Source organism: Pelodiscus sinensis, chromosome 25, assembly GCF_049634645.1.
Source record: "Pelodiscus sinensis isolate JC-2024 chromosome 25, ASM4963464v1, whole genome shotgun sequence".
Classification (NCBI taxonomy): Eukaryota; Metazoa; Chordata; order Testudines; family Trionychidae; genus Pelodiscus; species Pelodiscus sinensis.
This window is the reverse complement of record NC_134735.1, coordinates 6,787,249-7,045,657: the sequence shown is the minus strand read 5'-3', so window position 1 is coordinate 7,045,657 and position 258,409 is coordinate 6,787,249. Positions and strand designations below refer to the sequence as shown.

Below are 258,409 nucleotides of genomic sequence, written 5' to 3'. Positions count from 1 at the left end.
GGGTCAGTAGCTGTTGTCTGTTCTTGAGCTTGTCAGATCTGCGGGCAATGATCTCTTCTGCTCCCAACTTCTGTGTTACTTTCTGTCTGTCAGGGTGGTTACCTTGCAAGACAACTCTATTAACTGTGCTTGGCTTGACTGCTCACTTTTCAGGTTAGTACTGAAGAGGAAATGCAAGCGACTGGCCTAGGGAAGGAAAAATCAAATGCACGGCTACAAAATCGGGAATAACTCTCTTAAGTGGTACAGATTGAACCTCTATAAACCAGAACTCTCTGGTCCAGAAGGACCACGGATGTTCCAGGATCAGAGAGTCACAGTGGGGGGCCGGGAACCTGTCATGCTGAGAGGGGGAAATGATGCATATCCCAGCTGGGCTGCAGGGTGGAAGGAGGGGGCGAGAAACAAGCCAGTGGGCGGCTCACCTGGGCTACAGGTGGAGCTAGTTGGAGAGAAGGGGTGGGGTGGGACAGCAGCAATCCAACAAAATCCCTCATCCAGGATCAGTCAGGTCCCAAGGGTGCTGGACCAGGGAGGTCCAACCTATAGTACTGCTGCCGGGGAGCTGGAGGTCACAATGGACCACAAACCACGTATGAGCTGGTGTGTATTAACAAGAGTGTTGTATGTAAGAAATAAAGAGGCCGGGGTTCCACTCGCCCCTCATATCAGTGAGGGCCTGGCTGGAATACTGTGTCCATTTCTGGGTGCCACACTTTAGGAAGGATGATTTGGAAAGAGTCCAGAGGGGAAACCTGACCTACGAGGCGAGTGTTTAGAAAAAGTTTGGTCTTGAGAAAGGAAGAGGGAGGGTGACTTGATAAGGCATGTTGCAAAGAGGACAATGATTAAGCATTCTCCCTGTCCCCAGGAGGTAGGACAAGAAGCAATGGGCTTCAGCAGCAGCAAAGGAGACATTAGAACAAACTTTCTAACTCTAGGGGTAGCTAGGCTCTGGAACAGGTTGTGGAGTCCCCATCACAGGAGGCTTTTAAGAAAAGGTTGGCCAGACACCACAGATGGTCTGAGCTGGGTTTCCTGAGCTAGGTCCTGCCACCGTGCAGGAGGTTGGACTTGCTGACCTTCCTCGGTCCCTTCCAGTCCCACATTCCTGAGTCTGTGACTGCTCAGCCCCTGGCTGTGTGCTTTGTCTATTGGCGGACACCTCAAATGTAGCCTCTGTGCTGGGGAGAAACACAGTGGCAGGTGTGGCGAGTGGCACCCTGGCTCTAGCACCGTCTTGGACACCCAGCTGGGTGCGTAAGCCGCAGAACCAGCCATAAGTGCAAAGGCTGCCGCAGTCCCTGGCTAAAAAGCCCTGACAACTAAGATTTGAGAGGCTGGGTGTAGGATGGGGAGTTTCAAGTGCATCGGCTCTGAGGAAGCTGGAGGAGATGCAAATGTGGGCTATTGATTTCACTGGAAAGCAAAATTGCTGAAGCTTCAGGGATCAAGCTCCCGCAAAGTGCAGCAGCACACGGGCTGTCTGTAGCTCCTAATGAAGCTGAGGAACGTTTATTAATTAGTGCAGTCCTTGAAGGAGATTAACCAGGGCTGCCCTGCTGTCAGTTAAGAGTTGCTGTAGAGGTTGCACATTAGCACTGCAGCAGCCAAAAGGAGCCTGCGTAACATGAGGGGGCTGGTGTGTTTCAACAAGTGGAGGGAATTCACCTTCAGGGGGCACCTCGTTCCTCCTTGCTATCCTGCACCACCCAGGTTACTAGACCATTTATAAGCCATGCACTGGGTTTGATACCTCTGCGGCTGATAGTGTCATTCCAGGAGATGACCCTTCCCTGCACTGTGCTGCCTGGGTACAACTCCCGTCATTGCGGATAGCTCCTTTGCTGGCTTAGGCTCAATTTACAATTGGTTAAAAAAATTAACCATACATTTCTCCGTCTAGTGGCTTCAAATGTCATAGCGCCATCACCCTCCAGCCCCCTCGGCTCTCACCATCTCCTAGCCCTGTGTTTCTCAACCTTTTTTTTAATCAGGTACCCCTTTAAAAAAATGATAAATACTCCCAGTACCTACAGTTTTCAGACACAATTTTTTTCTGCTATTGCAACATATTTGTTTAAACAACTTAATCGTAGCCGGGGGGGCGATGAAATTTTTGGGTGTAAAAAGTACAAAAATAATAAAACGCTGTAAAACTTAAAACAAAAATTCAGCTTTCTCCAAATTTCAGTGGTGTTGACGTACCCCCCAGACTTCTCTTGAGTGTCCCTAAGGCTACTCGTACCATGGGTGGAGAAACCCTGTTCTTGGCCCTGCTGCTGTGGGGCAGGATCTGGCTATGTGATAGCCAGGCCAGGGTCTCGTCAGGTTGAACCTCTCTAGTCTGGCATTCTCGGGACCTTACCAGTGCCGAACCAGAGAATTTGCCAGGTCCCGGGTGGTCAATGGTGTCTAGCAGCATGACCAACACTTCCACTGCTTGCTGGGCTCTTAGAAGACATTTAGGGGTAAATTGGAGCTAAATAACAGCACACTACACCAGAGTTGTTGACTCAAGTCCCACGACTTGAACTTGAGTCCGACTTAAGGCACCTAGGTGACTTGACTTGAGCCTCGACTCGGGTTCATTGTTTGTGATTTGAGACTGGACTTGAGACTTGCTAATTTTGTTAAATCGACTTGGTGAAAAAATTGTCCAAAAATGCCGATATCGATGGCTTGTACAAAAGTGACTTGACATTTTTAAATTAAGACTTGAGACTCGACTTGGGACTTGACTCGAAAGTGACTTTAGGGACTCAAGACTCGACTTGAGACTTGAACTGTAGTGACTTGAGACTCAACTTGGACTTGACAATGACGACTTGAAGACAACCCAGCACAACACTGAGAGCCAGGGCTGGTGCCTGTAAACAAACTTTAAGGGACCACAGGAAACTTGGCCACTCCTATGAAAAGTGAATAGCAGGCTAACTACAACCATGCCAGACCATGGATGTTGCCAGACCAGAGTGCCAGACTAGAGAGGTTACAACATGGCAATGTCCCCATTGCTAAGATACAGCTTCCTAAAATGGCCACATCTCAACTCTTCTGGGCCAGGGTCTAGCCAAGATCCCCCTCCAACTTAGCAAGGCTCTGAGTCCTGGTTTTAATGTTAAGTGGGGAAGAAAACACCACCTTGCTGTCGGGCTACAGCTTTGTAGCCACCCCTGCCCCCTAGTGGAGATTCCTCAGCTTTGCACCCAGTGAGATCACAGTTGTAGTCTAGTGGCCAGCTGGAAGAACCCCAGTCCTGTCCTGTGTGTACCAGGCCATGCTGAACCCCAGTCCTGTCCTGTGTGTACCAGGCCATGCTGCCTCTCCCTGATCTAAGTGCCCAATGAGACAGCAGGTGGCTCCTGCTGATGAAGAGCTAGGTATTAACACTATTAGCTTGCCAGTGCTTTCTGACACTCCGTTCTGTGTTTGTACAGCGCCTGGCGCAGCGGGCCCAAAATCTCTGTCTGGGATCCCTACATGCAGCCCAGACACAAGGGACTAATGACTAGCCCGGAGCCTCCGGTGCTTTCTCTGCTGGATTGTTCACTGCACTAATGAGAGCACTGCGCCCCATGCAAACCCATGGCATGGGGAGGTAACTTGTAAATTGCAGGTTATTTTTGGTCCCAGAGCACCACCTTTGCACAAGGGGATGGCACGGGCCCCAACATCCCTCCCCTCCTAGACGTGACCTTCAACTCAGCACCTGCTTTGCCCTCCTTCAAGAGGCAGCCACAACTCACCTGCCCCAGGGATGCTGCTAAGTAAATTCTCCAGAGATCCTGCCATGGTCCTACACCAACTTGCCTGATGTGCCAAGCCGGGAGAGTGGGGGAAAGCTTCCAAGAGAAGCCACAGCCACAGAAGGTGCAAAATGACAATAGCCCTCTGAGGTTTGTGCCATGGTGCAGTCACCAAAAACAACAAAATCCCTCCTTAGCCCAGCCAGCCGCCCTGGGAGGCAGGGGCAGGATCATTCTCTGTAGCATGTTTGTGGGGAGTCCCTCACTCTGCCTGTAGCGATGTGCATGGCGCCGAGAGCCCCGTGGCTAGGGTACGGTTTGCTAGCAGCTCCTTCCAGGTTTGCAGGGAGTCCAGGCCTGGGGAAAGCCGGGGGCCTAGCAGTGAAGCGGGGCTCAAAGACCTTTCTCCCCTGGAGGGAAAATTAAAGCAAAACATTAAAAATCTTTGTACTAGAGGAGCTGCAGTGGGCACGTTGTTAGCAGAGGTCTATGTGCCGTCTGCCCCTGCCCAGGTTGGAGGCACCTGGGATGACCTGGGACACTGGGTGATTTAGCTGCACTTGCTAATGGGCTTTGCAGTGACACCATTAAGGTTAACGACCTGCTCATTAACACCAGAAGATGGCTTTGAAGAAGAAATTATTCCAATAATTGCTGTAGCCAACCCCTGTGGCCCTGTTGTACTGCAGCGGCTGGCACTTCTCCCACCTGCACGCCACAGCCCTGTAGTACCTGCACTGCCAGCTGCTTGGGGAGCTAATCAGACCCATGTCTCCTGCAGGTGCCACAAGAGGGATGGGGACCGGCCCTGCTCAGGAATGATGGCTCTGCTGGCTGGAGCCGTGGGGCGCAGGCCGGGCCAGGGGGGTGGGCAGCCTGTGGAGGTGGTGAGGATGTGGGTGTTGTGGTCACTGCACCATGGAGCTGCTCTGCAGACCCTGCAGCATCAAGCTCGGTTCCTGCTGGGAAGGATGGGGGGAGAGGTCTAGGCAGGTCCCGGGTGGTCACACGACATGGATAAAGATCAAACTTTATTGCTCTTGGCTATTGAGTCTCGGGGCCTTGAGTTAAGGAGATGCCTGTCCAGTTGGACTCCAGCGGATCTCAGTCCAGCCACTGTTATGTGCATCATAGTAGTAGGGATGTTAAAGACTAGTCAACTAATCGATTTCCCCCACCCCTTTGCTGCCTCTATGAGATAGAGGCAGCAAAAGGAGGAGAGGGGTACTTCAAAGTGGCAGTGCTGCACAGTTGTGCGGCGCTGCCACTTTAAAACCCCAAGGAGGTGTTTCAAAGGGGCAGCTATTGCACAGCTGAGTGCGGCAGCTGCCCCTTTGAAACACCACCTCCACGCATTTCAAAGGGGCAGTGGAACCCAGGGTCAGTTGAGGACTTCCTGGGGCATGCAGCGTAGCATGGAGCCCGGGGTCAGCGGGGGACTCTTGTGCATTTCAAAGCAGGCACCTGCGTACAGCCTAGAGTCAGCGGGACTTCCCGCTGGCCCAGGGCTGTATGTGCAGTTCCGCATTCCTCCTTTGAAATGTACAAGAGCCTCAGCAGAGGCTCTTGTATATTTCAAAGGAAGAATGCAGAAGTGCACCATGACTAGTCAATTAACTGCATTTTAACATCCTTACATAGTATCAGCATGAGGCCTTGACAGAGACGGGGTGCCCAGTGTGCCAGGTGCTAACAGAGAAAGGGCTGCTGGGCATTCCCTGACCAAGCCAGGACCCTGCACAGACAGGCCTCTAGTAAGAGGCAACATCCTCCAAAGATTGTACAACTGAACAGTGTCAAGGTGGGGACAGGAAGTGCCATTACCCTCACTGCACAACGGGCTCTGAGGCCCAGAAAGACTCAACTGCCCTTTTCCAACCCTGGGTTCCGCTTGGAGCTGGAATTACACGTCGCTGCTAGTTCCAATGCAAGCCCATCCACCAGCCTCAAAGGCAGGCATGGTCTGATCCCAACTCCCTTCAGCCCCCTGTGGCTACAGCCCTGCAAGTCCGCAGCTACCCGCTTCATAGCTGCAGATGTGAAGGCAGGTGTCCACAGCCTACAATTTTTGTCTGCACGCCAGTGTGACGCCAGCAGGCGGAACCGAACCTGAGACCTCTAGAGCTGAGCGCCCAGCGTGCTGAAAAGCAGCTGGCTTTCAGTGAAAGCGGTAGAGCAGACTCCTTGCTCTCTCTGTGAGTGGCCTCCGTGCAAGGCTCCCCTGGGTGCAGATTCCAGGGACAGGAAGGGCCCAGGGCGGTGGGGAGAGGTTCCCTTTGAATTCCTGCTGAACGAGGGGGCAGGAAGGGAGAGGCGCTGAGAAATGCTGGGGCTGGGAGAGGCGCATCTCGTCATATTTAACGTTCGATTGTTCAGCTCTAGTTGTCTGTTATCGGCTCCCCTCCCTGCTCAGTCTGGCCGGTGCTGAGAACCCCACCGCCCTACCCCTGCTCCCAGGAGCCTGCCTGAGGTGTAACCAATGCTACAGGGTGCCCCAGCTGCTGCCCCCTGGCTCACAGGCGCCAACACTCCCTTGGCCTGGTGCTTCTCAAAGCCTTCCCATCGCCACTCCCATCGCCCTGACCTCAGCCAGCATCCCCAGCCCGGCCCTGGACGTGAGTCACCCAGTGTGGTCACTGTCTACTCACAGCATTTTAGCTGCCCTTCAGGGACAACTCTGGGCTGAGGAAGAGGAAGGTTGGCCCCAGCTTTGGTAGAGGGACCCCCCCCAGGTTCCTTCTCCATACAGCAGACACCAGGGTTCAAGCAGTGGTGGCTTTCTACTTGTGGTCCCTCCCATACTAGTGAGTTTGCACGGTAATGAACTGGCGCTCAAGGAGCTCATAGTCCTGTGCACCATGGTGCTCTACTGGAGGACTGGACTGTCCCACTGTGTCTCATAGACCCTGTACTGCAAACAGAGAGTCTCCTTGGGCTACATGGGCCTGTGCTTTAGGAGCAGGAGGATCTGAGGTCTCACACCCTTCTCTCTGTTCCTGAGAAGTCCTGAGCAGGCGTGATGTGCGGTACAGGTTGAGTTCTAGGGGGGGCACGAGGCTGGCTGTGAGCATGGGGTGAGTCTCATCTGCAGATGCTTTTCCATGCAGAGGGGGAGGCCAGGTAGGGCTTAGGGGCTGGGCAGAAGCATCCGGCTGCTGGGGGCGTTTCACTGGCTGGTGCAGATAACACCAGAGATCAGTACAGCCCATGGTGCCCCAATTCTATGCGAGCCCTTGGCTCCCTAAAGATCTGCCTTGGGGCTGCTCGAGGAGCCTGGAATTACCCTGTAGCCAGTTTCAAAGCCCTTTCACTTCCTAGTGCGTTTGCTGTTGTTTAATCTGGGACCTCAGGTGACTTTTCACTCACTCACATGCGTGCAGGCTTGGGAGGCTGCAGCGCCTCACTAGCTTCTTAGGAAGCCAAAGCAGAGAGAGACAAAGCAGGCTGCAGGAAGGCCCAACTCCACCCACCTTGCTTTCAGTGGGTCCTTTCCAGACTGCCTCTGATCACCGGTGTCCCTACAGAGGCCCCTCGCCTGCCAGCAGGACCAGGAACACTCCCTGCCCTTCCCTGTCTTAAAGTGAGCTTGCTCTGCCCCAACAGTCTTCAGCGTGCAGCAACTTTGGCTGGTTTATGGCCTGGTTGCCTAAGCCCCCTGCCTGTACATGAGCATCCAGTGTGTGTGAGAGCCTGCAGGCTGGGACAAGGATAAATCTGGCCATTGGCTTTCAATGCCCGCCTCTGGAAGGTCTGCCTGGAGGGTTCACATCTGCCTTGGCTACGCAGCCTCCGCTATGGAAACCAGACAGGGGGGTTAATGCTCAGGTGAGGTTTGGGCCTAGGAGTGAAGGTCGGAATCTCCAACAGGGCCTAGAGATGGGGCCGGATTCTGCAGCCATTGGGTGCGGAGCGCTAGTGGGGAACCCAGCCATCACTGGGGTTCCTGACGGGGAGCGGAATATCTGGCCCCTGAGGCTTTGAGGGGGAGATCAGGGCCCTCCAAGCCTCGTGTGCACTCACAGCCCGGTGAGCAGCCTGGCCAATGTGACCTCCCCGTGTGCGAGGCCCCCACGCTCGCGAGGCGTGAGTCCATCTTTCCATTGTTCCAGCCCTCGCTTTTCCATGCTCGCTGCCAAGGCGTTCCCGCTTGCCCCGTCTCCCGCACGCTCCAGTATATTTAGCTGCCTCTCGCCCGCTACTTTTCCTTATATAGCAGAGGCCAAACGAATTTCTCACTCTCATTATTAATGGTCTGCAAGGAGTTCTGAGGAGGCTGCCAAAAATAGCAGACAAACACTGCGCGGCCGGCCAGGGAGCGGGGCGTCGGTGCTGAAGGATGCGAGTAAAAGGCCCTGCCAAGAAAGTGCATTCTGCCAGGGGAGACTCCGGGGGGGGGGGGCTCCTTGTTTTTCTCCTTTTTCATTGGGTCACTAGAGCAAGGTGGCGTGTTGTTCCTGGCCCCCCCCGCCAGGCTCCCCAGTTCTCCACCTCCTTCCGCTTTGTGTTCTGCGGGGCCTCTGGATGTTCTGCAAAGCCCTCCTCGCGCTTTGGGGGCGTTACGCCGCTCAGAGGAGCCAAGATCAAAGCCCAGCCGAGGGTGCTGCTGAAGGGACCCGGTAGAGGGACGAGGTAGGAACTTCGTTTGAGTCTCCGTAATTGCTTTGCAGGCTCAAGGCTTTCCAGGAATCGGGGTGCGTGTGTGTGTGTGTGTGTCTCTGGGTGCGTGTGTCTGTGTGTGTGTGTCTCTGGGAGTGTGTATCTGTGTCTGTGTGTGGGTGTCTGTGTGCGTGTGTATCTGTGTGCATCTGTGTCTGTGTGTGTGTATCTGTGTCTGTGTGTGCGTGCATCTGTGTTTGTGTACACGTCTGTGTGTGTATCTGTGTGTGTGTGTGTATCTGTGTGCATGTCTGTGTGTGCATCTGTGTGTGTGTATCCGTGTGCATGTGTGTGTGTATCTGTGTGTCTGTGTGCATTTATCTGTGTGCATATGTATCTATGCGCCTGTATCTGTGTGCATGGGTCTGCGTGTGTATCTGTGTCTGTGTGTGTGTATCCGTGTGCATGTCTGTGTGTGTATCTGTGTGTGTATCCATGTGCATGTGTATCTGTGTCTGTGTATCTGTGTGCATGTCTGTGTGTATCCGTGTGTCTGTGTGTATATCTGTGTGCATTTATCTGTGTGCGTGTATTTGTGTGCATGTCTGTGTGTGTGTGTGTGTGTGTGTGCGCAATACACTAAGGGCAGCCTACTTGCCTTGGGGCCAGCTTTGGGATGGAGGGGGCTGGAGTCCTCACAGCCCCTCCCCATTTCCCCATTGCTTTTCCACCAGCAACCGATGGCGCCCTGCTCAGTGGGGCTTTGGCACGTCACAAGGGGGGGGGATTCCGCCTTCCCCCGTCTCCCAAAGCCGCGGTGTGAAAAGTCACCCCACGCCCAGGCGAGCAGACAGCCCCAGCGCCCTGAGCGCGCAGGCAGAGGGGGGAGCCGTGGATCCAAAGCTGCAGCCACGTGGCTGCTCCCGTCAACCTGAAGAGGCGGAACTCGAGCCCGGCGGTACCACTGGTGAGAGGCGAAATGGTCCAGGCAGCCGCGCACGGCGGGGCCCCCGGGGAGTCATCTGCCTGCGCGCCGATGGGGAACGCTGCCCCGGTGGACCCGGACACGTCCCAGTTTTCCTTCCTCCCGAATCCAAAACTCCCGGCGTGTGTCCCTCGCGCTGCTCAGCGAAAGGTTGTGGACGTCCTAAGGCCAGCGGTCCCCCCCCCCCCCCGTGTTCCCCTATCTGCAGAGCTCTCTGACCTTCCTGGGCCCCCAGCACGGACCCGGAGCATTGGCTGATCCTTTTGGTGCTGTGGGGCGGTGTGATGGCAGCATCTCTGGGCCTCATGTGGCTGCTTGTGGGCAGGGAGTCCTGGGGCCACGTCCCGGGCGGCTTCTGCCACTTTGCTGCTCCCTGGGGACGTGGGAGGGGGGGTGAAGTCACTGCAGCAGCCACAAGAGAGAGGTAGGCGGCTCAGAACTCTCCGGACTGGACTTAGCATCCGCTGGCGAAAGGGGCCTCTTGCAATTTGCAGCCCCGTGACAATATTGACTGGTAAATACAGGGGCCGGAGGGTTTCATTTGCGCAGATCTGTGCTGCTCCCTCACCTTCTGCCTGGCAGCCGGGCACGGGTGTGTGTGGAAGGGGTGGGACTCATCGTAGGCGGGGGAGGCAAAGGCTGCCTGCAGCGGCAGGGGCGGGGGAAGCCCCGGGAATGAACGAGGCTCCTTTAGAAAGAAGAGGGGAGCATCTTTACCTAGGGGCCCCTGAAGGGGTCTGCGAGCCAGGCAGGGGTCTGCCTTTCAAGCTCTCCCCGCCCCTCCCTGGCGAGGAACTCCTCGAGCGAGGATGCTGCATGCTCCTCGGGAACAGAATGCAGACAAGCTGAAGGAGTTCTGTGGCAAAGTCAAGATGAGCAGGCAAGTGCCGGGAACTGGCAGACGCCACCGCGGCTCCCGGGAGCCGGAGCTCCAGCCCCCGACGGAAGCGGGATCACCTTCAGGAGAGTAAGTGGCTCTAAACTGGGGAGGGGGCCAGCAATCCGGGCGGCAGGGGCTGCAGGGGAGGGGGAAGTGGGGTTTTCCCTGCACCGAGCATTTAACCTTCACTAGTACAAGTGCTGGGCTCCCACGCCGGAGATGCCTTTTGTTATTTGCAGCCTCTGCGCTAGATGCTGATCCTCAGAACCGTAATCAGCATTTTACTTGGGCTTTGGCTCCTCGCGGCAGCTTTGCAGAGTGGCTGTGTGTGAGGGGGGGGGGGGGCTCAGCCTTGCGTGGGAGGAGAAGGGACTTGTGGTCTTAACAATTGTCCTGCAGGGTTAGAGGTGGCTGCAGCCCTCTTGCTACCCCACCCCTTGGTGTGCGCGGGCCCAGCGGGGGCGCCCCGGGATCCGCACCCTGGGCGAAAGCAAAGAAGCAGGGATACCGGCCAAGTCCCTGCCGGGGGGGGGGGGGGGAAGGCTGCAAGACAGCAGAAAGCAGGCTCCGCGCCAGCCGTGTCTGGGGTACGTGTGCTGCCCCCCACAGCAAGTCTGCACTGGGCGGGCGATCACAGTGACGCTGCTGCGGGGCCAGCCTCCCGGCAGGCTGCAAGATTAGCTCTTTAGAGGCAGGGAGAAAAGCTGTCATCAATCACCCAGCTGCAGCAACAGGGCAGGGCTCCCCCACTGCTGGGCAAATCCTTTGGGGGGCCCATGACAACGAGGAGCATCCATCCCCTGCATTAGTGTCAGCAAAGGGGGGGGGATCCCAGCTCTCATTCCTGCTCCTGCTCCCCACGCTCCTGCTCCCCACGTGGCGGGACGGGGCAACTCCACGCGAGCCGTCCGTCAGGCCTCACCGCCGCATTGCTTGGAAGCAGGGGGAGGAAGGGGCTGTCCCGAGATCGGCAGGTCAAGTCCCAATCGCCGAGCCTCGCTGGGTCCTTCTGGGTGAGGGCAGAGGGCCGGAAGCCAGCACGTCCCCAGCACTCTGCCGGGTCGGGTGTCTCTCTGTAGCCGGTGTGTCTGAGGAGGTGGCTAATGCAGCTGGTTTACAGGGGATCGATGGCCGCGGGGAGGCAGGGAGCCGGGCCCAGCCAGAGCAGCGCAGAGGCCAACTTGGAAAGGGCTGTGCGTGAGCGTCTGCAGAGCACGGCCAGGCCGGCGGTGCTGGGGAGAGAGCAGAAAAGACACTTCCTTTTATAGACCGGCTGGGGCTGTGCTGGCCGTGCCGAGGGCGGCGAGAGGCGTGCGAATCCCCACATCAAAGCCACTCTTGGCAGCCTCCCCGGATGCTCCATTACTCCGGCGCGTTGTGGCTCTCCGTAGGCACTGGAAGCCTCAGGAATCCCTCGGGTCTGGCTCCTAGCAGGGGAGGTGCCAAGCTCCATGGCAGGGCAGCAGGGGTGGGAGAGCCAGCCCCCGGATGGGGGTGGGGGGGCACCAACTGCAGGGTTCATCAGGAGCAGCTCCCCCCGCCAGAGGCGTCCGCGTCCCCCTGCAGCGAGCGGCCCGTTGAGCGGCGAGAGGGCCAAACGGGAGGCATGTCAGAGCAGCGGGCTCAGCCCCAGCCCCTGGCTCTAGCACCCAGGTTGTCTGGAGGGGGCTCGAAGCCACAGCCCCCCCCCCCCCCACCGTGAGGCTCGGAATGCAGCCCTGCGTCCCGGCGCTGTGCCGCTGCGGGCTCAGACCCACGGCGGGAGGAATATTGGGGCTGGGCGCCGTTAGCTTGGGGTAAGTGGGGGGAGCCCCCACTGGGGTCCGAACCAGGAGCCAGCTCAGCCTGCATGGCGGGCACCTCCGTGCTGCAGCATGAGAGGCTGGGATGGGGGAGCACGGCAGCTCCTGTGGGCAGGGGGCACCCACCCCAGAGGGGCCAGGGACGGAGCCTGGCCCGGGAGGGGTTGGCCACGCAGGGAGGGGCTGGGGCAGTCGGAGGCGGGTAGCTGCAGACGTCTGGCGTCGCGGGGGGGTGACAGCTGCGCCGAAGTCTGGGCAGCGCCGGCCCCGTGCAAGGACGCCGCATCCCTGAAAGGAAGCAAAGCGCCAGCCCGCCCCTCCGCAGCGCTGGCTTCCTCGCCCAGCCCTCCTAAGCCGCTCGGGAGTCGGGCTCCTGTCCCCTGCAAGGTCACACCCCTGCACCACCCCACCAAGGTCAGCAGGAGTCCTCTGCAGGGCCCGGAGGGGTAGCGGCACAGCCGGGCTGTGGGGTCTGGGAGAGCGGGGCCTGGGGGGGGGTCAGGCCTGAGAGGCAACGGCCGAGCCATGGGGGGAGCGCAGGACTGGATGGGGGGGATGCTGTGGGGCAGGAATGCGGGGTTGGTGGCCCTGGGGGCTTTGGCTGCAGCACTGTGTGGGGAGGGAGGGCGCCTCCGTCCCAGAGTGAGGCCCCGGCCCCACAGAGCGGGGAGGAAGGGCCCAAACTCCCAGGAGGCCTGTGCCAGACCTGGGAATTGAATCCAGTTCAGCCCCTAACCACCGGGCGCTTGTTCCTTCGAGCCAGGCACCAGCCTGCCGTGCCACAGAGCCGCCGGGCGACTACTCCCCCCCCCCCCGCCTGCACCACGTCACACGCAGGCGGGAGCAGAGGCCTCACCACGCGTGGCGGGGTCCGAAGCGCCCGCCTGCGGCCACTAGCCCAGGGGCTCTTCCTTCATGCCTGCGCCCCAGGCAGAGCCCGGCTCAGCTCAGGCTGGGATCCCGCCCTCGGCTCTGCAGCTTGGCCTGGTGTCTCGTTAACCCGCGGCCGGAGCCACCCCCCGACTCAAAGAGAAGCAGGGACGCGGGGTGGCCCCGTCCCTCCCTGCAGGGCTCGCGCCCCTCGCACTCGCGCCCGGTGGGATCGCAGCAGAGAGCGGCCTGCCCGGCCCTCGGCACGCGGGGCCCACCCCGTCCTCCTCCTCGGCCTTTGCGGCTCGGCTCCCTGAGGCCCCGCGCCGGCGCGCTCCCGGGGTGTGAACGGAGCAGGGCGGGCGCTGGGTGGGAGGGGAGAGTCTGGGCCGGAGCGTGTCTCGGGCCCAGAGCCAAAGGCTGAGGAGACCTCGGCCCGGCGGGGCGGGGGCGGAACGGGGTGGCGCTGAGTCCGCGGAGGGAGGGCGCGTGCGGCCCGCGCAGGCTGCTGGGGACGCAGGGCAGGGCTCTCCGGGGGCAGGCCCCAAGCGACGCCAGGGCACCGCGTGGGTCTCTGCCTGGGGGGCCGGAGGGGGGAGCCCGATTCCAGGGCGGGGAGCCAGCCGAGCACGGGCTGCCGGGAACAGGGGCAGTGCTGAGCTACAGGGCGCTACATCCCCGTCCCCCCACCCCGGGGAACACCTGCCCCGTGGGGCGGGTGCGCTGTGGAGATGGCCCTGGCTCCAGAGGCTGCGGCTCCGTCCCGCGCCCGGCCGGCCGCGCCGTAAGTGCAGCCTTGGCTCCTGGCAGAGGGAAGCAGCGTGTGTGGTCGGTGCCGGCCCGGAGCTGAGTCACTGCGCGCCGGAGGCCAGGCCGCCTGCTCCAGAGCTCACGCCACAGGGAGCAAAGGGGCTCCGGGGCCCAGCCTGCCCGCAGCCCAAAGGGCTCCAGCCTGGGGAGGGGGCTCTGCCCGGCTCCCTCAGCCGGGGCCCCTGCTGCAACTCACGGGCCGCTTGAGAACCAGTCCCATTGGACGGGGGCCCGGCTGCCCTCCAAGGCCCCTTCTCCGGCAGCTCTGGTGCCATTGAATCGGTCTTCCCTCCCCCCTTCGGCCTTGACCCTGGACCTCGATCGCCAGCCTCTTCCAGGCTCAAATGCCCCCCCACCCCACCCCGGCTTGGCCCCTCCAGATGGGCTCAGAGGGCAACCCCAGGCTCCCAGCTTCACAGCTGTGACTCTGGGAGAGAGTGGGGTCTAGTGGTTAGAGTGGGGGGGGGGGCTGGGTGTCAGGGCTCCTGGGTTCGATCTGTGGCTCTGGGAGAGGGTGGGGTCTAGTGGTTAGAGCGGGGGGGGGGGGGCTGGGTGTCAGGACTCCTGGGTTCGATCTGTGGCTCTGGGAGAGGGGGGGTCTAGTGGTTAGAGCGGGGGGGGAACTGGGTGTCAGGACTTCTGGGTTCGATCTATGGCTCTGGGAGAGGGGGGGGTCTAGTGGTTAGAACGGGGGGGGGGGGCTGGGTGTCAGGGCTCCTGGGTTCGATCTGTGGCTCTGGGAGAGAGTGGGGTCTAGTGGTTAGAGCGGGGGGGGGGGGCTGGGTGTCAGGACTCCTGGGTTCGATCTGTGGCTCTGGGAGAGGGTGGGGTCTAGTGGTTAGAGCGGGGGGGGCTGGGTTCGATCTGTGGCTCTGGGAGGGGGGGTCTAGTGCTTAGAACGGGGGGGGCTGGGTGTCAGGGCTCCTGGGTTCGATCTGTGGCTCTGGGAGAGGGTGGGGTCTAGTGGTTAGACCGGGGGGGCTGGGTGTCAGGACTCCTGGGTTCGATCTGTGGCTCTGGGAGAGGGTGGGGTCTAGTGGTTAGAGCGGGGGGGGAACTGGGTGTCAGGACTTCTGGGTTCGATCTATGGCTCTGGGAGAGGGGGGGTCTAGTGGTTAGAACGGGGGGGGGGCTGGGTGTCAGGGCTCCTGGGTTCGATCTGTGGCTCTGGGAGAGAGTGGGGTCTAGTGGTTAGAGCGGGGGGGGGGGCTGGGTGTCAGGACTCCTGGGTTCGATCTGTGGCTCGGGGAGAGGGGGGGGTCTAGTGGTTAGAGCGGGGGGGGGGGGCAAGGCTGAGAGTCAGGACTCCTGGGTTCTATTCCCAGCTCTGGCACCAATTTGTTCCGTGACCCGGGGCAAGTCACTTCCCATCCTTGGCAGATGCAATGACAGTGGCCGAAGAGGGGGCCTGGCCTGAGGGGAATTCTGGCAGGGCAAGGCCGCCCCAGCAGTCTCCCCACCCCTGACGTGCCCAGGCTGAGGAGTGGGGGCAGCGCAGGTCAGGGGAGCTCTCTCTGCACCTTGTGCCAGTCCTGAGTGGGGACCCCAGAGCCAGGCGCCTGCCCCACCCCCTTTGCCCAGGTGGGGCTGGGGGCACCCGGGGGAAAGGGAGGGGCAGTGGGACCAGCGACAGAGGGACGCGCACGCCCTCCCACGGAGACGCGGGGGAGGGGCTCTCTGCCCCTACGTTCTCTGGCTCCACTGCCCTTCGCGCCCGGACTGGCCTGGGGCAACGGGCTGTGTGACGTCGGGGCCACCTCAGCCGCTCGACGTCACCCATCGCGCCTCGGGGCCAGGGGTTTATTTGCAAGGGGCGGGTGTGTCCCCCCCAGCAATCCCTTCCCCAGGCCCCCACATTCCCTGCCCCATGGGCTCAAACCTCCCCTGCAACCAGGGCGACCTCAGTGCCAACGACTGTAGTCCGGATTTACACCCGGGGCGGGCACAGAATTAGAGCAAAGGAGCAGCTCCCTCCTGCAGTGAGGTCCGGCAGCGTGCCTGAGGCCTCCTGCTCTGTGTCTCCGAAGCCCCGGGGGGCGGATCCCCCTGCAGGCGTGTCATGCTGGTGTAAACGGGCGCAGCGCGGTGGAGCAAGGCTCTGCCCCGGGAAGCGGAGGAGGAGGGTGAGTCCCCGGGATCCTCCAGAGCTTGATTGGACCCCAACTAGCAGCACTGTGTGTGCAGAGGCAGGATGGCCCAGTGGTTAGAACTCTCGCCTTGCACATGACGGACCTGCTGTCAGGTCCCTGTTCAATGGGATATCAGCACCTTCTGGCCTCACAGGGGAGGGGCGGTGGCTGGGAGGCTAAGTCCATGAAGGGCTGTGAGGTGTCCCAAGCCCCATTGGGCCCTTAGCTAGTGCAGGATGGGGGAGGGGCGAGGGAGCATGAGTCCCTGGTGCCTCAATCTTGAACCCCAAATGTGGCTTGGAATGGGAGAGTGCTCAAGAGCAAGGGTGGGGCACCTAAGGGTGCGGCACCTGGGCTGCCTGGATCTGGCCCCCGAGGCTTATGGCCTCCCCCAGCATTGGGGAGCCCGCGCTCTCCCTCCCGCCCCCCCACTGCAGCGCCCAGCCCCCCGACTGATTTTTCTGTGGGTCAGTGGCCCCCTACTCAAAAAAGGTTCCCCCCCTACGCTCAAGAGACTGCCTGAATGGGTCTGTAGTGCTCTCGGCCTGGCTGGAAGAGTCCCAAAGCGCATTGGGAGCCTCACGTCATCCCAGAGAAGGTGTTTAAGTCCCGTCCCACCCCCCTGACCTCCATTTTGCAGTGTAGGAAACTGAGGCACAGAAAGGGACAGCGACTGGCTCAGGGTGACCCAGCCAATGGAGGCCCAGGATGGCGCTAGAAAGGCTGTTGTGAAATGGGACGCTGTTTACCGATGACTAGTGGCTGCACCAGCATGAAAGCGAAGCTTGGGGTCGCGTCCTTGGCAAACCACAGACTGTCTATTGCCGGCACAAACGTTTGGGGTCAAAGGCGTGACTGGTTTTCTGGGGAACCAGTTGCTGCTTGATCTGTCGGTCGTGAGGGTCACAGAGTACTGGGGGCTGCATACACAGCACAAGGATTGGGAAAAGGCACCCAGGGACTGCACCCCCTCCCGCTGTTGTGTGCATTACAGCTGCTCTCAGGAGCCAATGGTGTTAGGTACCATCCAGACCAAGAGTCATCCCCTGCCCTGAAGTGTTTACAAGGCAGAAGAACTAATGATGGAGAAACTGAGGCACAGATAGACTAAGTGACTGGCCCAAGGTGACACAGAGAGGCAGTGGCAGAGCTAGGAAATGAGCCTGGCTCTCCTGAGTCCCCAGATAGTGCCTTACCCACAAGCCCAGCCGCTGAGCTCACACAGCTGTCTGTCTGAGCCCTGCGACCCGCCGGGACATTTGTTACGCTGCCTGCAGAGAGCGCGTGGCCTGACTCAGACAGGAGCTCGCATAGTTACAAACTGCGGCAGAAAATACGACCTGCGCTGGGAGTTAATTGTGCGAAGCAAGAGGAACTGTTGTGGGCTTCAGATTCTGTTCTCCTGGCCTGAGACCCACCCGGGTGGCAGAGCCAAGGTCTGTTAGGATAATAAACACGCAATTATTGGTGGCTCTGGTTTGTATAATCCCTCAGCCAGGGAAGATGGAAATAGGTCCCTAGCCTTTTGCCTCACTGAGGCAGCTTTAAGAAATATGAACTAGCTCCTGCACTCTCATCCCGAATAACAGAGTCAGAGTGGGGGCGGGAGGGGTTGTGCTTGTTGTTTGGGGGTTTGTTTTTTTTTACTTTTAGCCTTGCAATCAGTGAAAGTAAGAAAGCAAATGAAATTCCCCACCCCCGCTATGCCCCGCCTGGCTGGGGCATAAGAGAGAATTCAAACTCCACATTTCAAGCCCTCCTAGGCAGTGGAAGCAAGAAGAGCTGGTTTAAGTTAACACAGGAGTCTCGGGGATTTGCATGGCACAGACCGGAGATTTCTGTCTAGCTGGGCTCTGATTTAAACCCACCAGAGATCTTGAGATCCCCTAGTCTGATCTCCTGCATAACCCAGGCCAGAGACTGTCTCTGATACTCGCCTCCCTAGTAGCTGAGTGCCTGACAATCATGCCCAGTGCCCGTCTCTCCGTGTTACTGACGGGGCAGCACTGCACAGAGCGGCAAAGTAACTTGCCCAAGGACACCCAACAGTCTGTGGCAGCGTTAGGAACTGGTGCCACATTTCTTGCATGCCGCTCTGTGGCTTTCATCACTAGCTTGCTTGCCTTGCAAGCAATTGTCATTGCTTCCGCACTACTCCACGCTGGTTAGGCCTCAATTGGAATATTGTGTCCAGTTCTGGGCACCGCATTTCAAGAAAGATGTGGAAAAACTGGAGCGGGTCCAGAGAAGCACAACAAGAATGATTAAAGGTCTAGAGAACATACGCTATGAAGGAAGGTGAAAGAATTGGGATTGTTTAGTTTAGAAAAGAGAAGACTGAGGGGGGACATAATAGCAGTTTTCAGGTATCTAAAAGGGTGTCATAAGGAGGAGGGAGAAAACTTGTTCAGTTTGGCCTCTGAGGATAGAACAAGAAGCAATTGGCTTAAACTGCAGCAAGGGAGGTTTAGGTTGGACATTAGGAAAAAGTTCCTAACTGTCAGGGTGGTTAAACACTGGAATAAGTTGTCTAGGGAGGTTGTGGAATCTCCATCTCTGGAGATATTTAAGAGTAGGTTAGATAAATGTCTATCAGGGATGGTCTAGACAGTATTTGGTCCTGCCATGAGGGCAGGGGACTGGACTCAATGACCTCTCGAAGTCCCTTCCAGTCCTAGGCCGTGTCCAGACTCAGGGGTTTTTTCGGGAAAAGTAGCCTTTTCCCGAAAAATCTTTCCCTGCGTCCAGACTCAAGCCGCATTCTTTCGAAATTATTTCGAAAGAACGCGGCTTTTCTTTCGATGGCGGTAAACCTCGTTTCACGAGGAAGAACGCCTTCCTTCGAAAGTTCCTCTTTCGAAGGAAGGCGTTCTTCAATGTAAAGAGGCCGTCTTCGAAAGAGAGCATCCAGACTCGCTGGGTGCTCTCTTTCGAAAAAGCGGATTTCTCTTTCGAAAGATCCGCCTGCAGTCTAGACGCGATCTTTTGAAAGAGGCTCTTTCGAAAGATGCTTTCGAAAGAGCCTCTTTCGAAAGAAGCCTGCAGTCTAGACATAGCCCTAGTGTTCTATGATTAACCGGGGGTGCTAGGGCTGTTTTGGCAAATGACTCGAGATTGAGAGCAGAAAGGGAGCAAAGTAGGCGGGGGGGGGGAGGTGCTTTCCAGCATGATACATGCACCTGTAACAACCTTAAGAGAAGGTGCAAATTCCAGTTTGAAGAGATGGATTCTGGTGGGCACCGCACCAGGAGTACGCTACTCGCCATGGGGTGCCAGGCACGGGGTCGCTTTGCTGAAGGGGGACCAGGTGACCAGTGTAGGGGTTAAGGCAGCAACCTGCGTGTCCTGGCACCACGGACCACGCTGCACCCCAGAAGTGGCCGGCATCAGGTCCAGCTCCTAGGCGGGGAGCTACAGGGCTCCACACACTGCCCTCCCCCGAGCATCGGTGCCACACTCCCATTGGCTGGTTCCCGGCCAATGGGAGCTGTGGAGGATGGTGGCTGTACGTGAGGACTCAGCCCTGCTGCTGGCTGCTTCCGGGGCACCGCGCGGTCTGAGGTGCCAGGACAGGCGGGAAGCAGCCTTAGACTCCCCGCTGCTCTGCTGACCGTGGGTGGCCCATGCTCAACCCAGCGCCCCAGTCCCCTACCCCAGCCCTGCCCCCCTGCCTGCACTGCAAACCCCTCATCCCCAGCCCGGAGCCGGCACCCTAGTCAAAGGATATCACTATGCTGGGTGGCGGGCCGCAACAATTTTCTTCAACGGGGTCGTGAGAAAAAAAGTTTGAACCCCCCAGGTCTGGGCTGCCGACACGGGTGTGACTGAAGTGTCCTCAGACAGGCCTGCGCTAGCATTAATCTAGCTAGCTCAGGTATCCGTGTAAGGACGCCGCGGCTGCGCAGGCCAGCAAATTATTCGCCAGGGGCCAGGGTGGGTGTGCAGAGCCAGGGATGACTCTCCTGCTGCCATGGCTTCCCCGCCCGAGGCCCTTAGCTAGTGAGATTAAAGCTGGCTCGGGTGTGCCAGGTGTAGCCACTAGTCAGACTTTCCAGCTTCAGGCTGCAGTGGAAGCCATGGACAAAGCTGGCTCCTGACATCTGTCTATTATGCCTACAATGCCCTATAACGCCAGGGTAACTTATGTCTAGACTACATGCCTCTGCTGGCAGAGGCATGGAAATTAGACTGCCCGACATAGTCAATGAAGTGGGGATTTCAATATCCCCTGCTTCATTAAAATAAAAATGGCCGCCACGTTGTGCCGGCTCAGCTGATGGTCGGCACAACGCAGCAGTCAAGACACAGATCGGTCGGCAAGGAAAGCCTTTGCCGACCCATTCTGTAAACCTTGTTTCAGGAGGCTTTCCTTGCTGACTGATCCGCGTCTTGACTGCCGCATTGTGCCGACAATGAGCTGAGCCGGCACAACGAGGTGGCCATTTTTATTTTAACGAAGCAGAGAATATTTAAATCCCCGCTTCATTGACTATGTCGGGTAGTCTAATTTACACCCCTCTGCCGGCAGAGGCATGTCATCTAGATGATGCTAAACATCCTAAGGGCTCTGCCAGATCCACTCAGGAGAACCCTACGTCCTGCTCCGTCTGTTAAAACTCCCTCCTTCCCCGAGCCCGGAAAAAGAACACAGGAATCCTAGCTCCCAGATCACTGGTTTAAGTACCAGACCAGCTTAGAATCCGGAGGGAGTGAAAGCATCAAGGAGAAACCCAATGGCCCTGCCACCCAGCTGGGGAGCTGGCTACATGTTCTAGCCTCCACTCCGCTTTGGCCAACGGTTCCTGGTCTAGGGCTGGTGAAGGACACATGGTACAAAGATTCCTGAGTCAGGCAGAGAACTCTGGGTGGGGGGGGGGGGAACTTGGCAGCCGCGAGCTGGGCTCAGAGAGTTTTGAGGTGTGAACGAGGGGGGTAAAAAGTTGTTAAAAACGTAGGCATGTAACTGCAAAAATGACTGCAGCTGGCTCCCTGGGAGCAAGGCCGGTAGCCCCTGCCAGCCCTGCTCCCAGGGAGCCAGTGTGCAACATGCGGCGGCATCAGCTGGAGCAGCCCTTGTCTGCAGCACAGGGGAAGGGAAGGAGGGAGCCAGGCCTGCAGAGCTTATCACAGACAGGGGCTGCTCCAGCCTGCCAGGGGGCCCCACCAGGCTGGAGCAGGCCAGGGCAGGTGGGGAGCTGCTCCAGCCCCTACTGGTAGGCTTGCCAGATGCTTTCACCAAAAATCCCGAACATGGCAAAAAAAAAAAAAAAAAAAAAAAGGGAGACCAAACTTGTTGAGTGAAAACAAAAAGGGGGAGGGCAAACTTGGTTGAACAAAAAACCAAAGAGACAAAAGTTGTTGAGGAAAAAAAAAAAAAGAAAGCTGTGCCTTTAAGAATTCCCACGCTCGTCACTCCCCCCCCCTCCACCCCCCCCGCCCACACCAGATGAGGCAGGGGAAGATTGTCCCTGTTGGCCTTTTTACATGTCCGGTATTTTCTGGGTTTTTTTTAACTGAACAGAGGCCAGAAAAAACAAACTGTCTGGGCGAAAACCAGACACCTGGCAACCCTACCTACTGGTTAACCGGAACCATTAAGGGTGAGGCTTACTGGTTAACTGGTTAACCATTTACATCCCTAGTGCAAACAGCTCAGTACCGGCGTCAGGGAAAAGCCGCCCCTTCTGTGTGACAGGAGCCCCCAAATCACTCCTGGCTGAAAGGGAGCCTGTTTCTCTGAAGTTTAGTGCTTGCCAGGCCTTTCTGAGGCCTTTGCTTCCTCCCCAGGTGGGGGGCTGATCACAGGCTTGGATTTCGCTTGCTCTGTGCATTAGGAAAATGAGGGAGCATTTCTGCTGAGTCGACATTTTACCAGACTGTCCTTTGCTCAGGGAGAGCAGGTCTCTTGTGGGGATTAGCCCTTGCAGGGGGTGAGGTTATCTGTAGAGCCCTGCACAGATACAGAATTGGTAGATGAGCCGCAGCTGCGTCTGCAAAACTGATCCAGGGAGATCCGCAGTGGATGTGATACCCGTGGATGTTAAGTGGATAGCCGCACCTTTGTCGGGTTCTAGATACAAAATTGGTACCCGTAATGATGTTCCCTTGAATCTTTTGCATCCACATGTGGATTACATTTTGTGTGTGCACCAAGGCATGTGCAAATGTGCACCACCAGTGGAAACAAAACCTAGCTGTGGGCGCTTGGCTAATCAGCTGGGCGACGTTGGAATCTCTCCTGAGAGGACCCACAAGCGCACAGCTTACAGGGAACACTGATCCGCAGCTGCAAAAATGAGCTTTGGATTTCTGCATTAGGGATTTCATTAGGGGTGCAAGCACCTAGTCAAGTCGTTGACTGGTAAGCCTAGGCTTATCGGTTAGTCGTGTCAGCTACTCGGCTACTCACTTCCCCCTCCTCCCCTTTCTGCCTCTGTGTCAGAGGCAGCGGGGGGGGAGCAGGAGTCTGTGCTGGGGGGAGCCAGCTTAAAAGCCGGTTCCCCCAGCACCGTCTCCATGGTGCCGCCTACCCTCTCCCCCCACACTATTGCCCCTACCAGATGCAGCAGTGCGGGGGGTCCAGGGTCACTGTGGGCAGAGGCTGCTCTGCATTCCGCTTAGAGGAGCTGCTGCCATGAAGCAGCCCCTGTAAGTAGAGGCTGCTAGTCCGCGGGGAGCTCCCAGAGGGCCCCCCTCCCACAGACAGGGGCTGCTGGACCCAGCGCGAGCTGGGACTGAGCAAGCCCCGTTTAGGCCTGGCTCGTGCCAGATCCGGGAGCTAACCCTGCTGCAACTCTGCAGTCTAAATGTAGTAGGATCCTTCCCTTATCGACTAGTCCTGTAGGCGATAAAAATGTCATTGACTACACGATTATTGAATTACCCACCTCTGCACAGCCTGACATGGCTACTCGTGGCCATAAAGCGAATAGCCACAGATTTGCAGGGCGCTAGTTAACTGCAGCAGGGTGCACTAGCAAGAGGGCATTTGCTGGGCTCAGATACAGCCCTGTGGAAGGTTTGTCCCACCCCTCTGACCTGTAAAGTTCAGCAGGATTCAAGAGCTGTGCTGAGAGGCTCAGGGGCACCAGCTGATCAGGGCTGAGGGGCACCAGCTGATCTGGGAGGGGAGGGGCACAGGACTGGGGTTGCAGCTGCACCATGTATCAAGTTTATGGGTGTTCACAGGGCAGGGGAAGCCCAGGGGCTGGAACAGAAGGGGACTGGGTTGGGACCAATGTTCCCTCTAATTTTGTCTATCCGTGTGCAGAATACATTTTGTTCTGTGCACCAAGGCATGTGCCGATGTGCACCACCCGCAGAAACACATGCTGCCTGCTGTGGGCACTGTGCGAATGAGCATTTGAATCTCTCCTGGGCGGCCGCCCACATGCTCAGCTGACACGGATCATTGAGGGGCATTGGCAGAGCCATGTGCGCTCTGAGGCCGGCTCCGTCCAGGAGTCGCAGTGATTTGCATGGCGCAGACCAGAGCTTTCTGTCTAGCGGTGTGCTCTGCAGCTGGCTCTGTCTGGCACAGCCAGCCCCAGCCCCTTTGCCCCTTTAGGGGGAGTGAAGCCATCCCTTTGCATTCCCCAAGTCACACTGGCCCGGCTCCAGGGCTGGCTGGCTTTGCAGGAGCAGGCAGCTTCCCAGCTCTTTGTCCTACTCTGATTTTACCTTCCCCCACAGTCTGCAAGAAGCTGGGAAGGCCTGGGAACGGGGAAGCCCGGTGAACAGCAGGGCCAGGACTCCGGCTCCTTCCCCTGCTGTGGAGGGAGATCCCCAGGGCCAGGACTCCGGCTCCTTCCCCTGCTGTGGAGGGAGATCCCCAGGGCCAGGACTCCGGCTCCTTCCCCTGCTGTGGGGGGAGATCCCCAGCTGGTCTCCATTTGCTTTGGCCCTCAGCCAGCCCATGGGCAACCCTGAGCCCTCGCGCCCCCACACAGGCTGTTGTGGGGGCTGCAAAGAGACGGGGTCTCGTCAGATGCCCAAGCTCTTTATCTGCCATTCGAACCAAAGGCAGCCCAGGCCCTTTGGCCATCCCCAGCCCTGGACGGAAACACACGAGGTTTGTCTGCAGCCCAGCTCTGTGGCACGGCCAGGGCAGGCCTCTTGCTCCTGGGCCAAGAGGAAGCCCCTTTATGTCAAGCGGGCACTCCCGTCTCTGGGTCAGTGCGCTCGTGGCCTCTCCGCGGTGGCAGCCAACAGGCGGGCTGGGCTTGGATGGCCACTAGGAACCAGTTCAGCTCACAGGTCCCTGGAGAGAGCCACTGCGCTCAGCCACACAGCTCCCGGCTCCCCTGCGGTTTCCAGAGTCCATTTCATCCCTCCCGTTCTACACCAGAGTGGGGGTGTCTTGTATAGCTAAGCAAGCTGCCGTGTTCTGCCCCAGAGGTGGCTGCACTGCAGCGTGGGGGGAAGCCGCCAGCTCCCTGGCCGGTGTGCTGCAAAGCTTAAGTTAACGACACCGGCAAAGGGCAACTCCCATGAAAGGCAGAGAAGTAGCATGAGACAGCCGCGCGAGAACCCACAGTTGCCCGGAGTCGGTGGGGACCCCCCGCTGTCTATGTCAGCGCCTAACAGGTGCTATGGCGAGACCGACCGGCCCCCAGGCAGCAGACCACGTGATCCAGAGCGCCACCTGCTGGCGCTGTGTCTACGTACAGCCGTGCAGACACAGAGCGGCCTTGGAACACTGCTGCATTGAACTCATGACCTGAAGCACCTCCGTAGCCAGTCCTTCCCCACCCCTATGCCCTTCCATACAGGGCAACTGGTGCCTGCAGGGAGGGTCGCACCAGGGCATGTGGGGGCACCTCATTTAGCATCTCCAAGTTCTACCACGAGTCACCTATGGACAGGGGGCCACCCCCAGCCTCTCCCACAGGCCGTGGTCAGACTCCAAGCACGTCTCACTGCCCTTGCCCCTCCTTGACATTGCACCGGTTCCAGTCAGTGCCGCTCGGGCCCAAGCAGCATGGAGAGGTTACTCCGATGACATTGCCTCTTGCTTTGCCTTTGCAGCCCGACTCGCTCCCCGCTTCCCCCTCACTGCCACCGGCAAGGGATCAACCGCATTGAGGGCTGCAAAATGCATAAGGATCCTGAGTGGAGAGGCGCTAGTGGGACAGGGGGTGTTTAGCACGGTTGGTAAATCATGTTGGCTGTTCGGGGAAGCGTGTTAATGCAGCCGATCACTGGCGAGGAGTTACATGCAATGGGGAGGAGCAGGGGGAGCTAATCCAGGCTGCACTGACTGGCTGACCGATTCGGGACTTGGACACCGGCTGGTGCACTGCAGCTGCTCTCAGCATCGGGACTACAACGCGATCTTCTTGCTCTGAAAGCGCCGGCCCCTGTAAGGCAGGAGCTTTCTGGGAGCACTTCTGAGAGGGCCAAATCAGGGCAGATTGCTCAGAGACAGGGCTGCTTACAGCCCAAGATTGGGGGGTTCTCCAGTATTAGGCACATTCAACCTGTCACAAAGAACTCTTCTGTTTACTACATTGACTAGAACAAAGTTATACAAGCAACCCCCTTAGACACTCAGACTGTGTCTACACTAGCCACTTATTCCGGAAAATCAGCTGTTTTTCCGGAATAACTTGCCAGCTGTCTACACTGGCCGCTTGAATGTCCGGAAAAGCACTGACGATCTCATGTAAAATTGTCAGTGTTTTTCCTGAAAAACTATGCTGCTCCCGTTCGGGCAAAAGTCCTTTTCCGGAAAACTGTTCTGGAAAAGGGCCAGTGTAGACAGCACAGAAGTGTTTTCCTCAAAAAAGCCCTGATCGCGAAAATGACGATCAGGGCTTTTTTGTGGAAAAGCACATCTACATTGGCACGGACGCTTTTCCGGAAAAAGTGCTTTTCCAGAAAAGCATCCTGCCAATGTAGATGCGCTTTTTCCGGAAATACTTATAACGGAAAACTGTTCCGTTTTAAGCATTTCCGGAAAAGGGTGCCAGTGTAGATGTAGCCTCAAGTTTTCCTATGGTACCACCAGCACCCCACCTTACACAGAAAATCTCACCAAATCAGAACAGGTTCTTCTGATCCCAAAGGACCAGCCACATCCCCCAGGTCAATTTATAATTCACATCTTACCCAAAAGAGAGCGCTGTGCCAATTGTTAGAACCACAAATCTAAAAGTAAAGAAAGAAAGAAAGAAAGAAAGAAAGAAAGAAAGAAAGAAAGAAAGAAAGAAAGAAAGAAAGAAAGAAAGAAAGAAAGAAAGAAAGAAAGAAATTGTTAAAGGAATAAATACATCCACCAATTGCAAATTTCTTGCTGCAGGCTTGTAGCAGAGATGGAATAAACAGCTGTCAGATTAAATCTCTGGAACACATCCTCTGCTAGGACAGGTCATTGGTGCTTTCAGGCTTCTGTTCATAGCAGAGATCCTTCAGAGGTGATTAGTCGAAGTGAAGACCAAAAAATGGAGAAGCCCTTGGACTCTCGCCCATGTGGAGGAACGCCCGTTGTTCTCGCTGTGCAAACATTATGTCCCAAGATGGAGTTTGTCACATGAGCAGGTCACCTGTCCATGCAGGACTCAGTCCTTTTTAGGTAGCACCCATCGTTTACAATCAGTGGGGAACCTTTTTGGGGCCGGGGGCCGCTGACCCACAGAAAAATCGGCCGGGAACTGCCCAAAAGTGAGATGCGTCGAAACAGCCCCCACCTCACTGACGTGGCCCTGGACTGGGAAGCAGAAAGACACTCCCCACATTCCCCTCGCACACCAGAGCCTAGGGGGGCTCCGGCTAGTAGGTTAACCGATAAGCAAATGTGTATAGGTTAATGCTATAGACTACACGCATCCCCCCACACAGTCATTTTTTTAGCAGGATGGCCAGCAGCCTGGCTCAGTTCCGGTTCACGCTGGGTCCGGGAATTCACATTCCCCTGCCCCCCCCCCCCCTTGGGCAGGGGCTGCTGCCTCCCCATGCTGCTGCTCTGTATCAGAGGCAGCAGCGCAGGGTGGTAGGCAGCCAGTCCATGGGGGCCTGGCTGGTTTTTTAAACTGGCTCCCCTCATGGACCAGCTCCTTCCTGGTACCCTACGCTTCTGCTTCTGATACAGAGGCAGCAGCGTGGAGTGTCAGGGGGCTCCCCAGGAGTGGGGCTGGAGTGCACTGTCTGCTGGCCCCACCCCCCGGGGACTATAGAATAGTCAACTAACCAATAAGAATTCATGAGGTTAATCGACTATTCAATTAACTGATATTTAACATCCCTAATTACAATCCAATAACATCACATGCCCAGCCTTCTAAAAGAAGCATCTTCTTGAAAGCGGTATAGGGACAATGAAACACATTTCAGCAGTCTGACTCTCCCAGTAGAGGGCAGCAGTGTACATGTTTTACATACATATACACACCTGTGTGCATGCACAGAAACACACACTGCAGCAGCCGAACTGTAGAACTGCTTTGCATTTCTACACCACCTGCCAACAGAGCATCCCAGAATGCTTTGCAAACATGGAATGAACATAAGCACATCAAAGCGGCCACACTGGGTCAGACCAAAGGTCCATCTAGCCCAGTATCTGGTCTGCTGACAGTGGCCAATGCCAGATGCCCCAGAGGGAGGGAACACCCTCTCATGTGATCCCACCCTTCACCCATTTCCACACAAAATGCCACTTGGGACAGAGAGAAAACGGATCCTCCAGATAGAGAAACTGAGGCACAAGGAGGGGCAGGGGCTGGCCTTGGTGGGCAGGCAGAAAGGAGCACGGGATGGAGAATGGGAATGAGGAATGAACAAAATTGGCACAGCGGGGCTCCCTAACCCCAAATACTTTGGGGGGAGTCTGGAGCGGGGCACTTTATGTTGGTTATTTGTGGTTTCTTAATTCCAAAATCCAGCAGGAGTCACAGCTGAACTCCCCAAGGGTACTGGGGTAGCTCAGCCATCAGGCGCTCCTAGCTCACCTCCTGCCCAAGGGATTGTCACAGAACATGGCGAGGGCATCGCGCCCCCTCTCCCGCCTCCCCCCAGCTTCTAACGCTGCCGCTTTGGTGCATTCCCTTTTCAGGGTCCAGAGTGGGCCTCCCAAGGGACCTGGGAGCAGCCTTGGAGTTTCCCCAAGACGAGGTTTGCCCAGTCCAGGAGGATCACCGGAAGGCAGCCATGAGATGACGGTAGGTGCTGAACCTGGCTGGCGGGCCTGCCGCAGGGAGCTGATACACGCCGGGTTTGCCCCATGGGCCCTCAGCAAAAGGTCTTCTCACACATCCCGCCCTGCCCGCGCAGCTGGAGGCCCGACTCACCCAGCTCCGGGGGGTGATGGCAGCCAACCAAGCACCCGTGGGTGCTTCCGGATACCTGACCTGGAGGAGCTGCCCTTCCCTCCCAACCCTACATACTTCTTCATATGCCCATAGGGAGTCAGCTGGCGTTATGGAATGTTAAGAAGTATGTATCTTTGGGCTGGGGTGCTCACAGCCTGCAGGCACGGCCTGAGAGCGGGGTCTGCCCCCACCCCCACCCACAGGAGGAAGACGATGGGCTCACACGCCTCTCGGGAGGACGCAACCCCCGACGCGGGACTGGCCCGGGAGAGAGTGCGTCCCTGGGGCTGGTAAAAAGGAACCAGATCAACCTGGAAATGGATTTGGTCCCCTTCAACCAGCTGCGGTGGCGCATGCACCAGCCTCCCCGCCTCGGCCCCAGGCGATGGACAGCGTGTGTGGGCGGCATGCGATGGACACGGGTCCTCCGGGAAGAATGAGACGCAGCCGACTGGGGCAGCTTGGGGGCCTCTGGGTAGTTTAATAGGATCCAGGGTATTCCCGGGGTGGGACAGCAGGAAGCCAGGAGCTCCCAGAGGCATCAGGAGAAACATCTCCCCCTTCGCCAAAGGACCATCCCCCTGGGATACCCTCCCAAAGCTAGATCTATGTGGCGTCAGGATACGGCCTTTTCCTGTAACCCTACTGGAAGGCCTAAAGCTCCAGGCCTTCCTCCGCAGCCAGATTGAAAGAGCAGCGACCGTTAGCCATAAAGGAGGGAGTCACAGCCTCACTTTCCGTCTCAACGGCATTAAAATCCCAGCCTTCCAGGCTGTTCGAAAAGGAGGCCCTGTCCTGGTGCCCAGCCTCACTAGAGAAAGAAGCAGATCTCAGGATGGTTAAAGAAAACTCAGGGCCTGGCAAGAAACCACTTCTCAATAGTTTTGCTGGGTGTGAATCAGTGAAGGCAGGAGGGTGTGATTGGTTGGGTCATTCTGTTACAGTCTCTTAGGATCGGTTAGTAAAACTTCAGCACAGTCCTTGGTGAAGCCCGCAGGGGTTCCCAGACTTTTTGGCATCACGCCTCCTTTTTGATTTTTGAGAACCCCTCACGCCTCGCCTCCCCCCACATAGCAGCAAAACTTGATGGGCGGGGGGAGGCTGGGTTGCCTCGTGCCCCCCCCACGGGGGCATGCCCTCCAGTTTGGGAACCCATGGATTAAGGGAAAGCTAAGCAGACCTCAAGTCCAATTATATAAATTGGGGTCCAACGTCCAAGAAGGAGACGAGTGGGAAGGAAAAGAAAGACCAGTAAGACGGGAAGAGCTGGAAGAACTCACCCCTAGGACACAGCCTAGGACCAGAGCTGCCAAGAATCCTCTGGACGACCGTGACGTGCAGAATCCAGACCAGACTGACCTTGCCTGGCCGACAGGGGACATTCGCCTGCCTTCGTCAGGGTTGGTGAGCCAGGCACGGTGCGTATTAGCAGGCGTATTCTGCACGCTTGGTATTGGTTAACAAATAAACTGAGGATGTTACGGTGTAAGGCTCTTTCACAGGTAAAATGTCCCACAAACCCACAGGAAGTTATGCTCTGAGCCCTTGGAATTGGGGGGGGCGGGTATTTTCAGTGTGGAGCACGGGTCCTGGAGCAACCTCCCAGGGGTGGTGCCTGGGAGGATCCCTCCCTACCCCCCACTCCGCTGCAGGTCTTGCCCACACCTCGCCTCTGCTCTACCCCACTCCACACCTTCCCCGGCCATGCCCCTGTTCTGCTTCTGATGTGCCCCTTCCCAGCCCCGCTCCGCCCCCTTGACCCCTTCCTATCGCAGTGGAGGGAGCTGGAGTAACCCGGCAGCCTGTACCACTGCACGCCCCCCCCCCCCCCCCCCAGCTCTTTGCTTCACCAGGGCAGCGGGAAGCAGAACGCCCAGGGGCCGTGGCACTCCGCTACCTGATGCTACAGAGAAGCCGAGCGAGCGCAGCAGGCTGGGAGAGGTCAATGGGCAGAGCAGGCTGTCGGGCCACTCCGGCTCTTGCCATTTCCATGAGCGTGGAGGGGGGGGAGCAAACCCTGCTCCACCCCATGCCAAGGCCCCCAGCTAATCCGCTGGCTCTGTCCAGAGGACGGTTGAGGCAACTGCCACCGGCCCCCCCGCCCAAAATGTGGGGCCTGGGGCGACTGCCCCGAAGCATCCTGGGTAGTTACATTAACAGTGCTACACCTAGAATGCTAGGAGCTGGGTGAAGGTGTGAGTCTCTAGAAGGTGAGAGTGATGGAGAATTTTTGTGCAGGTAACTGTTGAGGGGTATATGCAGGGTCAGGGCTAGTAGCTGGCTTCAGCTTTTGACCTGGGGATTTGGTTTACTCAGGATCTCAAACAGGGAAAGCTCTAGAGACGCATTTTGTTGTGACCTGCAAAGAGATCTTCAAAGTTTGGTTTGGGTCCCTTTTTTGAGTCTTTACAGTGGATAGAGATGACCTCAGCGGCTTCTCCCCAACCCCTCTGACTGTGTTTTGTTTTTAACCTCAGGAATATCAGCCGTGTCAAGAATAGCTGTGTTGGTATCGCTGGAATATTCCCAGGGGCTCTGAGAAATACATGCAGGGAGCTTCCTCTTGGCTGGTATTCAACTCATGAGCTGTGGAACTCACTGCTACAGGAGGTTGTTGAGACCAGAACCCTCACAAAAGAGGATTGGACGTTTATATGGATAACAACAAATCTCCAGAACTAGCCATCGAGCCAAAGCTTTTCATCCTGTGTGGATGCTCAAATACAGTCACGCCAATACGGGTTTGATCCCTCACTGCTTCCCTTGGCTTCCAGGGCCGCGGAATTCCACCCTGTGCAATTAAAAAAACCCAACAAGCTTCTGCAGCTGCCTTAAAGCTCCTTGTTCCAGCCTGGCCAGGCATGCGGGTGAGTCATGTGCCCAGGGCTGGGGAAGGGACCAGCTGAGCAATGTGCCCCAGTTCATGCGCCTGCTGCTACCGAGGAGGTGTCCCTTGCAAATGCCGTCTGTGGGCAGGAGTGGAGCTCATTCCTTCCTCTCAAGCCATGCCTCTGAAACAGCAAACAGAGAATTTTGATAAGAAAACCTCTTTTGTCAGGGCTCAAGCCAGTCTCTAACAGGGTTTAGGATGAGAACTTCCCACATCGGCCTGCTATAGGTTTCTTGTATCTTTCTCTGAATAATCTGGTGCTGGCTGCTGTTGGAAACAGGATGCTGGACGAGTTGGGTTGCAGCCTGTGATTAACTGAAGAGGTGGGTGCACAGATCTTTAAAGAGGTCCTTTCTCCAAAGTGTTTATTGGGCAATAGAGTTAAATGGAGAATTAATATCAAAGTCTTACTCGAAATCTTTTCCCCTCTCAATTGCTAAAGGTTTGCCCTCTTGCGCGGGTACCATTTCATTCATTCTAAAGTTGCACATGGGCTAAATAAGACCTTAGTTTCTAACATTAAAAACAAACCATGCAGAATTTGTAACCCTCTTAGGCTTTTTCATCTGCCATAAAGAACAAAACCAAAGCGTTGTGTTCCTTTTCACTTTGCAGGCCACCTTTGCACCTCATACAGCTGCTCCCTTAATCACTCACTCTAGTGCCCAATCTTGGCAGGGTGGAATTAAACAGCTGATCAGAAGGTATCTGGATTATACCATCTGGTCACAGGGAGAAAAGTTTGAGCATGGTGGGTGGTTTTGTGCACTAAGGATGTTAATGATAAATGAGTCCTGATAATTCTGTGCACAGCACAGGGGAGTTAAAGGGACAGTGTTCCCTAATGATTACTTTGCCTTGGGCTGGGTTGCGTTCCTTTGTCAGTAGCCACCTATATAAAAGTGGACTCCAGGAAATTGGGCTCCCTGTACCAGCTGAAGTGTTTTCTCCTTGGTGACAGGCTGCACTAGGGGGAAGGTAAGTGATATTTGCAATGATCAAGTGGCTTAGTTAATTCCATCTGGAGCTGGGGAATATTTCAAGCAATCCTGCTTGCAAAGGAGACTATTTTAAATCGAATCCAGTTCTGCCTTGCATTGGCTGCACCCAGTGGTGAAACTAACAGGTCCTGTCTGGTTGCAACCTGGGTCCCTGCCGGCTCTTTCAATAGCTCCCTGCTGGCTTTTGCCACAGCTCAGCCAGCTCTTGCTGGAGCCACAAGCCAGGGCTCCCCCGCTGATTTCCACCCCTGGGTGCGCCACTTCTGCCGGGCTCTTACTACATTTAAGATGCAGAGGTGCCAGATCAGTGCGAGCTGGGACGGCACGGTCCTGGCTTGCGCTGAGTCCAGCAGTCTCTGTTCACGGCGGACAGGGCTGGCCATGGACAGGGACTGCTGCTGGAGCAGCCCCTGCGCACAGCCAGCCTGAGCCACCGAACAGGGGCAGCTGCTGGAGCAGCCTCCCTTAATCCCCCCTGCTGCCTGTGATTGATGTGTTGGCCGGGGGGGGGGGGGGGTGGGGGGAGGGCGGGGGGGCAGGACCGGCACTGCAGACACAGTGCTGGGGAAAACCGGCTTTTAAGCTGGCCCCCCACAGCAGCAGCTCCTGTTTCCACCCTCTTTGCTGCTTGTCTTAGAGGCAGCAAAGGGGCTGGGGGGGGGGGGGGAAGCAAATAATCAATACTCTAGTCGACTACTTGCTAACATCACTAGTCTGGGCAGGAGGGAGGGGGCAGGAGCAGGATGGGGGCAGGGTCTCTGGCCAGGAAGAGGAGGCAGGAATGGGCTGGAGGCAAGGGGCAGTAGCAGCTGGGGGCAGGGTGTCTGGGCAGGGGGCAGGAGCAGGCTGGGGGCGAGGTGTCAGGTGGGGGAAGGGGGCAGGGGCGGGCTGGGGGTGGGGTCTTGGTGAGGGGATGAGTGAGGGGGTTGGGGGTGCAGGGGCTGGCATGAGGGGGTGGGGGCACTTATTAGTCTTTGGGGCCCATGCCAGCACCAACGTTGGCATCCCACTGCTCCCATTGTCTGGATTCTGGCCAATAGGAGCGCAGGGAAAGCCTCCAGACAGGGTGCTGCTGTTTCCTCACCCAGGGAGGGGGGTGGGAAATGCTTCTTCCCCATGCAGTGAGGTTCAGGGTTCCCCCCTCGCAACAGGAAGCCAGGGCTGGTCTCACTGGGGCGACGCAGCGCTGGACTCAGGACGCAGCCCTCGGGGCGCAGCAGAGGAGGGGGTGGCGGGCGGCTGGGACCCCTGAGTGCCAAGAACAACAGCGGTACAAGTGAGCGGCCCTGGAGTAAGTCCTGGTGACGTGTCGTGGGAGCCTGCCTCTGTTCTCGATGCCAGTGGGCCTCGCACCACCCGAAAGGCCATGGCCAGAGCTGAGGCAGAATCTGCCCAGGCTGGGCTGCCAGGCAGCTTTGCCGGTCCCCGAACAGTGTCCAGGCAGGGAGCCCATGTGAGGGCGGAGCCTGTGGATGCTGAGGATGTGGTGATGTCACTGTCATCCCGCAGGAAAACTTTATATATAGAGAGAGAGAGAGCGAGAGGGACAGAGAGAGAGAGAGAGAGAGATTTCATTCATATGTCGTTGAATATTGTAAAATCACATCTCCAAAAAAATCATCTTTCTCCCCACAGCTGCCATGGGGCAGAGGGGCGCCAGTTTAACCATCCTGCGTAGGGCCTCATAAATCCTAAGGACAGCCCTGGCCCCCAAGGGACGGTGGGAGACTCCAGAGTTGGCCTCTCTGCACATCAGACGTCCTGCCCAGGGCTGAGCGAGCTGGGGCTGAGCTCCCAGTGCCAGGGTGGGGAGCCTCCCTGAGCTACAAATGGAAACAATCTCTATGCCCCTTTCTCTAACAGGAACATCCACCAGCAATCAGGACCCTCGCCGTCCATCTGTAGCATTTCTGAAGTTTCTAGGCAGCCAGGATCCCTGTGGCATGGGGGAGCCCAGGAGAACACCAGGGTCGCCAAAGGTAATCCCATAAGAACGGCCATACTGGGTCAGACCAAAGGTCCATCTAGCCCAGTGTCCTGTCCCCTGACAGTAGCCAATGCCAGGTGCCCCAGAGGGAATGAACGGAACAGACAACCATCAAGTGATCCTTCTCCTGTCACCCATTCCCAGCCTCTGACAAACAGAGGCTAGGGACACCGTTCCTGCCCATCCTGGTTAATAAGTATTGATGGGACCTAACTTCCATGAATTTATCTAGCACTTTTTTGAACTTTGTTAAAGTCCTGGTCTTCACAACATCCTCTGGCAAGGAGTTCCACAGGTGGACTGTGCTCTGTGGGAAGAAAAACCTCCTTTGGTTTGTTTTAAACATGCTACCTATTAATGTCATTTGGTGACCCTTCATTCTTATGTTATGGGAACAAATAAATAACTTTTCCTTATTCACTTTTTCCACACCAGCCATGATTTTATAGACCTCTGTCATATCTCCCGTTAGTCTCCTCTTTTCTAAGAGAAGTCCCAATCTTTTAAATCTCTCCTCATATGGCAGCCATTCCAAACCCCTAATGATTCTTCTAGCCCTCTCATGCCTTCCCCCAATCCTGCTGGACCCTCCTCACTGGCCTCCTTTTACTCCCCATTCACATGGCCCTGTCCTGAAGTCAACAGCCTGGTCATGCTGGCAATGCAGGGACCATCCGAGGCCACTTCCAGTTTCTGATCCACAGATGGATGACCTGGCGGGTAAACCACGCTGTGCTGACCTGGCACCTGCTGGAGAGCCTCCACAGCCTGAGAGGGACACAGAGGAGGAACCAGAACAAAAGCCAAAGCACAGTAGGTCCCCTTGCTGGCCATGCCTATGGGTGATGTGCACCCCATTCCTTGTTATGGGGATGGAGGTGACATGAGCAAGGAGGTGGGAGTAAAGAGCAATGACCGATACAGCTGAGCAGGAAGTTCCAGCTTTCACTTTCTCCTCCTCCAGCAGGCACATCCGGGGGGGGGGGGGGGCTGGAATTGGGGTGGGGTGGGAAACTGTGAACAGTCAGACTGCAGGGGGCTGGTTAAAGCACAGCCTCTTGCCCTTCTCCCAAGCAAAGCGCCCTTGTATGTCTCTCGGCCCACTAAGCAAAGCAGGGCCGGCTTTCTGCACGCTCCCTGGGGCACGGCCAGTCGTTCAACCTCAGCTCCTCACCCAGGCATCCGTCCTGCGTCCCCGTGTCACGCTGAGCGTCCAAGGTGACAAGCGGCAGACGGGAGCAGGCCCAAAGGCCGGGAATGTGGAAACGCCTCACTGGTGCCAGACGCTTTCTCTGCCAGCCTTAGTACTCCGACTGTCGCAGCGGTGTGCAGCCAAACTAGGGCAGGGCAGGGAAGAGAACTTATTTGGATGTGCAGTTTCACTGCTTGTGTCCCATCAACACACCCAGTTTCTGTCACATGCTCCATGGGCTCAGTGCTGAGCACCACGTGGGCGATGGATCTTTCAGTGCTCTGGCATTCAACAGCTGGGGGGGGGGGGGAGGGTTTGAACCAGGGGTGAAAATAACGTCAGTTTCTTACAACCCAGCCCCCTGGGGGGGGTCAACTTCGGGGCTGAGGTGGGGGAGTTGTTGGCCATACCCCAGTACCTGTAAGAAATGTAAATGAGGGATGGAATGCAGGGGCTCAGGGCAGTGGGTTCGGGTGGGGGGAGCAGGCGTTAGGGCTGGTGACAGGGATGCAGGTGTCACGGTTGGGTGCATGAGGGGCTCAGAGCAGGGGTTGTGGGGTGGGGGGTGGGGGAGCTGCAGCCGCAATTACTCCCTCGCTGGCTTTTTTCTCCTTTTCGTTGGGTAGGGAGCAAGGCAAAGTGCAGCCTGTGGCCTTCCTCCTCCTCCTCCCGGGGCGATCCCTGCGCTTTGCCTCGCTCCCTACCCAACCAAAAGGAAAAAAACACACACTCGGCGAACGGGCTGCCCCCTCCTCCCGAAATTGAGGCGGGGAAGTCCCAGACACCCCTCCCCCCGCCATCCAGCCCCTCTAATCTGGCAGGCCAGGGAGCCCAGCTGAGAGCGCCCCTCGCCTCCTCCCCCTGCGGCTCAGGGCAAGCTGGGCAGTTTCTTACCGGAACGCCGCACCGGGGCGCACCGGCTTCCTTTCACCTCTGCCCCTTCATCTTCTGAGTTGCCTCCTGTAGCTTTGCACGTTGCTGACATTCTCCTGCGAGCACCCTGGGGTGCTGGTGCTGCTCCTGCTGGCTCCTGCCGGGGGCTGTCAGAGGCGCTACAAAACCAGCATTGCCCGTGCAGGCTCCTCGGTGGGGTTTTCCAGGCTTGAGCTCTCTGCTGTCTTAGGTCCCCCGGGTGGGGAGCACCGCCTCTCGCCACGCTGGGAAGGGAGACGCAGTTGGTAGCCACGCAGGGGGCCATGGGCTGTGCCCCCAGAAGCGGTTGCATCCAACCCCACCGGGTGCACGCTAGTGCGGACACGGAGTCCCGACCAGCCCGCTGCACCCGGTGATCAGCCACCCGCAGGTGCGCAAGGAATTGGGAAGAGTGCGCTGAGATGGGGGGGGGGGGCGGTGTCAAACCGACACCGCTCCTAGTGTAGATGCGCTTCCGCAGCAGAAGACGGGCGGTGGGGTGAACGCGTTGGGACAGAAACCCGCTCTGTGCCAGCCAGAGGTGAAAGGGAGCTGGTGCGCCCCGGTGCGGCGCTCCGGCAAGAAACCGCCCGGCTGGGATGCTGAAGCAGGCAGCCTGGCAGGTGAGAGGTGCTGGCTGGGAGGGCTGCGCCCGCCTGGACCCTCCACCGCAAGTTCGTGAGGCGGGGGCAGCGCAGCCCCACTTACCCCGGTCGCTGAGTGTTTTTTCTTGTCGGGTAGGGAGGTCGCAGAGCGCACCGCCAGCTCTGGCTCCCGGCCCGGGGAGGGCAGAGGAGGGAGACCCCAGCAAACAGCAAAACAAACCCACTCAGCGCCGAGGTAAGTGCAGCTGCAGCCTCCCCCCCCCCCCCCTTGCTGCCGCTGCCCCCCCCCCCCCCCTCCAAAAATGCAGCGGGAGACTCCGGGCAGGGGAAGTCCCAGACACCCCTCCCCCGCCATCCAGCCCCTCTAGCCTGGCAGCCGGAAGGCAGCCTGGGGGCGCCCCCTCGCCTCCTCCCTCCCCCTGCGGCTCAGGGCTCCAGCCGGGCAGTTTCTTACCGGAACGCCGCACCGGGGCTCACCGGCTCCCTTTCACCTCTGCCCCTTCATCTTCTCAGTTGCCTCCTTAAGCTCCACACGTTGCTGCCATTCTCCTGCGAGCACCCCGGGGTGCTGGTGCTGCTCCTGCTGGCTCCCGCCGGGGCTGTCAGTGGCTACAAACCCAGCCTTGCCCGTGCAGGCTCCTCGCTGCGGGCTTACTGGAGCGTGGGGTGTCCCGGGCTTGAGCTCTCTGCCGTCTCAGGTCCCCCGGGTGGGGAGCACCGCCTCTCGCCACGCTGGGAAGGGAGACGCAGTTGGTAGCCACGCAGGGGGCCATGGGCTGTGCCCCCAGAAGCGGTTGCATCCAACCCCTCCGGGTGCACGCTAGTGCGGACACGGAACCCCTCCGCCGTAATTTCGGGGGGGGGGGGGGGGCAGCCGCACTTACCCCGGTGGCTGAGTGTTTTTTTCTTGTCGCGTAGGGAGGTCGCAGAGCGCACCGCCAGCTCTGGCTCCCGGCCCGGGGAGGGCAGAGGAGGAAGGCCCCAGCAAACAGGGGAAAAAACCCACTCAGCGACCGGGTAAGTGCAGCTGCAGCCCCCCCCCCCCCACACACACACCCCAGCCTCCCGCCCCGAGCCCCCTCCTCATCCCACCCCTACTCTGAGGTCCCTCCTCATCCCCCCCAGCCTTGACTCCTGCATCCCCGGTCCCCAGCCCTAACTCCTGCACCTCCCCGCACCCCAACCCCCTGCCCTGTGTCCCTACCTCATACCCCTGCCCCCGCATACTGTGGTACGGCCAACCCCCCCCCCCCCGCGCTTAGCTCTCCCTAAAGGCGGGGGGGGGGGGGGATTGCGAGAGGACGGTATCTGAAGGGATGTTACTTTTGCCCCCGGCGCTACCCGAGGGGAGGGGCCGCTTGGTCCCTCCGAACAGACAGTCCCGAGGCAAATGTGCTTGAAACTCCGCAGAGGACACAGGGCGCCGGAGTGATGCTGATGGGGGGTGGGCGCAGGAGGGTCAGAGCCCATTGCTACTGCTCTTTTCTGCAGCAGGTGGAGCTGCCTTTGCTCCCCCCGCTCCCCCTCCGAAAATGCAGCGGGAGACTCCGGGCAGGGGAAGTCCCAGACACCCCTCCCCCGCCATCCAGCCCCTCTAGCCTGGCAGCCGGCAGGCAGCCTGGGGGCGCCCCTCGCCTCCTTCCTCCCCCTGCGGCTCAGGGCTCCAGCCGGGCAGTTTCTTACCGGAACGCCGCACCGGGGCTCACCGGCTTCCTTTCACCTCTGCCCCTTCATCTTCTCAGTTGCCTCCTTAAGCTCCACACGTTGCTGCCATTCTCCTGCGAGCACCCCGGGGTGCTGGTGCTGCTCCTGCTGGCTCCCGCCGGGGCTGTCAGTGGCTACAAAACCAGACTTGCCCGTGCAGGCTCCTCGCTGCGGGCTTACTGGAGCGTGGGGTGTCCCGGGCTTGAGCTCTCTGCCGTCTCAGGTCCCCCGGGTGGGGAGCACCGCCTCTCGCCACGCTGGGAAGGGAGACGCAGTTGGTAGCCACGCAGGGGGCCATGGGCTGTGCTCCCAGAAGCGGTTGCATCCAACCCCACCGGGTGCACGCTAGTGCGGACACGGAGTCCCGACCAGCCCGCTGCACCCGGTGATCAGCCACCCGCAGGTGCGCAAGGAATTGGGAAGAGTGCGCTGAGATGGGGGGGGGGGTGTCAAACCGACACCGCTCCGTAGTGTAGATGCGCTTCCGCAGCAGAAGACGGGCGGTGGGGTGAACGCGTTGGGACAGCTGGAAGGAAACCCGCTCTGTGCCAGCCAGAGGTGAAAGGAAGCTGGTGCGCCCCAGTGCGGCGCTCCGGCAAGAAACCGCCCGGCTGGGATGCTGAAGCAGGCAGCCTGGCAGGTGAGAGGTGCTGGCTGGGAGGGCTGCCCCCGCCTGGACCCTCCACCGCAAGTTCGGGGCGGGGGCAGCGCAGCCCCACTTACCCCGGTGGCTGAGTGTTTTTTTCTTGTCGGGTAGGGAGGTCGCAAAGCGCACCGCCAGCTCTGGCTCCCGGCCAACAGGAAAGAAAACCCAGTCAGCGATGGAGTAAGTGCTGCTGCAGCCCCCCACCCCACCCCACACACACCCCACCTCGTGCCCTGAGGCCCCTCCTCATCCCACCCCTGCCCTGAGCCCCCTCCTCATCCCCCCAGCCTTGACTCCTGCATCCCCAGTCCCCAGCCCTAACTCCTGCACCGTCCCACACCCCAACCCCCTGCCCTGTGCCCCTACCTCATACCCTGCCCCCGCATTTAAATTTCTTACAGGTCCTGTGGAATGGCCAACCCCCCCCCACACCACACCCCCCCCCCCCTCCCTGCCCACGTTTCGCTCTCCCTAAAGGGGGGGGATTGCGAGAGGACGGTATCTGAAGGGATGTTACTTTTGTCCCTGGTGCTACCCGAGGGGAGTGGCCGCTTGGTCCCTCCGAACAGGCAGTCCCGAGGCAAATCTACTTGAAACGCCGTAGAGGATAGAAGTCGCCGGAGTGATGCTGATGGGGGGTGGGCGCAGGAGGCTCAGAGCCCACTGCTACTGCTCTTTTTCTGCAGCAGGTGGAGCTGCCTTTGCTGTTTCTTTCCTCCCCTGCCCTTCCCTGCTCCCCAGTTTCTGGCATGCCACGACATGCGAAGCGGACAGGGGACTGCAGACAGGCATGCGAAGCGGACAGGGGACTGCAGACAGGGGAGTTGAAGAGGGAGAGCAAAGCGACCCCACCGCCGAAGAGGCTACCCGGTGAGAGTACAAGCTGTGGTGTGAGTGTGCCTGACTGTTTGAATTTTACAGTTTGAAGTGTGAATTGAGTCTGATTCCAGGGAGTGCTAGCAGTTTCAGTTTCAGCTTCTGTGGCAGTTGGGACTGAGAGCCTGCCATTGTTCCCTTGATTGCCTCTGATTAGCCTCAGGCTCAGCCTTCCCCTGTGTGACTCAGAAGGGGGCAGGCCTGACCTAGGCAAGCAGGCTTTAAAAAGCCAGAGCAGTGCGACCAGGGGAGCGAAGCGGACAGGGGACTGCAGACAGGGGAGTTGAAGAGGGAGTTGAGCAGAGGAAGTGACTGATGGTGATGAAGACCCGTAGCGCTTGTGCCAGTACTTCTCCTGTCTCCTCCACCTGTGCCTGTATCCAGACAGAGAACCTGAGCATGGATGCCTCTACCCAGGTCCTGGTGTGGTTTTGCTGTATTTGTGGATTGCAATTCCCACTGAGTGATCTCCAGGCTGGGGGAGACAACCGTTGTGAAAGGTGCCTGCTGGTGGAATCTCTCAGGCAGCAGGTGGGAGAGCTACAGGAGGAGGTGGCCAGGCTGAGGAGCATTCGAAGCCATGAGGAATTCCTGGACAGTATTCCTGTGGAGTCCACGGAGGTCACTGTCCTAGGATGTGGGACTGTTGACCAGCCACTTATGGAGGAGGCAGTGGTGCAGGGTGAGCACTGGCAGCTGGTTACTTCTGGCAGCAGGCAGTGTTCCACCCCTGCTCCTAACCCTCCCACTGTGTTGTTACATAACCGTTACTCTTTACTTTCAGCAGGAGACAAGGAGTCACCCCCCACAGTGGAGGAGACCAGGCCTTGCACCACCAAGGTTGAGCAGTCTCCTGCCACCACTGCAAGGAGGAAACGTAGAGTAGTGGTGGTTGGAGACTCTCTTCTGAGGGGAACGGAGGCACCCATCTGTCGCCCTGACAGCTCATCTCGAGAGGTATGCTGTCTGCCAGGGGCCCGTATCCGAGATGTTACGGAGGCATTGTCGAGGATTATCCGGCCCTCTGACTACTACCCCATGCTACTCATCCACGTGGGCACAAATGATACTGCCAGGTGTGACACTGAGCGGATCAAGTGTGACTACAGGGCTTTGGGAGTACGGGTGAGGGAGTTTGGAGCGCAGGTGGTATTCTCTTCTATCCTTCCTGTCAAAGGTAGGGGCCCGGGCAGAGAGAGGTGCATCCTGGAGGTGAATGCCTGGCTGCGACGATGGTGTCGCCAGGAGGGATTCGGCTTCCTTGATCACGGGGTGCTCTTCCAGGAAGGACTGCTTGGCGGAGATGGAGTTCACCTTTCCAGGAGCGGGAAGGCCTTGTTTGGACACAGACTGGCTAACCTTGTGAGGAGGGCTTTAAACTAGGTTTGTCGGGGGCAGGTGAGCAAAGCCCACAGGTAAGTGCTGAATGTGCGGGACTGGGAGATGGGTTGGAAATGGGGGGGACTACGGCCTATAATGGCAAGGAGAAAGGAGGGTCAGGGCACAACAGGGAGGCAAGATCAAATCAGTATCTTAGATGCCTATATACAAATGCGAGAAGTATGGGTAATAAGCAGGAAGAACTGGAATTGCTAACCAATAAATACAACTATGATATCATTGGTATTACAGAAACCTGGTGGGATGGGACGCATGATTGGAATATTGGTATGGAAGGGTACGGCTTGCTCAGGAAGGACAGACAGGGAAAAAAGGGAGGAGGGGTTGCCTTGTATATTAAAAATGTACACACTTGGACTGAAGTGGAGATGAACGTAGGAGATAGCTGTGTAGAGAGTCTCTGGGTTAAGCTAAAAGGGGTAAAAAACGAGGGTGATATCATGCTAGGAGTCTACTACAGGCCACCTAGCCAGGTGGAAGAGGTGGATGAGGCCTTTTTTAAACAATTAACAAAACTATCCAAAGCCCAAGATTTGGTGGTGATGGGGGACTTCAACTATCCAGACATATGTTGGGAAACTAACACAGCGAGGCACAGGCTATCCAATAAGTTTCTGGACTGCATTGGAGACAACTTTCTGTTTCAGAAGGTTGAAAAAGCTACCAGAGGAGAAGCTGTTCTGGATTTGGTTTTAACAAATAGGGAGGAACTAGTTGAGAACTTGAAAGTGGAAGACAGTATAGGGGACAGTGATCACGAAATAATAGAGTTCATGATCTTAAGGAAAGGTAGAAGGGAGACCACCACAATTGAGGTTATGGATTTCAGGAAGGCAGATTTTGATAAGCTCAGAGAACTTGTAGGTAAGGTCCCATGGGAAGCAAGACTGAAGGGAAAAACAACTGAGGAGAGTTGGAAGTATTTCAAAGGGACGTTGTTAAGGGCCCAAAAGCAAACAATTCCGCTGTGTAGGAAAGATAGAAAATATGGCAAAAGACCAGCTTGGCTTAACAAGGAGATCTTGCATGATCTCAAAATAAAAAAGGAGTCATATAAAAAATGGAAACTAGGACAACTAACAAAGGATGAATATAGGCAAGCATCACGGGAATGCAGGGGCAAGATTAGAAAGGCAAAGGCACAAAATGAGATCAAACTAGCTACAGGCATAAAGGGAAACAAGAAGACCTTTTATAAATACATTAAAAGCAAGAGGAAGACCAAGGACAGGGTAGGCCCACTGCTTAGCGAGGAGGGAGAAGCAGTAACAGGGAACTTGGAAATGGCGGAGATGCTCAATGACTTCTTTGTTTCGGTCTTCACCGAGAAGTCTGGAGGTGTGCCTAACGTAGTGAATACAAGCAGAGAGAGGGTAAGTTTAGAAGATAGGATACACAAAGAACAAGTTAAAAATCACTTAGGAAAGTTAGATGTCAGCAAGTCACCAGGTCCTGATGAAATGCATCCCAGGATACTCAAGGAGCTGATAGAGGAGGTATCTGAGCCTTTAGCTATGATCTTTGAAAAATCATGGCAGACAGGGGAGATTCCAGAAGACTGGAAAAGGGCAAATATTGTGCCCATCTATAAAAAGGGGAATAAGAACAACCCAGGAAATTATAGACCGGTCAGTTTAACGTCTGTCCCAGGGAAGATAATGGAGCAGGTAATTAAGGAAATCGTATGCAAACACTTGGAAAGTAATAAAGTGATAGGGAATAGCCAGCATGGGTTTGTGAAGAACAAGTCATGCCAAACTAATCTGATAGCTTTCTTTGAAAAGATAACGAGCCTTGTGGATAAGGGAGAAGCGGTGGATGTCATATACCTAGACTTTAGTAAGGCATTTGATACGGTCTCGCATGATATTCTTATTGATAAACTAGGCAAATATAACTTAGATAGGGCCACGATAAGGTGGGTGCATAATTGGCTGGATAACCGTAGTCAGAGAGTTGTTGTTAACGGTTCTAAATCCTGCTGGAAAGGGATAACAAGTGGAGTTCCTCAAGGGTCTGTTTTGGGACCCGTACTATTCAATATCTTCATCAATGATGTAGATATTGGGATAGAGAGTACTCTTATTAAGTTTGCAGATGATACCAAACTGGGTGGGGTTGCAACTTCTTTGGAGGATAGGGACATAATTCAAAATGACCTTAGCAAGTTAGAGAAATGGTCAGAGGTAAACAGGATGAGGTTTAATAAGGAGAAATGCAGAGTTCTCCACTTAGGAAGGAACAATCAGTTCCATACATACAAGATGGGAAGCGACTGTCTAGGAAGGAGCATGGCGGAAAGGGATCTAGGGGTCATAGTGGACCACAAGTTGAATATGAGTCAACAGTGTGATGCTGTTGCAAAAAAAGCAAATATGATTCTAGGTTGTATCAACAGGTGTGTTGTAAGCAAAACTCGTGAAGTCATTCTGCCGCTCTATTCTGCACTAGTTAGGCCTCAGCTGGAGTACTGTGTCCAGTTCTGGGCGCCACATTTCAAGAAAGATGTGGAGAAATTGGAAAGGGTACAGAGAAGAGCGACAAGAATGATTAAAGGTTTAGAGAACATGACCTATGAAGCCAGGCTTCATGAACTGGGCTTGTTTAGTTTGGAAAAAAGAAGATTAAGGGGGGACATGATAGCGGTTTTCAAATATCTAAAAGGGTGTCACAAGGAGGAAGGCGAAAATTTGTTCCTCTTGGTTTCTGAGGACAGGACAAGGAGTAATGGGCTTAAAGTGCAGCAGGGGAGGTTTAGATTGGACATTAGGAAAAAATTCCTAACTGTCAGGGTGGTCAAATATTGGAATAAATTGCCAAGGGAGGTGGTGGAATCTCCCTCTCTGGAGATATTTAAGAACAGGTTAGATAGACATCTGTCAGGGATGGTGTAGACGGAGCTTGATCCTGCCTTGAGGGCGGGGGGCTGGACTCGATGACCTCTCGAGGTCCCTTCCAGTCCTATTATTCTATGATTCTATGATTCTAACCTTCCCGGCTCCTGCAGGCTCCAGATGCCTCTGGGCTGGGGTCAGAGACCTTCCAAAAAGGAGTACCCAGGATGCCTTCAGAAAGTGGATCCGCTGGGTAAATGTGCCCTCCAGCGCCTGCTTTGCAGGGATGCACTTGCTGCTAATCGTGGCAGAGTGAAATGCAGCCAGTTTAGGAGCTGTTCAGTCACAAGCCGGGCCGGTGGGGGTGGCTGCCCCAGGAGCTGGCTTCCTCTGGCATGTGCATTGTTCAAAACTTGTAGTGATGCAAACGCTCTTCTTCCCTAGAGCTCAGCAGCAAAGCAAAGAGAGCAGCGATCGGAGCAGCTGTCGGAGTAGGTAAGGGGCTAATGCAAAGCCCTTAGTCACCCAGAGCATGGGGGTGGCCTGGCTTCTCCCCCTGCCACGCCGGTGTCCTGTGGAGTGGGAGCACAGAGAGTCCCGAAGAGCGAACGTGCTGGCCCGTAGGGAGCAGGGGCGCCTCGCTCTGTCCCAGCGAGTCAGCAGCCGCTCCGGTAGAAGACAAGTCACTGGTCGAGTGGCTGGAAATCTGCATTTGAACACAGGTGTGCGCCTGTGCGGGGGCTGAGCCCAGTTTGCAGAGCGTCTCATGAAGGCCCTTCAGGCCTGGGGTGCCCTAGCCAAGCCTGCCCAGGTGAGCTGCCTCCCCTGGCGACTCCAGGGGTCCCTGTCGCCCTTCCTGGGAGTCGAGGACAGGCAGCTCTGGGGGAGCTATGGGGCGTGGAGCTGGTTCGTGGATGTTCTTCTGGCTGAAGTCAGCCTAAGGGAGGTGCTGCTGTTGCACTTGAGGGAACGTGCAGCTACGCCGGCAGGCTTCTCCCATTGCCACAAGCCAGTGACTCTCAAACGCCGGGTCGCCACCCAGCACCAGCTGGTGGAATGTTGGACCCTGGGGCCTGTTGCTGCAGGGGGATCAGGTGACCAGTGGGGCGGGGGGCTAGACCTGCCTGTCCTGGCACCACAGACTGTGCTGCGCCCCAGAAGCGGCCGGCAGCAGGCCTGGCTCCTGGGAGGGAGGGGAAAGAGAACACTCAAGGCTCCGTGCACTGCCCCTGCCCCCGGCACTAGCTCCACACTCCCATGGGCTGAGAACCTGCTGCTGCCTGCTTCTGGGGTGCAGCCTGGTCTGCGGTGTCAGGAGGGGCAGGAAGCTGCCTTAGCCCCCCTGCTGCACCGCTGCCCGGGAGCCGCCGGAGGTCAGCCCCTCCTGCCCCAGACCTGACCCCCACAAAGCCGGAGCCCCCTCCAATACCCCAAAGCTCCCACCCTCCACCCCACCCCGGAGCCCACACTCCAGTCCAATTATGTTGGGTCAGGGCACCAACAGCTTTCAACGGGGTCCTGAGAACAAAAGGTGACACCCCTCTGGCCTACGCTGGGCTTAGCGCGGCCGTGTCTCTCTGGCAGGAGTTGCCGTCATTGGAGTCCCAGTCGCAATCTCGGCAGCAGGCTTTACTAGCGCTGGCATCGTAGCTGGGTCCATTGCAGCCAAGATGATGTCAGTGGCTGCCATTGCCAATGGAGGCGGGGTGGCCGCAGGAAGCCTTGTGGCCTTGCTGCAATCCGCAGGTAAGCCTGGGGCGGGGGGCATCGGGAGGCGAAGCCTCATCCAGACAAGCTCTCCTACCTGGCGAACAATTCCCCATGGGCAAGTCATCTTGCCACTGCCTCACAAGCCCTGATTTTCCTTTACAAGGAAGAGCCAAGTCTGTATTGTTTGGCCAAACATCTTGCTAACATGGGACCTGCTGATGTCCTCAGTGCACAGTTGACCTGTGGAACTCCTTGCCGCAAGATGCTGTGAAGGCCAAGACTATAACAGGGTTCAAAAAAGAGCTAGATAGATTCATGGAGGGTTGGTTCATCAGTGGCTATTAGTCAGGATGGGCAGGGATGGTGTCCCTAGCGTCTGTTTCTCAGAAGGCGGGAATGGGCAACAGGATGAACCACCTGTTCTGTTCATTCCCTCTGGGCACCTGGCATTGGCCACTGTCGGCAGACAGGACACTGGGCTAGGTGGACCTTTGGTCTGACCCCGTCTGGCCGTTCCGATGTTCTTAATGCTCTACTCCCATGTATATGACGGTGGTGGTCTGGCTAGCATGGGCCCAGTCCTACTGAAATCAGCAGCATTGATCACGTCGTGTATTCGGTATTTTACCATGTATCGCTTTTTAAGTTCTGTTACACTGTCCACTCAAGCCAAGCCCTGGTGCTCCAGCCCTTCCGGTATCAGCACCTGACGGCCGATTACCACGGGGGTGGGTCGGGAGGGAGGTGCTTTCTTGAGCCCACAGCTCAAAATATCAGAAATTCAGGCCAGGGGAGTGGACGCAGCCCAACACTGCTTTGTGCCTGAGCTATGGCACTGGGGCGCATGCTCCGCTCCCCGAGGAACTCAAGCTCACCCACGTGTTTGGGTTTGAACGCTCAAAGGATTTATTTTCCACCTCGCGAAAGGAATGGTGCCAGCTCTTGCGGGCAGGGGGCGGGGGAGAGAAAAGGCCCATGCTGGATGGGGCCTCCTACCCTGAGCACCCCTCCCCCCATCCTCACTCTTGCACCTCCCTCATCTGCACTCCTCCCTCCCCACAACCCCAAGGCCCTGCCCTGAGCCTCCCACCGCCATCCCCCAGCCCTGAAGAACCAGGCAATGCCGGGTAAGCCTGCTAGTAATAAATACAGCACAAGGGTCACCGTATCTCTGGGCAGGGATGCAGGTGAACCAAGGCAAAGGTGCACAGCTCAACGGGTGATCAAACCAGAGAGTCCTACGGCTCTTGGAAGGAAAGGAGACTGAGAAGTAGCAGAGTCCCTTATGCCAGTGCAGAAAGCAGGTCAAGCTAGTTCTCAGATTTCGCTGGCGCTCTGTCGCTTGTCCGCAGAGGCAGGGGTTAGCTGGTGGCGCTGGGCTAGTTCTATTCTCAGCGATGCTAGTGGAGATCCAGAGTGACTCCACTGATCTCGGCCGTCTGTTTACACTGCTAAGAGCAGACTCACTCCTCTGGGAGAATCGGGACTGGGCCGTGCTGTGCTCCTGCCCGGCTGTTCCTTTTGGTTTCTGCAGGTGCCGTGGGACTCTCGGCAGGTGTTCAAACTGGGTTGGGTGCCGCACTGGGGTCCGTCGGCGCGGCTGTTGGCGCCTGGTTCTCTAAGAAAAAATGAAAGCAACGCAAGACCCTGCTGGTATCAGACGCAGGCCCTGACCAACCCTGGGAACCCTTCGGCTGCAAAGTTGGGTCCAAGCAGCAAGCTGGGTGTGGGAATTGCTTTGTAGGTGCATTCTGCCTTCTGCTTAGTGACTGTTGAGTTACTCAGGGGTGTGTGTGTGTGTGTGTGTGTGTGTGTGTGTGTGTGTGTGTGTGCTTAGCGACTGTTGAGTTACTCAGGGGTGTGTGTGTGTGTGTGTGTGTGTGTGTGTGTGTGTGCTTAGCGACTGTTGAGTTACTCAGGGGTGTGTGTGTGTGTGTGTGTGTGTGTGTGTGTGTGTGTGTGCTTAGCGACTGTTGAGTTACTCAGGGGTGTGTGTGTGTGTGTGTGTGTGTGTGTGTGTGTGCTTAGCGACTGTTGAGTTACTCAGGGGTGTGTGTGTGTGTGTGTGTGTGTGTGTGTGTGTGTGTGTGTGTGTGTGTGCTTAGCGACTGTTGAGTTACTCAGGGGTGTGTGTGTGTGTGTGTGTGTGTGTGTGTGTGTAAGTAAAGAATAAAGATTTAAATGGGCAAACATATTGTAGTTTGAAACTGATGTGGAGAGGGCCTTGGGAGCCTCAGAAGTTGTTAGAAGCAGATCCCTTGGAGAGGGCTTTGGAGTCAGTTCTGTGCCCAGTCTTACCTGGGTGGCCGGCTGTATCTTTCCCCTCAACATGCAAACCTGTCCCCTCCGGGATTTTTGAGAAGACACAGTACACCGAATAGAGCACTCCCGCACCAGACGCGTTGGCCAAGGGCGTGTGCGGCCGATCCCATCTTCCCACGCTAAGTGACAACACAGTCTTAACTTTAACATGGTGCGCCTCGCTGCTGCGGCGCCTCCTGCTGGACACTCGGGGAATCAGCTCAGTTCAGTGCTGGAGCATCCCCTTCCAGCCGGCCTCTCACCTGCTGCTCTCTGTATGTTGATGGTTCTGCCACCTTACATTAGGACCCTGTCCCTCCCAGACCATGGCACCCTCCCCGCTGGGTACTGTCCTGCTGCAATGCTCCCACGCTCTGGGATCCTCCCCCTCAGGCAACCCCCATCCCCCTTTGTCCACCTTGCCTCAGTGACCCACTGCCAGTCGTCCTCTAGCCCCTGCCTCAGGGACAAACTGCAGCCTTAAATGGCCACTCATCATAGGCAAGGGGTGTGACCCTGCTGCCTTCTGCTGTCTTGGCTGCCTCCTCTCAGCCCTAGAAGCCTCAGGACTTGCAGCCTGGGAGTGAGGCCAGGTGAGGGCTCCCCAGCTCTGCTCTGTCTCAGGAAGCCTCTAGCTTCCCTGGCAGCCAGGTCCTTCTGGAGCAAGCGTGAAGGAGACAGGAGAGTCTTTCTGCCCTTGTTTGTTTGTTTTGCCACAGTGTCACACTGTTGACTCATAGTTGGCTTTTGGGTCACTGTGACACCTGGATCCCTTTGTGCAGGACTCCTTCCTAGACTGTCACGTCCCATTCTGTAAGTGTGAAATGGATTGTTCCTTCCTAAGGAGAGTACTTTGCATTTGTCATTGAATTTCATCCTATTTACCTTAGACCATTTCTCCAGTTTGTCCAGACCATTTTGTATTATAATCTTATTCTCCAAAGCACTTGCAACCCCTCCCAGGTTTGTGTCATCCACAAACTTAATAAGCATCCTCTCTATGCCATTGTCGAATTCTTCAAAATTAGCTGAGTTAATTTGTAACAGGAAAAACTTAAAACACAACAAAAGGTCTGGTAGCACTTTATAGACTAACAAAACATGTAGATCAGTGGTCTCCAACCTTTTTACACCCAAGATCACTTTTTAAATGACAGACCAAGCCAAGATCTACCGCCCCGCCCCTTCCTTGAAGCCCCGCCCTCTATTCTCCTCTCCATCACTTGCTATCCCCAATCCTTATACTGCTACTTTAAAAAAAAAAATCCCACCATTCCTCGCAGCTACTCATCTGTGCTGTTACTCGGTGAGTAGCTGCTCCTCAAATGAGGAAATGTAATGTAAATGTACTGTGCGGGCGCGCAGTTCAGAGAGGGCTCAAGAGCTACTCTTAGAGCCTCCGAGATCTACCGGTAGATCGCGATCTACTGGTTAGTGACCACGGATGTAGATGGTATCGTGAGCTTTTGTGGGCACAGCCCACTTCTTCAGATGACCGGAGTGATGAATTTCCAACACTCCGGTCATCTGAAGAAGTGGGTTGTGCCCATGAAAGCTCATGAGACCATCTACATGTTTTGTTAGTCTTTAAGGGTATGTCTACACTACCCCGCTAGTTCGAACTAGCGGGGTAATGTATGCATACCGAACTTTCTAATGAAGCCCGGGATTTGAATTTCCCGGGCTTCATTAGCATAAAGCCGGCGCCGCCATTTTTAAAAGCCGGCTAGTGCGAACCCCGTGCCGCGCGGCTACACACGGCACGGGCTAGATAGTTCGAACTACGTAGTCCTGAACTACGAGGCGTACAGATAGTTCGGAATGGCTACGTAGTTCAAACTATCAAGCCCGTGCCGCGTGTAGCCGCGCAGCACGGGGTTCGCACTAGCCGGCTTTTAAAAATGGCGGCGCCGGCTTTATGCTAATGAAGCCCGGGAAATTCAAATCCCGGGCTTCATTAGCAAGTTTGGTATGCATACATTACCCCGCTAGTTCGAACTAGCGGGGTAGTATAGACATACCCTAAAGTGCTACCAGACCATTTGTTGTTTTTTAAATTTTCCCCATTATCTAAATTGTTGATGAAGATATTGAACAGAACCAGTCCCCATTTCTTATGCCCTTCCAGCATGACTGTGAGCCATTGATTACTCTCTGAGAACAGATATCTAACTAGTTGTGCACCCACCTTATATAATACCATCTAGCTTGTACTTCCCCTGTTTATTTATAAACAGGTCATGCAAGACTGTATCAAATGCATTACTAAAGTCTACTTCCCGCTTACCCACAAAGTTTATTATCCTATCAAATAAAATTATCAGCTTGGTTTGACATGATTTTTTCTTTTCAAATCCATGCTGGCTGTTACTTAGCACCTTGTCATCTTTCAGATGTTTGCAATTGGATTCCTTAATTATTTGATCCATTATCTTTCCTGGTAGAGAAGTCAAGCTGACTGGTCTGCAGTTCCCTGGATTGTCCTTATTTCCCTTTTTAGAGATGGGCATGATAATTGCCCTTTCGTTTGGAATCTCTCCCATCTTCCATGACTTTTCAAAGATGTTAGCTAATGGCTCAGATACCTCCTCAATCAGTTGTTAAGCGCCTCTGCTGTTTTCTGGTCAGCCCTAGACAGTAGGGCCGTGTCCAGACTCAGGGGTTTATTCGGGAAAAGTAGCCTTTTCCCGAAAAAACTTCCTCTGCGTCCAGACTCAAGCCGCGTTCTTTCGAAATTATTTCGAAAGAACGCGGCTTTTCTTTCGATGGCAGTAAACCTCATTTCACAAGGAAGAACGCCTTCTTTCGAAAGCTCCTCTTTCGAAAGAAGGCGTTCTTCAATGTAAAGAGGCCGTCTTCGAAAGAGAGCATCCAGACTCGCTGGGTGCTCTCTTTCGAAAAAGCGGATTTCTCTTTCGAAAGATCCGCCTGCAGTCTAGACGCGATCTTTCGAAAGAGGCTCTTTCGAAAGATGCTTTCGAAAGAGCCTCTTTCGAAAGAAGCCTGCAGTCTAGACATAGCCTAGGTGTAGACATATTTTAAGCAAACAAACAAACAAACAAACAAACAAACAATAATTCTCCAGATCCATGCCCTTCTCCCATGAGGTTGAAGTGCCAGCTCCAGTTTCTTGGGAATCCTCCCTACTGATGGAAGATCCTCCCGAATGGAAGATTGCCACTGCTGCAATCAATCTTCCGGAGTTCAATTTAGTGGGTCTATTTAAGACTCGCTAAATCAAACTCAGAGGGTGCCCCTGTTGGCAGCTGGCACTCCTGCTTAGGCGAGGAGTAAGGAAAGCTGATGGAGGCATTTGCTCCTGTTGGCTTCCTGCTGTGGGGATGTCAGAGAAACGTGAAACAAGGTACATGGACTCCAGCTATGTAATTAATGTAGCTGGAGTTGTTATCTTCATTCAATGTTCCCTATAAGCATAGACCTGCCTAATCTTTACCCTGCAATGGTGGGAGGTGGCGTTTGCTAAAAACAAATAAAAAATCCCAGGAATATGCAGTTCCATAATTTTACTTTGTTCTCCCCACCAGATGTAGCATTTTTTACTTTGCCTGGGCTTCTAAGAAGGCTTGGGAGAGTTCAATTTTGATTGGTAAAAGTGGATTTCTTCTTACACACAACCACAAAAATATTATCGTCAACAACTATAGTTCACAGCAGGCCAGGTACGACAAAAGCTGTTGAGAAGTCAGGGTTTGATTTAAATTTACTCTGTATATTTTGATACGTGATGTTAACAATTTTCCTGAGCAGTTATAAGGGTTTAACTTTTCAAATAGCAATGTCGTCTGCCATTAAATAATTATTCTCTCTCTCTCTCGCACACGCGTGTGCACAAACACACACACACCCATAGCTCTGTTTTCTGACTGTCCCCATAATTTCTTGCCCCTGTGAAAATTTAAATCTATAAAAACTTAAAACCTGCAATCTGGCACAACTGTGACCAGGAGCAGACTGGCAATCAAAATAGGCCTGGGAATGGCCCTCCCATGATGTCACCCTGCGTGCCTCTCAAGCCCCGCCCCTTTTCCCTGCGTCACATCTGGCACGCAGCACAAGTGGCGGGTCAGGCTCCGTGTGCCACATACAGCAAGGACGCAGAGCCGCTCGGAGTGCGAGGCAACAGCAGCCCGTCACGGGTGGATACGACGGCCCACTGGGAAATTCCCGGTATCCCACCGGGCCAATCCGCCCCTGACTGTGACCATTTAAATAAATACATTTCAAACAATATGAGCTGCTAAATGATTTAATTCTGCCAACCCTGTCTCCAAGAGAGGCTCTCCTGGAGCAGTCAATATTTACAACAGATGTGGAAAGAGGGCTCCCAACAAAGTAACCTCCCCGTTAGAAAGCTCCCCTTAAATCTGGTTGTGACGTAGTGGGGGTACCTGGCTGGTTTCTATGCTGCTGGCTCTGGGGTAACCCCACTGGCTGCCGTGGGTACCAGGACCCAGCAATACAGGATGAGTCACTATGCAAACCAGTATGGCCAGACACCCCCCATGGAGAGGAACAAAGGAAGGTGGAATGCTGCCCTGGCTGGGGGGCAGGGCTGGAAGGGAGTTAGTGAGTTGCTGTCTGAGAGCATGGAGGAGACAGCCTAGGGAAAGGGGCTGGAGTTTAGGGGCCCAGTCTCCCCCATCTCAAGGGGGCCTGAGGCATCCTAGCCCAGCTCTGTGACCAGATTACATCTGTGCTGTGCTGTATCCTGGAGAGGCAATAAACTTCCTCTATTCCACCGGCTGGTGCAGTCTGTTGGTGCCATTTCGGGGTGCAGGAGACGGGGGAACCCCAATGCGCTGTCACACTGGTTTCCTTTGCTTGCTTAGCCGCACTCCTAATTAAGAAACCGGATACAGGAGAACCTCAGAGTTACAAACACCAGAGTTATGAAACGCAGTCAACCACACACCTGGTTTGGAACCAGAAGTAGGCAATCAGGCAGCAGTAAGGAGATGGGGGCAAATACAATACACTACTGTGTCAAACAGAAGCTACTTTAAAAAAAGGGGGAGGACAGCATTTTTCTTCTGCACAGTAAAGTTTCAAAGCTGTATTGTCGCTGTTCCATTGTAAACTGTTGAAAGAACAACCATACTATTTTGTTCAGTTACAAACATTTCAGTGTTATCCCCCACCTCCATTCCCGAGGTGTTCCTAACCTTCAGGTTCAACTGTATCATTAACGTCAAGGCACTTAGTTGCCACAACCTAACTGCCCTGCAAGTTTTCTGTACTATCCTCCTTCATCCCAGCTCTCCTGCGATTGTGCATTAGCAATGAGAGTGCTGAAGGAAACAGCTTTCAGATCCCTCTGCCACAAACCCGCCCCGAACTTGTTTTTAAACAGTGTTTTTTGACCTTGTCCAGCCCAGATAAAAGCATCTGCTTTCAGTTTCATTTCTCTCAGCTTGAGCTGGGAAATGGAAACCTAAGATTCAACTTTTCCTGCCTGTCCTCAGTGATTATGCAAATTACTTTCATGCCCTTGAACTGGGGCAGCAGTGCGTGTGTTAGTTTGGGGTTTTTTGATGGAAGGAAAGTTGTCCTTGATTTTGGGCCACATTTCAAGTGAGCAGCTTTGAAGAGTCCCCCAGACTGTTTTGCAGAGAGTTTTGAAAAATGTGTAGTGGATGCTTTTGAGTCTGTCTTGGGTATTCCTCTGGAATGGGTGAAGACAAAAAACAGTTTAAAAAAAACCCTCTGGAAGGATTCAGGGCAGAGGGATCTGTTAACTGTTTCCTTTGGGGCTATCGCTAAGGTACTGTGGACAGAGAGCTGGCATGGAGGCAGATGGCACAGAAAATTGCAGGACACTTAGGGTAAATAGCAATGAAGTGCCTGACCAACCAGTTGGGATCGTGAGGTTCTCACAACATGGTTTTATGCCCTTCTAGTTCTGCTGTTCTGGCAACTGGCTGTTACGATGCAATTACTTGGATTTATTTATATTTCTCCTTTGAGGTGCTCCTCTCAACTACTTGCTCCCGATTTCTGATGATCCAGATGCTGTCTCTTAAAATGCTACCAGCTAGAGTTGGCCCAAAAATATTCCCTGTCTGGAAAATTCTGCTGAAAACAAACATTCTGTGGTGGACGAATTTTCCATGGAAAAATGTCAACTGCTTTTCAACAAGCTGAGAATTTTCAGCCAAAAAGCTTTAGATGAAAATTTGATTTTCAGAGGAGGGGGAACAGACACTTTTTGTGAAAAAATTCAGGTTGTCAGACCCCCAGTTTTTTGTCCAAAGCCCTGTTTGGATGGGAAGTTTTGAAGCTGGCCCTCCTGTTCACCTCTAGAACACGGGTGGAAAATGCAGAATGGAGTTTTCAGGCTTGGGCACCTAATGCCAGCGATCTAAACAAGCATCTGGCTTTTCAGAGGGGCTGGATTTTGCACACTTTGACGGAAAGAGTGGCAAAATCCAGAGCTCTGCCCTTCAAAACCTCTCACTTGCAGCTTTTTCTTGTGCTGCAGGGTGGGCGTGGGCAGGGCTTAAACAGGCTCTCTCGCTTGTGCACCACTAAACAGTATCTCCAGGGGAAATGTTTAGCAAGGGACACCTCCCTTAGCAGGGGCCAGTGAGCCTCAAGGTCTTGCGGGGGTAGGGACAGCCCTGGCAGAGGGCCGAGAAGAGCAGCGAGTGAGGCTGGATGGCTGTGTCCCCCACGCGCAATCAGAGGTGCTGGACGTGGGCAGTGGTGCCGAGTGCCAAGCAGCGGGGTTGGTTACCAGGGCAAGGAGGTTGGGCAAGACGTCTTGCAGAGCAGCTGGGTGTGTGGGTTACCCCTGGACACTGGTTTAGGCTGCATGTGGGTAAAGGGCGGAGGTCTAGCGGTGGCACTGGGGCATGTACCAATGCCAGCAATGACGACACGCATGCTAGGAAGAAACTGGCCTCTGCAGCCAGGGGTGGAGTCTCACATCTGTGGCACCAGCCCCCAAGGACTATATTCGGGTGGTTGGTCTGAACTGGACTAACTGCATTTCCGACTCTGCTCAGTGACACTGCCACCAAAGCAACGGATCAGAACCCTCGCACTGCAACCATGTTCGGTAAGAGCTTCCTATTTACCTGAGCCTGGAGCAAGAACTGCTCCCCCACCTAGTCACCGCCAGCTCCCCCAGGAAACCCAGAACCCAGCTCCCAGATCAGCCCCCAGGCTCTCATAGAACCGTAGCGCTGGAAGAGACCTCAGAAGGTCGTCAAGTCCAGTCTCCTGCTCTAGGCAGGACCAATCCCAACTAGATCAACCCGGCCAGGGCTTTGTCAGTGGAGCAGGCGTGAGAATGGGTCTTCCCTCGGCAGCAAAGTGAACTAGTCCCACTGGCCCGGCTCTGAAGGATGGCGGGGGTGGGGGCAGGATGGGGCGCCCACTTCAGAGCCACCTTGATTTTTTTGTGGAAAGGTTCCTTTTGCAGCAGACGGGAGCCTCCCCAAATCCCTTCCCACCCTCTCTTGCTGCTCTGACCAAAGGTGCCAACCTCAGGGGTGCTCCCACCCCGGCGCACCCCCGGGGGGGAAATTAGAGAGCGGGTAACGGAACAGTCGTGTAACCGCATGACACCTTAGCGGTTACACCACGACGCGATAGTGCCCGGGATGGGACTGACAGTCAGTGCACTCCTGGCCCCACTCCCCAGGAGCCCCCTGCAGCCCTGTAGCAACGCAGGATGGCAGCAGCCCCTGTCCATGGGGGGGTCCGAGTGGTACGGGGGGAGCCAGCTTAAAAGAGGCAGCAGTGCAGGGGTGGGGGAGAGGCAGAGGGGCAGCCTCTGTCCCGGGGAGCTTGGGCCAGCTTCAGACAGAGGCTGCTTTGTGGCAGCCTTCTCGTCCCTCCGACGCTGTTGCCTCTTTCAAGCTGGCTCCTCCCTGTACCACTCAGACCCCCCGTGGACAAGGGCTGCTGCCATCACTGCGTGCCCCTCCTCGTGCCTCTGTAGGAGACAGCATGGGGGGCACCAGGGGATCTGTGGAAGCCAATATGCTGGCTTGAAAGCTGGCTCCTTGCATGTATTGGCTCCAGCCTGCCCCCGTCACCCTCCGCGCTGCTGCCTCTCTATGGTTACGTCTACACTGTAGCCTTCTTCTGGAAAAGCTTATGCAAATGAAGTGCAGAGTGGAATATCACCGCGCTTCATTGGCCTTATTAATTAGGGGCCATTTTTGCACAAGAGGCTTTTGCACAAAAAGGAGCTGTGTAGGCGGCTCCTTTTTGCACAAAACCCCCTCTCTTGTGCAAGAGCCGTTCTTCCTGAAAAAATGAGCAGCTAATTACTTGTGCAAATGAAGCGCGGTGATATTCCACTCCACGCTTCACTTGCATAAGCTTTTCCAGAAGAAGGCTACAGTGTAGACGTAGCCCTATCAGAGGCAGCAGCGCTGGGGTGGAGGCAGATGGATCTAGTGCTCATGGGGAGCCAGATTTACGCTAGCTCCTCCCAGGCACCAGCTCCCACTGCCCCGTCCCTTGCTGCTTCTGATACAGAGGCAGCAAGGTGCCTGGGGGTGGGGAGTGCGCGTAGTCGATAAGATTAACCAATAAGCCCAGGCTTATCGGTTAATTGTGTAGCCATCTACACTATGGAATCAGTAACCAAGCTCCTCTTCCCTGTCCCTCCCAGCTCCTCCCGCCTACTGCAAACAGCTGTTTCACTGCATTCCAAATGCTCTAGGAGGGAGGGGTGGAGCGGAGATGGGGTTTGCTCTGGATAGGAAGCAGGGAAGAGGCATGGTGGGGGAAGGGGTAAAGTGGAGGCAGGGTCTGGGGCAGGGGATCCAGCCCCCACCCCCTCCCAGCTAGAAAGGGGTTCTGACCATTGGTTACTTTGTGCCAAGACTCCTCACAGCTTCCCTAGCCTCTGCAGCAGCCCACAGGCTGGTGAGACCTCACTGGAAAGGGACCCCAAGGGGCAGCTCCCCCTGTTGAGTCAGCATCTCGCTCATCCTCAAGCACCCTGCCCGTGAAAGAGGCACCCAGCAGTTCTCAGTGCAGAGGGCTGAATGAAAAGCAAAAATCCCAGGACTCGTGAGTGGTACCGACCTGCCCAGCGGGGCACAGTTCCGTGGCTCTCGCATCTGAACGCCTCTGCTAGGTCACTAACGTCCAATTCTCATTCCCTAGGGAGCGGCCTTCTCACGTTGGCAGGCATGGGCATCGGGACAGGTAAGGGGCTACCCCCGGGGTGGTGACTGATTGACACTTGACCTCTGCACTTATCAAAATCACGCTTAGCCAGGGACTCTCCCGGCTCAGTAGCTGCCCCTGCCAAGACCCTAGCTGGTGCGAATGAACCTCAGGCTCAGGCATGTGGGGATCAAGGACTTGGTCCCTATCAGCTTGATTTCTTCCCTAGCCCACGAGGCAGCAGGGCGGCTGTGGGAGCCGGGGAGGGGGCTGGAGACAACCCTTCGAAACCCTGCCAGGCCACAGTTCATTTTGCTTGTGCGAAAAACGAGAGGCTGGATCCATATGGGCCTTCCTTGTACAGTCCATGCATTTGGTGAGCGCTGTCGCCCCTGCCGCTGTCCTGGGGGTGCCCTTCCAAGGTGCCACTGGCCCCCAGATGCAGCAGAGTCCTGTAGCATCAATGGAGCTAGGAAGGCAAGATGTTGCTCCTGACGTCCCCCAATGTGCCGTGCCAGGCTTGCTTTGCGAACTGGCGGTTTCCTTGAGGGAGTGGGTCTCAAATGGTCCTGTCACCCTTCCTGGCTACTGGAAGCACGATACAGGGACCATCCAGGAAAAGAGCTGGGCAGGGGTTAGGGTTAGGGTCCATGGCTGGCTGGCTCTGTAAGGATAAGGCCTTTTTCTGTAGCCGTAGTGGAAGTCCAGCAGCCATACTGGAAGGCCAGTAGCCATGTTGGAAAGGTGGGAAGTAGCCATACTGGAAGGCCGGTAGCCATGTTGGAAAGGTGGGAAGTAGCCATACTGGAAGGCCGGTAGCCATGTTGGAAAGGTGGGAAGTAGCCATACTGGAAGGCCGGTAGCCATGTTGGAAGGCCTAAAGCCTTCATCTGCAGCCAGACTGAAGGAGCAGCAGCCATTAGCCGAAAAGCTGGGAGTTGCATATTCTCCTTGCATCTAAATTGCAATCAAATAGTGCCATCCCAGGCTATAAGAAGATACAGTCCTAATCAGGGGCAGATGACCATTTTGCGGGGCCCAGGGCAGCATAATTTCGTGGGGCCTCCCTTTGCCACGGCGCATGCGCGGGGCTTTTTGAAGCGTGGGGCTCGGGGCAGCCGCCCCGCTCGCCCTGCCCTATATCCGCCCCTGGTCCTAATGATGTCAGTATCACCACATAAAGAAACAGATCTCAAGGCTGGCAAGAAGCAACTTACCAATGGTTGGGGTGGTGAAATCCTCCGTCCTTTATTCTATCTTTATGGTTCCCACTTTCCCCTATTGTTTGTCTGTATCAGGGGCTGGGAACCTTTTTTGAGTTGGGGGCCACTGACCCACAGAAAAATCAGTCGGGGGCCACATACAGGTGAGAAGAAAAAAAAAGACCCTTCACAGACATGGCCCAACTAAGAAAGAGACAGACCCTCCCCACATTCCCCTCACACACCAGAGCCTAGGGGGGCCCAGGCTGTAGATTTTGTGTGTTCCAGCCCCACAGGGAGGCTGGAGTGCCAGCTTGGGCTCCCCAATGCTGGGGGGTGGAGGGGTGGGGAAGGCTTGACCTCAGAAGCCAGATCCAGGCCCCAGGCCTGAGGCTCCCCAGCCCTGGTCTATGTGCTCTCTGTCTGGTTTTTAATTGTTTCTGTCTGCTGTAGAATTATTTTGCTAGGTGTAAAGCAATGAAGGTGGCGGGGTGTGATTGGTTAGGTAAGTGTGCTACAGTCTGTTAGGACTGGTTCGTCAAATCTGAGTAAAGTAATTGGTGCAGGAGTCAAGGTTCGTTCGCTAAATCGGGACCCAAAAGGAAGCTTTTTGGGTACCGACTCCAGGACACAGCTCCTAGATCAGAGCTGCCAGACACCAACTCGGTGCCAATGACACCGAGCAGACCCCGGAGTCCTGATCCTGGCTGGGCCCTGTGACGGACTGGTCACCGTCAGGTCATGTGAAGTGTGAGTGCCTGTGTGAGTCTGTATGTGCATTTCTTATCACCTTACCAGCCGTGCTGCCGAAGCAGTTGTGGTAGGCGCCTGGACTGTGTGTAACACGGCTGTGTGGTGCATGCAGGAGTTGCCGTCGTCGGCGCCCCCGTTGCACTCTGGGCAGTAGGCTTTACTGGGGCAGGCATCGCAGCTGGGTCGATTGCGGCCAAGATGATGTCAGCGGCTGCCATAGCCAATGGCGGAGGGGTGGCCGCGGGAAGCCTTGTGGCCGTGCTGCAATCCGTGGGTAAGTACCGGGACTCTGCTCCCTTAGAACCAACCCTGCCTGGTGTTTTGATGGGGTTCTGATTTCTCTTGCACTTGGGGAGGAGTCAGTCTCTCCCCTGCCTGGCCCGACCTGCTGCTCACAGCCCCTGCTAGGGAGCTGCGACGTCCTTAGATGCAGCCTGCTCTAGCATCTCTGTTCACTAGCCCTCTGGCGAGGGGCTTATGCTGGACCATGGCTCGTTTGCCTCGTCGCAGAGGAAGAGACGTTCACCCGCCACGGTCTGTTCTCCCTGGGGATGTGCCCCTTGGGGGGAGAGTTAGAGCCCAGCGTGTTTGGATCGTACCTCCTTCCTCCCCCGTTCCAGGCTGCACCATCAAGGCAGGGCAGCCAAGTACAGAACTGGACTCTGGCCTCTGGTGTAAGGGAACCTCTTACAGCCGACCAGAAAGCAAGAGAGTCGCGACTTCTCCAGGGCAGGGGCACAGGAAGGAAATCACTGGCCTGATAGCAGGAATGTCAAATCCTGTTTTACCAGCTAACCAGTTAGGCAGTGTAATCAGTTAACTGATTACACAGGATCCCAGAAGGTGGGGGGGAGGGGCAGGGAGCCGCTCAAGCCCGCTGGAGCAACTCCCAACCTGCGGGGCTGCCAGCTCCTGGCCCCTCATAGGGAGCTGCCAGCCCTGCAGGGAGCTGCTGGCTCTGCCAGCCCCACACAGAGCTCCCGCTCTCAGCCTGCACTGGGCTGCTGCCTCCCAGCCCTGCCTGGGGCTGCTGGAGGGGCTGGAGCAGCCCTCTGCCCAGGACAGGCTGTTCCCAGGCCCTGGTTAACCATTACCCGGTAAGCATCACCCAGTGACCCGTTCACATCCCTACCGCCTAGCGTGTTGCAATACTGAGCATCCCATTCTTTGTTTCCCCTCAGGTGTCACAGGTCTCCCTGCTGCTGCCCAAGCTGTGTTGGTAGGTGCTGGGGCAGTAGTCGGAGCCTTAATTTGAAGCGACAGCTGCCCCTGTGCACTCTGGAAGTCACACCAACTTCTGCGGCTGCCCCTTCCGGCTAATCCTGCAAGTAGCAAGCTAGAGAAACGGCTTCATAGTGGAACGTGCCAAACCAGTGTGGCCTATAGAAATGGCTTTTGCCCATCTGTCGCTTGCTCTGCCTTCTCAACCACCAGTGTCGAGTGCTGTGGGGTTTAATGGCCGAATTCCTGCTCTTGGCTGAAATGTGACAAATCAATAAACTCCTGCAAATGCAAAAGCGCTAAGTTATTACATCTGGAAACTGTTGATTGTGTGCTGGTAAAGACTGTGTACCATGTGTGCGTACACCTTCACCACCACCCCCCCAGCCAGGAGCGTAGAGGGGCTGTTCATGGCAAAAAAAGAGCAGGATAATTAGAGTTGTCAAATGGTTTAACAAAAAATACTGACACACTCCCCTTAAAAAAAAACACACTGGGCAAAAATTCTGTTGAGGAAAAGAGGGGGAAGCCAAAGTTGTTAAGCAAAAAAAAAAAAAGAGGGCACTGCGCCTTTAAATGGTCCCACAGACTCCCCCACCCCCGCCAGGCTTCCATCCGAGGGAAACAGGAAATACTGGACATTTCACATGTCCCGTATTTTCTGGTTTTTTTAGTGGACGGAGGACCTGAATAATGGACAGTCCAGGCGAAAACCAGACACCTGGCAACCCTATCTCTAAGCCTCTGTCAGCAGCAGGAGTGGCCTGAGGCCGGCTGCGGCAGCTGGCGCCCTAGGCAGAAGGTGAGATCGGCGCCCCCACCTGCATGGCCATCAATGGCTGTGACATAATCAAGGGGTGCCCCAGCGCCCTGTGACGTTATCATCGGGCTCCCAGGCCGGTGGCGCCCTCGGCAACTGCCTAGTTTGCCTAGGTTCACGGGCCACCCCTGGTCAGCAGTAGAGCCAATCCAGCTTCCTCCTCTGAGCCTAGTTTTAAAATAAGCCTGGGGCGTAATCCTGTGGCCACTCAATGTGGCTAGTGAGTCCTAGCTCAGGGGTGGGTGACCACGTAGCGCGATGCCACCTCTACTGACTGTCTTCATTGCTTCTTGGTGACTCAGCTCGTAGGCTTGCAATACAGCGATAGGTAGAGCCTTGCAAATCTGCAGCAATCCGCTTTATATCCACGGGTTTCCGCCCCTGCAGGAGTGGGTGCAGATAGCTCCATTTTGCAGATGCGGATAGAAATTTTGCATCGTGCAGGGCTGGAGTGATAGGGGAAGCTCTAAGGCCCAGGGGGAGGGGCGGTTGCCACGGGCTGTCCAATCCCCTCATTACTGTGACAAGCTGAAACCGTTCGCTGTCTAGCCCAGGCATTAGTTACATGGGCATTAAACTGAAACAGAAACAGAGTTTGGACCATGTCACTAAAAATCCCCCTCCCCCAATTACCTTTTCCCCTCTTGTGGTGCCATTTCATCGTTCTACTTGTACGCTGAATCTTCTAGCCTGGGGTGGGCAGATACGGCCCGTAAGCTGGATCCAGCCCGCCAAGCCACCGGATCTGACCTGTGGCCAGCAGGATCCTCAGTCAGGCTCCCTGCTTGCCCCACCCCAACAGGCTGCTCAGAGCTGCTGTCTGCAGGGGCCATGTGCTTCTGAGAGCTCAGGGAGCAGGGGAGGGGGAAGGACTGAAGAGAGGAGAGGTTTCCTGCACTGTCCCTGCCCCCAGCACAGTCTTACAGCTCTCGTAGGCTGGAAACACGCACCCATACCCCTTCCCAGATCTCATACCCCCCCCACCGCACCCCAAAACTCCCTTGTGTAGTCAACCTCCATCCCAGTTCTTGCACCTCCTCCATTACTATCATGGAAGAGTGTGGCCCCCCGAGCAATTACCAATTTCTTGGTGTGATCCCCGCCCATCAAAAATAATTGCCCACCCCTGTTCTCAGCTAATGTAACAAGCAAAACAACAACAACCTACCAAGCTGAATTTTAAACCATGAGCAGCATAGAAGAGGGTGGAACCCAGAGGGTCAGGTTGTTTTCCAAGTAGGAATAAGAGATCCTCCGGAAAAGGCTTTATTTTCTGGAGAATCACGTCTAGACTGGCGCTTTTCTCCGGCTTATCTCCAAGCTGGAAAAAAGTGGCAGCCATGTTAATGCAAATACCGCGGGGGATATTTAAATCCCCTGCGGATTTGCCTATTCCAAAGTGCTACATTAGCATCCCTTTTCCGGAAGGGATGCCACTGTAGACACAGCCTAGGAGATTTACCTGATGTTGCTCGAGTCCTTAACTCAATTAACATTTGATTTTCTTCATTTAAATCATTGCTCTGGGGTGAGGCTGGGGAGGAGGGTTCAGGATGCAGGCTGCCCTGGGGAGAAAAGACAACCCCGTCTCTCCCTCACCGCAGCAGCTTGGGGCCAGGTGAGACGCACCTCTGCATGGCTGCTGCAGCTCCAGCAGGCACAGCTGGGGGAGGGGGTGTATATCCCCCAGCTGGAGCAGGTCCAGGTTCATCTGCCCCCTGCACTCCCCAGCCAGAGTGAGGAATGAAACACACTGGGCACTTTCCCCTCGCTCCCTGACAAAGGGGAGTTTTTGTACAAATCAGGAGGGGAGGGGAGGGAATTTCAGCCCCCCCCTTCCTAAAGAACATCTGGTGGGGTGGAAGCATCAGGGCTTGGACTTGAGGGGGGCAGTGCACCCGGAGCCAACCCCTTTCACCTGTCTGGTGATTCTTTTTTCTGTATGGTTTTATTCATCTCTGTACCAATGGGGGGAGGGGGAGGAGCGTCAGCCCTCACTGCCCTCCCTAAAGATGCGGGGGAGGAGGGAGGCTGGGGCAGTTCTGGACAGGGGGAAAGAGGGTGCCCCCAGCCAGCCCCATTCACCTGCCTGATTCTGTCTCTTTTCTGGATGGCTATATGAGACGCAATCCCATCCCGGCTCCAAACCCTTAACTTGCTTTAAAGTTATGGTAAGAGGAAGCTGCCAACCCAAGGTGGTGATCCTAAACTCCTACCATTTAGGAGGCAGACTGGCTCAAACATCTGGAGAGATCATGGCTCTTGGGCATGGAGGGGGCAGGTGGGTCTCTGCAGGGCTAGGATGGGGACAGGGTGGGATTTACTGTCTGGGCATCAGGAATTTCCCTACACCCCCCCCATGGGAGTGTATACCCCCCCTGAATTTCCCTACACCCCCCCATGGGAGTGTATACCCCCCCTGAATTTCCCTACCCCCCCCCATGGGAGTGTATATCCCCCCTGAATTTCCCTACCCCCCCCCATGGGAGTGTATACCCCCCCTGAATTTCCCTACACCCCCCCCAGTTTTGTGAACTATGTATGGTGCATTACACCCCACTTCACCCTCAGGGTCCCACCCCTCATCGGCCCTGACACCTCCCCTTGTAAATTCGAATCCCCCCCCCCATTTCAATTCCTGGGGAAGCTACTGCTGGGCATAGAGGGACTGTACCATCTAGGACTGGATCAGGAGCGGAGGCACTTCATTCCAGTGGCTGTATCGCTGGGTGCCCCGAGACTGAGCATGCAAACCCTTCGTGTCCCTGCGCGCAGCGGCAGGGCGGAGAAAGGGGAGCGGGGCGTGGGCTCTTCCCATCCCTGCTCTGGGCGGGGAAGGCTTGGTCCTCGCTGCTCACCCACCTGCGCAGTCGCAGCTGCCTGGTACCCAGGGATCCTGATATAGCTCCACTGCGCAGCAGGCGAGTCATTCTGCTCCCTCTGTGCCGGAGGTAAGTCGCTGCGCTCTGGGTAAGGACCGCTCCGTCATTCGGCCCGCAGCTGGGAATTGCGTGCGCGGGGATGGGTCAAGGGCGAGTGAGGGGCTGCCAAGGAATCACATAAAGCCCGGGGGAGGGGGGGGGTTTCCCCCTAATTTTTGCTCATTTGTTCAGTGTTAGGAGGGATGGATGAGTCAGGGGGTCTTGGCAGAAATCAGCCAACTATGTTACGTGTCATTTATAAACAGCCCCGGAGAGATGAACAGCCAGGGGAGGGGATGATGCCTTTAAATGAAATCCCATGTGAAATGCTCAAAGAGGCTACAGCTACACTGCCCATTGTTGCGCAAGAAGATATGCAAATCGCCACGCCTCATTTGCATACCTAATGAGCCACCATTTTTGCAACAAGGGCTTTTGCGCAAGAAGGAGCAGTGCTGGTTTGGCTGGCACTGAGTAAGCAAATGAGGTGCGGATTAGCATATTGCTGCATATCATTTACATAAGTTATGCATGCCATTTTTGTGGGAGGGGGAAATAGTTTGGATGGGGTTTTTTTTGTGCAAAACTCCTGTTTTCCGCAAGATCCTTATGCCTCCCCCTCATTTGCATAACGTATGCCTCCTCTGCAGGGGAGGCATAAGGCTCTTGCAGAAAACCGGGGTTTTGTGGAAAAAAAAAACCCGTCCACATGACTTTTTTTTCTCCAAAAACGGCGTGCATAAATTACGCGAATGATATGCAACGATATACTATTACTTAGGGGGACTTGGGAATGAACATTTGTTTCTGGGCGAATGAAGCTGGAGAATAGAAAGCTACAAAATCAGGTGAGTTTCCAACTCATCACTGCTGGGTTGTTTGTGTGCAGAGTTGCAAGGGGGGCCTTCTGTTGGGGCCAATCAGCGGAGAGGAGCCCTGGGCACATGTGCTCGTTACATCTTGTGGAGCAATGGCAGCGAAGGATGCAAATCTGGACCAGGGGAAGGACATTTCTGGTTCCCTTGCTGTCGGCCCCCCACGGCCCTCCCCCCTCCAACTGGGTTTCCTGGCTCCCCCCACAGCCCGGCTGAGCCACCCTCCCCCTGGCAACCCAGCTGGGTTATGAGCCACCCTCCCCACTCCCTGCATAGCACTGAACTCCCGAACCCTCCGCCTCCACAGTGCCAGGACTCTGATCCTGGCTGTTGCCAGATCACAGCGTTCCGGTTTCTAGAGATGCAAACTTTGGCTCTTACTAGACCAACGCCTTTTGTGGTGAGAGACGAGCTTCCGAGCTACACCGAGCTCTTGGTCAGGTCGGGGAGAGGTGCCCCGAGCATCACAGCTCAGTGCAAGGTGGAGCAGATAGTCTTCAACTCCATATTCTACATTAAGGGACCAGTCCAGGCCATGGGGTTTGTTTTACACCCCTGCCACTGTAGCAGAAAGGGGGTGAGGGAGCTAGGGATTCTTGTCCTAACCCAGAAATCGAGTGTCTTTAGTCAGCCCAGGGTTTTTAGTGGTTAGCAAAGTTATGAACTTAAGCTACCGGGGGGAGTGAGGGGGGGGGTCTGTTGACGGCGATGTGCCAGCTTTTGGGGCCAGGACTTGGAGATGCCAGCAGAGTGAGCCATTGGTGAGAAACAGTCATCATGTCCCCCCGGGGGATTGCACGGTTTGTCTGTTACCGTTTTTCCTGGGGGAGTCCAGCTGAGAGCGAGTGTCTGGCTTCACCCACCCAGGGCCTGGTAGGGCATCTCCCCTTGCTGGCGTATTATCTAGTTCTTAGCAGCCTCATCCCAGTGTACCCTGCAGCTGCCCTAGAAGGAGAGGAATTCGCACATTCTCCACGGGCAAAGGAAGGAGAAGGGGGTCACCGGTGCTGAGTTGGTGCCAGTCCAGGCAGGGGAAAGGAAAAGCAGAGAGGGGCTAGGAAGAGGTTATTACCCTAGAACAAGGGTGGCCACTGACCCACAGAAAAATCCGTCGGGGCTGCACATAAGTGAGAAGCAAAAAAAAAACCCTAAAACCAACCAAACCCTCACTGATGTGGCCCCAACTGAGAAGGAGAAAGACACTCGCACACCAGGGGGCCCAGGCTAGTAGATTTTGTGTGCTCCAGCCCCATCAGGGACCAGTGGGAGGAACTGGAGTGCCAGCACTGGCTCCCCAATGCTGGGAGGGGAGTCCTGAGCCTCAGGGGCTGGAGCCAGGGGGCGCAGCTGGCCCCGGGCCTTAGGTTCCCCATCCCCACCCTAGAATCTTTGGATGCTTATGCTGCTCCCACATGTGCACTGGGCATGACTCCTTGCAGCTAGTTCACTTGTCGGTGAGAAGGTCCCACACACTCCCTGCTGGGGCCAGCTATGCAGGAAGAGGATGGGGGCAGGTGGGTTACCCCCGTTATTAGCTCAGGCTCTGCAAAGGAAGGGGCCTGATAGATGCTTTCATGTATTGTATGTCCCCAGGGCTGTATGTCCCCAGGGCTGTCCCGGGCCTTTGCTCGGCGGGAGCTGCCCTATGCGGATTACGGATGCAGACATAACCACAGGCTCCTGGCACTGGCCCCACGGCACAGGGCACGGAGGCATCTCCGAAGGGGTCTAAGTGCATTTCTGGTTTTTTTGCTCAGGGCTGACGGAGCGGAGCCGCAATCGCTGAGATCAGGGCACGTGGGTCAGAGTCTCAAGCATGGTTGGTAAGGTCCTATTCTTTCCCTAAAAGAGCTTTGGCCCGGAGCGGCGTCTGGCACCGGCGCCGCCAAGTCATCCGTGCATTGGGCAGGCAGCCAGTCACTCAGCAAGCCCACAACGGGAGTGCTTGCCGTGTCCTCTCCCACCTCTGGCTCCGGCCCTTTAAGGGACAAGATCCTGGACGGAGATGGACCGTGGGTCTGATCCAGCTTGGCAATGCCCCTGTACCTGAGCAAGCGCAGGACACTTGCTCTGCTAATGCAGTCCAGTCCGTGGTCTGTCCCTGCGGCGCGGCAGGGGGGCAGCACACTGGCCAAAGGCGGAGTGGGTCACGCTTTAGCTCAGAAAAACTGGAGTGGAGCCAGATTCTGGCGCGGTACCGCAGAGTTAACCAGCCTCCTGCTTCACGGAACCTCCTTCCAAATATCCCTTCTGGAGCCTCTGAAACTTCCTTTCCCTGCTGCTCCGACGAGACGCCATCCTCCCAGCCTTGCCGGAGGCCGCACAGGGCTTTTCTGGTGACAGAATGGGGCACCCAGTACATGGCTCATGACTAAGGGGTGTTTGCCCCTCGCCGTGCTCCAAGTGAGTGGCCAAGTGGAGTCCAGCGGGGTTAGGGGCAGAGAACTTTCCAACAGAATTCAGGGCACGCCCACAGGCCTCTCCCCCTTTCTGTCCTTCTCTGTGTGAAAGCGGCCGATGGCTCACTACTCTCCCCCTCTCCTTTCCTAGGGTATATCCCCATTGCTATTGGAGCAGTCGCTGGATTAGGTAAGTGCCCAGCTCAGGGCGGTGGCTCGACTGCCAAACGCTTGAGCTTGTAACAGATTTATTTCGCATTGGGTGCGCACGGTTCATCCGCTCCCCCAAAGCACAGGGCCCTCGCCTCTCATCAGAGCCAGGCGCCGTGGCCCCAATGACCTGGGCCACGCAGATGGCCACAGCGCTTGGCTGGCTGATAGAATCCTAGGACACTAGAACTGGAAGAGACCTCGAGAGTCGTCCAGTCCAGTCCCCTGCCCTCACGGCAGGACCAGGCACCGTCTAGATCAGGGCTACTCAACTGTGGAAGCTTGGGGGGGGCCACAATGATATTCACAGCACATGCAAATCGCTTCTTTCACACTGACGGGCATGAATACAAAGATTAAGGCAAGACTACACAACACGCAGGCCCCATTTAAGTCAATTCTGCTGATATCAATAAAATGCAACATTTACCCAATTTCCACCCATATAACAGCCCTTTTAATGAGCAACGACAGTCCAGGAATGTGACTACTAAACCGCATCTCAACAGAAGACCATTCTATTGACTCCTTTTTTGTTTTGGCTCCCACCCACGGGCTGCAAACAAACAGGCCGGGTCGCATGTTGAGTAGCCCTGATCTAGACCATCCCTGCTAGATGTCTATCCAACCTGCTCTTCAATATCTCCAGTGATGGAGACTTCACAACCTCCCTAGGCAATTTATTCCAGTGTTTCACCACCCTGACAATGAGGAAGTTTCTCCTAATGTCCAACCTAAACCTCCCTTGCTGCAGTTTAAGCTCATTGATGTCTTCCCTGAGGCAAGCAAAGGTACCTGCGCCCCCAGGAGATCAGGGAGAGGGGCTGGCGACAAGCCCTTTGGACTTTTGCTTGCCGACCTTTTGCTTGAAAATGTGCAAGCCCATCCTGAATGTTGCCCCTGCAAAAATGGAGCTATTGGGAGTGGCTCGGTGCAGGAGCAACTCATACAGGGAGGGAGTCGGTCTCGGGGTGGCTCTGGGCTCCCGTTGGGTTATTAACATTGCGGCACGTTTTGTCCTGCAGGAGTCGCCACCGTTGCTGTCCCCGCGGTACTCGGGGTAGCCGGCTTTTCTAGCGCCGGCATCGCCGCCGGGTCAGTTGGGGCCAAGATGATGTCAGCAGCTGCCGTCGCCAACGGAGGCGGGGTCGCCGCTGGAAGCACCGTGGCGGTGCTGCAGTCCATTGGTGAGTCCACGGGAGCAGCTGCCCTTCGCTCATGGGCCTCTGTGTGCGATGTTCTGGCGTGCCAACACTGACAGACAATCCAAGCATTTCCGCCTTAGCTCTCGCTTCTCTTGCTCCTCCACGGTCTTGGCCGATGAGGCCCGTATGTGCCGTGTTACCTAGTTCAGGGGCGTAGCGAGGGGACTGCGGGGGGGGAGGGGGCAGTTGCCCCCAGGAGCCACGCTAGGGAGGGCGCCAAACCAATTTATTCCCCCTCTGTTCCCTCATCATCCCTCAGCTTGCCTGCTCCTCCTCCGCCCACCGCTGCTGGCTGCAGCCTCCTCCGGGCCCCCAGCCCCACCCTCCTCTATCTCTGCTGGCGGGTTAGTGGGTGCGGGGGCCGGCCCCAAACTGGAGGAGGTGGGGGAAGATGTGGTACAAGCTCCTTCCCGCCTCCTCCCAGGGTCGGGTTCAGCCATGTGCCAGGTTCAGGGCCCTGCCATGTGGTGGGGGGGAGGCACAAATTTTGCTTTTGGTTCCCAGATGCATATCGCCCTCGCTATGCCTCAGACCTAGTTCTCCCAATTATACCATCATCGGGGCCTCGCTGCTGGTGACCCTGGGCTCTCTGCCTCATTCGGCACTTGCCTAAGGTTCCCTTCATGATCCTGTTACACAGGGGTGAAAGTTACTTCAGTTTCTTACAGGTAAGATCCTGTCACAACCTATCCGCTTCAGGGAGGTCCAAATACTGGGGGAAGGCTGGCCACACCACAGAAGCTGTAAGAAATTGAAGAGTGGGGTGGAGTGCAGGGGACTCAGGGCAGAGGGTTCATGTGTGGGGGTTGCAGGAGTCAAGATTGGGGTATATGAGGGGCTCAGCGCAGGGGGTATGAGGAGAGGGCTCAGGGAAGGGGGTTGGAGCATGGGGGGTGCAGGAGTATGGGCTGGGGACAGGGATGAAGGAGTCACAGTTGGGTGTATGAGGAGGGGCTTGGGGCACAGGGTTGGGATGCGGGGGTGCAGGAGTCCAGGTTGGGCTGCATGAGGGGCTGAGAGCAGAGGGGCATGAGGAGGGGTTCAGGGCAGGGGGCTGGCGGGTGAGGTGGTTGGGGTGGGGGGGCTGCAGCCACTTTTTCCCCATTGCTCCCCCCCTCCCCCTGTTTGCTGACTAGGGAGCGAGGGAAAGCCACAGGCTGTGCACTTTGCTCCTCTGCCCTCCCCTGGCAGCCAGGAGCCAGAGCAGGCGGTGCGCTTTGCCTCGCTCTCTACCCAACAAAAAGGAAAAAAAATTCCACAACTGGGGTAAGAGCAGCTGCAGCCCCCCACCCTGATATTGCAGCGGAGGGGTGGGGGGGCTCCGGGCCAGGGCAGTCCTAGTCACCCCAGCCCGCCCCTCTAACCTGCCAGACTGCCTACTTCTAGCGCAGCAGCCTGCGGGCAGCCCAGGAAGCCAGGCTGGGAGCACCCCTCGCTTCCTTCCTCCCCCTGCAGCTCAGTGCCCCAGCCGGCAGTTTCTTACCAAAGTTCTGCATTGGCTCCTTTCACCTCTGCTGTTATGATGAAACTGTCTGAAGCAAGCAATGGGATTGGACAAGCGGTGGCATTATTTCCTATGGCCATGGGGAATGCTTCTTCAGACTCGCAGATCTAGCCAGCCAGGAGATGTTGAGTAAGGTACACTAGCTGCATCCCAGCATGGAACCAGGTGCACGTGCAATTGCACGAGGCCGTCACTGCAGTGCAGGGGAACACAAACACGCAGATACTAGAATGTTTTTTGGTTTTCATAGAATCACAGACCACTAGACCTGGAAGGGATCCCGAGAGGTCATCGAGTCCAGTCCCCTGCCCTAGCGGCAGAACCAAGCACCATCTAGAGCATAGGTTCCCAAACTGGGGGGAGTACCCCCCTAAGGGGGCATGAAGAAATTCTGGGGGGGCACGAGGTGACCCAGCATCAATCCCCTCCCCAAGAAAAAGCCTGGTCCCTCTGGTAAAAAAAAATTCAGGGGAGGATGGAGTCTCTTGCACAGACTTCAAAATGGCCATCTTAAAAGGGCAATGCCTGTACTGCTCTTAAAAGAGCAACTTTTTTTTTTGGCTCAAGTTTTGCTGCTATTTTTGGGGAAGGGGCGAGGGTTTCTCAAATCAAAAAGGGGGTGTGATGCCTATAAGTTTGGGAGCCACTGATCTAGAGCAAGGTTGGCAATAATTTTTTATGGGGGGGGCATGCCAACATTTTGGTAAGTGGTCAAGGGCTGCACCTGTCTATGGAGGGGTGTGGGCTCTGGGATGCAGTTTGGGTGCAGAAGGGAGATCAAGGTAGGGGACTAAGTGCAGAATTCAGAGCAGCTCCCTGCCCACCACAGTCCCAGGTGGCTCAAAATGGCTGGCTGCTCCCTGTGACTCTGTTATGGGCTCTGGGGGGAGGGGGAGGCTTCACGCTGCCCCCCATCCCCCAGCAAAATCTCTCCGCTCCTATTGGCCGGAAACTGGCCAATGGGAGTGGAGAGATTTTGCTGGGGTGCAGGGGCAGCATGCACAGTCTCCCCCTGCTACTTTGGTACCCAGAGCCGTGAGCCACAGGAAGCAGCCAGTCGCTTAGAACAGTGTGGAGCTGCTCCATGCCTGAGAGGCCTGGCAGGGCCGTATCTTGTCCACCCCTGACCTAGAGGACAGTTTTCTCAGCGCCCACGAGAAGCGAGTGCGAGGAGGGGAAAAAGATTAGAAAGAAGCGACGGTTGCTCACATAAGCCACCCATGGCCCTTACAGGCTATGGCCCAAGGAAGCCTTCTATGATGAAATCCACTCTAGCTTTGGACTGGGCTCACTCCCTGTTCTGCATTAGAGTGAAATGAACAAAGACAGAGGAATACAGAGATTCCCAAGTGTTCTGTGGGAGGTGAACCAAGCACATGGCCGTTTTACTAGTCCTGGGAAAAGGCCGGCCGATTTCAGAACGAAATCCATTACATCTAGGCCAAGAATGACGAAGGGTCGTTTGTCGGGTTGTGCCCTGGGTTAGCTCGTGTTAGCATGAACGTTGCTGGAAAGGGTTGCAACAAAAACAAGGCTTAACAGGCCTGCTCGGACAGCTAATGAACTGGGGTAACATTTCCTCTGTTTCAGGTGCTGCGGGACTTTCTCTTGCTACAAAAGGTGTGCTGACAGCTGCCGGGGGAGTAATGGGGTTCTTCAGTCGCTAACGCAAGTGAAAGTGGCAACTGTTCTTCCTCCTGCCGAAACAGCCCCTGCATCCTGCCTCATACTTGTTCTGACGGCTCCCCAAACCACCCTTCCGACCCATTTAGATGGTGGCTGAATGATTCCTGCTGGCTAAAATGTGAAAAAGCAAAACCCACAAAATAAAATCTTTAGATTGATGTCTGGCTGGTGTGGCAGAATGGAAGTGAATCACTTTCTGTGCACACGTGTCTCTCGCACACACATTCTAAGTGTGACCTCACCCCAGATCCGTTCATGCACAGCTCCTCCCAGAAGAGGGCGCTGCATGGCATTTATAGTTCCCATTCATGTCCAGTCAATACGGCTGGCTGTGCTTGATTCAGTGGCAGGTTGCCAGAGAACATGGGGCTACGTTTCTTTCCTGTCTAGGAGGAAACAGAAACGTCTCTGTTTTCTTTTATGTGCAGCCCACCTTTGTACAAAACACCGAGAGGGGAAAGTTCCAACAAGAAATATTGCCTGCCAAAAAGGTCCCTGTGTGGTCCCCTCCTTCCAGGCCCATGAGCTAGTGTCTCAAAAAAACATTTTGTATCCTGATCGCCGGGGAGGCTGGAACAATTTGCACAGTACGGGGGCTGAGAGCCATCGAATGAAACTGTCAACCCTGAGCATGATGGAAACCTTTTTAAGGCAGGGCATGTGGCAGCCCCCCCCTTGCTCTAGTATTTAGACTGAGCACCGTGGGAACAAAGTTTAATCTGCTCAGCACTTCTAGTCATCCACATCATGCTGCAGCTGAAATCAGAAACCTCTGCCTGACTTACCCCTCCCCTGCCTCGCTGAAACGCTGCTCCCACCACTCAGGGTGTAACACGATCAGATCAAACGGTCTGCGAGTTTCACACGACAGTAACACAGCACCCGGTAGGTGGCACACTGATTTGAGTAAGTGAGTCTTGGCTTGGCAGATGCCCAAGCCAATTCAAAGGTAAAAACGAGTCCCGGGGTCGTATTAAAAATACTTTCGGGGAGAGTGCAATCTAAGTGGACACAGTGACCATTAGCCTCCAACACAGAAGTCGGATCAGCTCATTCAGCTGGTGTAACCCACACACCTAGGCTACGTCTACACTACGAGTTTTGCCGCAAGAGCCTATGCAAATGAAGTGCGGATTCGCATTTTCTTGTGCTTCATTTGCATACTCTTGTCCAATCCATTTTTGCGCTGGGGGTTTGTGTGCAAAAACAAGCTATGTGGACATTTCCTTTTTGCGCAAGATCCTTATACCCATCTTACGCAAAAAAGGTGTTCTGCAGAAGGCTTACAAAACGAGTTCCCCCGCCGCACTGACCTGATACTATCCGCACCCACAAAAATGAGCCACGGATATCCACAGCCAGTTCTGTGGATGCGGATATCCATGGACATAGAGCAGATATCCACAGGTGTACAGGGCTCTATCTATAAAAAGTTTTACATAGAATCCCAAAGTCCCCGCTGAGTAACTGGAGCTATTTTGACACAAGGCAAATCGTGGTGTGTGTATGGTGGGGGGGAGGTGTCTGTAACTAAGTATATAGTTTCTCATGACTGAGTGAAAATGGAGCATCTGTTTTTTTACCATAAGTTATTCAAAATCGGAGAAGAGTATTTCATTGGTGGCCAGAGATCCCGATTTCCAATCTGCTCTGATCCTCGAGTTCGTTCCAGAACCCGCGGTTCTGCTGGAGAATCTCAGCAGTTCTGCTTTCCATTATCTGCATTAGAGGTGCAGCCCGCAGGCCGGACGCTGTTCACCAGGGTTAGCCCCTGGCGAGCTGCTGGCTGCTTTTATTGACCTGTGTCTCCACAAGTGCAGCCACTCACAGCTGCCGTTGGCCATGGTTTGCTGTTCCTGGCCAATGGGAGCCGCGGGATGTGCCACGGGCTGGGCCATCGTTTCCCGCAGCTCCCATTGGCTGAGAACGGTGAGCAGTGGCCAATAGGAGTGCTGAGTGGACACTCTGTGGACATGCAGGCAAATAATGATTCCGGCGGCCCACCAGGGGCTAACTCGGGTGAACCACGTCCATCCTGCTGGCCATGTGTTGCCCTTCATGTTTAAAAAACCACTGAAAATTCAAACTGCCTCCTTTACACCTTACAATACACAGCAGGCTTTATTCAGTAAACCAGCTCTCACAGCAGCAAACGGGTATGGCACCAGATTTCAATGTTAAGCTTCTAGGGGTACAATGACACCATCTCATGGATCCACGTGGTGACCCCTCGTAGCACGATACTCTGATGAGGAGACAAAACATGTTTACTTCCAGTCTCCAGGGCTCAGGTGAGCTGGAAGAACCTCTGGCTTCTCTCCAGTGGCCCCAGGCTGCAACCCTCTGCCTCTGTGTGGGGTAAGCCTCATCTTCATCGCCCACTTGGCGTTCCTCCGCAACAGCAGAGAGCGCACGAGCAGTGGCCCCTGTAAGCTGTGCACTTGGGCCGCCACCCAAGAGAGTCACATGCCGGCCAGCTGATTAGCAGAGCGCCCACAGCCAGTAGCGTGTGTTTCTACTGGTGGTGCACCTCCACACATGCCTTGGCGTGCAGAACATTTATTCCACATGTGGATGGAAAAAATTAGAGGGAACATTGCACATGGGTCCCCTGGCTGCACAGTTAAGCATATTCACATGACACCGGATGTAAAGAATCTGGAAGCAGGACAATCTTACCTTGCCACATTCACACCAGCTCATGCAGCTTCAGGTCCAGTATGTCACTCTAACAGTACGGTCTCTCCAGCATCTTCACCAGCTTAACTTTCAAATTGCCAAAGGTCACCTTTACCAAGCAGCAAAGTTTTACAGGCTGCAGAAAATAAAGTTCTCACTTTGTTACTGTTCAGAAGCATGGTTGGTCTCCCCTCGAAATCCCCTATGTGCACCCCGAAAACTCATCCTCTAATACTGGGGAGGACCGTAAGTGGCCCGCAGGTTGGACGTGGTTCACTAGGATTAGCCCCTGCCGGGCTGCTGGCTGCTTTATGTATTTGCGTGTCCACAGGTACAGCCACTCATAGCTCCCATTGGCCACGATTCGCTGTTCCTGGCCAATGGGAGCTGCGGGAAGTGCTGTGGACCAGAGCCATTGCTTCCTGCAGCTCCCATTGGCTGGGAATAGTGCACAGTGGCCAACGGGAATTCTGAGTGGCTGTACCTGTGGACACGCAGGCAAAATGAAGCATCTGGCAGCCCACCCGTGGCTAACTCTGGTGAACCACATCCATCCCGTGGGCCCCTTATTGCCCACCCCTGCTCTAATATAAGGCACCTAGTGGAGCAGCAACGACTACCTAAGCACCACAGAGAAATTAATTCCTTTCACAAATTCTGATGAAAAGGCTCTTTCCCCTTTTCCCAGCCACACTCGGTCACCGTAGAGCTGACATACAAATGAATGTCGACTTGTACAGAGCAATTTCTGTGCAACCGCTAGATGTTAATGTGGGAGTGGTTTGCTTGATTCCATCAGACACAACTTTGGTGGTGGAGTGGGTAGAAAGAGATGGTTGGTTGGACATACATTAAACATGAAGGCTACATCTAGACTGGCATGATTTTCCGCAAATGCTTTTAACAGAAAATTTTTCCATTAAAAGCATTTTTGGAAAAGAGCGTCTAGATTGGCACGGATGCTTTTCCGCAAAAGCACTTTTTGCGGAAAAGCGTCCGTGGCCAATCTAGACGCACTTTTGTGCAAAAAAGCCCCGATTGCCATTTTCACCATTGGGGCTTTTTTGCGCAAAACAAATCTGAGCTGTCTACACTGCCCCTTTTGCGCAAAAGGACTTTTGCCCAAACGGGAGCAACATAGTATTTCCGCAAGAAGCACTGATTTCTTACATGACATCGTCAGTGTTCTTGCGGAAATTCAAGCGGCCAGTGTAGACAGCTGGCAAGTTTTTCCACAAAAGCAGCTGCTTTTGCGGAAAAACTTGCCAGTTTAGACACAGCCGAAGAGTAGACAGGGAAAGAATATTTGGGGCTAATTTCGGCACTTATTACACCGGTGTAAATCCTGAATCCCTCAGGATTCATACTGAGGTAAGAGCAGAACCTGACTAACCCTTGTTTCCTTTTTAAAACTTCACACACACACAGACACTGACAAAGATGTGGGTAGTTTTATTATAAACCGTGTTTAATTCAAATGGTACATGGTGACAGATGACCCACTGGACTGACATGTGAAATGAGAACTTTGTATTGAACAATATTTAAAAAAATACAAATGCACACACACACACACACACACACACACACACACACACACACACACACACACACACACACACACACACACACACTTTTCCCATAAGCTCTCCACTTTCCTGCAGTTTCTCAAAACATAGCCTGGACACCAAGGGTTCCCAGGGGGTACGAGAAGCTTGTCCAGGGGGCACGGGGAATATTTGGTAAATAACTAGATTATCCTAATTGAAATATTCCAAAAGTAGAATCATAGAATAATAGGACTGGAAGGGACCTCAAGAGGTCATTGAGTCCAGCCCCCCACCCTCAAGGCAGGACCAAGCTCCGTCTACACCATCCCTGACAGATGTCTATCTAACCTGTTCTTAAATATCTCCAGAGAGGGAGATTCCACCACCTCCCTTGGCAATTTATTCCAATATTTGACCACCCTGACAGTTAGGAATTTTTTCCTAATGTCCAATCTAAACCTCCTCTGCTGCACTTTAAGCCCATTACTCCTTGTCCTGTCCTCAGAAACCAAGAGGAACAAAGTAGTAGTGTTAGTGAAAAAAGTTGTGGATTCTAGAGTCTAGAATTTATTTCCTTTCATATTGAATAGGGGGTAAGGGAAGGCTTACTAAAAGCCAAGGGGGCATGGGACCAAAAAAGGTTGGGAACCCCTGCTGTACACACAAGGACAGCAAAGACCTAACAGGTAACGATTGGTGATAGAAATGTAGCCGTGTTAGTCTGGGGTAGTTGAAGCAAAATGCAGGACAATGTAGCACTTTAAAGTGCTACATTGTCCTGCATTTTGAGGTAACGATTGGTTATTTAAAAAGAAATAATCACAAAAAAGTCACTGCAATAACATGGACCAGCTCAGGAACTTGTACGGATTTATCATTTGTTAATTGCCTCAACAATTTGTTACAAAGAAAGTAGATTCATGCTTAAATCATATTTGTATATACTTATGGCCCTGATACTGTAAAGACTTATGCACATGCTTAATGTTAAGCACATGAATAGTCCCATTCATGACTAGGATACTACTCACAAATTTAAAATTAAGTCTGAGTATCTATGAGATTAGAGACTCGATCCTGGGGAAAAGAAATGTCACAAGCACAATAATAAAAAATTACAATTTTGAAATAATATCGAAATAACGGACAGCTTCTTCTGAAATCTGTAAACCTCATTCCACAAGGAATAATGCCTATTCCAAAATAGCTATTTCGAAATAAGGCATATGTAGACACTCCACTGCTACTATTTCGAAATAGCCCCTCACCAGGGCCATTCTAAGTTATTCCTCCCCAGTGCCACTTGGGACTCTAAATCGAGATAGCACGTCTACATTAGGGAAGCGTTCTTTGGACCAATTTTGAGGCTTCCCTGCAGTGTAGACGTGCTATTTAGAAATAAGCTATTTCAGAAGAATTATTCCGGAATAGCTTACTTTGAAATTAGCATTCAGTGTGGACATACAATATATTTGTGCTAGTCTCTAAGGGTATCGTGTGCTTTTGTGGGTAAAATCCATATCATCATCATTGTTCTACCCACGAAAGCACATGATACTATATATTTGTGTTAGTCTCTAAGCCAGTGTTTCTCAAAGTGGTCTGTGGATCCACTCTGAAAAACCTGCTAACTGGCCACTGTGGTTTGTTTATTTACCGTTTCCGCTGCCACAAAGCCTCACGGCTCCCATTGGCTCTGGTTTGATGTTTGTAGCCAAGGGGAACAGCAGGAAGAGTCCTTATGGTGAGGACACGCAAGTTCGAATATGTTAAATCAGGAGTTAAGGCAAATTTAGCTATTTTGAAATAATTTCCTAGTGTAGACATGGCTTAAGGTGCCATCGTTTTTAAAGTTACAGATAAACAGGACTCCCCCTCTGAAACTACATAGAATGAATTTGCTATTATCACTTAAATTATTTTTATATTAATGGGCAACTTTTCCCTGGGGCAGAAAAACATCACTTGTGTTCGCTTTGAAATATAGTATAGAGTAGCTCTGTCTCCAGGTCAGGAATGTATTTCTGGGTGTTTCTCCTCGGTGTAGCAAACACAGGATTTCAAGAAAGAAAGCACTTAACCCCCCCCCCCCCAAACCCTCCACTTTTTGTATTTTAAGCATTGCTAAAAAGGGAGACCTATCCAGTGTTATGCACTTACATTGCCTTAGTGTTCAAGGCTTTCTATTACAAATATTGATATTTTTATTACTAGACAATAACTTACCTAGAATAAATGCGTAAAACAATGGCATTGCTTATTGAGTGGCCATTCACATTGGCTTGCTAACTACCTTTGCAAACCATAGGCCATTTTTCTTAATGTCTTGGTTTACCTTTTTCTGTCTCCTTAAATGAATGTCAGGTGTGAATGCTCATGTCCAGCTTCCTTAAAAGGACATTACTAAGATACTAAAGATGTAGAATATTACATAATAAAACAACCCTTAATTTAAAAAAACAAAACAAAAAACAAAACATATAGAACTTCCATAACTTGTCTTGATAGATTTGGCTTCATATGAACCTAGTCTACAAGTCTAAAATAACTGGTCACTACCCAGAGGAAAATCTTGGTGGTTCAGTAGTTTGCCACTACTATTAGTGCAATATTTAGTGCTAAAAATGGATGCATGTATACAAACACTACACATATTCTATCAGGACAGTAGTTTTGTGTGGCAAATGTTAACTGTGCTATTATAAACTTACATCTTTATCTAAATAGAAATGTGACCCGTGGTGTATCATTTCTCTTATTTCATTTTAGAGTTTGGCTCTACTTCTTGGCACAAGGAGCCAGATTACAATTATTTTGCAGGTTCCTGGGGGTTACTGCATTTTTTTCTGCCCCTCTGCTCCACCCAAAATGGGGAACTCTTGGCAAAGCTACTGCAGAAATTATTCATGTCCAGCAAGTTTAAACTGAACAGTCATTTGGATGCCTCCCTTGGACTTTAAAATGCTTTCTGTGAACCACGAAGGGTTGCAAGAAGGCTTTAATACACCACTTAGGTCCCAGACCTGCAACCACACTCACGGATGCGTTCTCATGTGCATACACCCACTGAGGTCAGTGGGACAGTGTTTCAAGTTAAGTGCACACAAGTTTTTGCAGAATCAGGGCCTTAAAAAACCACCTCCACCCCCAATGTATCCAAATACAAAGACAGAATGGGGATGTAATTAGAAAAACAGGAGAATTGCACTGCATACCCCAGAGGAGACAAACCATATTTTGAATTGATTTCCCCGCCCCCTCCAGCTAAAGTGATATTAACATAAGAATGGGCATACTGGGTCAGACCAAAAGTCCATCTTCTAACAGTGGCCAATGCCAGGCGCATCACAGAGAACGAACAGAGAAGGCAATCATCAAGTGATCCACCCCATCGCCCATTCCCAGCTTCTGGAAAACAGATAAAATATCAAGCTGATAAGATGAACTGTAACTGAGGATTTTCAGGGGCAATAGCGAAATTAAATTATCCCATACCAAGGAATCTAACCGGCCATCAAGAATTATTAGATGCGGGTGTGGGGCAGGAGATGGCCCCCAGAAGAGAAAGGGCCTCGAGCAGAAGGGGCAGGGCTGGGGCTAGCCTCCCGTAGGCAGCCCTTCAGTACTGCTCGGGGCTTGGGCAGTGATTTAAAAGGGTCCAGGGCTTCTGCCCTTTTTAAACTCTCCCCCCCCCCCCCCCCACCAGCAGGCCTAATTGGATGTCATTCATAGTGACAGACGGGTAATACCAGCTGTGCGTACACATAACTGCTGCACTTATCTCATCAGCAACTTTATTTGTACAGTTGTCATCAAGTAAAATGACTGATAGTTTTTTACTATGGCAGGTTGCCTTGTTCTGTTTGGAAAATGAAGATCAGGGTTGGCTGCATGTAGTTATAGGAGAAATACGGATGTAAAAATGCAGTGAAAATGTAACTGTGTAACTGCTAGATATCTTAGGCTATGTCTAGACTATGCTCAAGTTTCGAAAGAGGATATGCAAATTCTGTGAGAATTTGCATATCTTCTTCCGATCTCGCTTTCGAAAGTGAAAATAGTTTAGACGCGGCTTTTTTGGCAACATCCCCCCCCTTCGTCGAAAACCTGCTCTTCCTCAAAAAACAAGGTTGACGCGGCTTTTTGAAAAAGGGGGAGAGGGTGCTGAAAAACCGTGTTCCAACTACTCTGCTTTCGAAAGTGAGATCGGAAGAAGATATGCAAATTCTCGACGAGCCCTTAGCGATTACACGGTTACATGCACTGCAGGATAAAAGCAGAAGTAAGCTTTATACTCCAGACCCCACAGCAAAGAATTCCAGGGCTCCTGCCGGCCCTGCTTCTGGGGAAAAGGCTTCGCTGCAGCAACAAAGCCACCCCCCGGGAGCAGAGTCAGCAAAGGATGCTGGCCCTGCTCCCAGGGAGCCGGAGTGTAACTTGCAATGGGGTAGGGAAGTGGCCAGACCCGCCACAGACAGGGGCTGCTCGGATGGGCTCCACGGGGTGGGCAATAATTTTTGAAGGGGGGCCACTTTGCAAATTTCAGAAGGGGCGGGGCCACAAGACTTCAAGTGCTCCCCTGCCCACAGACACTGACTGATCTGGGGTGGGGGGAGCGTGCAGTCTCCTCCCCCAGCCAGGGCCTTATGGTTCTGTCTGGTGCCACACGCCCCGGTAGGGGAAGGAGACTTTGCACATTCCTTCATCCCCAGGTTTCAGTTGGCCTGGGGGCGGAGGAGTGGCAGGGCAGCTGCAGGCAAGATCAACCCAGGATGATCCCCAGGTTAACCAGAACCACTAAGCCTCATCCATTAAGGGTAGGCCTTACCGGTTAATCTTTTACATCCTTAAGAAGAACAGGGGAACAAAGTGATTTTCCCCCCTCAGGTTTTGCTAGTGTGTGCCACGACTTTTGAAGTTTCTCGATAGAATTATGGTAGCATTCTAACATCGAACAGGACTGAGTCCCACTGAGCTAGGTCTTGTAAAAAACACACAGAGGGAAAACACAGTCCTTGCCTTGCAGAGCTTAAACTTTGGATTAAAAAAACCCAAAAAAACAGGTTATGAAACAAGTGATTTAAACTGGGATCCTGATCTTATTTGTGAAATAAGGATTTAACCTTTCAACCAAGTTGAAAAAACGTTTAGTAATTTTTGCAGTAGACAGATATTGCTCATAAACAAGGAACAGCCTTCTCCAGCCAGCCCATCTGGCAAGTGAATAACCCGTCTTTCAGGTGCTACACAAAACTCCACTTTTTAAAAAGCTGATTTTTATAAGAGGTCTTTATTCACTAACTATTCATTTAGGTCTTTTAAAGTAATGCTTTGCAGTTACATAGCACCTTTCATCAGAAGACTGCAAAGCACTTTACAACATTTTGTCTCATAACATCCATGAGGTAGGAAATTAGATCTAATTTACAAATAGGGAAACCGAGGCACAAAGGGGAAAAGTGACTCAAATAAGGCTCTGATCTACATTACAAGAGCAGTTTTATGATGTATCTAGGTCTAGGGCTACATGATGAGTCAAATCCAGAGCTAGGAATAGACCCCAAGAGTCCTGTTTCCAGTGACACTGGATAATTTTGTTAAAGACATTAGCTGTCCAACAGTTCCAGATGGAGCCCTTTGGAATAGTTCAGTTGTTAGGATTATAAACACATATAGGATACAATAAGACATGAAGCAGTTTGATCCAAGATAGTCTGTTCATTTGTGGATAAGCTATGAGAGATATCCATTCCAGACCCAATCCAGCATAGTCCAAACACCTGGAATGAAGACTGGATTTTGGTCAATGAACTGGATCGTACCTTTATGCAAAAACGAGGAGTCCTGCAGCACCTTAAAAGACTAACAGATTTGGGCATAAACTTTTGCGGGTAAAAGGATACAGAGTGACATGGCTACCCTTCTGATGCTTGTAACTTTACGATGATCTAATTTTAATTTTTCAAAAACTTTTTTCCAAGAGCTGCCCTTTGCATTTTACTTTTTAAACCTCCTTATCCCAGGAGAGAGTTTGGGAAATTCCAGTTGTTGAACCCAAACTTCCATCAGTTAGCATTGAAAATCCTTAACTGAATGTTGCCCTCTTATCAATATTTCAGAACTGGGCACCAGAGAATCCAATATGAATAGATTCTTTGAACCTGCTAAAACAAACAATTCTAAAATTTTGCAACATATGTTGGGGCAGAATTAGAGCAGATATAAATACCTGTCGTTCTGTGGATATCAATAGATGCAGCCTTTAATTTTTATCCTTTTTTAAAAAATTGTTGGCCAAAACACCCTCTTCTTCAAATCTTAATAGCAAAAAATTGAAAATTCTTTAGACAGAGCTTAGAATAGTAGAGCTATGAACTTCTAAATTAGGTGCTTTTTTCGGGCCTGCAAACTAACCCGCAAAGATGTTCCCTTCTATCTGAAATGTACTGTAGAGCACTGGAGGAAAGCAAATCCAGATTCTGATTCCAGTGGATTGATCAAGAATGTTAAATAAGAGAACACACAAGGCAACAAGAGAATGCAACTAGGCTTTGCTGTGGCAGCAAAACTCCCAAGTGCCCTTATTTTATATATAAAGCATGGAGACTGAAAAGATGAGCCCAGTATACAAGGTTTTAAACACCATAACTGTTTTATAAGGCAATAGCGAAACTCTTGCTCAGCGGACTGATACGAGTTATGAGAACTGTTATAAAAACAGAGATAGTAACTCTGGCATGAAAGCTCCCTTAGCTTGGCATGATATTACTGCACCCTTAGGCAATAAGAAACCAATACTCCTGCTGCCATTTTATTTTAAGTTTGCGAGGAGACATTACTGAGCTAGAGACTGTTGCCAGATGAATGCACATTTTATTTTTTTAGATCAGTGGCTAATGAGGTTGATGGAATAATTAATACCACATGCATCTTTCCTTTGTGCCTGATTCTGAAGTTTTAAGCAAGTTTGACCTCCCATGGAAGCTCATGGAGATTAGTGTATAAAATATGCTCAGCATCCCACTAGAGAATGTCATAACTGTGGAGAGGACAGCCGCACCCGAAAAAGGCGCTTTTAAAATCTTTGCAAAATTGACATTCTCAAATTACCGGCTCTAGCTGTAATTCACTATTGTAACATATACAGTAATATGTAACAGGGCATCCTGGGTTCCTCTAAACAATCTTAACAGCTATGCGGTCTTATCTGTGCCAAAAAATAAACACTTGAAAATCACGTCAGTGGATTAGGACCTTAAAATTAGTCAAGAAATATTATATGCAGGAAACAGCCCTTCTGTTTGTCATGCTTTGTCATTCCTTTGCCGTGTTCAAACTAAAAAAAAAAAGTGAGTTCTTTTCTACTTAAAGGGAACATTTCAAGTTACCGGGCAGCAAGCAATTCAGATAGAACTATTTATAACAAAAATAAAGTAAGTGTTTTAGGATACCCAATAACTATGGAACGCCACAGGTAATTTATATTTACATCTTCAGTGTTGAGTCCAATCCAAACGGTCAAAGATCTGAGAGGCTGAGACAGCACTGGACTATGGAGGAAATGCATATTATCTCTCACAAAGAGACACAAAGCAGAAGTTATCACACCAGGAAAAAATGAGCTACTGCCCTGTTAATATGACAAAAAGAACTCAAACTACAATGAACTGTTTACCATACACAAAATTAAAAAGACAAATACAACATTCACCAATGTTGCTTTCAATCAGTGACGTTAAAGTAGTTCAGATTTGTTTTCTGACAGGATAGGAGGGTTAATTATTTTTCATTCCAAGTACCTGGAACATACTGACGTTCTGTAGTTCCACAAACAGCAAAGAGTGAGGTTCTCCAGAGACAGAAAGAAAAATGAATAAGTCACTCATCATATACAAATAAACTATTTTATTCTACGGGAATAGTTCTGTAACTTCTAGCAAGGGTAAAACCAGAAATTTTTACTTGAAAACAATCCTAATAGGATATCTTGACTGTTTCCCTTGCTTATTCATTGGGGCGGGGGAGGGAAAAATCACATAACTCTCTAATAAAAAGGGAAAGAAAAAACAAACAATCTGACAAAGACATTATAGCTGCACTCAACAGGAATATCTAAGAATTACAATAATTCATAGCTATTTCCTGTGATGTAGTAATATTGAGATTCAGGGCAGACCTGCATGCAACTGAGACACTGCTTATTCTGGGGGTTGTTAGGGCGGGGCGATAGCATGTGAGGGATTGGGTTTTTTTTTTGGTTTTGTACAACCATACGCTATCTGTTGTTGTCAGTTAAAGGCAAAGGGGTATTTTTCTTCCTGAAACACATCAGCTGTGCAAACACAGAACAGCTAACTACTTTTAATATTACTACAGGGTGAAGGTTAGTATTTTTACATTGTAAAATTAATGTAATTGAGATAATTCAGCCTTCAAGTCTCTGGGTAGTTTATTGGTAGGGATATATATTATGGCCAGAGTATTCCCCCCCCCCGCCCAGCTTTAGGACAAGATGTGAAATAAACGGTCTCTGATTAGAAATAACAGACACATAAGGACTTGGATCATTCAGAATCAGGGGCAGGTTTACTTTTCACACAGTCTTCTGTATTAAAAAATACATCAGTGAAATCCGTTACAGGCAGGGACAGGACTACCGAGTACACAACGTCAATAGACTACTTTCCAATTTTATTGTTTAAATTACCTTTGTTACTGCTAAAAGTAAAGAAAATTAAAAAAAACAAAAAAACAAATTTAATACAAGGCTGTTGGTTTTCAACTCCTGAAAATGCAGCGAGAGGGTCAGATATCAAAACCACTGCTACAGAAGTTGGGCAAATGGCTGCAACTACTGATAAAAAAAAAAGTACAATTCTCTTTAAAAATAGCTTTGTATTCCCAATGTATTTACGACCTGTTGCCCTCAGAAATGAGCATCTTACGCTTGAGAAAATGGAGAGACAGATGTTATCTAATCAGCGTCCTGTCCTCTGGATACAGTATGGGAAATTTCCCCCTTTTAAAAGATACAGTAACAGCCAAGCCATTGAAAAAATCGTTTCAATTTCCAACACTATCACTACATTTCTTTGGGTGGGGTGGGGTAAAAAACCACACAAGGTATTTTCTACCACAGTTCTGTTGTCCAAAGTAATACTGCACACGCTGCAAAGGTGGAAAGAGTATCTTCACTTTGAAATGACCAGGCCTTCCAGACTTGCATGGTATAAAAACAAAGAATTGAAGGGGAATGGGAGAAAGAGAGAAGTATAGCTGCCTTGCATCAAAAAACAAAACAGCCCCTTCCCCCAAACAACCATTTTTGTACACCACAGCATTTGCTAGATTACATCATCAGACTGCATAGGCTAGTCAAGGGATTTTCTGCACACAGCCCTAGATCCTTGCTCTCCTATACGTAATCCAGAGATTTCTGTCCCATAACATGATTGCTCTGATGCTCGACTTACAGCGTCTCCTCCACATCAGAGATCCAACAGAGTCGTAGTTACTAGTATGTACTAAGAGCTAGACTCTGGGGTCATGTGACTGTCTGAACGCAGCCCAGGTAGTCATCCACTAGGGTAGTAATCTGGCAGATGTACCACTGACTTCTGGCTTAGTATCTTTCTTAACCTTTGATCCCAGTAAAAAATAAAATAAAACTAAAAAAGTGTGTGTATACATAACGGAAGGTTCTATTTGTCTAGACTTCACTGCACCTTGTCTTCTGTCCACATGAAGATCTATAGGATCTCCACAGGCTCTTTGGCAGCAACGGCTGCCAGCCATTGGGCTGCAAAGTCATGTGAGCCACAGTCTAGTTCTCTATGCCCATGGTTACTATGGTAGAATTTACACAACAGTTTTCCTTAAAAATATTTCACAATTTTGTTTTAATCCCAAACAAATGAAGGATGTATGCATCGCTTGAACAGGTTAATTCATCTTGAGTTTGTTTAGAGGATTTATCACTGCAGTGGACACTGGCGTTTCTTGCAGCTTAAAGTAGTTTGCTTCCTTCTGATTCCAGTCTGCACATCCATTGTGGTTCAAAATATGCCTGTGTAGTGATGTTAACTCGGCTTATTTGATACACAACGTTTTCTGAAGGCTGGATGTGTTCACAGTTTGGTACTTGCAACATGTATTGAAAGGAAAATACCCCACTTCAGTTAGTCTGACAATTCAATATCAGAGTCCTCTGATCTGACTTTGGCAAGTTCTTCGTGTACCTCCCTCACCATAAGAATACGTGTTAACATGATGTCCAAGGTCCCGGGGTCTATTGGCAACGTGGAGTACCACATGGGGCTATTAGGTACACAAGAACGCTCAGGCTGAAGGTAAAATACATCACTTCTCTGCTTCACGCTTTCAGAACTGTTAGTGTAAAGAAAGGAAGACTGTGTATCAGAAGGCAGCATTAGCAGTCATGCTTACAACGCAGTTGAAGAGGCAGAAAGCAAAGTCGCTAAGACCTAACATTACCTTCAGACTGGAACATTACAATTTAAATAGTAAAATCACTACTAATGACTAATCTGCCCCTTTCACTGCTGTGAGCAGCCTAGCTGTCTCCCAGCTCAACGGGCATTCGTGGTCTACAGAACCAACCGGACAGCTGTGTCTCCTTATCGAGGGAGTTTTCAATAGCACTATCATCCCATTACATGGTAACAATGTTTCAACACAACTAACATTCTATCTCAGAATAAAATCGATTCCTACTGTGTTCTAGGCAATGGGGGAGCTCCTGCTAAGCATATGCAGATTAACTGCATTACTGGCATTTCCCAAGACACTTGAGAACTCTTGCAGCATTCTTTGGGATACTGAGGGTACAAGAGCAAGTGATCTAGAAAACCTGAGCCTATCCTGCTCATTAATGATAGCAGAATGGTGAACCCATCCACCTGAAATCTGTAATCTTGCCTAGCAAGAAGTGTAAAGCTCTCAACAGAAAGGATTCCTCTCTCTGAAGGGCTTTAGAATTGTCACATTAAAATCCAGAAAGTGAAAGAGGCTTTTTATTGCCACTACTGCAGAGGCTGAACTATGAGAGGTCATAAGAAGAGGTGCAGCAAATGTGTCATAGCTCCGAGTGACACCTTGACCTATGCAAGCAAACATAAGGAATGTGTGAAAGGAGCAGGCAGTGGAGAGGGTTGCTGGACATAGCCCTGGCTCAGGCAAAGCTATTTTGCACTACATTTGGTGGCATGTGTTTCAGATAATGATTTCTAGGGTTATTTGCTGCCACATCACATCACTCTCTGGTATGTGTGTTTTTCTGTAGAGAAGAATACTGAACTCCACTGCTTAATAACCTCATGTGAAGAGTGGGGGAGTGACCAAATGATCTTTGAACATCCTTTTTCTACCACCTTCTTTGTGACTCCTGCAGTAAAGTGAATCTCAATTAAATGCCAGGAGCTCTACTTGTTATCTCTAAGTCACACTTTGCTACTGAGATGTTACCTATTTTTAGCAACAGATTATTGCATTTTAGAGTTTGGCTCTACTTCTTGGCACAAGGTGCCAGATTACAATTATTTTGCAGGTTCCTGGGGGTTACTGCATTTTTTTCTGGCCCTCTGCTCCACCCAAAATGGGGAACTCTTGGCTAAGCTAATGCAAACCACAGCTGTGTTACCATATCACAGGATTTCCCAATTACCTGTTGAACTCCAAGGAACCTGCTGGTACCTGGCTCCATTTGAGCTCAGAGACTGTACACAGAGGCAAAGGGTGGGATGGCCCTGGTGCTGACTGGCTCGATGGAGATCAGGGGGACGGATAATTTCCTTGTGGGGTATGTGCATGGGGGGGTACCCCTTCCTTGGAGGATGTTTGCAGAAAACGTCCCCTTGGAAGCCGCAGAGTTGTCCTGTCTCACCACAGGTTTCCTTGCAGGAGGGCACAATCTAGTCCAAGTTTAATGCAAAAAATTAGGCTGTGCAATCACTCACCATTTTGACAAGTAAAACTCATAGAGTCGGACTGGACATCTCAGAGGGTTATCTGTGTTTTCAGCCATTTCCACTGCTGTTGGAACCTCCTCGTCCTCACTCCGTTTCCTTTTTCCTACAGATAACTTATCTGGATACAGGAAAATGACAGCAGGTAAGCTCAGTGGAGAACAAGTCTCCTCTCTGAGAGTAAGCTGAAGCTATTTGGCTTAGTTCTGCACATTGATGGGGCTTTGCATAGCCCATAAACTAAGGGCTGTTTAAGTCAAGTCAAGTCAAGTCAGACTCTAGAAACCATTTTATCACCTGAATGCCATCATCTGTGTCACTGATAGCTAAAAAGGAGCCCAACATAATAGAAAGGATCTGTTTCTATGCAGATTTCAATGCTGGATCAGGAAGAATGAAATTGCTTAAACAACATTTCATTTCACCTTGTTAACACTAATTTATAGGGACTGGTAAGACCCCAACTCAAGTACTAGAACACCACAGTCCCAGTACAAAGTTATCCTCAGTTTGTCAGGTCCCCATCCACCTCCATGTGCGTATAGCCTCTCTAAGATAGACCCACTTACCCACCACTAGTGCTCCCTGTAAGCTGAGTGCATGGGCGGCCACCCAGAAGAGATTCAAGTACTACCCAGCTGATTAGCAGAGAGCCCATAGCTGCTCAAAGCCAGAAGCATATATTTCTATTGGTGGTACACACCTGCACTTTCCTTGGTGCACATAACAAAATTTATTCTGCTCATGGATGGAAAAAAAAAGTAGAGGGAACACTGCCTTTCATATCCTTTTCTCTTCCCATCACCTTCTGAGCATATACCCCCACTTTGTTTTACTATGCGATCCCACACCACTTTTAATCACAATGATATAAAAATGAAATGAAGATTTACTATACTATATAATATCTTGGACAGAAGACACAGAATGAATTTTCAGTAAGTTCCAAACCTAAGGGTATGGCTCTACATACAGCGCTGCAGCGGTCACGATAATGTTGCCGCAAGTGTGGTGAAGATGTTCAATGCTGACAGGAGAGACTTCGCCAACTGACATAACACTGCACACAAATGCTTATGCCAGTGTAACTTAATGTCGCTCAGAGAGGTGGAACATTCACACCTCTGAATGACATAAGTTTGCCGACATAGGTTATATCTTCACTATGTAATGGCCCAATTCTGCACACATTTATAACACTACTGGAATCAATGGAGCTACAAGTGATGTACGTTAATGCAGAAACTGGCCCCATATCCTCCAGAGGCCTTAGAACAATCAGCCCAGACATTACGAAGTACCTCCCCTGTGAGAGATTCTATGAAGACTAAATGGCATAATAACAGAAGCTACTTAGAAAAAAAGTAGCGCACTGTAATCAGTCTTATTGAGGACTTCAACTCTTGAGAGAAGAGTAGCACTGTTACTCTCCTCCTGGAGAAGTTAAGATCATGTAGCTCCAAGCAAAAGCATACAAACACCACCACCTATCTTAAAAGAGAGAATTCTTAGCTTACCAAAGTTAACTAAAGTAGTTTGATGATCCTACTTGCTGTCCTTGTAAAGTCACTGCTCAGTGAGAGTTAGCATGCTTCCACCAAGTTTGCAATTCACAAACAAGTCAGACCTTATCACCCCTCCAACAGCTCCTCTTTCACAACTCATTGCCACCCTTCACACAATCAGATTTAGCTTTAGCGTATCCCATCTTACCAATGAGATGCTGAACCACGACCACAGCAAAGGAAAGCTGCATTCTCTCTCTCTACCTGGGGCCTGAAAAATGTCCACTTCCTCTTCCCGAATTTCATGTGTCACCAGCTCTGGCTGGCTTGGCTTTATCTGAACTGTTGTCCAGTAGGCTTTTCTATCCTGTTTATCTTAGGGCCTGATACACTGTGGTAGGGTGTGCGTACAACAAAACAGACCGCCACTAAACAAACTAACTTCAAGTGTCCCTGACTTCAATGGGGGCTAAAGGTGCTCCCCATCAGACTATCAGCTCTTCAGGAAGGGAATGAATCTCTGTGTGATTTGCTTAATAAGCTTATAATGCTCTATAAAAAATGATCTTTCAAATATTTTGGGCAACTCATCCACAAATTTCAAAATTCGTGGAGGTTAGGTCCATCAATGACTATTACCCAGGATGGGTAGGAATGGTGTCCCTAGCCTCCATTTCTCTGGAGGTGGGTGACAGGGGAGGGATTACGTGAAGATTACCTGTTGTGATCCCTCCCCTCTGGGGCATCTGGCATTGGCCACTGTCGACCGAGAGGATACTGGGCTAGATGGACCTTTGGTCTGACCCAGTCTGGCTGTTCTTATGTGAATGTCTATTAGCTGTCAGGGCTCAGACAGAATTCTGGTTTAAACCAGGATAGAAGTCAAAAGAAAGGGAGGGAAAACAAGGAGATAGAAGTGAAAGTATCAGCAGAATTCCAGATATTAATAAATAAGCAAAATGCACAACATTTTTTCCCTTGGTTTAAAATGAAGCATTGGCAATGCTGGTGGGGCTATGTAAATCCAAATTAAAAGCACTCAAGTAATCAGAAAGCAGCAACACACCTGATTCTACCTCTGGTTTTTGAAAAGGTGGGAAAAACCGTAAGTACGTCATCTTGGTGTTGTATTTCAGAGTCCGGGTGCGTCTCATAACGTGGGCAAAGGACAGCTTCAGATGCTCACTGACATTCTTTAGTTGGAAATATTTGGTATTGAAGAACAGAAGCGTGTTCAATAAGACTATCGGGGAATATGCACCAAGTTGTTTACATTCCCATAAATGTTCCTCTTCAATTCTCGAGAACATGTAACCTGAAGATAGTAAGTAAAGGAAACAGAAAAGTCAGCCCTTTACTAAACAGTCATCTCATTGTAGGGGCAACTCTCTGCCCTCAGATATGAGTGTGCACCTTCCAGTGACCAGAGGGCACGATGTTACCCTTTGAAGATTTTCATGGCTTGGAGGAAAGCAATATACCCCTATGTGTGCATGTGTGTGTGGATACATTAAAAAGGCAGGTTCTGCCAGACAAATTATAATACAAATGAAATCCTCCTAGACAAGCTGATGCATTAATGAACTGTACATCAGGTCAAACCAGACCTAGAGTAAGCAGATTTAGTTTCACTGAAATCAACAGAAGTACATGCATTTACACAAAGGATAAGTATGTTCTATCAGGCATGAGAAAGACCAAGCTACTGATCAGTAAGACTTTTCAAAAACAAATGGAAAGAAAGGTCTAAAGCAGCCATTATCTCAATAAGGCCCATGCACAGTTTCACGTCATATAACTTAATCAATTGCTCAAATGTTAACACTTCCTGGGGTGTAGGGCATGAATAATTATGACAACTCCATGTGGAGATCAATTGCTGTGACATAGTGAACCTGAAAGCAGGTAAAGAAAAGGAGTTATGAAGGCTAGATTACAGATGTGTTAGGCAATCAGAAGTCTTGGTGGATATAGCACCATGTAAATGAATGAGAGCTTTTCTGTTTTTCATTAAAGGCAAAACACAGAAAGATGGTCATGAATCCAAGTACTCAGTTACCACTCTCATGAAAGGTTCTTTGGTATCCTGAAACAAATCTCATCTATCCAAATTACCACCTTTGTCTCATTCAGGTGTGCATCTCAAGTATACTACCCAGCCAACTCCGCAGGAAACAGAGGGAGGATTTATAACAATACTTTGGAAACTTCCAAAGAAAGATGCTAACTGAAGGGCATTTAAAACATTAATTCATGAAGGTCCATGACATATAGCTAAAGGAAGCATGATACCCATTTTGCAGAGGAGTAACCTGAGGCAAAGAGCTGTCTAAACGTGCCTTGCCAAAAGTCCATAGTGAAAAAGTGGAAAAGTTGAATATGCTATCTAGGATTCCTGTATCAGAGGGGTAGCCATGTTAGTCTAGGATTCCTGGTTACAACAAATGACTACAAACTGTAGAGAGGGGAGGAGGATAGCACCTCACAGTACAAATTATGCTCCTAATCATGATAGACTTAATGAAATACAAATTGAATCTCTCTATCCCGGCACTCTCTGGTCCAGCAACACCCATGATCCAGCATGATTTTAGTTAGCCAGATGTTCACTTGTCAGGGTGTGGCCAAGTGTTCCATGTCCCATAAAGTTGGTTAACAGTCAGCAGTCCTGGCTCTAAGTGTTCTGTGCTAGAATTTAGCTCTAATTTACCCCGAATGTCTTCTAAGAGCCCAGTAAGCAGTGGGAGTGTTGGAAATGATGCTAGACAATATTGACCTCCCCTGGTTCAGCAAATTCTCTGGTTCAACCCCAGTCAGGTCCCAAGGGTGCCGGACTAGGGAGGTTCAACCTGTAATTCGATTTTGCTGTTCTTTCACCATAGCACTCTTGAGTATATAAGGAGCAACCTTGAGAACACATTAATTTACAAAGATAGGTTTCACTGTCATGCATGTATATAAATATTACACAATATGAAAAAATAATTGTCCTACCATTTGGAAGTATTGTAGGTTCCCAGATTTTCAATAGTTTTGTAAGTTCAATCATAAACCTGGAATAGGGCTCGGTAAAAATGTTATCTATTCTACCGTTCTCAAACAGGTACTACAAGAGAGAAGAAAGGAAGATACATAATTCAAAGTTACATAGAAGAGCACTGACAGGTTATGGGGTATCAGATTTATTTTGGCGCTCTCCTATTTCTCTTTTCCTCCCTTTTACCATTAAAGAATGCAATTCCAAGAGAGTTAGGTTCCATAGCATTTTACTGGCACGTATGATATTATACACAGGGGCTGGGACCTTTTTTATTAAATAGGAGATGCAGGCAGGAAACAATGTTCCAAACTAGAAAATTCACCATCCTCAAACACAACAAAATACATTCCCAATTATGTCTCTGTCTACGGGTGCCATTGTGATCACCCTAGCACCTTTATAATCAACTCGGCTTAAATATGCTACTATAGGAACTCTTGCAAATACAGATAGTGCTTAATATAAGCATACAAAGGCCACAACAACAGACTTATTATTATGTCACAGGCAGGCTTGTTTTGTACATGCTTGGGGGAAAAGTTCAATCTTCATCATGAATGTATAGTCCTTTAATGGCTAAATTGATTAGTATAAAAACATTCAACTGTGCTCTGGGGGAAAAAAAGGTTAGCTTGAAAAAAAAAATGCAACACAAAGAAATTTGGGCTCTTCCTGGATGCCTAGTTATAGCTCTCTTCCATTTTGTTAAGCATGTCTGGTGAAAAAAAGTTAAGGTGACAAGTCAACAACCAAACAAATGAGATTTAATGCCAGCAAAAGCATTGGATCCCCAAATCTCTGAATGGTTACTGTAGAAAATGAATAAATATGCAACCGAAGGAAAAACTGGCACCATGTTGAACTGAGTCAGTTTGAATTTTAAAGAACTGGTCATTCCAGCTTACAGTAAGCAAGCAGGCCACAACAACTTGTTACGCTTTTTGTCCTGATTGGTTAATTCTAATTTTATTGTTCTCATTATATTATTTCTGTAAGTGGTATCTCTGAGATGAGTAACTGCCGAGCAGAGGCAGCCCAAAATGATTTCCAGATATGCATGTTAGAAGGGTGTTCCTTAACCACTCATGAGAGAGCCTACACTTGCCGCCAGACACAAGTTTTAGATCTGTGTGTGAGATGTTGAGAATAAAGTCTTAAAAATGGGGTATCCAAGTAGCTCACATTTCCAAAATAAACTCCCAAAAGCTACCCAGTTCTATGACACTACATTAAATAACCTTTTTTTGCACTTTCGGCACAGCAGTAGTTCAGTATGTTACCTGCTGAATTCCAAGGCACAAGTATAAGATGCTATCAGGATCATATTTTTCACCATTTGGTCTCCGCACCTCCTGGATAAACTGGCACAAGCCAAAACTCAGTTCAGCGAAAGTGCATGCAAGAATATCCTCCTTGAGCTTCACAGGCCGAACTGTGAGGAACAGAAGCACAAGGGACATAAGATTCCCTTCCACAAGCAAGTCCTTCTGCAGGCCTCAGTCCCTTACATCACATGAGCCGAGAAGTTACAACATCCATCTGTGACACAAAACTCAACTCACACCTTAAAAATAACAACTCACCTTCCCATTTGTTAGTTAATTATGAAGCTTAGTTATTTTTTTTCTGGATATTTAATAATATAACCTTAACCACCACCATACATAATGAATACAAATGTTAACTGAATAAAAAAGTTGGTTCTTAAAATTAAATGAGACTGTACAGTAGTGCATTCACTGAACTCATGAAATAGTGACACTGTAGGTTTCATTAATCAATTTATTTTCTATAGCTGAACTCAGGGGAATCTCAAGTGGGAGAATGATCCTGAGAATTTCCTAGTAGCTCTGGACATTAATTCATTGGGTACAGCATGTTTGACTTCATAAATGGAGGAAGAAATCAAGAGTTTAAAGGGCCCAGAATCTGGAGAGCTGGAAGAAGAGAAAATATAAGGGTTGGTTCCAGAACAAGTAGTTAGAGAACTCTGAGTGAATGTACTGGGCCTGCTCATCCCACAAATAAGTTGCTTCTTCAGACTAGAGAGGAAGCCTTTGTGGGGTAAATCCGGGTATGGAGATGGTGCCTGAGAGTATGCAAGAAAATAAGTGGAGTTTCCTCATCCGCAAAAACAGGGCAGACAAACTCAATGGTTTGCATTTCTGTGGGGACTTATCCCAATGGTTTACACATAACAAAAACAATTTCAAAAGGGCATGCAGGAAGCATTCCTAATCAAAAGATTTTCCTCTTGGATCTTTCTTACACAAGCCCCTCACTTTTTTTTTGGGGGGGGGGGGGGGGAGAAAGAAGGACAGAAAGTTTAGAATACTTTTGGGGAAATAAAAACAGTTAGGTTGCTGCAACCAAACCAATTCACAACTCCAAGCTACACATTTTCAGTTGGCCTCAGAAAACATGCCCAGAAAACGCTTGGTCTACTCCTAAGGGGTCAGACTACAAATGAGAAAGAGAAAAGCAGTGGCACTTAACTCAGACTCTGACAGAATCCCTGAATTACTGGATGCTACTGCTAAAAATTATTACCAGTGAAAAACAAGGTTGACATGTCAGCTATCATTCTTAGACTCTAAAGTCAGCATATCAATGGTATGAAAGGATCAGTTCATGTCCTTCTGAGCTAATTTCAGGTGGGCTGTAAGATGGCATTGAGACACATTTGGAAGATTTTCCGTGCAACAATAAGGGGGCAAGAAATAAAGGGCTCGATTCTTCACTTCATCATTCACTTAAAAACTAGTGAAGAGTTATAAAATTACAGATGGTAACAACACAAGGTTCAATACAGACACCTGCTCTACGCTAGCTCAGTCAGAACCCTGCACCTTTATAAACACACCTGTCCTTCAAATCAAGTATCATTTATGCACAACGGACGTTTTTAGGGTTCTGACCAATTGTATTATTTATATTGTTCAACATCCAAACTTCAGTCTGAGTCCTACTTCAATAGGTGACATAAAAGATTAAGCGCAACAAACTGGATGAAGGTTTTTTTTTTTTTTAAATGAATCAGTAGTCATGAAACTTGAGATTTGGTTCCTAAAATCCTTACTCCACTCACAGGGACATGGACTCAGTACCAATGGCACACCTCAAACTCCACCCTGAAAGCAATATCACAATACATGCACACCAAGTAGCAAGTTTTGCTTCAACAGAAACAAGTTTACCTCCAAATTTTAGCTCCCCTGGATCTTCCTGTGCATTCTTCCACTGGACCCAATTCCTCCAGGCATTTACCCCATACATGTACTTCAGTGTCATCCCAGAAACAGAGCAGCCTGGGTAGGAGCCCTGCATAAGATTCCGAGGCTCCACAGAAACTAAGGACTTCTTCCTTCCCTGCAGGAAATCCAAAAAGCTCATGTAACACAGTGTTCAATTATAGACTCCATTTAACCTGATCTCATAGGAAAAGTGCATTACATTTTGACCAACTGGTAAATGCTTGCACACTTGAAGCTCCTTTTATAACAGTGTCTGAGGACTTCACAAAGAGCGGAGAAATATTTAATCTCATTTTAAAGAAGAGAGAACTAAGGCACAGGGAGGTGTTGCACACCCAGCAAATGAATGATGAGCACATGTGTGGCACGCCGGGGGCAGGGGCTGCCCACATGCCCTGCACCAGGGGCCGGCACCACACATGTGCTGCACACTGGGGGGGGAGGAAGGCCCAGATGTTTCGGCGGGCACATATAAATGCCCCGGCGGGCGCCATGGCGCCCACAGGCACCACATTGGGGACCACTGCTTTAAATAATACCCCATAAAAAGAACACTGATTCCCCTTAGCAAAAATATTGATTTTTATAGAATAAATATAAAATGTAGATAAAATATTTCCAATCCTGATCTTTGTTTTCTTATTTTGACATTTGTTCAAACTCATAAGAAGTAAACATGTATGCAAAATTAGTACCTTAGATACATGGAGTTTATATGATGGAAGGATGTGCTCTTACCCGTCTTTTCGGCTGTGGGAAACCGTCTCTATGTCTTCGCCTTGCTCGTGAACGTGAGTGGAGACCCAGTCCTTTACTGAGTGGGTCAAATGAATCTAAAGTCAAAACAACATCAGCACAAGTTAATTACATACTTTAACTGGGCCACTGTGAAAAGAGAGTTTGAAACATCACTAAGTCTCTTAAAATTAGAGGTGCCATATCTAGATACTCCTATTGCATTACTATTAAATAATTAAGTAGTGGCATTAAGTTGAGAATAGGATGGATGCAGAAGGTCACCAAAAAGGAATTACATAGGAAGATACAGCCAAAAGAGAACCTACTGCAGAAGGTTATACAACAGAAGTTACAGCTATTCGGGCATATCTGCAGAATGAACTACGAGCAAAAAGTTAAGACCCTGGTATTCGGCATAATGGATGGTCCAAATAGGAGAGGCAGACCCCACAGAGAATGGGTAGATGATTTAGTAGTTTGGTGCGGAGCTAGTCTACAGAAACTAAGTCACTCTGCACTGGACAGGGAAAGATGGAAGGAAATGGTGAGGGAAGCATCGGACACCAATGGGCATTGAGCCTATGGTTGTTGTTGATGATGATGAAGTTGCAACAGCAATTTTGGCAATGCTGTCGGCTAAAAGGACGCTCTGACAAGGAGGACTCCTGTGTAAGGGACATGAAATTCTCAGGTGGGAGGACAGAGGGGGCCTAATACATTGATGTGCTTCTGTACAAGAAACTGATATCCTTTGTACTCATGAAAATTAAGACACTTCCCTCTCCCCATCAGGACAAATAAGTGACATATTCACAAAGAGTAGAGGAAGAGAAACCATTACTCCCTATCAAATAATCTAAACAATGTTTATTTTCAAGTGTAAGAAAACATGTGCTCTATGTTATAAGGATCAAATATCTCTAATAGAGAAGATGTATTGCAGCTTTAACAACAAGTATTTGTACGGAGTACAAACATATATCCTTTGTGGATAAATTAACCTCTTGCAATAAAGGCAATGCAAGGCTAGTTCCCAGAAAATCATATTCTCATATATAACACAAACCTGAGGGAAAGTCTGCCTCCAGGTCCTGCTCCACATCCCCTTTGGAGAACTGCCTCAGCTCAGGGTCTGGCTCCTGCATGGCATTGGATCGTAAGGCATAGTGATTTAGCTCATCCTCCCAGCTGTGTGGAGTTGATACTGCTTCTGATTCTAGATCTCCACTGTAAGTGCTGCCTTGATCTGAAATTAAGAGGACCACATGCAAAACATTCCCAAGGGAAATATGATGTATAGTAGGCCCAAAGTCCTCTTTACAAATGAAATACCAACCTTTCTCAAATATCTTGGGGTCCAGGAACAGCTCATGCTCAGATGTTTGGGACCCTAAAAAAATGGATACAATTAGAATTCTTATGGACATAGAATTGTTTTACTTTATTTAAAGCAGCAGCTGAAATACAGAATTTCTTAGCTCATACAATTGATCCAAAAGGTCAGGAGACCAATTGGTCGATCTTGGGCTAAAAATAGTACAGGCAGGTGCTGTGCAGATTCTGTCCTCCCAACTACAGCTCAACTAATACACCTTAAGCTGGGCCCCAGTCATCTAATAGAAAAATAAACCCAAACCCTTCTTCGTTCACACACCATTTTAATTCACTTTGCTATTTACTGGGGTATTTGCAGACAAACGAGATTTTTTTTGTCCTTTCACAAGGGGATTCCCTTTCCCCTTCTCCAATCTCTGCTATAGCCCAGTCAATAAAAACCTTGCTTAACCAGACAGCAGGGAAACTCTTTAGTGGCATAACCAGCTATATGTTACAGTTCCTGGTGCATGCTGTCTGAAAAATGCAGAAAGTCCTGGAGCAATAGCTTAACTCCCTTTGGGGGTTTCTTACTGCCAATTCATGCTAGACCCCCAGGATCAGAGATGTTGCCCTCTAACCCCCTATACTTCTTCTGGTCCTGGGATAAGTACAGCTCAACCGACCCAAAGTTCTAGCCCATAAACCCTTACAAAAATCACAAGTGCTACTTTTGAGTCCGAGGGATCAGGACCTGAAATGGGAATCAAGCAGCAACAATGAATGAGCTTTAAAGAATAAAAACAATGTCCTCAAAACAAACAATAAAAAAAATACAGATGATAGGATATGGAAGCAAAATTATTTCTAAATGGCCCTGGTGTTTAAGTATTCAAGAAGGCATCCTGGCTTTACACAGGTAACCAAAATCCCTTATGGATTAAGACCATTTTCACTGCATTCGCCCTTGGGAAAATAAAAAAGCAGTTTGCTGATAGGGCAAAAGGAAGACTTATCATAGCATGATACAGGGGCCCTTAGTCCAATGCAGACAAAGCTAACATTTACTCTCATTTCATATGAATGCTTCCTTTAGTGTCCTTTTGAAAATGATCACATACCTCCATGAGAGTGCGTTTTTTCCTTCTCTTCATCTTCTGCAATCATTTCTGCCATTTGAAGGAGATCAGCCTCAAACGGATTTGTGGGAATCTTCTCTTTGATGTCCTGAATAGTCTCTATGATCTTGTCGGCATTGTCCAGAGTCGTTGGGATAAGCATGGGAACTGGTACCTAGATACACACAGGAAAGTTCAGATTTCTGAGCAGTGACTTGTTTTGTAGCAAATTAAGCAGTTTTTTGCATACCAAATGTATTAAAGAGAACCCAACTATTTTTCTTCCTCTGGCTTAGACTAATGGGGCCACACAGATAATCTGCAGATTGGACAACTCGCTGCATCTCTGCAGTAACCTGAAGGATTCCTCTTATTCTCTCTGCCACCTTCCCCGACTGGCCAGCTTTATGACCCCTCCAATTTTTAAGATCCTGAATATTGACCAAAAATCAATCAAGCAGAACAGGATTGGATGGGATTCCCTCCCAACCCCTTCAAGAGTTCCATAACTGACAGATCTGAGTGCTACAAGAGCTCCATGTCAGAACATATCACCAGCCTCAAATCCCTGGGACCAAGAAAACAGGCTTTGAATAGGAACCCAAGAGTCTCATACTAGATTAGCCCGTGCTAACTTTTTTCCTAAAAGGAGGTCTGTTCTCTGAACTTACATTGCCAGAGATTTTGAAAGCTCCCTGGGAGAGTAGCAGAAATGCTACATCATTAGGTATTCATCTACAAAGAGAAACTCAGTCTGAAGATTTCAGAAATTTTTCTTCAATTTAAATCTTTTGATGATAAAGTTGGGATCTCTGAGTTATAATTTAAAGGTACAACATCAGAGGAGCTTTTGGAGGACGGGTATTCAATTTTAAGTGACCTCTAAGGCAACGTGACATGACTGTTGCTCTTGCAACCATCTTTTCTCCTGAATACTACCTCCTGGGATGTGTTTAGACAAAGTAAGAACAAATATAACCCACACTGCTCTTTGGTCTAGCGAGACCCAACTTTAAACTGTAGGGCACAGAACCACAACATGTCAGACGAGCTGAAGGGTAGCTTACCGGCACTGGGACCCCAAGTGGAACTGGCGTATACTGGGTGAAGAGGTGAAGGGGCACTGGCACAAACACTGGTACAGGAACAGGCACCACAAGGATTTGGGGTCGAACTTCATTTTCCTCTGACATATTTGAAAAAATAAAAATTGTTTTGGATCCCAGAGGCAGAGGTGAGTATGACACTCAGGAATATCTCAGAGTGATCCCAGGAAAATTATTATTAACTTCATTAACAGTGACTTGTGCTTGTAACTACCCATGCACAACCTTGTACGTTCATCCCAGTGCACACACTCCTGTTCCTAGCTCTTAGTAGATAATAAAAAGGCAGATCTCCCTAATACAGGACAGGCTTCCTGTGAAGACAGATACATACATTTATCACAGAAAGTCAAGAGCTCTGACTTAGGCCACTCTTCACTGGACTAGCTCTCACCCCCTTTGTATGGCAAGGGCTAAATACTGGTCCCAAAGGGTTAAATGGGAGTTTTGCAATTAATTTCACTCAAATTGGAATGGGGCACTAAAAAGTTTAGACCAGGGCTACTCATCATGCGGCATGGCCCTCAGCCTGTTTATTTGTGGCCTGTGGTGCAGTTTGGATTCATGTGGAGCTCAAGATGAAGCTTGCTGGTGGGAGCCAAAACAAAAAAGTAGTCAATATAATGGTCTTCTGTAGATATGTGTTTTAGTAATTAAATTCCTAGACTGTCATTGCTCATTAAAAGTGCTGTCGGGTGTAAATATTGCATTTTGTTCATATCAGCAGAACTGACTTAAATGGGGCCTGCGTGTTGTGTAGTCTTGCCTTAATCTTTGTTTCATGCCCATCAGTGTGAAAGAAGCTATTTGCATATATTTACATATATTTTTGCATGTATATGCAACCACGCTTAAGTTGCTGCCCTCCACATGTACTGAGAGAATCATTTTTGTCCCTGGGGCTTCCAAAGTTGAGTGGTCCTGGTTTAGATCAACTATTTGGAAAGGATGCCAAATCTGTGCCACTGTCTGCATCAATAAAAAGCCAGCATGTTTATTTTTAAAATGCATCTGCACATGCCAAGTAGATTGTTCCATATCCAGTTACATAATGGATAACCCACCCATGTTGAGTCTGAAGCTCCACTCTTAGCAAATCCCCTGCATATTACTTGCAAGTGACATCTAATTTTAGTGCTGGTATTAGAAACTGTTAGGAGTAAAAATCAGACATAAAAAATATTGTGACTATATACACCAGGGATGGGGAGCCTATGGCTTATGGGCCCAAGCCAGCCCATTGCTAAATTTCATCCAGCCCATGGCCCCCTGAGACCTTCTCTCAGGACTCGAGCCATGAGCACTAGCTGGAAGTCCTGAGCCTCGCACAGGTGTGTGGAAATTTTTGGGATTGGTCCTGCCTTGGGCAGGAGGCTGGACTTGATGACCTCCTGAGGTCTCTTCCAGCTCTATGATTCTATTAAATTAAGGGTGTGTGTGTGTGTGGGGGGGGGGGGGGGGGGAGGGGGGGGGGAGTGCCTTAGAATCCCAGGTTTTGTGTGGGTTCTGGCTGCTGCCAGTCCCCTGCACTGGGCTCTGCCGCAGGCCCCCAGTTGTGGTTCCAGTCTCAGCCCCCTTACCTAGTCTACATTCTTTTACCTTCCACCCCATCCAAAGCCAAGGTCCAGTCTTGGCCCCAACTTTGGGGAGAGGGGGCATGGACAGAGGTAATGGGGGTACCAAGTAAATAATTTGGGGACCATTGGCTTTCAGCATGCCCACTGTAAAAATTGTTCCAGCACCTCTTCCTCCATGGACCCCCAGAGAATTGGTGCTATGAACAGTGGCTCATCCCACTGCAGGGGAAACACTGAGCTTCTGTGCTCTCCCCCCTCACCCAGCAGGTGAGTGGCCCCCAACTGATTTTTTCTGTTAGTCGATGTTCCCCACCACTATAGACACGAGTAACGAGGGAGAAATAGGTATTTCATACGCTCCTCTGTATATTAGAAGAAAGATGATTTCAGTGAGTACTAGACTGTTATGATTTTATGTCGTGCTCAAATTGGAAGCCAAAAACTCCTTAATTCTAATTCGAAAGTGACATAAGCTCCCTCTGTAGCCTTGAGCATGTTACTTGTCCTCCCTGTTTCACTTTCTATATCTGTAACCTGACAGTACCTTTGTGAAAGTTAGAGTTGATTCCAAAATGCACTCCACGTGCAGCTTTCATAAACTTTAAGGAACGGAAATTGAGACCAAGTCTTACATAGTTAAAATGCAACAGGATACATAAGAGCACTAAGCAATCAAGCAGAACTTTTTCTTTTTTTTTAAATATATTCTTGTCACACATAGGGTGTATCTAGACTACATGGCTCCATCGATGGAGCCATGTAAATTAGTTTATGCAGCATAGTCAAAGAAGCGGGGATTTAAATAATCCCCGCTTCATTAAAATAAACATGGTTTCACGAGGCATACCAGAGCGGTCGACAAAGGCTTCCCTTGTTGACTGCACTGAGTCTAGACTCAGTTTATTTTAATGAAGCGGGGATTATTTAAATTCCCGCTTCTTTGACTATGCTGAATAAACTAATTTACATGGCTCTGTCGACGGAGCCATGTAGTCTAGACACATCCATAGTGTTACTCATTTATCTGTAAATCAGGCCTTTGCCCTTTTTTTTTTTTTTTTTTTTTTTGTAATTAAAGAAGGCACTCTCATACATACCCGTCTGGCATTCTTTATTCTGGGTATGCGGCTTGCAAGATGTGGCCTTGGTCTGGGTGATCGGCTTGCACAATAATGCTTTGTTTTTTAAAAGTCTCGGCGGTTGTGATGGTGGTAGTTTCAGGGCATCTGTCTGAGTACTGGCCTGGTTTAAAAGAGAAAAGAAATTATGTCAAGGTCAGTATCTCTAGTTATGGTATTTTGTCACAATATGAGATACAAGCCTCCCACATGTCATTTAAAATTTGACATGCAATATGCTTTGCTGTTCAAGTGTGATCAGCACATAAAAATAGCAAAAATGGTATCTTATTTGCTCCTCATGTGACTTCACTCTCTCTCATTTCTGTCAGTGAAGCAAAGTGTATTTTTATTTACAGGCAGTCCCTGGGTTACATGGATCCGACTTACATTGGATCCCAACTTACAAACGGGGTGAGGCAACCCCACACTAGCTGCTTTCCCCAGCAGACCAGGGAGATACGAAGCTAGCGCCCCCCCCCTTCCCCCCAGGAGACATGGGAGATGCGGAGCGGCTTCTCAGCAGACACCTCAGCTTGAGAATAAAGGACTGAGGGAAGTGAGGTGTGGGGGTATGTCTATGTGGGGGTATGTGGGGGAGTTGCAAATGAAGCCCGGGATTTGAATTTCCCGGGCTTCATTTGCATATTGCCGGGCGCCGCCATTTTTAAATGTCCGCTAGTGCAGACTCTGTGCCCCGCGACTACGCGCAGCATGGACTAGGTAGTTTGGATTAGGCTTCCTATTCTGAACTACCGCTACTCCTCGTGAAGCCTAATCCGAACTACCTAGTCCGTGCTGCGTGTAGCCGCGGGGCACGGAGTCCGCACTAGCGGACATTTAGAAATGGCGGCGCCCGGCAATATGCAAATGAAGCCCGGGAAATTCAAATCCCGGGCTTCATTTGCAACTCTGGTTGCCTACATTACCACCCTAGTTCGAACTAGGGTGGTAGTGTAGACATACCCAGAGAGAATAAAACTGAGCTCTGGAGAAATGTTTGACTAGAGTTTCCCCTACAATATGTACCAGTTCCAACTTACATACAAATTCAACTTAAGAACAAACCTACAGTCCCTATCTTGTACGTAACCCGGGGACTGCCTGTATTACTGTCAACACTGTGGGGAATAAACCTGCAAGAATGTGTCTGGTTTTAGATAACAAATAATGTTGGCTACATTCTGATTCTGAAACCTCAACTGTTTAACAAATATCTAAGACTCCGAATGAACACAGCTTAGTTTTCAGATGCCACGTGGGGAATACAATTAGAAATATCCCCTCAACTAGGCAAACGAATGTGAAGTCACTACAAGGGAAAATATATAAAAGTAGAACATGCCAACCATGTCAAATTTGGGATCACTTTTTGACAGTAAGCAGACTGACTAGTTTTGCTCCTAATTTCCTGCAAATTATGCTGAATTGCTCTCTTTCTTTCATCATCTATTCTAACAGCATAATCAGATTACAATAGAAACTCCACATTTGCATTCATGTGCATATTGTGGTTTAGAACATCATACCATCAGTTTACCAGTGTACATCAGAAGGAAGACTTATGTACAGTACAAATTTTAGCTATTGATGAAGGTTATCAGCAAGCTGGATGTATTTTAAATCTCAGCCACCGTCAGAAAAAAAAATGAGCTGAAATAACTGCTGCAATGTAACATATGTAACAGAGGTATTCAATGTTTGGATAATATTTGTAACAAATCAGTATGTCTGAAGAAAGCAGAGGGGGAGGGTGGAAGGGTTGTTTTACAAAACTTACATCTCCAATGATCTTTGCTGTCACAGTAGGAACTGCACCTGTTAATAAGAACAACATCAACTTAATTTCTGTATTGCCTAACAGTGGTCACTAAACATTAGATCGGGATCGACTGGTAGATCTTGGAGCCTCTGACAGGTGATCCTGACTGGTTTGGCCAAGAGGCTGTCAAGCACAGCACAGCAGCTACCTCTCCCCCCACTGCTGTGCATCTCCTGCCCTTTGCCTTGGTGCTGCCTCCCCCTTCCAGGAGCCTCCTGCTTGCTGTGCAGGGCAAGGAAGGGAGAGGAGGGGGCGCTGATGTCAGGGTTCCCCCCTCCCACCCTGTATTCTATCTCCACAGATGGAATGGCGGAGGGGGGGGGTACAACAGGGCTTGAGATAGAGGGAGTTTGCTGGTTGCTTTTGAGAGTGATGCAGGGCCAAGGCAGGGGTGAGCCTGCCTTAGCCCCACTGCACCATCCAGGAGCCACCTGTGGTAAGCAGTGTCCAGCTGCTGCCAGCTCCAAACCCCTGCCCCAGTTATGTACCCCCAAGCCCCTGCCCTAGCCCTGAGCCCCCCTGGACCCAAACTCTCTCCCTGAACCCTGAACCCTGCACCCTTGAACCCCCTCTTACACCCCAATTCCCTGCCCCAGGCTTGTTCAGAGCATCGCTACCACTCCAAATCTTTTAGCCAAAGGCCAGATCCTGTGCCCCAAGCCTCTGCCCCTGCCTGGTGAAAAGGAGGGAGGATGGGGGAGGGAGGGAGGATGGAGTGAACAGAGGCAGGGCCTCAGAGACAACACATGAAGGAGGCAAGGCAAGGGTATTTGGGTCTGAGGTAGATCCTGGATTGCACTTAAAAGTGATCTCATGCTTAAAAAGGTTGGAGATCCCTAGCCTAACAGTAAGGACCTAATCCTACATAAGTATAAATTCCCATTGGGCCCAATTCTCTGCTAATTTCATTAACATTTCATTGCAGTTATTTGCACCCATGCAAAGTGAACGTGAAACTGTTGCCATTTTAATTTGGTGACATTTTACATTCATTCTGCAGTGGTATAAGTGAAAAACAAAGAACTAGGACTGTTGACTTCAACAGTAGCAGGACATCTATAAAAAGGGGAATAAGAACAACCCAGGAAACTACAGACTGGTCAGTTTAACGTCTGTCCCAGGGAAGATAATGGAGCAGGTAATTAAGGAAATCATATGCAAACAGTTGGAAGGTAATAAAGTGATAGGGAATAGCCAGCATGGGTTTGTGAAGAACAAGTCATGCCAAACTAATCTGATAGCGTTCTTTGATAGGATAACGAGCCTTGTGGATAAGGGAGAAGCGGTGGATGTCATATACCTAGACTTTAGTAAGGCATTTGATACGGTCTCGCATGATATTCTTATTGATAAACTAGGCAAATATAATTTAGATAGGGCCACGATAAGGTGGGTGCATAATTGGCTGGATAACCGTAGTCAGAGAGTTGTTGTTAACGGTTCTAAATCCTGCTGGAAAGGGATAACAAGTGGAGTTCCTCAAGGGTCTGTTTTGGGACCCGTACTGTTCAATATCTTCATCAATGACTTAGATATTGGGATAGAGAGTACGCTTATTAAGTTTGCAGATGATAACAAACTGGGTGGGGTTGCAACTTCTTTGGAGGATAGGGACATAATTCAAAATGACCTTAGCAAGTTAGAGAAATGGTCAGAGGTAAACAGAAATAAAGAGAAATGCAAAGTGCTCCACTTAGGAAGGAACAATCAGTTCCATACATACAAGATGGGAAGCGACTGTCTAGGAAGGAGCATGGCAGAAAGGGATCTAGGGGTCATAGTGGACCACAAGTTGAATATGAGTCAACAGTGTGATGCTGTTGCAAAAAAAGCAAATATGATTCTAGGTTGTATCAACAGGTGTGTTGTAAGCAAAACTCGTGAAGTCATTCTGCCGCTCTACTCTGCACTAGTTAGGCCTCAGCTGGAGTACTGTGTCCAGTTCTGGGCGCCACATTTCAAGAAAGATGTGGAGAAATTGGAAAGGGTACAGAGAAGAGCGACAAGAATGATTAAAGGTCTAGAGAACATGACCTATGAAGCCAGGCTTCATGAACTGGGTTTGTTTAGTTTGGAAAAAAGAAGATTAAGGGGGGACATGATAGCGGTTTTCAAATATCTAAGAGGGTGTCACAAGGAAGAAGGAGAAAATTTGTTCCTCTTGGTTTCTGAGGACAGGACAAGGAGTAATGGGCTTAAAGTGCAGCAGGGGAGGTTTAGATTGGATATTAGGAAAAAATGCCTAACTGTCAGGGTGGTCAAATATTGGAATAAATTGCCAAGGGAGGTGGTGGAATCTCCCTCTCTGGAGATATTTAAGAACAGGTTAGATAGACATCTGTCAGGGATGGTGTAGACGGAGCTTGGTCCTGCCTTGAGGGCGGGGGGCTGGACTCGATGACCTCTTGAGGTCCCTTCCAGTCCTATGATTCTATGATGCTACATATCAGATCTATGAGCAACCAAAATACATAATTTCAAAGTATTTACATTGTGGGTTTGTACTGAGAAATCCTACCTTGTAAGACGTTGTTGGAGTTAACTGTGGGCTGGGCAGCAGGCGCACTTGCTAGGGATACCACGTTGGCTATAACTGGAGTGGAATCCTTCCTTAGAGAAGGAGGGCCTGATGAAGAAGTTGGTGCCATGGAAAGATTTGCTGTTTAGAATGAGCAGAAGAAAGATAATGTAAGCATTAATATTACTATTAACTGGTGTAACATATTATGCAAGACCCACCCTCCACTCCAATACATACACAACTTTTTACTATAAGTGAGTAAGTGTCAACTGCAGGTTTTCAATTTAAATTAAAAAAAAAAATCTGTTTCTTTAAATTACATATGCAAACCATGCTACCCAGTCAGTGGGATATGTCAGGAGTTCATCACAGCACGAAAAGGCCTTTGCATTTGTATTATTTTGTATTATGATGTTTTATTACATAAGTGCCCAGAGGCCAACTGAGAATGGGATTCATCTGTGCTAGGCACTGCACAAAACAGTGGTATAAGAGATCACGCATGCCCCAAAAACCTTACAATTGAAATAACTCAGGTGCATTGTAACACTGTCTTACAAGACTCTTCACTGCCAAAAGTTTGTTTAGGTCTTTGACATTCATAATCCCCACATCTACCATATTTCACCAGAGGTACTGTTCCCTGCAGTCTCAGGTACTATTCCAAACACAGGGCTACATGTTCAAAAGTGTTGCACACCTGTAGCGTATCAGTTTCAGATAAAGTTGCAGGAATGTCTAACTTTTGCAAATCAGGGCCCTGATACAGATCACTACCTTTGCCATTTAAAACACACACTAACTGAGAAACTTTACATTAGACCAGGGCTGTGTCTACACTGGGCCACTTATTCCGGAAAATCAGCTGCTTTTCTGGAATAAGCTGCGAGCTGTCTACACTGGCCCTTGAATTTCCGGAAAAGCAACGACGCTCTACTGTACAAAATCAGCCACTATTCCGGAAAAGCTACGCTGCTCCCGCTCAGGCATAAGTCCTTATTCCGGAACACTGTTCCGGAAAAGGGCCAGTGTAGACAGCCCAGTAGTCTTTTCCGGAAAAAAGCCCCGATCGCGAAAATGACGATCGGGGCTCTTTTCTGGAAAAGCGCGTCTACATTGGCCACAGATGCTTTTCTGGAAAAGCAGCCTGCCAATGTAGACGCTCCTTTTCCGGAAAAACTGAAAACGGAATAGTATTCCGTTTTAAGCAGATCCGGAAATTCATGCCAGTGTAGACACAGCCCAGGAGTGTCAAATGTTTTAGTAACGGCAGGTGTATAAATTAATTACCCTCAATCCATAGCAAAAGCCCCTCTACTATCAACAGGAGATGTGCACAAGGATCAAGGGTAGAATCTGGCCTGGAAGCATACCATACACTTTAATACTATTGTTTGGTGAGTAACTTACTGTGTTGCACTTGCTATCATTCACTGGCAGAATATGCCCCTCTTTTAGAGGACTACTATTTCTTCCCTTTCTCTTCCTTCCTTCCTCTCCTCTAACACTTCATTACTACTTACAATTCCTATTCCTTTAGGGTGAACCTCCACCCTCCTTCCCAGTTCATCTGCTCAAACAATCAGTGAGGAAAAGCTACACCTTACATCAAGTTAAAACACTAGTACTTTGAGTCAACAACACCTAAGGAGACTGGAGCACAGAGACATTGTTTCAAAATGTCTATACATTTGGGAAAACAACCCCTCATTGGTTAAACAGTATTCACATTTGAAGTGTGTTAGTACCCTTCCTCTCTAACTGCTATCCTATGATCCTTATCTGCTTCTTTTAACTATCCAAATTTTAGGTGCTTACTGATTACCAGTTCTGTCTATTTAGTTTTCCCTTTGATATTTTCATACCCTCTGCTCCTTGTTTCCCACCCCTTTCCATTTTTTCCCCTTCCCCCCTCTCCCTATTTATTTTGGATCTGAACATCCTAAACTCAAAACTCCGGTCATCTGAAGAAGTGGGCTGTGCCCACGAAAGCTCATGATACCATCTACATGTTTTGAAGTCTATAAAGTGCTACCAGACCATTTGTTGTTTTTTAAGTTTATCCTGTACAGACTAACTCAGCTACCCCCTGACGCTTCTTCACATTTGAAAGTTTGTCTTCACAATCAAGAAGCTTACAATTTTTTTGTAATGAATGCTTAAATTCTGCCAAATGTGATGATGCTACATGGATCGCTTTAAGAAAACCTGGTGCCTGACATCTCCACAACAGTTATTATTCTAATCAAATGTGCTCCACAAACAGTGACTCTCAAATGTAATTTTAAATTTGTCTCATTTTCTCCATGTTGAGCATTTGTATCCACTTAACATACCAATAAATCTTGTTTCTCTGCTATAGAGGATTAAAATAATCAGAGGCAGAACAGCCCTATATCGGTGTTTCTCAGCCTGGATTTGGAGGGATCATAAGTGCAGGGCTTGCATTAGAGGGAATCAGGAAAGGGCAACTGCCCATGAAACTAATTTATAGGCTTCAGCCCTGGGCAGCAGAGCTCAGGATACAGCTTAGTAGAGGAATCACAATTTTTTTAAGCCCAAAGGGGGTTGCCAGCAAAAAAAGGTTGATAAACATTGCCCTGTATCTAGAATCCTAGAGTTAGAAGAGACTGCAAGAGTCTAGTCTAATCTCCTGCCAAGATGCTAGTCCACTGGCCAGTCTCTCAGTAGGAGGCAGTATGTTATATTATTTATATAAAGGTCCACCGAGTTTTCCACGAAATGGTCATCCTACATTATCCAGAGCAATGGTTCTGTTTTTATGTTCTAATTCACATCCTATTTTACCTGTGTTGTTCTGAGGTGGGGGTTCAGACACAGTTTGCTGATTACAGAACATCAAAATACAAAGCAGGTTGCAAAAATGTTTGATCTCCCCTTGCCATTTCATAGACTCACTGAGTTTACCTTGTCTCTTACAACCATCACACTTTGCCATCTAAAAAAAAAACAGCATGGGAAAAAATTAAACACACTCAAATATCAGGATAACAAGGATTGCATGTAAGTGACTCCCTTCCCATGTAGCTCCAAATAAACCTTTCAGCTTATATGCTGGCACTTTTAGAATAGCTGCAACATTTATTGGCACCACCACATCAGGATTCTGTGTGGTACCTGGAAAACATTCTGTTTACTGTTATCCCCGCGCCGGGTTGCCAGATTCCGCTGGTTTCCATCTGCATGGCTTTTTTCCTACCGGTTTTACTAAAGTGACACTCACCTAAGGCAAAGACACATGACATGAGGGGTGTGCATGACATGAGGGGTGTGCTGATTGCATACATCACTGACTATGAGAGCAATGTGCTCCAATCAAAGCACTGCTATAGTTCAATTGGCACACCCCACAAATTCTAAGTGAGTAAGCACAGTTAGCAGAACTACCCTATTCCAGGAGACCATCTTGGTTACAACAATCTTGCGGCCCACTGAGATGAAGGAGGGACAATCATATGGCCCATTCACTAGCTTAGGTTGCCCAAAGCTTGCCTAAGGAATGAAAATGTAAGATTGTATTTTCCCATGAAATTCCTTTATATATACAACCGGTGTTCACAACTTGTATTTTTGTGGGGCAGGGGGCATTCAAAGGCACAAAGGGAACCTGGGCATCCAATTCCCCTTTCTGCCATTGCATATCTTCCCAGCAAAGCCTGGCAGCAACACCGAAAGAGTATTTTAGAATTATAGATGCATAAGTTAGTGAGATGTGCATGCCCAAGACAGACACGGTATGTCTACACTACCCTCCTAATTCGAACTAGGAGGGTAATGTAGGCATACCGCACTTGCAAATGAAGCCCGGGATTTGAATTTCCCGGGCTTCATTTGCATGAAGCCGGCCGGTGCCATTTTTAAATGCCGGCAGTTCGAACCCCGTGCCGCGCGGCTACACGCGGCACGGAGTAGCTAGTTCGGATTAGGCTTCCTAATCCGAACTAGCTACTCCGTGCCACGTGTAGCCGCGCGGCACGGGGTTCAAACTGCCGGCATTTAAAAATGGCACCGGCCGGCTTCATGCAAATGAAGCCCGGGAAATTCAAATCCCGGGCTTCATTTGCAAGTGCGGTATGCCTACATTACCCTCCTAGTTCGAATTAGGAGGGTAGTGTAGACATACCCACAGAGAATAACTAGGGCTGAAGAGCCAAATATCTAATTCTGACAGCAAATTCAAAACCACAAAGAGCAATGATTTCTTTTTCATTCAGCTCCCACAGCTATGCAAGACCAGAAGTCTACTGTAGAGTTTCACACAGCTCTTTGGCTGTAAGAGTTTGGTTATGGCATTTCAATTTCAGAAGGTGATGCATGAAAGCTACTTACCTGATAGAACAAAACCGTAAATTTAGACATGCATTCTTCAGAGCAGAACTCCTCCATCTTCCCCCCAAAGTGATTCTGGACCAATTTGGGGGAAGCCTGTAAACAGTAACTGCACATTTTACAGTGGTTACCCCAGCGTTTAGCCAAGTCGTGTTTATAGAGCAGTTTACAACCTAAGAGACATCAAAGGGAGAACAAAAAATACATTTATTTTATATCAAATTAAGGTGCTTGTGTAGTTCTTGCACTTAATTGTGACTTTATAATAATTTATTAAAACTGATCATAAAAGTGAAAAGCATGGACAAAGCCCAAGTTAGGTTAATAGATGAAATTTCTCATTTTGTAACTCTAAATGAGTTAGATGCTTTCTAGGATTTACCTCACCCATAGGCCTTCTTAGTCTTACCTTCACTACAGAAAGGCTTGTCTATGCCTGAGAATCGCACTGTCTCCTTGATAATCTTCTCAATTTTGCAGTATGCACACATTGCCATTACACTACTTCTCTTCTTATATTCATCACAGCAGGTCTTCCCACAAAACTGAAACATTTTACCCTGTAATACGTGAGAATAATTCTATTATGCCAAGTCTTGTCCCCTACCCCAAAACACCAGTATTTTTATACCTATCTCATAGAACTGGAAGGGACCTTGAGAGATCATCAAGTCCAATCCCCTGCCCTCACAGCAGGATCAAGTACCATCCCTGATAGATTTGTCCCACATCCCTAAATGACCCCCTGAAGGGTTGAACTCACAACCCTGAGTTTAGCAGGCCAATGCTCAAACCACTGAGCTATCAGTTAAACAAACAAGCAAGGGATTTCTAGTGCTGGTGAAAGTCACCATTTGATAATACTGGAGAGGGAAGTCCCTAGAAAGGGTGTGGCACAGGCCACAGCTGCACGAGGTTCCCATAGATGCACCCACCAACAAGCTTCACGCCAGACCACAGGGATCATCTCTAGGGGCAAGAAGGAATGCTGCCTACCTAGTCATTTAACCCTTTGTCTTCCTTTGGAGGCAATCACAAAAGAAGCAAGTCAAAGCCAATTTTGATAGTGGTTTTGCTGTACTGAACCTAACACCCAAATCCCAATAACTGGCAACACCAAGGGACTACTTCCAGATTCTTGCCCCAAGTTACGTGTATATTGCTGATTCAGAAACAGCTGCATGCAAAGCCCTGATCTTCATTACCTTGTAGTCAAGCAGTTCAGGTTTGGTTGCAAACAGTCTGTTACAGTGCTGACACTTGAGTTTCACAACCGTGCGGGCGAAAGTGACTTGCTGGGACTGAGCAGCGAGCCTCTGGAGACCAGCTGCAGCTGAGCTGCTCATGGAGCTGGGGGAGACAGTCGAGGTAGTGCCACCTGATGCCGATACTGTTGCCCCCGAGGGAATGCTCACAATAACCTGACCCTGTGACAGGGGCACCACAGAGGAGTTCATTCCTGTAGGCTTGTTGAACAAGTTCTGTTGGGAAGCAATTGAGGAAGGTACATTTTGCAACAGGAAACCCATCTCTTGGTGATTATACCACTAGTCTGCCACTCTATTAATTGAACTTTGAAAGAAAGTCTTAGACATGATACCTGAAAAGCTACAACGCAGCTGTAACTGCAGAAATTGCGTATGCTCCCATCGGACATAGCCAGGTGATACTGAGGGATTGCTGAAGTTTTACAGCTGTTACACTGAACTTGGACACCTGATGGAAAACACAATGAAAAAAGAAAACCCAGTTAATAAAAACAAACAAAAGCACTGCAAATAGCTTTATACTGTGCGTACCCAAACCAACAAGGATTCGTAATTTAGATATATGTTTAAGAAAGAATATGACCAAATTCCTAGCAAATAAGCAGCAGCAGCTAGGAGAAATTGAGCACTTTATGGTACGTTGACATGAGCATTGCAATACTGGTACTTAGTGCCTGTGTAAAACTTTACTTAATTAATGCCCACAGTAATGCTGGTAGGTCAGTAAGAATTTGCTCACTTTACAGGAGAAGCATCTGAGGGACAGAAACTAAAGCCAATGGGGAAACGAGCCCAATCTGGGATATTAAAATGCAAAACTTCTGACTTCTGTCATTTGTGACACATAAACCACTCACCCCTCTTAAAACAAAAGAAAAAACACAAAAGTTGCTGTTTAAACAATAATACCTTTGAGGGGTTTGGCAGAAATATCATGAACTATGCACAAGATACAGGAAGCAAAGTACTAGAGTGATTCAAGTCAGCCAAGTGCTTTTGACTAGATGAAAAGCTATGATTTTTTAAAATTATAATTGAAACATTGGAACAGAGTGTACACAGAATATGAAAGAAGATATGGTCCTTGGTAAAATCCCATGGCTAATTGGCTGAGAAAGACATTTGCCTACAAAGAATTGGAGTATTTTGCAAACAAAGGCCAAGAAACAAAGAGTTTATTAGATATCAAAAAAACAGACAGAGCCACTTTTAGGGCTATCAGCATCCTAAGCATGTAAGTAAGTAGAATCCTGCAAATCTGCGGATATTCACTTTATACCCATGGGTATCCACGCCCGTGGGTATCAATTTGGACAACCATGGCTCATTTTTGTGGCTACAGATGTGGATACTCTACAAGTAAGTTTATATCAAGCACACAAAGTAAGACAGTATTTATACTGTAAGCACTGTAAACTTAATAGTTATGAATACAACAAGAAAATGCATAGCTCTGATTTCAGCTTATTATTCAATTATTATGAAGTTTGCTTTCAAAATGAATTACATTTTGTCTAAACTAGATGGAACTATGGATGTAAAACAAAAACAAAGAAATAAAATTACCTGCAGATGTAACCATTTTAACTCTGTAGGCTGACAAGCAGTTAACAGAGCAAAAGAGTTCTGTCTTTCCTAAATTATTTGTGCTCTCTATCATCTCAGCTGAAGATCTCAAAGACTTGCACAGTGCACAGGGTGTAATTTTTGCTGACTTCTGTAGAAAGAATAAAATATGTCACTCGTTTGGAGCTTAAAATTTGCATCAAACCTGCAAATGAAGCACTTAGGCATATTATACGTACATAATAAGAAATACAATTTCACATTTTAAGTTATCATAATGTTATATACTTATATTTCTTAATGTAGTCTTATGCTTCCTCATATTTGTTTGTACTTCTTATCTTATATCTAGACTGTAAACCTGTCTTTCTGTGTGTTTAAATAGTACCTAGCATGATCGGATTGGGGCCTCAACACAAACAATTACACATCTCACAGCTTTTGTTGGAGTCATTGAAATATTTTGCTAACATTCACTTTCAAGTCACCAGCGAGGTAGGTATGCAATATCACCATTTTCACAGATGGAAAGATAACAGCACAGACAAGTGAAGTTACTTGCCTACAGAGACAAAGTCCATGGCAGAGCTGAATATAGAGTTAATTCCCATCTCCTAACCTTAAAAATGCATTTGCTTCTGTAATCAAGTAATATCAGAACTTTGTGGAAGGACACAAGCGAAAGACAGATTAGATACAATTTAAAGATTTAAAATATCACAAACAAGCAGCTGATTAGAACTGAATACTATTTTGGTTATATAACTGTTAAGTTATATAAAAACAATAAAAGATTTATTAACCTTTCATTTTCTTTATCAGCTTTGTAAATATTATTATGGTGGTGCCAGTAAGGTCTCCATAGTAAGCTTATGCTGAGATTTGTACAAACATAACTAAAATCCCTTTTTTCAATGTTTAACTGCAGCAGCAGTCAAAAAAGTGAACAGAATGTTAGGAATAATTTAAAAAGGGATAGAGAATAAGACAGAAAATATCTTATTGCCTCTATATAAATCTATGGTACACCCACATCTTGAATACTGCATACAGATGTGGTCTCATCTCAAAAAAGATATATTGGCATTGGAAAAGGTTCAGAAAAGTGCAACAAAAATGATTAAGGCTTTGGAACAGGTCCCATATGAAGAGATTAAAAAGACTGGGACTTTTCAGCTTAGAAAAGAGGAGAATAAGGAGGGATATGATAGAGGTCTATAAAATCATGACTGGTACGGAGAAAGTGAATAAGGAAAAAGTTTTTTTTACTTGTTCCCATAACATAAGAACTAGGGATCGCCAAATGAAATTAATAGGCAGCAGGCTTAAAACAAACAAAGGGAAGTTTTTCTTCACGCAGCACACAGTCAACCTGTAGAACTCCTTGCCAGAGGATGTTCTGAAGACCAGGAATTTAACAGGTTTCAAAAAGAACTAGATAAATTCATGGAGGTTAGGTCCATCAATGGCAATTAGCTAGAATGGGTAGGAAAGGTATCTCTAGCCTGTCAGAGGCTGCGAATGGTGACAGGAGATGGATCACTTGATGATTCCCTGTTCTGTTCTCTCCCTCTGGGGCATCTGGCATTGGCCACTGTTGGAAGTCAGAATACTGGGCTAGATGGACCGTTGATCTGACCCAGTATAGCCATTCTTATGTTCTTAATTAATTACTGTCTAAATTTGTCCTATCAGCTCTTAAGACAACAATTTTGTGGGTCATTTTCTGGGTGAAATGTTTATTTTTTCCAAGCAAACATGATAAAAATAATCATTTTGAAATTCATCCCAATTTTTTGGACCTAGGTAATCTGAACATTAGAACTACAGGCTCTTCAGCTTCCATACCGCATGCTTACTCTATTCTAAAGCTTAGAGATTTTTTTTTCTATTTGTCAGAATATTTTTGTTATAATTATAAATCAACAGCTAGTGTCCTTAAGAGATACCATTGTAACATCAGTGGTGAAGATGAAGGACTAGAGAAATATGGATGACTCTCTCAGCCCTGGTCTACACTAGGACTTTTTTCTGAAATAACTCCCCCAAAGTTGAATTTATAAGCGGCGCCTCCAAACTACCACACCTGTTATTTCAAAAGAACAGGCTGTGGAATTAGAAATCTGTACACCTGCTTTTCATCAGGAGTAACGCTAATTCCAAAATAGTTATTTTGAAATAACATTAGTGTGGATGCTCTGGTGCCGCTATTTTGGAATAATTACTCCGTAGAGTAATTTGAACTAATTACTCCCTAGTGCTTCCTGGGGCTCTGAGTCTGAAGTAGCGTGCCCAAATTAATGGAGCTAGCCTCTGACTAATGTTGAGGCTTCCCCGTAGTATGGACACACTGAATTTGTTAAATCAGGAGTTAAGTCAAATTTGGTAATTTTGAAATACTTTCCTAGTGTAGACATGGCTTCATTGTTCCCTCCCACATTGCCACTCACTCATCTCCCTATGCAGAGTCATCTCTCCACTTGTACTAGCTCCCCACAGCACTAAGTTGGAGGAACAGAAGAAGAAATGGGGATGTGGGATTATTAGAGATGTGGGGTTGTTAGAGAGGTGAGGGTGTGGCACTGTTCCCTCTAATTCTTTCCCATTCAAGTGCAGAACAAATTTTGTTCTGTGCACCAAGGCATATGCAGATGTGCACCATCAGCAGAAACACCCTGCCGGCTGTGGACACTCAGCTAATCATCTGGGCGGCATTTGAATCTCTCCTGGGTGGCCACTCAAGAGCTCAGCTTACAGGGAACACAGGAATAGAGAGACACCTAAGTCCCTCCACTGATCTACAGTTTTACAGCTACCATGTTTTAAAAATTTCTTCTAAAAATGGGGACCAAAAAAAATGAAGAAAAAAAAAGAGGGAGATAGCAAGTGACTAAAACAAAATAATCTCAACCATAAACTCGATTTCTCAAAGTCCTGGAAGAGAGAGAGTAGGGGTGGGGGGAGAGAGGAGGGAATTATTTGCATCATTTACAGGAACAGAACTTGGAAGAGAATAAAGAAGGAGGATGGAGGCTGACAACAGTACAGGACAGTTACAGTCATTTGAGTGCCTTGACTATAATTTTCTTTAAATTGTTCCATTGTTTAAATTCAGCCTTAACTCTGGATTTTTCAAGTCACATTTTTTTGGGGAGAACAAACAACATTCTTATAATTTTGTACCCTGCAGTTATTGGTATATACTCTCAAAATCTTAATGTAGATTTTTCTCTGGAAAGGTATTAACAAAATACATATCTGTGATACAGAAACAGGTATTTTATACAGCTACTGGCTTCATAGGCGTGTGCATGGGGTGTGCCCAGGCACACCCTGATGTCTTGGGCCAGCTAGCCTGAGCCATTTTTGCGCCCTGGGCCCCACCTGGCCTGGCAGCACCGCGCGGCCCAGCAGCACGGCGTGGCACTCCCGAGGTGCCTGGGAACACCCTCACCCAGCACGGCAGCACCGCGCGGCACCCCTGAGGCGCCTGTGAGCGCCCCCGCCCAGCACGGCAGTATGACGCGGCGCCCTTGAGTGCTCCCGCCCTTGAGCGCGGCGCCTGGCCCTGCAGCACCACGCGGCACCCCCGCCTGTCCCAGCAGCACCGCACAGTGCCCTGGGGGCGCCCCCGCCCGGCCCTGCAGTACCATACGGAGCCCTGAGGGTGCCCCTCCCCAGCCCTGCAGCTTGGGCTGGCTCTGACTCCAGCCCTGCAAGCTGTAAGGCAGAAGCTGAAGGTGGTGGTGGGGGGAATAAGAGGAAGGGGTGGGAGAGGAAGGGGATTTGCGGAGGGGGAGGGTGGAGAAGGAAGAAAGGGGAAGGGGTGGAAGGGGCTTGTACGGATGGGGAGAGGAGAGGGGGAAGAAAGGGGAAGGCACCAAAGGGACAGGGTAGAGGAGACACAAATGCTAGGGGGGGAAGTGGAGACAATGAGGAAAAGGGCAGGAGAGGAGGTGTCAGTGGGAGGGGGGACAAGGTGGGGGGACAAGGTGATGCTGAAAGAGGAGAGGGAAAGGGCATTGGGGATTGGAGGGGGAGGTGCTGGGAGAAGGCTTGACAGAAGGGGTAGGCATGAGGAAGGTGGGGTTGGAGCAAGTCATGTGTGAGGGCACAGGGGGATGAAGGGAACGGGGGCAGAGGGTGGTGAGGGGGTGGGCATCAGGGAAAAAAGGGCAAAAGGGGTAGGGGCAGTGAGGGAAGGGGGAGGCACCAGAAGGGTGCAGGGGTAAGGGAAGGTGCAGGTGCCAGGGGATTCTGGGGGTGAAGCAGAAGGGCAGACACCTGCAGGGGAGGGACCAGCACCAGAGGAGAGAGGCGAGAGAGGTGTTAGACGAAGGGATGAGGAGGGGTAGCTCACATGATCAGAGTGGGGCTACTGGAGGAGTGGGCACAGGGGGGAGAGAAGGGCTGGTGGAGGAGGGGCAGGTCTCAGGAAGGCTGAGGGCAGTGAGAAGGGCAGGAGTCAGAACAGCAGAGGAGGGTGAGGGGTTGGGGGGCAGCAGGCACCAGGGGAGTTGATGGAGCAAGGGGAGGAGACATGGCAGCAGAGGGGAAAGGTAGATATTTATTAATAACTTGGGTGCCACAATGGCACATCCAAATAAGCCACATGAATTCGGAACTGGTGTACAACACAAAATTCATTCTGCTCATGGGAGGAAACTCTTAGAGGGAACACTCCCCCTCCCCCCCCCCCGCAGCCTCTCCACCCCTGGGAGCGCGGTGCTGGGAGGGGAGGCGCCGGCCCCGGGCACGAATTAGCTGCCCACACTCTGGGCGCGCGGCGCTTGTGGGGAGGGGGGAGTGGCTCCAGGTGCACAGCGCTTGGGGGATGGCGCCAGCCCCAGGCGCACGGCTATGGGGGGAGCGCCGCCCCCGGGCACACAAGTGTCCCCGCCCTCTGGCGCCTGGCAGGCGAATGGCCACGCCCCCTGGCGCCCGGCAGCCTCAGATGGTTGGGGACCACTGGTCTAGACTACATGGCTCTGGTGACAGAGCCATGTAGATTAGTTTACTAGACATACACAAATGAAGCAGCGATTCCAATAATTGCCACGTCATTTAAATTAAAATGGCTGCCGCGCCGAGCCGATCAGCTGTTTGTCGGCTCAGCGCGCTAGTCTGGACGCTCCGCGGTTGACGTTAAAGGCATCTGTCGACCGCCCCAGTAAACCTCATCCCACGAGTCATAACAGGGCTGTCGACAAATGCCTTTGATGTCGTCTGCGGAGCATCCAGACTAGCGCGCTGAGCTGACAAACAACTGATTGGCTCAGGACGGCAGCCATTTTAATTTAAATGATGCGGCAATTATTTAAATCACCGCTTCATTTGGGTATGTCTAGTAAGCTAATCTACAATATTGACCATCCACACTGGATAGCAACAATTGGCTACTACAGTAGAGTCCTGATTATGCAACATAAACGGGACAGACAGGTAGTCGGATAACGGAAAATGTTGGATGATAGGGACTCTACTGTAGCCGGCGCTGCTTGGTCCCTATCCCTGCCTGGCCCTAGCCCCTTCCCTCCTTGCAGCTCCCGGGTGCGGGCCGGGAGAATGGCCCCGCTCGCTCTCCTGGAGCCGCTGATGCCGCTCCTGCCGGCGCCGCTTTGTCCCCGGGTGCTGCAGGCATCAGCGGCTCCAGGAAAGAGACGGGGCAGCGAGCGGGGCCATTCCCTCGGCCCGCACCCTGGAGCCACTGATGCTGCTCCTGCCGGCGCCGCTTTGTCCCCGGGAGCTGCAGGGTCAGATAAAGCGGAATGTCGGATTACTGAAGGTTGGATAATCCAGGCTCTACTGTACCTACTTTTTTAAAAAAACTAAAGTTCAGAAAGTTCAGTAAATCAAGCAGGGCTGGGAAGAGAGGAAATAAAGCTTCTCAACTCACTGTCATATGAAAATGTTTGACACATATAACAACTCATTTATGCAGCACAAATGGATTCATCCAATGATATGCAACATAAAGCTTAAGTTTGAAATTATTCTTTCATATAGATTTCTACTGCATAAAGATGCATTTTTCTCCCTTTTCCCAGTTCCTTTTTTATCTAAGGAACAGGCCTGAAAGCAGATTTAAGCCATAATTTTCAGTAAGGATCATGGTTTTGAAGGTATATTTTTGCATCTGCACATCAATTAACTGCAGATACAATGCCACCATTTAATCAGCCAAATACTTGACTTTGTTTGCAAATCGGGTATCTTGACATCTTAATCGTAATACCTGAATGGATAACACAAAATGGAGGTTAAATTTAAAAATATCAGGGCCTTATTACTGATCTCTTATACAGTGCTACAAATCTACACGGTACCATATATAAGTGTCAAACAGGTAACTGGTTCCTACACTTAAAGATAACAAAGGGCTTAGCCATTACAGCTTGAATATTCAACCCAGCTCTTTTTTAGAGGCTTGAGATATAGTTTGGAAGTCAACTTGAATTTCTCTATAGTTAGTGGTGTTTGGATATGAGACTTTGGTTCAGGTCTATTTCTAGTGGAGTATGAGGGAGGTTACCATATGCTGGTAAGCCATTTTAGGCATACAAGGTAGTCTGAAAAAAAGCTATGAAGACAAAATTACATTTTTGAGCTGAACTTAAGAAACCAAAGGACAGAAAGATATTCCGGGAAGTTAATAAGACCTGAAGTCTCCTATCAATCGACCATGTCTATTCCTTAAGTGGTCTAATTCTAAAGTTCACACTTATCAATTAAAGTAACTTCTCAATCAAAGGCTCACAGGAGGTTTCATAAGTATAAAAAAAAATACCTGTTTGTAACCAGTAACACATGTTGAACTGCAGAACTTCTTTGACTGTCCTTCTATTTGAAGAACATGGCATTGTCCAGAGCCACTGTAACAGTAGCCCCCACAGTTCTCACAGCAGTTCATAGTCAAGTTATTAGCAGAACGGAATTTGGAGAAGCAGGCATCACTGCAGAGTTTGTGTACAACATTCTGATAATTTACTTCATGTCTAATCTAAAAAAAGGAAAAGTAAAATAGTGGATGTCTGAGATAAACTGTTCTGATTTGCAGGAAATTCAAACTAGAAAGTAGTTGTATATAAGTTACCACTGCATTCTTCTGGCACATGCTGCACTTGGTTGAAATGCTGTTAGTATGAATAGTAACAACAGGTTTCCTTTTCAATTCATACGTGGAAAGACATGACTGACTGCAGAAATCCTTGCTAGAGTTTGTATTATCAAACTGAGCAGTGATCACATCCTTTGGATTTAGGATGTCTCTATTAAAAAAAAAAAAGACACTGAATAAACTTTGAGTTCAAACCAAACACATTCTCTGGAACAGAAATAATGCAGCAACAGGACAGCATGATAGTCCCTCACTCCCATTGCCTTTATTTCAATACAATAGCCTTCCTCGACTCTAAACCCTGCAGAATAACTTCTTTGTTTAAAAATCTTATTTTCAAGGTTGGCTGTGTTTTTGCTGTTGTGGCTGCTTTACATTAACTTAGATAACCTGGTTTGGTTTGATGTCACTGTCTCTGTTTTTAAATTAAGGATGTTAAGAGGTGGGTAATTGATACAATCTGTACACCATTAGTCGATAAGGGAAGGACTCTGTCCCAGCTCGCACTGAGTCCAAGAGCTTTCCCCCGCTGCAGCTCTACAGTTAAATGTAGTAGGAGCTGGGCACGCAGGCAGCCCGGCAGGATGTGGAACAGCCTCTGCTCACAGCAAACCTGGGCCTGCTGTGGGCAGAGGCTGCTTTGTGGCAGCCTCCCGTTTCCCCCCATGCTGCTGCCTCTATAGAGGCAGCAAAAAGGAGGGGGGGGGGGAGAGAAGAAAATGCAAGTAGTTGACTTCACTAGCTGCTTACATCCCTTTCAAAGGCTATTAATTTGCTTCAAATTATGATACATATTTTATACTGATTCAAGATGGAACAGCTACACCTAAAATTTCTCTTGGTTTAGTTTAGAGATAAGATATGAAAGAAGATTTAATTTATATACACCATAGCTGCTTCTGCAGAAGCAGACAATAAATCCTTATTCAATGCTACTTTTTATTCAGAACAGGTTTTTCAAATTATGCCTGTACTCAGAGTTGTCGACTCGAGTCCCACTACTTGAACTCAAGTCCGACTTAAGTCACCTAGGTGACTCGACTTGAGACTTGACTCGGGTTCATTGTTTGTGACTTGAGACTCGACTTGAGACTTAATTTTATTAAATCGACTTGGTGAAAAAACTGTCCGAAAATGCCAATATTGATGGCTTGTACAAAAGTGACTTGACATTTTTTAAATTAAGACTTGAGACTCGATTTGGGACTTGACTCGAAAGTGACTTTAGGGACTCGAGACTCGACTTGGACGACTTGAAGACAACACTGACTGTACTATAAAGGGTAAGGTTTCTGTTTCCATACCTGACAGAGTTGTGAGCATCTGATTTAGGACCTGATATCTCCCTAAACCAGAATCATGCTAAATGATTTAATCTCTTCAGGTCAGCAAGGGTTAGATATTATATAATGAAGTGCCAACAGCATGCTCTCAGGTGGCTTCTTTGGTCAAAAACTTAATGGATAAAACTTAAATAGAGAGACTACCCCTACTGCGAAGTTTGTGAAATAGCTTAGAGAGGTAGAATTTGCAGGGAATCTCACGAAATACAGTCAGCTACTAAAACTTGAATTTACTTCATTGACTTTCGAATTAAATGTATTTCTGAAGGGAAAATTGGTGGTAGAAGTGGGTATTGGAAGAGAGGAGAGGTTGCAAACAGTGATCCCTAACAAGCTAACTATGCGTCACAAACAAAGCCTTTTATTATTCATCTGAATTTTAGTCATTACTAGAATAAGTTATAATGCGGCTTTACTTTGAACAGCTTGAGCATGTCTTCTTGGTCGAAGCTGGTGGACGAGAAGTTGGAACAGTGTATCCAGTGAGGCACAACGTGGAGCAGAAGAGCTGAGTAGAGCCTTTCCTCTGGTATGCTGTTTGTCCCTTCTGGAGGATTTTTTTACAGCCAGAACAGGAAACCCGAATGGCAGTGGTTGGAACTGAAGGCAACATTTTACTCATGCCAGAGGATGGCACAGCAGGCTGGAAACCTGATGTCAACTGTGGAGCTAGAATAATCAAGAGGAAATATATGTTAATAGCTAATATATACTGGGTGAAATTCACCCTATGCAAAAGACTAGTCTCTACATTTGAGGGAACTGGGACAGATGGACAGACACCCTTCCCCCCACTTGTGGTGGGCTTCTGCACAGGAGCAAATTCCACCACTGTTACCATTAAATACATACATCTACATCGCTGTCAGATTTAATTCTCTCTTGGGTTCTCAAATACAAGCATTATGTAGGTCTCCAATTGAACAGAGTCCAGAGTGTCTATAAGCTGAACCAGACTTCATTGCTGCTGCACTTAGACAGCAAATGAAAAGCATGCTAACCCATGGGGTCATTTTCTTGAAGTTGAAACATGTGGAAGAATTAATTAAATTTGATCTTTCCTGTTCCTTACCAAGAGGACTGCCACTGACTGAAAATACAGCACTGATCTTCAGTTCCCCTTCCTGAGTTTTTGGCTGCTGGCCATACTCCTGAACAAAGGAAAAAGGAAACCAAATAAACAAATCTAACTAAAAGTGACTTTAAAACAAGCTAAATGACATCAATTCCTTAATAATGTGCTATTGAATATAAGGTCCAAAAAACAAAAAAAAATGAGGACTCTTTATAAACTTATGTCAATAACCAAGGGCCAGAAACATACCAGACATTGTTGCATACAAAAAACATGTTTGTACCTACTGTGTTTGCAAAACTCGCATTAGTGTATGCAAATTGTGTAGCGATGTGTCGAGATTTCCTAGGAAGAATCATATGTTCTCTTCCACCATTATATTTTCAAGACACTTTGATGGCCAAACCTTCAAACTAATGCATGCTTCTTCCCCAAATAATAAGCAGCTATTAGAAAGCTTTTCATCTACAAAGAACATTACAACTAAGTATTCTTCCCCTTGTGTTCTAAAATAGAGACAAGTATAATCCTCAGTTTACGTATGAGAAAACAAATATTAAGTGACTTCCCTACGGCCATAAAGGAAGTATGTGTCAGAATTAGAATACGGTGTCCCTGTTCTTCCATTCAGACCAGGCTCTGCTTTGTGCCATCTCCAGACATTTAAACGAAACAGCAGCCACCACCCAGAAGCAAGGCACATTCTATATGTGGATTCTGAAGTTTTAAAAAAATAGTTGAATGAAACTATATAAAAAAAGCTTCCACAATTTTCAAAACACACAATACCTTAAATGTTCTATAATGGAATCTATAAGGCAGACAAAGATTTATCCTATTTACAGGCATATGGGGACACAAAAATCCACATACTGTATATAATATCAAGTTTTATAATATTTCCATTGGTAATGGAGGAAAATTTCAAACATTTTTAGTAATATAACTAAGCTACATCTCTTTCAATTTCCCACAATACCCAGGGGTACTAGTCCACTTTCGGAGCTGATGAACTGCAACATTTAAAGTTTGTCCTCTTTTAAAAGTGAAGTTTTATTTGCGGGGAGCAGAACAGAGCATTTTTAAAGTATTAAATTCTAATTTTTTAACTATAACACTTTAAAACAATTGAAAGCCACTACAACTTTTAAGGTTTATATATCAGGTCTAAAACCAGCCATTTTAACAATTTTAATTATAGTGTTAGTTGCAGGCACTGTTGGTAATGGGAATAGGATCCCACCCTGATGTCCATTATGCAGGATTAAGTCCTAGGAGAGCAAAATTTCAAAGCAACACAATTTAGCTAAAAACTAGTAAGCATCAGCCTTTATCGCTAGCTGCAAAGGGTGTTATGTATATCAGATTTTTCTCTAATCACATTCCCAATTTAACAAAGACAAATTAAGAAATCCCTCACTTGCCTTCAATATTTTTCCTGAAAGTTGCTTACTATAGTGTTATTTTACTCAGGGGATTTGTGTATCTAGGAATTTAAACTTCACTGATCTGTTTCCAAGTCTTCACTGACATTTACTGATATGACCTTTGATAAGTATAAGATATCCTGCATTAAGTTCTACTGTCATAGACAAACCCATGCAGCCTGAAATAAGAATCTGCAAATTATTACATACAGGAATGAATATTTAATTGTAGAGAATAAAACAAAAAAAAGTTAACTTCTCCAACCAAACACTGATAGAGATACCAACTAGCAAGTTGTAGAACTCATACATACATACACAAAATGTTCATGAACTTTGCACAAAGTGAGGTGAAATTTCAATAAATAGTCGTTACAAATTATATTTCCAGTTTTAACCAGTACACAGAAAATTTCTTTACATATATCTACGAATAATATCTTTGATCACTTGGTCATAGAAGACACCAGGATACAACTTTCTGAAGATTTTAAAAGAAAAAGAAACAAAAAGACTAAAAGGAGCAGAGAAGAAAGAGAGAGAGAGAGAGAGAGAGAGAGAGAGAGAGGGAGACAGAGACAGACAGACACTAACTAATCATCATAATACCCTATGACCATGATCACCAACCCGTTGATCGCAATTGACTGGTCGATCGGGAGGCATTTGGAGCCCCCCATTTCTCCCCACCCCCCAAGAAGCCCCACTACCTACCTCCAGAGATAATGGAAATAATGTCGGCTTCCTGTGGGGTGGAAGGAAGTCCGGCAGTTGCGCATCACTTCCGGGGTTTCAGGAAGTATGCAGGCTGTTCCCCCATCCCAAACAACCGGCGTGGTACCACAACTCAGGTTTGCGGTGTGCCGGGAACTTGCTGCACCCAGGGTGGGGGGGAAGAGTATCCCCAGAGGAGGCGCATGCTGGGGCTTCCCTCCTCTGCGGGGGGGGGGGGGGAGAAGGATAGTCCCAGAAGGAGGCACATGCCAGGGACTCCCTGTCCCCACCAACACCCTGTCCCCTGTCCCCACTGGCACCCTGTCCCAGCACCCACTAGCACCCTTCCCTAGTACCCTGTCCCCTGCTCCCACCAGCACAGCTGGGGACACATTAGTGAGGTTTTGGGGGGGGGGGAGAAATCTGAGACTATCATACAATGGCACCTCCTGTTCTGAGCCTCTCATCCCCAAACTCCTGTACCCCCACATCCTCAGTCTTCTGCCGCAACACTTCTGCACCATCCACACACCAAAATCTGTGTCCTGAGCCCATTATACTCCCAACCTCCCTGCCCTGAGCCCCTTACACAATCCAACCCAAACTCCTGCACCCTCAAATCCACAAGCCTGTGTCTTGCTCAGTACCCCAACCCTCCACCCTCCACCTGACCCCAACACTCCCCAGCCTAGAGCCCCCTCCCTCAGCCAGCATCCCTTTCTCCACCTCCTCCTGCATCCTAATTCCTTCCCAGAGCTTGCACCTCTCACCCCTTCCCATACCCAAATCCCTCATTCCCACCCCAGAGCCCACACATCCTGTCTCAAACCCAGTGAGGGTACAGCTAGACTGCAGGAGTTTTTCTGGGATTCCAGAGGTATCCCGGAAAAACTCTTCCATGTCCAAGGAAGCGTTTGTTCTTCTGTTTTTTTTAGTGGAAGGGCAAACATGCTCTTTCGGTAACTCCTATATTCCTTGTTCCACAACGAATAAGGAGGCTTCCGAAAGAAGGGGTTGTTCTGACATGTGGCCCAGTCTAGACAGGCCAAATGTTGGAAAAACCTCTTCCTACAGACGAATCGAAAAAAAAAGCGGCAGTGTAGACGTATCCTGAAGTGTGTAAGGGCTGGAGATAGCAAGTGATGGAGAAGAGGAGAACAGAGAGGGCAGGCCTTCAAGGAAGGGGTGGGATCTTGAGGGAAAGAATGGGGCAGTAGATCTTGGCTTATTCTGACATTTTAAAAGTGATCTTGGGTGTAAAAAGGTTGGAGACTACTGCCCTATGAGGATGAGGAAGGCTGAGCCACTGTCACATCAAATGAGTTCCTTAAGGCCACAAAACAATAAAGTGGCAAAGATATATTGGAGCTTTTAAGATCCTCCCTAGCTCCTCTATCAACACACTCAATGCATTAGGCCTACAGTGTCTAATTCATTATACAGGAGGGCCTAAGCACAACCTTGTTCTGGGCAAACAGATTCTAGAGATGTTAGAGTGTAACCATTTAAACGCTTAACTGATAAGCATCAGTTTATCAGTTTCTGTCACGGTTACATACCGGCTCCCAGCCCTACTCCTGGAGAGCCGGTTGTTGCCTGCACTGTGGGTTTTACAATATAAAGCTTATACTGCAGAGCCCACAGTGCAGCCAGCTCCCCAAAAGCAGGGCCAGCAATCAGTGTACACCAGGAGCCAGCTTATCTGTATCTGAGCTTGCAGCATGGGGTGGCAGCTAGCTCCCCGGAAGCGGGGCCGGCAGCTGGTGTGTGTAAGCTGGCTCTAGTTGCATACTGGCTCCGGCTGCTGGCCCTGCTCCTGCGGAGGCAGCTGTTGCCCCTATACTGCAGAGCCACAGCACAGAGAGGTTCCCAGGAGTATTTTTACATCCCTAACAGATACTACATATAAGTCACCTATATTGGTTTATATTTTATGTTCAGTTTGTTCTGTATATATGTAAACAGGCAGTGCTGTATAAAGAGACAAACTATTTACACATTGCTGCAAACTAATGTAAACATGACAACAAAATGCTAATTAATGGGCTGTTAGTAAATTGTACTGAAGCAGACCACGGGCCTTCTGAAATGCCCTGGTGGGCTGTGTATGGCCTGGCAGCTGTCAATTGGACAGCCCTGCATTAGACCAACGGTTCTCAATGTTAGAATCATTACACTTTTTTCTAGAAGGTCACAATATGTCTATATAAAGTTCAAGAATCCAAGAAAGAGCTGAAGCACACACTTAAAGTGTTCCTATAACTGAAGTCAATGGGAGTTAAGCATGTGGTTAATGGCTTTTGCAAATCAAGATCTCTACAGATATGTCTGCAAAGGGATAAAAGACCCATAACACAATTACAGCTGGCCTGGAGCAGCTGACTCAGCACACATCTTCATTAGGGACTGGATCCATGGGCAGTGACCAATCCAATGGGGTTCAATGTATTGTGTCTAGTATAGATATAACAAATCCAACTGCCAAACACTCTCCTGTCAACTCCAGGACTCCACCAAAATGAGAAGAGTAGGTGGAGTCGAAGGGAGAGCATCAGCTACCGATTTAACTGCTGCAAAGACATTGCGGTAAGCAAACTTAAGAACATCGACTTCAGCTACCTTCTTCATGGGCTGGACCAAAGTGTCTACTGTAGCCACAAATGACACAATACATCATTTTTTAAAAACATAGCACTGCATATAAATGTATTACCACATTTTGGTTTTTACCCTACTGAAACAGTATGAAACATTCTGGGACAAGGACTCGTGGGAGGAAGAAAAAGTCATCTGATTTTGGAATTGGAGTTAGTAAAAGATGGAGAATCACATTAGGATTAAGCTTCGACCAACAACCCAAGTCCAAGATCTAATTCCTACCCACTATGTGGAACTGGACGTAGGAAAGCAGAATATAAAAAGTAAAAGACAGAACTATGCAGCACTTTAAAGAGCAACAAGATGGTTTATTAGGTGACGAGCTTTTGTGGGCCAAAAGTGGGTCTGACCCACGAAAGCTCATCACTTAATAAACCATCTTGTTAGTCTTTAAAGTGCTGCATAGTTCTGTCTTTTGTTTCAGCAAGACCAGACTGACACAGCTACATCTCTATTACTATAAAAAGTAAAGGCAGACTTACCTCAGAGTTATCGGGCTCATCTTTAATTTTGTCTAACAGTCCCTGTTGCGGTGCCAGAGCTTTATCATATTCGTCATCCAATGGCTCTTCCTTAATCCTAATATTTGGTGCAAAGGAATTCCCCAGCTCCTGACCAATGGATTCCTTACTAGCAAAAAGGTAGCTAGACTCCTGAAGCACAATGAGATGAAAAAGAATTATACAATATCCAGTTTTAGAGGGCTGTTTCCTATTTGTCTCTCTCCTATTTGTCTCAAAGAGCTCCCCCAAAAGCAACCACTTGTTTAGTAGCTGGTCTCTAAATGTTGTATCCAGCAACTTTACTATCCAGGGCTATCCCCATCTAAAGAGAGTAGGCAAAATTAAAATAATCTGTATTTTTCAACATAGTAAAAATGTATACAGAGACAAACTACAGCTATTTTTAATAATTAATTTTCAGACTTAACTGTTTTTAACGTGAGACAGTTAAAATACCCAAGCCAAACACCCTTTTTTTTTTTTTTTTTTAACGTATAGCAAAAACAAAAATCCATAGCTTACCCTGAAGTTAGTTTCTGGAATCTGTGGTGCTAACTGTGTCCGTAATGTTTCTTCTACTTGGTTAGTAACTGGGGAAAATATATTAAATACAAGTGAATACAGTTCTTAGAGAAAATCGCTTCAAATCTGTCTAGGGTCTTATAACAATGTCCATCATCAAAGTATCTGAATATCTACAATGTATTATAATCAAACTTCTTTTCTTCCTCCCCACAGCAAGCCAAATAGGGTACGTCTACACAGCCATGTTATTTCAGAATAAGGTGTATTCCAAAATAACAGTGTGTGTCTACACTACAAGCCTTTATTTTGAAATAATGTTGAACTGGAGGATTTCTTACTCCGACTCATGGTAACCCTCATTTCATGAGGAGTAAGAGTGTTCTTCCTTCAACTTTCTGCTGTGTAGACAGTGCCAAAAGCCGAATTAAGCTATTTCGACTTCAGCTACGCAATTGAAGTAGCTGAAGTTGCGTAGCTTAATTCGATTTTAGTCCTGCTGTGTAGACATACACATACAATGCTCAAACAGAATTAAGATTTTTCTTATTCCATTAGATAATTAAATTTCCCCACATCAGTGAAATGTTTCTAACAATTCTGAAGCAGATACTCCTCCCTGTGGATAATCTTCATCTGAATTAATGTTGAGAATCCAGCCATATTTCTGCATTTACGTTTATATTTAATTTTCAAAACAAGGAAGCAAAGAAAATTAATCTGTTTTTTGCTTTTCTGCTCTTTTCCCATTACATAATACTACCAGCTAACACATGGATAGGAGATTTATTCAATGCATCCTCTTCTTAAAAAGAGACACTGCACTTATTACATAAGTCTGGCAAGTTTGTGAATAGTTATTATAGTTCTCATAGTTAATGGACACTTTATTTAAGGTTGCAAAAACAATTTGAGAGTTTCAACTTTATACTTACCATCATTTTCTAAAATTTGCCTCTCTGGGGCAGAAAATATTTTGTGCTTGGTCTCTGCCTAATAGTTTGGCGGTCGGGGGGAGGAAGGGTTGCATTCATTTTTATCACCACTTTAAAAACTGCCATTTTGCTGTTATCTTTATCCTCAAAGATATGAGATTGTAAGGCATTGATTTTAAAATACTAATAGAGTTACAAGCATTTGAAAATGCAGGACTGGGATGTGCAGCAGTAAATATGTGAGTTGCAACCTGTGCAGAAACTAAAAGCCAGCAATCAGAAATCTCTTATTCTAGGGCCAGTCCTAAAGCCTAGTCTCTTCTTCCCATCCCCAGAGATTTCTGGACATACCTAGATCATATGCCCATGGTGTCCAACCAGTTCTGAAACAGTATACAGTAATTACTTGTTTAACATGTGCCCACTTAACACGTTTTAGCAATAGCACAATTTTTTTCCTAGGGAACGTTTTTCGAATAACATGACCGTCCCCGAAATAACACAAAAATAATCAAGTGGCAGAATACTTCGCGCAGCAGTATAAGTTGGTGAAAACAGTGGTAATACACATGAGCGGATGAATACACGTAGTCACAGCGTTCCTCCGCTCACTCATGTGTTTATCTGTGTTTTAACAAACCACGGCGACTTGCATTGCTAGTTATCTTGTGTTGCTAGATATCTAATGTTGACGTCGACGACCCAGCCCCAACAAAAAATTGACTTTGCCACCACCACCGGAAACGCAACCCCCACCTTTTCCATTATTTTTAATAGGAAAATTGACCCTGCATAACACATTTTCACTTAGCACGAACATTTTCAGAAACGCATCTATAGTGTCAAATGAGGAATTACTGTATATAGCAAACTAGCCACGCTTAAATGGCCAAATAGCCACAGGTGGCTAGCAGCTAGCATGTTGGACACCATGGTCACATGTCGATTCAGCTTGTCTAGTTACTGTCAAGCTTTGCATCCCAAACTGTACTGAGATTTTCAGAGCCTGGGAAGTCTGAAATAGGTGCATGGGTAGCAGGATTACTGAGATACTTTCAGGCTCCCTTGGCTAAGGAGAGGATCCCCAGACTGTCTATGCGGTCTGGAAAGAGTTCAAGAAGCAAATTCCTTGTCCTGATGAAAAGTGGGTCTCAAAGCTGCTCTCTAGCTGACTTCTTGGAGTCACTAGTATAACTCTAGTAAACTTCCCCCCACACCATGCCACTATGAAAATCACATTCTTTGAAGGGCACACCTATTAATAGCATGCATTTCACAGGGGCATCAGTGCATTATTGACAAACTTCAAAGACAAAAATCATGGAAGAGAAGAATGGAAATATAAAGATACCACAAAGAACATGATCATAATCAGAGTTAGAAAGCTTTTTACGGTGACACTAAGCTTGCTTAATGCCACAACAACAGCATTTAGGTTGAGATATTCAAAGAAGCCCAAGGGAGTCAAGCACCCAATACCTTGAATTTTCAGATGAGCCTGAATACATAATTTATAAAATATTCATTTGCCATGTTTCAAGGCTCAATGTAAAATGCTTTCCTCGCATTAAAGTGAAAGCATTACCCTCCCCAAGTTAATGGGTACCTAACTAACTTTTGGAGTGATATGTATCCAGTTTTCTTTTTCCCCTCTCCTGAGCTGTTATTTCTTTGGGTTAAAGTAACTGTTACCTGTTTTATCAAGGAAACTGCTTTTCAATCTGGAATCCAACTCTTTAGGAATTTTCTCCAAACGTTTTTCACGTTCTTGGAAATGTCCTTCTCTGCTTTTCTCTTTTGTTGAAAAAGTCTCTTTACCATTATCTCTTGCTATGCTAAAATCCTTCCTAATGGGTTTAAATATAGGGCCCTGATCACATGATGAAGTGATGTCCTTTTGGATTGCGTTTTGTATTTGCAGTTCTTTTTCACTGTCCAGTTCATGTTCTGTAACTCTCTTTCCATTGTCCAGGCTATCTTCAGCATGAATCGTGGAAGGGAGACTCTCTTTTGGAGTAAAATTGTGATCATCCTCATTGTCACTCCCAACAACTGGAATCCCTGCAAGATCCCCAGAGTTCAGAAAATAATCATCTTCATCCAGCAGTGAGTTTTCAGATCCTGTTCGATTCTGCATTTCATAGGATATGCTTTCAAGGGCAGGTATTAAATTGTGATCCGTATCCTCAGACATTTCTGCATCCAAAATATTACCACCTACAAACAAGAAAAAAAGAATGCAGATCTTCAAAAAACACCCTTGTTGGGTTTAACAGAGAGCATGCATACATTTAACTTTAGCTTACTCACAAATATATACATAAATAAAAGCAGAACTTACATTTCTCTGTAATGTCAAAAATTGCATTAGATTTCTCTTCAAACTGTAAGAAGGAAAGCATTACATGATTACTCATGGCAGGCGTGATGTTTTGTGGTGTAACTTATCCTATAACAAAATGCACAACCCACCACCACCAAAACAGTCAATACAAAACAAGGATTACTTTATCCTCAAAAATAATTACATTCGCTGCTTTAGTAGTGTACAGTAGTTTCCAGTGGAGGAGGCACCTCAAGAACACAGTAATTTTTTCCTCACTGAAGTCTTCTAGAAAGAAATCCCTGTTAAAGAGGCATTTACCCTTAAAGGACCTCTCCAACTTGGGACACCTACACATAATATTGTGCAACCCCTTGGCACTCTGTAGAAGCAGGGAGACCTTGTGATTGGTACCCTGTAGGTTTTGGCCCCTCAATATATTAACTGCTTCATTTAGGGAAATGACAGATCCAACTTGGATTGTAAAAAAATAAATGTTTGTACACCACTTTGCACAACATGACCATTGGAGCCAACATACAAGAAGCCCTTTTTCTGAACAGTTTGAAAAATATTTGCAATTCAGACAATTTAGAATGGCTCTTTAAAATATTTACCACATTTTCAACCATCAGATTATTCTGGAAGGAAAAACCTGTTTGAGATTTCTTGTTTCTTTCCTCTTTGAATATGTTGGAATGAGAGGTCATGTTCATGTTTGCCTTGGGCTTTATTAGATCATTTTGGGTTTATTCTTTTATAAGACTCAAGGCCAGTGTTCCCTGTAAGCTGAGTGCTTGTGCAGGCACCCAGGAGAGGTTCAAATGTCTCCCAGATGATTAGCAGAGCGCCCAGTGCCCAGATCCAGAAGCATGTTTCTACTGGTGGTGCACATCTGCACAGGACATGGTACACATGACAAAATTTATTCCACAAATGGATGGAAAAGTTTAGAGGGAACATTGCTCAAGGCATACACTAGCAATCTATTCATGTGTTTTTATTTCTTCTTTGTTTTCCTTCTACTGGCAACCACTGAACACTGTAATTTTATATAAAATATAATCACACAGTCCACCTTAGAATTAAATATTTTTCTTGGCAGGTTGCCTTCTTGGGATCTTTAGCAAACTTGGAGGGCTTTCAATCACAGCAGCAACAAGGAGTAAATGCCCTGGGAAAGACATACTGGAGTGTAAATGCTTAGGACAATGCAAAAGCAAGAACTGGGAACAGAGGTACCATGTCTAGAGCCTGGGTCTACACTAGAGCAGGCAGGTTGGCTTAAGATATGCCATCCAGCTCCACAAAATGGGCAGGTGGATTTGATTTATCTTAAGCCGAGCACAGCATCTGCACTGCGGGAGGCCGATGGGAGCACACACTCCCCTCAGCTTCCCTTATTCCTGACAGAATGAGGAGTACAGGACACCAGCAGGGGAGTGCCCTCAGCATTTGATTTGGGGATCTATACTAGACCTGCTAAAACGAATGCTAGAGGATCAACCACCAGAGAGTCAATCTTCCCCATAGTGTAGATATGCTCTAGATGTGTCAGAGGAACTTCTCCACTCATTGCCAGTAAGGCCCTCTACAAAGCTCCAGAACATAAGAACTGTAATGCCCGATCAGTCCATCTAGTCCCAGATCTAGTTTCTAACAGTGGCCTGCACTCTTTACAGCAAGGCACAAAGATTCCTCAAAATGAACTGAATGACCAGTCTATTGGGGCTAGGGAAAATTTCCCTTATCCATCAGTGATTTAAATATGCACTGAAGAGTAAGGGTTTACATGCCTTTTTCTCCTAAGTAATGCAACTGTGAATATTCTTTCTACATATATACACCTCTAATCCATTTTTAATCCTGTTAAGCTCTACGTCTCTGTTATCTCTTGGAAGTAAATTCCACATGTCCGAACATTTTGTTGTAACAAATAATTATCTTTTAGTAGCTTAAAATTTGTTGTTTTCCATTTTCTTTGGGTGCCCCCCCCACCATTTTTGTATTAGGAGAAAGGATAAATAAGAATGCCCAACTGACCTCTATGCCTTCATTACCTTGTATATTTTGGTCTTGTCACCTCTCTAAGATGCATCTCTTTCCATGCTCCAAACAAGTGTTATCTATCTCTGAATGACCTCCAAGTGGCTATATAAATTTGATTTTTACAATAATATTAAACATATTTTTCCATCCCATTACTTATGTATTCTAATATGGTTTAAACTAAAAACATAAACAGAAATGTTCACTGAACTTCCAAGGAATCCTTAATGGCTTAGCCCCTGCATGTTGGAGGACCTATCCAACATCTTGTACTCTATCTCAGTGGTTTTCAACCTTTTTTTCTCTTGACCCAGTTGAAGAAAATTTTTGATGCCTGCAACCCAATATAATTTGACTAGAATGCAGGCTTTGGAGTAGGGCTGAGGATGAGAGCTTTGGAGTATAGGAGGGGGCTCCGGCTTTGGGGATGCCAGGGCTGGGGAAGGATGGGCTTACCTTGAGTGGTTCCCAGTCAGCAGTGCAACAGGGGTGTTAAGGTAGGCTTCAAGTTTCTCCTGGCACCGCAGACTATGCTGTGCCACAGAAGCAGCAGCAGTAGGATCCCAGCCAATGGGAGTGTGAAGCTAGTGCTCAGACAGGGGCAGTGCTCGGAGCCCTGTGCACTCTCCCCCAATACAAATTTAGGAGTTGGGCCTACTGCCAGCCACTTCTGGGGCGCTGCACACTCTGCAGTGCTAAGACAGGCAAGTAGCCTGCCTTAGCACCCACCGCTGGTCACCTGATCCCCTGCAGCAAAGGGACCCAGTGCCTGACATTCCACGACCCAGTACTGGGTAATGATCCATAGTTTGAAAACCATGATCCATAGTTTGAAGACCACTGTTCTGTCTGACCTACTGTGCCTGCTCTTCTTTACCATCATACTGTTGCATTTGGAAGTTTGGGATAGAGACTAACTGTGCTCAACTTGTCACTTAAGGAGGTACCTGCCTCTTCCTATGTGTATACAAAGATAACTTCCTCCATTTTTTGATGCATAACTATCTAGCAAATAACACAGTACCTGCTTTCTCCTTTTTCCCCTCTTCAGCCATCTAGAGTACTTATATGGATAATCTGTGGGAGACCAGGGGATCAAAATAAACCAAACCCTCCCTCCCCCCAAACTCCTCTGACCTTCCTAAATTGAGGCTAGACTGCCTAATTCTCAATAAGGGCAGAATCCTGTGACATGATAAGAACTTTCAACTCCCACAGAAGCCCTTGAAGGTTGTGTGTACTGAGTTCCATGCATCATCAAGTCTTAAAATGTAAATCTGCAGATTAGCTATTGCTTTTTCAAAAAAGGCAGATGTTTTGGTTGTTACAGTGTAAAGGGGGCTCACTACGCAAATGTCTGCTCTATCATTGTTGCAGTTCTGATAAGTGGTGCACAACCCTTTAGGAAAAAAACCCCACATTTCTAGAAAATTTCAGGGGAAAAAGTATATTCCTAAAGGTGCATTACTGGGACAAAAAAACGGCTTTAAGGTTTGAGATTATTTTCATATACAAAATAGTACACAACTGTACAGAGCAATTTGCTCACAGCACAGTATCCTATTGATTACAAGCAGTACACAATTACTACACACAGGGACGATGAGGGCATGACCAACTCATAGGAAACAGAAAAAGTCAATATCCAAAAACAAAGTGCTGTTGCGCTAACACAGTGAAATTAAAATAGCAGGATTTTTATAAATTACCATATTACAATAATAAAGATGTTCTGATGTGACACTGTAAGTAGACTCAACAACTGCAATCAAAAACAGGAGGAGGAGAGAGGAAAGTTTTCCCTGTAAAAAAGCTGCCTGACCTACACTGCCCCAAAGCAGAATTTTAAGGAAGTTGGCTGCAAAAAGTAGTGTTCTTGCTACTCACATTAGTACATCAATCCATAGTCCTGACTTATAGGTCCTAATATAGGTTTTAACAGACAACAGCAGATCTGACACATTACATACCAGTGGATCACAATATTCTCACACTAATTACCACTGGCTGTATTGGGTGCTTCTGCATGTAGTCTGTTCCCTTTACATAGTATATATACTGAAAAAAATGCTGTGTTGCATTTAAGGTAATGTTCTGAGCTTCTCTCCTGCAACAATACTTCATGGCAGCTCTACTGCAAGATATACAGCTCTAGTCAACATGAGAAAATTGTGTTTGTCCATACCTTTTTACATTCTTAACACCACTGGCTTCACTTTGCCCTAAGTTGGTTCTCCTGACATCGACGGCAATGTGTTTTAGTGATCAAAATAGGGAACTGGAGTCCAGGAATTCTAATCGTGGCTCAGCTGCTGACTCACTGCATTACCCCGAGAAAGTTAATTTAAACATTGTACCTCAGTTTCCCAATCTAGCATGAAGGTGCCAGTATTTTACAAAGTTTTTGTGAGGATCACTTACTAGCTGTAAAGCTATTTAAAATGCAAGTTGCTACAAAAATAGCAAGCATTATTTCGGAAAACAGATGCTACTGCCTACAGGTCTGATCTTGCTAAAATTCTTCAACCCCTATTTAAGTCAGAGGGAATTGGGGACACTCTGAATATTACTTGAAGTATCCCAAAAGGTGCAGGACAGAGCCCCCATATACTGTATTTATCACCCACACTTCTTTATGATGCACATTCATTATACCTAGAAAGATTTAAGAGCAGCTGCTTTCAGATTACAGACCATGTTCTGGGCCAGTGATGAGAGACTATCAGAGGATGGAGCACACCAAGCTCCAATATTCTGTGCCTGAAGTTCCAAGTGTACTCACAAAAGTGATCTTACTGAATTAAGACAAAATGTAGGAGTGCTCCACCACTTTGCTAGTCAAAGGGTTTTTTCCTGAGTCAGGACTTTTTTTTTTTTTTTACTATGTATTCATGTCACACCATTTCTATAAAGTGCACTTAGTGTGATTGGGATTACTTAAAATATGCGTATGGCAGCTTAATTCTGAAACTAGCAAAAGTTAAATGCTGCTAGCTTTCATAATAGAGATGTTTTAGAAGAATATGGGCTTTAGATATTTCTCCAGTTTGAAGATTAAATTATCTTGTATTCTGCATACCCAATGTGCAAAGAGAAAAAAGCTCTTCAAATGTTCACACAAAAAGTTTGATTAGGTGTTAGCTTGTCCAGAGAAAACAAGGCTTTTGATAAACTGGGCACTGAATTATTTAGCAGAATTGCCAGATTAATTTAAGTAAATCTGATATGTTGTGCTTTAGTTTAATTCTTCCTTTTATGCATAAGAACCTAAACAATCACACTGCTGTGTAAAAAGCATTTTATTCAAGTTGCAAGGTACATTAGAATGATTAGACTAGAATGTTCAACTCTAGTCCCTGTTGTGCCTAGCACAGGTGACAGAAGGGCATTAACAGTAGTTTAGTACTGCACACTTTAATTTGCAATAATTAAAAACTTGTTCATCATTACAATGGCATTCAAAATTGCAACAGCGTAAAACCATCCATAAACCAAACATTAAATTACTAGATTACTTGTGTGTAACGTAAAGAGTGAGGCTGCCTTGAGGATGACAAATTTATTTTTATGCAAAACAGGTAGCTATAACTTTTTTTTTTTTTAAATAAACCATTAAGTTCCTTCCCTTTTGAAACAACCACTTGGAAGCTTGAAATATTTTCTCCCTTCACAGTTTTTCATTACATAGGTTTTAGAGGTGATTGTCAACACAGATGCTAGGTCAACTGTTATATATATTTTAAAATCTGAGGTTCTACAGTTTCCTTCTTCCTATACAGTTTCCCTTGTGCACACACACCACAGCTTATATCATCACTTTGGAAAGCAGAAAACTTTTATAAAAAACTGATTTTTAAAAAAGCCATTCAAAGTTCAATTAATATTCCTGAACCCAGGTGTAATGAGGTCAGGAAGCGCTCCCTGACCCTTGGTGCATGACATCACTGGAAGGTTGCTAGGCACTCAGCCAATCACATTGACCCTCCTAGATTTGAAATCTATACAACACAAACAGTTAAAATTAATCAGTGGGCCATTTCTAGGGCTCCTTTTGCAGAATAACAAAGAGACCAATTGATTCATACCTTGAAAAGACCTAGACAGTGAAGAGTGCAGAGGGTAACAAAGAGCCAGCCTGCTGCAAATACCTGCTACAGGAAAAGAAGCACTTCAACAGGAAGAGAACCCCTAGAGGTCAGAAGAGCCATAGAGATCTGTGAATAAGAGAGCCACAGAGTTGTGCATTAAAGACTGCTTTTTAATTCTACAGAGCCCCCTAGCAGCTTCAGCTGTTTCAGCTGCCTGTAGCTAGTGTCTTATTTTTGCCATTCAGTTGCTTTGGGTATGTTGTAATGTATTTCTATGTTATTTCTGGAGGTAGTTGAAATAAAGTTTTGCTAGAACATATCTACAGGGGTTTAATTTCTACAACATTGTAAGCATTTTTAGATACAAATCAATTTTGAAACAGGAAAATACAACTAAATTTAAATTTAACAATGGGAAAGTATCAACAAGTTGCTGCAACAAGATCCTATTATTTCTCCACATGAATAGGAAGGGGAGAAATATATGGCTTGCCTGTGAACATGCTGATTTTTTCTTTAAGTGAAAGAAACTGCATTACAACACGCATTTTAGAGAATAATTGCAAAGTACATGAACTTTACAGACAAACATCCTTATACTGTGAGAGGTTTCCTTTAAAATCAGTGGAACTGTAAATGCTCAACACTGCATAGGTTTGGGCCCAGATTTTTTTTAATCAATATTTTAGTCTAACCTCGATAACGTCCCTTTAATTACAATTTTTTAAAAAACAGTCAATTCCTAATAATTCCACATACACGTTAGAAAATACCAAGGAAGATATTTTTCTGTTTCATGTTGCATCTGACCTTGCTGTTCACAATAAAATGTAAAGGGATACTTCATCCTAGAATATTAGGCAACCAAAACATCACAATAAAAGTTCTCAATACAGGCAGTCCGCCGGGTTACGTACAAGATAGGGACTGTAGGTTTGTTCTTAAGTTGAATTTGTATGTAAGTCGGAACTGGTACATATTGTAGGGGAAACTCTAGCCAAACATTTTTCCAGAGCTCAGCTTTATTCTCCCACACCTCACTTCCCTCAGTCCTTTATTCTCAAGATGAGATGTCTGCTGAGAAAAGCCGCTCCACGTCTCCCTGGTCTGCTGGGAAGGGGTGCTAGCTTCGCGTCTCCCTGGTCTGCTGGGGGGAAGCAGCTAGGTTGCCTCACCCCGTTTGTAAGTAGGGATCCGATGTAAGTCGGATCCATGTAACCCGGGGACTGCCTGTATATCCTTAACAGCTTAACAGCAAGTTGTTTGCAGCTTTACCCAGACATCTAGGCTCCTACTATACATGAAGCCTAACCCTGAATTATGCTGGTGGCATCAAACTCACCCACTGACCCACCCTCAAATCTCAGCTGCAGACTGCAGTAAAGCTGCAAGAGGTCAAGCAAATGGTTTCCCCACATGCATACACACCTATTATAACATATTTTTGCAAATTATGTGGTACTCTTAACTTTCACACCCAATAAAGGAGACGGGACTCCTACTGCCACTAAAACAAAAAACAAAAAAACAACAACAAATGTTGTAGTGGGGGGACACCTTCCTACCTGACCCAGTGGCCTCCTATAGGAAGGCTGTGGTTTGCAGCAGTTTTGTGCTGGTTGCAAAATACCTGCCTTCTGCACATGGAGCGGAAGCCTGCCAGTTTAGATGCATGGAATTTATAACCATTAAAAAATAAAAGGGGGGGAAGGAACTGGGGGGGTTACATCAGTTACATGTTGAACATTCTTCCTCCTGTTGCCATTTAAGGCATTCTACACACATCCCCTAAATCCTTGGATAGTGGTGAAACATATTTACAACTTAGAATTTTAGAAGAACTCTCACTTACGCTAGTGTAAATCAGGAGGAATCCCACTGAAGTCAAAGTTAACAAAAGTGTAAAACCACGATGAAATCAAAATCAGGCTCTCTACATTTTAACAAATGATTAATCCAAAAGATTAACATTTCCTCTGTTAGGAGGTCCTATCCTGCAAAGTGCTAAGAGCCTTCTGCTCCCACATAACTCAAGTGAACTAAGGAGGTCAGTCAGTACCTCATAGAGCAGACATCTTAATCACACTATATTAAAAACAACCAACCACCACAACAACATGAATTTAATAACAGATTATTTGTGTTCAATAATACAGCCAACTGAAAATGTTGACTACAAATATACTGTTTGCGACCAAAGGACCAGCATACCACAACCTTCTATTGCTTAGTGTATCTCGCAAGAGGTTAACTAGTTAGCCACACTAACAATTGTCAGCAATTATATTATTACTAGAACATGGGTTGTTTTATTAGACTTACAACAATGAGACTTTGAAGACAGTGATAAATCTAGAAAGACTGTTTCCTTCTGGTTTTGGGTCTTTCCACCTCCAAATAAGAGCGCTACTAAAGGACTTTGCATATAAATTAAGAGAACATAGGAGTGGATATCTTCTGGTTGCTGAAATACTACTCAAGGCATCTGCAGACTTTTTTAACCACGTAGTTGATATTATATTAATAGATTGGTTAGAGGACCAGATAACAGTCCTGTGGTATTTACATACTGTTGCCTTCCTTCTCATAACTGTCCTGTGGCAATTATAACAGTTGCTTACATGGGAAGTAGGAAAGCCTTTATTTGTTTTAGGTATCTCTACTGCAGTGTGTTTTGTCCTCCATGAAACAATGTAATCAGGACATTGACTTCAACTTTTTAAACTCATCTTTCCTGTTATGTTTTCTTTTGCCTGTTCCTCCTCTCCCTTTTATATAGTGCCCTGCCACCAAATTTTCTTGTTCTCCTTCTCTCATAATCATGGACATTTCCTTCCTGTTGGTGGCTAAAATTCCAGTCTAGCTTGTGGTCCTAGTTCTCATAGTTGGCTCCTATTTCCTCTTTTCCTCCTACATAGTTGTGGCTCTTATAGAGGCAGCTCGACTAGATGCTCCTCCTTGTTTCCAATGTCTGATGTATATGGTCTAGATAGCTCAAAAAAATGGGTGAAAAGCAAGAACAACACTATGTAACCTGAAAACTCTTAACAGCCCACCAGTAAATGCTCCACATAAATAAAGATGAGCACCAAAACAAGACAGCCTGTATAAGATGCCCCAAGTGAAAATAGGCAACTAATTAAACATTCTGAAAACAGCTGCCCAAGATGAGGACCCTAGTGGCAAAGATTAAATTGTTTCTTCTGCAGAAAAAGAAGAAGTCTGTCTACCGAGCAAATATTTTGAAAACAAACTGAAACTACAAGCCTGTCTAACCAGAATTCTGGAAAAAGTAGAAATATGAGATTGAGTTTCTCACAGACTGTATGAAGTTTTTTTTTTTTTAATTTACTACATTTTTCTTTCAGTGCTCTGCACTAAAAATCTGTATCAAAGAAGCCCACTTTCCTTCCATCTCTTAATACTGTATGAAGTATTTGTGAATAAAAAAATGTTCTTTACAGTTAGGACATCTGTAAATCAGTGACCAGTCTGGAATGCTAATTTACTTTAACTGGGATTTCTCCAGATTTACATCATTACAAATCAAAGGAAAAGAAACTATGTAAAGAAAAGGGAAACTTTTGATATACATAAGATTAGCTTCAATAGTCTTATATCCCTGCAGTATCAGTGCTTTCTGGAAGTTGCATATGTTTTTAGTACAGCTAAGAAAAAAGATACTTACGCTGTATACAAGTGGGGACTGAATAACTTTCAAGAGGAGATCTGGGTCAGTACACATTGGATGAAGACTAAGTTCACATAAAAACTGAATATAAATGTCATTGAATGTTAATAAATAGCCTGAGTATTTGTAAATATGATTTCAGGTATTTTGAATTCAAACAGGGAGATAAACTTTATACTTTCTAGCTACGGAATTAAATTTGTATATAGAACTCTATTTTGGCATTTCTCTCTAAATTGAAAAAGCACAGGCCCGATGTTTTAATAGTGTCATCTGAATATACTTTTTTTCTGAATGGCACTCTAGAAAGTATTGTTTGATTCTTAACTGAGAGAGACTGGGTTTTAATTTTTTCCCCCTGTTATTACTGTGTGTTTAGTACAGAGGTGTTGTACTTTGGCCTAAGGGATAATGAGGCCATTAGTGGTTTACATCCCAGACTTCATTGGGCTATATTGTCAGTGTTCAGTTGGTCAAGCCTCCGTTGTCTCTGCAGAATGACTGGAGATTCCACCCTCAGTGATTTATCAATAATTATGGATACAGCTCCAAGGGGGGGAATTTATTAATGCTGTACATATTTCATTTGTCTCAAATGCTAATTTCAGAATTACTTTTTGTTGCCATAGAAGTATCTAAACATTTATTGATCTATTTTTATTTAAAAAGTGAATATTTCTACATTATTTCTCCCACCAGTATTTCACTGTATATTTTATGGAAGTCTTTTGAACATTAGTATATTAAAGACACAAGTAAAAACTGATTATATAATCTTCCCAAAGACACTTTTTAGGTCTTTTCTAAAACCCTACTGATTTCCCTAAATAATTTGCTAGTTAATACTACATTCTTTGCCATGGAAAAAGTGTAATTCTCAATAAAGAACCATGGCAACTTTCAAAAGGCAACATCAAATTTCATAAACATTCATATTAACAGCCAGTATCAATTAGGCAATACTTCATCATGAGATGAAATATTACAGTACATACCAGAATGAAGAAGCAAAGAAATTCCATTTACTTTTTAACTTGTTGGAGCTTTTATTCTGTATATCACATGTACTATGAGACTTAAAGAGAGTATAGATATTATTTACTCTTACAGTGTGTCTACACTGCACCGTTATTTCGAGATAACTAGCATTATTTCAAAATAATAATGCGAGCTGCTACACAGTCATTCCGCTATTCTGAAATAATTTCGAAATAACGGCCAGCTTATTCGGAAATCTGTAATCCTCATTCTATGAGGAATAACGCCTATTCCAAAATAGCTATTTTGAAATAAGGCGTGTGTAGACGCTCCACTGCTGCTATTTCGAAACAGACCTTCCCCAGGGCCATTCTAAGTTATTCCTCCCCAGTGCCTTCTGGGGCTCTAAATCAAGATAGCTCGTCCACATTAGACCTCGGACTAATTTTGAGGCTTCCCTGCAGTAGAGAACTGCTCTTTCAAAATAACTATTTCAGAATAGCTTATTTCAAAATAGCTGTGCAGTGTAGATGTACCCTTACTTTCAGTCCCTTTACCAGAGTAGTATAAAGTGGCCATATCAAAAATTAAAATCCAGCTAAAATTCTCTGGTCTTATACGTCTGCGTTTAAAATCCTGCAGTGCTACATAACATGAAAATGTTATCTCAGCACCTATACTGTGGACCAGCACACAAAGACAACTGCAACTTTTGTCCAATCAGAAAAATGATCTAAGTTCTTATACTTTACCAATCTCAGCCTGATGAATCATGGCCCATGTAAGAGATTTTCACAGTAAGCTGGGTGAAAAACTGCTGGGCAGCTCAAATTTTATGTTTTTTGGAAAAAGTGGTTGGTACTAGGATTCCCATAAAATTGAAACCACAGTTAAGGAAGTTTTAATTGCAACAATATTTGAATATCATATATATGTTCGATGTAAATTAAGTTCCACGCAGACACTCAAACTTCAAAATGTATTGCAATTTGTATGTTTCTGAAAAGCCACTTAAAAGTTTCTAAGTGTACAATTTCTTTGTAGTACTATTGTGTTAATGATAATATTATTGTCAGAGCTCAAAGTGTTCCTACTGTTAGTTCTCTCTGGATTAATTAAAAGGAAAACCAAAAACATGTTTAATATCTGATCAACTATTATTTCCTTTTTAATTTATTTTTTGTAAAAAACTAAAGAAAAGCCATGATTTTACTCTGATAAATCAAATATTACATTTAAAATTGCTTTCTAATATGTAGCAAAAAGGTATTGAAAATACAAAGCAGCTATGGTTTTCACTCAATTACCAGTTCTTAACTGGTCTAAAAAAGGCAGTAAATAGCATGCATTTGCTGCACAAACTACACTTTTGTAGACTAAAGCTACAGATAAGTCTTTAAGAAACTAATATTTTTATTTTTGTTTCCAGTGCAGTTTCTGGAAAGTAGCATTTGAAGAAAGACAGTGCTAAGGGGGGAGAGAAAAAAGTAGAAAAAGAGATGACATTTAAGTTATGAAATAAGCACCATTCCCTAACCTTTCTTATGGCTTACATGGCTGTCCCTTTCCCTGAGATGGCTAAACACCAAATCAGGGTAGCATAGCAGACCTCCTATCTCTCTCAAACTCACCTGTCATGTAGTCTTTGCTTCCATGTGAGCTATGCTGCTAGCAGTGCCGACACTACCTGTTGGTGGAACCAGTTCCACTCAAGAGGCCAACTCGCCAGACTTCCTACTGCATTCCTGATACAATCCATTTAATCTTCCCTGTGGCACAGTTCAATTTCTTCTCCAGGTAATTCCCCACTTGGATCCTTGTACATCCTCTTTCTCTGTTCCCTTTAGACATCTGACATTAAAAAATGCACTTCTCTTGCTGTTCTCTGCCTGTCTCCCTTTTTCACCAGTGGAGACATGATGTTGCTTTCACTATGGAACGGAAAGCAAAAAAATAGGCTAAGACACTAGAAGGCAGGAGCAGCTGCCACCCTATTGACCAGTGCTTGACAAAAAGTTTTCTACTGGAGAAGTCTTACTTTAACAGGTATAGATTATTGCAAAGCAAGATGCTATCAGCAAGAACAGGACTGGGCTACAATAGCTGTTTCTATGCAGCAAGAAACTTGATAAAAAAAAATGGAACAGTTGAGTGCCATCTGGCTAGATGTGTTTATTGTCAGGATTTCTTCAAGAAAATTCAGTAAATACAATCAGCTATTATTTAGATACAATCAGCTAATATTTAGATATTATTAGAGGGTGAAGATGGAAACTGGTTTATGCCAAGAATGCTGGGCATAATTCTCATATCAAGGCCACTTTAACCTGCTCTAGTTGTGCGAAGAGCCTTAAAGTGTGTAAGTATATTTGACTTCCAGTTGAAGACTATTTTACATTGCATTGACAATGTAAAGTAGCTTTAATGTATAAGAGAATCAGGCCCATTATGTTCACGTATAGCAGCCAAGTGTGGAAGGATAAGGGTAGCAACATTTTCTTTGAGAGATGGATTGTGACAGTAAATACATACGCCTCTTGAGAATCATAGGCTCAGAAGGGACCACAAGTCTAACTCCCTGCCAAAATGAAAAGCTGTTTATAATGTCTTTGCACCACTGAAGGAGATTCAGCAATAGCAATTCTCAGTGAGAACATTTCCTTCTATTTTCAATGGCACAAAAATCATACTGAAGTTAATAAATATTCGAAAACATCTGCCTTATTGATGTAATATGCCTGCTTGATTATCAATGCCAATTTAAATTTCCAAGGCCCCACGTCTGCCTACTTTTACTCACATTGAGTACTACTTGACTCCACAAATACTACCACTGATTTAAGTCAGGGTGACAGAATAAAAACCAATACATGACCTGTTTAAACTGTAATCTGTTCAAGAGTGAGACACCACAGCTAATTAAGAGAAAAGTGTCATACACCTTTGAGATATTGGAGAAAAAAATATTTCACTTTTTACAAGATAAATTAGTGGACAACTTTCAACTTAAAATCTTTGCCATTTATAGTAACAGTAAAAGCAATAGTAGTTTTATAATAATTTAGGTTGGTTTACTTAAATTCCTTATAAAACATACCAGTGCTGTTTTGAGGAGAACACTAATCTCCTCTGATAGTGATGTTTTAATATTAAAAGTTGAAGCATATTATGTAAAAAGTAAACATAAGGCCAATTTTTGGGAGCTTTTGCAACAGCAAAGAGTTCATCTTTCCTTTTTTCTTTGCAGATATTCCTAGACCAATGTACAAGATTTTATCCAATGGATTTAGCAAGATGACAAATTCAGGTATCTCTCTGGAGTGACAGTCCTTGCAAAAAACACGGGAAGGGAGAGGCATGCAGGAGGTTAATCCAGATCAGGGCAATTTTTTTTAATATCTAAGCATTATAACCTATCAAGCTACTAGAAAGGAAAGGGATTCATGATTTTCCTCTTTTCACAATACATTACATTGTGTATCCCAAATATCTCCTCTGAAAGATGGAACACATTTGGCAATAAACACTGCATAATGTACATAAGAGAAAGATCAGGTTCACAGAACTATATTACTAATATCTGGACTGAACGGAAAGTAAGTTTTGCTTTGTATTTTCTCATGTATTTATGTCTCATCAAGTCCCTCCCCTCCCAACTCCTCACTCATATCTGAGAGCCTGATCCCACACACAAATACACATATACATATATAAAACTTGCGGGCAGTTGCACCAACTTCAGTGAGACTGCTCTTGAGTATAAAGCTATACATGTATAAATGTTTGAAGGATCAGGGTCTAAGACAACATGATTATGATGGTTTTTGTTCCATGAATCTATGTTAGTTGAAAAATATAAAACTACTTACTGTCGCCAAGTACATCCAGAAGATTCAAATATTCTACCTAACAACTAATCAATGACAAAGTTCATGTTATTTGAAGCAAATTAAACAAACTTCTTTTATGGGTGGGAACAGAAAGTTCTGTACAGAATATTCATTGAAAGAACTTCATCAGAAACAGCATCTCTCGGACAATGGAATGGGACAGCACAGAAGAATGGAAACGGGATATGGAACTTTCACTTCTAAATCAGAAGCTCAAATCTAGGTTAGTATTGACTCACTTATTACTGCCAGTTTTCAGAGGGAGTTATACAAGCGCAGAAAAGGGACACTGACTTGCTGCAAATGTATTTAGGAAAAGGCTTTTAAACTTACTTTATCAACTATTCTTTAAGTAACTTATCAGAGGGAATAAGAAATCTATTTTTGAGATTCTTCATTGTTGTGGGTAAAATAACATGCCTGATAGACATGCACACTCAACTGTGTAACTGAAGCATGGTCTCTTAGTGTTAGCTGGCCTAACAGTACTCATACAGTAGCTGCAGTATGAGTAGCTAAGAACTGTATGAGTCTGCCATGCTGAGAAGTCACTGTGGTTTGATATGGTCAATTAACACAACTTTTATAAAACAAGTGTGTGCTTAAATAAAGGAAAGGCAGACAATTAACCACCAATGATGAAACCAAATAAATGTGAATAGTATTGTTTAAATGACACCTGGAGGGCCTCTCGCTCCAGTCATCTGAAGAAGTGGGTTGTGCCCACAAAAGCTCAATGTATATAGTATCATTTTTGTTAGTCTGTAAGGTGCTCCCTGACCGCTCCTTGTTTTTTACATTTTTTTAAGTTACAGACTAACACAGCTACACATCTAAGACCTGGAGGACCAACTGACAATCTGTAAACACTCCCTGACAACATTTTTAAAAGGGTTTAAAACAAAAATCTAAGAGGTAATATCACTGGATTGATTTAGGGAGTCAATTTTTTAGGAAAACCTACAAACATCGGAAAGGCACCTTAGCTACGGGATTCCCTACCCTCAGCTAGCGGGGTCTTTGCTTGCCGGCTGCCTGCATCCCACACGAATCCCCAACAGGCTTTCTTATGGCAGCTCGCCCCCCAGCTAGGTCAGGACCTCCTAGGCTTTAGCAGGGGAGGTGGGCGGGGGAAGCAGAGGAGGAGGATCGTTCCCAGACAGCCATCTTTTGGAGACCACTTTTAAAAGGTGCCTGCTGCTCTCCCATCCCCCAGGCGACGGGCCCCGATCTGCGCCCCGGGCCTCCCCACTCCCCTCCCCAGCAGGAGCTGCCCCGTCCCTTCCCCAGGCACAAAGGGGAAGGGGCGCTTGAGCCCCTCCCCCCCAGCTCCACTCCCCCCCGCGCCACCCACCCCCTCCCATGCGGGCCGGCGCCATCCCACGCGCCCCCTCCATCTGACCCCCACCTGACCCTTCCCCTTTGACCTTCCCTCCCCCCCGCTCACCCTGGCGCGAGATCCGGGTCCCTCCTCCTTTGCCTCCGCCATGTTGGGCCCCCGCAGCCCTCGCACCCCGGGAGGGGGGGGGTCTCCGCCGCTCGCCCCCTGGGGGAGGAGGTGACACGGAGCGGCGGGGGTCGGCCCCGCGCTCTGCGGCGGGGGAGGGGGCTCCGGCCAGGCTGCCCGGGAGGGGGCGTAGGCGGGTCCCTCAGAAGGGGGGGGAGGGGGGGGCTGGTCGGACCCTCCAGGCCACGAACCTCTTAAAGCTGCAACGACAAGCCCCAGCGCGGGGGGACGAGTGCGCATGCGCCCCGCGCATGCGCGGCTGCTCCGCTTTTCCCTCCGCCCCCCTCCCCCACGCACGCGCGTTTGGCCCTCGTGCTTCCTCAGGTCCCAGGTTGGCTCGCTCTTAAAGGGCACCGCACCCATGTATGGGCTTGAGCTGGGGAGGGAGGATAACACTGCACAGCCTGCAGCCCTAGTGGAGACCCCCCCATGGTCGCTGTCATTTACAGGGAGGGGGGATGGGTTGGGTGGGATATTAGGAGTTGCACTGCTTCAGGCAGCACCCATCTGCCATGGCTTGTCTGCAAGGGGACGGAGGCACCTCATGCCAAGGCATCCTTTGCAATGGAGCCGCAGCACAATGCACCACTGGCCTCCCCCATGGGGCCATTGCCCAGTCTCACCGCAAGGTGCCGCAGTACCGCCCTCACCCCCTGGCACTCCTGCCTTCCATTTGGCACTGTAGTGCCCCGCCACCACCACCTCACACGACAGCACCCTGGCCACGTTGCCACGGCGCTCCCTTCCACTGACCCTCATTCTTCACCCCAAGGCACCCCCACCCTTTGCCTCACATCACAGCACCCAGTCTGTGGCCCCAGTGCGTGCCTCACCTGATACGCTGACCCCATCACGCACCCCGACACCCCCACCTCATGCCGCGGTGCCCTCCCCTCTTGTATCTGGAACCAGTTGCCCTCCGTGAAGACTGGATGCAGGTCAGCAACCTTTGTGGGATTTCCTCAGGTGGTAACCTTGTCACAATGGCCAAGCTGTTCATCAGTCTCCATTGGAGTCATGCTTGAAGTGACCTCTTGGTATCATGACATTACTCTTATAGACGGTATGTATTTGTTTATTTAAGAAGAAGCTGGTAGGTTAAAAATAATCCATTCTTACAAGCAAATTTCCTCCCCTATGTTGCTAATAACATTTGAGTTCATTAGCACTGAAAAGAAGTTGTTTATCTTTCATCTCTGAGGCAATCTGTTTTTATTATTAATATTTATACTACAACCGAGCCCCGAGGTGCATCTCTCCCTTTCTGGGTTCAGCACCCCATTGTTCTAGAGGCAAAAGTAGATTCAGTTCCTACCTCAATGCACTACTTATTTGAATTTCACTTGGATGGGCCAGTTGTGCTAGATTAATCAGTTTTGCTTTTTTTTTTACAGTACCCAGCCTATGTCAGTCACTAATAATACTATCATAATCAGTTTCTAGCTGATTTCACTTTTCGTCTCTGTTATGCGCAGAGTGCAAATTTGCAGAGGACAGTTTTCATTGGAGTTTTCATAATTTTGCACAAATATTTCTATTGGTCAGCAAAGATCTATTTCTACAGAAACTAAGGCCTCAGTCCTGCAAAGAGGTGCATACGTTTAACTTTAAGCACATAAGAGGTCTAATATTTTTTAAGTACACAAATAGTCCCACTGATATTAAGTTAAATTTAGTCATATGTGCAAATCTTTACAGGATCAGGACTTAAATCATAATGGTTTCATCTCCGTGGTATCTCCCACTAATAACAAGACATATGTCTTTCAAAAAAGCATGAAGACTGTACCTCCTTCATGATACAGATTGTCATCAGTTTTTACCTGGAATCTTGTCAAACACATAGTCAGCACCAAAGGATAATAAATATGGACAACATAATCCCAGTTGTCTACTAGTTAAATCATCTAATTGTTAATTAATGTTTTTATTAAATAGAGCAGTCTTCATTTCCCATCCTAGCTAATGTGCACTACTCTAGAACAGCTGTTAAACAGCATCCACATTCTTTGCCTTAGATAGCTAAATTTCAGTGGAGGTCGAACTGATCTCTGCTTAAACTATATCCTTCCCTTCCTACCCTAAACTATTGTGTCTTCTTGTGATTTGTTATGAAAGTGCTGTCAAATCTCTCTCTAGAAGGGGCTGCATTCTAGTGATGGTGAAGTATTTTCTGCCTCTAATAATAATTAATAATAAAGTATTAATAATACCTGTTTTTTCATTGTTTTTTATGAGTTGTTCAGCACACAACTACAGGAACAATAAGCATTTTCTTCTTGTGTTTTTCTCATCAAAGAAATTAACCGGGGGAGGTGAGGAAATGTCAGCATAAGCCCTCCAGAACTGATGAATGTAAAAATGAAAATGCATTCAAAACACTTGTATTTTTGTTAGCAGTAGACCCTCTCATTCAAATTGAATGTGACAAGACAATGTGCTATTAACAAATATGCCTGATAAAAGATTTTCTTGTATAACTACAGTTTTACTGAAAGTGAGGTTTATTATTTTGTGAAATAATCTCCCTCTGGAAGTAATGAAAACCATGTCATCTGAGATATTTAAAACTAAATCCGGCAGAACACTGGAGCATAGATTCTGAAGTCCAATCTTGCATTAACTCTTGTTAGGAACAGTGTATGCAAACTGACGTCACAACTTGGCTTAATCTTGCACCTAACATTAACCATGATTGTATTAAAACTGGTATATGAGCTTGTGTATATGAGAAGCTCTGTTCTTCCAAAAATACTCCAGAACCTGCTGCTCAATTACAGTAAAATGCTAGCTTTACACACATTTGGACACTTATTTTGGTTTACGTTTTGGTTTTGTTTAGCTCAGGCTTGTTCTTAATAAGCCCTTTTTCAACTACGCTCTGTTTCAAATGAAATCAGTGTTTCCGCACAGCCTTTGATACTGGTTTAACAGTCTAACATCACACCTGAAGTAAACTGTGTGCAACAATATATAAGTAAGATTTTTACCAATGGAGTGGAGTGAAAGTTCTAAATTAAATTATATTAGTACATATCAATGGTCTTTCACTGTTCTTCTAATGAATCATCACTCCATTATTAGTAATATTTCACTCCATGTGCTCATATGCCACCCAATTAAGTTCTCTGGAATATAGTATTTTCCACCTACCATATAAATGCATTCCACTACTGCCTCTTGGTCCTTTGCTCTAGGGGTCAGACCAACACATGGGAGTGTAAAGGTATGTTTACCTTGCATTGTAAGCCCAAGTCTCTGAAGTCTGCTTGTGAATTCTGTGTTTCCAAGCTCACACTTGAGCATCTTCACTGCACTATAAACCTGGGTTTACAATTGCTAAAAACAAGTCTCATAGCCTAGCTAATGCACCTAAGACTTTCTGACTTCAGTGTGTGGCTTGAGCTGGATCCACACTGCAAAATGACAGGGCTTGGACTTGAGCCACAGAAAGATTCAAGCTCTGACCCACACCAAGAGCAGGATCCTAGCACCTGAGTCCTGACAGTGCTTGCTGACCTGAGTCAGATGGATTTTGTGTGTGGATGGAAAGGAACTTGGGCTCAAATCTGAGCTGGAGCCTGGACTCAATGTGCTATGAAGCTATACAGGGTGAGGAATAAGTAGCCCACAAGCCAGACGCAGTTCACCAGAGTTGGCTGTTGGTGGGCTGCCAGACCCTTTATTTACCGCCTGCATGCAGCTCCCATTGGCTGTGGGAGCTGCAAGAAGCGCTGTGGTTCAGGTCACGCTTTCCCACAGCTCCCATTGGCCAGGAATGGTGAACCGTGGCCAATGGGAGCTGCGAGTGCCTGTCTGCAGATGCGCAGGTGAATAAAACATCTGGCAGTTCTCCATGAGCTAATCCTGGGGAACCACATCTGGTCTGTGGCTGTCTTATTGCCCACCCCTGAACTGACAGATAGAGTTGATAGAGGTGGGTTAAGTGAAGTAGACAGTATCCCATGGCAAAAAGCTAAAATGGCATCCATTGATTCCCACTCTTGGTGCATCTTCTATAAAGAGGAATGAAAAGGAACAGGATTACTCTTGTAAGGGCTGCTTCCCACTGGTAGCAACCACACACAAAACTGATAATGCCTGCTGAAAATGCAAAGTTTGCATGTTGAATTAGATGCCCACAAATCAGACATCAGATATCTTCACAAGGAAAAACCAGTTGCTTTTCATTTCAACCTACCTGGACATAGTCTTAATGACTTTACTACATGCATCTTATTTCAAAGAGACTTTAACACCAGATTACAGAGGGAAACTTCAGAATTTTCTTTCATGCTTAAATTTGACACTATGCGAATGGGCCTTAACAAAGATGCTATTTACCTTAACCATTACAAAGATAGCTTCCCCACTTATCACCCCTGATTAGTCATTCATTGACACATAAATAGCTATTCCTTCCTTCCCTCTCCCTCACCCCACCTTCTGTATTAAATCTGATTTGTCAGTTTAATAATGTGTTCAATTTTTTCATTGTATTCCTTTGGTATATATGGTCATACCAGTTCTCTTCCAGAATATGATCTGAGGAAGTGGGTCTGGCCATCACCTATTAAACCATCTTGTTAGTCTTTAAAGTGCTACATAGTTTTTCCTTTTGTTTTATCAAGAAAACCTTTGTCACTGTTCCAGGACTGAGGAGGTGGGAACAATAACCAGGAAGCTTTCTCCTATAATAGTGAAACTGCATTTAACTGTGACTTTTCTGAGTGAAAATAAACACTCCTATTCAGGACTTAGATTGTGTGACGATGGACACTATGGGGAAAAAACATATATAGAGAGGTAGATTAGACTAGTATGTCTACACTACAGGGAATGATCAAAGCTGCCGCTGTTGATCTTTCAGGGTTTGAATTAGTGGGTCCAGTTAAGACAGCTAATTCGACCTGAGAGGGGCACTCCCACAAATGCCGGTAGTCCTGCTTCTACGAGGAGTAAGGGAAGTCGAAGGGAGAGTGTTCTCACTTCAACTTCTTGCAGTGTGGACAGTGCCAAAAGTCGAGTTAAGGTACTTCAACTTCAGCTATGTAATTAACATAGCTGCAGTTGCATATCTTAATTCAATCTTGTCCCGTAATGTAGACATACCCTAATTAGACAGGTAAGAGAGATGACAGGATTCAGTTGTATACTGATGTATAATTGGTTTTAATTTACAGAAAAAACACCCTAAAATCATAACCTATGGTACACCTCTGTTTAAGAATATTTGTCTTAACTATTGACATTTTTTAAACAAGTGATTGTAAAACTCCAATCATGTGCAGGCTGCAGTGTAATGAACTGAATGCATGATCATTCCTCATTCCTGCAGGCATGAATAGCTGAGTATGGATTATCCAGATAAACTTCTCAGCCTTGCATATTCTTATCTATGCACTCCTTCCTCTATTTTAATTCAATTCTGTTCAAAGAATTGCAGCGGCAAATACTTGGAATATTGTTAAATGGTCCTAATTCAGTACAAATAAATAACAATAGTATTGTTTTCTTCCAAATTTGGAAGCAGATCCTATTAGCATCTTTTCTTTACTTTGTGGGATTACCTGTAAGGAACACAGATATCGTGGCTCTGGAGCACACTGTGTCCATGTTAGGAATTCAGTTTTGAAACACTGGGACCTTAATAAGACAATAAAACAGCTGTAATTTTTTTTTTAAAAATTAGAGTGGTGTTAACCAAACTGTATGTCTCCTGTAGAATAAAACAGTTATTGTTGTATTAACAAAGATCCACGCAAATTCTGAAGGGATGAGAAAAATCTGTGAGAAAAATGTTATAGTAAAATATTTAATTCACTAAAAAATGCATCTTTGGGTCAAATTAATTAATTTGATTAATAGTTTTGGCCAAATAAAAAAACCTGATCTTTTTAAAATCGAAAGAGTTAGTTTTGACATTTTCACAAAGAAACATTTCCACTTTGTGCCTGAAACAATGTTTCCTTTCCCAGTTTAGCTACCTTTAAAAAAAATCAAAGTGTAAAAAAAATAAATAAACCACCTGGAAATCTAATGACTAAAACACCAATTTCATCTCAGGTCAAATTCAAAACACTTTTTTTTTTCTTCCAGATTGTTGTTTCAGCCACCACACCAAAACCTCAGTTATTTATTCAGCTCTAGTGAGAAATCAGTGGTGGAGAGAACTACTTTTCTACAAGTTTATATAATACAGACACTCATAGGATGGTGATGAGTCTGGGACACAAGCCTAGACAAATTATATTAGACAGAAAAATTGCTCAGCAAAGGGCTTTCTTTAATGAACTCCTGTTGGAATGATCTGCAAAGCATGTTTGAGTTCTGTCCCTCGGGCTCAGTGTAAACAAGGGTTTCGCTCCATTTTGCTTATTTATATCAAACCAGGTTTTTTCCTTATTATTTTAATCGCAAAAATAATGGCTTTGATTTTCCCTCTGATGGAAGCTCCTGAGTGAGAGAAAATCCCCTTTAAAGAAACACCTGCTCAGCTGCACTCGCTGTTGCTTGTCTTTAAATTCCCGATAGCTGCCCCAGGAAGTTTAGAAACACCTGAATGAACATTTTCATCAGCAATCCCTGGATCGATCTCTGCATTCATGAATGGCTGGTGTGGCTGGGACGTGGAATATGGAAATGTTACATTGGAGTCTACCCTGCGATAGAAATTGTTCTTAAGCCATTTTTGTCCTGTGGTTTTTCACATTGAACGTACATCCTTACCATGCAAAGATGCTTCCTCCTGGAGCTCATATTTCTGTTCCCTGCTGCCAGCCCTGCAGTTGCTCGTGTTCTGAGTTTAGGGACATCTTTCTTCATCAGAGGGTTTCTTTTGTATCCACAGCATCATGCCATGTTGGCCGTGATTGAGAAATCACATTCATCAAAGGGATCTTCTCAGAGCATACTATTCTTCCTTGGCTTCCAGCTCATTTCCCTCCTGTAGGACTCAGTCCATGCTACTCTCGTTTTCCCCTTGGAAGGGAAGTGGTAAAGGGACATGCCACTGCTCTGCTCATCAGTACCCAGAGAAACACACAATACAGCATCCTGACCTGGGATAAGCTTGCTTTCTGACCCCACTCGCAGGACAGTTCAGCTGTGCAATCTCTTTTCCTTCTCCTCAAATCTGCCACCCTACAAGCCTTTCTCTTTATACAAAGCACTGCATTTCCTCTACCTTTACTCCTCCCACTATCAGCTTGTAGCCAGTTTACTCAATCCTTCCATTCATGCCAGAGTGCCCAGTTGTTTCAATACCCACCATTACTCCCCAGTCCAGCAGGGAACTCTTGCAATAGGAAATATGGAGGTTGGCTTGGGACTGCTTTGTCTTCTTTCAGACAGCAGGACAGATGGTGGGACTGGCATTCCTGGCTCCCCCTCTCCTTCTAGCACAGAAGCAAGGAAGGGAGTGGGAAAATGTTAGAGGGAATGTGTAACTATCAGTGGGGATGCAAATGAACCTGCTGGAGAGGGCTGGAAGTGTGGGAGGAGCTAAGGTTTGCTCTGCCAGTGAGAGGGGGGTGAGTGCAGTACCAGGTCTCTATTAAAAAAGATGCGCTGGTAAAGCTATACCAGCCTGATTATTCAGGCAAACCCCCAAAGCCCCTGCCTAATGTACACATAGTTTGTACCAGCACAAGAGTGCTTTGCCAGTCTAAAACTCCAGTCATCTGAAGAAGTGGGCTGTGCCCACGAAAGCTCATGATACCATCTACAGTATGTTTTGTTAGTCTATAAAGTGCTACCAGACCATTTCTTGTTTTTTAAGTTTATCCTGTACAGACTAACTCGGCTACCCCCTGAAGCTTCTGATACTACTATACCACATACATTTCCAGTGAAGCCCAGACCGAAGAGAATTTCTGGAGAGGCACACCCGGCAAGGGAAAGAAGCTATTCATAGTCTTTTCACCCTCCAAGCACAGGAGAAGATGGTTCCATCAGGGTAGAGTAGGGTCTCAAGTAGGGAGGTTAAAAAGCGGATAATTGGGTTGGGTAACTGTGTAACCACTGAAAATTTCAGCAGTCACATGGTTACATGCACCTTCAGTGCAAGGTAGCAGCCAGGTCCATGGGAGCTGCTACATGGTAGGAGCCAATTCTTGGTGTGTACTGGGTCCTACCTGCCAGTCCTGCTCCCAGCAGAGCTGGCTGCTGCCCCACGCTGCTGGTTCTGATATCTGTATCAGAGGCAGCAGTGGAGGGCAGTAGCTGGCTTCCTGGGAGCCGGTGCGTCCTGGGAGCCAGCTCCCACCTGTCAGCCCCACTCCCAGGGAGCCAGATGCTACCCCATGGTGCTGCCTCTGATACAGAGGCAGCAGCAGAGGTGGCAGCCAGCTTCCCGGGAGCTGGTGCACACCAGGATCTGACTTAAAAGCTGGCTCCTGGCATGCACCGGCTCCCACCTGCAGCCCTGTATCAGAGCCAGCAGCGTGGGGCAGGAGCCTGTGTGTAACAGATCACAGTAACCAATAAGCCCAGGCTTATCAGTTAATTGTGTAAATGGTCATTCTATTACATCCCTAGTTTCAAGACTGGATCACTCAAGAAGAGGGGATAGCAATGCTTCTTGTCTTTGGTAGGATGTGGGAAGAACACAGTGTTCACAGGCTCTGAGGAGGATGGCAGCAGGCAAAGGGAACTGAGATTGAATCAGGGCTCTCTTCCTAGGCAGAAGCTGATGGGATCTAGCAGCTGAAGTTTAGAATTTTGTGGCCTGTCTAGTTTCACCAGAGTAGCTGCAGTGGCAGCGCGAGTGTAGACAAGGTGCTGGCTGCTTCTGTAAATTTGCTCTGAGCTAGTAGTTTTAGATGGCCTGGTGCTTAAAATGCAGGTGGCCTCTTGGACCCCTGCCCACTCTCACCGGCGGGGCTGCATCAGTTAGCAATTGATAGCAATAACTTAGAGGGAAAAAAAACAAATGTAGACACAACCTTTGTGCCCTAGCAGTCCAGGAGGGAGAGGGGGAAATTAAATGCAGGGAACAGCCTAGGTTTGTTTTCCTTTCTTCTCAGCATTGCTTTGTCTCAGAACCCTCCCAGCACAGGGTATTATTGGTGGGGAAAAGGAAGCTGGCAGACTGCGGGTGCAGCAGGAGTTCAGATTACAGTGCGGTGATTTGCATTTCCATGGCACTGGTGATGTCACGGGCCTACACTGAGCAAGGTCTCCTGAGGTTCTGAAGACAAAGGGGAGCGACAACAAGCATGGAAACAACATAGATTGAGAAAGGCCAGGAGCCAAGTCTCAGTCTTATAACCACTAACACAGGAATGAAGGCAGGGTCATAATTTTTTTTCTTTGCTGTTCACCTTTAAACTCCCCACTTACATCCGGCTCCCAGACTTACAGAGGTGGATTTGTCATTGGAATAACATCCCCTTCCTCCAAGTTTCCACAGATTAGCGAAAAAGCAGGCCTTAAAAAAATGAAGGGGGAGGGGTCAGTTGCTTCACTCTCCGTGCTAGAGAGACTCCCAGGAAGTGTCTGATAAAAGGACGAAACGGAACTCAAAAGGTAATAGCCTAGCTCGCCGCAGACAGATGCTCTTCTGCATTTTAGTCAGTAAGGTCTTAAAACACGGACCTTCAGCAATCCGGCAGACTCAGGACGGGCTATTCACTTCCAGATCTGTGACGGATTTGATTTGTTTCTGCCACGTTACCCAAAAGCACTGCAGGAGCTAGAGAGTGAACTTACGTGAATAACTAGTGCAGAAAAGCAACCATCTTTTCACCAGTCATCCAATAACATTTTTCTGCTGTGAGAATGATTAGATGTTAATCATCCGATGAATTGTTCTATGACAGATGGACCCAACCACTGAAATTTGGCCCGGAATTTAAAATCAGTATAAACGTGCTTTCGAAAAACCTAAAATCAGTTAAATCCTTCCACTGTTATTAATTCCAGAGGGTGCATCTACCCAATTATCAGCTTTTTAATCTCCCTACTTGAGACCCTACTGGAGCCATCCTCTCCTGTGCTTGAAGGGTGAAAAGACTATGAATAGGTGCTTCCCGTTGCCGGGTGTGCCTCTCCAGAAATTCTCTTCGGTCTGGGCTTCACTGGAAATGTATGTGGTATAGTAGTATCAGAAGCTTCAGGGGGTAGCCGAGTTAGTCTGTACAGGATAAACTTAAAAAACAAGAAATGGTCTGGTAGCACTTTATAGACTAACAAAACATACTGAGATGGTATCATGAGCTTTCGTGGGCAGAGCCCACTTCTTCAGATGACTGGAGTTTTAGACTGGCAAAGCAGTCTTGTGCTGGTACAAACTATGTGTACATTAGGCAGGGGCTTTTGGGGGTTTGCCTGTATAGTGAGGCTGGTATAGCTTTACCAGCGCATCTTTTTAATGGAGACCTGTACTGCACTCACCCCCCTCTCACTGGCAGAGCAAACCTTAGCTCCTCCCACACTTCCAGCCCTCTCCAGCAGGTTCATTTGCATCCCCACTGATAGTTACACATTTCCTCTAACATTTTCCCACTCCCTTCCTTGCTTCTGTGCTGGAAGGAGAAGGGGAGTCAGGAATGCCAGTCCCACCATCTGTCCTGCTTTCTGAAAGAAGAGAAAGCAGTCCCAACCAACCTCCATATTTCTTATCCCAAGAGTTCCCTGCTGGACTGGGGAGTGATGGGGGGTATTGAAACAACTGGGCACTCTGGCATGAATGGAAGGATTGAGTAAACTGGCTGCAACTAATAGTGGGAGGAGTAAAGGTAGAGGAAATGCAGTGCTTTGTATAAAGAGAAGGGCTTATAGGGTGGCAGATTTGAGAAGGAAAAGAGATACGCAATTTGAGTTACGCAAATTGCGTATCTTATTTCAATCTAATTTTGAAATAAAGCACTATTCCGAAACGTTCGTTAACCCTCATGGAATGAGTGTTTTAGGGATGGTGGAATAGCACGCTCATTATTTCAAAATCCATTTCGAAATAATGGGTGCGTTTAAAGATGCAGAATAGTTATTTCAGGATACTTCCGGTATTCTGAAATAGCACTGCTGTCTAGACGTAGCCAAAGAAAATAGCTGTTTTTTTTAATATGTCAACATTCAGTGTTTGCAACACAAACATGGCAGTGCTAAGTTTCCCCACAGTGAATGTCACTAAAGATACAAATTAGGGAAACTGATTTAAATGATTTCCATTGTCCAGCCAGAGAGAAATGCAAACACGAAACAGGAGCATATAAACAATGAGAAGTGCACTGTTTTTTTTTCTAAATTACACCATCAGTAACTTTTGTTTTGTTTGTTTACATAATAAAAGTTTTACTCAGCCATAACCAAAATACACAAACTTGGATGTCTACAGATAGGCATCTAAATCCATGTTTAAAACCAGGCTAACAGTGATGTATGCATATGAAATTATAAATACTGTGGAAAAAATTAATAAGGAAATGTTATTTATTCCTCCACCTAAAACAAAACCAAGGGTCACCCAATGAAATTAAGAGACAGCAGGTTTAATACACAGTGAAGGAAGTACTTCTGCATACAACACTCAAACCAAGCAGCCTGTAGAACTAATTACCAGGGGATTTTGTGAAAGCCAAAATTATAACAGAACATAAGAATGATCATAATGGGCCAGACCTAAGGTACATCTTCTAGTCCAGTATCCTGTCTTCTGACACTGGCCAATGCCAGGTGCCGTAAAGGGAATGAATAAAACAGAATATCAAGTGAGCCCTTCTCTGTCACCCATTTCCAGCTTCTAACGAATAGAGGCTAGGAATATTATTAGCCATTGATGGACCTATTCACCATGAATTTATTGAGTTCATTTTTGAATCCTGTTAAAATCCTGGTCTTCACAACATCCTCTGGCAAGGAGTTTCACAGGTTGACTGTGCATTGTGTAAAGAAATACTTCCTTTTGTTTGTTTTAAATCTGCAGGTGACCCCTAGTTCTTGTATTATGGGAGAAAATAAATAACTTTTTTCTTGTTTCCTTTCTCCACATTGGTCATAATTTTATAGACCTCTCTCATATCCCCCATTAGTCTCCTCTTTTCTAAACTGAAAAGTCCCAGTTTTTTAAATCTCTTCTCATATGGCAACCATTCCAAACACCTAATATTTTTTGTTACCCTTTTCTGAACTTTTTCCAATGCCAAGATATATTTTTTAAGATGAGGCAAGCACATCTGTATGCAGTATTCAAGGTGTAGGGGTACCATGAATTTATATAGAGGCAATAAGATATTTTCTGTCTTATTCTCTATGGCTGTGTCTAGACTGGCATGATTTTGCAGAAATACTTTTTCCGTTAAAAGTATTTCTGCAAAAGAGCGTCTAGATTGGCACGGATGCTTTTGTGCAAATATTGCTTTTGTGCAAAAGCATCCATGCCCAGTATAGACGCGCTTTTGCGCAAGAAACCGCTGATGGCCATTTTAGCCATTGGGCTTTCTTGCGCAAAAAATTAAGGTGCCTGTCTACACTGGCCCTCTTGCGCAAGTATTTTTGCGCAAGAGGGCTTATCTCTGAGCGGGAGCGTCAAAGTATTTGCGCAAGAAGCACTGATTTTGTACATTACAAAGTTAGTGGTCTTGTGCAAATTCAAGCTGCCAGTATAGACAGCTGGCAAGTTTTTGCGCAAAAGCAAGTGCTTTTGCGCAAAATCTTGCCAGTCTGGACGCACCATATCTCTTTTTAAATTATTCCTAACATTCTGTCTGTTTGGGGATTTGGTTTTTTTTTTTTTTTTTTTTTGGACTACTGATGTACCTTGAGTGGATGTTTTCAGAGAACTACCCATAATGACTACAAGATCTCTCTTGAGTAGCAATAGGTAATTTAGTCCCCATAATTTTATATGTATATTTGGCATTATGTTTTCCAATATGCATTAATTTGCATTTATCAACATTAAATTTAATTTGCCATTTTGTTGCCCAATCACCTAGTTTTGTGAGGTCCTTTTGAAACTCTTCAGTCTGCTTTGGACTTTACTATCTTGAGCTCTTTAACATCACAGCCCAACATTGTAGCATTTAATTTCAGAAAGGGGAACTACATAAAAATGTTGACTTTTCCCCCAATGAATTATGTTAATCTATGTGTCTGATAGTTCTATTCTTTACTATAGTTTCAACCAATTTGCCCAGTACTGAAGTTAGACTTACCTGTCTGTAATTGCCCAGATCATCTAGAGACCCTGTTAAAAATTGCTATCACATTTGCTATCTTCCAGTCATTTGGTACAGATGCCGATTTAAAGGATAGATTATAAACCAGTTAATAATTCAACAATTTCACATTTCAGTTCTCTCAGAACTCTTACATGAATGACATCTGATCCTGGTGATTTGTTCCTGTTTATCAATTTGTTCAAAAACCTCCTTTAATGACCCCTCAATCTACAACAATTCCTCAGATTTGTCACCCAAAACAAATGGCTCAGTTTTGGGAATCTCCCTAACATCCTCAGCTGTGAAGGCAGATGCAAAAAATTAATTAAGTTTCTCTGTAATGACCTTATCATCTTTGAGAGCTCCTTTAGCATCTCAATTGTCCATTGGCCCCACTGGTTGTTTAACAGGCTTCCTGCTTTTGATGTACTTACAACATTTTTTGCTATTACTTTTGGAATTTTGGCTAGCTGCTCTTCAAATTCCTTTTTGGCCTTTCTAATTATGTTTTTACACTTCCTTTCACAGAGTTTATGCTCCTGTTTTCATCACTAGGTTTTAACTTCTACTTTTAAAACTATGCCTTTTTATTTCTGTTTGTTTCTTTTACTTGATCAGTAAGCCACAGTCGAACGTTTTTGGTTCTCTTTCTTTAATTTGGGGTATACATTCAAGTTGAGCCTCTATTATGGTGTCTTGGAAAAGTTTCCATGCAGCTTGCGGGGATTTTACTTTTGGCACTGTACCTTTTAATTTAAAAAAAGACTCAGAGCAGGGGGCTGGGAGTATGTGGGGGGGGGGGCGGCGGCAGGACTCATGGTTGGAGGATGAGGAGGAGCTCAGGGTAGGTGGCTAGGGGTGAAGACTAAGTTATTTCGAAATAATGTTGCTGTGTATATGTACCCGAAGTGGGCCCTCATAGATGTGTCCACATGGGGAGTCATACACTATAACAATAGACATATTAATTATACCATAGTAGTTCTGCTGGTAAATTTCCCAATGTACACAATTCCTCAGACTGTTTTTTAAAAACTCTTCTGTTTGATACTGTTAACACCTATTGAAGTCCAGTGATTTATGAACAACTGCGAGGAAAAACATCTTTGTTAAGGATCCAACCCTCTTTCCTTCAATTAAGATGTGAGCCCCACTGTCCACATCTCTGACTCTACCTTCCCCTTCCACAAGAAAGTCCTCCTTCCAGCCAAGCCAGAGGAAACCAGATTGATACTCAATTCCTGACACTTCCAAAAGAAAAAAAGCCCAGAGAGAGAGAGAGAGAGAGTGTAATATAAGAATTGCTGTACTGAAACACGCTTCAGGATCTTGCTCAGCCTCCTATGTTTGACAGTAGCCAGTAGCAGTTGCTTCAGAGGAAGTGTAAGAACAGTACAGTGGCAGATGTAGAATAGTATGTTCTCTGTATTATTCTCATCCTGATCTGCATGACTTAGAAATCAGCTTAAGGCCTGAAAAATGAGGTTTAATATCCCTTTCAAATGCTTATCACTATATAGGCTACGTGTAGACTACAAGCCTCTTTTGAAAGAGGCTTTTTCGAAATAATCTTTTGAAAAAGCCTTTTTCGAAAGAGAGCGTCTAGACAGCAACCAGTATTTTCAAAAAAGAAAGCTGCTTTTTTGAAAGAGAGCACCCAGACTGTCTGGACATTCTCTTTTGAAAAAGCACTGTTTGCATTCAATAGCGACTTTTTTCAAAAGAGCACTTTCAAAAAAAGGCATTATTGCTCATAAAATGAGGTTTTCTGCATTTTTTCAATTTAATTTCAAAAGAACGCGGCAGCAGTCTAGATGCAGGTGGAGTTTTTAAAAAAAAAAAAGACCACTTTTTTCGAAAAAACCCTGTAGTCTAGACACACCCTATTGGTGGTGATATCTCTAGATATTCTTGTGATATTCAGATGTCCAATCCCTTTCTGAAGCTTGCTAAATTCTCGGCCAAACAACTTCCAGTCATAGTAAATTCTCCATCTAATTAAGTACTGTGTGAGAATGTTTTATCAGTTTTGAATTTGCCACTTTTTAATTTCAGTAAATACAAAAGAACCTTTCAATAGAAGCAAACAACCTTTTATGCATCATAAAGAAGCAAAAAAAATAATCCTTTGTAGGTCTCTTCTAAGTCCTAGGTCCATTGAAGAGCATCTGAAAATTGTGAACAGCATGATCCAAAGATCCTTGGGAAATACAATTTCTTAAAATCCATGATGTGTGCTTTCTTGGGTTTGTAATTGTCTAGTCTTCTATGTGTATATGTTTTCTATGTTTTCTCATTTTTGTGTGTCATTTGATGCAAAGTTTATATTTTGGAAATATTTTTTTTTTAAATGGATAGAGAAAAAAAGTCACCTTGCCTCTAAGTTTCTCTGAAAGATGAGGCAGTGTGGAATGGGAGGGGGAAGGGGGGAGAGATGAGCCTGCATATGGCAAGCCATGCACTTCAAACTCTTTGGACAGGCTGCATTGACTTAAGGATTAAGCAGCTGTTCAGAGCTGCTGGAATTTCTGCATGGGGAATGTATGTTTCCCTCTCAGCCCTTGATTTGCTTAGTAGAAATGACATTTTTTCACAACTACTTTTACACTTTTGTAGCTTGTTTCTTTTTCTTATCAATTACAACATTGGAAGTTCTCCTAGTAGAAGAAATAGGAAGATTGGTAACTGTAGAATAATGATATTCAGTAGAACCTCAGAGTTACGAACACCTCGGGAATGGAATTGTTTGTCATTCTGGAAGGTATGCAGTTCTGAACAAACCATTAGGGTTGTTCTTTCAAAAGTTTACAAATGAACTTTATACTGTTCTGAAACTTTAGGGAAGCGAAATGCTGCTTTCTCTCATTATTATTTTTTTTTAGTTGTTTACTTTTAACACAATACTATGCTAAATTTGCTTGGTGGGGGACAGGTTGTTTTGTCTCTTCTGCTGCCTGATTGTGTACTTCCTGTTCCAAATGAGGGGCGTGGTTGACTGGTTAGTTTGTAACTCTGGCGTTCAGTACTCTGAGGTTGTACTGTAGTTGATATTTGGGGGAATTCAAAAAACTTTACAAACTGATCACCCTCTCATGAGTACTTTCTAAGATGTGAAACACCCTTCTCCTTAGTTGTCTTAATTGAAAGATGAGGACACTTCCTCCCTCCCAGGAGGCACACTCAGGCTACGACTACACCGCTGTTTTTTTGTGGAAGAGGATATGCAAATCGTGCTCACATTTGCATATCTTCTTCTGATTCTTTTTGTGGAAGAGGTTTTGCCGATAAAAGGCCCCGTGTAGATGGGGCCCATTTGTCAGAAAAAAACCCTCTTTTGCAAGATCCTGTAAACTGATGTGTGCCTTTAACAAACATACACAGCTAGAAGGGTTATTTGTTGTAACAGCTCGGAACCCCAGTCTTGGGTCAGCACACCATTGTAGTAGGCTCTGTACGAATACAGAACCAGACAGTCTGTGTCCCAAAGAGCTTACAAGTTAAGTAAAGCAATAGACAGTAGATGGATATAGACCAGAGAGTCTCAGACTCCTGGCCAACAGGCCATCCTGGCAGACCAGGGTTCTCTGATCCACTAAGTAGCTCAAAGTAAAAGAGCAGACAGAGATTCCCTCTGTGGACTCCTAGCCTAACTGTATTGCCCACCATAATAGAAGGAAGTCGGTAGGGAGAGAAAAGGAGTGGGCATGGGAAAGCAAGGTTCTCCTCTGCTCAATTCCTCACTGTTGTCATTCCCCTAAAGCTGTCCCCTAAGCCAGTGGTTCCCAAATGCTGGTCTGAGGACTGGTGCTGGGCTGCGAACTGCTGGCTGCCGGACTGCGGCACACTGCCAGACCATACTCATGCCGGCTGCTCCAGGATCAGGGCTGGGGTATACCCCAGACGTGTGGCCAGCGGCTGCCTGAGCTGAAGCCAGCTGTTCATGGCAGATCTGCTGGCCTGGGCAGGGGTACACCCCGGCCCACTGAGCCTCCGCACAGCAGTCGTCTTTAGCTCCATCAGCTGCTTGGGCTGCCAGGCACCTGTGCTCTGAGAGAAGGGGAGGGGAGTGCAGGCTAGTGGTAAGAGCAGGGTGGGATGCCTGGGTTGTATCGCAGTGCAGCTGGACCCTTGCTGCCTGCCTGCCCTCAGCATGTGGGGTGGCCACAGGAAGGTAGAGCCCAGTTCCAAGCGAGTCGGGGTGTGTGTGTGTGTGTGTGTGTGTGTGTGTGTGTGTGTGTGTGTGTGTGTGTGTGTGAAAAGATGCAGCGGAAGTCCCATTAAATAAAATGTTTACTTTATTAAACATCGTGTCCATTATCAATAATATTACATTGTATATTTTCAGTCTTGCAAATGGACATTCTTATATGGCTCTTTGTTGACTACTTGTTCTGACTTTTGTAGTTTGGCTCTTTGGTTTGAAAAAGTTGCCAACCCCTGCTGTATGGGGTGGTGCCAGAATTTCCTGTGGGTTAAAAGTAGGGATGTTAAATATTGGTTAACCGAATAGTTGAATAACCTCAGGAATTCTTATTGGTTAGTTGACTATTCTATAGTCCCCTGGGATGGGGCCAGCAGCCTCACCCTCCAGCCTCACTCTCGAGGAGCCCCCTGCCACTCCATGCTGCTGCCGCTGTATGAGAGGCAACAGCATGGGGTTTCAGATGGGAGCTGGTTTGCGAGGGGAGCCAGTATAAAAACCAGCTCCCATCGCAAACCAGCTGCCTGTCGCCCTATGTTGGTGGCAACAGTCTCTGTTTGGGTGGGGGGGTCTGAGCTGTCAGATACAGTGCGAGCCGGGACTGAGCCAGGCTGCCTACTTGCCCAGCTCCTAATATACTTTAAATGCAGAGCTGCAGTGGGGATAAGTCCCAGACCCGGCGAAAGCCAGGTCTGAGCCAGGCTGCTGGCCAGCCTGATAAAAAATGTACTGGTGGTGTGGGAAAGGAACTGCATGTAGTCGATAGCATTAACCTATAAGCTTTTCCTTATCAGTTAATCGGTTAATTGACTACACGATTACATCCCGAGTTAAAAGCTTTTAGGCTGCTTTTGAATACTGGAACAACAGGCCTAGCTCATGACATTTGTATGATTACATTTCAAAGTTTACGTAGGTGTTCATGGCTTAAGTTAAGAAAAGATTCTTTTAACAACATTTTTTTTAGTGTAGAAATCTGCAAACTCTGATCTTAATGATGTTATGCAAATATGCAAACAAATTTGCATAATGAATATGTGAATATGCAAATAGCATTATTTTGAAATAACTTAGTCCGTGTCTACACAGCAGGCAGTTATTTCAAAATAATGTTGAAATACTGTCAAGCTGGAGGACTTCTTACTCCGACTCCTGTAACCCTCATTGTATGAGGAGTAAGAGAAGTCGGAGGAAGTGTGCTCTATTTCGAAATAAGTGCTGTGTAGACGCTCCCAATTTCAAAATAAGCTATTTTGAAATAAGCTACACAATTGACATAGCTCAGTTTGTGTAGCTTATTTTGAGTTAAGCCCTGCTGTGTTGATGGCAGCTTTGAATGTTCACTGTGGCCCTGAATTTGCTGCCACTGATACTAGCAGTACATCTATCAGGAACTTCAGTGAGAGCAGGGTGGTGTCCAGAAAAGTTAAACACGGGACAGTGCTTTACTCACCTTGTCCTTCTTCTGCCCTGGCCACTCCAACGGTATGTACAGCCCCCGTCATGGCAATGCTTATACGCAAGTTTCTCTTGTCCATCTAGGATTTTCTTTCCTTTTTTCCTAGCATGCGGGTGCTCACTCTGACCTAGCTTACTTCCGTGAAAATCAGAACTCCACTGAAGTCAGTGCAGTTTCAGCAAAACCAGTGACAGTGAGGGGAGAGTTAGGCCCTGGATCTATGTCTTTTGCCTTACTGGCACTATTGTCACCTGCCCAGCCTTCTGGGTTTACAACTGGCCTGCAGGCGTGTTTGTTATGGTGAACAGGAAATACCACAGCAGAGCAGATTTAACCAGTGTGCAAGCTAAGAATTGTGAAGGAGGGGAAGGAGGACTCCCACAATCTAGTGACCTAGGAAAGTTGCTGAGTTGATCGGCAGGGCCGGAACCGTGATTAGCCACTGCTGTCTCTTATCTCTCTGTATTGGATGTTGCTGAATGGGTTTTTTCCCCCCTCGCTCATTCTTTATGAGTAATAAAAGGGTCGTTTGGGGTTCGTAAACTGTCCTTGAGCTCTCTGGCATAATATGGGTGAACGTTGTGCTGGATGGCAGCTCCCCTGCTATTCCGGACACGCCCCCTCTCCCCATTAGTTCTCCCACCACGCACTCTAGTTCCAATCAACAGTGTCATATGGGCATCACCTAGCCAGTTCATAGCAAGGTGATTCTTGCTTCCCTTACTCCGCTTCCCTTACTCCTTGTAACAGCAGGGTTACCAGCATTGACTGGAGTGCTCCTCTCACTTTGAATTAGCTATGTTAACTAGACTGCTAATTTGAACCCTGGAAGTTCAACAGCGACAGCTTTGATCTTCCTCTGTAGTATAGACATACTCTCAGCAGTGCTGACCAGTGTTCCACCCATGTACAGACTTTTTTTCATCCCTGTTGCAGAATACATTTTATGTGCACCAAGACATGGGCGAATGTGCACCACCAGTAGAAATAAAAAACCCTAGCCGTGGGCACTCTGCTAATCAGCTGGGTGACATTTGAGTCTCTCCTGAGTGGCCGCACAAGCATACATTGTACAGAGAAAATCGGCACCAACAATCTTTGAACACCTGCTGTTCTTCCACCTGCTGTTCTTCCCTTCCGGACTTTATGAGCAGTGGTATACAGCGACAAATCAGCTTTCTTAACACCACAGTGTTGTTTATTTCACCAGTCAGAAGAAAGGTTTACGTATTGAAATACAAAAACAAAATTTTAAAACAAAACCCATATATATGCATGTCTGTCTTGCCTTTTACCGTCCCTGGATGACTGTGTCTCAGTCTGGTGACCCAAAACAACTACCCCCCTCTCCTGACACTGTTCCTTTTTAGACCCGTGTGGATTCATTTGGTCTCCTGTGTTAACAGACTTCTTCCTATCCTGGTTCAAATCACCTATGTAGGTTGATTCAAAGTTAAGGTTTCTTAAGAGACATTGTCAGCATTATTTGCAGAAGGGTGGCATATTTTGAGCCGTTCTCATTCTTGCTTGTTTTTTCCTGACAGTCCCTATTCAATTAAATTGCTTATACAGTAATCCTCCCACTATCCAGGTTAACATGCAGCATTCATAATTTTTTATAAAACAGCTCCACATCCATCACAGCTCCTCTCCAGAATCGTTTCTGTACCCAGGTACCTGGGTATTTAGAATGGGACACATGCTTAATCCTAGAGAATGCCTCAAGGTTTTTGTTTATTGTTTGTTTTTGTGGTTCAGCAGCACACTATTGTGAATAATTACAAAATCAGGCAACTATCAAGAGAGACTGTCTTTAAAAAAATTGCCAACTACTTAGCCAACGCCTCTGATTTCATACCCATCAAAAATGCTCACAATGCATTTATAAGATCATGAGACAGTTAGTCAGATCCTGCTCGCTGTTAAATCCAAAATGATCCCATTGATTATCTCTAAATTAGTCTAGATTTATACATGGCTAACTGAGAGCAGAATTAATTCCATGGAAAATCATGGTTCTAGAGTGTGCTAATTGTCTGTAATGTGGTAATTAGGTCATGAGTTCTTGAAACTGGGATGGAATTTGTGTCACAGGCTACTTGTGCTATGCATTGTGGCCCAGGTCTGCTGAGACTTATAAACATGCTTAACATTAAGCGCGTAGATGAGTTTTTGAAGAGTCATGGACGATGGCGTGTGTGAGGAAGTGGGGGAAGGTACGGGGAGAAAGCAGCCTGTTCATGTGCTGAAGCATAAGGACTGAGAGCCTTTATAATATTCATTCATCCCTGTCATTGCAGGTGCTGATCTTATTCATATCCATGTTTCATTCTTTTATTTAGTAAGATTAGACAAATGGTCGCCAAAAGAAAACTGAAGAATCCATAGGTGCTGACTTCTGCTCGAGCTGAGGAGTGCTCAACCTCCACCCCAGGCCCTTCCTACTTTACCCCTTCCCCCTACCCTTCACCTCTTTCCCCAAACCTCTTCCACGACTCCACTTCTTTCCACCCCTCCCCAAGCATGCTGTGACCTTCCCCCTCCCCTCCTTCCTGGAGGCTCTGAATTCTGTTTTGGGTGGCAGGAGGCGCTGGGAGAAAGGGGAAGGAGCAGATCAAAGGCGCTGCCCATGGGCAGGAGGCACAAGGTGTAAGCGAGTAGTAGGGGGAGCTTAGCTGCTGGTGGGCACTGAGCACCCACCAATTTTTCCCCATGGTGTTCCAGCCCTGGAGCATCCCCTGAGTCTGCAAGAAGTATGTCAAATTAATTCCTGGTGTAACTCCAGGGAATTTAGTAGAGTTACCCAAGGAATAAATGTGGACTGTTGTGCTTACACACAATATCCCTGTGTCTCCCCAAATGCACGAGCACTTTCCTAAGGATTATTCTCTTCAAAGATTTCCTGACAAGTCTTCGCATATGATTAGATGGACACTTCTTCAATTTGGCTTGTTCTCTGCACTTCCCAGGCAAAGAGATAACATACAACATGGCTTTACAAAAGGTAAATCATGCCAGATCTACCCGATCCCTTTCTTTGAGAAGATATCTGAATTATTACCTAAAAGGAATATAATTGCTCTGATCTCTCTGAATTGGAGAAGATGGTGATTAATATAAGAATTTAAAGGTGGGTAAGGAACAGGTTAAAAGGGAGACTACCAACAGGTCATGCTGAAAGGTGAATTGTCAGGCTGGAGGGAAGTTATCTGTGGCATTCCTGAGGGATCAGTCTTGGGATTAATCTTATTTAATATTTTCATTCATGACCTTGACACAAAAAGTGGGAGCATGCTAATAACATTTGCAGATGATATAAAACGAGGAGGTATTGGCAATCCAAAAGGAGAGCAGAATATCATAAAGGAAGGTCTGGAGGAACTTGAAACTGGAGTGATAAGAATGAGATGATATTTAACAGTTCAAAGCGCCAGGCCACACATGAGAGAGAATTCCCTGAAGCTCCATGAGGCAAATAGCATACAGTTTTCCATCTCTTCTGCATCCTTCCTGTGGATAGTCCTCTGAGGTTGCATAATCAGGCTGCATTTTTTTTCTTTTCATGGCATTTAAAAAAGCAGTTTAGTGTCTCAGCTGTTTTCCAATCACTAATTTGCCACCCTTGTTCATTTATTACTGGACTTTCTTTCTCCCTAAATGCCATGTTCCTCTACATTTGCAAGAGCCATCTTAGCCTATTTAATAGTGTTAGCTTGTTTTGCCATTTTTCTATCTTTCTTGAATATATTAACTGATTCTGAGAATTCTTGTTTGGTTGTCTCCTCCTTTTCGCTTTCCAGTTCATATAGATATTGACCTCAGAATGCCTTGTGATGTCATTTTTACTGATTCTTATTCCCCGTATTCTTTTCAGAGAAACTAAAGTCCATAATGTCTCATTTATAGTCTTTTAGCTATATTCTGTAGCATTTTTTCACACGGAATGATTTCTCTCTGTTCCTTTCTCACCAGATGTAATGATTGCCTACAATGAGTTTTCTTGAAATCTCATGCCCCTATATGACAACATTCAATGAATTCATTCTGTACTATGCTCCATACAAATACTGTGTGTAGGTCACTGGTCCAACCTTCCCAATTATTCTCATATTCCTAGGAAGTTCCTCCCAATAAGACCAGATTGAAGTCTCCCCTAGAGACTCTCTGCTTAAATTGTCTTTTATACAATTCAAAGTCCTTCTTATCTATTTGTCTGTCTTTGTTAGCCACAAGATATCTTGTTTACATCCCACACACAGCATCCTGGAACTAAAAGTGCATTGGTAGTTGGTCCCAAGAGTTGCTCCTTGTTTCCACTCCCCTCTTGTCCTGTAGGTGTGTGGCAAATGAACATCGTTGTTTCTCCATTGCTTTTCATTCTTGGTATGCAATCTAAAGAATGTTGTCAAATGGAAGCACCCTAAACTAAAAATATCTTTCACTTAAGCAAAGGCAGCAATATTGACTGTATATTGAATATTCTCTGTTTTCGCTGCCCACTGAATGGAAATACTCCAGTGTGATGAAGAAAATGCCAGTTATTTGTATTTTGGTTAGCATGAGTTAAAAAATGCTTTCCCTGTAATACAACCACTGAGACACCTAGCGGTGGAAATGTTTACTGCTCTTGGCAACTGGAACTCCCATCTCAGGAGAGCATCCATTTTGAAACATCATTTTGGGATCCATCCTGCTGGCATTAAGTTCATTGGTATCATGCTGGTTATGTATATAATGTTTTACAAAACTAATTAGAGCAGTAAGAATTATCTCTTTAAAAGCAGAAGTTATAGTGGAATCCATGAAACTTTGTTTCATGTACATGGTAAATGCTCTGCCTTGGATCATCCAAAGACTTAATAAACAATTTCAACAAACCTGGGCCCACTTTACAATTTCACACCAAAACCACATGAATGTTTTGGTTTCAGTAGAAAAACAAGAACAAGATTTGGTTTTGATTGAGTTTTGCTTTGAGTTTTTGGTCTCCTTGAAATTGAATGTGAAACAGAGGGCTTGGGGGAGAAATTGCAAACCTGCATGAATTGAAATGCTCAAAACTGAAACTACCAAATGCCACATGGCTCTAATAATAGCAACTAAATGAGTCCATTATATAACTTTATTGCACTCAATGGTGCTATCCACGTGGGATGTATTTGGGCTACTGTATATTGATCTGCAGAATGTGGTGATAGTAGTATTATGCAATAGAGATCTGTGTAGTATTACTTTTCAGAGTAGTTCTCTAGTGGGGTTCCCATGTTATAAATATTTTTGCGTCCCAGCCCAAATCTGCTTTTCCACCAGCTAGCTGACATTTTTTTCCATACAACCTTCTTGGGACTGGTAGTAAAATCTAGTGGTGGATTAAAATGTTACCACAAAGCTCAATGTCACAGCTTAAATGGAATGACTACTTTTATATAATAATGGAGGCTCATTAAATTACATTATTTTTCTAACTGGAAAATTTTCACTTGTGATTAAACTGCATGAAATTTCTTATGCTAAGCTTATTTTTTTGGAATGAGAAATACAGATTTGGTAATACCAAAATGTTTTGTGAATTTGTGTTGATTTTGTCAAATAGTTCATTTAGGAAAAAAACCTCAAATCTCCTCGAAAATATCAAAATGGGGTGTTTGGCATTGTGAAAGGAAACATTTCAATTTCCTCTATGGAGATATTGAAGTATGGTACAGAAGGACTATTCTGGTATAGTAAGATGTTGCTTGATATGTTCAAAAGTGAGGTCTAATTTGGATTACCAGACAACATTTCCTCTTATTTTATATAAAATATTTTTAAAAATGTTTAAAAATCGGCACAAGCAAATGTTTCCTTTGACCTGTTTTTTTAAACGTTTTGATTTGCTAGAAATGTTCCAATTAGAAATGACTGGGCCTATATCAAATTGCCGAGACAATAATCTGTTATCTCTCCAGCTTTATCTGTGATGCCTCCCTGAGCTGTAGACCAGGCTAAATTCAATAAAAATGTTAATGACTGCAATTCCTTACATTTCCCCCAACCAACTGAAATCTAAACAAAGGATTTCCAAACCAGCGAAATCTTATGTAACGTGTGTACAAGTAAAATGTGATTACATTCTGATGCTTTTTAATATTGTGCCTACAGTTATCACAGTTTTATTTATAACCTGTCCTGTGGCCCATTTAATTGTACTTTCTGAGATATGCATCCCCCACTGAAATAGTTTACAGACCATCCTGTGATCTGGTTTAACCTATTCAACAGTGATTTTGGGGTGCCTGGAAATCACTAACTTCAGGCGGAGCTGGGGATATTCAGCCCCTCTGAAAATCACCCTAAATTGGGGGTAAAGTGGCTTTTGACAGTAGCAGTGAGTCTGCCACTGAACAAAGAGAATCCCATTATTCTGAGTCCCAGGCCAGCCACAAGGGCGGGCTTTGCTGACGGGCAATCAGTGGCCTCCCTTCTGTTGGGGAAAGGGGGGGGCTAGCTTGCCACTGAAACCAGCTCCCCCCCCCCCCACACGCTAGGCGAGCCTGCAGCTCAGGGTCATGCGCACCACGTGGCTGAGGCTGCATGGCGGACAGCGGAGCCATTGGTTACACTGTAGCAGTTGACAGGCCCTTTAGTCTCCCTCCCTTACAGAGTGGGTAGCTTAGTAGCATGAGTGACTCGGCTGCCATCCAATCATTACCCATATTGCGTCCTGACCGACCCGCCTGCCGTCATATTGGCCAATCCGCGCAAAGACGCATGACGGTTCATACCGTCAGGTACGCTGAGGTCAAACGGACCAATCATCAGTGAGCAGAACTCCTACCAACGGGAGAAAAGACGTGGCGTAGGCGGTCCGGAACTATAGGCTATTAAAGCCGTCACTCTTAGTAAACTCGGCTCCCTATTGGTTACCCGAGGTAGCCGAGCAGTTTCCGGGGGCGGGGAAGGTATATAAGGGGTGGACAAAGGCGCCGGCGAGGCCGTTTGGCGTAGCCGCCATTTTGTGCGCAGGGCTCTGAGCCGAGGAGGAAAGAGCGGCGGCGGCGCCACCATGTCTCGGGATCGGTTCCGTAGCCGAGGCGGCGGGGGCGGCGGCGGTGGCTTCCACCGGCGCGGAGGGGGCGGCGGCGGCCGGGGAGGCCCCAACCATGATTTCCGGTCTCCGCCGCCCGGCATGGGTCTGGGCCAGGCCCGCGGCCCCTTGGGGGGCGGCCCTCCGGGGGTGGGCGGCCCTCCCAGCGCGGGATCGAAGCCCGAACCTCCGAAGACGCCCGTCTCGACTGCCACTCCGCCCGTCTCCTCTCCCGCCACCGCTACTACCTCGGGCCCCTCCGGCAGCCAGGCCGGCTCCGCGGCCCCGGCGGGACAGCAACAGCCGCAGGCCGCCGGACAGCAACAGCCGCAGGCCCAGGCCGCCGCCCCGCCTTCCACTCCGTCCGGCCCCGGGGGGCAGGGGCCGCAGCAGCCGCCGCCGAAGCCGAGCCCCACCCCGGTCGGCGGCCCGAAGAAAGGACAGGGCCAGTCTCCGGGCGGCGGGCCCAAGGGCCCCGGAGGCCCCCAGCAGGGCCTGGGCGGTCCGCACCAAAAGGGGGGGCCGGGGCACCGCGGCGGCCCGGGTGGCGAGCTGCGCGGGCGTGGCCAGGCCCAGCAGCACCAAGCTCAGGGCCTCGGTTCGCAGCAGGGCCAGGCCGGAGGCAGCGGCGAGAAGAGCGCGGACGAGGTGAGCCAGGCCCGCCCCTCCCCCACAGCGACAAGATGGCGGCGGCTGCGCTTGGACTCCCCGCGCGCGCTCGGGCGCCATCTTGGAGGCAGCTCCGGGAGAAGGATGGGGCGTGGAAGCGGGGGGGGGGGGTGTTCTGCACGCTGCGGCGTTAGGGGAAAGGCCATGGGTCTGGAGGAGCTGTTGCTGCCAGTAGGCAGGGTGGCGTGGTCCCAATTGGGCGGGGTTTTTTTCTAGGCCTACGGGTGTGTGGAATAAATTTTGTGCCCCATCATGTGTGAATGTGCACCACTAATACAAGCGCAAACCTAGCTATGGCGTTTGACTTCCCCTGAGCAGCCGCACAAGCGCCAGGATACAGGGAATTACTGTTGTGGGCTGGGGGCTGCCCAGGCTGTATGGCCCCATTGGTAACTTAATCTGTTCAAGGGGGCTAATGCCAACGTGGGATCTGGCAAGTCATGAACAGGGTGGTATAAAAACTAATGTCTTTGAATGTTTTTTTTCCTAGGGCTTTAAAGCAAATCTGTCTCTTCTGAGGCGACCTGGAGAGAAGACTTATACCCAACGTTGCCGTCTCTTTGTGGGCAACTTGCCTGCTGATATTACAGACGAAGAATTCAAAAGATTATTTGCTAAATATGGGGAGCCTGGAGAGGTTTTTATCAACAAGGGGAAAGGATTTGGATTCATTAAATTGGTGGGTTCTCCTACACTAGCCATTTTAATTTGTTGTTTAGCTAAGATATAGAAATGCAATTATTGAAACTGGCTCTGAAACTTTTTCAGGAATCCAGAGCACTGGCTGAAATTGCAAAGGCAGAACTTGATGATATTCCTATGAGAGGCCGACAGCTTCGTGTTCGTTTTGCCACACATGCTGCTGCTCTTTCTGTGCGTAATCTTTCGCCCTATGTGTCCAATGAGTTACTGGAGGAAGCTTTTTCACAGTTCGGTCCAATTGAAAGAGCTGTTGTGATTGTAGATGATCGTGGCAGATCAACAGGAAAAGGCATTGTTGAATTTGCATCTAAGCCAGCTGCAAGAAAAGCATTTGAACGGTGCAGCGAAGGTGTATTCTTGTTGACCACGTAAGCTGTTTGACTATATAAAAATTCTTATGTAAATGTATGTACAGGTAAACATTTAGTTTCTTAATGTTCTCACAAGTTAGATTAAGTAGTTATGGTTATAAATGTTTTCTCTAAAAACTAAAGTATTAATACTAGGGAAAATGTGATTTTGTTTTGTTTTAGTACTCCTAGGCCAGTTATTGTGGAACCGCTTGAACAACTGGATGATGAAGATGGTCTTCCAGAAAAGCTTGCTCAGAAGAATCCAATGTATCAAAAGTAGGAGCATACTTTGTCTTCGATGCATAAAATAAGATGTATTAATCTCAGATATCTTACAGTACATGCTCTTTATAATACATGATGGTTGCAGAGCAAATGCTAAACCAACATTGAATTTGATCATGTCTTGCAGATTATTTATTCACTAAAAGAACGTTACCTTAAAAATCACTATGAAAACGGCTTACTGTTTAACAAGTAATATAGAAACATTACTTGCCCTTTTCACATACAGATTTCAAAATTAGGGTATTTTAATTAAATGTTTTAATATTAATGGTCTGAAGCACTTCAGTGAAGCTTAACAACGATCTTCAGAGAATTGCAGTGTTGAAGGTGTGGTTATCATTTGACTTTTCAAGGGGACTTTTTCTCAGTCCAACTCGTCCCTTTTTTTCATGGGCAGAATCCTTGGTTTAAACGATCACGAGGGTTTTTTTTCTAATATGCTTTTTAAATTTTTTCTGTAAAGAAATTACTATGCCTGTTACTGGGATTTTCTAGAGATTAGAAGACAGTAATGTGAGCAGCAATAGTTTTCTAAGTCTTTAAAACATTGTTCATCATAATTTGAATTTATTTGAAGATGCTGTGATTTAGGAAGAAACTGGCTAATTTTGAATTAAGCATTAGTGAACCTGTTTGTCTAGTCTGTCTTCTAAATTCAGAATTAGTGAATATTTTCTATTCCATTTGTAGGGAGAGAGAAACTCCTCCCCGCTTTGCTCAGCATGGCAGTTTTGAATTTGAATATTCTCAGAGGTGGAAATCTTTAGATGAAATGGAAAAACAGCAGAGAGATCAGGTGGAGAAAAATATGAAAGATGCTAAGGACAAGCTTGAAAGTGAAATGGAAGATGCCTATCATGAACATCAGGCAAATCTCTTGCGTCAAGGTAACTGGCGCACTAATTCTTCTATTGCAGTTTTTCTGGTTTTGTGCATGCTATCAGTCGTGCGGATGTTTACATTTTCATTATTTTGTTTTGTGCTCCCTGTAAACTTTTTTGGCATAGTAGCGGAGTACAAACTGGCTTTGTGAAGTCTGGATTTACATATCAAGAGAGGTAGACATGGGAATTTACATTACATGCATCTGATGAAGTGGGTCTTTACCCATGAAAGCTTATGTGCCAATAAATGTTAGTCTATAAGGTGCCACAGGACTTTTCGTTGGATTTACATAGTTATATTGTAGCTCTATTAAACTGATTTCTGGATGCTGTGAAGAGTTTCCTACAAAATTGACTGGCTTTGTATTTTGGTTCCGTTTGGCCAGCTGTTATTTAAAAGGGAGTGACTAAAGCCTGGTCTACAAACTGACAATTCAGCTACATAGAACAAAAGGTGGGGGATGAGGAGGGGAACTACAAGGAAGGAGGAAATTGCTTATTTTAAGTCAATTAAGTGGATTATCTTAATTAAGTGGATTATCTTGATTAAGTCCTCTTTGCAACATGTTGAATTGTAGCATAAATAAATTCTACAGTCTCCCTCTGTAATCTGATGTTGAAGTCTTTGTTGTAAGACCTGTGCTATCAGGTCTTTAAGAGAATGACCAATTTGATTGAAATGCTGGCTGACACATGTGCATGTGGCAATTTCTGATGTCTGATCTGCAAGCATTAATTCTTTGGAAAAGTGACTGACCAGTTTGTCCAATATACATTGCAGAGGGGCATTGTTGGCACATAATGGCATATATCACATTGCTGGATGTACAGGAATATGGGCCTTCATGTTGATCAAGGGCTCATACTCCTGTAAATCAAGCAATCCGTTCAATCAAATTGGTCATTCTCTTAAAGACCTGACAATACACATCTTACAACAAAGAGACTTAATACCAGATTAGAGGGAGACCTCAGAACTTTTATTTATGCTCAACATGTTGTGAACAGGCCTTAATTGAGATAATTACCTTACACATGACAGACAGCTTCCCCCCACCTTTTGATATTCATAGTGACCCCAGATTAGCCACTTAATTGACTCTTACAATAAGCAATTTTCTCCTTCCTTGTAGTTCCCCCCCTTACCCCCCCACCTTTTGTTCTATGTAGCTGAATTGTCAGTTTGTAATTTTTTTACCTTTCCCTGTTATAAAATGGTCATGCCTATTCAGATCATACTCTGAAAGTGAAGTGGGTCTGCCCTATGAAAGCTCATGACCTACTAAACTTGTTAGTCTTTAAAAGTGCTTCTTTGTTTCACTAAGATAAGACTACTTACCATAGGGCCTTCCATGCAGTAAAGATCTGCTGATGTTCTCCTGTTGACTCCACTTAGTGGCATAAGAGAGTGCTTGCTGTTCATGTCTGCTTCAACTACTAGTGGATTGATGGCTGCATCCTTGATCCACTGTGTAGTAGAGACAAGCCTTATAATTGTTGTAAAAAAAACAGTGCTGTCTGCGTAAGTTTTGTGCTGTGTAGAACTTAAATGGCAGTGGTTGAAGTGAGAATGTTTTGCGAGGGAAAAAAAAACTTGTAAAAGAAAAGGGTGGGAAGAAAAGGGGAATTGACAAACTTATTTTTTCAGATCTTATGAGGCGTCAGGAAGAATTGAGGCGTATGGAGGAACTTCATAATCAGGAAATGCAGAAACGCAAGGAAATTCAGCTGAGGTAGTTCTGGGGTTAATAAACAAGAGCTTGATGCTAACTAAATTTAACTACTGTAAAACAATATTCTTTGTGCAGATTGGCAGCTTATGCATGTGCAAATACAATTCTCAAGTTGAGGTTTGTTAAAACTAATTTATCTTGGTAAAATACTTTTTTTACTTAAGACATCTTGAGAAATTTGAGTTTTGTAGCTATTCTTAGTGATGTCCGGCAACTAGGGGCATAAAGGGTTAACCAGGTTCTAGTGGCCTGTTGTGCTGGAGCAGCCCCAGTGTTCAGAGCAGCAGGCTTGATCTGAGCAGTCCGGGAAGCCACCTGTGGGATTCTGGTTTAAATGTAATGCCATTTTATCAGTGAACTTTTTTAAATGGGATTATACATCTCTATCTTCAGCTCCTGTTAGTATTACATGGTTAATTTTTTTCAACTCTCACTGAAGTTGAATAACTTAAACTTTTTGTTCACTAAACAAATGCACATTTTAAGATGCTAACTGCTCTCATGTTGGTTATGTAATTGTTAAGGATGTCAATATTGTGCTTTTGAGGGATAATAACACCTAATTTATCAGGCAGGAGGAAGAACGTCGTAGACGGGAAGAGGAAATGATGATTCGCCAGCGTGAGATGGAAGAACAGATGAGAAGACAGAGGGAAGAGAACTACAGTAGAATGGGTTACATGGATCCAGTAAGTATTTCAAACAACTTGTGGGTTATGGAAAATTAAATTAATTTGACAAGCTACTGGGATTTTCTTAGATTTCCGTTTCAAATAATAGTTTAAAGTAACTAATGCTAAAGTTTCAATAGGTGACCAGATACTGTTAAATGGCCCAGTATTAAAGGGGAACATCACTGACTCGATGTTCTGTTTTTCCCTTTGCAGAGAGAGAGAGACATGAGAATGGGTGGTGCCAGCACAATGAACATGGGAGGTAAAGATATTTAACAATCCTTTAGATAGTTAACATATAACTTGTCAGAATATGATTATGTATTTTTCTTTCTCAGATCCATATGGTGCAGCAGCTCAGAAATTCCCACCTATGGGTGGTGGTGCCGGCATAGGTTACGAAGCCAGTCCTGGTGTTGGCCAGCCAGCCATGAGTGGTTCTATGATGGGAAGTGACATGGTAATGTATCCTGTGGTGGCTTTCTTTTAGTACAGGGGAAATTAAGGTGGGAAATTCTTAACTCTACCAGTTTAAGTGGTAGATGGTTTAAATCTCATTAAGTACTGTCTGCTTTTTTGGTCAGTGTATGCAGTAGCAATATTGAAGACTAGTCTGGCAGTATGTACAGTAATAACTTAGTTCTTACAAGTATGGTCCTTTAAATAGAAGTTGTGTCTGTAAGCAAATTCAAATGTGCTATTAAGCATATTTGTCATTAACCCTGTTACTGGTTGGGTTTTGAGTACCTGCATTATATTTAGACTTGGAAGGATTTTTATCATGATTTTTTATTTAAAATACTGGATTTATTTCCAAGAGTTTGAATTTTTGCTGTAACAAATGTAAGGATTATTTATCAAGATATAATTACTGTAGAAATTTGCAACAAACTGATAGGACAAACCACATAGCTTGGTTATTAGTTTTGTCTTAAACTACTTCATAATTTCATCAAATATCCACAGGTGCTACATGGTTTTATTCTTACTGACATCAATTAAAATCTGGTCCTTCCAAGTCTAGTTACAAAATCAGTGCACCCTTGCACTGATACATTGCAAAATGCAAATCTGTACTCACGTATGTTTATGCAACAGATTACTCATCACTGTCAACTTGAGTAATCAAATGGCACATGGTATGCCATATTCTGTGCGCTAATATTTGCCATAACATCAGAAGAGCAGAAATGCAGTTGTTGTAGGCATGTTTAAATATTCCCTGCACTCCCTGACTGTAGTCATTTTGTGACTATCTGACAAAGGAATGATAACTTGTTGGTTCCCACTTACTGGGCATGATTGTAGTAGATGCAGGTTCTTAAACTATTGCATACCTCACATTTAGAGGTATGTTTCAACTATTTTTGGCACACTAAATGTGTGCATGGGGTTGGAGTCTGCTTGGTGCTATCCCACTGGAGCAGTGCCGACAGAAATGCTTTAATAGGATGGAAGTCTATTCTGGGTCAAGTGGTTGATATAGTATGCTTCCACCCTCTGTCGAGGGTGCATACCCTCTGTGGCACAAAATGCAGAAGAAAATTTTCTGGGTGGGTTTAAGGTTAGACTGTACTCAGGTCTCTGACTTAATATGGTGTGCTACCATAGTAGCTTGCCAGGTATCTTCTGCTTTTATGGAAACGATACTTCGGGTAGCTAACTTTGCAAAGCATTGATTCAGTAGATGATGCTGATGACCTTAATGCATCTATCTACTTTCAACATTTTTAAGCAACTCATAAGTGTCTAGTTAGGTAGTCCGTGGTGAATGCTGTGTACCTTTTTTCCTTCCTTACTCTAAAATATCTTGGGTACAGGTGCATGTTGAACTTGCGTAATATTTTAAAACAACTTGATACCATCCAGACCTATTTTCTGTTTAGATTAAGTGCCTAAAGTTCCCTAGGACATTGCACTGTGTGGCACAGAGCCATCCCAATTAAGAGTTGCAATTAGATTTTAGCTGGTGTCAAACTCTGTAAAGAAGACAAGTTACGAAGACGCTAGAAACTCCTTATTTTCTGAAAATTCCTTCTGCAGAAAGGTTGAAGTAACTTTCAAACAATTCTATACCATAACCGGAGAAACGTCTGAATCCATGAACTGTATTTACAAACTTAGTTTAGTAGACTGAAATTATAGCTGTTAGGGAGTAGTGAAACTCCTTTGAAATGGAAGTTGGGAGTTATCTTTGACTTCACAGTACTTATGTAACTTTCAGAGATCTGCTGCCAGCCATACCTACTTATTTATCTCGAAGCTTGGTAGAAATATGTGCAGCTAGATGTACTAGATGTGAAGTTTCTGCTTTATTGCAGTCTAATTCAGTGTTTACAACTCGATGGGAGACAGTCCATGAAGCCTTTCAATAATTGTAAAGTCTTAGTGGACTTTCCAAGAGCTTGTGATGGGGGGGGGAGGCGGCTTTAATGGGTGCACCTGTGAAATACACAAAGAGTAAACTTGAAACACTGGTTAAAATATAGTTCTGTGAACCCATTTTAAATTTGGTTATGTAGCAGTAGACCTAAAATGAGGTTATATAAAGGTCTTTTAATCAAGCAATTGTGTTGGTTAGGTAAATCACTGCTTTATTAGCTTTTCATATTTTTCATTCTTGTAATTCAGTAGCACTGTATTACAGTTGTTTGTTTTACTAAAGGCTTCTGCAGTTTAGTCAGCAGATGTAGTCTTAAACCCATCTTGAAAAGCACATGGTCTCTAATGCAGCACATGCCATTAACTGGTGAGTAGGCATCCACTTTATAATGACATTTTATTAATGTCAGCTCATACTTCAGTGAACTAAATCTGCATTTTCTGGTTAGGCTTATTTGGAAAACTTGATGTAAACAACTTGTACTGAAATAAAGGTGAGAGTTTACAAGCTATTTGTGTAAACTTGGTTGAGAACTGCTACAGCTTATTTTAGAAAGGGTGTTAATTCACATCTGCACTAATGCTTACATTTCTAGCACTGCAGGGAGTATCTGTTCTTTGTAACAGATGTATGAGAATGCATCAAGTTGGGAACATACCTCAAGGCATGTATTACAAGAAACTAATTTTTAAATTACCCTTTTTTCCTTTCTATGTTCCCGGTACCTGTGGATCGGCTCAATGGTGATTGTATCGACGAACCTTGACTACGGAACCTTCTAAAAATATATTCTTAACACACATGGACATCAACTACATATAATGAACTGTTAATATTGTTCCAATAGCGTGCTGAACGCTTTGGGCAGGGAGGTGCGGGACCCGTGGGTGCTCAGGGTCCTAGAGGAATGGGGCCTGGAACACCAGCAGGATATGGTAGAGGGAGAGAAGAATATGAAGGCCCAAACAAAAAGCCCCGATTTTAGATGTGACCAGTAGAGTTTCATTCCAGTTTGTTTTTGTCTGCCTTGTTTAGACACCAACTTTTTAATTCTTGCATTTTAGTAAGAAAGCTACATTTTTATGGATGTTAGAAACTATTGACCTAAAATTTGTAAGTGGTCTGTTTGGATGAGTAAAATTTAATTATGTAATGCAGTGTTTCAAAAAAATTAGCTGTTTTTTTGATGTATAACATCCCTAACTTGATGGCAGTGTACCAACTTTTTTTTACTGTGCTTCAAATAAATAGAATACTAAATGTAGTTACTATTCTGATCTTAAACTTGCCATTCATGGTTTTAAATGAGGCTAAATGCCATAGCGTTCAACATAAAACAAATGAGACTTGGAGTAGAGGTCTGATTTAGACCAGGATGTGGAAAAGTAGTTAAGGGGGAGGCCTCCCATTATGGCTCAAGCTTTAAGTTTGAGTCAAAGAATTAGTCTCATAATTGATCTTCAAATGGATACTGATTTTTCAGAGGGTTCATTATACTGCAGTAAGGAAATAAATGGCAATTTTTGCAAGCATTGTAAGATGAAGTAATGGGAGCAAAACTGCAAATGATGCTGCAGTCATGTAATGAGCTTTGGATTTTAACAATTGAGGGGGTGGGATGGTGGCAGAGATCTCTTTGGCAGCCACTGCTTGAAATCTTCTAAAGACTTGAAGCAGAAGTTGAAAAGGTCACTTTTTAAAATCCACAGAATGGCTTGGATTGACAGACTTCCCAATTAAAGGACTGTTACCGTGACAATGTTTTTATATGTAAGTTGTCTGAGATGCAGGATTTGCTGGTTCAATATTTAATACGTAACTGAAATTGCTTGGCAAGAAGACCAGGAAGTAGTATTTCAGTGAAACGGAGAATTTTTTAAATTTACACTCTGACTTTAGTCCGAATGCTAATTTGAGAGGACTAATTCTAGAGTTCAGGAATCAACCAGGATAAATGTCAGGGGTCTGTAAAAACTCAAGTCATCTTAGATCTTGTGGTATATGTAAATCCTAAAATACAGCATATTAAATTCAGATAAATAAATAACTTCTTATACTGTAGCAGGGGATTCTCAGCTTCTTTTTTGAGTCATGCCCTATCTTAGCATTCCTTTTCATTTGGAGCCTCTGCTGACAATGTGCCAGGTCATGTGCCACGTATTCAAGTTGGCTCAACTCACTGAGGGGTTCTCCTGGTATCAGAACCCCAATTCTGATAGTCATATTTTGATACAGTTGGAAGGCAAGAGTAGGAGTTCAGTAGCTAATCCTATATATTAGGAATAAACCCCTCTAAGATTGACAGGAGATTTGATGAATTTAGGTTGCTGTCCAATTCATTAAACCCCCCCATAAGAATTCAAGGTATTCTGGACTCTCATATTAATGTAGTTACTCTATTACCGTGGTTATACCTGACAAGCTGGGAGCATGGCTTCCCAGTGCAAAATGCCTTGGTGTTAAGGCAGGATAATCAGCCTGCTTGTGCAAAGTTGGTAGACTTACTTGGTATGACTGTATTTTTACCTGGCTCCCAAAATGTTGAGCATTCTGTGAATAGCTTTAATTGTTGAAGGTCTTCCCACTATTTGTGCTAAGCATTGGCTAATCCTAAATTCTGTGTCTGTATGGATAAAACTTCAGTATCTAGGCTTCATTATCTTGAAATACAAACAGTCCCTCTTCAGAAGTGAGCACTTGTTTAAATGCTGACAAACTTCAAATGTAAAATACTGGCAAGCTGTGAAATGGTGGTACCAGGTGTGTGACTAAATATTAAGTGTTGCAATAGACTCAGCCGGTTTGGCAAATCTGTTCACATTTTCCCAGAACTTTTAAAGATGGTTGACACTATACTGCTATGAATTGAAATGTAGGAAATCTTGGGTCAACAGTTCTTAAACTGGAGAGCATGTGTCTGGAGGTATTCCGTATAGGATTCTTAGTTTGAAATCAGCAGTTCAATTTTGTATGAATTTTTTTAGTAAGGACTCAAATATTTTCAAAAGGGTGCTTTTGAACACCCACAGTGGGTGAAAGTCTGAGGTGGGGAACTCTGAACGTAAACATTAAATTAATTTTTTCAGTTTATTTTTCAGATTACATGTCATTATTAAAGAGATGCTGGCACATATCCTAAAATACTTTCCTTTGTAGTACTGTAACTTTGAAGAGTGAAGGAATCTGATGTCATTACCTTCCAGAGGTTTTCTTTTTGGTACCCCTGTTTGTATGTAAGCTGTTGCTAGGTCTTAAATAGACCGCTTGCTAAACTATGTTTAGCATGCATATACTGAAAGATTCAGTGGCTTCTACAACATGGAAATAGTTTTGTTAAACAGTGTAACCAGTGTTGTAGCTACATAAGCAGACTTTTAAAAACAAAATCAAGTCCTGCTTTGAGTTGCATGTGTTAAACAGGCATAAAGTAGCTTCTAACAAATTTTATTTCAAAACCTTTTTAAAGTCACAATCTTGAGCTGACAAATGTAAGAATTTTTAAAAATTGATACCCAGTTAAGTTGGTGGGGGAGGTGGTTTTAAGGAGTTGTCATGTTCCTTCGGTCTTTCCCTATGGTTCTGTGGCTCTGGAGTCTTCAAGTCAGGTGACTTAGATAACTGAAGTAAAGGGTTTTCAAATCATTAAGCCCTTGGTGTGGCAAGACCCATTTCCAGATGGTCTAGACCATGTCGAACATCTTTTTTCTATTGGACTTGGAGAAAATACTGGCTTTTGCAATTCAGTCTGCTTTAATTAAATTGAGCCCATTTAAACTTCAGTTTGAGTTACACAGCCTATAGAAATGGGTATCCTTTTGCATGTTTTCACCCTTCCTTAAAAATGAATACAGAGCATATCTACAATACTATGTAGATACATCATATCACCTAATAGAAACACAGCTTATGAAAAATTGAAACTGCTTTTGTGAGATTTTGTGGTATTTTTATGGTAGAAAAATTCTTGGCTTCTTCTTGGCGGCAACCACTTACTGTGGCAGCAAGTTTTTGCTGGAGTTTTTGAGACTGCAATTTTACACTCTTAAAAGTAGTGGCCTGCTACATAACTGCACTTAGCCAGCATTTCTGCAGTGCATAACTGTGAGGAACGTAGTACCACAAATGGCAATGGACATTAGGACCCGGATGTAGTATTCCTGCTTGCTCCGAGATTCTCATTGCCGACTGCATACAGGTAGGTAACAAGCAATATAATATCACTTGGTGACTTTCTGTGTAACCTTATTCTGTGGGTATTCTGACATCACACTTCCGACTATGAAATTACAGTGCAGCACTCTCCATACTTGTATAATGTTTGGCTTGCATCAAAGTTGCGTGTCTTTCGGTTTTAAGCTATATCTCTCAGCAGCAATAAGCAACTTATTGCAATTCTTAGATAAATATCTCAGACCCGATTCCTATGTACATATATGACTTGTCTTATGTGGATTTTCTTAAGTACATTGTAATGAAGCTATTCGTAGGTGAGCTCTGTGGGGACGAGGGAATGTGATTTTTAGAATTTAACTGGTCAGCTAGGTGCTATTTGCACCTAGGAAAAACTGGTTTGTATTAACTTTCTGTAGTGACACAATAACCCATCTGCAGTACATCCCTTTGTAGAGTCTTGGCTATTTAGAAAATGGTAATCATGGCTCTAGCCTTCAGCGAACTAGGTGATAAAAATGTAAAGCTCACTGTAGTGAGCTTTAAGACTGTAAAGCTGGGTGTGTAAGTACTTCTCAGGTCATAAATTGCCTTCAGCTATCTCCATTATTAGTTTTCAGGGTTTATCAACTTCAGATACATTTGTTTTACATGTGATCATGACACATGTTCAGTTAAAGGCAGCTGACTGTTGGGAATCTCTGGATTCCTGTCTTTAAATATTCATCTTAGTGAACATACTGATCAAAGTAGCATAATTTTTCATCGATCTTTGAGTGTGTGCTTATTCTAAATTCCTCACTGCTAGAAATACCAGCTATGGTGTTTCAAAAGATTATATACCTAAATGTTTCCATACTTATAAATGTGGTGACCTTCTGCTCCTATCCGCTTTGTTGTGCTAGTTAGCTGTAACTTCAGAGTCTGGACATCATGTTTCCGTATTTCATCCCCGATCTAGTTCTTGGTAAAGCATCAAATCTTTCACAGAGGTATTGCAAGGGTTTTTTCTACTTGAGATGCAAAGTTTTACTTTGCATTCTTGTTTCTGGTGTACATTTTTGTCAAATTTGGACACTGTACTTTTGTATTGTATCTTCAAAGAGAATCTTACTCATTGGTACGCAGTTAACAAAAAATAGGTAAGAGGCTTGCTTGCCTCTGCTGTTTGTATTCATGTTCTTTTGAAAAACCAAAGTAATTTCTGCACTTCGTAACTCTCAGACAGTAACCATTCTTTTAGTTATTGCCAGTGACTTTTAAAGTTTTCTGTGAATAAAATTCAGCAGTGAAATTGGCAGCATATTTCTGTGAAACGGCAAGAATTAGATTATTAGGTGTCTCTAAACCAACAGTCAGGTCTGTTCAGTTTTGCCTGTGTGAGTATTCACTAGACACACATGACGTGTCGTCTTCAAGAATATCATGGAGGGGTTATATGGACACATCTGCCTTCTGCATACTTGAAACGTTAAAAGGGTTTTGACAATTGGAGCAAGCTATTTGTGACTAAACAATGGGGTTCATACTAGCTGTGATTTGTCTGCAGTAACAGTTTAGTGCAGGAGGTCTCTTAAAAATGTAGTCTTATCTATTTTAAGCAAACAACTTGTAATAAGTGGGTGTGAGAAATAACAGTACACTGAAGTGCTTGCATTGTGTTTCATCTTGGTTTTCTTTTTCACTATGAATTATACTTTTCCCAAAAGTTTATCTGAAGCTCAGAAGTGTGGTGCCAGAATACATATGCGTACCTGTTAGATCAGATGCCGGTGCTGTCAGCGGAGAGCACAGCACAGTGTAGCATATGGGGGCTTTTACTGTAACATTAAGCATACCAAGTGTCTCTTGCTTGCAGTTTCCCCAATAGCAAAAGACTGAACAGCTAAATATTTAGGCCTGTGAGTAGTCTTAGGACTTCAGTGGCATTGGGGTTGCATGTCTGTTAATCATTGCCAGCTGCAGTGACAGGATCAGGAAGGCCTGTGCTTTTGTAACATGTTGAGGCTAAGCATGTTGAAGAAATTGCATAAATAGTGTGCTGTTTTGGACTGTTACTTGGCTTCCACTACTAGCAATGCTGGAATCAACCAGTTTCTGATTTCTCTCCATACCAGCTAGTGGGGTTTTAAATGGCAGCCTGCTGGACAAGAAAAAAGGGGAGGATTGGCCTTCTCCCACATCTGTCATTGCTGCTAGATAATGATTGACAAGTTAGGATTTGACTGTGCAGTCCCACAGTGGGCTGTGAATTACCCCATCTATAAATGTTTTTGAACACCAGTACTGAAGAGCTAACTGGGGAAAGAGGGTGGCTATGAGTGCATAATCTGGAATGCTGAAAAGATGCACAAAGATATAGTATCCCTTATGCATGGTGTTTGGTGCTGCAGCATAGAAAATAATGTGCATACTACATTTTTCTATTGTCAGCTTAGTACGGTGTTGACACTGAATTATAAGAGGTGGGGCTGAGCTTAAATTTGGATTTCTCATCCATTTGGCTGGCTAAGTAGCATTGTGAAGGCAGTGTGCTTTGCCTCCAACTAAGTGTGCACAGAGCTTTGTATAGACTTGTCCCTAGCTGCTGATGAGTAGATGACCTTCAGCCCCTTGCAGCATTCCCTCAATATAGCTGTAGTGAAAGGCTTAATATGCAGGGGGGTGGAATCCGACATAGAACAAAGGTAATAAAAAGCACATGACAAACTCTAGTGTCGTCCTTTGATGTGCAGTGCACTGGGAGGATTCTTGGGCTGGGCACAGCTAGTGTTCAGGGACACTTTGCTTCATCCATATGGAATGTGGATTACTACAGATAAGCCAAACTATGGTTAAAATAAACTAGTGTAGTTTGACAGTTTTATATACCTTCACATAAGGGATAGTATACCTCTGACTGCAATCAAACTTCATTGTACTCAGACTGGTGAAGCTAGCTGTTATGGCTTGGTGGTTAGATTAGGTGCAGTACTTCACGCAACCACCTGCATATTCTTTACTTTCTTAAAGGTGTGTAGACCAGCCTACTTTTGCCCCTTATACTATTTCCACTTAGCATTTTGGAATAATTCGTAAATTCCCTCACTAATCAGTCCATGTATCAATTAAACCTTTACTTTTAAACATTAGAAGTTTGTAATTGGTTAGAACTTTTGTTTTCAGAAACTTTCGTTCATGTACTTTTCTTATAATAACTTCAGTTGTTACCCTTTAGGTGAAGATGATGCAAGCAGCGTGAAACCAGTGTGCTCATCCATGTGAAGTGAGTATAACTCAATCTTTCACTTTAAAAGTTGAAACTTGTCTGAAGGACTGGAATAGTACTACAGTAGACTTCCGATAATCCAGAATCTTTGGGACCTAGGTGGTGCTGGACTATCAGGTACTATAAGCTGGTTATTTATTTATTTTATTTACACTCACACTCACACAGTATATACTGTAGTGTTTTTAACCCTTTCTATTGTACATACTGTAATACATAAATTTAGTCATAGAATGAAAGAATAAATATACAGTACAGTACTCACCATTACTGTTGCAAAGCTTTTGAATCCAGAAAGCAGAGGATACTATGTACAGTAGTTTGCAGCACTGGCTAATAACTTAAACTATTAATCACTTTAACTATTAATACAGTACTAGTGGTTTTTTCAGTAGCTAAATAGCATTAAAGCTAAACTTACATTTTCATGTAAGCAATTACTATAGTTTTCTTTGGTAGCCAATTGTGATAGTGAATAGGGGAGTGGGTAATTCTCAAACAAGTCTTGTTGATGCAGTTCACCCTCTGAATAAGCTTTTGGGGAACCCCTGCTGTACAGTAACATGCTCTTTACACTTCCAAATTAGTTATTGTTGTGCAAGCTGTCACTCTTGCTTGATCATGTTCTGCTTTTAAACTCCCAACTTCCTCCTCTGCCTAGATAATACACCTCATAAAGGGAATGGCCAAACTGAGAATCACCAAATAACTGATTTATATTGAGCAGGTATAAAATCATTTCATGGAGACCTTAACTTACCTATTTTCTCATAGCAGTAGAGCCTGAGCACAATCCAGAATGTGATGTCAGGTGATATGGAGAAGCCTGCTGCAAAGTGAATGGGTGAGTAGTAGATAACCTTAAAATACTGAATTTGTAAGAAGTGACCCTAACTACTTATCCATTTCTGTGTAAAATGTGACCTGATTTTAATATAGATTCTTAAGATCAGAAGTCTCTTGAATGGAGTTGATAAAACTTTTTAATTTTTCTTTTTTAGAACAAAGATAAGCCATTTGAGGCTTTCCAGCTCTTCAGCATCAATAAACCTTGCCCAATGAACACTGCATACAGATGCTCAAACACAAACAAGGAACTGGGGTTAATTTCAAGCACCGTAAGAGATTCATGGTGCATTAGGCGGAAAGGTTTTGGGCAGATGGCATAACATTTGAATAAAACAGCTAACTAAAATAAACTTGATACAAATATATTGATTCTGCTTTTAATCTTCAAATCCTTTTACAAACAATTGAACTTCACAGCACCCAGCAAGGTAAGTGAATAAATATACCGGTTTTATATGCGGGTAGCAAGCGGGGGCCATAAATTGGAATTTGCAGAGCTGCAATTAAACTAAAACTTTCTCCCACCAAACCACTCTTCACTCTGAAACATTTAAAAACATTAAGATCGTGTTTTAAAACCACAGCCATAAGGGATACTTGCTAAGTATTTTCTTAACTTTTGTACTGTTGATTGTATGCATCTTGACTTCAGAATAAATGAGCACTTAAAATTTGAAGTTATTGCTGTGAAGGTCCTTATGAGTTGGTGCCTAAAAGATAGCTAATTCAGTTCAGAACCGCTTCTGTCCCTGTTTCTATACTGTTCACTTGATTCTAGGTGTATTCTGAACACTTATTTACTTCGTTGGGAACATGTTTGGTGGCCAGGTGCATGATTGTTTTGTGTTCATTCAGTATGTTTTCAAGTGATCTATGCATGAAGTTGCTCACATCTCAGATTTTTGGGGCTAACTTCGTGTTTTGCATTCACAGGAGGAAGCAGTGTTTGAAGTCCAGAAGCCAGGGACTAAGCTGCAATTTTTTTCTTTTTCAATAAAATACTCAGTTGTACAAATGACATTTGTTTTCATAAGCTTGTTACTCCAGAAGTTAATATAGTTGAACATTTTTGTTTAGCTATCTCTGCTAATATGAGGTGTAGCATGAGAGAACCTGTGAACCTTCCCTAAGCATTAGACACTTGACTAAGTACAGAAGACTCTTGAGTAAGCATTTCCAGTACTGAGACCTTGATGAAGCACGGAAAGCAATAGGCAAAGGCATGCCTTGGGGATGGGAGCTTGCCTTTTGTGCTTACAAAACTAGAAGCCTGAGTCAAAGTTCTAAACAGTGCATCTTTCTCCCACACACTCCCTTAACAGAGATCGTTCTTAATCAGTCCAACTGCTTTAGTGTTCAGTGATGTTAAAGCTGCATTTACTCATGGCTGAGCCAGCCTCCTCCTGTAAAACACAGTTGGTTGTGTAGCAAGCAATGAATCCTGCAGCTCTCCAATTCTGTTGTAATGCTTTAGTGCTTCAGCATATGGATAAGGATTTAGGGCTGGCACCAAAGGCTATTGACTCTTTGCTTCAGGAGTGGGGATTCTTTTTTGAGTGGGGGGGGGGGGGGACTGACCCACAGAAATCAGGGCCATAGGTTCTCCACCCCTGCTTTAAGAGAAAAGTAGAGATAGTAAATTACAAAGGGAAGGGGAGGTCACCTTGCAGATGAATCTTCATGTGGAGTGACCTGTCAAGGTCCTTAAAGTGAATATCCAACCAAACCAGATGGTCTGTCTCTGGTAATTTTGTGCCATCCTAACTTGGTGTTCCTGATTGCAGATACCCTAGTAGCAGCCCTTCATCATGTTTTCGAATTGGTTGGTCTTTCATTCTAATACATCCATACCAATAAAGCTGCCACAACCAAACCAGTGCTGATCAAATTATATTAATTCAGTTTTTTATGATCTCCGGTCCTAATGCAAATGTTTGAGTAGGTCTTGCATACTGCAAAAATAATTGAAGTTATTGAGAAATCCCTTGTAAGCAGACAAATGAGTCTCTTGTTTGAGGGCCTCTTAGCCCTTCAATCTTGCTTTTCTGCATACAAAGCTAGGGATGGTGTTGATGGGGAGGCAAGCCTAGGGCCCCATGGATTCCTACAAAGATAAGTTGGCTCAGGCTTTTCTTTAGGTCCATGTGTCAGGGCTGGGAGCCCCAGGGTTCAGCCCCACACAGCAAGGCTTTAGTTAGATTCTGATCAGTCCCAGCAAGTCTTAATACTGGCCCTTCTAGGCAGTGCTGGATTTATACATGAGTCAGTAAACTACATCTTGGGGCCTCTAAATACCAACAAAATTACATTTCATTTTTGGGGTAATGCTATGTTGCCTCAAACTTGGCAAAGCTTAAGGTCTTGGCATATCTGGCCCAGTTGCTTGGCAACCTCTGAAACCAAGGAATAATCCACCATGTGTATGTTAAGAGGGCTTGAAGTATCATGGCAATTTCTGATTTAGCTTTTGGTTTTCAACCCTTCCTCTCATAGTGCTGCTATAGCAAGTGGAACTGTATGGGGCATAACTGGCCTTGAGTTTCCATGGCCTTTGTGGGCCTCAGTCATCCTTAACAACCCTAGTTTAGTTCAAGTCACTCAAAGCTGCAGGCCAATGGTGAGGTATAGTGGCATAGAAACACGGGGAGCCCAGGCCCACAATAGCAATGCTGAGTGGCTTTTGTTCTGCCTTTCAATAAGCTCATTGTGCCAATCCCTAAAGTCACCTAAGGAAAAGGGGAATTTCAGTTACCTGACATCTCAGAAGACCTTGTAGTTTGAGAAATGGAACAAAATGAGGCTTTCAAATGCAGAGGGATGTCTAATGTTGCAGTGTGTGAGTAAAACAGCCATTTTCTGGCAAGATTGCAGGCGAGTTCTCAAATTACATACACACGCCGATGTCCTTTTAGGTTTGGGTGGTAATTAGGTCCCATTTTACTCATCACTCATGAATATTGCATACAGTTCAACAACTGAATTATTTATGTCACTAGACTAAAGTGGAAGGGGGCAGATGCTCCGAGAAAGAGGCTTAGAACTATCCCCAATAGGCAGGGGCAAGAGCTAGTCCTGGAAGTTACTGAAATGAATGAACACAAACGCATGTTGCACTTAGCAGTGCCAAAAATATCATTGGGGCTGAGCAGCCCACTTGGTCTGGACTTGCAAGCAAGGAGAGGGCCCCCTCCTCACCAGACTCTCTCTTCCCCCTTGAATCCTGCTCTTTCTGATGCAAAGTATATGGATTTATTGCCCCAGCTGCCTGACAGATGTTCTTGCCTTCAGCAGCAGCAGGGCAGTTGGAAATTGCACTTGGAAAGCAGGTGAGTCCTCTGCTGCCTATGTTTGGTATAACATAAGTACTTGTGAGCTCTTTACTGTGCCTGATTAATTTAGGAATTAGATGTGGTAGGGGGAGAATAGGCCTTACTGTGGGCAAATACACGATTGTGGTTTTCCTCTTCCTATCTCCTGCAGACATACGCTACTACAGGTTGAACCTCTCAAGTTCAGAACAGGCTGCTCTGGAAACAGCCATTGTCTGGAATAATTTTAGTTAGCTGGATGTCTGCATTTCAATCGTGTGGCCATGTTTCCCATGGTCAGTTTAATCCCCAGTCCTGGCTCTCTTGTGCTGTTCAGCTCTTAATTTACCCCTAAATATCCTGTAATAGCCTAGTGTAAGTGTTGGTAATGCTGCTAGATAACATTGATGTCCTGTGATCTGGAAAATTTTCTGATTTGGAACTGGACAGGTCCCAAGGGTGCTGTACTAGAGAGGTTCAACCTGTACAATGATTTCTTAGCTTATTAGCCGGCAGTGTGATTTCCACTTTTGCCATCTCAATGTTAGAATCTAGAATGTTCAATTAAAAGTATCTCAACTCAACTCTTCCTCCAAACCACCTTGCACAGTCAGGAGAGGAATTGTAGGTCATGCACTTCAGAGGCAGGAATGTGGCTTTAGCATTGTCTCAGCTCAAGTCTAATATTCACATGCCATACCATCCAGGCCCCTGCTGTTTTACACTCAAATGGGATATCTCTATCCACTCTGAATAGAGCTGCAGTATGTTGTAAGTTTTGAATTACTATTACTGTGATCCCAGTACATAGTGATGCCAGAATTCTCTGCCCTGGAGTTGGTGCAGGGCACAATTCTGTGCTGTGGATTGTAATTGCCATGACATGGCAGGGCTAGTAACTCGTTAGATGTAACAATACTTAAATCAGCTTCTGTATGAGACTACTTCAGGGTAGACAATGTAAAGCTGACTTTCTAAAAAGGATCCAAACCAGAGGTGATCCTAGCAATTATAGATCAGTAAGTGTAATTTCAGTTCTAGGAAAATGGGTTGGAACTAGAGCAAAGTTTATCAGACAGTTAACAGTCCAGCTAAAAAGCAAATCAAGTGGGGTTGTGTATAGATCAGTTTGGGATTGTGTGTGTGTGTGGGGGGGGGTCCATTGATTTGGGCTGGGGTGGACTGTTTTTGCAGGGGGGCTACTTTGAAAGGTGGGAATTTGGGCAAGTGGTCTTGGGCCACACTTTCCTTATTACAGTGGTGGAAGGGGTGCAGGATTTGGAATGGGGTTAGATGCAGGAGGGAAATTGACCTGGGGTAGGGATAGAAGAGGAGTGCAGATTCTGGAAGGAGGTTGAGACCTAGAATGGAGGGTTGGGGGGGGGGGGGGTGAGATGCAGGCTCTAGTCCTGGCCAGGAGACACCAGAATAGGCAGTTCTTGGCTGGCCAGGCAAGTTGCCTTCATGGTGTTGTGGCCTCATATAGCTCAAAGCTGATGGCTACTGTTAGTAAGCATGTCTGTGCTCCCCTTTAAGGGGTGGGGACAGCAGGGTTGATACTGTTTGCAAGCACCACTCCTGTTCCCATTGGCTGGTTTCCACTGTTTCAACTGTACAGGTCCATGGCATGTGGCCTTTGTTGTGGAGAGCAGTGTCAACATGGATTCTCGTTCTGATGCCTACTCAATTTTGGCAACAGCTCAATACTGTCTGAGACCCACTCAGAACAGAAAGTAGCTTCACACCAGGATATGACACCTCCCAAGACATGGAGCCTTCACCACCGGTGCTACCACCTGTCCTGGGATTGGGGTTATGGTATGAGACCCCATCCTGGACATGCTGCAGTAGCAGAGTGAAGGAGTCCCTGTATTTTACATGTCAACCCCCATTTCCATCCTCCCCTAGAGTCCATTTCAGGGACTGTCATGCGGCAGAGTTGGGGCAGAACGCCTGGGTTCCATGTCCAATTTTGCCTGACCTGCTGTATCACTTCACATCCTGGTGCTAGAAGGAAACTGTCCTGACTTTTCTCAATCACTGTTGTGGAGGAAGCAAGAGACCAGTTCCTCATTTCCACCTTGTGCTCTGAGCGCTGGGCTGCGCATTGGAGGGGTGCAGCAGCAGTTGGAATCCGGCCCCAGCTGCAGGTAGTTTATGCAAAGATCCTGGCCTTTCAAACACTCACAGGGCTGAAAGCATGTCCCATGTCAGCACCACCAAGCCTAGGTGGGTGAGCAGGTCTGGGCTGGCTCCTAAGTGCCAGCAGCAGAAGGTCAAAGTGGTTTGCAGCTCCAGGCTTTGCAGAGCATCAGTGAAAGGAAAATGGGCTCCAATCTACCTAGTGCAGCGTGGGGCAAGAGGAGTCTGTGGGCTGCATCTGGCCTGCCTAATACTTTGATCTCATCCACGGACTGCATCTGGTGGCTTACTACTTATATCCTGCTGCCCATGCCACCAAATCTCTGGGTGGTGGCTCAGGGAGCAGGATCCTATGTATATGGCTTATGGTCGCAGCCCTACCCTGGCAGGGTCTGGGAACTGCCAGCCCTTTAAAAGCTGCAACCCTGAGCGGCTGCCAGGTAATGCAGTAGCAACAGGGCTGGGGGCCCTTTGCTGGGTTGTTAATTCAAAGTCACTGGCCCCAGAGATCTCGGGGCAGGCTAGTTCTCAGCCCCACCTCTTCTGAGAGTGGACCCCTTGCAAAAATTTTTGCCCACCCCATCCTAGTTGGTAGAGGGCTGGGCCTTAAATGGGTGTTAGATCAGGCCTTTGGCTTGGGGTTTGGCCTCTCGCTTCTATGTCTTTCCTGAGCAACTCCCTGGTGATTGTGGGCTTGTCTTTTGAAGCAGGTGCAAACCTTTCCTTACCAAGAGTGAACGTTCTGCTCTGCAAGGCCTCCTTAAGAATAGCAAGTTACCAGTCCCAAGACCTCCAGGGCTAGCCTGCTCCACAGGTGGCAGAACACAAGCAGGCAGCAATTCCAACTTGAGGGAGAAGACAGGAGCCCTTGGAGGGCTGAGGAGGCAACAAGCCTACATCCACTTCTCCAGTCCCCTACAGCCAGCTGTTAAGCCATCTCCCAGCAAATCTAGGCCTGATGAGAACAACCTCCCAGCAGAAGCAGCTGCCCAGAGAAAGATGCAGCCAGCAACACTGAAATACTTTCCTGGTGCTAGGGCACAGAGTTTGCTTGTGTGTGGGCTCTCCTGCCTGCCCTTGGCCTGGGGGGCTCTGCCTTTGCTGCCCCAGATCAGAAAATCCAGAGCAGAGATCCATGTCTATATACCCCGAGAGGAAGACATCACAGACTGTGAATCACTGGATGAAGACATGGACAATCCTCCAAATCCATTGAGCTTGCATAAGTGAATTTGTTCACCGGGAGCTGTTGATGTCTGGACCAGTGCTTCTTAAACTATGTTCTGTGGAACACTGGTGTTCCGTGAACAACTTGTAGGTGGGCTGCAACCTCTTCTTTGTTTTGTGTTTTGTCTGAATTTGGGTTTTTTGAAGAAAATTTTCATAGGTGTTCTGTATTAAAAAAAAAAATTGTTTGGTGTGTTGTGGTCTCAAAGTCTGAGAAACACTGGTCTGGGTGGAAATGGAATAGCAATGCTGTCTTGGGCGTGGTTCTGCGGTATAGCATTTTGGTATCGCTAGTATCTAACACTGGGTTCTAATCCATTATAAATATCATGATTTCAGGGGGGAGAGAGTACAGAAACCAGCATGAGAGCCTTCTCTCTAGGGTGTTTAGGATAGAGGGCAGCAAGCCTGGGTTGTCTTCCTAGCCCCCCCAGGGATGTGATAGTGGTTAACCATTTACACTGGGCCTGGGCTTTCTGGGTAACATTCAGGATTACATCGGGTGCCTATCCTCCACCCCTGCAGAATCAGATACAGCAATGTGGGTGGGAGGGGAGATAAGAGCCAGTGCTTGTGAGGAGCTGGCTCCTAGGCAGCCCTTCTCCTCCCTGCCATTCCCCTCTCCCCCAGTGTGACCTGTGTTAGCAGCAGCAGTGCAGAGGGAGGCAAGTTCCTCCCTGGAAATCCCCTCCCTCACTGTAAATTTTCAGGGGTTACATATTTACCCTAATAATGCATCTTAACATCCCTAAACTGCAACCAAAAGTTGCTGAAAAAAGCCGGGGGGGGGGGGGAACACCCCAGTATCCTACAGTTATGGTCTAACACCCCCCTAGTGTAGGTTGCTTTGTGCAATGCCTAGTCCCTCATGGCACAATTCTCTGGAGCTCAATCACTTGAGATTAGTTGAGTTACAGGGGTGTGTGAAGCTAGAAATTCCCAGGCTGGGTCAGACCCATAGTCTTCCTCGCTCACTGTCCTGTCTGAGAGCGACCAACATCTCACACACTTTTTGGAAGGTACCCTCTCAGCCCCCTCCCTGCAGCCAGGTGTGCAAGGATTTGCCCTAGCCAGATTGCTGACAGAGATGCTGGACTTGTTTGAAAAGCAAACTGCTTCCCCCAAGAAGAGGTTGGATGTGCACAGAACATCTTTAAGACCCGCTGGAAGCTAGAGCTGTTGGGACAAAGTCCATGAAGTCCAGAGTTCATAATCCAGGAGGATGTCCTTTCTGTAATCGGTTTTTAAGGGTATGGGGGTGAATTCATACTGAGCATAACCCTTCTCTCTTAGGTTAGGGCTGTTATGGCAGCAGGGTAAGGTCCATCTAGCCCGGTGTTCTGTTTTCTGACAGTGGCCAATGCTTGGTACCCTGTGGGAATAAATAGAACAGGGAATCAAGTGATCCCATTCCCTATTGCTCATTCTTAGCTTCCTGCAGAGACTAGGGACACCATCCCTGCCCACTGTGGCTAAATAGCTATCATAGTAAGGGATAAGGGATCTTTCAGAAAAGGCTTTATTTTCCGAAAGATCCGCATCTAGACTGGCGCTTTTTTCCGGCAAAGCTCTGTGCTGAAAAAAGCGGCAGCCATTTTTATGCTAATGAAGTGGGGGAGATTTAAATCCCTGCTTCATTAGCAATTGCGCTACGTCTAATTTGCATTCCTTTTCCATAAAAGGGATGTAATCTAGACGTAGCCCTACAGTATGGTCTTCACAACATTCTCTGGCACAGAGTTCCACAGGTTGTGTGAAGAAATATTTCTTTTTGTTTGAAGCCAGAAGCCTATTAATTCCATTTGGGGATCCTTAGTTCTTGTGGTACAAAAAGGAGCACATAGTACTTCATTATGTATTTTCTCTGTGCCATCTTCACATCTCTGCACCCTGGGCATCTTCTGTTCTCGGGTGAGGGGAAATTAAATGATTCTTGTAGCTTTTTAAAAATAAGAACCAGGCTGCTGTTTTGTACACTAAGCAAAAGAGAATTTGGGGCGAGATTACTGGGCGTTTCTAGAACACGTGAAAGGATTGAGGTGAAACCTCTTCTCCAGCTAAATGCAAGCTGATCCCTTTTCAGGGGAAGGAAAATTATTTTCCCAAGCTGGCTTCTCCTTATGCTCTTCTGCCCTTTCCTGCTTTAACTATTGTCCTGGGAGAACTTTAATATTTCATGTAATGATGTGCAAGGTATTAAGGACACAAAAAGCCCCATCCTGGAAGAAGGAAATGAGGGTGCCTGATGCATGACTATTATTCAGAAAGGTTTTTTTTTTTTAAAAAAAAAAAAGCTTTCACAGAAAATCCCACTTGAATTCTGCCCTTCTGCCTGCTGCATTTCCTGCTGTTGATTAGTTTGCAATCCAGAATACCTTGGTGGGTTGCAGCCTAATCTGCTGGTGCACTGTTTGACCAGCTGGCCTACATCATCTGAAGGGTCAAGGAAGGAAAAGACAACTGGCTTGTTTGTTCCTTTCTGTTCCACAGTCCCTTGTGCTCAGCTCTTCAAAGGAAGGGCAAATGGTAAAAAACTCAGTGCTGAAACTTGACTCTGCTTTGACCCAAATAAATACAGCAGTAGCGTAAAGGTTACTTTAGCCTCAGGAAGATAACTACAACAGCGTATGCAGTGCTTTATTTGACTTACGCACACGTAGGCCCACCGGGAGCCTTGAAGTCTGTCAAGGCCAGGTGGATGCTCTGAAGCTGCCTCGATCTCCAGGAGCCCAGATTTATTATTTGTTTTTAAAATGGAAGTTCCCGGCTGCTCTCATTGCCTTGAAAACGTAGCCCCACCGGCAAGCTGATGCAGTGATGCCTTTCTGCAGTCTCACAACACAGAGCCCCTTGCAACCTATTGATTGTTCCAAAGGCAATGCTTTAAATTACCATATTAATTATTTCATTGCTTACCAAAGCATGCAGGAAAGGGGCGGGGGAGGGGGATCAACGTATGAGAACAGCGAGGGCTTGTCTACACTTCAAAGACTGCACCCATGCAGCTGCCTTCAGTGCAAACACTACGGCTGTGTCTACATTGGCAAGATTTAGCGCAAAAGCAATTGCTTTTGCGCAAAATCTTGCTGCCTGTCTACACTGGCTGCGAGTATTTGCACAAGAGCACTGACGTTCTACTGTATGAAATCAGTGCTTCTTGCGCAAATACTCTGACGCACCTGCTCAGGGATAAGTCCTCTTGCGCAAGTGTTCTTGCACAAGAGGCCAGTGTAGACAGGTAACATCAATTTCTTGCGCAAGAAAGTCCGATGGCTAAAATGTCCATCGGATCTTTCTTGCGCAAGAGAGCGTCTACATTGGCATGGATGCTTTTGCGCAAAAGCAAATCTTTTGCACAAAGGCACATGCCAGTATAGACGCTCTCTTGCGCAAATACTCTAGCGCAAAAACTCTTGCGTTTAGAGTATTTGCGCTAAACCTTGTGGCTACGTCTACACTGGCACCCTTTTCCGGAAATGCTTAAAACGGAACAGTTTTCCATTATAAGTATTTCTGGAAAAAGCACATCTACATTGGCAGGATGCTTTTCCGGAAAGCACTTTTTCCGGAAAAGCGTCCGTGGCTAATCTAGATGCGCTTTTCCGCAAAAAAGCCCCGATCGTCATTTTCGCAATCGGGGCTTTTTTGCGGAAAACACTACTGTGCTGTCTACACTGGCCCTTTTCTGGCCAGTTTTCCGGAAAAAGGACTTTTGCCCAAACGGGAGCAGCATAGTATTTCCAGAAAAGCGGCTGATGATTTTACATTAGATCGTCAGTGCTTTTCCAGAAATTCAAGGGGTCAGTGTAGATAGCTGGCAAGTTATTCCGGAAAAGCGGCTGATTTTCCAGAATAAGTGGCCAGTGTAGACGTAGCCTACCTGGATAAGAGGGCTGCTCCCCTGGGTGCTGGTAATCCACCTCCCCAAGAGGCAGGGCAGTGGGGCAGAGATGTTGATGGAAGCAGCTCTCCTTAGTGCTAGGGGTTGGTATAAGAGCTCTGCCAAGAGTGGTCTAAACTTGTGTACTCTACCTGCTAGGGTTGCAGGGCTGCATGCAGGCTGGGTCCAGAGCTGCCCTTAGGATTTATGGGCCTCTATGCAGGACTGTTAAACTGGTGCCCCTCTGCCTGACCACAGCCAAAGGGGTAGATGATTTTTTTTAGAGCTGTGGTTTTCTAATCATCAGCAACACACAAATGAAATTAGTTTTAAAGCAAATGTTAAACAAAGCTTTAAACAAAAAAAATCACATCTCTGCAAAATCGCCCTCCCCAGGCTGCCTTTGGCATATGCAGGGGTGGGGAACCGAAGGCCCAGGGGCTGGATGCAGTGCTCCAGGCTCAAGGCTCTGTGACAGACCCGGCCAAGACTGGGCACAGCTGAGGGCGTCCGCTCAGGGCGAATTGCTCAAATTTGGGGCTCCTTACAGCCCCCAGACTAGTGACCTTCCCAAACAGGGCACAAACCAGTCCCACAGAGCGCTTCAGCTGCCTGCCTGAAGCCTCACGAGCAAAACCCCTCCGACACCCCAGCAATATCCGTGCCCCAGATGGCCCCGGGCCTCATACACCACTGGGGGGTCTTAGAACCCAATCCCACCTACCCCGAACAAGTTCTGTCCGGTTCCAAGAACCAGCCACAGATCCCTGGTCAATTTACCCTCTGGATCTTACCCACAAATCACACTGAGCCAATCCTTTAGCATCTAACCGCTAAAGGTTTATTACTACAATAAAGAAAAGCATGAGAGTAAGGTTGTTAAAGGATAGTACATTACATGCATTGAATCTCCCAGTCCTCGATGCAGGCTCTAGCAGAGATGTTACAGCTGCTGGCTTACAAGTCCTTGTTGCGTATCCTAGGATCAGGATGGGTTCACAGTTCTTTCCAGCTCTTCGATCCCTGCACTGCTGCCTCTGGGATGAAGTGCTGAGCTGAGTACCAAGATGGAGTCAGCCGCATGGCCTATTTATCCCTCCTTCCTGGTCTCTTCTTGGCTATAGCAGGTCACCTGGCCCGTGGCCTATCCCTGTGTTCCCTGCTGATAGCCCCTAGGGATGAGTCGCCACTCTTGAGGTGTGTCCTTGGCCTATGGAGGGCTATTGTTCCAGAGCTTTGCTTGTTAGCATGTCCATAGGCTGAGCTGCTTTGCCCATAGTTCAGCCACATATAGACAAACATTTGGTATCCACACAAAATACATGCTTCTAACTTCACATATCGACATTACACAATCACATGAATAGCATATATGGAATCAGTAGGCTTCTATTTGACACCTCACATGGCCCTCCCCTTTGTGCCACGTTTGGGGCCAACACCCCCCAATGGGTGCAGCAGTGATATGTCTGCTCCCCTCAAAATCCAGTAACGTGACAGGCTCTCCCTCCCCCTAGCATTGGGGAGCCAGTACCCCAGCCCGCTGCTGCATCCCTTCTCTGCACCTGCACCCTTCCTCCCACCCCCAGCAGGCTCCTGCATCCTACCGCCTTCCCAGACCCCCCCCCCCCCCCAACCTCACTTCCTGGCAGTCCCTTCCCACACACTGAACCCCTCATTTTTGGCTCTGCCCCAGACTCTGCTGTGTGAGAGGGGAACACGGGGAGGGTCTTTCTACTTCTCAGCAGGGGGGTCTCATCAGTGGGGAGGGAAGGGTTGGATTTTGCTGCTTCTCACTCTCTGAGTTTTCTGTGGGTCAGCACCCCCCAGCCCCAAAAACCTTCCCCAACTCCTGGCAGAGTGTGTGTGTGGGGGGGAGGTTAATAGTCCTGCCCCGGGCCCCATAAAACCAAAGGACAGTGCTGGCTCTGGGGGAGTTGGCTCCAGCTCTCCATAGCTCCCCCCTGGGCAAAACCCCTGCTAGGCCTGCCGTGGGGGGCAGGGCCGCATTATGACTCTCGTGGGCCCTAGACACTTTTGCCTTCGTGGGCCCCTTCCTCCATAACAAAAAATATTAACAAATATTTTTGATATAACTTTAAATACTTCAACATTTTATCCCCCCCCACCCCTGTTTTGTGGGCCCTCCAAGTTTCTTTTTTTTTTCTGATGTGAGAAAAGAATTAAAACATTTTCTTCCACCCTCCAAGTTCATTTTTCTTCTCCTGATTTTAAAAGAAATCGAAACATTTTCGTGGGCCCCTAAAAGCAGCGTGGGCCCTAGGCACTGTGCCTACGGGATAAGGCGGCGCTGCAGCCGGGGGAATCCGGCAGGGGGCGGAGCCACGGGCCCGGCGGGGGATGCCCAGAGCGCGGGACGAGCCGCCCACGGGGCGGGTCCCTCCCCAGCCGCCCGCGCTCCTGGGTCCCTCCCCAGCCGCCCGCGCTCCTGGGGCAGCTGCAGCCGCGCCGCGAGAGCCCCGGGCGCGCCATGGCGCTCGTCTTCCCCGCCATCCGGGTGCTGCTCGGCCTCTTCTTCCTGCTCACCGGGGCGGTGAAGCTCACGGAGCAGATCTCGCCGGAGCTCTACCAGCAGCTGGTGAGCAGGCTCCGGGGGGCCGGTGCGTGGGCTGGGCTCGGCTGCGGCAGGGCCGGGCTCGGGGCCCCCGGGAGCGCCCCCAGTCCCTTGCTGCCCGGGCTGGTGGGGACCCGCGTGGGCCTGCCCCGAGCTGGCCCCTAGTGGGGCCGGGTGGGTTTCGCGTCTCGCCCGCTGCTGCCGCCTCGGAGCGTGGGGCGCCCTGGCTTGGAGCCCCGAGCCCGCGGCCGCCCCCTCGGGTCGGGATTCTCCGCAGCGGCAGGCCCGGCAAGTCTCCGTCTCCCTCCACGAGGGGAGGCTCGTTGGGTCTTTCCATCGCCCCCCCTCTGATGCCCCCCCCCGTGCGTCTACCCCCCGCCCATTGCACCCCGAGAGTGTGGGGCGCCCCCTCCCCGGGTTACAGGGCCTCGCGAAGGAAAGTGCCCCGCGTGCAGCGGGGGGAAAGATTTACCCGTCGGAGCTGGTATGGAGCGAGATCAAAACCCCCGCTGAGCGCTGCCCTCTGCCCCAAAGCTCCTGCCTTGCCCCTTCAGCTTAGGGCGGCGAAACTGGCTGGGAACGGAGAAGTTACCTTTGCTTCCCCCTGGCTGGTTTGGGTGTCTAACAAAAGCCCCTTGCCCTGTCCCCTTTAGTTAGCAAGTTCCACCGGGGAAAACAAAGAGGGGGAGGGAAGATTTGTAAACCCGCAGCTGGTAGGGCCAGAGGAGCTATGGGAAAGAGCTGTCAATATCTTGAGGTGGGGTGGTCTAGTGGCTAGAGCACGTGGCTCAGGCAGCTAGGTTCTGTTTCCCGCCTCTGTCACTTCTGGGACAGGTCACTTTCCCACTCTGTGCCTCAGTTTCTCCTCCCGTTCTTGTCTGCTGAGAGAGCCCCTCCCTTGGAAAAACTCAGGCATGTCCCTCTAAGAAGGGACCGTCCCAGCAACCCCCCCTTCCAGACCCTAATGGTGAGGTGCTGCCCATCTGCACCCCATCTCACAACAGATGCCAGCAGTTCAGTTGCAGAGGAGTCAAGAACAGTGTTTACTAGGTGCGGGTTTGTTTTTTAAAGCCGTCCTGAGCAACTCCCCCATCCAAAAACACATTTCTTGCCAGCCCTGGGTCAAAGCCCTGAGCTTGTGTTTGCCTTTGTGCCTCTTAAGAGCCGTGCACCGCCAGTTGCAGTGCTTGATAACCGCTACAAAGGCCCCGCCTACGCTACAGACCTTTGCCCACATAGCCAGTGTCAGGCGGCTTGACAAGGTGTGATCCTTGACCAGCACGACTGTGCTGGCAGCAAAAGAGCAAAAAAGCTGCCTGTTCACGGGTCAGGCATGTTCCACTGAGTGTGTGCAAAGTGCAGTGTTGCTGGAATATCCGTGTCCGCACGAGGAACACGTGGCTGGTCTGGAACCCTGGCACGCCTAAGCTGGCAAAGTGTTCCTGGTGTAGACAGAAACAACAGAGTCTGTTCTTAGGTGTCGCTGGACGGCAAACTTTGCAGTTACGAGGGATGTAAAATCCCATTTGATTGGTTAACCAGTGAAACCTTAGCCGATTAAAGGGGACATGGTCTGGGGGGGGGAATCACTCCAGCAGCACTGGGTTGGAGCAGCCAGTTGGCCACCTGCCTGAGGGGTGTCCCACGGACAATGCCTGCTCTGGCTAACTGGAGCGGCCCCTGTCTCCGGTGGGCCCCCCATGTGGCTGAAGCAGTCCACTGCCCGTGGCAGGCGGGGAGCTGCTCCAGCCCCCAGTGGTTCATGGGAACGGTTCACATCCCTAACAGATGCTCACTTGACATGCTCAGATACAGGTACACCTCTTGTAACAGTGCAGGGAGGTCCCCAGAGCTTCCTTGGTGCAGGAGCAGGTGGGACTGAGGCCTAAAGGAGGGATGTCCCTTAAAAGCCAGGCCTGGGGGTGAACGCGGGAGCGGAATGTGCAAACACGGTGTCTTCTCTTCCGTGCCCATCAGGGCGGCTTTTGCTGCTGCAAAGTTTCATGGCGTGTCGTGTGGAAACAGCAAACCGCACACACGCGCAGAGCAAGAAATGCGCTCGGGGTGGCTTTGTGTGTCTAATAGGACCTGCCGGCCTCTAGCTCCGCTCTTGTGCCCTTTGTGAGGTTGGGACTGAACGAATCAACCATGTTTTGCTTGCGCGTGAGAAGAGAAATTCCTTGGCTCAGGTGAGTTTGTGGGTGGAGTTTTTCCAGCTGGGCGTGTGCACTGCTGCTCTGACTTCGGGATGGTTTATTCCCAGAGCTAAATCACTCCTCCAGCCGTAGTTTTTGCCAGCTGGCAGTGTTGCTCTTTAGCCACAGAAAAACAAGCTATAGAGACAAAGAGCTGGAAGCCTCTGCTCTTTGCTCCTTCGTTGCCTGTTGGCCTCAGCTTAAATCAAAGTTAATTCGTTCCTGTGTTAGAGGCGTTCATTGGCAGATTTTCACATCGCAGTTTCTGCAGAGCCCTTGGTCAGGGAACGACCAAGCACTGTTGGGTGCTCCTGGAAAATTGCCATAACAGCATCACACCACTAACAGACAGTAAGGTGCGGGGGGGGGGGGGGGGGAGCCTAAGGCCCGGGAGCCATATGTGCCCCCCCCCCCGCATGCTGGGAAGCGGCCCCCAAGGCTCTGGGCTTCCTCCCCCAGTATCAGGGAGCCAGTGCTGACAATCCAGCCCTGTGCCCATCCCACCCACGCCCCCAGCCCACTCCTGCACCCTCCCGCCCACACCCCATGCCTGTTTCCTGGCAGCCCCCTCCCACACACTGAACCTCTCATTTTTTGGAGCTTATGAGCGGGCCACAAAATCTAGTAGCCCAGGCCTCCCAGGCACTGGTGTGCGAGGGGATTGTGGGGGCTGTGCTTTCCGCTTCTCAGTTGGGAGCGACATCAGCAAGGTGTTGGGTTTCTAAAATTTTTTTCACGTCTCACCTTTGTGCGACTGATTTTTCTGTGGGACTCCCAGCCACTCCCCCTGCCCGGCTTTTGCAAGCGACCAGAGGCTCCCAGCGCCAATCGCGGCCCCGCCTCCCAGATGGGAGCCTCTGGCTGCGTGCAGAAGCCAGGCAGGGGAGTGACTCCCGCCCCCGCCCCGCCCGGTTTCTGCTCACAACTAAAGGGAGTGCCTGCTGGGGGCACGGAAGGACTCCGGCTGTGGCCAGTGGCTGCTGCCCCCCCCCCCCCCCCCCCGCCAGCTCTGCTTCCCCCCCCTTCCTCCCGTCTAGCCCCTCCCCCCTCCCAGCTGGTCCTCCCCCCAGCCCGCCCACGATCAAGTGTGTCCAGTTTTTTGGCGGGGTCTACCTGGCAACCCTACCTATAGGTACCATGTACCCCTGGTGGGGGAAGGAGACTGTGTGCTCCCCCAGGCCAATCGGGGGCTGGGGATGGAGGAGCACGTGAAGAGTCTCGCCGCCCCCCCCTTCCCTACCCTGCCAGGGGTATGCAATGCCTAGAAGGAACCCCCTGCTGTTTTGAACAGCTAGTGGCTCCCTCTAGGTGCCGCGCACCCATGGCTGGAGGAAGAGGCTTCACATGCTTCCCCACCCCCGGGTCTCAATTGACCTGGGGCCAGGGGTGGGACAGGATGGCTGCAGGCCAGATCAAAGAGCTTGGTGGGCTGGATTCAATCTTACCCAAGCCTGTACTACATGTTGAAGCTCTCCAATCCGGCACTCTCTGGTCCGGCAACATCCATGGTCTGGCATGATTTATGTGAGCCAGATGTCCACTTATCCTGGGTGTGGCCAAGTTTCCCACGGTCCCATAAAGTTTGTTTACAGCCACCAGTCCTGGCTCTCCGTGTTCTGTGCTGTGATTTAGCTCCAATTCACCCCTAAATGTCTTCTAAGAGCCCAGCAAGCCATGGAAGTGTTGGTCATGCTGCTAAACAATATTGACCGTACGTGGTTCTCTGGTTCAGCACTGGTGAGGTCCTGAGGGTGCCAGATTACAGAGGTTCAACCTGTACCACTATGTGGTTTCTGTTGTCACCCTCTTGTCCTGTATTCTCGCTGGTACGTAAGTTTGCTGGGCTTGCTGAGGAATTGCTACGTGTGAGCGTGAGCGAGAGTTTCTTCATCTTGGTTTAACAAACTGTTACCTGGAGGAAGCTGTGTTAGTTTCTATAAGCAGCTCCCACTGCGGCCATGGTGGCGTCTGAAAGCATGAGCCTCTGGTGAAAACTGATGAGATGCGAACCAGCCTTTGTGGGGGTGACCAGGGCTCCCGTGCCCCTGGACTGTAAATCTGTCCGAGAAAACCCTCCTTGGACAGTTTGCTCCCTGGGGATATTAAACACTCAGCCTGCTACCAAGCCAGCTCCGTGCCCAGCGGAAAGCAGGGAGCAGGTGCGGGGAGTGGATGGCTTAGTGGTCTGTATGGCATTGAGGATAAGAATCGAGGCGGGTCGCTGTGACGCTGGTGCGCTCCGGCAGGCTGGCTTTTCCTTCTGGCCTGGCAGCACTGAGTCCCTGCTGTCCAAACAGGACTTAGTACCCAGAGTGGGAAGCCGCATGAGCCCCATTCCATAGACAGGGGAAGCAATTGGTTCACAGTGACACTGATTTAGTGTCATAGCTCAGGGGAGAACCCAGGAGTCCGGGCTGCCTCAGCCCCCCACTCAATGCATTGGCATAACCCATAGAATTAAAATTCCCTAAGGAGTTTGTGGGGAGGATTCTTAATTTGCCCCCCTTCCACAGGAAAGAACCTCCGGCCCGTCCACAAGCAGCTGAGCAGTGCAGGTTGGAGCCAGTGCTGCCTCAAATCTTTCCCATCCCTGTGTGGAATACATTTATCACTGTGCACTGAGCCATGGGTGAATGTGCACCACCAGTAGATACCGAAACCTAGCTCTGGGTGCTCTGCTAATCAGCTGGGCAGCATTGGACTCTCCCGAACGGCCCCACAAGTGCCCAGCTTACAGGGACCAGGGGTGGGAGCCACGTGTCATGGAGTTCCATGTGCCCGGCTGCTAGGCTGGGGCCAGCTGGGTGCGGGTTGCCCAGATCTGCTGGGAAAGGCCTTGGTTCCTTCCCGCTGCTTGCTGAGACCAGGCTCCGTGGCAGGAGCACGTGGCAGTGTCTGGAAGGGGAGGGCCCGGCACGCTGCTGCTGTGCCGTCTGCACTATGCGCAGCCGCTATGTATGCTGCCAGGCTGGCTCAGGTAGAGTCACCTGCAGGCTCCAGGGAGCCCGCAACACCCTGCTCCTCTCCTAACCCCCCATGCAGAAGAGAGCCGCCTGTCTCCTTTCTCCCATGCACCGTGTCTGAGCAGCTGACGTGTCAGGGGCCGGAGGGAACCGCCGTGGCCCGGTGCCTTCGGACTGACGCTCCCTTCCCCTTTCCAGAAGTCCCAGTTTGTGCAGTTCGCTGACGTCTTCCCCCTGAAGGAGTTTGGCTACAAGCCGGAGCCGGAGCAGTACCTGCAGGTGGTCGGCTGGATCGAGGTGGTGGCCGGGGCTCTCCTGGCCTTTGGGCCCCAGCTCCTGCAGGAGATCAGCAACTTCGTGCTCACCATCGTCATGATCGGTAGGTGCTGGCCGCCAGGCTCCTGTGGGGAGCTGGCCAGCGGGGCTTGTGCCGGGGAGTTCCCCAGCCCTGCTACCCTCACCCCTCCCCGCCCCTCCTGTCAGGGTGCGCTGGCTTGCACTGGGGAAGCCCCCAAATTGATCTTTTTCTCCTCCCCATCCTCCAGAGCGCTCTGGGCAAAGGGTGTGGATTCCCTTTGGAGCGTGTCTGGTGGGCGGTGCCCTCTCCCTCCCCGGGTGCAAGATCTCACACTGTCCCCAGCCCCTGCAAAGTCAGGCTCTGCCTACTTGAGCCCTGCTGCATGCCCAAGTGGTGCCCTGGCCTAGATGTGGCCTATTGACCCTGCTGCAAGATGCCCAGTGTCCAGAGCCAGGGACAGTAAAGGTCAGTGAGGTCCCAGAACTTGGCAGGCTGATTGTTCCCTGCTCGAGGCTTCCAGGGGCTTTGCCCAGCTGCAGGAACGGGGGCTCCCACTAAGGCCTGCCTGGCTACTCAGCCTCGATTTTCCATCCCCCGGGGGAGGCTTGAGAGCTGCCCTCCATCATCTTCCCAGTCACGCCTGTCGGCCAGCTCTCAAGCCTCCCCCGGCTCTCGGTGGTTACTAGGGATGTAAGCGTGCGGCTGTTTCAACGAACAGCCGATGAGCACGAGCCTGGCGGTTACCCAAACGGCAATACGGCTGCACGGGACTCCCAGGGAGCCCAGCTGCTGCCCTGCGCTGCTGCCTCTGATACAAAGGCAGCTGCGTGGGGCAGCAGGCAGGAGCTGGTACTTGCAGGGAACTGGCTTAAAAGCTGGCTCCTGGCCTGCACTGGCTCCAGGGAGGCCGCCTGCCACCCCGTGCTGCTGCTTTTGTGTCAGCTGGCTCCCCGGAAGCAGGGTGGCAGGCAGGAGCGTAAGATCCCACTCCACTCTGCCCCGTCTAGCTCAGCCCTGTGGCCAGCACTGAGCGGTTTTACTGCTGCTGCTTTGACCAGGCCAGCGGTTTAAAGCCCCGTTTGGATTCCTTTGACCCTTGCTCCATGCCATCCCACTCGGGGGGGTGGGGTTGGGGCCATCTGCTCTGGGGAAGGGCAGCGGGGGCTTTACGTTCCCTCCGGGGTTCTGGAATCAGCTCCGCCCCCTCTCGCATAAATTAGCACATCCCCTGGGGCTCCTCTAAATTTACCGCCTCCCGTGGGCTGCTCCCCCAGCCCAGAATAGCTGCCCCTTCCTCCCCGCTGCAGGGTGAGCCTAGCAGAGCCGTGGGGCAGGCAGCATCCTATGCAGTGACCCTCCCCCCGCTATTCCGCGGAGGCTGCAGCATCAGGAGCGTTGGCTCTAAGGCCGCCTGGGGAGCCGCCGCCAGCGGAGTCCCCTCTCTCTAGCTGAGCCAGGGATGTTCCAGGGATAATTCAGAAGCTCATGCAGTCGGTGATCATAGAATCATAGAATACGAGGACTGGAAGGGCCCTCGAGGGGTCATCGAGTCCAGTCCCCTGCCCTCATGGCAGGACCAAATCCTGTCTAGACCATCCCTGATAGACATTTATCTAACCTGCTCGTAAATATCTCCAGAGATGGGGATTCCACAACCTCCCTGGGCAATTTATTCCAGTGTTTCACCACCCTGACAGGCAGGAAGTTTTTCCCTAACGTCCAACCTAGACCTCCCTTGCTGCAGTTTAAGCCCCTTGCTTCTTGTTCTAATGCCTGGTGGCTGCAGGTGTTTGCTGTCGCCAGCTGCCCCAGCGCCGCCCAGCATGGCGGGGGAGGATGTGCCACGAGGGCAGAGCCTGTGAACCTGTGTCCCTCCTTCCCCTGCTGCCCTGCTCCCAGCATCCTTGTCCGTAGGCAGCCGGGGCTGCTTCCCCGAGGGGAGTGTTGAGTGCGGCTGCCCAGGGGGAGTTCCGGTGGTTGGGTGTCCCAGTGGCGCTTGGCATGAGAGTGAGACGTGGGGGGACTAATGGCGAGACCCACGGCGATAAATCCCTGGCCGGGCCCTGTGAAACCTCAGCCTGCCCAGACTGGAGTGGGGCCTGGCCCCTTGGGGTTCAGGGGCTCCAAAATTTTCCACCCCCTGAAGAAAACCCTCTGCGCCCAACCCAGGGAGGTGCCGCCTGCCTGAGACAGTAGCTCCTAGGTATGAACTGCCCCTCTCCATCTCGTAGGGCAGGAGTGGGCAATAATTTTTAATGTGGGGGGGGGGACGACTCCAAGATTTTGGCAAGTGGTCAAGGGCTGCACTTCTATGGGAGGGGGTGTGGGGTCTGGGATGGAGGTTGGGGGAGGAGACCGAGGTGCAGGAGAGGGTGTGGGGTCTAAGAGGGAGTTTGGGTGCAGGAGGGAGTAGGGGCTTGGGGTGCAGGGCTCAGGAGAGGATAAGGATGCAGATGAGGATTCTGGCCTGGGAGAGGAGCTTTGAGGCGGGGGGGAGGGCAGAGTCTGGGAGGGAGTTGTGACTTGGGAGAAGAGGGGGAAAGGGGTTCAGAGGATTTTGGTGGTGGTCTGGGGCAGGTAGTTGGGGGGAGAAAGGGGGTGGGGTGCCAGAGGCAGGCTCTGGCTGGGAGGTGCTGACCTAGGTGGCTCCCAGCCAGCAGCCCTGCAGGAACCTGAGGCAGGCAGGCTGCTGCAGTTTGTGGCTTGTGGGCTGCCTGCTCCACATGGCTCTGCTCCGGGAGGCTTCACATGGTGTCCCTGCCTCCAGCACAATTTCTCAGCTCCTGTTGGCTAGAAACTGGCCAGTGAGAGCGGAGAGATTTTGCTGGGGGCAGAACAGCGCACAGAGCCTCCCGCCTCCCTCCTCAACATCCAGAGCAGAGAGAAGCCAGCTGTTTAACGCATGAGCTGCTCTGTGCCGAAGGGTCCTGGCGGGGTAACCCGAGGCTTGGCGGGCTGGATTCAGCCCGCTGGCCGCCTCCTGCCCACCCCATCATAGGGTCTGTTGACTCTGAAGTGTAATGACAACAGTTGGAAGCCATGTGGCCCCCTTGTGGCTCTGAAGTTTCTTCCCCTGACTCTTCCCTGGCATGTTTCTTTCTCTGTCTCCCCCCAGGTGCCATCTACACCCTGCTGGTGCTGAAGGAGCCCTTGGCCATGTGTGCACCGGCCACGGTCTGCCTAGGCCTCCTGCTGCTGCTCAACATCCGAGGAAAGGGAGGCAGGGCCAAGTCCAAGTTTGAGTGACTGGCGCGAAGTGGGGGCGCTGGGGCGGCAGAACATGACGTCCTGCCCCAAACAAAGTGGGGCTCGGAGGTGGCTCCCTGCCAATGAACTCGCAGCTTGTACGTCCCGCAAACGCCACAGCTCCTGGCGAGGGACCAGCAGGCCCTGCTGGGGGAACGGGCCCAGGGCTGACTAATCTAGTGGGGAGAGGGAGGGGGGAAGGGGTTGGGGTACCCGCTGCTGCTGTGTGCAGAGCTGCTGCCCGGCTGGAAGCTTGGCTCAGAGGAGGGGAAGTTTCTCCAGGCTTTGAAGACGGCCCCGTCCTGACCCGCCAGCGGGTAAATGGGGTGGGGGGCATGGTGCTGTGACCTCAGCGGGGGAAGCTCTGGGGTCTGCCCCACATGGGGCACAGCAGCGTGAGTTCCCACAAGGATCCCCCTCCTGCATGACAAGGGGAAGGGGAGGGGCCCAAGTTCCCCTGGCCTAGCAAGCCCTTCACCTCTCTGTCACACTATGTTGGTGGGGAGTCCCCCTGGGAACCGAGCTGAGACCCAGCAAACTCACCTCGCGTCCAGACCGCTCCAGGCTGGATTTGAACCGCGGACCCTAGCGCCGCCCTGGCTCTAATCCCCATCTTGGCCCCGTGGGGCGCGTAGTGGGGATCTCCGCCGCTCTCATTCCGCGGGAGACGCAGGCAGCTTGGGTTGGCGGGGAAACAGCGGAGGTGGATGCAGACTTTGGCTCCTGGCCAGGGGAGTGACATGGACGAATTCCGGGCAGCAGGGACGAAGGAGGAACCTTCCGACCCTGCAACCTCCTGGCTGCTCAGAGCCATGGGAGATGCAGCCTCAGTCTTGTGAGGTGCCGGGAGGCTACGGATCTTGTTGTCTCTGGGTTCTCCAGGGTGGGTATCTTGGGCGCTCTCCTCCTAGACACCTGTGACTCCCGCCCCGGATCCTCCTCCATCCAGGTCAGCCCCAGACCTGCACTCAGGTACATCGGCCATATGTCCTGCCCTCTTCATTCTCCAGGCCTTCTGGGGCAGACCTGCAGGGTCCCCATGCGCTCCCCTCATCCCTGGGCTCCTTCCTTGGGCTGCTAGACTTCCAGTGATTCCCACCTTGCCTTTTTCCTGCTACCCAAACCTGCTTCTCCAATGAGGCCCCATCCTGCGCCCAGCCGAGAGCAGACACGGTGCATTGGGAGCTGGATATGGCACCGGCCTGGGAAGCTCTGCAGGGCCTTGGGGGCTGCCCGCTTGCTCTGTGGCTAAGCATTGCATGGTGGTGTCTGTGCCCCTTGGAGCTGTCTGGCCAGGCTGCAGGGGAGGAGGTGGTCTGATTCTGCTTGGTGGGGGGCTGCATGGTGCTGATTTTTAAATAAACCCTCTATTTCCACCATGCTGGCTCTTCTCCTGCCCCTCGGGCTCTTCTGCCAATGCATGGGGTCGGCACGATGGACTGCGTCAGCCTCGCCCCTGGGGCACGGGAGAGGTGCTGGTGGTGGGGTGCTGAGACCCACAGCCCATGTGGGCAAGGTGTGTGGATGAGCTGGGTGTCTAGGGAGACTCCCTGAGCATGCCCTGGAGGGGCAGCGGGGTGCCTGCCTGCTGATCTAGCTGTGTCCTGGGCTGGGTGCAGGTGGGGCTGGCAGGAAGGGGGCAGCTAGGCTGAGCTTGCCCATAGGAGGTGGCAGGCATGAAGGGAGCCCAGCGCGTCGTGCCTGGTTGTGGCATCCCCTGCTGCTTTGGGCTGAGATCTGTAACGGACATACCTAGGGGTTCCGTGTGCCTTGACCTAGCCTGGCATCGGCATGAGGGTGTAGTACCCGTCTAGGGGCACATGCCCGTGCTCCAGAGAGACGGTCTAATTGGTAGGCAAAAAACGAGGCAGGACCCTTCTCCATCACCCCGTAAGGGCCCCCGGAAGGCGACTGAGGAGGAACACCGGAACTTCCACCCGTGGCCATGGGCATGGCGGAAGGATTTTTACTGCAACACCCAAACCTTGATCCGTGATGTGAATTCCTGCTCTGTCTCTTCTCCCCCCCGCCCCCGAAGTGTGGGTCTTTCCACCCCCCCCATGGTCATTTCTGCTTTTCCCTTGGCTTTTCACATGGGTCAGCAAGATGAGAGCCCCCCCCCCCAGTTCTGCTCATCTGGAGGAAGCAGGGGGACTTGATTGGGGGCAAAATCTGTATTTCCTCCAGCTGTGTACCCTGCCACTCCTCTCAGGAACATCTGCACTTGACAAAACACTGACTCGAGATTGACCAGAATGCCCCATTTCCTGCCCGGCCTGGAGGGCTGTTTAGCAGCATGAGATTCTCCCCCATCTTTACCTGCTAGAAAGAGACTTGGATCAGGTTGGATTGTTTTGCATCATCCTTCAAGCCCAGTTTCAAAGCGTTTTGCCTTCCAGTCCTTTTGGGGGCATCAGCCCCTAGCCTGTGGTGTCTGCCGTGTTACGTGGCCAAAGTCTCCATCATATACAGCCCCAAAGCCCTTGCAAGTGGGGAGTCCAGACTAGTCTGGACCGGTTATGCCGCCCCCCTTGCTTTGGGATGAGGGGGCATCATTTGCCTTTACTCTGGGCATGCTCAGTGCAGCTGTGTTGGTGTTGGCACCAGCAACTGGGGATGTCCCTGGTTAACGGATTGGAGTGATGTGTTCTGGTTCATTGGTGGGGGGGGGAGGGCTGCTCTGGCTTGGCTGGATGTACCACACTGAACAATGGGCTGGGGGTGCCCCAGCCAGGCCCACCTCACTGTGAGTGGGGGTACTCCAGCCTGGCCAGGCATGCTGTACTGTAAGTGGGGGGAGGGTGCCCCAGCCCGGCCAGGCCCACTGCACCATGAATGGGGGTGCCCCAGGCCCGGCCAGGCCCACTGCACCATGAATGGGGGTGCCCCAGGCCTGGCCAGGCCCACTGCACCATGAGTGGGGGTGCCCCAGGCCTGGCTAGGCCCACTGCACCATGAGTGGGGGTGCCCCAGGCCTGGCTAGGCCCACTGCACCATGAATGGGGGTGCCCCAGGCCTGGCTAGGCCCACTGCACCATGAGTGGGGGTGCCCCAGGCCCGGCCAGGCCCACTGCACCATGAGTGGGGGTGCCCCAGGCCTGGCTAGGCCCACTGCACCATGAGTGGGGGTGCCCCAGGCCCGGCCAGGCCCACTGCACCATGAATGGGGGTGCCACAGGCCTGGCCAGGCCCACTGCACCATGAATGGGGGTGCCCCAGGCCTGGCCAGGCCCACTGCACCATGAGTGAGGGTGCCCCAGGCCTGGCCAGGCCCACTGCACCATGAATGGGGGTGCCCCAGGCCTGGCTAGGCCCACTGCACCATGAGTGGGGGTGCCCCAGGCCTGGCCAGGGCAGCCAGCACACCCAGCCCATGGTGCGGCTGGGCCTGAGCAGCCCCCTGCCTGTGGGATACTGTGTAAGCGGTTAACTGGTGAAACGTAACATGTAACCAGTTAACCTATTAAAGGGGCTGTTCTATCCCTACTAGGGGCACATCCCCATGTGCCAGAGACACGGCAGTTCTATGGATAGCTGGTCCTAGTGGGTCACCAGCAACATTCCCTCTCAATCTTTTCCATCCATGTGCAGAATAAATGTTTCTCTGTGCACTGAGGCATGTGCACCACCGGTAGACACTAAAAGCTTGTAATGGGTGCTCTGCTAATCAGCCAGGCGGCATTAGACTCTCTCTTGAGAGGCTGCATGAGCGCCCAGCTTTCAGGGAACACTGGTCGCCAGTGATCAGCTCCAGGCACAGTGGTCTCCTTTGCCCTTTAGCAGGGCAGGGAGGATCTGGCCACGTGGTGGGGTGCAGTGCTGGCCTGCAAAGGGCGACTGCAGTGGGTGCCCGCTGGGCATGGATCACGCAGGCCTTGTGCCTCGAGGGCAATATCTCCTGCCACCCTTACTGCAAGGAGGCACCTACAGAAGATTCTGCTGCAGCAGGGACGGGTTTGGGGGAACCTCCTCCCAAAACCTAGGGCTTTTCTGCTTAGAAAAGAGGAGACTAAGGAGGGATATGAAAGGTCTATAAAATCATGATGTGTGGAAAAAGTGAATAAGGAAAAGTGATTTACTTGTTCTCACAATACAAGAACTAGGGGTCAGCCAATGAAATTAATAGGCAGCAGGTTTAAAACAAAAAAGGAAGTTTTTCTTCCCTCAGCGCACAGTCAACCTGTGGAACTCCTTGCCAAAGGATGTGGTGAAGGCTAGGACTTTAACAGGGTTCAAAAAAGAGCTAGATAGATTCATGGAGGTTAGGTCCATCAATGGCTATTAGCCAGGATGGGTAGGAATGGTGTCTCTAGCCTCTGTTTGTCTGGGAATGGGTGACGGGAGGGATCACTTGAGGATTCCCTGTTGTGTTCCCTCCCTCTGGGGCATCTGGCATTGGCCACTGTCGGCAGACCGGATACTGGGCTAGATGGACCCTTGGCCTGACCCAGTCTGGCCATTCATATGTTCTAGCCGCTTGCTGCCTGAGCTTGGTCTGGCAGGCAAGGACACTCGTAAGAGCTGTTGGAGTCCCTGGAGCAGGCAACATGCCCCCCCAGTGTCACTTCACCTGCCCTGACAGCTCCCCGGGCCTGACTGCCAGGGATTCAGGCTGTGACAGGTGGCTGTGGCCCAGGATCCTGGCGGGAGGGGGAGGACTGTTCATGTTGCAGCTGCCAGGCTGGGGTGATTCTCATGGAGTCCAGGCCTTTGGGGGAGGCCTGAAGCTCAGGGCTCCCTGCTGGCTCCCTGCCCACCCTTCATTTGTAACATTCTCAGCGTTTCCCCCCAGCCTCTGTGGCTCCTGCTTTTACCGGGGCAGGATTCACCTTGCCTGCTCGCCTGGTGTTTGCCGGCTTCCAGCAGGACGGCTCCAGGGGCTGGTGCCCTCGGTGTGGGGCAGAGATGGGCCAGGCTTCCCCACTGTGCCCCAGAGCAGGGCCTTGCTTGGGAGCTGAGAGCCAGGTTCAGCCTCTGGTGAACCAGTTCGCCCCTTGCTGGTGGGCCCAGTTGCCAAGGGCTGCGTGGCCTCCACAGCTCCCTGCTTGGCCCTCGGAGGGCAGGGGAGCAGCACGTTGGCAAGTGGATCTGTGCTGCTTGCCTGACTTGGGGGGCAAAGGGTGCAGTCTGATCTGGCAGGGCCCTACATCCCCCGGCAGGAGCCTTCCCAGCAGCCACCCCTGCTGTTTCCAGCACAGAAGACGAGACCCCCCACGGGGAGCGGAAGATCAGAGAGAAATCAGCCTGCAGGAAGATGGGAGGTGAGGCACAGAGCTAGGGAGGAGCAGGCAGCAAGCCGGAGCCTCTGAGATATGGGCCAGGCCAACTTTGGCGGGGCCAGGAGTGAGCTCCGAGCACCCTGCACCCGGAGGTCTGAGATGGCTCAGGCTTAGAGCTTAGATCTGAGCACGACTCAGATGTGCTGGACCAGAGAAGCCTGGACAGAGGCGCTCTCTGGTATTGATCCGGCTCCTTGGGGCTTGTCTTTGAGGGCAGGTGCTTTGGCAAGGAAACACACACACACACTCGCTCGCTCACTCACTCACTAGCACACACGTTCACAGCGCTTCAGACTGAGATTATAGGCCCTGATTCTCCATTGCCCAGCATGGGTGCGGAAAGCAACTCAGAATCGCGGCACTCGCTTTGCACCAGCTGCACGAGGACGGAGAATCAAGTCCAGAGGATTTGCCAGCCACGCTCAGACAGGCAGACGTGTCCACCTAACTTCTGAGACCTCAGAGGAGGAGGAAATCCCTGTAATGCCCCCGATTTGCTGAATTGGATGGATTCCTTCCTGACCCCTACAGCTTACACCATGGAGCCTGGGATTTAATGACTACCATCACCCTACCTTGCAGAGGTACAAAAGATGGGCCAAATCCTTTCCACCTATTGACCATGTGAAATGCCTGCTGGAGTCTGTGGGACTGAGTGTGCTCAAGATTGGGTCTGGGGTTAGTGACCCAGCCTTGGCATTTGCTCGAAGACCTCCTGCAGCAGGGAGTTCCACAGATAGATTAGGCGCTGCATGAGAAAGCACAGGGTTCATCTGTGTTTCACCTTGATGCTCATGTGTCTGAGTTGCCAGCACCACCTCATAGGCCCGCGAACTGCTTGGCAAGTTGCTGCTTGGTCTGGTTTTTGCTGATGAGCCAAAGAAATGATTGATTCCCCCATCTCTAGCGTCTGTAAGTGGGGCCAGACAGAGACCACACGACAGTCTGAGGGCCAGAGGTGTTGAAACTCGGGATGCTGGGGGAGCTGCCGCACCCCTGGCTTACAGTGCTGTCCGTCATACCCAGGGTTTACAGTTGGGTTCAGCATCCCCACTATAGACGCTATTCCAGCCCACCAGCTTGGGGCGCCAATTGGCACATCAGAGTCTCTTGCTCTTTGTCTCAGAGAGTGGAGAATTCATGCTTGGGAAAGTCGTGGGCAGGACAACCTCTGAGAACCTTTGCATCCGCCCCTGCCCCACGCACAGGGAGCCTGGTTCTGAGACCGGGCAGGGGGATACAAAAGGGGACACGCTCCACAGGCCTACTGAAGCACTTACTCCGGAATCCCCTGGCCTGGGGGGATTGCAGCCGGGTCTCTGATCTCTGGAGAACGGCACCGGCCGATTCCCCAGCTCTGGGCGTTTTGCTCCTGCTGAAAGTCTCTGCGAACCCCAGGCTGAGAGGACAAACCGGTGCTGGGAGCACGGTGCATCAGTGAACAGCGAGGGCTCTTCTTGGTGTGGTTTTGCTTTGATTATTCAGCTGCAAAAAGGATCGGAAAGGAAGGAAGTCCCTGGGTGCACAGTCTCCCTGTCGCTGCAGAGAGACCCCCAACATCCTCATCACAGACCCCCAGAGCCAGCAGGGACAGGGATCTCCCCCAGCAGGGACTCCATTCTTCCAGCTCCCAGGCTATGTCTAGTCTGCAGGCTTCTTTCGGAAGAAGTTTTTCCAGAAGAGAGCGTCTACCCAGCAAAAGCGCAATGAAAAAGCGATGTGCTTTTTCGAAAGAGAGCGTCCACACTGATTGGACGGGCTTTCGCATTTCCCTTGTGATTACTGTGGATGGAGAGGCCACCCGGGCACCTGTGCTTTTTCCTGGAGGCCTCTTCTTTCGAAAAAACACTCTTCTGCGTCCACGCATGTCTTTTTCCGAAAAAGGCTTCTTCCTCATGGAATGAGGTTTACTGCCGTTGGAAAAACCCCTCTGTCGAAAAAAAGCAATAGCAGTGTGGACATAAGTATTGTTTTCCTGGAAAAACAACTGTTTTTCTGGAAAAACTGTGCAGTGTAGACATACCTCCAGGGAGAGTGGAAGGGACACGTGGAGACTGGACCACTGGTGGAAATGGAGGTCCTATTGAATGGGTGCTGGCCAATACTTTGTCCTGTGTGTTACGCTTCTCCTTATGGCTGCAAAGAAACCCCTGCAAAAGGTGGCCCATACAGGGCTGTGTGCTTGAGTCTGCAGACAGACTGAAACTCCCAAGAGGGGTGTGTGAGCATCGATCTTCATGGCACATTGACTCTGAAGCCTAATGATGACTGTAAACAAACACCAACAGGCTTTCCACCTGCAGCAGGCCCGGTATGGGGTCTAGGCACACATCTGTGTGGCTTTTGGGTGCACACACCCATAGCTGGGAAAGGGCCCACAGGTCCCCAAAGGAAACTATCTAAGAATGTATTTCTTCCTTCCCAGCCAAACATCTCAAAGCACTTTGTTAGCATTAATTAACTAAACTGTGCAGGCCTCATTGCTCAGAGGGGAGGAAACAGAAGCACCCAGAGGGAGAAATGACTCACCAGTGGTCAGGCTGCAAGCCTGGGAACACAACCCCCCTGGTTTCCTGAATCCACAGTCCTGTTCAAGCACAGGCAGATCAAGTGCTGCACGCACACCTCCCGGGAACGTGTGAACCAAACACAGAGCGAGACCTGAGAGGAACAGAAACTCCAGCTTTGATCTCCCTGCCCCGCTCGTTCTGGAGACCTGGCAAGTTGGGAAAACTTTGCCCGCATGGAGCTGTCATGCTCCCCCATCCATTCCCTGAGCTGCCTAACAAGTTGTGAGCTGCTCTGATTCTCTGAATACAAGCTAGTTCTTGCCCTGAGGGCTCTCCCATTGCTTCCCTCTGCAGCAGCCCCGGGAGCCGGGTTCTCCAGGATTCCTGCTCATGTTTCCCTAGGTTCAGAGCCTGCGGCTTCACACCCCTCAGGCCATGATCCCCACTGCCCCCTTCCTGTGGGAAACACGTACTTCAGCTCACGGGATCGCTGGAGGTGTAACTGAGCAGGAGCTGGAAGGGGATACGGCATTGGTGAGACCCACATTGCAGCCAGTTCTGGGCATCACATTTTAAAAAGGCTGCTGAAAAATTGGCAAAGGGGCAGAGAAGAGCCACCAAAGTTATTTGTGGGCTGGGAAAAAATCCCCTGCAGTGAGATATTGAAAGGAGCTGGCGTGGTGACTTGATCGCGGTGCACCAATAACCGCCCAGGGAGAAAACGCGGGCTCAGGTGGAGCAAGACCAGGTGGTGGGGAGCAACAGCCACGTCCCTCTCCCGGGACTCATGTCTATTGCACAGGGAGGGGGGTGCTCGCCGCATGCACCGGCGCTGGAAGCTTTTCCCTAAGTCGTACCCGGAGGGGAGCCGGCTCAGGTGCCCCCTGGAGTGGTGTGCAGGTGCTATACTGGGCACCATCGGCCCCTTCCACCCTCAGCTCCTTCTTGCCGCCAGTAACGGTGCTTGGAACCTGCTTGTCTCAGCGTCCGCCGTCGTGCGCTTCCCTAGTTGGACTTTGGCTTTCCCTGTGAATAGTTTCTATTGTTAGTCACGTTTCCTGTTCCAGCCAACGTTTCCTGTGCTTCCCGGTGGGTACCCCCCCCCCCGAGTTTGCAGTACTCCCGTGTGGCCCCTTGGGTGTTTACCACTAGTATGTCGGGGGTAGCTGCCCACCTCGGACGACAAGGGGTGCAGACCCACCCTTACCGGGACGATTGGCAGGTCAAGGGAGACTCCTACTCCAGCGTCTGCCTGCATGTGGATCTTCTGCTCCGCCTCGGCCTCTTGATAAATGCAGGAAAGTCACAGTTAGAGCCAGTTGAATGCATAGAGTTTATAGGAGCAGTGCTGGACTTGCCTGGGTCTGCCTCCCCCGTGGACTGAGCCCAGGGCCGGCCCTACCATGAGGCAAACTGAAGCGGCCATCTCAGGTGCCAGACTGTGAGGGAGGGGAGGCGCTACTAGGACCCTGAGTGTAGAAACTTGTGTCTGCTGCGGGCGTGTGTGTGTTCTCTGCTCTAGATGCACAGAGATGGGGGAGGGCTGTGCTGGAGGAAGGAGGGCTCAAGAGACCTTTGAAAGTTTTGGCTCAAGTGAGGGCATCATGGGAGTCGCTCATTTCCCAAGGCGAGCGTTGTCCTGCGGCAGTCTGGGGTGGAGGTCGGGCTGGTTGCACTCCGGCCCTGTCCCAGTCCTAGCCGGTGGTGCTAGCCCCGTGCAGCTGAGCAGAGACATGAGCACTGTGATTTGCATGGTGCATCCTGCCTGAGTGGCTGGCCCGCTGCCAGCAATTTGCCACCTAGGCAAACTAGAAACTTCACCCCTGCAAGAGAAAGGGTGTCAGGGGGCACCTGGATTCTGTTTCGCTGCTGCCTCAGTTTCCCCACTGGTAAATGACACTAGTGCAATGGGGCTCTCGGCAGAGGTGGGGGAGCTGCAAGTGTTAACATCTCCAAGTTCCGACCCCCGCTTTTCCAGCCCCGATCCTGCAGCGAGTGCTCTGTGGTCAGATTCCTGTCCAGGCCCGTGCCGAGCCGAGCGTGCACCCTCAGCTGCCACATTGCTCAGTCAGTCTGGCCCAGAGAGCAGGGAATGAAAGGGCCCATTATCCCTGCAGGGTCACGCTCGGCTGATTCATCGCAGCCGCCACCGTGCTTTCCTGCTGAGCTAAGCACCGTGGGCGGGGGGCCAGGTCAGGGAACCCCGAGCCCCCTTCACCTCCCCACGTGGCCCCCGGGTGCTTTGTGCTCCAGACTCTCTGCCGGAGCTGTTAGGTCCCATTGTTCCCACCTGCACCCCACGCAGCGCGTGTGTGGGGGGGGGGGCTGACATGGGACAAGGCTGAGCCATCTCTGGGAGCCAGGGCTGTCCCCCCACTTACTGCTGGACTCCTGGGGCTTGGGGAAGCCATAGAAGGGCTTTTCCTCTCCGAGTCCCCTTTTACAAACATGCACAGGTGCCAGGCCCTGCCCTGCCTCCAGCTGCCGCCCCGTCCCCTGCCACCCCAGGCAGCTTAACCCTTGACAGAGAGCGCGAGAGCCGGCGCGCAGGGCCTCCTGCAGATCAGATGCGCCACGCCGCCTGGCTGGACTCCTTCAAGCCTCCCTGAGGCCCGGCTCAGACAGCGACGTGCAGCAGGGCTGGGGACGCTGCCGAGCCGCACTCGCAGGGTAAGCCACCCGCTTGGAGCGGCCTTTCCAGCCCAGGAACCTGGGTGTGATGCTCACACCTCTCCCCTCCCCCCTGCAAAGACAGCTCACTGGAGGGAGCAGCAGAACTAGGCAGGAAAGGGTGACTTGCTGGGGTAGGGGCCAGCCAGTTTTCTCCCCTCTTCCAAGAGGAGTGACTGGCCGAGGACTTTAGCAGGGCAGGGAGTGGGAGCTTCCATATCACACCAGGAGGGGGGGACCCAGGTTTTTTCCCCTACTTGGAAAAAAAAGTTGGCTGCCGCTCCCTAGCTGCAGTGGCCTCTACACTAGCCGCGGAGCAGGGGATGGCCTGGAACGACAGAGCCCTGTTATTCTCAGAGATGGGGGAGTCCTGGGACTACTGTGGGTCCCTGATGGACCATGCACCATGGGCTGGGTCTGTCATTCAGCTGTGACAAACGGGGCTTTGGCTCAGCGCCGCAGAAGACAGCGGGGTAGCGCTGTGTAAGAGTGCACTTTGGCATGTGTATCCTCAGTGCGCTGGAGGTGGGGAAGGATATTTTATCTGTCTTTTAATTGGCCAATCACTTTGCTGCTCTGTGCCTCAGTTTCCCTGCCCATTCAAGAGGGATACTGATTGATCGCCTTTGTAAAGGGCTTTGAGAGCTACTGGTATTGAGCCTAATATAAGAACTTGGCCGCACTGTGAGGATCTAGAATCCCGCGTCAGTGCCACTGCTGCTTAGTAATCCCTTGAAAGAGAAAGCTTCCATGGGCCAAATCTTGTGATGTTCTCAAACTCCCTGCTCTGCCCTGCAGCTTGGGAACCAAGCGGATGTGTGGAACATCGCCTAGCACATGCTATGTTGTCATGAGTTTTAAGAACAGCTTTTCAAGGGCTCTACACCTGCTGGTGCGGCCGGGTTTTCCCCACGGCTGCTGCATCTAGCGTTCCTTCGTCACGCTGATCTGTCCAAATCAGCCTCATCTGGAAGTGCTGAGCTCCCCAAAACCCTGCCCTGAAACCTTGTGAAAATCAGGAACTGGGGCAATGCGCTCTCTAATCGTTTCCATCCGTGTGTGGATTTTTTCATCCATGTGTGGAATAATTGTATGTGCACCAAAGCATGCGTGAATGTGCACCACCTGTAGGAACAAAAGCTATCTGGGGGCACTCTGCTCATCAGCTGAGCGGCATTGAACTCTCTCCTGAATGGCTGCACAAGCAGCCAGCTCACAGGGAACACTGGCCTGGGGGGAGAACCTTCACTGTTGGGAGTGGAAGTTAGGACTTAGAGTCAGGCCCTTGGTGGCTAAATACTGACCCTTAAGGGAGTGGGGGCAATGACTGTGGTGCTGGTTAATGTGCAAGGGTCAAGGCAGCCTGGGGCGACCTTAAGATCCCCTCTCTGTAACACGGCGCGTTTCTGTGGCTGTGCGGAACAGCTCCCCACCGTTGGTTTGAGTCTCTTGAGGAAATCAGTCGTGTTTTGTGGTTGTTTGTCAGCAAAGGCAGCACCTCAGTCTCCTAGCTCCTTGCAGGGTTGTGACACTCGTGCTTGGCAGGCGAGGTGTGTCTGGGTTGAGGCTGCCTCTCTCCTCTCTCCCCGACTTCCACTCTTTACCTGTCCAAGCAGCAGAACAAATCAGACGGGCAGAGTCAGTGGGTAAGAACCAAACCGATTTTCTTGCCGCTCAGTCGCTTGGGGGCTCTTGGCAGCATCTCTGGGGCTTTGCCCTGCCACTTGTGGGTCTGCCAAGGGAAGTGTGTGTGTGGGCGGGGGGGGGGGGGGGGTCTGCATGGCACCCAGCCTGCAGAGCCAGCTCCTGGCTGCCCCATCCCCCTTGGCGGTGGGGGGAGCAGAGCGTACCCACCTATTTTGTCCCTGCAAATTCAGAGCCGGCAGATGGAGCAGGGGCTGTGAGCAGCAGCTTCCCACGTTCCTGCCTCAGATGGGCCATGGCTAGCCAGCTTTTCCTGTGCCTGGCCTCCTTGCTGAGACTGCTGACGAGGGGCCCAGCTAGGGTCCGGTGAGCGTGTGCTGTGGGGAGGCAGGAAACCTTTTGGGGGAGGGGGGTCAGGCCGTCCTAGAGCTGTGCCAGCTTGAGGCAGCGTCGCAGGGGCCGTGATTCACCCGCAAGCTTCAGGGTTCGACCCGATTGCCGGCAGGGGTCAGGCAGGAATTCCCACCTCCCTGCTCTGAGCCCTGAACTAGCGGCCTTGGCTGGAGGCTGGCCCCTCTCCGGAGCAGGGCAGTCGCTGCTGATCTGTGATGCCCGTTCCTTCCCGGTGGGCGCGTAGCCTGCTGTGCGTTGGTTCCCCGCCCGGGGTGGAGCAGGTGGCTCGCTGCAGTGCAAGGCGAGTGTGCACAGCAGGTGAACCAGCCATTGCCGGGCTGAGAGAGGCCGGGTTTGACCGGGCTGGGGTGGGGCAGCCGCATTTCCTGACAGGAGCTGGGCGGCAGGGACATTCCGACGGGCGCAGACACGCGGCTGTGGCAGGCGGGCTAAGCCCCTGCAGCTGCGCGCTGGAGCCAGGGCAGCATCCCTGAGGAAGCAGCTAAGTCTCGGCCGCGGCCCGGGCGGCAGCTGTGCCTCTGACTCATGGCAGGGGCTGGGTAAATCTCCCAGGAAATCCCTCTCTCCGGCTGCCCGCAGGGGCTGGGGAGATAAAGCCAGGCTAAATCTGGCTTCCTTTGCCTCTGCGCTCGGGTTCTCCTTTGGCCCAGAGAATGGCAGAAGCTGCCACAGTAGCTCTGTGGGCGGCTGGAAATCTCTGCAGGGGACCAAGGGTTCATCGGTTCCTTCCTCCCCAGCCATGCACTGGTGCTGCACGGCCACTGGCACCAGCAGCTGAGCCATGAGGCCTCCACAGGGCAGGGGAAGTACTGACGAGCGGGCGTCTGTCCAGGGAGCCACTGCTGGGCGAGGGCCCTCCATTGGGCCCCGGGGCGGGGGGAGAGGGGAGGAGAGGAATTTGAAAAGGGTGGGGAGGTTAGACTGCATAGAAAGCCCCGGACCTGGCTGCTCATGTCTGGGACACATGACCCTGGTCATTGTCGGTGGACAGGACACTGAGCTAGATGGACCTAGGTCTGACCCCGTCTGGCCGCTCTTAACCACATCCCTGAGCCTGCTCTGACTGAGCAAGGTGCTGCCATGTCGCTTCCTGCACTGGTCCAGGGAAAGGACTGAGGCTGGGGCGTGCCCGAGAGAGAGACCTGCCGGCGTTGGGAAGGAAAAAAAAATCCAGCGCCCATTGCTGCCGCTGGCATCTTCCTCCAAACCTGCTGCAGGTAAAACCTGGCGTTGATTTCCCGTGGGGACTCCAGTGGGGCTGAGGAGGCCTAGATGCAGTGGGGATGGGCACGCTGTAACGGTGACTTGGCAGCCAGGTGTGTGGAGAGAGATGGAGGGATGGCTGGATGGAAGGGAGCGGAGACCGACTATCCCTTCCAACCACGGCTTTCGGGAGCACCGTCGGTCTGCCTTTGGGGGAGCAGCGGGGAGGGGAGAAGGAAGCCCCGGGCTGAGACGTTAACGGCCAACCAGTCTGTCAGGGCTGTGGTTTGAGGTTAGGGTTCTCTGGTGAGTAACCTGGAGCTCGGTGGATGCTGAAGAGCAGTGAGTCATGTAGAGAGTGGCTTACGCGCTGAGGAGGGGCGTGCGGCGTGAGGGCCCGCGCTGCTGTTCTGTGAGCTGGGTCCCAGCTCAGACGCAGGCTCCTCCTCACCTGTCCCTGAATGAGTCGTCTCCGGGGTCCTTTCGAGCGTGGCGCCCTGCTGCCTGTGCCCCTCCAGCCTCACAGGGCCCCCAGGAGCACCAGGCCGGGTAAGTGCTGCCCTTCTCCGGACCCTGCTGCCCTGCAGGCGTGGGAGGCGGGGCGGGAGGGATCAGCGAGTCCCCGGGGAGGCTGGATTGGGGGAGGAGGCAGAGATGCTGCCTGCTGAGTGCGGAGAGATGGCAGGGCCCGTGGGGGGGCAGGAACAACGTGTACAGTGGGGGTACCGAGAGAACCAAACGGGGACCCTGTGAACCACGTCAAGCTCTAGTTCCAGTCCCTGTGCTCACTTGTCCTGGGGGTGGAGGATGGGGCCGGAGGAGAGTCCAGCTCTCTGGTCAGCAGGAAGCAGAAGAGCAGAGCGAGCGTTTTCCTGTCCCCTGGGCGCAGTTCCAAGGGCCTGGCTGGCCCAGGAGTCAGCAATGGGGCTGGACGCCCCCAGCCAGGGCCAGTTCGTGTCTGTGTCCTCCATCGCTGGGCGCTGAGGTCGGCAAAGACGGGTGGGGTCTAACCCCCACCCCCAAAAGATCATGGCCGACCTCCCGTCGCCTGTTACCATCCCCTGCTTGCGCTGCAGCCAGGGGGAGCAGGAGCCGGGGCTCTGGTTGGGCTGGGAGCTGCAGGCTGGGAAGGGATTTTCTTAACACTTTGTTCAGAAGAGCATCGGAACGGCCAGACTGGGTCAGCCCAAAGGTCCAGCGAGCCCAGTGGGGGGAGGTGCTGCCTGGCCACGAATACCGTGATCAGTTAGACCCTGAGACCCGCCAGACGGATACCTGGGAAAGAATTCGCTTAGTAACTCAGAGCCAGGTCCCCCGATGGGGGGAGGGGCGGGAAAGGGCAGGGGCATTTCACTGGGGCCCGGAGATTCAAAGGGGCCCAGAGTTCCAGTCACCCATCTGCAGCCTGAGCCCCGGGCCTCTTGGAATTGCCCCCGGAGCGCTGCTCCGTGCAGCTCTGTCCGGCTCCACACCTTCCACCTGAGGCCTCGCCCCTTCTGGGGAGCACGGAGCCGGCTCCCCCGCCCCCTGCCTCAGGGCCCGCTGTGGCTGTCGGCCCCGCTGCTCAGAGCCCTCCCCATGGTGTGGGGCATGGGGGGTGCTGCAGCACCCCCAGACTCCTGGCTGCTGTCCCGCATGCTGGGGACTCTGCTGCCATCCCCACCTGCTGGGGTCCCGGCTGCAGCCCCCACACCAGCTGGCTCTGCTGCCAGCCCCACACCCCAGGGTCCCGGCTGCTGGCCCTGCACACTGCTGCTTTGCTCCTGGCCTCAGCTGGGGGTCAGGGGGTGGGGGAGTGGACAAGGGTGAAGGGGCTGCATTCCGGAACGTCCACTCTTAAAAATGTCCCCAGAACATCAGTCCTCTGATGAAGGTTAGAAACCTTTGCTTCATTTCAAGCCTAAACTTGCTGATGAACAGTTTATATCCATTTGTCCTGGGGTCCAGATGGCACTCAATTGAAATAACTTCTGTCCCTCCCTGGTATTTATCCCTCTGATGTATTAATAGAGGAATCATAGCTCCCCTTAGCCTTCTTTGGGTTAGGCTAAACAGGCCAAGCTCTTTGAGTCACCTCTCATAGGGTAGCTTTTCATTCCACAGATTGTCCTGCACCTGTTCCAGTCTGAATTCATCTTTCTTAAACATGGGAGACCAGAACTCCATGCAGTATTCCCTGTGAGGTCTCAGCAGTGCCCTGTGTAATGGTGCTAACATTTCCCCATCTCTACTGGAAATACCTTGCCAGATGCACCCCAAAGCTGCGTTAGCCTTTTTTCGGGCCACATCCCATTGATGGCTCAGTCTTCCTGTGATCAAGCAATACATCCAGGTCTCTCTCTGCTTCTATCGCATCCAACTGATACGTTCCCAGCTTAGAGCAAAAATTCTTGCTGTTAGTCCCTAAGGCTGTGTCTTTACCTGGGGGAAGACTTCTGTGATTTATCTTCTGGAGTTCGATTTAGTGGGTCTAGTAAAGGCCTGCTAAATCGAACTCAGAGAGTGCTCCTGTCAGCTGCCCGTGCTCCTGCTCCTGCAAGGAGTACAGGAAGCTCATGGGAGTGTTTGATCCCGTTGGCCTCCTGCAGTGGGGGTGGTGAGAAAAACCTCTAATTAATTAATTAATTAATATAATTAACGTAGCTAGAGTTGTATCTTAATTCAACCTTCTCCTTTAGTGTAGACCTGGCTTGAGTGTATGACCTTGCATTATTAAATATCATCCCATTTCTACTACTCTAGTTTACGAGGTCATCCAGATCTTGTATGACATTCTGGTCCTCCTCTGTACCGGCCATACCTCCCAACTTTGTGTCATCTGCAAATTTTGTTAGCATTGATCTACTCCCACCTTTTGTGCCAAAGTCAATAACAGAACTGTTAAATCAACTCGGTTCGAAGACTGGTCTCTGAGGGTACGTCTAAACTACATGCCTCTGTCGGCAGAGGCATGTAGATTTGTTTGTTCAGCAAAGGTAAATGAAGCCGCGATTTAAATGATCGCGGCTTCTTTTACATTTACATGGCTGCCATGCTGAGCCGACCACCAGCTGATCAGCTGTTTGTCGGCTCGCCGCTAGTCTGGACGTTCCCCCTGTCGACATCAAAGCCCTTTGTCGGCAGCCCCGGTAAACCTCATTCCACGAGGAATAACGGGGCTGCCGACAAAGGGCTTTGATGTCGACAGGGGGAACGTCCAGACTAGCGGCGAGCCAACAAACAGCTGATCAGCAGTTTGTCGGCTCAGCGCGGCAGCCATGTAAATGTAAATGAAGCCGCGATCATTTAAATCGCGGCTTCATTTACCTTTGCTGATCTGTCTAATCTACATGCCTCTGCCGACAGAGACATGTAGTCTAGACACAGCCTGAGGCTCTCCATTAGGAACATCTTCCAGCCTGACAATTCACCTTTCCGTACGCCCTGTTGTATTCTCTCTTTAGCCAGTTCCTCATCCACCTTTCAGTTCGCATGTTCCGCTCCCTCTTCGCCAGTTTAACTGATCATTTCTCACATGGAACTGTGTCAAATGCTTTGCTAAAATCCTGGCAGATCTACTGCATTTCCTTTGTCTAAAAAACAGTTATCTCAAAGAAAGAGACAGTATCTTTGTTATCACCTCTGGAGCACAACAGCTACAGAAAATCACTCTAGAATCTCTTTCTATCATGTAGATTACATTTTGCAGTTCAACAAGCTTGGAACAGATCATTTAACTTTAGGAAACGTCCGAACAGCCCTTTCTTAATCACCTGTTAATCACTCTAAATATATACGAGGAAGTGGTTTTGCCCACTGAAGCTCATGATACTGAATATATATTTTGGTTTGTTTCTTAAGGTGCCACAGGACTAATAATTGGTTTTAAAGTTACAGACTAACACGGCTCTCTTCATTGTATTCCTTTATTATATATGGTCATGCCAATTCTCTTTCAGAATATGATCTGAAGAAGTGGGTCTGGCCCACAAAAACTCATCACCTAATAAACTGTCTTGTTAGTCTTTAAAGGGCTACATATTTTTTCCTTTTGTTTTACCAAGGTCAGACTAACACTGCTACCTCTCTATTACTATTCTACGGCTATCCCTCTGAGCTTTGGTCTACACCAGTGGTCCCCAACCTTTCGGGGCTGCCAGGCCAGCGGGGGTGGCATTACACATGCACCAGGCCCCCGGGGCGGGGGCTGCGCATGCGCCAGGTGCGCGGGGCCCGGGGCTCAAGAATGGGTCAGGCCGGCCCTGGTCAGTAGGTGGGTGCATATAAATGCCCCGGCGAGCACCGTGATGGGGACCACTGGTCTACACTTATTTCAAAATAAGTGGAGCGTCCACACTACCAAGCCTATAATTTTGAAATAATGGGTTGGTTATGTAGAAATCTGTACTCCTGCTTTTCTTGGGGAATAAGCTTATTTCAAAATAGTTATTTTGGGCACAGTTATTTCTAATTTAGTTATTTCAAAAGAATTTCCTAGTGTAGACGTGCCCTGAGACTGTAAAGCACTCTGTTTATAAACAGAATCCTGCCTACCTGCCTTTGGGTGCAAGCTAGGAGCCCACAGTAAGCCAGGCTGCCGGCATGAGGTTTGCAGTTTGTGTGTGTGGGGGAGAACACCCCCTCTGAAACCCCAAACTCCACCTATGGCTGTGGCACTGGTGTTTGTTCTCAAACTTTGCTGTGCGTTCAGGGCATAGATGCTAGGTGGATGAGTGGAGGAGTGTGTGTGGGGATGAATGGAAAGAGAGAGAGAGAAGGGATATTTGGGGAGGGATGAATGCAGAGGGGGGTGGCCAGCAGGAGGGCTGTGGAGAGAGATCTCAAGCTTGGCTGCGTCTAGATTGGCATGATTTTCCGGAAATGCTTTTAATGGAAAAGTTTTCCGTTAAAAGCACTTTCGGAACAGAGCGTCTAGATTGGTACGGACGCTTTTCCACAAAAGCACTTTTTGCAGAAAAGCGTCCGTGCCAATCTAGATGTGCTTTTCCGCAAAAAAGCCCTGATCGCCATTTTTGCCATCGGGGCTTTTTTGCGGAAAACAAATCTGAGCTGTCTACACTGGCCCGTTTGCACAAAAGTTTTGCACAAAAGGGACTTTTGCCTGAACGGGAGCAGAATAGTATTTCTGCAAGAAGCGCTGATTTCTTACAGTAGATCGTCAGTGCTTTTGCGGAAATTCAAGCGGCCAGTGTAGACAGCTGGCAAGTTTTTCCGGAAAAGCGGCTGATTGTCCAGAAAAACTGGCCAGTCTAGACACAGCCAAGGGGTATTTATGGAGCTGGCTGGCTAGATGAACTGAGGGGAGGGATGGATGGGGAGATCGACAGGTGGAGATGTGGGGAGGGATAGATAGAACTTCTCTGGAGTTTGAGGGGGTCAAGCTGGGTTCCCCCTACCCAGCAAGGTGTGCTGGGGCCTGGTTGACAACACAGCTTTTGAAGGCCTCCTAATCAGTGTTCGCTCTTTCCTCGCCCCCAGCTCAGGACTCTGTACCCCCGCCAGGCACACGGCCCGTCCCATCCTGCTAACTCTGCCCCCTCTTGTCTTCCAGCGGGGCCGAGATGAACAACTGTACGGCCGGGCTGGAGACGATGGAGGCGACGGTGGCACCGGTGGGCCCCACCCCTGGGGCGTGTGAGTGGAGCGACCCAGTGCAGTTTGTGCTGGTGCCCCTGGTGTACTGCGTGGTGCTCTGTGTGGGGTTGCCTGGCAACCTGGTGGCCCTGCTGGCCTTCCTGCAGAATGGCCAGGTGAGGAAGGCCATCCGCATCTACCTCATCAACCTCACGCTGGCCGACATCCTCTTCAACCTCACCCTGCCCCTCTGGATCCCCTATTACCTGGCCGGGGGGCACTGGGCCCCCCCAGAGCCTGTCTGCCGCCTGACCGGGGCGGCCTACTACATGGCCACCTACAGCGCCATCGCCTTCATGACCCTCATCAGCTTCAATCGCTACTGCACCGTCCGGGTGGTCAGGCTGGACCTGGCCCTGAACCAGCGCCGCGGGGCCATGGCAGCCTGCCTGGGGGTCTGGCTTCTCTGCTTGGGCTGCGCCATCCCCAGCTTGGCAACTCAGCAGACCCGAGCGGGTTCTCGGGGCACCAAGTGCTTTGAGCAGTACGCGGAGCACAGGTTCTACGCCTACGCCATGGTGGGCTTCTTCGTGGCCTCCTTCCTGGTGGTGCTGGGCGCCTACGCATCCATCATGAGGTCGCTCTCGGCCGCCGCCACCGCCTCCCACGGCAGCCATCGCCGGCTGGCCCGGGCCATGGTGCTGGGCATGCTGCTGGTGTTTGTGGTCTGCGTGGCCCCCTATCACCTCACTCTGGTCCCCTGGGTGACCAGCCAGACACACATCCCTGGCTGCAGCCCACCCTCCTCCCTGGACATCCTGCACACCTTGAGCGTGGCCCTGCTGAGCCTCAACAGCTGCATTGACCCGCTGATCTACTGCTTCTCCATCAAATGCTTCCGGGCTGATCTGTGGCAGTTGGCGTGCAGGGTCGTCCGCTGCCTCCCGCTGCCCCCCTCCCCGCTGGAGAGGACCGTCCCCAACGTCCGGTCCTCCTCCTTCACCTCCTCCTAGAAAGGCTCATGGCTGAGCTCGGCTCCCTTTCCACAGCATCGCCCGTGGGCGCTGCTCCCCCCTCGCGCCGGCCTCCAGCATCTCGTTGTGAGAGTCTGAACTCGCCTCCAGAGCTCTGCCAGGCAGACGTGTGAAGTCACCTGGGAACCGCCTGTCACGTTGCTGAATTGGAGGGAAGCAGCCAGATCGCTGCTGCACCCCTAGGTGGGGGTGTTGGCCCCAGAAATTGGTGTGGGGGGGAGCCATGTGGGGTATTGAATGGGAGATTATTGTTTGTTGATCTTATGTACGCTATTTATGTGAGTGTATAATGTCTGTGTGTGTAGGTAGGAATCTGTAATCTGTGTGGAAGCTGAATATTTCTGTGAATGTGGTTAAGCATTGCTATGGACAGGCTGAGTAGCAAAGCCCTGTGGAACAATGGCTCTCAATAGGCTATGGACACACCCAAAGAATGGGATTTGTCACCTGAGGGCAGCCAGCAAGAAATATAGAGATTGGCCTCTGACCAGGTGACTTGCTGCAGACTAGAAGAGGCCAGGAAGGAGTATAAAGAGGCCATGTGGTCGATGCCATTTTGTTCTCAGCTCAGCACTTCATCCCAGAGGCAGCACTACAGGGATTGAAGAGCCCGGAAGACCTGGGAACCCATCCTGATCTCAGGATGTGCAATAAGGACTTTTAACCAGCAGCTGCAACATCTCTGCTAGCGCCTGCATCGAGAACTGGGAGATTCGGTGCATGTAACGTACTGTACTTTAATAACCTTACTCTCATGCTTTTCTTTCCTGTAATAATAAACCTTTCGATATAGATTCTAAAGGATTGGCCCAGCGTGATTTGTGGGTAAGATCCAGAGGGTAAATTGACCAGGGATCTGTGGCTGGTTTCTTGGAACCGGACAGAACTTGTTCGGGGTAGGTGGGATTGGGTGCTAGGACCCCCCACCTGTGTATAGGCCTGGGGCCATCTGGGGCACGGATATTGCTGGGGTGTCGAAGGGGTTTTGCTCGGGAGGCTTCAGGCAGGCTGCTGAAGCGCTCTGTGGGACTGGTTTGTGGCCTGTTTGGAGAGGTCGCCAGTCAGGGGGACTGTAAAGAGCCCCGGATTTGAGCAATTCGCCCTGAGCGGACGCCCTAAGCTGTGCCCAGACATGGCCCGGTCCGTCACAGTGGCGTAGTCGGCAGGATCCACAGATCTTGGTCAATTGAGCTTTGGGATCAGGACCCCACGCTGTCTAAATTTGATTTTTGGTGTTGAGAGTTTGGTTGATTAAAGAGCCGCTGCAATGAACCCGGAATTATATGAGAGTCTGAGCAAAAGTGCTCTGAAGGATTTGTGCTTGGGGAGAGGCATTGCCTTTAGGAAAAGGGCCTCTAAACTAGATCTGGTAGTGTTGTTACTAACCAGAGATGTGGATGAAAGGGATCAGAAGCAAGCCAAGGAAGCTGCTGAAAGAAGGCAGAAGGCAGATGAAGAAATTGCTAAGAGACAGAAGGAGCTGGATCGGGAACTTGAGATGAGAAAAGCAGAACTTGAGGAGAAAAAGGCAGAATATGCTGAGAGACAGCGGAGGGAAGAGGTAGAGCATGTGAAGAAGATGGCCCTAGCCAAGGAGGAAGATGCTAGACTTGACCTCCAGCTTAAGAGACTAAAAGAACAAGAGAGACTGTATCCTCCTGAAGGTTCAATGTATAACTCTGTGGGTATGCAGTGTGCTTATGATATGGCAGACGTATTTTGCCCAGCTGATGTGATGACCCAACCCCAAAGCATGTGTGAATGCAAACCTTTTGTGTTACCTGTAGCTAACAGGGAGGTTTGGGAAGGGGGTGCATGTGGGTATGAAAAGTTTCCTGGAGCTGGTCAGTCTCCCTGTAACCAAGGGGAAAGTGTCTCTACATGTGTGCCTGTGGCAGATGGCTGTGTGTCTGTGCAGGGGGGCAGTGAGCCTGTGGGTGAGGGCCCGTCTGATGCCTCAGAGGTGAGGCTGGAATCAGAACCAGGGCAAGAAGAGCCCAGAAATCAGGGAAGTGTTTCTCTGAGGCAGCCTGGAGTGGCTGGCCAGAGTGAAGTTTTAGTTGAGGAGTTGGTGGCTGGTGAGGTTTGTGGAATTGAACCTGCACAAGCTGAAGTTGATTTGTGTGAAGAAGCACAGTGTGTGCAAGCTGGCAATTTGGCTGGTGGAAGTAGCAAGGGGGCAGTAAAGGAAGCTGTCCCAGTGGCTAGCTGTATGCCTGAGATTAGCCAGGGGTGTTGGGACAAGGGTGAAACTGTCTCTGGTTGTTTGGCTGTGTGTGGGGAAGAGTTTCTTCCTGTGTCTGAGGAAGGTGCCCCACAGCCTGTGAAGGCTGAGAGCAGTGTGGTTGTCCCAGAGTTGGGTCTGGATATGGCTAAGGCCCAGGAAGGGGGTGGCCCAAGGTTTGTGTCTGCTGGGGAGAGGGATGAGGTGACTCAGGTAGAGTCAGTCAGTGTTTTACCAGAACCCCAGAGACCGGACAGTGGTGACCCTGATATTGTGCCTGATGCTGCTGTGTTGCTGGCAGAGGGGGGAGCTGCTCGGTGGGAGCAGGGAGACCCCTTAGCCCAGGCACAAGGAGAGAATGAGGGTGTGTTAACTCTGGTGCCTAATGATGGTGTGGCCGTTTACAGCCATCTAGAGAGCTGCACAGGGAGTGAAGATGCCTCTGATCCTGTCTCTTGTGAGTCTATCTATGTGCCTGAAAGGGGATTATCTGTGAATCCACCTGAGGGGCCAGAGATGACCCAGGGAGTAAGGGAATTGCAGGAGGAATTGGTTGGGGCTCAGCAGGGCAATGCTACTGCAGAGCCAGGGAAGGGTGAACTGCTGCTTAAGGAAGCTCATAGGGAGGAGAGTCCTGGCAGTGCTTGTAGCAAGCAGTTTGCTGTAACTGAGGGAGGTGACAGGGCCTTGCTGGGAGAAGGCATTCAGGAGAAAGCTCTGCCTGTAAACGGCAGCAGCTTCTTGTGTGAGGCACTTGTTTTGGTGCCTGACAGACAGAATTTGTCTGTTAACAGTGACTCCAATGACTTGGGTTTAGGGAAAACCAGTGTGGATGGTGTTGGAGAAGTCTCAGAGAGACTGAGGGTTGTTCCAGATGAGGCAGGAACATCCAGAGAACTGGAGCAGGCTGCTAACCCAGTGACTGTGGGTGACCAGCTTGCTGGGAAGTCAGTGTGTGTGGGACAGGATTGTTCCCAGGTGAAGGAGAAGAGTGGGAAGTTAGTGTCTCAGATTCAGGAGAAGGACTGTGTAGCCAAGTATGCAGAGCAGAACAGCTGTGTGGTCACTCTCTCTAGGATGCAGGAGATGGCAGTTATGCTCCCATCTCTGGACACTGTGGACACTCATACTCAATCAGGGAGGTTGATATCTGGTTCCATGTGGAAACAGAGGGTAGAGAGGGACAGAGGAGAGACTTGGGAGTCTACAGCTTACTGCTGTTACCCCACTGAGTGGGGGAAGGGGGAGAATTCCAGGGCCATTGTGAGCCAGGGAGTCACGCCCAGCCAGCCCTTTGTCTTGGTCAGGCCAGAGGTTTCAGGCCTGGAGCCCAGAGGACAAGGGGGAGGGGCAGGACTTGCTTTGACAAAGAAGATTTGCAGGTTGAACCTGAAGGGAAAAAACTGCAATGGTGTGGAGCCAAAGAAGGGGCATGATGGGGAATGTCAATATACACCTGATATAGGATTGTTTTTGTCACTGATGTTAATTCTTGTAACCAATGTATTATTGTTGCAGAGAATTGTAACGGTATACAATGTGCATGATCTTATGAAAATACCATGTAATCTGTCTGGAGATGTACCAAACGACAGACGGTATGTAAGGGGACATTGTGATGTTGCTCTTTCATGGTTAACACTTGTAACTGGTTTTGGAACTTCTTACAGGACAAAAAGGGTTCCAGCCAGAAGGTCCTGTGTAAGAAGGAAACTGAGGCACACCACCATTTTGACGGGGGAGGCCTGTGATGCCCTCAGTGATGTTACTGGCATCACTTCCTGCATCAATTTTGCGTTGGGGGTGTCACGTTGCTGAATTGGAGGGAAGCAGCCAGATCGCTGCTGCACCCCTAGGTGGGGGTGTTGGCCCCAGAAATTGGTGTGGGGGGGAGCCATGTGGGGTATTGAATGGGAGATTATTGTTTGTTGATCTTATGTACGCTATTTATGTGAGTGTATAATGTCTGTGTGTGTAGGTAGGAATCTGTAATCTGTGTGGAAGCTGAATATTTCTGTGAATGTGGTTAAGCATTGCTATGGACAGGCTGAGTAGCAAAGCCCTGTGGAACAATGGCTCTCAATAGGCTATGGACACACCCAAAGAATGGGATTTGTCACCTGAGGGCAGCCAGCAAGAAATATAGAGATTGGCCTCTGACCAGGTGACTTGCTGCAGACTAGAAGAGGCCAGGAAGGAGTATAAAGAGGCCATGTGGTCGATGCCATTTTGTTCTCAGCTCAGCACTTCATCCCAGAGGCAGCACTACAGGGATTGAAGAGCCCGGAAGACCTGGGAACCCATCCTGATCTCAGGATGTGCAATAAGGACTTTTAACCAGCAGCTGCAACATCTCTGCTAGCGCCTGCATCGAGAACTGGGAGATTCGGTGCATGTAACGTACTGTACTTTAATAACCTTACTCTCATGCTTTTCTTTCCTGTAATAATAAACCTTTCGATATAGATTCTAAAGGATTGGCCCAGCGTGATTTGTGGGTAAGATCCAGAGGGTAAATTGACCAGGGATCTGTGGCTGGTTTCTTGGAACCGGACAGAACTTGTTCGGGGTAGGTGGGATTGGGTGCTAGGACCCCCCACCTGTGTATAGGCCTGGGGCCATCTGGGGCACGGATATTGCTGGGGTGTCGAAGGGGTTTTGCTCGGGAGGCTTCAGGCAGGCTGCTGAAGCGCTCTGTGGGACTGGTTTGTGGCCTGTTTGGAGAGGTCGCCAGTCAGGGGGACTGTAAAGAGCCCCGGATTTGAGCAATTCGCCCTGAGCGGACGCCCTAAGCTGTGCCCAGACATGGCCCGGTCCGTCACACCGCCCTGCCCTCGCGTGATGGGAAGGAGACCACCTGCCCCGTGGGAGCTCCCCGCGGTAGGAGGCTGACGGGAGCAATGTCACTGATGAATTTGAGCTCACCTGCCCGGATCCTCTCCAGCCCACCTGGATTCACTTGCTGCCTCCCCCTGCCCCCAGGAGACCCCGCAGTGTTTCTCTGGGACATGAACCTACCAGGACTTCTAGTGACCCCATCACAACATCTCCAACCTCAGGGCTGGGATCATGGGGACTTGAACTCTAGCAATAATTAGTGCCTGGCCCTTCTGATGGGCACGTGTCCCGGAGGCCTCCACCAGGCTGGGAGTGGCTAGAAAGGATGCCTGTCTTCGGGCCAGGCCCCCTTTTTAGAATCATAGAATCAGAATACTAGGACTGGAAGGGACCTCGAGAGGTCATCGAGTCCAGTCCCCTGCCCCCATGGCAGGACCAAATACTGCCTAGACCATCCCTGATAGACATTTATCTAACCTACTCTTAAATATCTCCGCAGATGGGGATTCCACAGCCTCCCTGGGCAATTTATTCCACTGTTTCACCACCCTGACAGTTAGGAACTTTTTCCTAACATCCAACCTAAACCTCCCTTGCTGCAGTTTAAGCCCATTGCTTCTTGTCCTATCCTCAGAGGTCAAGATGAACAAGTTTTCTCCCTCCTCCTTATGACACACTTTTAGATACCTGAAAATGGCTCTGATGTCCCCCCTCAATCTTCTCTTTTCTAAACTAAACAAACCTAATTCCTTCAGCCTTCCCTCACAGGTCATGTTCTCTAGACCTTTAATCATTCTTGTTGCTCTTCTCTGGACCCTCTCCAATTTCTCCACATCTTTCTTGAAATGCGATGCCCAGAACTGGACACAATACTTCAACTGAGGCCTAACCAGTGCAGAGTAGAGTGGAAGAACGACTTCTCGTGTCTTGCTCACAACACCCCTGTGAATGCCTCCCAGAATCATGTTTGCTTTTTTTGCAACAGCATCACACTGCTGACTCATATTCAGCCTGTGGTCCACTATAACCCCTAGATCCCTTTCTGCCATACTCCTTCCTAGACAGTCGCTTCCCATTCTGTATGTGTGAAACTGATTGTTCCTTCCTAAGTGGAGCACTTTACATTTGTCTTTATTAAACTTCATCCTGTTTACCTCAGACCATTTCTTTATCATCTGCAAATTTAATAAGCGTACTTCCTATGCCAATATCTAAATCGTTGATGAAGATATTGAACAGAGCCGGTCCCAAAACAGACCCCTGCGGAACCCCACTTGTTATGCCTTTCCAGCAGGATTGTGAACCATTAACAACTACTCTCTGAGTATGGTTATCCAGCCAGTTAGAAGGGACAAGGCTGCTTGGGAGGGGGCCACGTGAATTTGTGCATAAGCTTCATTTTCTCTGCCAAATTCTTCGCCTTGTCTCCTGGCTTGGTGAGGGTGGAACATTGTGCTGCTGCCGGCTCCTGGAATGGATGGGTGGCCAGTCTGCTCTCTCCAGGGCCTGCTGACATGGGGTCTGCCATAGTGATGCTGGCCTTTTAAGAGGGACGAGGCCTGTGCACCTGTGTCTGGCCACTTGCTCCTCAATGAGGCTTAAATAGGGTGGAGACCAGGTGAGCAGGAGTCCTAAGAGCTGCCTGGGACAAACAAGGGAAGGAGCAGGTGAGAGCCGGGGGAAGGGGGAGAATCAGATTGCTGCAGGCTCTAGGAGCAGGGGGGACTGCCTAGAAGCAGAGCTCCCTGTAAGCTGGGTGCTTGTGTGGCCACTCAGGAGAGATTCCAATGCCGCCTGCTGATTGGCAGAGCGCCCACAGCTGGGTTGGTTGCTTCTATTGGTGGTGCACATTTGCATAAGCCTTGGTGCACATTAAAAAATTGATTCTGCACATGGGTGGAAAAGATTAGAGGGAACATTGCCTGGAGGCCAGCAGGGGGATGAGAAGGTTCTCAGCAGTGGGGCTGTGAGTAGGCCAAAGAGCCATGGGGCAGTCATGCTCAAATGGCTGGCCAGGCAAGTGAGGCCCTGCAGCAGGGGCGGAAAGGCACTGGGGAGCGAGCGCTTTCAGGAAGGGATCCTGGAAGTGATGTTGCTGGGGAGGGGAGTGGAAAACCAACTGCGGGAACAGGGAAAAGGTTTCCCCATGAGGGGCCTTGCAGACGAGTGCACGTGTCCATGAATAAATTCTGCTCGAGGTGGCTTCATTTATAGCAAACAGCGAGAGAGACTGTGCTTTTTTTCGGTGGCTGGGCTGAGGAGAAACTGAGGCAGGTGCCCCTCAGGCAGGCTGCCTTTTTATAGGTCACTATAAGGTTCTCTCCAATGCATCTCTCCCCCCCCTCCCCCCCACCAGCAACAGTCCTGCAGCGAATGCCAGGAGCCCTGTGGGCACTGTTGCATGGTGTCAACTGTGCTGAGTGGGGGGAGCTATCCATGGGGCACCCTCCCCCAGTAATTGGGGTGGGTAGTTCCCTGAACATGACTCCAAACTAACGGGCAGGGACCGATCCCTATGACCGTAGTCATGAGTGGGCAGGGAGCCGTGCGGTTTGCTGCACAGAGGGGGAGACTTTTGTAGCAGCATTGGGGACGGTTACCCAGGGCAGGGCACTGGGAAAGAGCAAAGCCCTCTCTATGCATAATGGCTGCCCCCCCCCCCCCCCCCCCCCCCCCGGCTGGCCAGCTAACTCCCTGGCTCTGCGGCTGCACCCGTGTGTCTAATACTCACTGGGTGTCTGATCTCTCCACCCCCGACTTTTTTATTCCAGCCTCAGTAGGTGGATGTTAAAGATCCTTGTGGCACATCTTGTACCAGCAGGCAGGGCTGCCTTGGAGTCCTCCGTGGGGTTTTCCTTTCCTCCGGTCCTGCCGTATTGCCTGGCTGCTGCCCTCCACCCCAGAGGAGGCTGCTTTTCAGAGCGTGGTTCGTGCACACGGGTGGTGAGGTGCTTTGGGATCCTTCTGGCTGAAAGTGGGCCAGAGCTCACTGCGCGTGTGAACTGGGAGAACCCACGGTGCATGTCTATTTGTCTGGACTATGCCAGGCCCACTGACCAGGGTGTAGTGAGGGAGCAAAACAAGTCCGCTGGGGCTGAATTAGGTGCAATTTGGCCACTACTGTGTTTCAAAGCAAAACGAAAAGCCAGCCCCTCGGTGTGTCTGAGCTGTGTGCATATGCACAATCACACACTCCTACATGGTAAAACCCACCAGGAGCTTCTAATCTGCCCTCCTGTCTAGCATAGGCCCAGGCCTGAATTAATTCCTGGTGTAACTCAAGAAGGTCTTTGAGGGGTGTGCATTCCCAGCACTGGGCCAGGAGGATGGAGAGAGGCTGTTCACAGTAGTGACAGATGGTAGAACAAGGAGCAATGGTCTCAAGTTGTGGTGGGAGAGGTCCAGGTTGGATATTAGGAAAAACTATTTCCCTAGGAGGGTGGTGAAGCACTGGAATGGCTTACCTAGGGAAGTAGTGGAGTCTCCATCCCTAGAGGTGTTTAAGTCTCGGCTTGACAAAGCCCTGGCTGGGTTGATTTAGTTGGAATTGGTCCTGCCTAGAGCAGGGGGCTGGACTTGATGACCTTCTGAGGTCTCTTCCAGTTCTATGATTCTATGATCCTGTGGGCGGAGGAAGTCCCGCCCTCCAGCTGCACTTGGCATGCTCCAAGGTCTGGGGCAGTATAAAAGGGAGCAGCCCAGGTCAGTCTGGGCTGGGTGTAGGAGAGGAAGGATCCACTGGAGGAGCTTTAGAGCAGGGGTTCCCAACCTGGGGTATGTGTACCTCTGGGGGGGTACAAGAAGCTTGTCAAGGGGGTATGGGGAATATGTGGTAAATAACTTGATTATCCTAATTGAAATATTCCAAAATAGTAGTGTTAGTGAAAAAAGTTGTGGATTCTAGAGTCTAGAATTTATTTCCTTTCCTATTGAATAGGGGGTATGGGAAGGTTTACTAAAAGCCGAGGGGGGAATGGGGACTGAAAAAGGTTGGAGAACCCTTGCTCTAGAGGGAGGCCAGCCAGAAGCCCAGATGCTAGGAGCCGGAGACCTGGTGGAGCTGCAGGAGGGGACTGGTGCTGTGGAGCCTAATGACCTAGAAACTATGGGGATCACCCCAGTGCTAGAAGTGGTCGGAAGTGATCCAGGGAGGGTGCGTGAGTGGTATCTCCAAAGCGAGTGAGCTCAGCGTGTTGCAATGAGATTCTCTGCTGAGTGACTGGTGGATCATTTCCCCCACTGATAGGGCCCTGAGTTGGGGGTCTGGTGGAGTAGGGTGGGCCTGATCTTTTCCTCCCCCCACCCCCGGCCGAGGCTGCTGCCCCAAACCCCTGTGACTCTAGCCATTAGGATGCACTGCCCTGAACCCTGGGGCTGTGTTATAGACTGTAGCCATTGGGCTGCACTGCCTCAGGATGGGGCGTACTCACCATGTGACAAGATCTTTTAGAAAAATGTCCCATCTGGTTTTCAGAGGTGCCTGGGATGGAAATTCCACCCCAATCCGTGAGTGTAGTTCTGATGGGGAGTTGCCCTCGTTGTGAAAAATGTGTGTTTCCTTCCAGCTTGAATTTGTTCTAGCTTCAGTTCCCAGCCCTTGGACTGGGATGGACATGTGTCTTTGATGTGCCTATGTGCACGTGCGTGTCTTCATGCACATCTGTGCTGTGTGTCACTGGCCAGGTGACGTGTGTTTCTTGCGGTGTGCAATCAAACACCCCCCCCTTCCCCCGCCCCCGTCTCTGTGTCTCTCTCTGCACTTGCATAGGCGCGCGAGTCAGAGCTGTGGTTTTTTTGGCCTAACGGTCACTCCTAGAATCTGTTTCTCCCTGTCTAAATGGGGCTGCGTGTCATGCAAATGTTTTCGCTTCCTCCTTCTCTCCCTCGCTGAGCCACCTTGGCCTAGCCAGGTCCGGATGCACAAACCTGCCCCTGCGCATGAGCCTGTTTACAGACAGCAGCCCTGCCACGCTCTCGGCATGATCACTCCCCCCCCGCCCCCCGTGCACGTTCCCAAGGTCCTACCGCCGGCTGGTGAGGTGGGGCCGTCCAGGTCACCTGGATCCCTGCAGCCGTACCTTGGAACCTGCTTCGCCTGTCCGCTGTGCTCTAGCAATGCCAGGCCCTGCCCCAGGGTGAGTCAGGCCCATGGGGCACTTCAAACATGCCCAGTTGCTTGCTCCCAGCATATCCTTCTCTCTGTGGAGCTCCATGTGTGGCTGGGGGCATTTGCAGATTCCCCTCAAAGGAGAAGCTACTTGCATGGTGACACCCCCCCCCCCTCCTGTGGCATGTCTATTTGTCTGGACTATGCCAGGCCCACTGACCAGGGTGTAGTGAGGGAGCAAAACAGGGGAGAGACCCCCCTTGCCAAGGAAGATGGGGGGGGGTGGGGGAATTCTCTCTGCCCTGCCTGCTCCTGGGCTGGTACCTCTGACTACCGCTAGGGGGCGTGCTAGTGCAGGCTAGCAGCTGATTGAGTGGTGGTGCAGAGTTGGGGGGATGGTATAAAAAGGGGGGCCCTGCCAGTCTCAATTGCCCCACAAGGGGGCAGTTTCTCTGGCTCAGCGGGAACGCGGACAAGCCAAGCTGCTGGGGGCAAGAGCAAGAGAAGCCCTCAGGCTGTCACCTCTGGAGCGCTTACCACTGGCTGGGGCAGAGGGTGGGGGGCAGGGAGCAGTGCAGAACCCCCTAGGAAGGGCAGCTTCCCTTGAGGAGGGTCCGATCCCTTCTGCAGCCACCTGTGGCCGTGCCTGCGGCAGGTGCAGCGAGCCGGGCTCTGCCCTGAACTCAGACGCCCCAATGTGGGGCAGCCCCCTGCAGACTGACACCGGCCAGGCTGGTGTTTTCCCTTAAAGCCCCAGCTCCCGGAGGCCCGTGACCGCTCCAGCATTTGCAGGGGCTGGCGGTAGAGAAGCCGGAGAGAAGGCTCAGATGCCAGGAGGCCAAGTGCCCCTCACTGCCTGCGGTGGCTTTAAAACTCCGGCGGCCAGGGGCCTGGTTTCTAACCGCAGGCGGCTGGCAGCCCCGGGGGTAGAGGTGACCTTGAGCCCTGGAGAAGGCAGGCGGGGAGCAGAGAGGGCAGTTATACACCTGTGCGCCCCCAGAGGGCAGCAGCACACCTGCATAGAGAGATCCATTGATCATTAATAAATAACTCTCAGCTAGCCGATGTGGGGCTGCTCGCCTGGGGGCTGGACTCGCTCAGCCAGGGGAGCCTGCCCCGGCTACCATGATCCTCAGCTGCTACCGGCCCCACACCAGCACGGGTGAGTGGCTGCATCAGCCGCACCAGGAGGGGGTGCTGCCTCCTACCTGGCACTCAGGGCTCCTGCAGGGCCAGGGTGACTCCCGCACCCATGGCAGCTGCAAAGGCAGAGCCGGGAGTCCCAGCCCAGCCTTGGAACTGGAAGAAATTCAGCGGGATGGCCTAGGCCCAGCGGCTCACGGCAGCAGGACGTCGCCGGCCTCGCTCGGGGATGCTGCTCACGGCTCCAGAGGCTGGGCTGGGGGTCGGCCACAGCTGGTCTCAGCATTCCAGTCACACGGCAGGCTAGATCCGTCCTACCTACAGAGCCTGCGGCCCACCCCCAGTGCTGAGTGACACAGCTGGAGAGCCCAGCCCTGCACCACAGACGGGCAGAGGGAAAGCCGGAGACGGGGACCGGCTCTGGTTGCTGCTGAGACGAGGTGTCCTGACTCTTTATAAGCCTCTGGCTCGAATCGCTCTAACCATGCGATGCCTTGCCTCTCCCACTGCAGGAATAGAACCCAGGGGTCTGATGGGATCCATGGGGCGTGGTGGGGGGCTGCTGATCCTGGACGGGCTCCGTGCAGGGTCTGGCGTGGTGGGGGGGCTACTGATCCCAGACAGGATCCGGGCAGGGCCTGGCCAGTGAGGCTCTGATCTTTGCGAGGGATGTTGGACGCTAGGAGTGCGAGATGTGCCAAGGGAGTTTTTAGGGACCAGACCCTCAAAGGCAGGGCTGGGGAACCTTTTATGGGCTGGGGGCCACTGACCCCCAGGAAAATTAGTTGGGGGCCACACACAAGGGAAAAGCAAAAAAACTCCATCCCCACACAACAAACCCTCATGGGCATGGCCCCCGACTGAGAAGGAGAAAAATGCTCCCCATGTTCCTCTCACCCCAGCTAGTAGATTTTGTGTGTTCCTGCCCTGCAGGGGCTGCGGGAGGAGTGGAGGGCCAGTGAGGGCTCCCCAATGCTGGGGGGGGGGGAGCCCCAAGCCTCAAGGACTGGATTCAGGCAAGCCAGGGGCCACTTCAGGCCCCTGGACCTTAGGTTCCCCACCCCCGGTCAAAGGTCTGTGGGCACCTCACGTCTATTGAAAAGAAGGGGGGTTGGGCACTTACATACCACTGGGGTCTACGAGCGGGTGTGGTGAGGAGTGTGGCCTTGGGCAGCCTGGGGCTTTGCAGCCATCTGCAGCGAGAGATGCTAGCAGCGCGTCTTCTGTGGGCTCGTGCAGCCCCCAGCCACGGCTGCCAGGTGTTGCCGTGACAGACAGACAGACACACAGGATCAGGAGGGTTAGCCAGCATCCTGGGGACTAAGGGGTTAACTATGTCCCTTACCTAAACCAGCTGGCAGGCAGCCCATACAAATGTAGGTAGGAATTCTAACTGGGACAAAGGAATTGTAGGGTTTTGCCCTCCTTTGTCTCTGGGTAGTTTCTCTCCAGCTATTGCAGGGGACAGGCTGTCTCCCTCTAAGAAAATACTCTTCACAGTCTGTAAGTAGGATAAAGTTTAGATAAATCCGTTAGGTTTTATTGATTTATGGTTTAGGAAATAGGACCTCGTGTCTGTGCATTTTAAAAAATGGGTTTTGCTCTGCTTTGTAATTAAATTCCTGGCCCATGGTAAATTTCTCCTCCATTAGTATATTATTTTGTTACTGTTCCATCTAGTCACGATGCTTGCAACAGGAATCTTGTGGTGATAAGTTCTTTCTGTTTTCTTTTTATTAACCTGGGATTGGTTCATTGTTGTGTCCTGGGTTGTACTTTAGGGGTGAGATTTCTAAGTAGTCTCTCCCTGGTTGCTTTATTAATAGTGGGGTGGCGGGGTGGCAGCGGCGTTTTATTCCCAAAATCTATGGTGTTAAGATGTTGGGGGGAAGTTTTATACCAAAGCCTGGTAGATGAGGTTTTGGGGTATTTTTGCTGGCCCCCACTTCTGCATTTATTGCGCCAGAGTGGGGAAGGAGCCATGACAGGGAAGAACCTACCTAGTGCCGGGAAGTGGAGACGATCTGGGGACGTGAAATTCACCAGGGCTAGGCCTGGCCTGGTGTGTGTTGGCCTGAATAGAGTCTCAGGTGCCTGTCTCCTTGCCCTATCTCGGAACCCGTCAGCCTGCTGGCTCGAGCGACTGCCGCCAGCCAGGACTCATCACTGCAGCTTGTCAAGGGCCCCAAGTGGAGCTTTGTCCTTTGCACGGGGAAGTGGCTGTGACAGGTGGCTGATGAGGCGAGTGGTTTGACTCTCCCGGGGGTGCCAGGCTCGCGGTGCAAGTTAATTGCCAGGCCGGCCAGGGCCCAGCCGGCTGGCTCTGCAGAGGGGTTGCTCCCACAGGCAGGGAGCCGGTCGCAGCGGGGGCTAGGCTCAGCTATTTCCCTGCCCTCCTGCCGGCGGCTGGCACGTGGGGCGCAGCTGCCGATGCCTGCCCCTGGAGCCAGGCCAGGTGCTGAGCGCGCCACGTGCAAGCCGCTGGCGTGCTGCGTGTTCTGTGCTTAATAAGTGTCAGGCAACAGCGGCTTCCCAAGCGGCAGACGCCAGGCAATGCTGGCTGGAGCCAAGGGTTGGGCCGGCAGGTGCAGGACCCCTCCGTCCTGACCCACGGCCCCCTGCTAGGGTACGCAGGACTGCTGTCGCTGGGGCTGAGGGGGCGAGGAACAGGGCTCCCTCTATCTTCACTGGCCTGGCAGCGGGAAAGGAGCTTGCGGGTGGCAGGGCAGTGCCATACCATCATCTCCTAGAGCTGGAAGGGACCTCGAGAGGGCATCGAGTCCAGCCCCCTGCCCTCACAGCAGGACCAAGCACCATCCCTGGCAGATTTCATCCTCAGGGATTGAACTCACAACCCTGGGTTTAGCAGGCCAGTGTTCAAACGGCTGCGTGAGGAGGAGCTGGCACGTGGACAACCCTGGCCGTTTCTCGGGCCTCCCTAACCCCCCCTCCTGCTGAAGAGCCGTTTGAAATGCAGGGGCTAATGAGCCCATTAGAGTCACTGGGGAGACTTTCTGGGGAGCACCAGCAGTTAGAAGCACCAGCACCAGCGCAGGGATGGCAGGCCAGGCGCATCCTTTGCAAACCGCCCCCATCCCCTGCTGTCTCAGAGCGTGCGTGTGCCCTTTGACCCTGGGGGGTGGGGACTCTCTTGGGAGGGCTTAATTAATTGGTGCTTCGGAATACATTAAACGGCAACGCGAAGGGAAGGAAAAGTGGAGATGCCCGGAGTTTTCTGTCTCTGTGGCTTGTCGCCATTTCACCCCTCTGCTTCTCCATCGGTCATTACCACACCCCCTTCTTCTAGCCGTCCACCCTTAGACAGGGAGGGGTTTGAAGGGCGCATCACTGTTTTTCAAAGGAACTTATCCCCATAGAATCTGGGTCCCTCAGACTTTATGCTCACCCCCTATGAGGGCTCTTATATAGTTAGCCTCTTGGTGCCTCAATTTCCTAAGTGACTATGCCAAGGTCACACACTGAATCGGTGGCAGAGCAGGGCAAAAGATTGCAGCTAGAGAGCTCTTCCCTGTCCAGCTGGCTGCCCCCCATGCAAAGGCCCTAAAGTCAGGGGTGATGTTCATGGCCACAGTGTGAGCACCTGCTCTGAGCTCCTGCTCAGCACAGGCCAGCAACCCTCTGCTCGTGGGTCCTGCCCAAAGCCCAGGACCCATGGGCAGGCTGGACTGTAGCTTCTAGCTGCAGGTGAGCAGAGAGAGGTTTTAATGTGGGCCTCCTTCACTCCTGTTCTTTTGGGTTAGCGTTTTCCCATGGCTGTTTTCCCCCCTCTTGGAAAACAGACCTTACCAACACGCTGTCTCCGATTCCGCCTCTGTATCCGTGGTACCACAGCCTCGCTCCTTCCCCAGAGCCGGCTGCATTTCAGCTACGCTGGGAAGTTGTACCGTGCATCAAGCCTTTTGTAGGACGGCCATATTTCCCTATTCCACATACGGGACACCAAGGTGGCAGGGGGGCTGCTGGTGCTTGGGGCTTTAGCTCAAAAGGGGGGGCTGTGCTTGGGGCTTCAGCCCTGCAGTGGGGGTGGGGAGAAGAAACCACCACTGCTTGGGGTTCTAGACCCACAGCGGAGGAGCCGCTGGCACACGGGGCTCCAGCGGTTGAAGCTCTGAGTGCCGGCGGCTTCCCCCCCCCCCCCACTTTGCTGCAGGGGAAATACGGGACGATGAGTCTGCTTTTCTTCTTTTTTTTTTTTTAAGTTGGGATGCTGGGAACAGACCTTCAATGTGGGACGATCCTGGGAAAAACGGGACGGAAGGGCAGGCTTGCTGTGTCAGACAACGGAGCGTTCACGCTGCCTTAATTAATGAGCATCATGGCTTGTTCACCTGCCCTGTGGAGGATTTCAATCGGGTTAATTTCCATCGGGTATTACCAAAAAAACCCACCAACCCCAAACCCAGCCCCCTTGCTTCTTTTGGCTTTTGGACAGAGAGCCAGGGTTATTTTTAATACAGCCGAGGAAGGGGAATAAGAAAAGCCCGGAGCCGTAAATAAAACAAGTCCCTCTTTGCCCAGTAGGTGCGCAGAATGACCAATAACCCAGTGATGCCCCAGCTAGCGCTGCATGCGTCAAACCAGCCATCTTCCCAGCTGCCTGCCAAACCCTTCCCTGCTGCAGGCACCGGCTCTCCGAGGCCCCTTCCTCCAGTGTTGGTGCTTCACATGCCCTTTGGCTCAAGGCGGCTGAGGGGCTAATGGCCGGTGGGCTTGTCCTGGGACTGGCGGGAGATCCCTAGCATTGCCAGTTTGGGGCTGGGCCGGTGCTGGTTTATACCCATTTTGCATCTCTAGTATCTGCCCAGGCTCCAGGAATTGATTCAGGAGGGGGGCTCTCTGTGGAGTGCTAATTAATAAGCATCATGACTTATTCCGCCTGCCCCATGGAGGATTTCAATTGGATATTACACAAACAAAACCAAGCACAAAACCCAACCAACCAGACAAAAGAAACCCAGCCCCCTCGCTTCGTTAGAATTTTGAATGGCGAGCCAGAGGAGTGCTAATGCCTGCTAAATATTTCAGCCAGCGCAGAGAAAGGAGCCGGCGGGGGAAGGGGTGACGCGGCTCTGGCCCCTGCCGTGCAGCCGTCGGAAAGGGAGCTTGCACCCAGCCTGGCCGGGGCCTGGAGCTGTGGGAGCGATGTGCAGCAAACAGACCTGGGGGCTGTGCGACCTGGCTCCGGAGCCACATCCCGCCTCAGCTTCCCAGGCCGGTGGGGGAAGGATAATTGCCCAGGGCAGCCGTCCGGCAGGACGTCCTCCCAGTCACTGGTGGGAGGCAAAGTCCCAGGGGTGTGCTGGCTCTGAGCAACCCTCGGAGTCCTTGGTTGCTCATCAGAGGGTCTCTGAGCTGGAATCCGGAGGAGAAGGTGGGTCTGGGTCCCCCTACCATCCACTGGGGCCGTGTTCTAGTCAGGGCAGTGGATTTGAAGATCTCCTGGGAGGGGCTTTGACAGCCTGGAAAGGGAAAAACACACGGGCCTGGCCAGACGGGATGCGGGATGGGCCAATGAGTCACGGAAGGGGATGTGGGACCTGGAAGGGGCTGACACTCAGAGCAGCCAGAAGGAGGCGCCCTAGCACTGAGTGACTCCCGTGATGCTCCCCCTATTATGACTTGGTGACCCCCATGTGGCCAGAGCCCTAGACTGGCCTTGACCTCCCAAGGAAAATGCCAACCCCTGGCAAGATGCTGAATAGCCTTGTGCTGGCCAGGGCAGGGGGCCCTGCTCTGACCTCCCCCAGGCACTGCCCTGCCCGTTCCCCCTGCTCCGAGGGCTGGATGATGGGGTCGGGTTTCCAGGCGGAGCTGAAGGAAGGGGCTCTATAGCCTGCCTCACCTGCGCTTTGCCACTGGGCCGGCCTTCCCTTTGACAGCTGCTGCATCCGTCTGGGGTTCATTCGAGGCAGCCCCGCTGTCAGCTGGCAGGCGGAGCCATGGGGCAAGGGATGGGTGTGACGTAGTCGGGGGTACCTTGCTGGTTGCTATGTTGGGCAGTGGGTTGTGAGTGACCTCTGCTGTCTGTAGCATGGCCCAGCAGGGCAGGGGATGAGTCATTATGCAAAGAGGGTCTCTCAACCTGTCTGACCAGCTGCCCCCCCAGGGAGAGAAACAAAGGAAGGTGGAATGTCACCCTGGCTGGGGGACAGGGCTGGAAAAGAGTTTGTTAGTTTCGGTCTGGGAAGCAGGGAAGAAGGAGCTAGGGAGGGGGCTGGGATTGTAGGGCCCAGCCATCCCCCATCTCAAGGGAGGGCACTGAGGCTTCCTAGGCCCAGTTCCTGGAACCAGATTACCCCTGTGCTGTGCTGTATCCTGGAGAAGCAATAAACTCCCTCTACTCTACTGGCTGGTGGAGTCTGTTCGTGCCACTACGGGGGTGCAGGAGACGGGAAAACCCTGATGTGCCATCACAATGGGACCTACGGGACGGGCTTTCAGTGGCCAGAGATGAAGATGCCTGTGCCATAACTCCGGGGGAACAAAGACCTCATCTGCCAGCCGGCCAGAGCCTCTTTAATTCAGCAGATTATCAGGACTTGCCCTCTCTCTTGGCCCTGGGGTTGGGCTCCTTGTGTCTGCTAAGGCCCCGCTCCGGTGGGATGTGTGAAAAGCCAGGGCGTGTCCCTGCAGGGCTGCATGCAGCACTAGCCAGCCCCTGCACTGCCTCTCTCAGCTGGGCCTGGTGAAGGCCAGAGCCGGGAGGTCTCCCTTCCCTTTTGAGCCCCTGCCCCGGCCCACGTATCCTGCGAGGGCAACTGCTGGCCTGGTTAGAATCAGGAGAACTAAGAAGTGACCCGCGCAGGAAAGGCTGCAAAGCGACGTGGCGCCGATCGCCTCGGATCCTGGCAAGGCCTGTCTGTGGAGGACGTGCTTTACGGAGGACGTATGGAAATTGCCTCTCCTGTGTGCTGTGCTGGGGAGGGGCCTTCCTGGCCCAATGTCAGAGCAGCCCTGGGGCTGCTCTAACTCGTGCTCTGCTCCAAGGGCCCTTGGGAAGCTGAGGATAACCGTAATGCCAGGCAATCCAGCCCCATCCCTACGCCAGAGGCCGGGAGCAGAACTGAGGCACAATCCATCAGCTCGGGAGCCCCAAGGGGTTGCTTGCACCCCACTTCAAGGCCTCTTAATGTTGCCAGGATAAGTGAAATCGGACTGAGAGTGGTTGACTTCCACAGGCCCCTGGTTCTGTGCCAGTGGGAGGGGAGCTGGGGCAGTAGAGCTGGGTGCTTTGGGCAGGTGTTGGGTGCAGACACCCGGAGTGACCTGCCTGTGGAAGTTGCTGGCTGCTGAAAAGTCAAGATTTAGTTTGGTGCCTAAGCGGGAAACGGGCTCTCTGAAAAATCTAGCCCTACGATCCTGGGCCACAGCTGCCCAGGCTGGTGTCAGGACAGACCCGCAGGGCCAGCGAGCTGCCGGTTTGAGTGTTGCAAATGTGCAAGAAGCCCAGCCAAGTGGCGGGATGAAGGGTTTGCACTTTGCAACGTGGCTCAGCCTGCCCAGGGGGCTGGCTCCGGACCTTTGACCCCTCCATGCTCTGGCCTTTGCACCGTGTCATCTTCTCTGCCCACCCGCTTCCTGCTGACCTCGCGATCGGCTCCATTCCATGGCTCACCCAGCGAGGCGGGGGGTGGCCGCCCCTTGCTCACTCTCCCTGTCGGCCGCATCCAGGGGTTAATGTCGGTCACCTGCGGTGCCCCCCAGTACGCGCCATCAATTGGTAATGAGGTTTGAACACAGCTGCCTGGAAGCAGCTTGCGTAGCTGCCTTGATAGCGTATGAATTTTTAAATGCACAGATTCAAATTGAATTCTAATGCATGTAACTCCTGTAGGACCGGCTTGGAATGTCTCCCTCCAGTCCCCTGCGTGGTTACCACGGCCCCTCCTTGGTAACCGGGACTCCTCCAGCCCCCGATTGGGAAGCGGCAGCGGCGGGAGAGCAGCTGGGGGGTTGTAATCCAGCTCCTGTCCAAAACTTCTTGCCGGAGGACACCAGAACTGCTAACCTCAGGCACTCAAAACCCAGGACTCTCCCCGCTTCCGCCCCAAATCAGGAGAGTTTACAAACCAATCACTTGTTTTGAATTCTTTATAAATTAAAAAGGAACCACGTTTTCCTTTTTACTGTCCCCAGGGGCTGGAAAATGCAAGGTGGGTGTCTCATAGGACCCCATGACTCCAGTAGCTGGGGGGTTTGGAAAAGTGCCAGCTAGGTGGAGACTTACCAAAAATGGCCGGAGTCGGCAATGCTGGGGGTATAATATAAATCACAAGCCACGTAAAGGTGCAGCCCTGAATGGCAGCGCCAGTTTGGTGCACGGCAAAGCAAACCACCATGTGCTAAATTGTGGTTGGGACACGCCCAGTTCTCCCTTTTGGCCTTCTATCCCTTCCCCACAGCAGAGGCAGGCTTGTGCATCAGGCAGGGGGTGGAGCTGCTCCGGGCCTTTAAGCTTGTCCCTTTGCCTCTGAGCTAAGTGCCCCCTGCAGATCGAGCGGTGCCCACTGGTGGTGCTATGACGAAATGCTGCTCACAACCAAGGGCACAGATTTTTGCAGTGTGATCACCCCTCTTCTTTCTCGTCACATTTGACTGGCCATCATTAGGGTTCAGAGTTATCACCTGGCCAAGTCAAAAAAGAGAGGAGTTAATTGTTGTTGCAGGCTGGCATTGCTCTGTTCCAGGCTGTCTGCTCCCTTACCCCTGGGCATAGTTTGAAGGTTCTGAGCTGCTGTCAGCATGTGAGAAAGGGAGCGGATCAGGACCAGCCCTTATGCTGTGATGCATCCGTGCTCCCCCAAAGGCCTAGGGGGGCATTGATACAAGTGAAGGCTGCCCTAGATGATGCCAGGGTGCTACACTGGCTCCCTGAATCCCCCTGTTCCTGCTTCCCATTTATAGCAACGGTGCAGCCCCTCCAGCATGAGAGAGGTGGATGTGGCCCAGGCAGCGAGGTTGGGGGTGTCTTGCTCTGCACGTCCTCTTGGCTGGTTCCTTAGCTGAGGAGCAGACAGGGGACTGCAGAATGCTGTGTGGGGCTCACCTGCTGGCTGGCAGCACCCCAGGGAAAGGAGGCCCCAGCCATGGCTCAAGGGCACTTCGTACAGTTGTGTCCTTGTGCTGTGGATGGTGCTGGGCCCAGTAAATTTCTGCCTGACCCCGCAGCAGCTCGCCTGCCGATCCTGCACCGCATCCACACGGCCAGTCCTGCTGGCAACCTGAGGGAGGTGCCCTTGTGCAAGCAGCTCAGGTGGGCTAGAGTGGGAGCCAGTCCTAGTGTGGAAGGGGAAACTGAGGCAGGAAGTGACTTGCCCGGGTCACAGAGCAGGCTTATGTCCGTGCGGGAAATAAAACCCAGATCTCCTGAGTCCCAGCCCAGTGCCCTAGGAGCAGGGCCTGGCTGCCTTGAGTCGGAGCTGCAGCTCCGTAGTGTCAATGCCTTTGGGGTGGGGGCAGCTCTTTCACCGGGGGGTCCGTGACTCTCGCCTCTGGGTTTCAGGTTCCACTCCCAGCCATGGCTTTGAGCCCACCGGGGGCGGGGTGTCAACCCGTCCCTTGGCCATTAGGGTGTGTTCTGGGTGCCAGTCCTAATTCAGACACTGATTTGCTGGATCAGCTTGGCAAGGTCACTTAACCTCGGTGCCTCAGTTTCCCTGCCTTAAAAGTGGAAGAAATAGACCTGTGTCTCTGAGGGCTGCAAAGGCGCTTTGTGGCGGGGGGGGGGGGGGGGGGACAGAGAGAGGCAATTGTCTGCCACACCCCTACCGTGGGCCTCATTCGCTCTTGCCCCGAGCCTTGTGCCCCATGGAAACTGGTGCGAACGAGGTGGGCGATGACTTTGCACAGCCGGCTACCATGGGGCAGGCAGCAGGGCAGCAGGAAACCCAGCTCCAGACCATGGGCAAGCTCTTATGCCCAGGGAGGAGAGTGCCAGGGCGACCCGGGCAGCTGGCACCGTGCGGCCAGCGGGCACACCCACATGCCCTGAAGAGGTGGGAGGGTTGGACGTAGCTTTCCTGTTGCCCACGCTCCTTTGCCAAAGCAGCCCCAGGTCTCCACAGGGAGTGCTGCACCCGGGCTAGAGAGGGGAGGGGAAATCTCGCCCCCAGGGGGTCTGTCTCCTGGCAGACTGGGCAGTGAACCTTTCCAATAACCCAAGGGTGGAGTTGGGGTGTGTGCGGGGGCGGGGGGGGGGGTCATGGGAAGGGGAGAGAAAACAGAGCCAGGGAAGGAAAAGGAGGGCGGGGGAGGCAGCGCGGCCTTGCAGTTAACTTATGGGGCCTGCTCTAATGGCAAAACCCCCCTGTCCTGGGGCGTGTAGGGCAGCGATTGCTCCTGGAAGTGCTGCCGGCTGTGCCCCGAGCGGGCCAGCGGACCGAGCCTCCTCCCGGGGACGCGGCAGGTGTGTCTAGGTGGAGGGTGAAAATCGCGTCCGTAGGTGGATGGAAGCAAAGGTCGAGGTCGGTCCGTCCTTGCAGAGGGCAGGCGCATCACGCAGCCCACAAGGGAGAGGGGAGTCAGGTGCCCGGGGGAGAGGCAGGGCATGGGGGGGGGGGGGCACTCCAGCTCCTGCCCGAGAGACGGCTGTGATGCTGCACAGGCTTAGACAGCCTGGGGAAGGGGGGAGCGGGGAGGATTCTTGGCTTCCCCCATTGGCTCACTTAGGCGAATCCCTGCGCCCCCCGTGCCTCAGTTTCCCTGCCTGGAAGGACGGGGTGGTGACTAGAGCGCTGCACACGCGCGGCTGTCCGCTTTACATCCGCCTCCGTGGCCGGCCATGCGGGGCTCCGCAGCGGCTCATGTTTGCGGCGACGGATGCGGATCCGAACGGGGGGGGGGGGGTCCTAACCGTGCCACGGGCCCTTCGTGAGGGGCGCTGAGCTCCCCGGGCAACGAGCCCAGCTGCCGACACGGGGACGGTCGCTTGGGCCCGGCTCTGCCGCGGGGGGGGGGGGGAAGCCCCCGGAGAGGCTCCCGGCGCTGGCTCGGGTTGCAGCTGGCGGCTTGGCAGGGAGACGAGCCCCCAGCGGGTAAGAAATCCCAGCGCCGCGGAGCTGGGTTTGCTCGGAGCGCCGCGTGGGTGTCTCTCTCCCGGCCTCTGCTGTAAATTACCTGCCGCTGGCCGCTGGTTAAGAATGCGTGGAAATGCCGGGATGCGCTTTCTTAAAAACCAGCTCCAGGCAGCTTGGCCAGCCAGGGGCTCCGGTGCCGAGCTCCCTCCCTTTAGACGGGCTTTGCGTGGGATGCCAGGAAACTCCCCCCTGGTGTGGGCGGACCCTTCCTCACCCTCCGGAGAGCAGGCCCCGCTCAAGCGGAGCTGCCCCACTGCAGGTTAGCTGGAGGGGCTGAGCGTGGGACTTTCAGCAGCCCAGCACACACCGCTGCCCTGGGAGCCAGCCGAGCCACCCTCTTAGCAGCAGTAGTAGGTTGTTACCCTCCCGTCGAGCGGCTTCTAGGTGGGGATGCCACACACCTTTGGCCCCTGTCTGACACCCACACGGCCTGGCTCACACGCGGAGGCACGGAGGAGTAACTCACACCGGGCATCAGAGCCAGAAGCAGAACCCAGGCGTCCTGGCTCACAGCGGCGGCAGCTCTAACCACTAGAGGCCACTGCTTCTCTCCTGTGAGCTTCCTCCGCCTCGTGTCCCAGGTGCTTGCTTGATTCCAGTGCGCCGGGCTTCCCAGGCTGCGGGGAGGGAGGGCCCAGAGGATGGAGAGGCAGGGAGCAGCGCGGAATGGGGGGCGTCTCCTACACGGTGAAGCTCCATCTCCCCTTGCACATAAGGCGCTGAGATTAGCAGGTGCTGGTTAGAGGCCTCTGCTCACAGAGCCTGAGGCGGCCGCTGAAGCTGGCTCTCCTCTCTGCTGCTGTAGAGTCCAGCGAGTCTTTCTCTCCGGCCTCTCTGCCTCTTCCCAAGCAGCCATCTCCCCTCCCTTCTGAAAGCAGGTCTCCTTCCTGAGAAACCTGCCCTACAGCCAGGAGCTAAGTCGCTACTGTGCTACTGCAGAGACCAAGTCAGAGTCTCTCATCCCCCTCCCCCCGTTATTCAGCTGGGGAAACTGAGGCACTGGGCAGGAAGCTGCTTGCCCTACAGCCCGGAGCTAGGTCACTGCTGTGCTACTGCAGAGACTAAGTCAGAGTCTCTCATCCCCCTCCCCCCCGTTATTCAGCTGGGGAAACTGAGGCACTGGGCAGGAAGCTGCTTGCCCTACAGCCCGGAGCAAGGTCACTGATGTGCTACTGCAGAGACTAAAAGTCAGAGTCTCTCATTCCCCCTACCTTATTCAGCTGGGGAAACTGAGGCACTGGGCAGGAAGCTGCTTGCCCTACAGCCGGGAGCTAGGTCACTGCTGTGCTACTGCAGAGACTAAAAGTCAGAGTCTCTCATTTTCCCCACACCCTGTTCGGCTGGGGAAACTGAGGCGCTGGGCAGGAAGCTTTGTGAGAGAGGCCTTGTGATGAGGTGAGCATACCCTGGACAGGAAGGGTTAAAACCCTGCGGGCAGAGGAAGTCATGCCCCTCCACTCGGACTGGGCATGCGCCAAGGCTGGAGCAGTATAAAAGGGAGCAGCTCAGCTCAGTCTGGCCTGGATGTGGGAGGAGAAGGATCTGCTGCAGGAGCTCCAGAGAGACCCCAGCCAGAGAGCGGGGAGACTGCATTGAGCTGCCAGTGCTGGAGGAGCCCCAGGTGGTGCTGTGGAACTACTGACTCTAGCCATTGGGCTGTGCTGTCCTGTATCCAAGGGCTGGTGTTACTGCCCCGGCCTGTAGACCTCAATGCCACAGGGCAACAGACAGAGATCACTGATGACCTGACAGCTGAACAGGCGACATCTACACCCCTTGGTATCTGCACCCCATGGGACGGGGGAGCGCAGGCACCGTGACCGGCCTCTTCATTGCAGCTGAGGCCGTGACCTCTCAGAGCCCAGCTTCTGCAGCAGGCTGTTTGGAGCGTGGACCTGGCTCGTGCCCAGATGAGAGCAGGCTCCGGCACTGTTCTCGCAGCCACGAATGCTCCAGCAGGCACAGGCCTGGACTCGGTTCTGGCCAGGCTGGTGGGTCTGTCTCAGCCCGTGTGGCTGTGACCAGCTGCAGAACTGTTCCAGGAATGGCTCCAGCTGCCCAAGCATGGCACGGCGCTGGGAACCTCGCTGGGCCACAGACTCCCTCCATGGAGAGCCTGGACCTCAGGCCAGGCCAGGCCAGGCCAGTGTTCACCAGGAGCCCAGCAGGTAGGGTTCTGAGCCCCGGCACGCAGCTCTCTGCCCCGGGAAGAGAGGGATGTCTCTTTGCCCAGGAGCTGGGGCAGGGGGAGACTTAGCAACTGGGAGAAGCTAGAGGGGGGGGGGGGGAAGGAAATGTCTACATTACAGAGGGGTTTTTTTTTGCGAAAACGGCTGTTTTTTCAAAAAAAATCTTCAATTACGTCCACTCTGCAATTGTGTTCTTCCGAAAGAAAATTGAGAGAACAGAGGGGGTTTTCCGACATTGGCAATCCTCTTTCTACGAGGAAGAAGCCTTTATCCGCAAGAGCTCTTTTGGGAAAAGGCGTGTGTGGACGGGGAAGAGGGGGATCT

The 258,409-nt window shown here is 49.3% G+C and overlaps 7 protein-coding genes and 2 long non-coding RNA genes across 38 annotated transcripts; 6 read left to right on the top strand and 3 right to left on the bottom strand.

Annotated features, from left to right (window-relative positions):
* The first annotated feature begins 30,857 nt into the window (after positions 1-30,857).
* Positions 30,858-47,773, top strand: LOC142819897 (uncharacterized). Of its 8 annotated transcripts, none has more exons than XM_075908656.1 (10): positions 30,858-30,996; positions 33,884-33,999; positions 34,712-34,820; positions 36,853-36,951; positions 37,635-37,733; positions 38,911-39,060; positions 39,178-39,246; positions 44,622-44,672; positions 45,762-45,923; positions 47,422-47,773. In XM_075908656.1, exons 2-10 carry the CDS (start codon positions 33,964-33,966, stop codon positions 47,517-47,519), a joined length of 873 nt encoding a protein of 290 aa, XP_075764771.1. In that variant the 5' UTR covers positions 30,858-30,996; positions 33,884-33,963; the 3' UTR covers positions 47,520-47,773. The 8 variants fall into 8 exon arrangements, with proteins under 8 accessions (XP_075764771.1, XP_075764770.1, XP_075764772.1 ...); XM_075908655.1 differs by lacking the exon at positions 30,858-30,996 and adding an exon at positions 31,139-31,342; XM_075908654.1 differs by lacking the exon at positions 30,858-30,996 and adding an exon at positions 31,388-31,997.
* Positions 31,001-38,795, bottom strand: LOC142819899 (uncharacterized). 2 transcript variants are annotated; one of them, XR_012897580.1, is made up of 4 exons: positions 38,400-38,795; positions 37,171-37,448; positions 36,094-36,356; positions 31,001-31,140 (listed from the first exon to the last, which is right to left on the bottom strand). It is a non-coding gene; the product is annotated as an uncharacterized LOC142819899 (long non-coding RNA). The 2 variants fall into 2 exon arrangements; XR_012897581.1 differs by lacking the exon at positions 38,400-38,795 and adding an exon at positions 37,601-37,741.
* Positions 47,774-55,123: 7,350 nt separating the features above from the next.
* Positions 55,124-60,810, top strand: LOC102444302 (interferon alpha-inducible protein 27-like protein 2A). The gene is made up of 4 exons (XM_025186075.2): positions 55,124-55,266; positions 57,336-57,377; positions 59,406-59,567; positions 60,475-60,810. Exons 1-4 carry the CDS (start codon positions 55,260-55,262, stop codon positions 60,546-60,548), a joined length of 285 nt encoding a protein of 94 aa, XP_025041860.1. The 5' UTR covers positions 55,124-55,259; the 3' UTR covers positions 60,549-60,810.
* A 1,714-nt stretch (positions 60,811-62,524) lies between these two features.
* LOC142819890 (uncharacterized) lies at positions 62,525-64,333 on the bottom strand. The gene is made up of 3 exons (XR_012897569.1): positions 64,197-64,333; positions 62,797-62,899; positions 62,525-62,655 (listed from the first exon to the last, which is right to left on the bottom strand). It is a non-coding gene; the product is annotated as an uncharacterized LOC142819890 (long non-coding RNA).
* On the top strand, positions 64,022-72,292 carry LOC102444539 (interferon alpha-inducible protein 27-like protein 1). Of its 4 annotated transcripts, XR_012897568.1 has the most exons (6): positions 64,728-64,742; positions 65,037-65,103; positions 66,888-66,953; positions 67,681-67,719; positions 68,765-68,926; positions 72,039-72,292. XR_012897568.1 is itself a non-coding variant. In XM_075908579.1 (5 exons), exons 2-5 carry the CDS (start codon positions 66,947-66,949, stop codon positions 69,520-69,522), a joined length of 282 nt encoding a protein of 93 aa, XP_075764694.1. In that variant the 5' UTR covers positions 64,022-64,285; positions 66,888-66,946; the 3' UTR covers positions 69,523-69,647. The 4 variants fall into 4 exon arrangements, 3 of the variants coding, with proteins under 3 accessions (XP_075764694.1, XP_006126025.1, XP_025041861.1); XM_075908579.1 differs by lacking the exons at positions 64,728-64,742; positions 65,037-65,103; positions 72,039-72,292 and adding exons at positions 64,022-64,285; positions 69,449-69,647; XM_006125963.4 differs by lacking the exons at positions 64,728-64,742; positions 65,037-65,103 and adding an exon at positions 64,130-64,285.
* A 12,635-nt stretch (positions 72,293-84,927) lies between these two features.
* ZMYM4 (zinc finger MYM-type containing 4) lies at positions 84,928-149,753 on the bottom strand. 11 transcript variants are annotated; one of them, XM_075908937.1, is made up of 31 exons: positions 149,656-149,753; positions 145,699-145,998; positions 139,396-139,524; positions 133,280-133,322; positions 132,631-133,155; positions 130,004-130,071; positions 129,461-129,631; positions 124,177-124,255; positions 123,521-123,773; positions 121,738-121,912; positions 121,432-121,644; positions 114,645-114,795; positions 113,411-113,526; positions 113,016-113,291; positions 112,220-112,370; positions 111,811-111,983; positions 110,269-110,419; positions 107,458-107,598; positions 104,898-104,935; positions 103,097-103,241; positions 100,384-100,502; positions 99,320-99,491; positions 98,221-98,274; positions 97,951-98,130; positions 96,885-96,979; positions 96,090-96,261; positions 94,173-94,324; positions 92,847-92,958; positions 90,919-91,167; positions 88,339-88,468; positions 84,928-86,749 (listed from the first exon to the last, which is right to left on the bottom strand). In XM_075908937.1, exons 5-31 carry the CDS (start codon positions 133,130-133,132, stop codon positions 86,542-86,544), a joined length of 4,446 nt encoding a protein of 1,481 aa, XP_075765052.1. In that variant the 5' UTR covers positions 133,133-133,155; positions 133,280-133,322; positions 139,396-139,524; positions 145,699-145,998; positions 149,656-149,753; the 3' UTR covers positions 84,928-86,541. The 11 variants fall into 11 exon arrangements, 10 of the variants coding, with proteins under 10 accessions (XP_075765052.1, XP_075765053.1, XP_014430489.1 ...); XM_075908938.1 differs by lacking the exon at positions 149,656-149,753 and adding an exon at positions 149,405-149,627; XM_014575003.3 differs by lacking the exon at positions 149,656-149,753 and adding an exon at positions 147,937-147,952.
* A 25,501-nt stretch (positions 149,754-175,254) lies between these two features.
* Positions 175,255-191,321, top strand: SFPQ (splicing factor proline and glutamine rich). 9 transcript variants are annotated; one of them, XR_012897601.1, is made up of 12 exons: positions 175,256-176,001; positions 176,513-176,701; positions 176,791-177,092; positions 177,258-177,353; positions 178,056-178,252; positions 179,898-179,982; positions 180,554-180,671; positions 180,870-180,918; positions 180,995-181,116; positions 183,887-187,234; positions 190,427-190,474; positions 191,255-191,321. XR_012897601.1 is itself a non-coding variant. In XM_075908797.1 (11 exons), the coding sequence occupies exons 1-10, from the start codon at positions 175,333-175,335 to the stop codon at positions 190,448-190,450; spliced, it is 1,851 nt and encodes a 616-aa protein (XP_075764912.1). In that variant the 5' UTR covers positions 175,255-175,332; the 3' UTR covers positions 190,451-190,474; positions 191,255-191,321. The 9 variants fall into 9 exon arrangements, 4 of the variants coding, with proteins under 4 accessions (XP_075764912.1, XP_075764910.1, XP_075764911.1 ...); XR_012897600.1 differs by having other exon boundaries at positions 191,252-191,321; XM_075908797.1 differs by lacking the exon at positions 183,887-187,234 and having other exon boundaries at positions 175,255-176,001.
* Positions 191,322-204,271: 12,950 nt separating this feature from the next.
* TMEM35B (transmembrane protein 35B) lies at positions 204,272-214,539 on the top strand. Its single transcript, XM_075908515.1, has 3 exons — positions 204,272-204,482; positions 209,815-209,995; positions 213,030-214,539. Exons 1-3 carry the CDS (start codon positions 204,375-204,377, stop codon positions 213,158-213,160), a joined length of 420 nt encoding a protein of 139 aa, XP_075764630.1. The 5' UTR covers positions 204,272-204,374; the 3' UTR covers positions 213,161-214,539.
* Positions 214,540-216,524: 1,985 nt separating this feature from the next.
* LOC142819871 (platelet-activating factor receptor-like) lies at positions 216,525-233,613 on the top strand. The gene is made up of 2 exons (XM_075908514.1): positions 216,525-223,619; positions 232,432-233,613. Exon 2 carries the CDS (start codon positions 232,442-232,444, stop codon positions 233,465-233,467), a length of 1,026 nt encoding a protein of 341 aa, XP_075764629.1. The 5' UTR covers positions 216,525-223,619; positions 232,432-232,441; the 3' UTR covers positions 233,468-233,613.
* The last annotated feature ends 24,796 nt before the right edge of the window (positions 233,614-258,409 follow it).

What these genes read in the sequence shown, in the direction of transcription:
- LOC142819897 (XM_075908656.1), top strand. Translation starts at nt 33,964, where the DNA reads ATGGGGGAGCCCAGGAGAACACCAGGGTCGCCAAAG. An exon ending in GAACACCAGGGTCGCCAAAG is followed by an intron (nt 34,000 to 34,711) that starts GTAATCCCATAA and finishes TCTGATCCACAG; the next exon opens with ATGGATGACCTGGCGGGTAA. An exon ending in AAAACCCAGTCAGCGATGGA is followed by an intron (nt 39,247 to 44,621) that starts GTAAGTGCTGCT and finishes CTTCTTCCCTAG; the next exon opens with AGCTCAGCAGCAAAGCAAAG.
- LOC102444302 (XM_025186075.2), top strand. An exon ending in AGGCATGGGCATCGGGACAG is followed by an intron (nt 57,378 to 59,405) that starts GTAAGGGGCTAC and finishes TGGTGCATGCAG; the next exon opens with GAGTTGCCGTCGTCGGCGCC. An exon ending in GGCCGTGCTGCAATCCGTGG is followed by an intron (nt 59,568 to 60,474) that starts GTAAGTACCGGG and finishes GTTTCCCCTCAG; the next exon opens with GTGTCACAGGTCTCCCTGCT.
- LOC102444539 (XM_006125963.4), top strand. An exon ending in TGGAGCAGTCGCTGGATTAG is followed by an intron (nt 67,720 to 68,764) that starts GTAAGTGCCCAG and finishes TTTGTCCTGCAG; the next exon opens with GAGTCGCCACCGTTGCTGTC. An exon ending in GGCGGTGCTGCAGTCCATTG is followed by an intron (nt 68,927 to 72,038) that starts GTGAGTCCACGG and finishes CCTCTGTTTCAG; the next exon opens with GTGCTGCGGGACTTTCTCTT.
- ZMYM4 (XM_075908945.1), bottom strand. Translation starts at nt 149,446, where the DNA reads ATGGCGGAGGCAAAGGAGGAGGGACCCGGATCTCGCGCCAGG. An exon ending in GACCCGGATCTCGCGCCAGG is followed by an intron (nt 133,323 to 149,404) that starts GTGAGCGGGGGG and finishes TCCTTCTTACAG; the next exon opens with TTTGAAGAGAAATCTAATGC. An exon ending in TGTGCCAGAAGAATGCAGTG is followed by an intron (nt 121,645 to 121,737) that starts GTAACTTATATA and finishes TCCTTTTTTTAG; the next exon opens with ATTAGACATGAAGTAAATTA.
- SFPQ (XM_075908794.1), top strand. Translation starts at nt 175,333, where the DNA reads ATGTCTCGGGATCGGTTCCGTAGCCGAGGCGGCGGGGGCGGCGGCGGT. An exon ending in GCGAGAAGAGCGCGGACGAG is followed by an intron (nt 176,002 to 176,512) that starts GTGAGCCAGGCC and finishes TTTTTTTCCTAG; the next exon opens with GGCTTTAAAGCAAATCTGTC. An exon ending in GGCAAATCTCTTGCGTCAAG is followed by an intron (nt 178,253 to 179,897) that starts GTAACTGGCGCA and finishes TTATTTTTTCAG; the next exon opens with ATCTTATGAGGCGTCAGGAA.
- TMEM35B (XM_075908515.1), top strand. Translation starts at nt 204,375, where the DNA reads ATGGCGCTCGTCTTCCCCGCCATCCGGGTGCTGCTCGGCCTCTTCTTC. An exon ending in CGGAGCTCTACCAGCAGCTG is followed by an intron (nt 204,483 to 209,814) that starts GTGAGCAGGCTC and finishes TCCCCTTTCCAG; the next exon opens with AAGTCCCAGTTTGTGCAGTT. An exon ending in GCTCACCATCGTCATGATCG is followed by an intron (nt 209,996 to 213,029) that starts GTAGGTGCTGGC and finishes GTCTCCCCCCAG; the next exon opens with GTGCCATCTACACCCTGCTG.
- LOC142819871 (XM_075908514.1), top strand. Translation starts at nt 232,442, where the DNA reads ATGAACAACTGTACGGCCGGGCTGGAGACGATGGAGGCGACGGTGGCA.